Here is a 253,822-nt window from a genome sequence, read left to right on the forward strand (position 1 = left end):
TGTGGTGGGAAAATAAGGAAATAACAGCAATCTCATCTTGCCTGTCTGATGCAAGCCTAAGAGTTCATGTTAATATCTGTGGAGAGAGTAATACTTTTTCATAGTACTCAACACAACATTATCCATGGGAAGGTCAATAGCACCGAGGCCAGATCATGAAAATGGCCAAAGTGGAAGACAAACAGACCTCTGTGACAGGCAATCTTTTCCCTTGGACAATGCTGTAATACCATATCTCTCCTTATTTTACCAAATAAGTTCACAAATAAATTTTATATTTTAAAAAAAACCCCACAATTCAATTTGCTGTTGTTTAGTGCTTTGGCTGGGTCAGTGCTACCTTTGCATTTACACAGACCTTTCATTGCAGTTAAAAAAATGTTTGATTTCTAGATAAGTTTTCCAAAGCTAATCTGGTCTGTTTGGAACAGACCTCCATTATTTCCTTCTACCAACATTCCCGCATCTTTCCCTAGGGAATATTTTAAATTTATGTTCCCCTGGAGAACTTTGGAGACAAATAATCTTAAACCACATCCTCTGGCAAGCTACTTGCTTGTGAGCTACCAGGATGTTAGCTATAAGCAGACCTTTTCTCAAATGACTTAGCAGGAAATTGTACCTGGTGATGAGAAGGCTGAGAGCTTGCACTTAACTGAGCTGGAGTTGAAATCTTGTTTCTTCTTCAGATAGAAATGTTCATCTCTATAAAGCAAAGTATCCTGATATTGTGCACTGGGATTAGAAGACTATCATAATGATCTGAAGACAGACCTGGGTAATTTTATATTTCATGCCCTTCCCAGGAGCCCTTAGAGACTCCTTAGATGGAACACTAATATAGCAGACACTTTGTGACTAACAAAGAGAAAAGCCAAACAGCCCTAGGAGTACTCTGGATATGTGATAACAGGCAATAAATGGAGAAGAAACACGAGGAACAGACAGGGACTTTGAAGAGAGAGACTGCAAAAGAAACATGTCTCTAATAAAAAGGGTACCAAACCCAAAGTCATTGTGAGAAGCAGAAAAGACTGAAAAACTTGCTGAATCTTATTTGTAATGTGATCTGAAGGATAAGTTGCCAAGTCCTGTCAATGCACTTAGGAAATATGGCCCCACACTTCATTCATATTCCTGCTATCTCTTCACAAATGGAGAGAGACACGGAAGGTATTGCACAAACACCTAAGTAATGTAAACAGGCTGAACAAGCTCCACCCCCTTTCCAACAAACCTAATCTGAAAGAACAACAAAGCATACAGGCATTGGTGTAACTGATGTACCTAGAATATCTCTACCATGAATGAACTTGAAACTTTTGTTGTAAAAAGATACGATATATACCTGCAAAGGATTCTCCTTCTTCACATACAGAGGACAAGATGCCTCCCGATGCCTTAACCGCCTATTCGCTTCATCATACATGTTCGGGTAGCAGAGCTAGTAATAAAATTAATTCACATAATTTCATCAGAATGTCTTACAGAACGGTGTAAGACTTTCAGATGATGCTTCAGTTCAGGTCACTCAGGCTGTACATGGAACAAGAATAACCAATCACCTGCTGAAGACCTCAGACAACATCCTCTTTGGGAGGACAATGTCCTGGAACAAGAAAAACCCAAATCAGATTTCTCCTCTAAATATGGCAAAATTATTATTTGATCTAGAGTCTTCAGTGTAAGAACTTCCAGCTATAATGCAAAAATCTAGGCCAATAGACTCAGGTGCCCATGGCTCCACCTGGGAAATGGTTTCCTATCTTACTCATAATTTTGATATAGTAATTTTTATTTTTTTCTTTCCTGAATTAGGATAAAACCCCAAAGATCTCCAGAAGGGTGATCTTTTGCAAGAAAAAAGATCTTTTTCAGAAAATGAAGTATTCCATTTCAATCTAAAGATTAAAAAAAAAAAAGTTTAAACTTGAAAAAGATGTTGTGCAAAGTGGTTTTAAGCAGGGGAAAAAACACGATAAAGCCTCAAAACTGTTAAGTTATAGTACAAACCATCTTGAAACTTTTTCCTCATAAATATATTTGAGTCTGAGTTTTTTCAGAAGTTAAACTCTTCTGAAACAGTTGAAGCTTTTAGATCAGCATTTTTCCCAAATAAAGATAGAGGTCAGCAAATGTTCTCTAAAGTGTAAAGTTGCCAGGCCAAACGTGGAAGAAATATCAAGTGCTTATATTTATAAATTCCCATTACAGGTGCAGGAAAACTGTTTCAGAACAGAGCAAGAATTAGAGAAAAGTAAAAAATTACATATTATTTTGTCAAAAATTAGGAAGACTTTGTTATTCACATTGCATCCTCACAACTGGTTTTTCTTCTGCTTGGAATTTTACTTTGAAAGCTGCTTTTTAGAGGTTCCACCAAGTAGAAAGTCGCCAAAGATGAGTTTTCTATATTGCATTCAGTCACTAAATCACCTTAGGGTGAAATCACTGGCCACTCAGGTTTCACCATACCAGTCTCTCTCCGCATCCTGGGAGCCACCACCCACTGCGGGGGAGTGGAGAGGGGAGGAAAGAAAAATCACTCCCCACTGAAGATGCCAAGCTGCACATGCAGAATTTGAAGCACTTTGGAGCTCCAGTTACTTCTGTATAATGTGATCTATTTAAAAATATGGTCACACAAGAAGTTCACCTCTTTTTTTAGTTAAAATCTTAGTTAAATGAAAAGACAAGCTTGACAAAGGTACCGGAGTGTGCTGCTTTGCTTAACAGGCTGTGGCAAGTATCCAAATTCCAGTCAGAATTGCAGCAATCTCATACGCTGTCAAGAAGTACGACTTCCCCCTGACAGAACGTACTGCAAATTTTATGAGAGATAATTGAAGCCAATTCTTGTAACATCCATTAGAGTCCCTCTCAATCTGTCTGCACGACGTCTAGAAGAGTGTGAGATTTCCCAGTCAATTCCCCATATTGGAAACTAACAGCTTCCAAGTTGTCTGCTGTTTCCACCTTTAGAAAATGCCTTTGTTCTGTAGAAATCATTCCTGACACCTTTAAATCATTAACCTTTGCAAAACTTTCCTGTTTCAGTGTCTAGCAGAGAGAAGCACAATATGTGCCTAATACCGTAACAAGAATAAGCTGACTTGATGCCATATCTCACCTCACGCAGTGAAATGCTGCTGGAGAACTCCGTCTACCTGACTTAGTAAAGAGGTCAGATGAAAACTGACCTTTACAATATTCTGCATTTTAACAGCTTTATAAACCTCCCATAATTACAGCGTCTGCAAATCAAAGGCAGGGATGGAGATGAAAGTTATAGTACAGGCAGTACAAACAGCATCGTTGGGATGATCCAAGGGCAGAAGTGGAAAGGTTTGCAGGAAAACAAGCTCTCCTATATCAAAGCAGCTGACAGACTTTAGCTCCAGCTCTGTTAATGGGTATAAATAAAAGATATAATAAGTATAAAGAAAAGCTACACTGTCTCTGAATTGTATGTCTTAGTAGTCTGGATGCAGTTAACACACTGACGTTACCCTGTAAGACACTCTTGACCTCTTTGTACTCTCAGTCCTTCTTCCCACCACCCCAAACAGCTTGATTCAATTGTCTGTGTGACTACCTTGTATGCTGGCTATATGAAACACAAACACAACTCAGAAAACAATCTTCCATTTTTTCTCTACTCGGTGGGTTTCTTGTATTTCTGCCCCCTCAGATGAATCATAAAACAGAGACACATACATTGCAGAAAGGTTATAGTAAGTGTTCAACAGTGTGGTATGCCTCAAGACACTACTACTGTTCTTCATGAGATTATTGATGGATTAATACACATGGTTCGTAAAGACTCCCAGTTAGAGGCACTGCATATAGGCTTTCAACTCTGCAAGTTACAAGTTCTGATCTTAGAATTAACAAAACTGGTTTTCAATACATGATACAATTTTTACAAGTATGTTCTTCATATAAAGGGCCTAAGAGGGTTATCAACAAAACCTCAGACTTTCATTGCTAGAAAAAGAAAGATTCAAAGTAAGGAAAGAAGGAAACACAGCTGAGTGACCACATCCTTGACAGTTTATTTGCTTGAGACATGGATAATCAAAGCAGTCTAATAGTCTTCATTTTCAGTGCAAAACTCACTACTTCAGGGCTCCTGGAACTCCCAGTTTAGGAAGCTGCCCAAAGTGAGCATCTAAACAGAAATAGAACTTATTTTGCAAGGAAAGCCAGAAGCTTTCTTTTGACTCTTCACCCTCCATCAAAGAAAAAAAAATAATAAAAAGACCATGGCTATAAATAAATAGCTTACCTACACTGTAGTGCTCATTAAATCAACTCACAACTATTGGTTGGAAGCTTTTTAAACTCAGTTTGCTGCAGAATCTTATTTCATCTACTTGAAGTCTGGCATAAAAACAACCATGTTAACATACAGCAGTGTTCAAAATCCTCCTCACAGGATCTAACACCAAAAAATGTGTATTAAATAATAGTAAATCAATAAGCAAAGGAAGAAAAAAATATTCTAGCAAGTGGCATCTTTCAGTTCATATGCTGGAAGAATAATCACTTTTACAGATTTCAGAACCCTACAACACATTCAGCAGTCTGCTAGCAGCCAGAGGAGGCTGAACACTGAGCACCTTTACACAGTGCTTTTGCACCTAAAGCAAATTCTCTCTTAATGTTTTGGGTAAGTTTTTCGAAGTAAAGGTGCTCCGGTTTTTTTCCTACCTCTTTAAGGCAGACGCCTCAGTGATCCTTAGTGCTCCACTAAGCTAAACTTCGGACGCACGCACTTCCCCAAGGTGACAACGACCGGGGGAGTACCCCGTACCCCCGTAGGGAGAGCATCCCAGCAGACAAGCGGTGCCTGCCGTCCCTCCCGCCCTCCCTCCCGCCGGTACCCGGGAGGTGGCGCCGGCGGTCCGCGGCTGCGGCGGGCCCCGCACCGGCGTGCCGCCTGCTTGCTCGCTCGCTCGCTCGCTGGGGGACTTCGGGCACACAGACACATAAGTGCAGATAGCGCTAGGCACCATCTGCAGAGCCTGGAGCACCAGAACGGACGGGACTGCTACATCCTGGTCCGTGCTGCCCGCCGCACCTAACCCGACACCGGGGACATCCTCTGCTACACACAGGATGACAGCGCACATAAAGCAAAGGCATCAGTAACAGTAGCAGCTATGATCCAATATATACATAATCAAATGCCTCACATATCTACAGAAATCCTTACGCACCTTTAGCTCAAGACTTACTTCCTCACATGCTATCTTGAGCCCACTGCATTTTCCCAAATCAGAATTTCACTACACTGCCGCAACACCAGTTCTTTCTCCCTGAACCAACACCCTAAATCGGGACTATGTCTCTTCCACCTTCTTAAAACCCATCTGCTACCTTCCTCTCTTTTACCAAGCAGAGCCTGAATCCAGTCCTCCTCCCCACGCCACATTCTTGCATCCCCCCAGACCTCTCCGACTCCCGAATCCTGCGGTATAAGTTGTGTGTACCGCCTGCTGTGGTATTTATGCCTGGCCAGCCACTCTCCAAGCCCTCAGGCCACCTTGTGCATCTGTCACCCGCTCCTAATCCTGTGCAAGCCGCGCAGCCTGCACCCCAGGTTGCCACAGCTCTGGCATCTGCCTCTCAGCAGGGGGACGCCCTGCACCCTTGCAGCAGAGAGAACAGCTATGAGCTCAGAACCAGCAGAGCTGGGGCCACACCCCAAAAACATCCAACACCTCTCAGAGAGCCCTTTTAGGAGACAACACACCGCATATCAGCCTGATCCTCTGAACAGGGTGCTGTGTGGACCACGGCAGAGGAAGAGGCCCCAAACCATGGACAACACAGCAGAAAGGACGCTGGGTGGCCCTGTCAGTCTCCCGCTCAAAGGGACATGTGCTAGGCTGCAGTCTGAAGTAACTCTCCACCTTCCCTTTCTCACATAACCTGATCCTCCTTCCTTGCCTTGCCCTTGTTGCCTATAGAGGGCCAAAAAGAAGGAGGGGGCTGAAAACCACCAAAGCCAGCAGATCTAGACTTGAACATGCATTGCTCCAAATGGTGGGGAAAATTAAAGGCTTGGACTTTACTACTGCTGTAGCCAGGGAGTCGCTTTCAATCCCCATGGAATCTCTTTGATGGGGACTACATATATGACTAAGAGGGGACTGTGGCAGGTCTTAGCCAGCTTCCATTTCCTCTTCACCACCTAAAAAATCATCAGAGTCCCATGTAGGCTGGTATCCTGTCTCTGGCAACAGGCAGCATCAGCTACCTGATCAAGATTGTTTTGCAATGTAGCCATTTCTGGTTCACAGCAAATTCCAAGTGGTCCAAGGGAAAGGCTCTGTTTACATCCTTTTCCATAGATGATATCTGTGCTGGGTTGAGGAAAGGAGGAAGGATTATGCTTTTAATATCTTAATATATAACAAGACATAATACCTTAATGATAGGATCTTAAGACAACTTTCACTATTTCATGTTTAAATAAACTGTTCATCTTCCTGATTGCCTCATCTTTTCAGAGCTTTCCAGTCATTGCCTGGTTACACTGCTGCTTTTGGATACTAGCATTTAATGAATTTTATTTTGTACAGCCATCAGAATCTGCCCAACTGAGAGGAGATGATACAGCCAGGCTGCATGGTGCAGTGCCTGAGCAAATCCAAGGTCAGAGCTACTAAGCTACTGCAAGGCTGGAGCAGGCTAGCTGGCTGGAGCTTCTGAAAGCGCAGTCAATCAGAATAGAGTTTGCGCATCTGGGAGCAAATCAAGCCATAAACTTGGAGAGATCACATATGCCTGGATCCCCATGGGCAATGCTGAACTGAGCAAGGCAAGGCTTAAAAAATAAACCCAAAAATAATCACACATGCATCCCCTACACACACCTCAGGATGGCGTAAAAACCAAAACAGCATAAAACAGTGAGTCAAGTCATGGGGGTGTGAGGGGAGATTAATTAAAAAAAGTAATACAAATGAAATGTTTCTTTATTCTAGTGTGGAGGCCTAGAATTTCATAGCAAGATATGTGTTGTATTCCCTAAGGGTTTCCTTCTTTCATGCAAGCACAGTCAGACAATTGGTGTGATCCTAGATTAGTTTCCTGTTTGTGCTTCAGTACAACAAACTATACATTTGTAGTAAAAGAGATTGTTTCTATAGGTTCAGGAATAATATTAAAAAAGGAAGAGATTAAAGACATCAGGTGAAGGCATGTCTGTTCTCAGCATTCTCATTCCCAATTTACAGATTTTATATTTGGTTTCTTGTCATTCCTCTCTCTCCTTTTTAATTTAATTCAAGCAGCATTAATCATCCTATTTCACAAACATCCCATTAAAAAAAAATCAAGTGATATTTGTATCAGATTTAACCTACTTTTCACATATTTTGACAGAGAATCTGGGTTTAACATAGAATGCTGCAGAATGATTTCTTGTTACCAGAGAAAGCAAGCTGCTTACAATAGGTTAAAACGAAGGAGATAGGTCAGGCTAGTCTGACCAACTGCCCTTTTAATCAAAGATTTGCTTGGTTTTGTTTTTTGTTCTTTGTTTTAAAGGAATTTGGAGTCAACAAGAAATACATGACTGACAGACTGTCAACATGCCTCACCACAGGCTTTGTTTCAGCAGCAGCTGAATCACACCACAGAGCGGTACCAGCGTGATCCAGTGTCGGCAGGGGATGAGAGCAGGGCTGTTTAGTCTCCTGCCCACCTCCCCTGTGGCTTTTCTGCCAGCAGAATTTCTGGCAAGAGTCAGCTATGCAGACTATGTCGTGGCTGCAGCACAGGGTCCCAAGAGCACTGAGCAAATCAATTTTCATGGGCCAGGGTTTCTTAAAGGTGAGGTTCGGAGGGACATGTTGGGTCAGGGTGACACAGATCCTGCTCCAGCCAGCCCACCACCTTTTTTCAGAAACTGTGCAGAGAGCTTTACAGCTTTGCAGTAGAACAATCTGCCTGGACAGTCACCTTCACACTGTCCTGTGCACAAAGGTCATAATTTATCCTGATGCCTAAGAGAAATTGGCTTAAGAAAGAGGATGTAATATCCTTTCTAAAATATTCCTTATCATTAACTGTAATTTTAAATAACAACCTGTGATATTTTTGTTATTGCCCATATCAAAACCTTTTAACAATTTCCTACTCCATATTTAAAAAAAGTCCTCTTATGACCTATGAATTTGCCACCTTTCCAACATCACTGGCCTCCTCCTGGGTTTTTTTGCCTTATTTTGTTCTCCAAGTTAGAGCTTCTTCTCTGTGAGGACCATTCTTGTATTCCTCACTACATTCATTTCCATGGCGTATGGCATAGGTGGCATGGGGAACCTTCTCTCCTCTGCAAGGGGAGATGACAGCCATGGACTTGAAGAAACATGAATCGTAGACTTGTTCAACACTTGGGGAAAACTAGGAGCTGGAGGACACAGGAGCAGTGGAATGGCTGTCAAGGATGGGAAGCAAGGGGGAGAGAGAGTACAAACATATGGGAAACTAGTGAGAAACTGGAGAGGGAAGAAGATTATTGAAGATCAAATGATGGAAGAACAGGAAGGAAAGACTGAGAAGCAAGATCAGAAGGCAGAGAACAATCCAGAGAAAGTGAAAGATGGGCATTTTTAGCCTTTAACAGATGCACAGAGGCTAAAGTTTACTCATAATCAGTACTAAAGCTCTTACTTAGAAGCTCTTACATCTACTGATGTAGCCAAGCTGTAAGTGAGGACAGCCAAAAAAGATGGTGATTACTTCTGGAAGAGAAAGAGAGCTCTTGCTATTGCATTTGGGACCTCTTCAGTAAGCCTCAGAAGAACTAACAGCATTCAATAAATAAATACATCCCACGAAGTCTGGGGAAGCTGCTTAATTTTGAACACTATTAGGAATGGAAAAAAGAAGAAAGGCCCATGCGACAGTTCATTCTATATCCCAATATAACCTGGGTTTGTGTGCTAATTTCTAATGCTGGATCCTGCTAAAACTTGCCTGAAGGTGGAGTGCTCAGGTACAGTTTGAATCCATGAGACCAGTGCTCCATGAGACCATGAGCTCCAAGCACTCAGGCTCTTAAGCCATCCTCATCTAGATAGCTTATGAATGGGAGTTAGAATTGTATATTAGATACACAGAAAACCATCGTTCCAGAAACTATCCTAGAAAATGCTGATAAAGAAAACCAACAGCAGCCTCCAGAAATGTGTGCCTTCTCCCTAACCCTACCGTCTCCCACAAAGAAAAACACGAAGTTTGAATAAACCAGATATTTTCCATAAAACATATTTAAACTGATCATCAAATTTCCATCCAGAAACCCCAAGAGAATTTTGAGATTGCCCTAGTCTTGACCACTGTCACCAGATACAGAATCAGACTGAGCTATCACCAGGCACATGTGAAGCAAATAAATGACTCTCCATATGGACATGGCAGCGCATTGATGCCACGCCAGCTCCTAACACTACAACACATGTAGAGAGTATAGGCAGGTATAGACTGGCAGCATAGCAGGGCTTCTTCTCCTGGCACATGAATAATCATCTCACTCTCCTGGGAGCTGATGATTAGGAGGATACCTTGCTGCTATGGCAAGTAGCAGCCTTCCCAGTTCCTGCTGCATTTCACTGGGCAACAGCAGTGCCCAGCAAATATACTTTGCAAATGAAGTTCAGAGCAGCTACAGTTTTCATTTACATGCCCTTGTAAAGTTTGCTTGCAAAATTAAACATTGCCTCCAGACACGTTTATCTTTTCCAAATTTCCTCCAGTTAGGAAAGGAAAAAGCGAGTTTGCCACACCACTTGAAGAAGTTGCAGGCCTCTACCTTACATTGACAGTGGCTTCCTTATAGTCCTCTTAGAAGCATTTTATGTTTAGCACCACACACATTCTAATCTACTACTAAAAAATAATAGTAATAAAGTAAATATTTATCTGACAAATTGGCTTCATTATGACATAATATTATGGTTTATTACCTCTTTTTTGCATTGTTTTGAAGGACACGATACCTGATCATCTCCATACACATCTACAGGACCAGGAAAATAAGTGACAAAGCCTTCACCTGGAATCACAGAATTTAGCAAACTTGATCATATTGCTCTGAAAACTGCACATGCTGGCCCAATCTCAAGATATGCATGTGCACTATTTATCTTGAGTGAGATTCAACTATTGCCCAGAATAAAAATATAAAAAAAATTGGCCAAACATGGATGTAAGCATGTCAGCTTTGATACTAGATGCTGGAGTTTCCTAGAAATTAATCCTCCATTAAAACAACAGATGGCCCTGTGTGTTCCAGGGGCTCAGAGCACACATGAGGGTCTGGGTGATTGATGGACTTATGAATGACTGGGTCTGCATAAACCTTAAGTTGGATTAGTATAAGCTCATGCATGTCAGAAATGGTCTGCAGTATTGACATTTCATGTCAGCTTTGTGGAGCCAGTCTTCTTTCAGCCCCACACAAAATTGTGTCATGTGTAGGGGACAGTGTAGAAATATGTAGGAATAAACATATTCTGGCAGCTTTACTGACTGCTTTGATGCTTTCAGCCAGCAATGAATGAAGCCCCTGATGATTCATCCTTTAAATCAGTGACAGCTACTTAATTAACAGGACCGCAGCCAAGCCGCTTAGGACTAGCACTGAACCTTCTTAAGGAAGGGAAAGTTGTACAACGTATTTTGAAGGGCACCTCCCAGCAAGCCCATGGTTCACATTTTCAGTGAGTGAGGTGAGGTACAATAGCAGAGACAAGCACAAGCAGTGCCCACGTTTACAGAGCTAGTCAGGCTGATTTGAACACAGACACTCTTTCTCGTACAAAGCCATAATTCTCCGTGGACTTTCACAACCCAATGGCTGTCTCTTACTCAGATGCTTTTGCAGTCCAAAGAACATTTACAGGAGTTGTAAAGGGTCAGTGAGTTACAAGTTCTTCAAAGACCACAACAACCTCTGCTGTAGACCATTAAAACCCTCTTTGCCCACCTTTGAATAGTCTTCACCTAAACAGTTCTTAAATGACGTGTGCAAAACCTGTCAGCTGCATGACATGAATGATTAAGGTACAAGTTACCCAGGCTCCAAAGATACCTCATTGAGGGGATGAAAAGCCATATTCCTCATCTCAGACCTTACAAGCTCCAGCAGAAGATCCACTGAGCCTGAAGAAGTTTTGAAGTGGAGCCATGAGAAGCCCCTGTGCTCCTATGAAAGGTGTGTACAGGTCAATAGAGTGCATAAAAATTTCCAACCATTTGCACAGCTCCTCACAGTCCATTTCAGAAGCAGGCTGTTACAGGACAGATGGGGTCAGTAAGCATGGAGAAGAGGCCAGGGCCATGGCATGATGATGTTTGTTAGCAACGTGACTCTACATTCAGTCAAGCACTTGTCAAAATCAGTAAAAGGGGCAAAAAGAGGCCTTGTTGTATTAAGTTTACAACCCCGGGAAGAGTGAAAACAAATTGCTTCCAGATCTTTCTTCATTCTTTTTGAAAAGTCTAATGTTTAAATACTTGTACTGAGAATGGCTTTGAGAGAAGCTATGATGATGATGATAATAATAATAATAAACTATAATAATTTTTCATGTGATGTTTGGCTGTTCCTGTACTTCATCAAGAAAAGCACAGAGTTAACCTTAGCTTTTATGTACACAAGCACAAATATCCTCACCCTCGCTCCCTGTTTTCTTGCTCTCTACATGCTTATAGGGCAAACGGGAGGAGGTGAGGGTGAACAGCACTTTTTTCCACTAAATACTCTGATGTAAAACACAGAATCTCACTTTCTTCCACAGCTGATAAAGCAAAAACTTCCCTGTATTATCTGCAACTCATACAACTCCATATCATATTCCAGAAGCCAGCTATGTTCCTTTTTCCCATCACCCCATAAAACCCTATAAAATACTGGCCATAGATGCCAACAGAGTACTCCAGTCACACCACTTCCCCAACAAAAGGAAAAAGAACCAGAAGGAAAGGCAGAAACTGAAACCCTGATGTCAAGTGCTTAAAGAAAAACAAAATAAAAAAAATTGCAAATTTACATGTTTCAAAACGTGCACCTGCCCCAGGGACATCCTCGTTGCATGGCACTGGGTGTGCTTTTACAGCTGCCCACTGAGAGGTTGGTTCCAAAAGAGGACCTGGTTGCAAGGATTTATTTGATGCAAGAGCACTTGGGGTTTCACCCAGAGAACAGTAAGTGAGCGAGCTGCTCAGAGAATGCCTGCAGCCAATGCTCTGCCCTAGGAAGCTGCACTCAGCGCAAGCCAAAAGCCTTGGGGAGCTTTTTTTTGTTTGTTAGCAACGTTGCAGGAAACGTGATGCAGGGGAATAGGATTGGCGTGCTGGGCCAGGGAGCTGCAGCGCAGCTGTGCGGCTCCCTGCCCTGCCAGCATCGCTCGGAGCTTGTCCGCAGAGAGCTTTTTTCAGAGAGCTACGCTGGGCTGCCGCGAGCACCGTGTGGGAGCAGGCTCTCTCCCTCCTGTAGGTACCCCGCAACGGGCCTTTCACCCTCCTGAAACTTGGAGGGAAAGAACACAGAGGGCAGTCCTTTTGCCATGAAAAAGTGTGTGTGTGTGGGGGGGGGGGGGGGGGGGAAATGTAGGTAATTTATTTGGGAAAAAGGAAACAAACAAACAAACAAATTTATCCTGTCCAAACTACCACAGAAGACAAATACTGGAGGACACATAAGCACCACCAGAAGGTTAAAGCTAGTCATGCCAGAGGCCTGAAAAAAACTCAAAATAGAGGCAAAAGCTAATCCATTTGATGAACTGGCAGCAGAGTTTATTTTTATTGCAAAGAAACTTGCTAGTGGCAGAACACAGACTGTCCCGCTGGCTAAAGCCCACATATTTCGGCATGAAAATAAGCTGTAGTTACCAAAGCAACCGAGTATCTCAAGACCTGAACTCTGGCATCGCACCAGTTACATTGCTATAGGAACAGGCAACTAGTGGACTTGACCATGATATGTGACAGCTGACCCCTCACTTGCACAGGCCAGGAGTCTGTTTCCCTTCACACGGGATATCATCCTAGATTAACTTTTGTGCTGTACGTAGCTGAATGTTTTGGGAGACTTCTGGCACAGAGGATATGTATGCACAATTTAGAGAGAACATATAGTTACTACAAGCCCTGCTAGTTGCATAACAATACATACATATATTTTTCCATAAATGAAAGAAGTTGAGGAGGATTTTAATCAGCCCACAGAGATTAGAGGAACACATCTTTTGGGTTTTTTGGGGGTTTTTTTTAATTGGTTATACAGACACTTTGTTCTTTATTAATGGAAATCTCATGCACTTCAAAATACTCAGTATAACAAAAGCCACTCTGGAAGGTTCATCAGTGACGATCTGCTGTTCTATTTAACCTCCTTCACTCATGTAATTAAGACAAAAATGGCATGCAATTTAGGAGGAAGAGCAAAGCAAAGAAACTAACAGTTCACAAACAATCTAGAGGCTAGAAATTATTTGGCTGAAGTATTTGGTAAATGTGTATGCTACACTCAAAGAAAATGAGATCCAGAATAATTTACTATGGTAAAAAAGGGAAGAAATACAGATAACAAATCTTCAATTATGGGTTACACAGCAAATATTGATTCCTGCCTTTGTTGACTGTTAGATTTTCTTCATGCTTACCCTTTCATTTTTTATTCTGTGTTCTATGTATGGGAAAAGCTTCCAGTCATAATGTGAAAATCCATTGCCATATCTTTCTTCACCTATCTCTTTAAGACTTACCCCTTCCTCTATTCTTTCTAGACACAGGACAGACAGCTGGTGTACCATGGCTACTGCTCATTATTCTAATCTTAATCAGTTCACAGCTACCATGCAGTCCTCCTGTCAGTTTGTCTCTCACTGTACATCCACACAGCAAGAGCTCTGGGGCAAGGAATATTTATTATCATATATAAGGACTGAGCCTAGCATGATGAAGCTCTAATATCTGATGTATCTAGATGCTGTCAGATAAACAAGGAAATCATTTGACACAGCTTTTGTCACTACCATTAAATCATCTGAAGGAGTTTGATTCCTAAGTAAAAGCTCAGCAGCACAATTCTGCTGTTGTCATCTGCTATTTTTGTTTGCACGAAGTGCTCTGCATCAGTACATCAGAGGCACAGATGTTGTTCCACTGTTTTCAGTGGAGGCAGCCCTCAGATACCCAAAAGCAGGTATTAGCAAAAAATAAGACTTGTTTTTTATTCACTTGTTTGTACGTTGGGAATTCATGTGGAAGTTTAAAAATACATGCACACAGTAAAGAAACTTCTTAAACAAAAGAGGCAACGAATGTTACAAGGGCCAGAATTTGAGCTAGGACCAGGAACTCAGACGCTGGTGGAAAGTAAATTGTTTTTAAGTTTCAGTGTAAAAGATTTAAGTTAAAACCACCTTTGCAGCATCCTGATTTTGTGGCAAGCTGCTTCAGCCTGACCTCTTCCCTTGGCTCAGTCACACATTTTCAAAGGGAGCATTTGCCCTGCAGACACTAATAGTTATAAACCACTCAACAGCTCCTGTGCAGTGGCTGTAATCCACTGTGATTGTCTGGCTAGGGGACAGTATGCACAGATAGAGAAGCGTTCACTTGCCTTAAGGTTGCTCAAGAACTACATCCAAGTTTTCCACAGCATATTTTGTCAAAGGAGACCGGGACCCTCAACCATCCATCAGATGGTTAGTCCTTTTGCCTGCTGGTAGTAGTGGTCAATGCACTGCTGAGCAAAAGAACAGCTAACCAGCAGCTTGCTTTTACGTGGTGCTGTTCTTAGGAAGGGGAACAGCAGATGCTCCCACTCACCTTAATAGGAATTGAAGACATCACCCACCAGTAAAGTTTTACAGATGTGACTCAGCCTCTCCCCAGAGCACCATCGTCAGCTCTCCAGGAAAAGCCAAAACTGTGTGTTCATGGTTAGAGGAGCAGCGGATTCACAACACAGTCCAGAGCATGATGCAGTCAGACCACAGTTTTTGCAATAGTCCAGGATTAGCTTCTAGTCAAAATTCAACCTGTGAACCTTGGTCCCACAAGTCTGCCCCACCAAATGATACCCTTTCTACGTCATTGGCTGATTAAGGGATTACAGACAAATGACTGCCAGAATCTGATCCATAACACTGGTATCATACTTGGAGCACCTTGTAATGAGTGCAGTGCCTTTAAAATTGCTCTCATCTAGAAATGTACAGCCATCATTCAGGGGAGTGTTAGAAAAACAGACTCTTTAGGCATTAGGTCTGTCTTGAGAAATGTGAAGCTTTGATTCCATTTGCACTTTACTTACTTAGAAGAAGAACCGCTCTGCAGAGTAATAAAACCCCCTCCATTTGCTATTGCCAGGTCTTCAAAAAGCACTGAGCTACTTATTTTTTTATATTAATCAACATGTGTAACCTTGCTGAGGTCAAACTGAACCAAACAAGTTTCTGAGGTCAGCCAGTCCATGAGTGAAACACATTGTCATAATGGGAAAGGCGAAGACACACTGGAGGCCTGGGCTATGTCTTTCCTGTGAATGGGGCAGTTCATAGCTTTTGTGCTCCAGGATCCCACCAGTGGGAAGTCATGCTAAAAAAGCACAACCACACCAATGCCCAGCTATTCTTTTTATTCAAACTAGCCTTTCCTCATCACCTTCCACCTGCCAATGGATGTGGACATATTCACATTGTGGATTCTTCTCTCCTACCCTATCCTTACACTGACTCTACTGCAGAGGATGACTTTGTGTCCCAGTAAAAAGCCAAACAAGCACAGAGGGCAGGAATATCTTTCCCGCAATTCGGGATTCAGAACACAGGACCGATGTGGCAGAGGTAGATGCAGAAGCAGCCACAATATTTCTGAGCGGGAGTTCCCAACAGGATTATATTTTATTAAAGAAACAGAGAAAAGCAAGGAAGGCTTCCTAAGAGCAACGAGAACACAAATGGTACCTCCTCTGGCCTGAGGATAAAACATGTGCCATATGGCTTGAGATTAAGTTTGCAGAAAGAAGATTCTGACACAGTGACATTGTGCTCATACACAATGGAAAGCAACCACAAGAAAGGTTTATCATTTATCATGTCTGTGGTTGGACTTTCTCAATCCTATGCTGGTTGGCAATTTCCATCTCTTGTGGTGCATTCTTTTTGAAATGTTTTCAGTTCAGCTCCATTCAACACCTTCCCTTTCTAGATTAGTATCAAGGTAGTATCAGGAAGCAACAGGAACAGGGCTGCCCTATGAAGGAAAGCAAGCCAGAAACCAAGGGTGACCACAACGCAGGCAGATACAGAGCCATCGCTGACCTAGACACAGTCCCACAGGGCCCGAGCAGGGTGAACAGAGCAAGCGGGTAACAGCAATCGGTTCCCTTGACGGTCCTGTGATCATCAGACAAGGTAAACAAATCAAGTCTAAGGTCAATCCTGAAAATCCACTCAGCAGGACAGGGCTGGGTGCTGGCACACCTATAATGTAGCTAAAGCCGCAGCTGGGTGCCCTGGCCTGAGCTCACGTGGAGGTCCTGGGGCAATGAGCAGAGGGATGCATGCTCCAGGCCAGGCTGGCCGGGGCAGTGCAAGTCAATTAGTGTACTCAGGGCCCCCAGCACTAACCACCTTGGTCAGGTGCCCAGAGGTGGGTTCTGTGAGTATCAGCCTGCGTGACTTGCTGTCCTGCGTGCCGCAGTGAAGCTTCATTCGTGGCTGGCACTTGCATTGCAAGCACAATGCACAGCAAACAAGTGCCAGAGCCCAGAGCATCACCCTGCCACCAGGAGTTTGGCTGGCTGCAGCTGCATGGGGGCCATGTTTGTGCCTTGTCTCGTGCCCTCCCAGCCCTCAATCACTGAATCAACTTTCTGGCTTGATCTCAGACCTGCCTCATTGCTACATACCTGCTGGATGATCACTGGATTCTTCGCTGACCAAAGAATCTTGGTGATCATCACAGGTCTTCTCTGATCTTCTTGTTTGGATCAGTGGGACTGTGCCCTTGTTGATGAGGATGCTACCCCTGCCTGCCTTGCCACGGCCCTCGGGTCCCCTCTTCTCATGGAGCAGCCTGCCTTGCTGCTGCCTGGCAACGGGCAGAAAAACGTGATTTCTGGAATTCTGGAAATGACCAAGCAAATGTAAATTCCCAAAGATTTTCTCACTCTACCCCTGATTATGCCATCCACCTGTTCACACAGATACATGCAGAGACACACACATTGTCAATATATTTCAATGAAGTTGAAATTGCGTCACATGCAGGGTTTGAACCAGTATCACGTCTTACAGGAAACCAGAACCCCAAAGGAGTAACTGAACTGCCACGTGGGAGAGGTTCTCCTGCTGCCCCACGGTGAGGATTAGTCTAATAACTCATTTCTTCCTGCTCTTTCTTTTCAGTATTAGGTTTTGCTCACAAACCAAAGAACTACTTAATGGAAGACGATAACATTTATCGTTTTTTACAGTTCCCACATACTTAAATTATACTACCTTAAATCCCTTCATACCCAGACAGAGTGGGTATAATAAATGAAAGGAATCAGATTCCAGTAAAGCCTTCATTAAATTTGGCCCATCTAGGTTTCCCACTGAAATGGATAGCAAAAATTACAGAAGCTAAAAGGCCTCAGGTGATGGATTATAAAGAGATGCAATTGGCACAGAACAGAAACCAACTGAAAATGGTTCCTTTGAACCCCCTGTGAGGAGACTGCTGAGGGAGAAAAATCAGAGCATCCGTTATCCCTCCCTGCCATTTTAAATTGGCTACTTGCATCATTTTCATCGACCTTCTTTTCAGATGCCATCGGCCCCCACTGATTCAGACAAAGTCTCATTCATCCAGGGAATGAGGTTTCACTACAAAAAGAACCACCTAAGAAACAGATTAGTCACTGGAATTTACAGAAACTAACCACAGGAAGGAACAACCAAATAAAACACAAAGGAAAAATACATTGCAAAAAAGTTGAGAGCTGCAGGACTCAGAGACTGCACACTGGCCCTCAGTATATAAAACTACGCAAGTCTGATGCAGTTGCTGTTGGCCAGATAGTAGGCTTATCTCCTCTGAGATCACCAACATTTGTATGCATGCTTGAGAAGGAAGATTTTTTTAAAAACCATTTTCACCACTAAAATTTGTTGCACTTTATGACAACAATGAGAAAGAACAGAAAGAAGGTTCCTAATATAGATGTCTTTCTATTAAAAATTGTCCTTCAAGCTCTTCCATCCTGCCAACTGCTACTTACCTAGCAATTAGTCCTAGCAATTTTCCTAGCAATAAAGAAAATCATTTGAAATCGCTAGGGTAGGTGGGTTTCAGGATTTTATTTTTTTTTTTGAGTGGAGAGCCCTTAAGTAGTAGTGTGTGCAAAATCCCCAGAGGGAAAGGATGACAGAATTCATGTTTTTAAAATTCCTAGATTTCACATCTGCATCATATGGATATTAGATAATTATGACAAAGAGTACTAAATCATCTGGTCAATTTCCAGAAAATTTCCCATTCATTACTTTTGGAAAATATTCAAAATCATTACCAAGAGAGCAAGCAAAGAAAGCTTGGCATAAAGTGATGTATTTGTGCTAAAACTAAGATCAATTGTTCAATAATACAATCCTTAAATTAAAAATACATCTAAATAATTAAAAGCAAATAAAAATTAAGAAGGCCAGTAAGACCAGCCACAGCATGTTCCAGAATTACACATAGGGAAGATTATCCCAGATGTGTTCTTGCTCTTGTCATCAGCAAAGTGAATGTACCAGCAACTGCCTGTCCACATCTGGTCCTCAAATATATGTAACCCTCATGGCACTTTTTCCCGGCGTTTTCCTGCTCACTTGTACTCCTGCAACACAGTAGCAGGAAGGTGTTGTAACCAGTGGAAGAGCTATCTACGTTTTCTCTGTCATTTTCAGTTGTGTATATTTCTCTCCCAGGAGGGGCTGCCTTCACAGCATCTTAGAAGCCTCCTCAGATCAATGTGGGGGCACACGACAGCTTCACTAGAAAACAGCAATCGTGCTGCAAGACTAAGTAGGAGACTGCTCGTTTTTCCAGGCTCCCTTCACATTCAGAGAAAATTGAAGAAGCAATTACTGTCTCAAGTCAGGGGTAAGTTTTTGTGATTTGCTTACTATAAAAATAAGGAACTAGAAACTAAAGGCTTCTTTTCACCCAGAATGCTGTGGCCAAGAGTAAGATCCCATGCTGCTAGTCTGTCATTGCAATGTGTCGTGTGATGTACTGTGAGTGGTCCGTCCGTCCGTCCCCCCCAAATGATTTTAAGAAAATTACCTTCTTTCTGCAGAGGTTATTTTCCCAGGCTACATTCCTCCCCAGACTCTGAAACTGCCAACTCTGCAAGCTCAGAAGAGAGTCATACGAGCTTTCTTGGAAAGAGCGTCAGGCTTTGGAACTTGCTAGGGGAGGACACCAGAATACTGAAAATAAAAACCTCTGCCTTCAGAAAAGAGAAAGCAAGAAGAAATGAGGAGAAAGTAAGAGGGGAAAACAGCAGCATACTAAGAAAAACAAAAAGAGATTCCCTCCAATTTTATTAAACCACCTGTTTTAAAGTCTCTCTTTAGTAGAGATCAGTGCTAGCCTGACAGTGAAGTGCCAGGAGAAGACAAGTGGGGAATCATAGCCCACGTCCTTCTCCCTCAAAGTTTTTTCATTTTCCTTAGGGCTACCCAGTGCTGGTCACCATCAGAGGCAGAAGTCTGGACTAGAGGAATGTCACTTTTTAACAAGGATGCTGAATCCTACATTCAGCTAAGTACCCTACACACAGGCAGGAGGACAAATAGGCTTCAGGTTCATAAGTTGACATTTTGCAGTATTTTACCCTTTTCTTTTCATTAGAGCAATTACAATGCACCATCATTAGAACCTGCAGAAGGAGGTAAAACATTTTCACTGATAAAACCAGCAAATCTGCACCAGTATTATGGTGGGAAGTGAAGCTTCTTCATCATGCTATTCACCACAGGAAAGAGCAGAGGGTTTCCTGACAAGCTGCTCTGCATTAATGTCTCTGTGATTAACTCTAAGGAAAGAATGAGAGCCATTACAAAACTCAGAATTACTAAGCAGGAATGACAGCTGACATTCACAGGGCACTGCCTCCTTCTCCAGGCACTGTGCTTTTCTACCCCCCATGCACCTTCACGGGCCACTGCGTCTCTAGGTGTCATCTTGATCTACAGCAGCTAAGCAGCACTCTTTCTAGTGCTCTTAGTTGCTATTTACATAGCAAAAAAATTCCCTTTCTTCACATTTTACACTTATCCCAAGAAGAGAAATTACAGCTGATAAAAAAACATGGAAATATGCTGGGGGTTTCTTCATGTGCAAAACTTGACAGTAAGCACATTTGAAACAGTTGCTGTGTTGTTGCTGGAAAGGAAAGAGTGGTTTACTCAATGTTTAAAAATGTTTTAAATCTGAACAGAATAAAGAGGGTTTGTAGCCATGGTAACTTCCACATTCATTTTTTAAAAAACTATAATATCTCTGAAGATTTGTGACATGATGCAGCAAGCATGTCACATTGTGTAGGCTTGTGTTATGTCTTGAAAGCCTGAATGATTTGATGTGACCTGGCATGATGCTATGGATATTCAAAAAAATTTCAAGAGAAACTGCAGTTCTAGTGGTAGGTAGAAGGGAACAAGTTTTCAGATACGGTTAGAAAATAACACAATCAAATGATAATCTTAAATAATTCCTCAAAAATTATGCATTTGCAGAGTAATTTCACAACATGGAAGATAAAAGATTACAGAACATTGTGGCTGCACAGGAAAAAGGTCTTTATCCAACAAGTGGCATCTCCTTACTACATAGCTATTGTAGTAAGTAGGCGATGTCTTTTTTTCAGAAAACATAAAAACACTGTTATTATAAAAAAGGTATTGCAAATTCAAATTTTACTACTGGGGAGTTAGTATACATTGTATTTTTTCAGTATTTAGGCTGGAATTTGAGAGTGCTCATTTAAAATGAGACCATAAAATCTTCTTGTGTTGATTTCTTTTTTCCTATTTTGAATGAAAATTAAGACTTTAAAATAACTTTTGAGCATGTGCTCTTCAAAAAGGATCCTTTCTGCCACCATTAGAGCTTCAGACACTGGATCAGATTCCTGTTTTAACTATTGGACTAGGCACAATATGTGAGATCAGGTGATTGCTAGTTGGAAAATATGATATGATACTCAGCGGAAAGACAAAATGAAATTTGAAATATTTTTATTTTTTAACTACATCACCATGCTTTGTATTCAGGAAGTTCCAACCCCAAGAAACATCCTAGAGAAGGAATAGATTGTTTAGCAAAGGCCAAGTTTAGACAGGCCAAGTCTGCAGGGGAGGTGCAATTTATATCCTCTTCCTCAAGGGCTGATCCTGCAATCTGATGTGGGTGATTAGACCCATGCATTGCAATAACATGAAACATCTCTGACAGAGACATAGTATTCCCAAAATACCATTTGTCGTTACATTAGAGTAGGCATCATCTTGATGTACAAAACTTTTAGTTAAGTTAGTATTTTGTCAGTTGCCTGAGAAGCAGCAAGATATGAGAGACTGTATCCAGTGCACATCTTAATGAAAGCAGTATTATGGTACAAACTAAAAACACTCCTGCAGCACTCTTATAAACAACAACAACCTTCTCCCCAAAAATAGAGGTAAATCAGTTCTAAGAGAACTATTTTATAAGGGAGCTACTAGGCAATCAGTTCCTCCAAGAATCCCCACTCGGACACTGTCTTCCCAAGAGGAGTTGTAGAAGAGTTGTAGAAATTTCTTTCCTAGACATTCTGGCAAAATTTTGACAAAATATATTTGAAAAAGCATGCCGCATGGAAGAGTCGTGCACTAGCCCTGAAAGGATAACCATTATTTATTTTATTTGTTGGATGGGCATGACTTTGAGAGTGTGCAACTACCAAATAATGGTTAGGAAAGATCATCCACTGTGCCTCACAGTCCTGTCGGACATGGTTCCGAAGGCTAAGCCATCTCCATTGTGTCCAGAGACGTTATTCTCTCTGCCCTAGTGATGAGCTCCCTACCTGTGCAATGCGTTCTCTCTATTACCAACAGAGCAGGCTGCAGCAGTAGGAGCAGCAGGAAGTTACAATAAACTTTCTTTTGCTTAATTTGACAAGTTGGGTTGCTCCAGGTATTTCTCGCGCGTGCCACTCATGCGCGTTCAGTGCAGCTCAGCCCATGTTTGTGTTCTGATCCATCACTGGCTTATGCACTACAGGTTGGAGAACGTTGGATGAGTGAATAATTTTTTTCCTTTCACAAACCTCAGTCATATTGATTTCTCCCAGGATCTGCCAGAAAATGTTTAGATCACCCACTGGTAATAGGTTCTGCCTTAACTGTCTAAGTGTATGACCATTTGATAAACTACAAGCAGACTTCCACTCAATAGACTTTAATAGCTTATATTTGCTTGGAGACCTTTTGTCTGCCCTCCACACTCAGGACCTGCTTCCTTTTTGAGATGACTCATACAGAGATGGGCCATAACTGAGGCAGAATCTGTCCATTTAAATTTATTTTCTTCATCTTGTGGAACTGTCTAGCACATACCGCATGCTTATAGATACTGACAAACAGCGATTTGAAAACATGGTCTCTTCCTCAAAGACAGGACAGTCTAGTCTCACGTAGAAATTTCCCACAAACAATTATGACCTGAAATCTACCCAATGCTCCATCTTTCCTCATGCACAACCATGCCCTGCAAGACTTTCTCCCACCACTAAGAACCAACTGATGCTTGAATGTAACTTTGTATAATGTCACCATAGAGATTAAAAGCATTTTTATTCAGAAGGGAATGTTAGGATCACCTGCACAGCAAAAGCCTCAAAAACTCCCCTGGATATGCCAGGGTCATACCTTGACACCAGTGATAGTTTATGCAGTCATTGGTAAGTCCCAACCAGGAAAAAAATCAGAGAGCTTTCAGTTGCTCTACAGGGGTTGCACCTGAGAACATCAGCCGATGACAAGACCAGCGTCTATTAATCATAAAGGCTCACACTGGGTCCAGAGCCTTTGAGACTTTGCTTGGCACTCCTTGGGGGAATACCTGTTAAACAAATGTATGCCTTCATAAATTCATATTACTGCTTTCACTTCCCAATTCTTGTGCTTTATTAGGCTAAATCCTCACCCACTGTGAACTGAATTGACTCACTCATCTGACTGCAGCATTGTTACACTATTTTAAAGTCAATATAAGCTTGTTCTATTGTATCTTGTTTGTTCTGATTTGCAACAAATAAAACAGTAAGTTTTATGATATGCCCTTTGAGATGTTAGTTATCTTTGGAATCTAAATATGAAGTAAATCAGTTTCTGGTCCCACCAAGGACAAATATTTTAAAACTGCTGCCAGCCATGCCTTTTAGCCTGCTGTCTCCCCTTTATAATTATTGATGTTGGCATTATACCAAGAACCATTTTCTTGGTGTATCAATAGAGTTGTGTTTAATTTGACATTTTACTTTCTGAGTAAAAAACTGGTCTCGGTCATGGCATCAGTTTCAGTGAGTATTTTCAAGCAATAGAATCAATTATTTATGTATTTTAACAGCATTTTTTCCTTAATTTAATTGAGAAAATAATTCAATAATTCTTCACTAAGTGATTTCCAGAAAGTAGGAGGTTATTTGCAACAGACAACATCATGCTGAAAGGCTGAACAGGCCTAGAACGGCCATTGAGCCCCATAGCTTTTCAAAGTGAGGTCAAATCTGGATCAGAACCAGCCACCTGGCTCCTCCTGCCTGATGCATGCTCTAAAAAGAAACTCTGTGATGTCAACTTAGTTCCTAGTAGAAGCATTTGCCATCATGTTCCACAAGCAGGAGGAAAAGACAATCCTTTTCTTTCCACAGGCCTGTTCTGATCATGTTCCCAGATTATGATTAGTTCACTCTGCTATGTTAACCTGCAAGAATTTGGGGCAACAGCTGCATAAACTATGTATTCAAATTACACACATCAATATTATATTGAATTAAATGTGAAATTCCCACATCCACATTGTATCTGTTCTTACCTGTCTGTTATCTAGGATGGGATAATGTCACATGCATGAAGTACATCTCCTGGCACACCCTGATCAGTGGGCTCATTGTACAGTGGAGTGCCATCTATGTAGGAAACTATTTCCCCCCCCGGCCCCTCAACTTCAAACACCAGCATTTTTGCCTCGTACCCCTGCTGTCTTCTCTGACACACTGATGCGGTCCACTCCCTTAAGTGGAAGGTTGCATCGAGATGCTGTGAATTACTGAACACTTAAGGAAATTAGTTTCTGAGTTTTGTTTTTAACTGAACACTCACTTTAAGGTAAGAATGGGATGAGGTAAATGTCTCTGTTTTTGTCTCATGTCTGCTTATGCACTCGCTCTGCCATAGCCACCTTCAGGACATGAATTATTCACCAGATATGATAAGAAGACTGGAGCTCAATAAAAACCTGTCAGGTTTCCAGGTCCCATTCAGGTGCTAACATTAGCTTTCATCTTTCAGATAATACATATTCAAATTCATTTGCCAACCTACTATTTGACAAAGGAACTACAGGTCACGTTAAAGTTAATATATGAAATCACTTAACTGAAACCCCACACCAGCCTTTGGCTTTCACCTCTCCAAAACGTTAGCAGGCTATATCACATATCATTGCAAATGCTTTTCACTAGAATCAGCAACAAAGGTGACTACAGTGCAGCACAACAGCTGGTTTTCAGAAAAGCAAGTCTCAGTCAACTTAATTTCAAAGGCCCTTGAAACCTGGCTTTGCCATCACAACACAAATTCACAAGTCATGATGTCTGCATCTGCATGCTATAACCTCACTTTGAAGGTCATGATGGCAATGCCTCATCATATAACACATTGAAGAAACATGATCAGCTTTTGATGCGGCATCACAAGACCACTGTAGTAACCAATTCCTCCTGTCACTTGTCTGTATTAAAATCAGGAGGATGGAAACATGGAAAGCTTTTCTCTGTTTACGCTTTAAAATCATGACCACAACTTTCATGAAGTTCACATGGTCATGTCTGGACAAGATGTAAAGAAACAGAAACAAACTCTTGTGACCATAGAAGCCTGCACACCCTCATTTATTATTATTGCTGCACATGTAGGGAAAAATCAGAAAGGTGCTCAGAAAAAAAGAGTATACCAAAATAGAGCAGAAAGTTTGCTCTGGTTTTCCACAAAATAGCTTTCATATTTCTGTCCAGTGGGAAGACAAGCAGGTAATGCCAGCTTTCAGGTATTTGTAACTTTCCTTTCTGTTTCTAAATTTGCTGAGGGAAATTTGTCACTTTCCCCCTTTTCAGATTTTTATCTCCAGTTTTGTCAAGCTCCAAGTATAGAAATGGTCTTTTCCAAACCAGGAACAATTCATTCAAGGGAGTACCAGATGCATACGGGCTTTCTTCCTTCTTCTTTTAATGGGTGGTGGACAGTTACTATTCATGGAAGAGGCTGCGACCACTTCTCCACTGTTCAATATGGCATGTTTATCACCAAAATAACCTGCATGCTCCTCTTGCTAGATAACTCACACTGTAAGTTATTTTGCAGAAGTCGTGCTGCACCTGACAGATTGCTTGCTGTCCTATTTAAGTTTGCCTACCTACATCAGTGTAAGAACTAAGTTAGCCTTGCTGCTACTGAGGTTTTACAACAAGACTTACAATGTGTGGACCTCCAACCCCAAAATAAATTTAAACCTGATGATGACACAGCTGGTAATGACCAAACCCTCAACATGCAGAGCCTTTCAGAAGCAGAAAGGCCACAACTAACCTGCCTCACATTTGAAACACCTCTGCATAAGCTCTGGCTTCCGAGCTGTCACTTGATCTCCTGTGCACTACCATAGCACAATAATGTGAAACTCTACCTGCGCTACCTTATGCCGCCTTATTCTAAAGAATTCTGAGGACAAATACATGACTGAGAAAGGCCCAAGTGTCCTCTCATGTCCACTGCCACAGGGTCAGTGTTTTCAACCTACATTGATAACTAATTTTGAATGGAGAAAAAAAGAAAATTGGGAGGTAGAATTCCTCCTTTGGTGCTTCCTCAGCAAGTCTAGACTCCTTGCTGTTCAAACAGCAAATACAACCCTGAGGTTCCCTAACTTCTGGCCAGTTTTCTATTTCTTAATGCAAACTTGAGTATACTTTGAGTGGATGTCAAAGGGGATCTTAAGGACAGCTCTTTAAAGAAGCCACATGTCAAAATGCCAAAACAAACCACCAACAACCAGCCAACCAACCAAAACAAACCCCACCAAAACCCCAAAACTTTAAACTCATAAAAAACTCAGGAAACAAATGAAAGCCTCACCCAGAAAACTCTCTCTGTACGTCCACTAGAAGTGTGATACTCTACTTGTGTATGATTAGATCAAATATTATATAATAAAAACATATATTAGACCCAGAGTTGCCTGATTTCTTCAGATAAATAATTTATCAATTTAATTCTGAAAGTGTTTCATGTCAAGTGCACAAAAGAAGTAGAATAAGAATAAATCCCAGATGAGAATCTGCCTTCCTCATCCTAAAGTGAAGAACACTTGGCACTGAACCACAGTAGAACTTGCACATAATCTGGCAGCAGAGAAAACATTGCTTTGACACAATATAGCCCATATGAAATTGAGAACAGCACAAGAGGAGATGGATACAAAAAGGTTGCATAATAGAGAACTGTTAAAGCAAGCTGTTAATTTTCTGGAAAAGTAATAGGCAATCTGCCTGCAAGCTACTGATCCATAAAAAGACAAATAATTTTTAGTGAAACTACTTGAAGTGATTTTTGTTGAATCTTCTCTCCCAGGAGACGAAGTCACCCTCCCAACTCTACTCCCCAAACCTTAATTTTCTGGGACATACACGAAGATTTATCCATAAAGGAGAGAACATCTGTTTCTTTTCATCACTAAACTAAAGATGGTTTCCTCTGTACAGAAGATTGCAGCCCTTAAGATCTTGAGACTGTAAGTATTTGTATACTTTTATAAATGCATGAGTGAAGTTGCATCATCAATCTTGCTTTATTCCTCTAGCACATGGGACAGCATGCAGGGGTAGGGAAGCAGTTCAGGTAATCCTCACATGATTTCAATCTTACCCTTTTTCTGGCATTAACAGGCAAGCTCTCCCACGTGGTCAGATGTATTCTGATATAGTTTCAACCAGCATTTTGTTTTGTTTTCCTTCTGGAATACCAGGGTGATCCTAGGTATTAGGCACCTTTTCTTTTTTTTTTTTTTTTTTTTTTTTAAACACACACAAACATGCCTCACTGGAAAAATCCTACTGGAAGCAAATATACTGCTGGTGCATACCATTAACACTGTGTGTTACTATTATATGGTTGTAGATGACAAGCTCTATAGGGTAATTAATTAACACAATACAAACTCAAGAGCAAGCCTGCTTCTTGAGTCTTCATGTTCTCAACTCTCAAACTACTGTTAACCCCAACTAGAGGAAATAATGAGGTTTGCATTCTGCCTCCTTAGATTGTACCATTCATATGGTCAATATGTTCTTTAAAGACCGGAAGGTCTTTTAAACATAAGCAAGGAAAAGCTGGAGCTGTCCCTCTCATACCTTAATTTCTGCAGCTGAGGATTTAAAGGTGCCCAATACCTGAAAATTTATGGTTCGACCCACACATCCGAGATCCAATGAAACGTATGGCATCACTTCAATCCAGAAACTATTTTTGCCATTCTTCTCTATAGCTAAGACAAATAGATAAGCCAAAGAGAGAGACAAAGCTATGAAGGTTTGGATAAAAACTTCCTTATTACCTTTCTCAGAGAATTAGAGACAACAGGGCTGAAAGGGACTCTAAGATATCATCTAGACCATTTTTGTATTCTGAATTAGGAACTATTCTCTCTAGACTACTGTTGATAGATGGTAGTCTACCATGTTCTTGGAACTTCTGGCAGTTGAGACACCTTACTGTTCCCACACAGTCTATTTTAGGCTCTTCCTATTCTTACCATTAAAAAAGGACACCTGATTTCTAACCTGAATTTCTTTTCATTAAATCACAGAGATATTAGGTGGGAAGGGACTTCTGGATATCTATACCCTAATCTTCTGCTCAAAACAGGGCTAACTTGAAAGCTAGATCAGGCTGCTCAGGGCTTTCTCCACTTGAACTTTGAAAATTTCCACAATGTCTTTGAACAACCTCTTCCAGTGTTTGATGGGTTTCATTATGCGTCTTCTTTTTCTTGTATCTAGTTGGAATTTTCTTTGCTGAGAACTATGTCTGCTGCCCCTCAGCCTATCACTGTGCATCTCCAAGAAAGAAGAATGTGACTCTCTGTTCTCTGTAACTACCCAGTAGGTAACAGGAGATAAGCAATAATATCCCTCTTTTTTCTTCTCCCAGCTGAATACACCCAGCTCCCTCATCCTCTCCTCCTACATCATGAATAACCTTGGTGTTCATCTGCTGGTCTTGCTTCCATTCACAAACATCTTCCTGCATTCATCCCACTTCCAAAATTCCCCAAAATAATATTACCCTCCTCTTTGCCTGACATCAAAACTCTCCTCAAACTTTTCCTCTCCAAACTAAGCAAACCCAGCTCTTTCATTCTTGCCCAGAAGGCATGTATTCTGAGCCTCATTCCTGTTGCTCACATGGGTACTTCCTCCAATATGTGCTCATTTTCCTTGACCTGGAGACAAAGGGTACCACCCAAGATCATGTTTATGCTCAGTACAAAGGAAGGATTATTTCAAGGATATTTCATTCAACATAGTTATTTATACATCCCAGGGTAAGTTTAGATTTTTCCATTCTATTATGATTTTGCAGATTCATGGTCAATTTGCACAGTCTTTGGTCCTTTTCTACAGAAACATTATTTCAGTCATTTTCTAGCTTGCATTTAGATTAAAATTGGCAACTATATGAGTTTAGGTCCACACACATTTCCTTGCTGAATTACATCCTAATTTTTTGGTATTTTTTTCCAGACCTGCAACTGTTACCTTGAAATCCAATGTGGCTCCCCAAACTGCTTGCACCTCTTCTGCTGTCTCTGCTTGTCTCCATTAAGCTGACTCATGATTTTCACCCTAGCTTACTCAGCAGCATATCTCAGGGATGGAGTGGTCCTCCCAAGAAAGAAGTGCTTGTACACAAATCTACAATTCTTCCCTCCTCCTTTTACTCAAAGTTCACTATTCGGGACTGCAGCAAAGAAATACTTTCTGTCACTACAAAGCTGGGAACAGGATTTGAAACAAATGGTTGCATTTCCACTGCACTTCTTACATCAACTTTCTGCATAGCTTTTGTTTGTTCTGCAATGTCATATAGACCAAAACATGCACTAGAGCTGGTGATCTTTAGCCATGTACCTACTGACATCATGTGATCCATGTATTTTACACGTGCTGTACTGCATAGTGTGTTGGCACTTATACTATGTATGTGTGTCTCCTACTATGATGTTCAAGAACTCCCACTCAGCTCAGACATGAGTTGGACAGACCTACATACCAGAATGGACATCTGTATGAAATCTACCCACATCCTTAAAACCTACAGATTCTTCTTAGAATCTTCAGAAGAAATGAAAGAACTCCTTATTGGCAATACTTCTTATATAAACCATTTATTTTTAAATTTATTCTTTGAACCAAGTTTGCGACAATCCTAGAACCACCAAAACTGCTCTACGTATTGAAACATCGCATACCTGAAAATGAATACCTTTGACCTATACCTGATATGGTCTTGCCCCCTGCTTCAAAATCCATCAAAGTCAGTGGACTTGGAGGAAGAGTGAACAATGTGAGCCTACATGGGCCCAAAAGGTCCACTTACAGTGATCTGATTCCAGGCTTAAGTCTCAGAGGAGAAATTGGAGGAAAATAAGCAGAACCATTTTGCATTCCAGCTATTACTACTGGGTACCTATTTTAAAAAATACATTTGATAACTATTTAAAATAACAAAAAAACCCCCTCACCCCCAAACCAGCATATCAGAAAGATATCAGCCCAACTGCATACTCAGTCTGTAGGTTCCTTTCTCTGTACCTCTATGATTACAAATCCTCTGTGCATCTTGCACCTGTTTCAATGGGGAATGAAAATGCTTCAGGAGCAGTCATTCCAGAAGATTTCTTATAATGATGTTATCCGACTATGGGGTCTCTTCCTAATTATTTTTCATATCCTGTACCCAGGCAGATTTCCTTTCGGTGGCATCCACTGACTACGTGGACTCTTTCACAGAGTAGAAGACAATGTTCCATATACTCTTCTTTTTGTCTGCCTTTCTCACTGTATCCCCAGAACTTGTATCCCTACTTATCTGCCTTATGTGCACATTAAGTTCTGTATTCCCTCCCATCACTCTGAGGTTAAGCTTATTAATGTTTTGACTATTTGTCTTCCAGGACTATATAGTACCTTCCCTCTCCAGCCCATGGCTGTCCTTGTGCTGGGAATTTCACCCTCACAGAGGAAATCAAATAAAAGAGCAGGCATGTGGCCTTTGCCAAGAGTCATTTCTGCAGAGACCATTTGGGGGGCCCTGCCATCCCACAGAACTTAAATTGGGACCTTTCAGCAGCTCATGATTTTACTTGAAAGAAAAAAAAAAAACCAGAGCTGTTTGTTAGAGAAGTTTCCCAAGTGAAACTTAAGACTCAGAAGGCAAGGAAAGAAGATTCTTTTTTAAAATATAAACTGCTATAAACTATAGCACTATAAACTGCTGCTCTGGAATTGAGATAAATTTAGTATGGATTCATCACCGAGAAGTAACTTCTCCTGGTATGTGAGCTATCTGCAAGCTTTTGAAGCTGTCTTCACTGGAGTCTATAGAGGAGTAAACAGAATGGCATGTATCTCACTGTATACGTGCTCTTGCATGGGAAAATCCAGTTTAATCCCCGGAATTTCAGCTCTCCACGTTCTGTTCTTAGCCAGGCAGCTGCTTTTAGAAAAATCTTTTATCTTCAAACAAGACAAGGAGCAAACAGCATTGACTGCAAGTGATCAGGAGCGAAGTTTCTATTGCAAGCACCAAATGCTTTGAGGTGTTTCAAGCACCTGGGTTCTGGTTAATAGTGTTCTGTGAGCAAAGGACAGCAGACAAGAGAGAAAAGAAAGAAATCAGAAATTAGAGGGCTGATTAGGGATCTAAAGAGATCTCTTTGTTACAGACGCTTCTTAAAGCAATTTCATGGTTTTTGAGTTTAAAGAACAACATACAGGACAAAACACATCTACTTTGCCAGATCAACTCAATGAATCAAGAACTTTACATTTGTAATATTCATTTTCCATCTTTCAGTGCTCTGCTGGCTGTCAAACTAATGCACATTTCATGGTGCATGAAGCAAATCACTGGAGAGAAAGGGGAAAGAGCCACTGAGGTCACTGATCCTGCAGCTAATGTAAGGGCAGATACTGGTTTTGTCAGGTCAAGTTTTCTTCATGTTGTGATCAGTTCAATCTCTTTGGCCTAGAATCTTCTCCCACTCACCTGATGTGAACCAGAATAAATTATCTGAACACCAGCACTTAAACTTCTCTCTGTGTGACCAACACAGAGAAGAGAGTTTTTCCACTGGTCCTTACTTTGTGCATTTATTTGCACTTACACAGACTGAGTGCAACTTTGTAGTCTCTCACACTCATTTCGTATTTGCATACTTCTCTAACAGCCCTAAGTGTTAGGGTAGAGAACACTCTAAATTTAATCTGGTGTGAAAAAATAATTGTTGTTGGGCCACCTTGACCACCAAACATTAGCAGGGAACTACAATCATTCAATAAGTTTCATAGCAATAAATATAAAGATTATTTTCTTAAATATCTAAGTGTGAAATACAATGAGTAAATAAAGAACAATCCATAGAGACAGGGAAACTTCCTGGGATACAATAATATGACAACTTATGCAATTAGAGATTATGTAGATTAAAAAAAAGAAAATATTTTTCCTTACATTTTAAGAAGAAAGGATAAATAACTATAATCAAAAGGGAAAAAACCCATATATTTTGAAGGACATTAAGAAGGTTTAGGGCAGAAAATCTTACCTAATTTACCAAAGCTCAAAGACTATTTTTTTGGGGAACGCTGGAGCTTTTGCAGGTGGGAGTGTCTGCATAAACAGTGCTCACTATCAGAACACTGTCCTGGTGCCAGACTGTTCTTACCTTAATCCACATAAGGGAATGAGATGCAATCATACCATTTTATCTTAAGCTACATATAGTAAAGGCACTTCTGCTGCTTATTTTGTGATCAAGATAATTCTTCTGACTTGTTAGAGCTCAGAATAACATGAGGTCCAAATTGGATCAATGCTACTTAAAGGAAATTGTATTATTTCTCTGAGTTATGTTCTGTTGTATCTGAAATATCAAAATAAAATTTCAAGTACTGATAGAAACCTTATCCTTCATTAAGCTTTCTGGCAATAGAGAAACAAACACAAGGGCTGTATTACTAGGGTGAAGCACACCAGAGCTGTTACCTCAGTGGGGCTGGTATTTTTTTAATCCTATTCATTATTCTTAACTCTACCACAAGTCTCAGCTGTTTCATACTTTTCCTCCTTATATTATTGCATTGACAAACACACTTCGAGATATAGGAGGTTTATTCATTCTAACTTCGGGTATCTGGGGAAGGGAATTATGTTATTCCAGAACAGAGATCAGAAATATGAGACTACTCTCCTCACAGATTATTCTTCATATTTCCACATCACTCTTCCATCACAGAGTTAGATCAGCATGTTCAGCGCAGGACCTGTTTTTCTGTGGTTTCGAATGAATTGCTGGAGGTGCTCTGAGATTACAAGGACATAGGAAAGACTACAAACAGGCTGACAGGGATCCTGGATGTGAGCCACAGAAAGCTGACCACACACATCAGACCAGATCATCTTCCACAGCAGAACAAACGCAGACCTTATTTACTCTCAGTTTCTGTCTTGATCATCACTGTAGTTTTCTCAGTCTTTAATTTCCTGGCAAATGGGAGATGTCTCATGCAATTTTGAGCAGAAAAAGAGCTAGTGGAAAAAATTAGAACAACGGTCTGCTAGATAACATGGCTTGGGTGAATGGAGATGTTTCATCCAACATAACAGTAAAGTTTTGTTTCACATTCTTATTTGATTTCCACGACACTTGATACAAATAAGATTATTTGTGTAACCATAATTTCATACATATTCTGTTCATGTCACTCTGTGTCTCATTTCAGTTATGAAAAATTTGCTAGCTTATAAAACATTTCAGTTTGAGCTTTCAAAATGTTCATTTCCTTTCATTAAGTATTTTTACTTCTGTCCTAAATTTAGGACAAAATATAAGGGGACAAAAATCAAAATATGAGAAAAATTTCCAAAGTGATACAAAAAGTAACTCTCTATAAATTACTATTATGCCTCAATCCACATCACGAGAAAGCCAAAAGTCTTTCTGAAACAGTTTGTGTTTAAAGTCACACACACTGTGGTGTGCCTCACAATCAGAAATTTATGTTGGAATGGAGCTGAAGTCTTTACACTATTTCTAGACTCTTTTAAAAAGTGGTTATATTGGTGATGTGGCCCTTGAGTGAAGCTGCTTTTTGCAATTTCTTTCAGGAAATGTCAGGAAAACTGCTCTCAATAACATGGCTACTTGAGACAATAGATTTATGGACACTTTCTGTACATACTATGGCTTTTTCACTGAGATGTTACCAGCAGAATCCAGTTCAGAGATACTAGTATCACTTGTACTCAGGCATTTTACTGAAAGGAAAAGGCTGATGAAATCAATCCACTCTATGAAAGAAAGATAACACTGTGTCAGCATCAGTCTTTTAGTTCACTGAGATCAGTTCATTAGCTGTAACTTTTCTCCTAACACAGTCTGTTGTGATAAATTCCAGCACTGTGTGTGCAACTCTGTGTTAGCTCTTGTTGGCCGCCTTATTTTAAAACCCAGGAGGCTACTCTTGCAGATGTAGGATTACAAGACTGTGCACTCGGTAGCTGATGTGCACGCACTTAAATACGTACTGACACCTATGTGAGCCCTTTCAGAAGGCAGACACATGTAGGCACGCTACAGCTCTATTTCTGAGTGTTTGTTCATTGACGCAAGCTAGTATGTTTGAAATAGGTAACAGATGGTTTCATTCAAAAAATGCGGGCTAATGAATGAGCACTTCTGTGTTTTTCTTTATGCATGGAAAGTCCATTGTAGGAAACACCTTCCCTAATAACCACAAAGCCCTAGAGGGTTTGAACATCAGGCTTTTTTTTCCAAAAGTTGTGTTGAGGAGACTGACTTTGGAATACTAGTTGGTACAAATTTTCCCACTTCCCACTTCTCTTGCATGCATTATTCTGTGACTAGTAGAGCCACATTTTCAGCACAAAGCAGAGAGACCATAATGCTGTCTGATTCAGAGCATCTCATAACAAAGGCAATTACTGTCGCAGTATGGTGGGAAATTAGTTTGAAATAGATTGATGCTATGGAAAACTGTGAACTTCCACAGGGTTTGAAATAGCAGCCTTAAATCACCAGATTGAACAAAGTTTAAAGAAACAGAAATCCGGTGTGATTTTTCACTTCACCCCATATCTACTTAGATCTAAGGATGTTCAAGCTGGTCATCAAGAAGTGTTTCACCAAGAGATAGTGCAGTCCTGGAGCAGGTGAACCAGAAAAGTAATTGAAACTTCACTCTTGGAGGCTTTCAAGACTTGGGTGCAGGCAGCTGCAGCTGATCTAATGTAGCACTGACAGCAGTCCTGCTTTAAAGCTGAACTCTGTGATTCGAGTCTGTGATTCTGTGATACTTAAACATACACTTAATAAGAACTGTTTTACACCTTTGGTATCAATACAGGAAAAGTTAAGGCTGATTCCACAGTCTGCTTGCTGGCTCTCAACGCATCCACAAGCCCACAGTATTTTTATGTTAACAAGCTGAGAGAAGGGATCTCATTGGCCTTATAACATCATATGTGTACTGCAGTATTATGCATCATTTGCCTATTTATAAAATTCACAGGTTGGGTACTTGACTACTCTTTATGGGAGATATCCATGATGCAGTGTAATTCATTGCACTGAATTTTTGGGGCTTCAATTGTTTTGGGTTTTTGGTGCTTTTTTTAAGTTATTCTCTATTACTTTCTTCCTCACTGTACAACCTCCTATAAGCCCTCTTACTCCAAGACTTTCATACGTTCTTTATAAGGCTGTTAGCAGCCTCTAGAGTAACCTAGCCCTTCAGGAATTTGGTACGTTTATTTGCTAAGATGGATCATGTTATCTCTGGTGCTCATTTCTACACAAAGAAAGGGAAGTGTTATGTAGCCTGAAAATAACTTCAATTTAATCAAAGCACCTTCTTCAGAATAGACCTGACATGTGTCTGTGTCCAAGGGGACAATAAGAGAATATTCCTACCTCATGTTCACTTGGTTCACCTGCTTATCAGCCATCCCAAATTCTTGGCCTTCAGTCTTGGCAAAAGAATCTATTATTTTCTGCTTTTACTTAGACTACAGCTCTCAAGAAGATGACTTTTGAAACATTTTCCCTTGTGCCTACCCTGAACGCTATGACAACCATAATAAAAATTATCAGTTTCTAAACTAGACAACCACAAGTGTAAAGCTTCATTTTTTGGAGGGTGGGTCAGGAGATAATTAGATAGATTTTATTGGAATCTCTTTGTATCATGAATAATGAAAATTATGAGGAGGAATTTCAAATCCAGAGAGAATGGCAATACAGAGAATTGTGCAAATCCAGACAATGGCAAAGCTCACCATGGAGTTCTTCAGGAAATACACCACTATAATAGGGTAAGTGTTCATCTCAGTAGAAGGCAAGATCTTTTGTTTTACCAGCAATTCATATAGACAGAGTCAGGGAAGTCAGAGTTTTAGCTGTCACATTTACTTAGCTGCACTAACCTGGATTGCTAATTTTAAAAACTAGCATTAACTGTTGCTTGTCCCTTTCTTTTTCCCATCAGCTCTTGTTTATATTCCACACATAAAACCTGTTAGATGATCAACAGTAAATGATAAAAAACTGCCTCTATATATGTGCTGTGAACTGCATCCTGGTGCATTAAAATGCTTTAAATAGACTTTAAAAGAAAAAGAAATTAAAATTATTTTGCTATTAGAGTTTTCTCTTCCAGGATGCCAAACCTTGCCTAACAGAACACAAATTTAAGTGAAGAAAAGTTTGGTCAGCTATAAACTCTTAGACTCATTATCTTTATGGTTATTTGTATTTTGAAGGTTTTAAGTACAGGCTTTATTTGCAGAGATTTCCAAAGGAGGCTGACCTGGGAGTGCCAGTTTGGCAAAGCAGGCTGGAAAAAGCTAAGGAGAAAAATATGTCCCTCAACATTTAAAGATCTATATTCTTTCCTCTATGTGTGCGTAACAAATACATGCAGGGAGCAGACTGCTTTTTTGTCACGCTGATGAGACATGAACAGCATGGAAAAATCAAGCAAAGCCAAAGCAACCCAGAAGCTCCCCTGGGTGGGGTGCTGAGCCTGGGAATTCTCCACCTGCATAGCCGGGCAGTGCCAGCGGGGCCCAGGTATGCACAACATAGGATGGAGAACGGCATTGCAAGGGCTCTGATGAAAGAGTTTTGTTCTCCAGTATACCTTTCTCATAACGCACTGCTGAACAAAGGCAATTCTTTCTGTAATCACATAGGAAAGGGTTTGCTCTTACATGCTATTTGCCTTTCAGCCTGAGCTATAAAGAGAAAATGAGAGAAAGAGTTGAAAGAAACTCACGGGATATCAGAGTAACGAATTCTAGCAAACAGCATAATCAGTTTGTTGTGTGAGCATTCTCCACTGACAGATGGGATTTTTTTTTCCCCACAGTCTTGTTTGTGACTCTCCAATGAGTTGTTTATATGGATCTCTCAGCTCCAAACTCTTGCAGATGATTGTAAAGCTTGAGGGAGCTTCTATTTGTAACTCAATAGCCATGATATGCCCCTGCCCACCTAAGTCAGATAGGTCTTTTTCTGTTACTCATACTGGTCAACTTCTAAAACCTTAAAGCTCTTTCGAAATGGCTGCACAGTTACCTGACTGGATTGTTAATAAGTCATTAAAACCTCCAGCTCTGCAAAAAGCTGAATCACAGAAATACGTGAAGAAAAACAGGTTTTTAAGTACTTTGATGAGTTCACAGGAAAGTAAGTAAGAGATACCTGGCAATTTGGTCAGCCTTCCATCTTTTTTACACTTTAGCAGCATGCTCTTCTCAAAATGGCATTTTGCATTTCTTCTTTCATTGAGCGATCTTCTTTAATCCAAATTACTGGTTATCCTTCCCAGAGGTCTGCAACCTTTATGCTGCTGAGGAATGATAGCTGTGATCCATTTATAAAATAGATCTTAGCTACACATAAATAGCACTGAAGCTGGTGCCACCCCTTCAGTTCCCAAAGGCTGCTCAGTTCATTCCTCACTCCTCGACATATCTTCTCTAGCAGCCTTACTGGAGCTTCAGGCTCACCGTTCAGACTGGAGACTTGCCTGCGGCACAAAAGCAAGTGCTCTGATCTGCTTCCTAAGCAAGAAGGGAAACAGTCGCTCACACTTCATTAACTAGTGGAGCACACATACACACCTGTTTCTAACTTCCACACTAACATGCATTTCACTGATGGCTGGGAATGGGGCAGACCCCAGGGTTACCAGACAAAAAATAATTCCTGCCTTCTATCCCCTTTTCTTCCCAAAAGCTATTTTAAGCTTTACTCACTATGGGTAGAAACTAAGGCCCCTTGACTCAGCCAGGACTCAGCATGGTTCAGTAAGATACTTAGTCTCTCCTTCCCCTGGTTGAGAGAAAGGGGAATAAGAGGTCATTCTCACTAGAGGACCCCTCTGCAGCAGCACTGATCCTTTCTCTGCCAAAGCAGACCAGATTTTGCCAGTCACATGCCAAAAAGCTCCCACATGGCCGTCATCCTCACAACCCATTAACTTAGCTTCACTCCAAACACCAGGTTCAACTACAGCCTGAAAGGCATTTTTAAACCCAGAAGCACATGAGAACAGAGCTCCTCTGCCTTGACTTTATGGGTGAGACAGGTTCAGGGCCTGAGCGAAAGACTTTACTCCAACCTGAAAGTGAATTAGGATGCTCACTGAAGAAGTGGACCTGTTAATCTCTGCAGCTAGGAACATCACCCTGACCCCATCTAGCACCAAATCAATGTTTTCCTCCTTTGCATTCCACAAATTACATAAGTGGAGCAACCCTCTGGAGCTGGAAAAGAGGGCTGCAGTGGCTGCAGCTGCTGCTGCTGCTGCTGCCTATGAGGGAGGAAGGGAGAGGGAGCCGTGAGTGGAAAGAGACTGGCACAAGCAGAGGAGCTTTTACTGCAAGTAAGAGCTCTCCAGCTGGGGCTGCGTGGGAGGGAGCAGAGATTCTGCCAGCAAGCGGAAAGGTGGAGGGTTTGTCATGATGTGGTTTTGGTTTTTTTAAACATAAGCTAATTTTATTCTCCTGTGGCCCCTTCCTCATGTAGAGCTCTTGAACATAAAAGTTCACTGCACTTCAGACCACACTAAGGACAGGTTACTAGACTGGGCAGACAGGGTCTGTATCAACAACCTCAAGAATTTTAAATCAACAATAAACAACCCACCCAAAAGTATCCCCTCCCTATCATAAAAAAAACCATGTTTGGTCATTATTGGATTTCTTGTCCTAAGGCGACTCCTAATGTCCTATCTTTGTGGCCTACGGAGCTAGAAAGTGCATGTGGGTACATGCACAAGAGACAGTGAAATGACAGCTGAGATTCTTTTAAAGCCGTGGAAATCCAACATGATTTGGAGGGGGCTAGGGTGGGGGGGAAAGAATGAGAAAAAAACCCCTCAAACAAATCAAACCTCTTCTGCTTCTTTCCCACCCTCAGTTTGTCTATACTCAATGAACAGGAATGAGAGCAGCTCTGTCAAGAGCACTGCATTAGTATTTTCTGCCCACATCTGCTGTACCCAGGCAAAAATGCCTCAAGACCTGCCCCGGCTGGACTTCTCCCACAGCGCAGTTAATGTGCTGAGAGGCACTGTTTTGGCCTAGTAATCTTGTTTACACATGTTTCCGTGCTGTATTTTATTTTCTGCATGCCTGTGCTGTAATCTTATTTACCAGCTTTTCAGCCTCAAAGGTAAAAAAATAAAATGAGATACGAAGAACAAAAAAGAAAAGGCAGGGGACTCACAGGAATGCCCTTGCTCACCTCACGTAGGCAGGAATATGCTCTTTCACCACTGCACTTGCTGCCACGTGACAAATTGCAACTCTGTACTGACTGTTCCCCGAAATCCTGCCTGTTTTTCCAACTGGGCAGCACAAAGTAAAGGGATTTGTGGAGTGGCAGTTAATTCAGATAATTGTATTTTCCTACTGCCTGTGTAATGGAAATGCCAGAGCTCCGGGGGCAGAGGATTCCACGTGCGCTTGCATGCCTTATGTAGTGCACCGTATGCCTGCAGCTGCCCTTCTCCAGTCCCATCTGTCGGAGATTGATGTTGATTTTGCTCATCTTGCCTCCTAAAAACCCAGCAATAATAATGAATGAACTTAGTGTTCAGTAGAGTGTTGGCAGCTGATTCAACTGGGCATATTGTGGGCACGTGCTCTGCAAGGCTTCTTTGCTGCAAACACACTCACCAGTCTATGTATCTGAATCCTGTGATTAAACATCCTATCATAGCCAGGTCTTTGCACTGCACTCACCTCTGTGGATTTCAGTCTATCACGTTTCTTATTATTAGAATAATAAGAATGTTGTGTTTGCTGCTTACCTTGCGACTTTTCCCCTGTAATTATAGGCACAAAGACCAAGCACAGGGCTAGGAGCTGGTTAGGGACAAAGTCAATTTCTAAGCCAACTCCCTTTTTCAGGTTGAAGATATTTTCATACAAATTGAATTTTTATTATAAATTAAAAGCTGATAAATAGAATCAAAGTGATTTGATTAGCCTAGTATGAAATCTAAGCATTTTAAACCATGAACATATTTGCTGTTTTAGCTTTTCGTCCCAGCCCAAAGTGGAAATCATCCTCTGAACCTCCTAATTCTCAAAGAATGAGTAAACCTGTATCAGCTACCTATGTGCTTTGATCCTGGCATGCAACATCACAGGATTTGAAGTCTGCCATGGAAATATTGATATATCTAGATGTACAGCTCCTACTGGAGCAGCCCACCTAGGTAATATTATTTTTATAAAATTATTTTTCAAATTGTTATAATTTTGTTGTTACCCTTTGCTTGAACCCCTTTACCAGTTTCTTCCTTGAACAATAAATTCTGTACTAGAGCAAAACAAAATCTACTCATCCTATGGCAGATACTTAAGGAGGAATGTTAGAACACATCCTCCTGGCCGCAGTCAATCAATTTTAGGGGACTTCCTGAAATGAGGGCTACACCCTATGATAACTGTGTCATTTTCAAGATTTCTATCCAGGCTGTGCTCTGCTGGCTTTACCATAACAAGAAGTAGTCATAAAGTCCTGGGGTTTTTTACTGTGCATATGTTGCAATTCCATGCATTTGTCAATTCTGCAAAAGTTACAGTAGTAACTGAATTTTAAAGAGAAGCATTATCTTTGGATTGTGAGAACAGACAACAGTGGACACCGTAAGCCGTGACTGTCCTGGCAGCATTTATCAGAAGAATGGAGCAAGAAAGATAATAAAGAGAAAGCCCATTGGCCATACCTAATAAAAGCAACTTGTGAAAGCAAACAAGTTCCTCCAGAAGGTCAAAATTTGCTTTCTATCCTCTAATAATGACAAAGAGAAGATAGAAGGAAATTAATGAACATGCTTTTGGCAAAACACCAGCAGTAGTTCACCTAAATGAAAGAAGATGTCCTATAACTAGTAACCCTAATTATAAGCCAGCCCCAGCTTTTGTTTACATGGATATGTCTTGTTCCTGGTTGGAGATGTCTAGGTGTGTATACTATAACTCTAAGATGAAACAGGAGTCAGAAGCTGTCATTTTGGGGTATAGGAGAAAATATGACTGCAGTCAACAGTGCAGTGAAGAAGGTATGTCTTGAGGTATGTAAGTCTATAGAGTCTGCCTAGTCATCTGTCATCATGACCAGTCATCTCTCACAGTTCTCAGACATCTCACTAGAGGTCCTATTGCTCTTTCCCTGTGGCAAATATCCTCGAGAGTAGCAGACTGAATTGATTCAGACTTCATTCTATTTAAATGGGGCACTTTTCAATTGATACAATTGAAACAATATACCCCACTCCTATCAGTTTGATGCCAGTGCCAGCAATAGATGCCCAGAGCCAGGAGAAGGATCACAGCTCAGCAGGAGAATGCCTGAAGTGCAGCACAAAGGAATTCCAGCCACGCCAGCCAATAAATCAGCTTCATCGGGGGCCCAACTTAAATGCCTGTACGCAAAAGCATGTAGCATGGGGAATAAACAAGAGGAGTTGGAGACATGTGCATGCCTGCAGGGCTATGATCTTATTGGCATCACGGAGACATGGTGGGATGGCTCCTATGACTGAAGCATTGGGATGGAAGGGTACCAGCTCTTTAGGAAGGACAAGCAGGGGAGACAAGGAGGGGCTGTTGCCCTTAATGTCAATGACCAGATGGAGTGCATGGAGGTCTGCCTGGGGATGGATGAGGAGTCCACCAAGAGCTTATGGGTCAGATTAAAGAGAAGGCAGGGATGTGGGGGGGTCTGCTACAGGCCACCCGACTAGAAGACCGAGCGCATGAGGCCTTCTATAGGCAGACAGGAGCAGCCTCATGTTCACAAGCCCTGGTCCTTATGGGAGATTTCAACCACCCTGCTGTCTGTTGGAGGGACAAGACAGCAGGGCATAAGCAATCTGGCAGGGTCCTGGAATATGCTGATGATAACTTCCTTCTTCAAGTGACAGAGGAGCCAATGAGGAGAGGTGCCATGCTGGAGCTTGTTCTCACCAGCAAAAAGGGGCTAGTGGGGAATGTGAAGCTCAAGGGCAGCCTTGGCTGCAGTGACCATGAAATGATGGAGTTGTGATCCTTAGGGCAGTGAGGAGGGCACACAGAAAGCTCCCTACCCCGGACTTCAGGAGAGCAGGCTTTGGCCTCTTCAGGTATCTGCTTGGTAGAGTACCATGGGGCAAAGCCCTGGAGGGAAGAGCGGCCCAAGAAAGCTGGTTAGTATTCGAGGATCACCTCCTCCAAGCTCAGGAGTGATGCATCTCAGCAAAGAGGAAGTCAGGCAAAAACGCCAGGAGGCCTGTGTGGCTGAACAAGGAGCTCCTGGACAAACTCAGACACAAAAAGGAAGCCTACAGAGGCTGGAAGCAAGGGCAGGTACCCTGGGAGGAATACAGAGAAACTGTCTGAGCAGCCAGGGATCAGGTTAGGAAAGCCAAAGCCCTGACAGAATTAAATCTGGCCAGGGATGACAAGGGCAACAAGAAAAACTTCTATAGGCATGTCAGTGATAAAAGGAAGACGAGGGAAAATGTGGGCCCTCTCCAGAAGGAAATAAGAGACTGGTTATCCAGGATATGGAGAAGACTGAGGTACTTAACAAATTTTTTGCCTTAATCTTCACCAGAAAGTGCTCTAGCCACACCACCCAAGTCACAGAAGGCAAAGGCAGAGACTGGGAGAATGAAGAACTGCCCACTGTAGGAGAAGATCAGGTTCGAGAGTATCTAAGAAACCTGAAGGTGCACAAGTCCATGGGACCTGATGAGAGGCATCCGTGGGTCCTGAGGGAACTGGCAGATGAAGTTGCTAAGCCACTATCCATCATATTTGAGAAGCTGTGGCATTTTGGTGAAGTTCTCGCTGACTGGAAAAAGGGAAACATAACCCCCATTTTTAAAAAGGGAAAAAAGGAAGACCTAGGGAACTATGGGCTGGTCACTGTCACCTCTATGCCTGGCAAGATCATGGAGCAGATCCTCCTGGAAACTATGCTCAGGCACATGGAAGATAAGGAGGTGATTGGTGACAGCCAACATGGCTTCACTAAGGGCAAATCGTGCCTGACAAATTTGGTGGCCTTCTACGACGAGGTTACAGCTTTGGTGGGAAGAGCAACTGATGTCATCTACCTGGATTTGTGCAAAGCATTTGACGCTGTCCCACACGACATCCTTGTCTCTGAATTGGAGAGACATGGATTTGATAGATTGACCACTCGGTGGATAAGGAATTGGGTGGACGGTCTCACTCAAAGAGTTGTGGTCGATGGCTCCATGTCCAAGTGGAGACCAGTGACGAGTGGCGTTCCTCAGGGGTTGGTACTGGGACCGGCACTGTTCAACATCTTTGTCAGTGACATGGACAGTGGGATCAAGTGCACCCTCAGCAAGTTTACCAACGACACCAAGCTGTGTGGTGTGGTCAACATGCTGGAGGGAAGGGATGCCATCCAGAGGGACCTTGACAAGCCTGAGAGGTGGGCCCATGCGAACCACATGAAGTTCAACAAGGCCAAGTGCAAGGTCCTGCACGTGGGTCAGGGCAATCCCAAGCACAACTATAGGCTGGGCGGTGAATGGATTGAAAGCAGCCCTGAGGAGAAGGACTTGGGGGTGTTGGTGGATGAGAAGCTCAACGTGAGCCAGCAATGCGCACTTGCAGAAAGCCATCTGTATCCAGGGCTGCATCAAAAGAAGCAGCAGGTGAGGGAGGGGATTCTGCCCTTCTACTCCACTCTCGTGAGACCCCACCTGGAGTACTGCATTCAGCTCTGGGGTCCCCAGTACAAGAAAGACATGGAGCTGTTAGATTGAGTCCAGAGGAAGGCCACGAAGCTGATCAGAGGGCTGGAGCACCTCTCCTACGAGGGCAGGCTGAGAGAGTTGGGATTGTTCAGCCTGGAGAAGAGAAGGCTCCAGGGAGACCTTATAGCATCTTTCAAGCACCTAAAGGAGGCCTACACGAATGCTGGAGAGGGACTGTTTACAAGGGTGTGTAGTGATAGGACAAGGGTTAATGGCCTTAAGCTGAAGGAAGGTAGATGTAGATTTAGATTAGGTATTAGGAAGAAATTCTTCACTGTGAGGGTGGTGAGGCACTGGAACAGGTTGCCCAGAGAAGTTGTGGCAGCCCCTTCCCTGGAAGTGTTCAAGGCCAGGTTGGATGGGGCTTTGGGCAACCTGGTCTAGTGGAGGGTGTCCCTGCCCATGGCAGAGGGGGTTGGAACTAGGTGGTCTTTAAGGTCCCTTCCAACCCAAAACATTCTATGAGTCTATAATGAAAATCCTGCACACAGGCTTGGCATACAGCATTAAATGGACAAGGATGAGAAATGTCTTTTCCTCTTTGAATGCTTTGTAAATAACTGTATTTGATGGAGTCTTACTTGCAGCAAAGATATATTCCCAACACATTGAAACTGACAGAAAATTTCCCATTGACTTCACTAAACTTTGGAGACCCAAAGGAATATTACAGTAGTAAAAAGCTACTATTGTACAATGGCCTCAAGTTTCTCCTGGCAGTGAACATCTTCTAACAAATATGCCAACAAAAGCTGAATCTCCACAAAGCAGAAGAGTCATTGGATGGTTTCATGTCCTTGCTCTGAGGGATTTTAATGTCTGTGAATGCTCATAGCCCAACAGAAGTTTGATAAGTTCACTCTAAGATCAAAGCCTATTTCCACACACTCAAAAATGTACTCATTAAAGCCTCAGTCCTGCAACCATTTGTGCATGTGTGCAGTCTGTTCATGTCAGCTAGGGCTACACTTAAGCACCGAATTGAGCACCTCACTAGATCTACCCATTTTAAAAGAGTAGCTCAAAAAATCAAGGGAGTTGTAAAGAACTTGAATATCCGCATGACAAGGGTGAAGGTCCACCAGTTAAAGGCCTAAGGTTTGCATCAGCCCACAGATTCCCCAGGTCACATTACTCTTTTCCTTACTAGAGAGGATAAAAAAAATAACAAATTGCTTTAAAAAGGTTGTGCTTCATACAAACAAGTTTCATTTAAATGCAGCTAACCTCTCAGGTTTTCAGTGAATATAAATCAGAAGAGTTCCACTAATGTCAAAGAACTTAGGCTAGTTCATGCCAGCTGAGAATCTGCCTTAAAGACTCTGAAAAAGCAGAGCCAGGTCCTACAGCATTCAGTTCAAGAAGTAGCATAGGAAATTATTGTCCTCACACAAACTTCTCAGAGCCTTCTCTTTTGCATTAACTTCAAATGGTGGAGCAAAACAACCTCCATCCCTTGGATCTGCTGTTTTGGTGCTCACTAGTCTCAATTACCAAGCAGACATCGATCAGAAGATGCTGGTTTTGTCCACACTCTGCCTCAAAGGTAGAGTCCATGAACAAGTCAGCAGGATGTGGATTCTCACAGAAATTTTAGGTACTGTACTCAAATTAGTATTTGTTAACTTCCAGTGACAGCCATATGCCTGGAACTCATCTAATATACCTGCTCTCACAAAGAAAACTCATGCTGGGACATCTGACATAACCCAAGCCTTTGCTGTTTCAGGCCAGTGGCAGATCTCCTGGGCTATATTCCTTCTTAATCATACAATGACTGGAATCTCTGAAAGGTCTAGCACTCCTTAGAAACTTGCATATTCTGTGACAAAGGACATATTGCAGTCATTAATTCATCCCTGAGCTGTAGTGATATAAAAGACACCTGCAGCCTGATGAAGTGGGTAACACTCCATTGACTCACATGGCTAATACCCATTCTAAACTTAGCCATGGTGAGAACTGAAATAAAGAACATACACCTTTAGGGGAAGAAACATCTACTTTTCAAGTCCAGATGGCCTTATGAAGAATTATCCTGAGCTGAGCTTACTGCTCACTGGTAATTTTTTCATCATGTCAGATCATACATCAGAAGAATTTCAGGCTGTGACAGATAGATATAGATTAGATACAGATATAAATATAGATATAGATTAAGCCATTTACAATTATCAGTCATTATTATTCAAAAATTGTTATTGCTGTTATGCACATGTGATATGTTTCTGCAGAACGGGGACATAATTTTATTGAGTTATAGATGGGAAAAAGGCATAAAGAATACAGGTAATGCACACTTTTGAAATAGCAATATAAACATAAACAGAAAAATGTTCAAGTCAAAGTCACATGAAAAATTAGACTAATCTTCAGATGCATTCTAGACTTGTATGTACAGCATTTTTATGCTAAAAGTAGAAATACAAACTCCAGAGATGCAACACACCTCAAGAATACAAAATAAATAAAGATCAATGCCAATAAAAGAAAAAAGAACAAGCACTTGAATCTTCTTCCAGAATGATGAAAAATTTTGGTATATAAGAACCATGGTAGAAGATGCCCAGTCTATGATAAGAACCCATTTATTTCCAAACAAAATCTCAAGTAATAAAGTCTTTTTGTGCCTTGGAGTGACTTCAAATCATTTAAACTTTTACGGGACCCCTGCACACTCCTTCTGTGGTGCTGAACAATTCCGCTACGAGAGACACCTCCAAGCAGAACAGGTTTTCAACAATTTGAATGAAGAAATCCAGCTCACTGAGAATGTATGCTTGATAGGGACATCACAGTTATTTATCCAGGTGAAAATTTTTTGGCAGCTTCTAACCCAAGATGACTTGAGAAAAAGGAGTAAATGGGTTTTGTTTCAGTCTCTGAAGCACTGTCTTTCTAACGGTCAGTATCTGCAGGAGGAAAGCAAGCAGATTTCTGTAATGCAAAAAGTTATAGTAAATACCAAGAGCAAATCATTAGGCTCCACACTGGATACAGAATTATGGCTTAGAACCAAGTGAAAGATGCACCATTATTTCACTTTCCTTTCAAGGGCGTTAATATTGAGCGACACCAAGCACCATCAGTGGTTTTCCTGCTGGAAATGTCATCTTCATCAACTTGTTTGCATAACCATATATCCTAGAGAAAAACAGTATTGTTTCCACTCTTACAGTTCTTGCAAATTAGATTTTTACAGTACGGTTTTTTTCTCTCCAGAAAAATAGGTCTGTTGCCCTGCAGTAATATACACAATCCAAGGCCTATGGTTCTGCTTGCAATGAGTACACTGAATGCAACTACCCCTTCAAGCTGCGCACTTGCACATGCAACTGACTACTTCAACTGGTCAAATGACTATTTGCAACGGACAGATTTCCCCTGACTTCAGAGTTGAACCGAGGCCTAAATACTTAAGCCTTTTTCTACTTCCAATCTCCCTCTCTGAAAATATGGACCATAAATATCCTGTCCCAGGAGATTAGTCCTGGAACTTTATTGGGCTTAAAGTTACGTTCAAACAATGTCCTAATAAAAACAGTGGCTATTGAATAGTAAATAAAATGTGTTCCAAGGACATCAAATCATGATTACAATGACTTCCATTTTCGTATAACTTCAAAAATAAGTGGTTTTTTTCTTTACGTATTGGAAAATAAAAAGACTTGCTATACAAGAATAAGTTAAATAGATGCAAATATAAATGTAAAAAATAACAGAGGATTGCTTAAGAACAGTATTTAAAAACCAGAAAAGATATTCCCAAGTAGCTTCCCAGGCAGCCTCTGTAAGACAAAATAGAAAAAAAAGAAGAGAAAAAGGGATCTTTCAAAGTAGTTTCAACTTAGTGGGATCAAAGAAATTGGTTTCAACAGGGTCTGAAAGGGAGGAAGGAGTATTCTGACCACAACGGCATACCTAAACCATACTGCTTTACACACGTGCCTGCCTTAAATCAAGTGACCTTAAATCAATCATGATTAAACGGCATCTTTTTTCAATGTGTGTGCAAATGCTTCACTTCATCAGGCAGCCCTGAAAGGGCAAAAAGGAGGGAAAGCCCTGCAAAGCTTGGTCATTCACATTCTGACTGCTGGAGCAGGGAGACTACACAGCTACCTCACCGCTTGTCAGAGGCCATTGTCCTGTCATTTGTTTGTATGTTCCCCAGTTTTGCAAAGTTTTCCACAGTCCTGACAAAGCCCCAAGGTGACTTACATGAAAAAAAAAAAAAGCAAAGTGAAATCCATTTGAAAGATTTTGAATTGAATCTGTGTGAAATAAAATAAACATTTCTCCCCACTCCCAAATAACAAAGACAGTTTTTATTAAAAGAGCTGTCTATATTTTAACGTGCAATGAAGACTCAGTGCCAGAGCTGGCACCCTTTGAAGTTAAAGGAAAAGCTCCTGCTGTCTTTATGATGCCCAGATTCCTGACTGAATTGAAAAATAACATGATAATAGGCTTCCTAAGCTCCAAATAGCTCTCTGAAGATCACTGTCTTGCTCCAGTGATTATAGGAGATGTCAAGGTGACTGGGTTAGATGCTTTACTCAAACACTTCAAACTAACTGAGCTGAAATCAATAGCTCCCTAAGAAGGGCTCCTGATTTTGTTGTGAGTGATCTCAGAATGAAGCTCAGCCAGGACAGAATGGCAGATTTGAGTACAAAAATAGGGATTCACAATTCAAAATAAAATACTTGGCTTTTCTTCTGATTTTACTGATTCTACTTTTTCTACTTTTTTCCTACTGATTCATGTTAGCTAGAATTAAAGTTGAATTTTATGTCAGTTTTCAATGGTATTTTTATACTTTTCTTCTTTCTTTTCTCCTCCTGAAGGAGGAAGAAGAAGAAAAGGAAGGTTGGAAAAAGAGAGGGACTTTAAAAGAGATATAATTTTAATTTTTGAATAAACAAATTTATTCAATTGATGTTAAATTAGCTGAACTTGGTGTTTTCATATAAAATATACAAAATATCAATGTTGCAGAAGTGGCATTTTGATACTCTCTGATTATGTATTTTCTATTGCAGGAACTCCTTGATTAAGAATTTTCAGCCAACTTAAAGGCACAAGTATTAGAAGTCCCTGCAATCTGGCATCCTGAGCCATAATCTTTCAGAGTAGCATAGAGAGAGATCTGTTTAGAACTGTAGAGCATCTACGGTATAACATAGTAGTATATGTAATACAAGCTAGGATAACACAGGGTAAGAGATTAATATTCTGCATCATACTGTGCTCTGTTATTTTTATCCTGCTGTTTCTTTCACTCACCGTCTCATGACTCACACCCTCCCCACACTGGAATTTCTGTCTCAGTCTCGTGGTTCACTGGTGTGTTACGGAAGACGATGCCATGGAAAGCCATCTGGAGAACAGCGCTACTGCATGAGCTCCAGGTCGCTCTTAAAAACAAAGAGAGACAACATCACTTATTGATTTATCACATAACTGCTCCGACTATTGCAGCATCTTTAGCAAACTGTCTTCAGTATTTGTGAGGGTTGCAGTTCTTCCTGGTTTTATAGCCTTGGTGACGTTGCTGGATATAAGGTGGCGAAAGTGTTCCGAGTTACAGATAGTCACATGGAAAGCTGACACTGCATAAGCCTTTAGAAAAATTACAGGACTCATCCTGTGAAGTGATAAAGGGCTCTTGTGAGACAGGTTAATGAAATTCAACATCAGTAAAAGAGCTGTTCCTTACACATTTCTTCGTTAACTTTTATCACCTCAGGGATATGTCTTCAATGCCCCACTAGACAGACCATCAAGGATCTGTGCTTCATGAGGCCAAACCACGGTTACTTGATGTGGGATGGGAAGGTAAGGTCACAAGAGGAATTAGATGCTTAAAACCTTACTAATTGCATGAATAGCTACTGTGATCCAAAATGTAGAACATCAAAATCCCTGTTCATTCTGCTGCTGTATAATCCTGCACTCATACTTCTTAGCGGACTCAGTTTCCCAAGTACCTAGGCTTTGGCATCTGTTTAAATGCATAAGTAACATGGTGTTCACTAGTTAGGAACCAAAGTTCTACCACATCCCAGAAATTAGGGTGATCAGAGGAAGCATAATTATGTTCTCTTACCTCCTCGTTGAGTGTCAGGAACCATAATTCCCTCTTTTGTCTGCCTGTATCTGAAATTTCATCTCCATATTCCTGAGGGCATTTTCTAACCAGTCAGAAGCCAAGATCACAGAGGATTCACTCTCTATATGAACAAGCAAATATTCCTAGAGGGAGTACTTCAATACCATTTGAATCAGCAATTGGACACCATATTATCCTTAAAAAAATTTCTTACCAGAAAATAACTAGTAAATCCCAGGCTAGAAGGTCATGTTTTCTCCTTTTTTGCCCTGTCACTTTAAAAAAATGAACTTAATTGGAAAGAGCCAAAGAAGCCTTGTCCATAGAATATCTACATCTTGCTAAAAAAGGCATTTATGTGGAGAAAGGGGAATAAAATCCTAACTCGGGGATGAGAATTCCACTCAGTAGCAAGATTATTCTCACGTAGGATGCTAGTGTGTATCTAGCCAAAGTAATCTGCCTTTTTACTGAGATGGTAGGTAGGAGTCAGCTTGGTTCTGGAGTCAAGTTAGCAGAAGGATCATTTGTGCTCCATTGTGTTATTCCAGTTTTCACAGAAAAAGGTACCACAGGATCTCAACTAACCCTTCATCTCGTGCTTTTAGATCCCCTGGCCTCCTGCTTTTCCACTCTGTCAAATCTGGTTATACAGGTAACACTGGAAAACATAAAGCATGTTTTATTTTTATGACTGTTTTGCTCCCCACATTTGTCTTGGGACAGGCTTCCTATCCTCTCACCTCAACTCAAGCTACTTGGTGAAGTAGCCTAACCCAGCAGAGACACTTTGCTGCTCAGCATCCAGCTCAAGTCACCCACCACATCCTCTCGTCTCTCTTCTTGTCCATTCCCTATGTAACTGGCTGCCTGAAGGGCAGCAGATGTGCATGATAGAGAAGGAAGACTGAAGGTTTGCACATCCATGCTACATTCAAATGTCAGGTCTTCCCTGAATCCAAAGGGTAGAAGCTTCCCTCAGTCCACCTGCAATCTAGAAACGTGACCTCAACACACCAGTCATGTCATTTCTCTCAGAGAAGTTCTCCAGCTGGAGGACAATCAATGCAAGAGCCTGAGGAGAGTCTGAGGAGGATGATTAGTGATGTGAAATGAAGCCTGTGCAAACTGCAGTAGAAGCTTCCACTAGAATCTCTTCCACTAGAGTCAGCACCTCAGGACAACAAATACTGCTGCAGTTTGAAAGATGATTAAAAAAAAAAAAAAAAGCTACAGGGAATTGGAGCAGCCAGAGAAAATCTTGTTAAAGCAGCAGTGTCCTGCTGTGAGCAGCTGTGAGCTTTCTGTTCGATAGACAGGCTCCTTGGTACTACTGGCTTATGCAACAAGTTTTTGATTGTCAAACTCATATCAGCAGTCCTTTAGAGTAATGTTTGTCCTGAGCTGCAGTCTCTTGTCCTGAACCTGTATTTGTCTGCAGCTGTTCTAAGCTGACTGTACAAATTAAGTGGGACTTACAATATTGTTACTTTTCAGCTTTGTCTTATCATCTCAGAGGCACAAAAGGCCAGGAAAGCAACTTGAAGAACAGCCAGGAAAACACTTGTAAAGAGGAGCTCTCCATTCACCTGAAGTTGGTATTGGGTCTCTGCACTTCCTCCCACTCGTCTTCTCCAAACACAAGGAAAGCCAGATGCAGGGGCACAGTCCATTGTGCTCACTTGTAGTCAACTGGTACATGGGATAGAGCAAAGCAAGGGACTTTCTCAGTGAACCATTTTATTTGGAGGATGTTAGGTCCTCAGAAGAGACATTTTTCATGGACACATGCCTGTTTCCATTCAGAGTTCTCTGGGAAAGGTTTTCTGTCAGATGGAAGATGGGCTCTTTACCACTTCTAGCAGACAATAACTCACAGTTCCTACAAGCTTGAGCAGGCTGGTCTTGAAACATCTCTTTGTGATAGCTGCTTGTACATGGCTGATGGGCCATAAGGGCACTGTAGGCTGAAAGACCACGTATCCTGATGGCAATTGTGTAATTTTTTTCTGGACCAGCCTAAGCATGTTGCTAATGAAAACAATGCAAAGAATGGTCTCACACAATGTGACTTCACAGGACAACAGTGAACACTACCAAATGTACAGCAAAAGATCACAAAAGAGAAATTAAAGGGAGGATTGCTGTGTCTTGCCACATTTACAGATGCAGCAGCCAGGAAACCAAATAAAACTTGGAGTACACTATTCTTTGATACATGTTAGGCTGTATTGGGTTTGTGCGGTAAGATTTTGGTAGCTGGTAGGCTACAGGGGTGGCTTCTGTGAGAAACTGCTAGAAGCTTCCCCCATGTCCAGTACAACCAATGCCAGCCAGCTCCAAGACGGACCCGCCGCTGGCCAAGGCCAAGCCAATCAGCAATGGTGGTAGTGCCTCTGGGATAATAGATTTAAGAAGGGGAAAAAGTTGTAGCACAACAGCAACTGCAGCCAGAGAGGTGTGTGAGAATATGTGAGAGAAACATCCCTGCAGACATCAAGGTCAGTGTAGAAGGAGGGGGAGGAGGTGCTCCAGGCACTGGAGCAGAGATCCCCCTGCAGCCCGTGGTGAAGACCATGGTGAGGCAGGCTGTCCCCCTGCAGCCCATGGAGGATGATGGTGGAGCAGATATCCACCTGTAGCCCATGGAGGACCCCATGCCAGAGCAGGTGGAGACACCTGAAGGAGGCCATGACCCCGTGGGAAGCCCGCGCTGGAGCAAGCTCCTGGCAGGACTTGTGGACCCGTGGACAGAGGAGCCTACATCGGAGCAGGTTTGCTGGCAGGACTTGTGACCCCATGGGGGACCCATGCTGGAGCAGTTGGTGAAGAACTGCAGCCTGTGGGAAGGACTCACATTACAGAAGTTGGTGGAGGACTGTCTCCCATGAGAGGGACTCCATGCTGGAGCAGGGGAACAATGAGAGGAGTCCTCCCCCTGAGGAGGAAGGAGCAGCAGAGACAACGTGTGATGAACTGACCGCAACCCCCATTCCCCGTCCCCCTGTGCTGCTGGGAGGGAGAGAAATGGGGAGTGAAGTTGAGCCTGGGAAGAAGGGAGGGGTGGGGGGAGATGTTTTAAGATTTGGCTTTATTTCTTATTATCTTACTCTGATTTGACTGGTAATAAACTAATTTCCCCAAGTTAAGTCTGTTCTGCCTGTGACGGTATTTGGTGAGTGATCTCTCCCTGTCCTTATCTCGACCCAGGAGCCTTTCATTGCATTTTCTCTCCCCTGCCCTGGTGAGGAGGGCAGTGACGGAGCAGCTTTGGTGGGCACCTGGCATCCAACCAGGGTCAACCCACCACATAGGCACTGGATGGGAGTGCTTGTGGGGGGAAAAAAAAGAGTGCAACAGTACAAATCCAACCATTTAGCAGATACCCCCTTGGAATTTTAAAGGGCCAGTTCAAACCCCAAGTTGGCAGCATTCTGATGAGGAACTTGAACCTGTCTAATGTTGATTATAGACCTGAGTCTCTCACTCTGATGATGTGTGCTACCCTCCTATCATCTCACATGAAAAAAAATATGGTTGGAATTTATGGCAAAAGGAAAACAGAAATTATTGGGTGGGGAATACAGTATGCAGTGAACTCTAATGAGGGTTGTAAAGGACTTTGGTCAACTGGCTGTCAAATAGAGCAGCCCACAATTTTTTCTCACTACTTCAAACCTTCAGGAGGTTTCATTCATCTCTGATAGCCTGAGACATCAAGATCAACACCCTTCCTGGTCATTCAATGAGAAGGTCAGTGAAACTCTGATTCTATGACTGTTGGTATGTGTCAATACAGCCTTCTAGTTTGGATATTTACATCCTTACCTGAAAAAATGTCTTTTGTCACTGTTAAACTATGTTAGACATGCATGTACTATTCTCTTCTGAACTCATTCCATTTTAGTTCTGTGCCTGGGAAGTTTCATCCTTACCTGCTAGTGGATTTCCCATACTAATTTTAAACAAGATTTTTAGGAGGGATTCTAGGAAAAAAAAAAAAAAAAGTAGTATGATTTTCTAGTAGTGATTCAGAAGAAGGAGTTGGGACCTAGGAGGTAAACTAAATCCTAAAGTATATATAATCACTATAATTTCCAGATAGCATTGATCAAATTGCCTAACATCTGTACACTGCATCCCCTGAAACTCCATCTTCATGGCAAATGGAGGCCCACCATTGGCTACAAATGTTATGTGGCACCGAGAACACCAAAGAAGGATGTTAGTTAGTGTGCATTGCTGGAAAGCACTTAAAGTCAATGATGCAAGATTAAAGCCTTAAAGATAAAACTGAATCTTTAAAGTGCAAGAATTTTGCCTTGAACATGAAGTGTAATCAGTTTCAAGACAAGTATAGTACTATATTTGGAACAAGAATTAACAGGAAAGAAATCTGCAAAAAACCAAACATCACTACTTGATATTTCAGCACCAGAAGTGTGCGAGGGATTTCTCCATCTTACAATGAGTTTCTGTCCTAAGAGGAAAGGTTCCTAGTTTGTTTTTTCAAGGAACTACAAGTAAGTTTTGGACTTACCAATATTAACTGATTTATGCAACTTTCTCACTTGTTCTGTCCAAGAATGAGTTAGAGTTGCCAATCTCACTGTATTTTAAGTAAGATCAGCACCAGATGGTGAGCAGACTTGCTTATTAAGGGGTTTTATCCAAAAAACAATTCAGCAAATATACCTCTGAAACCCAGTATTGATATTGAAAAGTCTAACAAACTTTCCTAAGAAATTACCTGATCAAACTGGATTCAGTTTTAAGTTACTGACAGAGATCAGTATCCTCTCCTTGAACTGTGCTCTGTCTAAAATAGAACACTGAGCTCAGTTCTGATCCCCATGAAGTCAGTGGCACAGTACCAAGTGTCTTCAACTGCATCGGGACCACGACTTTTGTTCTTAAGACAGACACTGCTAATTACCTAAACTGCACACTTTGACGGCCATGGTAAGGGTCAGGGTAGCTCTTTCATTTCCATGCATGCAGTTCACTTAGATTGGTCCTGATATGTTCAGCAATATGAAAGCAATCATTCTGAGGCATCACTTTTCCCCTGTTCCTGCTTCTACACAGGCTATGTGAGGGCAGACTTTTTCTCTGTGAACTGGGAATGTAGACCAGGAGCACATTCACATCAGAAAAAACACAAGAGTTTGCTGATACAATGCCAGCTCCCTTAATACAATGTAGTATCAGGTCAGGTTCCTGGTCCTGCAGCTACCAGCTGCCTATCCGCAAAGGCAAATTCAGGCTGGCAAGGCAATGTTGAGTCTGACAGCATATAACTTCAACAGGTGTTGCTAGAGCCTGTGGGAGGTGTTGTCTCTCTGAGCCTCACAGAGGCTGTCAAAACTAGCAGGACAGCTTGATAAGGCGGTCTCGCTAACGGCTTTGGTAGTTGTACATAGAACCAGGCCATTCACAAATTGAAAAAGAGCAAAAGATGAAAGCATGTTTTGGGAGGGTCCCACACACCCACAGCCAAGACACAGAGTTTTACTTTCACTACAACACTTGAACATCTCAGAAATATGATTATTGCGCTCAGAATGGCTAATGGACACAGTCAGTGCCCAATGGAATTCTTAATTGTTTTCACTGTCATTCCTCTTAAAGCATTCAGCAGCCTAGCTTGGGCTCCTAAAATCTACAGAAACAACTAGATCAACACAACCAGATCCCAGCAGGTCATAATCTTCTGGTTTATATTCAAAGGACAGTCTTCCAGTGACTGCATTAGTCATTTGTTCCTGTGAAGTCTGCACCTGCTTCAAGGAAGGCTGAATGTCCACTGTCAGTGACACATCTGGTGTAATCATGGGAGAAGACCAAGCAAGGGTCCCCAGTGATCTTGTTTCACTGAATATTTACATTTTCTCTGGAAAGTTAGAAGTGAGATAAAGTAGCCTGCAAATGCTCAATTTATTTACAGTAGTTGGGACAAAAAGGAATTCTGAAGTCCTTCAGAGAAAGAGGAAAGAGCTAGATGAATACACACCAAAAGGCCAGTGAAACTTGCAGACACATAATTTGTAAAGAAAAAATCCTGATGTGTATTACAGAGATCCAAATGTTTCTATGCATTCCAAAAAAGGGCTTGAAAACTTCTGGGTATGTCTATACAACCTGTTTAAAAATAAGCTAGCCCAAATGTTCAACATCATTATTTAAATCTGAATCAGCCTGACACTTGCCACAGTGAACATTCAAGAGACCTGGCTGCCACCACTTCGGGTCAGTGTTCTACTTCAGTTACAGAGAAAGACCACCAGTGTAGACCAGGCCTTCATTATCTGCAAAGCGAGGGCTTGCGATCACTATGCAAGCTGCAGTCAAAGTTACAAAGATGCTACAGTGCACGTGGAAAAGAGAATGAAACTGAAAATGTCCCATCATCTTTACATTAATCAGTGGACCAGCCCCTTTTGGGATGCTGTGTGCAGCTTTAGATGTTGTAGCTCAATACAGATGAGAAGGCTTACAGGAAACGTGCTACTGATCCAGGGCCTCGATAAACTGTCATACTGAAAGTTGTGGGAAAGACTGGATTATTTGCCTTATAAAGGATATAAATAAGAAGACTCTGAGCAAAATGTATGCTATATAGAACCTAGTAAATTGGATAGACTGGGACTTTTTGTTCTCTGGAAAAAAAAAATAATCCAGGGACAGTGACTAATATATAAGGCAGGAAATTTAAAAACAGGAAAATTAATTACTTTTTTTACACAAAAATGTATTTACAAAAATTTTTACACAAAATGTAATTAAGCTATGGAACTCAGTGACACAGGCAAACATACCAGGCCAAAAACTTACCTGGATTGCAGAAGGACCGGACACTTATGGGAATATCCAGATTATCCAGAGTTATAAACTACAGATAATAAAAATATGTTACAAAATGCTATTCCATCTATCTTTTCAAATACTTAGTACTAGCATGGCATGCTGTGATGCACACAAGGCCTTTAAACATCAATTCGTTACTTGTAACCCCTCATATAAGATTTCTTAAGGAAAGTCCAAAACTCCCATTTGCCTCAAATCCCTTCTACCTTCTGCAGCTCCATTTTTTCCAGGTTAAGCATTATCTACTGACAGTGACACCCAGCCTTATATAATGACATGTGATACCTTTCTAGAGAGTACAGAAATAGACTGAATCATAATTTAGGTTCAGAGCTGACAGTGAATAATAATTATCTCATCCCCATCCTTTTTCAAAGTGTGCTCTCTGTGATTTTTTTCACTAGTTCAGAACAACGCTCAGACTGACTGCTACTCTGTCCAACCAGCAGTGGGAAAGTTTGCCAAAAGCAGCAGCAGTACTATTTGATCCTACATCTGCTGGAGCCAGTTGCAAAATTTCTATTCAATTCTACAACAGAGCAACAGGTCTTCAGAGTCCAAACACAATTTGAATCAAATAAAGGTGGAGCAGGCATCTCGCCAGCCCAAGTTCCAGTCATCACTGTGTTTTGCAGCTAATGATGGTAAAGGTTTTTGTATACCTTATAGGATTAAGTTACTTTTCATTCAATACCCGTGAAATTTGATAAGAGCTATGATATATCTGCATATTGAGCCGCACAGGTCATTCTCAATGCCATCTGTACTTCATCATGGGTGATACCAATTGCCTTCAATACCCACAGATAACAAAAGGAATTTAGCACCTAAAAAATATTGCTCAGCACCTTACTGAATTGTGCTCCTTATGTACAGCAAATTATACAGATGCCATGTCTGTTTTCCAATGACTTTCAGTGTCTTTCCTGACTTCTCAGATGACTTTCAAGAATGGGGATTGTCTACCTAGGGAAAAACCATGTTTATTCTGGTTAGTTCCTGCACAGTCATTCTCCTTTAAAATAATAAAGATTAAATTTGTTTTAGTATTATGAAGTGGACTAAGTTACATATGAGTCAGGCCTACCTTTATTCCAAATGTGATTATTCACAGAGGAGTATGCTCCATTTCAAGTCATCGTACTTCAGATCTAGCTTTTTTTTTTCATTTTGCATCCCAAGTGTTCCCATGTAGATGAAGCCTTACAGCTTTAGAAAAACCGTATCTCCAATGCCTAGTCTTTCTTTACAGCAGGAAAGTCACTGTAAATTCCTTATTGTAAAGTCTGAAGAGTCATAGTAATGTCCCTGTTACATACATTGCATTTTCCCCAAACAAATACCAAAATAGGTCAAAATGCTGCAATAGAAGCTGCAAGATGATTCTCAGAACATGTATGTGTTGTGGCAACACCCCAGATACATTTCTGTTCCCAAATACCTATGGGATTTATCACCTATCCGTATAACAAAAGGTAAGGCTCAACTATTTGGGGATTTGCCTTTTCTTTTTTGTCCTGGAAAATATGGTTTTCTAAGATATTCCTTGCTCTTAGCCTGTGTGTTTATAGCATTATTTTGAAAAGCCACTAGGCGGATGTTCCCCAAATGTGAGTTAATAACTTGTAGGTAGCTTTTGGGGAAGCTTTTTGAAATCCCTTCATGCAAAATGATTTCGCAAACTGCCTGCATGCCATTCTTTGGCTATTCTAGCAGACTATTTCAAAATGGTCAAGAGAAAATGGCAGATTATGGTCTATTTGTTTTGCAGCAGACTGTTAACATTCATTTTGCAGTGGTAAAAGAATATAAAGGGAAAGCGAATCATGCACAAGGCTTTTACTGAAGATTTTTTTTAGAACCTGGAAGTCCTCACTGGTTACAAGGCCAGGATGTTTGGGCCTCCGCCCCTCTTCTGCATCCCTTCTACAGCATTTCTTACCATTCAAAATATGGCTGTTTTTTCACAGAATAGTGATAGTCTGAGTATTCAACAATCATAAGTCAGACTTCACAGCATCATAAGATTAATTTAAAGATCAGATTTCAAATGTGGGGCTCTTCCTGTTTACCTTTGGCTTGTTAGAAATACTGTATTTCTTGCAAGGCATGAAGTTAGAAATATTGCTAGTGTCTGATCTGGTGAGCATCTCCCAGTGTTTTTGAACAGATTTCACAAGAAATCCATCACTATACTGATGACAAAATGCTGCAGTCTTTCTTAACAATGGCAGCACATCAAATGGTTTCTAATCCTGAACACAGATCTGTCTGTATGTGAACCAATCAAGTTTAATTGCCCTGCCTTCAGGGTGATCCATAATTTCTATCTTCCTTAGATGGTGGGGCCCAGAACTGCACACAGTACTCCAGGTGAGGCTGCACCAACACTGAATACAGCAGGATAATCCCCTCTTTTGACCGTCTGGTTACGCTGTGTTTGATGCACGCCAGGATGGGGTTTGCCCTCTTGGCTGCCAGGGCACACTGCTGGCTCACAGCAACCCTGCTGTCAACCAGCACCCCCAGATCCATTTCTGCAGGGATGCTCTCCAGCCACTCCTCTCCCAATTTATGCTTGTGACTAGCGTTACTCCATCCCAGGTGCAGAATCCAGTATTCTGAATCGTGAAATTTCATCCGATTCATCATAGCTCTATGTTCCAATCTATCTAGGTCCCTCTGCAAGACCTCTTGTCCTTCAATAAAGTCAACAGCACCTCCCAGTTTGGTATCATCAGCAAACTTGCTAAGGGTGCATTCAACTCTTGCATCCAGATCATTGATAAATATATTGAACAGAACTGGCCCTAGAATTGAACCCTGAGGAAACAGAACTTTGGCCCAAGGTATTAAAAAAAAATCAGCTAAGAGCTCCAGGTTGATAGTTATAGCAAGTGAATTTCTTCCTCAAGCACAGTAAAACCTCCTACCAGGAAAAAAACACTTCCTTTGGGACAGGGCCAAAGTTCAGAGGATAAAGAACTTCTCAGAAATCACATATTGCTAACACATATGTATCTATATTTTCTTTTTAAAACCCCAGCTGCTTCACTGCTCACAGCTCTCATGAGGAGAGGCTGAGAGGAGGCTGTTAGACACATTTCTTATGGCATCATTGGAAGGGTCTCATCCACAGAACCAGCGATGAAGACAGTATAAGAATGTAAAGAAAACAGATTGCATTCGCCAGACCAGAAGGGTAAAGTGTAGTGATTAGGGTGATAAATATATCTGCAGATAACACAGAAAAGTTTATGTAACAGCTATACTACCAGAGAGCTGTAAATTGACAGTTATTTTGGCTAGGTGCACCTTACAGTTTCATTTTAGTTTATGACTGTAAAATGTGTAGGTAAAAAGTGTGACCACATGGTCCTTAAAATTAAGGTATTAGCCTCCCCGTCAGGAAATGTGCCCTCTCTTCTGCACCCCAGCACTGTGTGATCTTGGGAAAGTTGTTTAGAGCTCAGTTATGCTTTTCAGGTGTAGTCTTAAACACAGCATAATAATATGCTTTGCTTTTCTTCCTGTCCATTCTCAAATCAGGCCAGAAAGTCCTATAGCAAATTCCACCAGTGGGCATAATATGTACTGATAGTTGGTTAGGTGGTTGGGAAGAATCAACCAACTCTCTGCAGAGTGCCTTATGCTTAGAAAAGCAAATAGGATGAGCTATTACTCAGGTCAGGGAAGTAAAGGAGCTGCAGCTAGTACTGCCTGTGTGCAGGGCTGCTAAGGGGCCTGCAAGCAATCTACTGAAACCCAGTCTATTTAAAGTGCAATAGTAAAGATCCAGTCTTCTTGTAAACTCTTTCCTCCCTTCCTCCTACCCCTCCACGCTCACCACTGCAATGCAGCAGAAAAGGATATGAGCTTTAATTTCAAGGTTTTGTTTCCTCAACTTGTAAAACACCAGGATGGCATGATGTGGACAATGATGAACCTGGCCCCAAACTCACTGAAATGAAGAGGGCTCTGTCTCCCTGCTGCTCCCCACCCCCAATTACAACAGACTTTAGAACATGTTAGAAGTCTAAAAAATGTTCTGAAAGTACTGCTAGAAGAAAGGAAGGAACTCTGTCTCAATATGCAAGCTACTCTTTGCCTTATTTCTAAGCACAACTCTGCTTCTTGCTATTCTAAAAATCCCACTAACCAGTATTTGCTACACTCCAGAGAAGAAGTCTGTGAACATACCCAGGTTTGATAGTGTACTTCATTCACCATGTCCTTCCTGTTTTAGCAGAGCAATAATTTAGGAGAACTAATGCCACAGCTTTTCCCTAAGAGAAGCAGTATTAGTTCAGGCTTTTCTTTCCTCCATGTCAGCTACCTTTATAAAAGCTGTAAAAAAATAGAATTATTTTTTTCAAGGCTGGTGTCCTTTTGCCTTCTGCCAAGGCCAGAATATGCACTCCATAGCACACAGGCTGGTATGTGCAGCACCAGGCACAGCTACATCCACTCAGCCTTGTCAACGTGTGAGTGTAAGGTAAACAGAAGAGAGATGATGATGATGATGATGATGATAAAGATACTGCTGACTCAGCAAAAGAGAGATAGTGTTGGGAGAATGATGGCGTGCAAGACCATGCTGCAAACAAGCATCCTGCCATTCATCTGGGGAGAGAAGAGGGATGGCTGCATGCCGTACACCCACCAAAGCACAAGGAGAGCTGCTGCTCCTGCTGAACACTGACCCATGGGGCAACTCAGCAGATTCTGCTTCTCACAGAGGCAAGACGCTGCCAGTCAGCAGACTGGGCTCAGCACTGAGCTCAGATGGAGCTGCAAGGCCCTGCCACTCACTGAGCACTGTTTTGCCTCAGTGAAAAGCACCAGCTCCTGGCTCCAGGCTCCTACTGAGATCCAAACTCAACAGAGCCAGCAACTCAGCGGGAGTCGGCTGTAGCCCTGGATATAGACATAGCCAATCTGTTCTCAGCAAGCACTGATATTGCACCCTTAAAGCACGTCCTGCACTGGTTTAACCCCTGTACAACGCCCTGTTCACTTAGGGCGGTCTGCTTCTCTACAAGGGAGAGCAGCATTCGACCTGTGCTGTGTGAAAGCGTACTAGCTGTTAATCAGACATTTGCTCTGATGAGGCAGTTAAAATGAGCATACTGCAAACCCTATAAAAATTATTGACATTCATAGCACCATTAATCAGCTGCACTCATCCTCCAAATTCCACCATCTCGCTGTGAAATGACAAGCTGCAGGCTTGATTCACTGCAAATCAGCACAGCTCTACACTGTTTTGTCCCAGTCACGTCACCACCAAACTGGAAGGAACAGCCACAGATCCAGCAGAAGATTTGTCTGAACTACTTTGTATGTTATCCTCACAGTTAAACCTTGGAAAATCCATTTTTTGCCAGATTCTTTTGCTGTAGTTGTTCCCCCCTTTGGGAAAGATGCTAATTGGCTGTTTATCATCTGGTCAGAAAGGGGAATTGAATATCGCCCGAATGAGTCACAGCCTGCTGGAATTCACTCTTGCCCTTTCCCTAAATTGAGAAGGCATGCATGACACACACCTGAGTAGAAACACTTCATGACCAAGGCTTCTTTTCAGTAATGGTACCTGGCTCATGTTTCCTATTCAACAGAGACTAAAACTTTACAGAATCAGCCATTGGCAGCACTCCCAGGATATTTTTCCATTCGCACATATTTCTAAAAATGTCAACACCAGTCTAACCATTCTCATCTGGGAAGCCTGACATCAGATGTACATTAGCCCGGGAAAAAAAAAGTTCAAAATGCAAGCCCCTTCTAAAAAGGAAAACAAATTCAAAGTATGTTACATTGGCTGCTGCCTCCGAGCTCTATGCAAATAACAGGAGGAAATTTTACAGTGTGATTTTACACCCATGACAATTCAATTAGAAAATCAGACAAGGGAATAGTATGGGTTTCATGGATGAGAAGTGGATCTTATGTGAGATTCTTATTCAGGCCTGATTCCTGCATGTTTGGGTTCGTTACCCAACAGCAGACAAAAAAACTCCCAGGCAGGGCCTTAAGAGCCATGCTTTCTTTGCAGTCCTGGAATTAAAACCAGACAGCTAAACAACAGTACATCTGACTGTGGGAGAGCTTTCCCAGGGAGGAAGCATTTTGGCTTGAGCATTTTGTTCCAGTCATCAGTCTCTGATTATTTTCACTTCCAAATTTGGACCCTTCACACACCTTCCCAGCATCACCTGCTTTGCCCGAGAAACTAGTGTAAATGAACAAGACATGCTATGCTGCCATATTGCAAGCAGAGTTAGGGCAATAAGCAATATTGTTTCCACACTCTCTTCTCCCCACGGCACATGCCGTCAGCATGCTATCACTGTAAGAGAGATCTCTCTTTAATTCGGACTGTCAAGACTCAAGGAAAACAAAGGATATTTCTGCAGCCCTCAAGTATACCTGAGTAGGATTCCTGGAATGGAACAGAAGTTGACTTCAGTAGGACTAATCCATAATTACAGAGTCAACAGAGAGCAGGATGTGCTCCTGAAATATTTTAAATATATATTTCACTGTCCATGAATGCTGCAATAATGACTTTACAACTTTTCTCTCTAGGGGAAATTAATAGAAAGGTGCCCTCCCCTTACTGGCTCCAATGATGATTTTGTTCACTTACCTCCACAATGTGTTTTGCTCTTGAATTATACTTTTGCTTTCTTGCAAATCTACATGTTTTTTACATGTCCAATTTAAGTATGTATCCTGTCTCTAAATACTGAATAATACATAAATATGATAAGCAGAGTTTTTAACCTTACTCATTGTTGAAACAGATCTTAAAGACTGATGCCTTGACATAAAAAGCTTCATCACACTTTCCAGGTGGTGGACCTCAGCATTCCACACCCCAAGTTCTGGTGGTCTTTGCTATAGTCACCTAAGACATGACCCCCACACGAAGCCACCTGCTTACTCATCTGCTGGAGGAAACCACCTCCACAGCAGAAATTCCTCAGCCAGCAAGTTCTATTGTCCAGAACATTTGCCATGATCAAATAGGCCTTCAATACTGAGAAGTCTTGTCCTACCACTCCTACTGAAGTGACAACCTCTGTCAGAGGAGTGAGACAAAGGAGAAAACTAAGTCATTAGGAGAATGACTGTGTTCAGTGGAAGATCATATGGGATGCGTGCGTATGCAAAAACTAAAAAATGAAAGTCCATTGATAGGTTCACCTATCCTTAGCAGTCCCGTCAGAGGAACTTGCTTCTCACCCACTTGTTGGGGTGGCTGACAGCATAAACATCTTAAATTATTGTATTTAGAGCTGTTAAGATCCATGAATTACAGTGTCAGAAAAGATTTCAAGTGGAAGTTTACTTCTAGACATGCACTCTTACTTCTCACTCTGACTGAACTTAACTAATCTTCCAGTCCCTGAGGACCACAGCAGAGCAACTACTGGCATATACCTTGAAGTTACAGAAGAATTCTAGTGGTGGTTCTCTTCCTGCCTGTGCTGAGTGGTCCATGGTTTCTACAACACTAGAAGCAGTAATACAGTTACACATGCTTCTAATAGTTTTGCTTCCAGTATTACATTCAAAATCCCAATGCTTTGTAAAGGGAAGCTTGGTGATGCTTTCAGACCAGTCCTTACTTGCATGCACATTTTCTGAGGCTATCTCAATGGCTTTAGAGAAGTCAAAGCCATTTGGAAGCTAACAATGCTCAGAAAGTACATATTTGTTTTGATCTTTAGGTACTCCCCTTTCAGGTTGCAATTAGTTTAGGTCCAAATTCTTTCTTTAGCATATATGCAAAGGAAAGTAAACTTAACCCACGGTGTAAACACCATGGACCAACACAGAAGGGCCTTGTCCATGTCAGGTACAGGCCAGGCAAACATCTGCAGAAGATCATTTAGGTGAGGCTGACCATCTCTTTGGGAAGGAGGCTGGCCTCAGTGAGATCTCTGCAGGTCTCATCCTGCCTGAATTGCATGCAGTTAGGAGTGTCTCCCCACCCCCTTCCTTGTTTGTTTTTTTTTTTTAAATTTCCATTATTTTCTAGTGCAGCCTGCTGGATAGCAAAGAACAGATGTGCTTGGCCACCAGGGCCTCAGCTGTATCACAGTCCCTAAGCAGAATTACAAGATGCAGTGACTGAAACACAAGGTATAGCCTACACTAGGGTTGTGCAAACAGGAAAATCAGTCAGTCAAAAAACAAAGCAAGAGTATTTCGCTCTCACTATCAGATTCACTTGTGCTCCTCCGTTTGCACTTAGCAAAAACGGGGGTTTGAGTGGTGACTTTTAGTATAGTTGCATATACATGAGCTCAGGTGGAAACAGAATTAGATGAGAACAGATTTCGGTAGAAATAATTGTGCTCAATAGAGACTGATTGCTGTTTAAGGGAAGAAAGTACCACTAGGGGGAATGTGTAAAGCTTTTAAGATACTCCAAGAAATTGCCTGAGGGCAAGATGCTGTGTAGCATGAAAGAAGGGCATACTTCTCAGCCTCAAGTGTGAAACCGAGCAATATCTACACTTGTCAGTTAAACAGTTTGAGGGGATGTTCCCAGGCAATTAATCACAATCAACTACACTGTTAAAGACTCCTGGTCACACTTCTAAGTCTGTACCAGAGACCTCTCTCCCAAATACTTCCCAGGCACAATCTGGGAATCAGCACAGGCCAGGAACTGAGCCCATTAGGCAGCCTGCCTTCGGCCACCTTGTTTTAGAGGGAGAGTCTGAACACAGGCTGTTGCACGCCAACCAGCCTCAGTGCCAGAGGCACTGTCCTGGGCACATTTCATTTTCTAATATAGATGCAGTCAGGATGTCTATGAGAATTCATATCTCCTCCTTAGTGGAATATCCAGCTTCCTTATTAAGAACAGAACCTACCTCATTTTCCACTAGCAAGAAGCAGCTCAAATTCCATTTCGAAATGCACTGTTTCCAAGCCTTCCAGAAGGATTTCTCTCTCATGCTCCAAAATCCTATGCTCCTCAGCCTCTGCTCCATTATCAGTATGCATCACTGAGATCCTTCTTACATCCCCTGATATTCTTCCAGCACCTGCTTAAGATGGTTTCAATTCAGAATGTCAAGAAGGCAGCTAAAATTTGAAGGGAAAAAAAAAAAAATCCTCCAAAACCAAACCAGGACAAGCCTGTGAACACTGTGTTATTGCAGTCAAATGAATTCTGCTATCAGAGCAAAACTATCAGTCTAGGTTAGAAAATTAATTAGCTGATAATAATTTACTTTTTTCCATTGTGTAATAATATTTAGCATTACTGCAATAGTTTATTGTAGTAACCACTATATGTGAGCAAACTATGCATATCTGTCAGTGCTCCTCTGTGCTTCATGAGTCACAGAGGCAGCTACAGCCACTGAAGAATCGGTGCTGTTGTCAGCTCCAGAGAAATCCAGATTGAAATGCTTTGGCTTCGGAGTTTTTCCCCCACAGGGAGGTTTGGGGCGTCTCTAAATATTCAACACCGTGGCATCAGAGCCATTAAAGTTATCATCTTAACGCAAGGAATGGGTCATTTAGAGATACCCTGTGAGAAAAGTGCATTATGTGAATCTGAACAAAATTTTGCTTTTTATTGGGACTTACTCCATCAGGCCTGCAGGAAGATGACAGTGTATGTTTGGATCCACACTTTAGCACACTCTCCTTAAGACAGGTGCCTGTATCCTTTCTTAAAGCACTGAGCAGACTTTTAAAACACGATCCTGTGAGATACTGTGAAGGTATTTTGCCCAGTGGCTGAAATTCAGAAGCAACTCTGGGACCCACCATCCCTTTCTTAGGCAAATGCCCTGATATCTCAGCTATAGACTCCTCCTCTTCCCTTTGCTTCTTATTTGGCTCAAGGAATGTTATCTCCTTCAAAACACAGTGGCTAAGCTTTAGCTAGAGGGTATTCCTTCCCAGGACAATCTTTGTCACCATCCAGACTGACTGTTTCTTTGCATCAGTTCTCTTGCATTGCCAGAATTTCTCAGAATGTTAAAGATTATATTTCCTAATTAAAACATTCCTAGAATTAATTGCATAATAAAAAAATAATAAGAACAACATATATTTTCACATTAACCGTTCTTGTCTTTAAGTGACCCTCTTATGCAGCACTGCCTTGAAAACTACAGTGTTTTCTGAACTAAGGAACTCATAAAATCTCTGCAAATTCACATTAAAGCCTTCCCTCAATTACACCCCCACAGATTTCTAAATCATTTTAAACAAGACAGAAAAAAAATTAAAAGGCTACACACCTTAAATAATTGAAAAAATTTTCAGCTGCCCCCCCACCCTAATCACATGCAGTTCTACTTACAATTAAACAGGGAGGAGGGAGGTGGAAGAGGTTTCAAATTTGTTGACATTCCTTGAGTAATTAAGTATGGTAGAATCTAACTAATCCCTACTAACTCTGGAGGGAGCAAAGTAAACCCTGGTATGGATTTGTGAGATGTTCTAGGGGAATTACTAAGTGCTAGGACACCACCATTGAAGTGCAACCACACAAAGGAAGGAATTTTAACATTACCAACCTTTGGTCCCTGTAGACACTTCAGAGCCTTAGACAGCCGTGCTAACAAACTAGTATATTTAACTTGCACCATTTCCTCCAGTATCTTCATACAAACTCCACCCCTGAATATGAGTATTTATTATGCAACTGTATTCTCATGAAAAGAGCTGCAAGGTTTCATTGTACTCCTCACCTACAGGAAATACCACACGGAAACCACTACTGCCTGGCCTGGGTTGGAAATGGGATCTGACAGAAGAGACTGTATATTTCAACAACATTTATCTCCAAACTGGCTTTGTCAGAAAACTGGAGAAGGGTAGAATTGCCACTGTCCTGAGAGGGGAATTATTACGGATCTCCATCCAAAGTGGCTACTCTAGCAACATGCTTTCCTATGTCAATTTTAACATAACGATCTCTAGCAACATATCCATCTGAAACTGAAGGGAGGCAGCTGTAGAATGCCCAGCACTAATCGCATCTACTACATAGAACAGTAGGACAGCTCTGCCACTTACTGCTTTGCAGTAATGACTGCTGTCACTATTAAATATACTGTGTGATAAAAGTGGAGGAAGTGAGCAGTCTGTTATTAATCCAAAGAGTAAGAGCCAGGGTAATCCAAGAATAAAATAACTGGAGTTGGAAGAGAAGGCAAAAATGCAAATTACTCCTATTTTCAGAAGCAACTCTTCATCTTGGATCTGCATCTTCTCAGATAGTATCAGGGAAGACTCAGAAACCCTAAGTCATTACTCATGTGAGAAGGATTGCAATGGGTGACATATAAACTACAGAGGAGAAAACAACACAATGTTTTAAAAAAAATGCAGTTATCCTTGGCTGCTTAAAAGCTGTTTCCCACAAGATGGCAAATTACAATCTCCATGGCACATGGTACTTGAAACACAGAAATGAGATATATCTTTCTTTTTCATCTTCTGCATGTCAGACAAGTGTTACGACCTGCACTGATTTCTTTGGAAACATCCTCATCCTTTGGAAACACGATCACAGTGAACATGAGTTAATTACCTATACGGAAGAGAATTTTCAGATTACTTTTGGTAAATTCTAAATTACACCTAGAAAATTATTAATTCTGCAGTAATCATATAGACTATGTGTGCTGGGAAGCCCATGGTCTAATGGAAACACTTTGTTGCCAGCTAGGAAGGTTAATAATTTTACTATTAGATCAAGTCATTTCTGGAAATCAGGTCAATTTGCTGAAAATTCAAAGTAACATTGTTCCATTGCAAAGGGTAACCTCATTTGTATGTAATACCAAGTCAAATAAGGTGAAATTCACTGAAAACAAAGGATGTTGCATCTCTCTCAGAACAACAGAAACAGGATTGCGGTCAGAGCCACTAGATTTTAACAGCACTCTTTTGGATGCAACCAGGCATCAATGAGAACAAAATTCAGGTATCTGTCCCTAGCACAAAGTTCTTAAAGAAAGACCCAAAGCTGGCAATACAAAGGTAGTCCTAAATTGGACTACCTGTTCATTGTGGCATGGAGTGGGATTTTAGAATGCAGAATAGCAAACTCTTTGCTGAGTCAGATTCATCACATTGGCAAAAATATGTGATTACCTTACAGAGGGCAGCTGAGCTCTAAGTTCAAAGGAAAGTGGCACACAAGCTGGTACAAGCACAGAATCAAGTCCCATGCATTTACAACAGCAGGGAACAAAATGAAGTTAGTCAGTGCTGAAACTGTGGTGAGCAGCTGGAGCTGTAGTTACTGGGTGATTTCAGCAAAGCTATGCTGACTATACAAACATGCTTACTTGCAGTACTCAGGAAGACAGAAAAGAGCTTTTATTGCATCAATTAGTATTACTGAGAAAAGAAAAAAATGCTTCCAGGTAAACAAGCCATCTTCAAGGCACTGGTTCACAACAGCTCTGTCTCTGTCTCTGGTTTTATCTTTTTCAGCCCTGGTAAAAATACAGTACAGATACCTGGGAATCAAAAAATACCAAATAAGGACACTACATTACTAGATTACAGAAGCGAGAAAGCACTGCAATATATATGCTAATTGTGTATGAATGCTGTTCTTTCTCTTTAAAGAAGTTGCTATTTATCTTTGTAACTTCTAATTCCAATTAATTCTTTAGTCATATTGTTATGAGCTTTACTTTTCTCCTATTCCAGTTAACATAAAGCTTCTAATTTCATATGATTGTAATGATACTATAACCACATTTTTCACAATGTTTCATCATAAAAATATGAGGATTGTTCTGGCCAATGGACCCACAGGTAGTTACTGGAGAATTTCTGTGTTTATTCATACTGTGAGTTGACACACTGACATCAGACAGCATGATCCAGGTTCACTGAAGAGTATCAGCACCCTTAGGTCCCAAATTAAGGCAAGAGCAACAGAAATTTAACAAGCTGACAAGGAGAACTGGGGAGCAGTTAATGCATACAGTAAGAAAGTGGGGGAAAAAAAATCTTACAAAAGCTACAAATACACTAAACGGTATGTTCTAAAAAATATTTTGTGGTGCTGAATATTACATAAGCCTTGGCAGAATGATTTTGGAACAATGATTTTGATTGTTTATAGGCTATATTATTATAAAAACCTTTTCTATTTCATTTTTGAAACATTTGTAGCTAAGTTAGCTTACAGATGGACATCAGTGAAACTGATTGTCACACAATGACAGGCTAAAGCTGCACCAAAGGCAGGAAGATGCTGTTAAAGCTTTATCTCACAGTTTCCTTGCTGCCCCTCTGTCCTGAACAGGACCCACCTTGTTATTAGCGAGGTCTCTCCAACACACAGACTGCCATACAACATACCAATTCCATTACTGGCCAAGTAGCAAGGCTAAAGTCTTGATTCGGTCTTTAAAGCCCTCCCTTTCATTATTCCCTAAGCGTGGCAGCAATCTGCCTGCAAGCCCCTGTCAAATTTCACTACCAGTCATGACATCTTGCTAAATGACCTGAACAAATCTCAGCTAGGTAGCTACATTCCTCGCTACGGCTAAGTGGCATTGTTGTGTGCCACTAAATGGTCTCCCTGTTTTATCTCAGAACTAACTTCAGAAGAGTAAGGGGGTTTTGTGTACATATCTATCTTCTGTAAGACTGAAAGTGCACTGATATTTGCCTTGTTACCTAATTAGAGGTGAACGGCAGTGCTCAGTGTGCTGTGAATCAAGAGCCCCCAACACCACCAGCACCACCAGAACAGCAGAGTTTGCAGCATGAGAGGCCAGGGAACAGCCAGCAGAAGTGCCATTTTCTCCTTACAGAGTCCAAATAAAAAGAGCACACAAAAGAGGGATTTGTTCGTGCTGCTCAAAGCAGCATTAACTCTGCCTCTGTGTTCAGTGACCCCACCAGATGGGTCACAGTGCACAGATGCTGGCATACAGCCCTTGCCTGCAGAGCCACCAAGAGCCAAGCAAGAGACCAGAAAGGAGATCGCAGGCTGAATCTCTCTCCTCCCTTCAATCCCTCCCTGAGATCTCACATTTTAGATGTTCCAGTCCAGCCAAGCCCACTCATTTTTGTGCCTCTCCAAGCCCTCTCCCCCTTTGAAAGGCTTGGTCTTCCCTTTCACGTCCTTTTCTTTACCATGTTTGTGTATAGAAGATGATTGTACTATTGTTCATAAAGCGCTAGGAGATGAATGGTGTTACATAACTGCTAGTTACTGTTTTATCATTTTTTAGAATGATGGAAAAGTAAAATGGGAATGTAGACTCCCCTTGGGGCCAGGCTAAACAAGTTAAACTTAAGTTACTGGTGACCCAAAAGAATATTCACTTCAGCATCCCCAAAATGGAAGAATGGAAGGGTAAGGCATTTCAGTACATACTGTCCCACACAAAATGACAAGCCATTAATAACTATGGCATATAGGCATGTGTGGAGTGAGAAATTGTCTGTGATGTAGCTCCTAGTTAAAAGAGTTTACAAAAAAGTGTTGGTTTGGGTTTTTTTAACATTTGCAATGATTTGCTATTCATTAAGCTTGGATATGTTGTGGCTTTTGATATTCTAAAAAGGTTTTATTCAGCTTGCTTTTCATTTCAGGTCAGCTAACATAAAATCAATAACAGTTTGGACAGATTTCTTTCTTGTAATAAGCCTAGAATTGGCATACATAGCCTAAACTCTCTTCCTGTTTCACATTTACAAGAGCTTTCTCAGAGTGATTTGGTTATCTCTTTCTCTCATATTCTTTTGCGGCAGAAACTTGCACTGGCACGTTACGATGCTTCTGCACTGTTTATATCCCAAGCACAGATACATGCTGCCTATTGAACTCAGCGAATCTTCTTGACACCAAAATCAATTCCAGCAAAAGCAGGTTCACACTGCTGAAAAGTGCAATTACACTCTCATCCAGGCCAAAGTTGCAATTCTTCATGCAGGCAATCCTGGTACTCAGTTTGCAACTGATCATGTCAAGAGGACTGCTCTGATGAGTAGTGGCTGCAGGAATAGGCACTCTTTCTGCAGTAAGAATCTGGCATTCTGAATACGGTGTCCTGCAGCACCACTTGTTTTCAGGCTCACAAACTGTACCATGTACCTAAATATTTGCACCAAAGTCCAATGGGAACTGATGGCTCTAAGGTTTCAGCAGGGTATGTAGTTCATCTTTAAGTAACAATCTCCAAGATCAGTGCATCTAAAATACCTGCTGAGCAATGCTTTACTTAAGCATGTGCTTAAAACTGAGCCCATGCTAAGTGCTTTGCTGAACTGTGATCTAACTATGCGTCTGGTCGTATTACTCAGTGTCTGGCAGCAACCTCTCATTAGAAAGCAAATCCTTTACTGCCTTATAAGCCAATAGAAATTATGCATCCTCGTAAAGAAGGTGTCAAAGCCCAGTTTGTCTGAACTGTGCTTGACAACTGTTTAGAAAGCTAAGCCAAACAAATATTTTCAGCCGTATTTTGAGAATAATTGCTTTTCTTTTTATTGGAAAGTTCTGTTGTTTTATCATGGAAAAACGCAGCATGTTCATACTGAAGGTCGAGGAGTGATTTGACAAGCTTACATAGAGCCCTGTGCAGCAACCAGAGTATTTTGCTCTCATAGAGCTTGATCTTGATTGGGACAACTTCTACCCTCAATTATAGCAGGGTGCATACACTGACATCCAGAGCTGAACTGGCTCCAGTGGGAAGTTAAAGGCCCCCAGTACCTTGCAAGACCAAGTTCTATGATATCTCTGCAAACATGAAGCAGGGTTCAACAAGCTGTTGTGATAATCTAACAGTTCACTGCCACTGAAGGGTGAGGATTTCACTCCTCCCTGCTTCCTCACTTCCCCGCACCACTGACCTTCCCCTTCCCTTCCTTGCACTGGCTCTGGCACTCACTTGCTTTCCAACTCACTAATTTGACAGAAAAAGATCTACTTTGTTGTTTGTTGTTGCCGCATTGGATTTTCTGCCAGATGAGTGAGCTCAAGCAGCTCCTGGAACAGAAGGCAGCACTTGCATGTGTACTTGCACAGGGACAGAACCATTTCAGGGTAAGCAACAAAAGGGCAGACAATGGGAGAAAAAAAACTGAAAAGGAAGGAGGAAGACAAGGTCTTCGCTTTCCATCAGCAATGGGCTTTTAAGATCACCTCAACCCACTCCCCATAGCCCCAATCAGCTTTCACCTACATCAGTTTTACACCAGTGTTACTCCACTAGTTGCAATAATTACTGTTAGGTAATTCAGATAATTAATATCCAAAGGCCCTGGCCATAAGCAGGGTTCCACTGCTAAACAAAGGACTGGATCTACGTACTGCCCCTGCTCTAAGGAGCTGACAGTCTAATTCAGCACAATACACAACTGGAAGAGCAAACTATGGAAGATAAAAGTTGTCAGGAAGGTAGGGGTAGTAATTAGAGGAAGACACAACCAAAATTTGATCCTGAAAGACTCACTGCATTGTTTGGTACTTATTCAGGTGAGTCACATGGATTTAATCACTGAAAGTATATCAAACTATTTGCCTGAGCAAAAAGCTTCACTGAAGTCCATCAACAATCTACATCTCAGCATATGGAACAGGCAATTATATCACTTCTTTGTCTCATTTTAGATTCAGTCTCACCAAAGGGCTAATTCGGCACTTCACCTGGATGCAAAAACTCCCACTAAAGCAAACAGGAGATCTGCCTGTGTCTGGAGTGCAGCCGGACCGGGCACTGTGTCTGCCAGTTTTGTTGCAGTTTCTCAGCACGCTACATCATCATTCCCCATCTAAATAAACAAACAGACCAACCAAGAAACCAACATCTAAAATTAATGTGAAAGACCCTGTTCTCTATTACCAGATTCAACCTCTTTTCCCCTCACCACTGGGTTTTGGGCTGAGCTCTGTGTGACAGTTCTTCATAACAAACATGAAAAATACTACTTGCTTGGCACTTACCATGCCTGTTTTACATCATGCTTTTGGCCATTATCATTAAACGGCATGGTAAGGGATGGGTAAGCAGAATTTGTGTCTGGATGAGAGAATGTCAAAGCGCTGTTTTGCAAAGCTGATTTAAATTTATCACGGTACATATATCTGAAGTACTTGCATAAATTATAATCCTGATTTAGTATTTACGTAGTTGTATTAGAAAATTTGTTAGAAACAAACCTTGAGTGTTGACAATCAAGACTTCTCTTTCTGCTAGTCTTCCTGTGCCACTGTATGTGGTAAAGGCATGAAACATCCTTCAGCAATAAAACAAGTTTGAGGAAAAAACAGAGATGTCCTTTGCAAGATAAATGATAACACAGCTCTCTGATTTAAAGAAGCAACTTTGTGTCAGTCTTCACCAGTAAGCTGTACTGTGCTGTGTTAGCACGATGAAGATAATGTGTTACTCGTCTTTCAACAACATCTTAACTGTAAAATCCACAGCACTGAAAAGGTTTTGTTTGGAAATAAAAGAAAACAAGGATGTGTTTTGATGAAAGGTGATGCTTTCCATCCGAGTCCAAGATATAAGCCACGCAATGGTTTAAGTAGCATAGCATGCCATGTTAGACTCTTTAAGTGCCGTCCATTTCCAGTCTATGATAATGAAAAACAGTGAACTGTGTACACGAATGGTATGGATACATAAAGGTGACTGATACACATGCCAAAGTAATCTGGAGCGTACAATGAAAATAGTTTTGCAGATATTGCGCTCATATTCTACTTTCTTGTTGTATCTATCCACTCCCTCATGTTATTAATCTGTTGTGCACTTGGATTGAAACCAGTAACAGCAGACAACATTTTTTTTCTTTCGGTCTCAAAAATATAACAAAGGTATAAAACTGTAAAACTATGGGAAAAAAAAAAAAGCTGCACATACATTTTTTGAGTGGGGACAGTAAGCACAGGACTGAATTATTTAGAAATTCTGAAACAGTAAGGTAATTAATAAAATTATTTATCAAGAAGTATATCTACAATATTTAATAATTTAAGGCTCACAATAAACTAACATATCAATGACAATAAAAGTTTTCTGCTATAGGGTTAAAAGCACCAAATTCACTTCACATACTAGATAACCAGATCTGTACTGATCACAAGTGGAAAACTCTGAAAGTGCTGATCTGCTAATGTTCCTAGTGCTTTAACGGTCATATTTCACAGGAATAAGAAATCCCCTTTCAACCATAAATACAGTTATACAGATATAAAATATATTGGAATAATTTCAGTTTGAAACTACAGTACAAAAAATCTCAACCTCCCTCCCTCCCCAATCCATTCATTCTCCACACACATCCCCCAACTCTTTAATACTAAACTTGGAGCAACTGAATTGGTTACAAATGACCCATTAAAAACCAACCAACATTTGCTAAAATAAGTTTCTACAAATTAGATTTTGCACTGTCATAATTTACCAGCTCCTGCATCATGGAGCGTAGCTTATTCTTAGTCTATTTTAAAAATAGGTGACCCTTTGTGTCATGGAAAAAGAACATAAAAACATGTATTCCTGGAGGACTGCTCAGGACAGTGATCAATTTATAAAATATAGCCTGATTTAAAAAAACTAACTGGTACCAAAAGAATAATTATAGTAGTAAGTTTCTGACACCAGCAAATCCTTCTGCATCTCTGAACTCTAACTCTCTCATCTCCTTACAGGTCTGTTTCCCTACTGGTGTCCAGACAGAGAGCATAGAGGGATTTTCTGAGATCTACGTTACTTTTAGCTTTGATATTGGTTTTCTCTAAGGAGCCGGTACCATTGTTGAACCCCTCACTGTTTTCCAAGTGCACAACAGATTTGTTCAGAGAGTTTCTACTGGATCTTCTCTTTGCATCTCCCCCCACTGTGCTGCCCTGAGCACTACTGTGTTCATCTTTGAGGATAGCTTGCTCTTCATGATCAGTCTCTCGGTGGTAGAAGTAGTTGAAGTTGGATACAATGACAGGGACAGGGAGGGCGATGGTGAGCACACCTGCGATGGCACACAAAGAACCCACAATCTTGCCCCCCACAGTGACAGGTCGCATGTCCCCATAGCCCACAGTGGTCATAGTTACCACCGCCCACCAAAAAGCATCAGGGATGCTGGAGAAATGAGACTCAGGGTCATCGGCCTCAGCAAAGTAGACAGCACTGGAGAAGAGGATCACCCCAATAAAGAGAAAGAAGATGAGAAGGCCAAGCTCCCTCATGCTGGCTTTCAAAGTCTGTCCCAAGATCTGCAGCCCCTTGGAGTGCCTGGAGAGCTTGAAGATCCTGAAGACCCTGACCAGGCGAATGACTCTGAGGATGGCCAGGGACATGGCTTGCTGCTGGCCCCCACCTCCATTGCTACTGCCGGCCCCGGGCTGCTGCTGCTCATGGGCCAGCTCGGTGCCCAGGGTGATGAAGTAGGGGATGATGGCCACAATGTCGATGATGTTCATGATATTGCGGGAGAACTCGGGCTTGCTGGGGCAGGCGAAGAAGCGGACAAGCAGCTCAAAGGTGAACCAGATCACGCAGGTGGTCTCAATGATGAAGAAGGGGTCAGAGAGGCTACTGGGTGGCTGCATGGGTGGGGAGTCCCCGGTCGTGCCATTCAAACCTCCACTTTGTGGAGGCAAGGGCACTGGCATTTCCCTTTCGTCCCTGAATTCCGGCAGGGTCTCCAGGCAGAAGGTGATGATGGAGATGAGGATGACCAGCACAGAAACAATGGCGATTGCCCGGGCCGAGCTGGAGCTCTCAGGGTACTCAAAGATGAGCCAGACCTGGCGCTGGAACTCGTTGCGGGGCAGGGGCTTCTCCTCCTCTTTGATGAAGCCCTCATCCTCCCGGAAGCGCTCCATGGCCTCCTCGCCAAGCTGGTAGAAGCGGATCTCATCAGCGAAGACGTCGATGGAGACGTTCACCGGCCGGCGGAGCTTGCCCCCAGACTGGTAGAAGTAGAGGATCCCGTCGAAGCTGGGCCGGTTCCGGTCGAAGAAGTACTCGTTGCGGAGCGGGTCGAAGTAGCGCATGCGCTTATCCGGGTCTCCCAGCAGCGTGTCGGGGAACTGGTTGAGGGTGCCCAGCTGGGTCTCGAAACGCAGCCCCGAGATGTTGATCAGCACCCGCTGGTGGTGCATGGCACCCCGGTTCGCCGCTGCCGCCTCCTCCTCCTCCTCGCCCGCCGCCGCCATGGCCATGCCCCGGCGGTGTCCCCCTTCCTCCGGGGGGACCATCTCCACCGCCGCACCGGGGCGCGGGGCGCGCGGCGGCGGTTGGGGCGGCGGGGGGGCTCCGCGCGCCGCCGCCTGGCCGTTGGGGCTGCCCGGGCTGGCGCTGCGGCGCCTCCCGCCGCCTCCCCGGGGGGCCGGCGGGGGCCGCTCCCGCTCCTCGTCCGGCGGCGGCGGGGTGCCCTCCTTGCCGTCGCTCAGCCGCGGCGCGGCGGCAGAGCCGGCGATGTGGAGCAAGTCGCCCCGCCGCCGGGCCCGGGCGCTGCCGCCGGCCGCGGCATCCTCGCCACCCGCGATGGCCGTGGCGCCGCCGTTCTCCAGAGTCACCAGCGCGATCTCCATGGGCAGCGGCGGCAGGAGGCAGGCGCGTCTGAGGCGGCGGGCATGCTGCGCTCGCCGACCCGCCGCCGCTGCCGCCGCGGCCGCCGGCCACCTCCGGGCGGGCGCCCTGCCCTGCCCTGCCCTGCCCGCCTCCGCCTCACTGCACGGCGGCGCACGGCCGAGTGCGCCCCGGGGGAGCCGCCCGGGGACCCGGATATGAACGAGCGATCATTATATTGTGGTCACTTGACGTCAAAAAAGATCCCTTTTCCTCCGCGCCCCCGTGCAGGCAGCGGCAGCATCCCCCGGGTACCGGGATACCTCATCCCCCCCCCCCCTCCCCGCCCCGTCCCGCCACGCCCCGCCCCGCCCAGCGATAGGGCTCCGCACCGGGGCAGGGACACGCTCCGAGCGGCGAAGCTCACCCGGCGGGGCGGCCGCTGCCGATGCCCACAGGTGCCGCCGGACCGCCGCGCCGGGGGTGGGCTTCGCGGCGGGGGCCGCTCGGGGACCGCTCCTGAGAAGGGGGAAGCCGGGCACAGGGGGTGGCGGGGCCGCGGGGGCAGCTGTGCCCGGGTAGGGGGGGCAGAGACAGCCCTCCGCCCCCTGGCAAGCGGGGGACGCCGCCCGCTCCCCAGCCCCCGCGCTGCCCCCGCCCCCGCTGCCCGCCGCAGCAGCAGGGGATTACGGTGCAGCCTCCACGCGTGGATTACTCCCTAAAGGGATTGCACGCAGGGAGGGCTCTGGCTGTAAACCCCCACTCACCTATAATGAAAATCCTAATCGAAAGCCCCGGGGATTCCTGGCGCCTCTTCACGTGTGTTCCCCCCCCACTCCCCCCACCGTAACAAGAACAAAGGAAGGGACTGGGTATTATTTTTCGCTTTGCTTTGCTCTCCCCCCTCCTCCCCCCAGTTTATCATGGAATTGGTGTAGCTCTGAAAGGTGCTTCCAAAGCCAGCAGATGACAACATTTCTACCAGGCTACCTTCACGTTAGCATTTGCAAACCGGGACTGTACTTTCCCTTTGATGCATTCTTAAACCCACATCCAAGGCTGATACGTTTCAGTCAATGCACATTTTATTAGAGAAAAGGAATTGAAGCAGCTTTGCACAATGACTTCAATTACAGTTCAGTAATACAATCAATGCCAAGATCTTATTTTCTATCTCCAAACCATGAACTCATCTATTCAAGGTCTACAGAGGAATATACTAAATATGTATACAAATGCTGTAGAATTAAAACCTATACATATATACACACCATTCAACTTATGTGGAGTTTCTGGGTTTCTATCAAAATCAAGTGCAGAATTAAGTGAAAAACCATTTTGCCTTCCAGTTGGCATCACTGCAGTGACATTTTTACTGAATCCTTGTGGTAGTACTCATAGCTCCATCAAATAGTTTACCTAGGTTTATTTGGATTAGTGGGTTTTCACTTAATTTAAAACATTACCTCTGTGTATGAAATGTGCCCAAAGATACTAAAAACAGTGCCAAAATAGAAAACCATAATTATATTAAATGGTTACTGTGAGTGATGACTTGCTCATGACATGGTCATGTTCCTCTGAGAACTGAGCACAGAATCGCTGACCTGTTTTGCCACTGTGCCGGTGAAATAAAGCACCACTTTACTCACACAAGCAATTCCTAGAAGCAAAGTCACAGATAAGTTTTCTAGAGTAGCCCTTTGAAAATAATAGCCCTTTGATTTACAGGAGCAGTCGTTTAACAGAATAATGTATCAAACCTGCAAAATGTAGTATAATACCCTTTAGAACTAGCCACCTCTGCAATAAGTACAGGCACACTTGTGCACCCCAACAAGTAATGGCTGATCTGTTATCAATGCATGTCAGGGATTGTAACCTGAGGAAGGGCTTGCACACTGGAAAATTAGTCTCTTTTTCCAGCTCTGTCACCTCCTCTAATGCAAGATATTTTCCCTCCAAACCTTGCCTCAGGAATAATAATTTATTTCAAGAGGAAACATTCCTAGACAAGTTCATATAGATCTCCCGGAGGCAATGCCAGTCAAAATTAATAACTTGCACCCCAGGAACTGTGGCACCTGGCCATCACAACAAACACCTTTGGAGTCTGGTCCGTGAATACGCCTCTTTCACAGGGCCTGTCGCCGGCATCCACAGACGCTCGGCTGCGCTTTCATCTGCATACGAATATAACCAGTAACACAACATAAAACAGATGAGTTGCAGGCGCCTGTGCCTGCTCCCTCCCCTCTGTACTTTTTTTTGTTCTGTTTCTGCATGTGTTTGAACATATACACCCTTCTCCCCATCTGCGAGACCCCCTTCCAGGGACCTCCTCCCACAAGGGTTCATTTTGATTTTGCTTGCAACCACCCTGCATTTCTGTGACCTGTCATTGTATTAGACAAGTCACCACAGGCTCTGAGAACAAACCCCAGCCCTCTAGAGGGACATACCCACGCTGACCATCACAGATCTCCCCTCCCTCTTTCAAGCACCCCTCATAAAAAACCCACATCCATTCTTAACCCCATTCCTACACTTCCCTTCTCAATCCTGGAGGCACTTTCAAAAATTCCCCCATGCAGTGAGCATCCTCAGGACTGCGGCAGACAGCCTTCTGGGGACACAGCCTAGAGGAGGTGGCTGTGGGTATAGTGCAGAGCAGAAGAAAGTGCACAGAGGACTAGTAAACTTGCTGCCTCAAACGATTGTATCCATTCTGCTGTTCCTTCATCAACAACAGGGAGCAGCACTTCTCTGACGCCTGGGAGAGATTATGCTGAATTTAAATTCTCCCTTGATTAAAACCCAAGTTTCTAGCCCTTCTAAATGTTGTGCTGCAGTGTTCACATCCTGAATTTGCAGGCAGATGGGATTATGCTAAAGCGAGGAGAAAAAGACAGACTTGCCCACGTTCATCTTGCTGAAAGCCTCACTGAAAACCCTATGAAGAAAATGTACATTATTAAATGATATAGCAGGAAAATACAGCTGCTCTGTATAGTGTTTGAGTAGAATATAACTACTTTCTTTGCAGCTTTAACAAGTCTAAGAATTTAGTTTCGTATCTTTATATGTGGGTACAAAGGACAAGGGGAGAAAGGGGTTAAGAGAAAGTGGGACGATGATATTGAAGGGGAAGAAAAGTCTACTCCAAGCAGGGAATTTTGAAGGGCAATTCTTATTTAGCATTCCTAATTTTTTGAGTGTGATGAAAAGACTGAACACTTTTTAGAAGAGTAGTCCTACCAGCAGAAAGCCAAGGTACTGGAGAGAAAGGATGACATGCAGAATAGCGGGACATGTCAAGCGCTGAGATGTGCTACTAATGTTTTAACCAGGCACTCCCTGACAAATAATTTATTTGTCCCCATACTTGTGATTTAGCAGAAATTATTTTCTACCCTGAGCATATGCACACACGCAATCAGTCCCTTACACTCCAGCACACCCACACCAAAACTTTCCATTCTCTCCAGCTCCCACTGCCACTCAGTTCTTCTAATCCAGTTATAATACCTGTTGTCGTCCCCTCTGACCAGGATGCTGCTTTTTCCCCCCATCTGGTCCACACAGCATCACTCGTGCCTTATCCTGCAGCCTCAATTGCAGGTTTTCTCCTGAGGCTGTAAATGGGACTCCCCTGGTTAGGCAGCATCAAGGGGCTGCCTAAATGCAGTTCTTTTAAGATTCCCTACTGTACCAGCTAGCACCTATGAGAGGTTCACACAAGTTTTTCAGAAGAAACACTGTCCAAGCTAGATATTCTCTTACCTTTCACTTAAAGGCAGGTCTGCACCCCCAACGCCACCTTACCAACCCCTCCATGGGGAGAAGGGAAGGATCATATATCCTCATGCCCTGTACAGAGTCATGCCAGGGACATGTCCATGCTCAGACTTGTGTAATCATGTGCATCACATATGAGACTTCTGTAACTGCTCCCCATCTTCTGCTGCATGTTCAGCTTTTCACTGGCCTCCCCCTGCTCTTGGCTACTGGGACAGATGCAACTGGCTGATCCAGACCGTCATGGGCTGATAAGCAGCACCCAAACATGCCACTATGCAGCAGGCATGGCAGTGATGTGGCTGCTGGGAGCTGTCGTTCAGTGGGACACTCTCACACAGTGAAATGAGTGACCCATCACATGCGGAGCCTCACATGGTGAGAAATGAGCAATGGGGGTAGTCTGCAGAGGGTGCATTTATCTACCCATACACACATGCACTTACACATGCTCTACACATGCTCCAGAATACCTGACTAAGGACACCTTGGGGACCTCCAGTCTTTTCACAAATACTCCCTCGTGGGCCATCCCTGTCACTGGCAGTGGCTGTGGACCTGCAGCCTCACCAAAATAAAAATACGATGCTGAGATGTGGAGAGACATACACCAGCATCTAGAGGCTTGATCTGCCCACAGCCCTCCCACTCGGTGGTGGGACTAGATGTGTCTACTTCAACACACTTTGTGGGGACAGGGACCCCACAAATGTGCCTTATGGGATGACATGGGTGACTCCTTTTTTTCTTCTCCATGTGTTGACTAAATAACATTCCCATCATGGCAGATGGTGAGGAAGTCAATCTGAAGCTGAGAAGAAACCAAAGGGGTTAAAGGCAAATCTGTGCTTCCTCCACGCGATTAATTCCCCAACAGCCTGATCCTGTGTTGAGATGATGCAGGCCAGAGAGAGAGACTGCCACAGTCCCCAAGGGACACCCCAGTGTAAAGTCTCTTATTTCCTGTTCAGGAGGATTAAGTACAAGACCATTGACAAATCACAGTAAACATCTGGATGTGAGCACTCCATCTATCAAGGCCTAATCCATGAAGTTATTCATTAATGAATTCAGCAAATTCACACTGTTCTATATATAGGGCTGGCTGATCTTTTTTAGTATTTGGCTTGGAGGTGTTTTACATCTGTATCAACAGATTTTTATTTATTGTACAAAGCAATCTATTGTATCCTGGGTTTGCTTAATTAGTTGTTTAGAGTAATTATTCTGCCTTTTTTAAAAAACCATACACTGCCATATTTTCTGATAGTGTGTATGTGTGTATATATATATATATAAAAAAAATCCAATACTCAAAACTCAACCATGTTCCTACATTTTATATTGTTTTGCAATTTTAAGCCCAAGTTCCTCTGGCAACTTTCCATCACACACTGATGGAAAAAACATTAAATAGTAATTGATTTTCTTTTCTGTATTTTGTTTTGATTAAAATGAGCATCCCTCTCATTTATCTTCAGAGGGAAAGTAAGCATTGAGTAAATGGTCTGGTTAATTCAAAAGTAATTTGATCAGAACATCCATAATTTACATTGACTTAACAGTAGCAAAGATGCTGAGCACCACCAAATATGAAGCTTGTTCATTTAAACAGACTACTTGCATTATGCTTTACATCTTGTGAATGTAAACTACCCTAAGAATGTATAATGACCCACATTTTATAAGGGAGAGACTTGTACACAACTGTGCCCTTAAAAGTAATCTGTTAAGCTTGGATAATACTCCAGTCTGCTCACAAAAAAAAAAAAAAAAAAAAAAAAGGCAAAACCCCAAACCAAAAAAAAAACCCCAAACCAAAACCACAGGCTATGTAGCTGAGTGCATTGTTTTCCACACAGCTGTGCCATCTTGTTTCCAGTGAAATCTGCAGGCTTTGTCATTGATATTGGTGGAATCAGCATTTGGCCCAGAGGTTTTTATAAATCCAGCTGCGACAGGATATTTTCAATTCATCCTCAAAGCTTTGGACTCTGCCAGACAGCATGAATCATCCAAACTTGCAATTTATAATTTCCAGCCCTTTTGACTTACAGTGCATTACTGTGATGTAATCTTTAACTCTAGGGACTTCATCTTAAAGGGAAAATCTCATTCTGTGCCTTTATTCTCTTTTAAATTCTAGGAGCATGTACCTCTACTCTTGGGTTTTTGCTCTTGTCACAACAGGATGCCCCAAGTGGACAATACCAACTGTGGTACCCCAGTTTAATACAGAAGAATGAAAGCAAGTGAGTGCAATCTGAAGGAGCAAAGAATCAAGACCTGCAGAGCCACTCAGCTATACCTATGCAATTTTATCTTCACTGCTAGCACAAATACTCTTGCAAGTGATTTTTTTTTTTGCATTGATGCATTTATAATGGTTGTACTCCATACCAATACCTATTTAGGTATGCAAAGCGTGGTGTTTCTGGGCAAACTTGATCCCTCCTTATCACCCAACTGAAAATACTTCATTTTCATCCTATGGCCATTGAAGTCACACTGACAAAAAGCTCTTACTATTCCAAAAGTGCAAGATCAGACCACTCAGGCTATGAGGAAGAGGGATAGATAGACAAAAGGTTGCATGACTAGGACAAGAGGTTGCAGTGGCGTGTGATTTCGGTGATCAGTCACTTATTACAAGTTGTCAGGTGGCAAATTCATACTTTTGTATTTTGTTACAAGCTATGTGGCCAGTCACAGTTCAGAATCCACTACAGTAAGCTCTGTCATACACAGACACAAATTAAGCTGCATTGGCTGCTTAAAAAAGAGCTGAATGATATATTCGCAAATTTATATATTTTAAAAAGGAGTGGATTTGCAAAAACATTGAGTGATCTCACCCAAATTTCCTGCTAATTTCTAATTTTTAAGCAGTCATGAATTATGAATGAATCAAGCAAAATCAAAATATTTGATGCTTACTCTGGTATAAAATGATTAGTGAAGCCCTTGAAATTCTTAACTACAATCTCAAAAGGCTTATGTGAGGGGAAACTCAGGTTGAGATCTACTAATGATCCCCTTAAATAGGGAAAAAGAGCTAAATTAATTAGATTTCTTTGTAAGCACAGATAATCTAGCCAGCTGCAGGAAGGTGTGCTCTACCATGAAACTAGGGGGCCAAAGGTATTGATGTTTTAAGCAGGATAGAGCCATAAGTGAATCATTAAATGGAAAGGAGTAATGAAACAGCTTTACTTGCATGGAGGCTTCAAGGCTGGAGAGGCCTCTGGGGAAACCCTCAACATGAATACTGTATGTTAGATACACAGCAGGTTTTTTTTCCTGCCTTACCAAACAAAGGGAAGAATAGAGGACCCACCCAGAGGTTTATAATTTAAAGCTTTAACAAAAATAGCATTCTAGTATGCAAAAGCAGTACAATTTCTATAGTAAGGAGCATGGAGAAATACTTGGCTTGAAGAAAAACAGCTAGTACACAGATGTAAAATAAACTCTGCTTTGCTTTTCATACTCACCAGTGAAAATCAGAAGACTACTCAAATCAATGGAATGACATTTATGATGTATCGTTATGGTAATGTAAATGAATCCTTTGTGTATGTGTGTGAAGGGGAGGAGGGCAAGGAATGGAAGAATACTGTTTTATCTTATACATGTGCATGTAGTAGCTAAAGGAAAGGTTTGACATATGAACACAGAGCAATGATGAACAAGTTACATAGCCCCTAAACTCCAGATTGGAAGACAGCATACAATTTTTTTGTGTACATACATTTGCTAAGTTCAGGTTAGCATCTAATCCTCTGGACATTCCCAGAGGACTTAGACTTCCTTACATATGAGGTGAATTTGGCTTTGCAATGGCAGTGCATCATGTAACTAATTCTAATCCTGTCCTTCAAGAGCTTTGTGTTTCAACTGTAAAAAAATTACTACTCTGTAATACTTGTTTTAATCAACAAACCAGAATGCAATAAATAAGTACCCCTTTGTAGTTGAAAATCTGAATTTAGGATTTTGAAAGCACTACCAGATCAAAACTTCAACAGTATTTAACTGCCTGCAGGTGAATGTATGAGTCAAATTCTAGTTGGAATTGATTTAGGAGCCTAAAAGGAGCCAATAAGTGATGTGATAAAGTCAATGGAGCTATGCAGCTTTGCACTAGCCAATGAATTGACTTTATACATTTTGTATTAATACTTGTACAGTTAGGTAGTGGAGGTGGTTGCTTATGGTAGTGTACAAATTTTTATCTATGATGAGAAGCAAAATTAAAAAAAAAAAAAAATACCACCACCAAATTGGAGGAAAAAAGTTATGAACAGGGAACCTCAATCTATTCTATTACAAATTATGGCATCTATAAGGAGCAATGCCAAATAGTCTTCATGCATGAGAAGTTCTCTGTTGTTCAAGAGCAACCAAAGGCACATAAGCCTTTGGCAAACAAGCATTCCAGAAAAGGGTATATGATGATTCTTACTGCATTAGTTTCCTACTTAGTATAAAAGTGCTAATAATGCCTTCTTTATCTTCAGAACAGTGAAAGAATAGAGGTATCTGTCCAGCTGGACAACATAATGTCCAATTTCCTTCATGCTTATGCTAACAGAAAGTTAAACCACCCTGCCTGATCGAGAATGGTAAGCTAAGATAGACTTGTAAATGCAAAAAACCCCTCTACAGCCTAGAAATGAGCCAAGGAGTCATGATTGGATGCTAGACCTTGCAAACTGAACTAACAGATGGAAGGGAAGGAGGAGATCTTCTGGTGCTAATTTCACAAAGGCTGCTCTGTTGATGACTACTTGGCTTGGCTTTGCATCAGCTTCAAGTAAGTGTGCTCCTCAATACCTTAACCTCTGAGTTTCTTTCATTCCTTTTTTCTTCCTAACTTGAGATATTTGAAGGCAACCGTGAATCTGCACACAAGAGCCTCGTACATACTCCCCAAATACATTTTCTTCATGTTAGAAGCAGCAGAGAATGTGCAAGTTCATCAGACTGTGCTCACTCTCCTCTTTGATTTTCTTTAAGTGAGCTTCTCCTTCTTTCCCCTAGTGTAGGTCTGATAGTAGAAGTGTAGGAAGAGAGCAATGAGGCTGAGAATGTAGAGGAAGACTGCAGTGTTGAAGCCATCGGGGAACGGGCATTCTGTGAAGAGGTTGTAGGAAGAATGAACAGCAATGGCTACAAACTGGCACTGGAAGAGGGGGAAAAAAGAAGCAGCCAGATTAGGGATCCTGCATAAGACATATCCCAAATGACTGTTTGGTCCCTCATAAACAGTATCACAACATAGGAGTAGTGTCCTCAACCCAGAGTACCACCCACTTGCCTCTCCTGACATCCCTGAAAAACTTGTCTTTCAAGCCCAACAGTGTTTTCCCAACATGAAAGGGTGTCATGTTTCCACCAAACATTGAGGCTTGCCCACTGCTGCAAGGAGCAGGTTTGGAATCCATCCTCTCCCACCTAGGAACAGACCACTGCCCTTGTGCTGTGTCACTTCTCTGCCACCAACTAGTAACTGAGATCTTGGAATACGGAAATTAAAGGTGGGAGACTCTTTCTCTTCCTCAGTGGTAATCAGATTATTGTACCCATAACAATTTTGATTTGTATTTTAGCTTACAGAGAAGAACTACAGATGCTACTTTTGTTCATTTAAACATTAACCTTTTTTTAATATTTTACTAAGTCACCTGTGTGAATACTCTGAAGCAATGAGTTCTACCTACTGAAAGTATGTTATATAAAACCTGACTTCCTGTGCTATATTTTGCATTACAAATATCTTTTCATTTAATGCAATTCTTTCCTGTTCTGCTTTCACCATTCAGGACAAATAAGAATTCTGGACCAGCCTTCAGTGCACCACTATTTTACATCTACCCTATCTCTTCCTTCTCTTCTCCGGTAACTGCATACTTTTTGTTTGCATAACCTCTCTTTATGTAGAATTAGCTCTCCCACATGCTTAACTATAATAATTGTTCTTGTCTGGAACATTGCTTTTATAATGAATCTTTGAAAAACCACAGGGTTGTCAGGATTTGTCACCTCTTCAGAGATGAGGGAAAGAAAATCCAAAGGAATTCTCTGCAGAAAGAGTAAAACTTGCATATTTTTCTTTATCTCGCCTCTGTTTGCCTTCAGTTAGACATACTCTTCCTTTTTGAAGAAACAGGATGAAAGCTGCCCAATCTACTGCCCTACTGAGAATCAAAAGTTTTCCTGACTTGCCACCCCATACCTCTCAAAATCAAGCTGTGTTTTCCAGGATCCAGAGGGGCAAAGGCTATCATGTACAACAGAAAAAGGAGAAGTCTAATTTTTAATTTTTCTCTCTCCTTCTTGTTACAAAGGTGGGGGCTTATTAGTTGATTTGGTCTCTGAAGTCTTCTTGCTAGTTTTGTAAGAATACCATTCAGAGCAGGTCACCAATCAGTTCACTTTTCATAGTGGTACATTAGGACATCTAAAGGCATGGTGACTTCCACAGACAGCAAACAGCAAGACTTGAGCCAGTGAGGGGACAGACACAGACAGCAAGGACCATCACAACCAAGACACAGAAGTGCAGAGATGACACATGGAATTAATTACCAGTTGCATGATGGTTAGGTAACGCTTCCACCACAGGTAACGGTTCATCTGTGGTCCCAGGCTGGCCAGGGCATAATAGCCATACATGAAGATGTGTACAAAGGAGTTTAGCATCCCAATAAAGAAGGCTGAGGAGTAAAGAAGTCAGGATGAACAAGACACACAAACCATTCAAGACTAACCCTGTGATGAGCTCACAGCCACTGTGATGATGCTTTGAAAATACATATCACCCCATGCATGAACATTCAATCCAGACTCCGCCTAGGAGGCATATCATATTCTCCCTTCTCCTTTCAGCATATATCCATCCTGTATCTAGTGTTCAGAGACCGAGAAAGAGCTTCAAAGACAGAGGAGAGAATTCTTGATCTTCTGACCTAAGCATTTCATATCATTCTGGTGTCAAGGCCATGCAGCCAACATGGCTTCCCAAAGAAGAATACCCCAGCATCTTGTGTAGGGCCTGCCTACGGTGGCTTAGTACTCAGATGCTTCTCTTTTGGTGGAGCAAAAAGGAGAAGCAGTCTGGATACAGACCAGAAAGGGAGTGAGGACTAGACTGGATACAGAGCAGGAACTGGAGAGTCAGAACCAGTGCTGCTGCACCAGGCCCAGCTGAATGGGGACCAAGGGAGCGCTGGTCTGGGTGGAAATATACATAGACCTTGTACAGCATATTACTGTTTCTATTTGGACAAGGAATGACTGGCACATTCTTGTTCTGGATGAGGCAGTGAATATAGAGGTGTAAATAGCCCAAAGAGCTGAGCAGATGGTATCAGCTGAAAAGAACATGCTTTTCACACCTTTGGAAACAGGTGAGCTTCCTACCTGCCAGTCAGCCCATCTGCACTGTTTGTTATCTCCACAGCACAAGAAAAACTGAAATACAAGATGTCTGTGGAAGCATACCTTGTCCTCCAGGCACATATTTGACCCCTGACCACCAGTTGAACAGCATAGTGCCATGATGGTAGACATGCAGAAAAGTCACCTGTTCTTGTTTCTTGCGTAGAATAAAGAAAATCTGAAAGAAGCCAGACAAAGAAAAATCTTGAGTTGATGTGTTTAGACAAAAGATTTAACACGAAAATTGGTAAGAATAGTTAATTATGATTTTGCATCTTCCACACCCATTTCCTCTACTGTGAATAAAAACTAGTGAATTTCAACACGTGCAATAGATCTTATATTATCTGGAATGGGGAAGAACTGGAGGGCAGAATTTCTTCCAGAGAGCCCCAACTATTTTTATCTTTGGATTCAGGTCCCAAGGTCCAAAGAGGACACATCTGAGACTGAGCTTCCATAGAATTTGCAGCTGCTTGGGTCTGGGCCTTTTCAGGACATAGGTTAGATGTTTACTGGTACCAGAGAACGACCCACAGAAAAAGTGCTGTGTTGAATGCCCAAACCCTTCTGGAATTTGCATTAGTAAAGAGAAAGATTTTAGCAGATGAATATGTGTCAGGTCACTGTATTTCAGTGCGCACACACACATATACAAAAAGTTAATCTGCTTTTCAGAGACTCAAGACTGTCTAAAAGCTGCTTTTGTTGCTGATGAAAACAGAGAGAAAATTGGTCAACACACTGTCAATAGGCCTAGGAGGGCTCCACATGCTGATTCACTTTTCAGGCAGTGTGTTGTCAACTTCTCCCCCAAAGAGCACTAGACTGGGAAGTCTTAGGCTAGGATACAGCTTACTTCTGCTGACCAAGCAGAGAGATGGGATTCCTTTGTTAGTTCAGTCAACTATTTGTAATGTAGGAGGAGACCTGAAGACAAGCTATAAAATGGTACTGTCTTCAGGTCAACTTTCAATTTCACATGGGACACAAACCTTTAGCCCACAACCTTGTGATATTCTGTGGCAGCGAAAATACCAGCACACATACTTGTACATTTGCTGTTTCTTTACTGCCCAACTAACCACTATTATTCAGCCAGGTAAGCAATGGCAGATCCTGTCTGGCAGCCTTAATCAACTGGTAGCTAAGATTTTGGGGGACCATCTGGCAATAGCCGCGGTTAAAGTGCAGTTAAACCCCTAGCACTGTGGTTAGGAGGGAATGCCCACCCACAGGAAGGGTGCTGGGGAGTGAACACGTGCAGCCACTGGGACAGAGACAGGCAAACAGGACAGCAGTGATTCTTTTGTGTTGGAAAGGAGCTTTTGAGGAATTCTAGCAGTATGATATCCAGTGGCCGTACTGGACTCTCGCAGGCCAAACGCTGTCAAAAACCAGCACGCTGAACCTGAGCCTTCTTCTTTAGCATTATCAGCCTTATGCCCACAAACAGGCAAAGCAGGACACATGAAAACAGCATTTACTGAAAAACATCAACCAAATCAATACAGGATCAACCAAGGACATTAATTTCTGGCACCCTGCCCCTTTCTGACAAGGGAGAGATTTATTTACAGGACCAGTCCCACTACGGAGCCTAGCCGAGCCGAGCCTTCCTTACCGTATCAAGCAGCTCGATGACTTTGGAGAAGAAGAACCACCAACACACTCTTGCCATCTGCTGGGCAGCACAAGGAAACGCTGTTAGACCTCAAAGCAAAACCACTGCCTGAGATTTTCAACTATGCACTATGTGAATGCTGCCCACCTGGGATCAACAGCAAAGGGGAAAAACTAAAGGGGAAAAAACTAAGGGGCTTTTTTACAGCTGTTGCTTTTTCAGGGTGGGAGCTCAGGAAGGAATGTTGATCTGGGGAGAAGGAAAGGCATTCGTGGTTGCTTTGGATGGTCAGATCATTAGTTTGCTAAGTTGCTTGCTCTTTGACGAGGCAAGGGTGAACTGCTCAGAAACTGTTTCTAGCCCAATGGCAAGTATCTGAAAAACTGAAAAGATAATATCCATGCTTGCATCTGTTCAAAGCTCAGTTATATCTGGAAGCAAAGCGTAATGGCTCTGAATTCAAGCAGGAAAAACTCATGCAGTGTATTAGAGAGCTCAAGCTGGTGGGACCCAAATCCCCCATGATGATAAGGTAAGGAATTGTTTTAGCCAAATGCCTCTACTAAAAGAAAAGATGAGTAAGATTTATGTCATGCAAAGTTGAGGATATTATAATTGGTTTTCTTGTTGATAGTGATCACCTAGAATCCTTATATAATAATGGAGTCACAAATATTTCAGATGTAATTTGCAATATCTATATTAGACAACTGTCTTCAGATGTTAGGATCGTCCTCTCTCCAGTGATCAAAGAGGTAACTTAGATAGCTACGTTGACTGAGATGGTTAATTTATAGAGAACTAAAGCGAAGTGCAACTGTTGAAGCAGATGATTTAGTGAAATTTACAAGCAACAAACTGGAGTAAAAGACTTAGGCGTGCAAATTGCTATTTATGAGCAAAACAATCTGCATACCCATGGGAGGAGCAGGGCCTAAGGTAAGCTTTGTATAGAACAGTACCCTCATTCCTAGTTCACTTTGGCTGTAATCCACTGGCTGGCACAGGTAGCTGTAGTCATCCAAGATTGAAGTTACCAGAAACTGAAACAAAAGAAAAGCAAGAGATCCATTTTCTGTTCAACACCATCTGTTCCAAAAAGATGCGCATATAATGCTAAGGTAAAAGGGTCTCAATCTAGTACTCACTGACAGAAAATCCACGTAATTTATACAGCTGAGCAAATAGTAAAAACCTAAAACAAAGTACTTCACATCCTTGTTGGAATCTGAAAAAGAAAATTTGGTTTGGGCATATTTGTAACTCTTTATGTAATCACTGGAGTGCTCAAAAATGCTTCATCAGGAATACTGAATTCTAGGCTTCAGAATTGTTCTGAAAGTAAACTGGTTTCCTTTGCAAAGATCTCATACTGTTTTGTTTTGGCTGGTTGCATTTGCCTATTAATTGGAAAGCCAAAAACTGGACCAAGTAACCAGTATAACTGAACAACCACACACAAATAAGAAATTTTCATATCTGCCCTCAGATGAAGCAGTATTTGCTCAAAAAAATTGCAATTTGCTTTAACTAGATGTAATAATTGCCTTATAAACTGAAAAGGCAAATTTGTCGACATCAAAATACTTTTCAAACTTATTTGGTCATACTCCCTTGAAGAGTTTTCAGTGGCCTACATAAACTAGGAAAAGGCTTATGCACTGAGAACAAGCAGAAAACAATGTCATCAATACTTTTGGCAGCAGGAAGATGTGGTGTGCTTGGCACTCTTGGAGAGGACTGCCTAAGTCTGTAAAAGCAGTTCTCATTCTCATAGATGGGTCCCTCACCAGCCAGACCTGAGACAAAATGAGGAGGTTCCACATCCTCTGTAAGCTCTGTGTCTTCCAGGGAGATCTCAATTTTCAACTCATTCATTCAGGAACCTTTCACTGTTAACTTTATGAATGAGAGGAAGATCAAGAAATGGGAGGAAATTAGGTATGCTTTGAAAATAACATTTTCAACAGGGCAATACTGCTCCTCTTGTGGCAAAACGTAGACATGTCCAAGTTGGCTCCAACTCCCTTCATAAGAGTCTGTCAGCAAAAGCTGTTGAAATGGCTCTGGCTTTCAAACGCTTCCCAGACGCTTACCTAGGAGCCAGTCCTGTCTCCTCACCTCATAAAACATGTAGCTTGATAATGTCATCATGGCGACATTGTAGGCAATCAGCAGGCCTCGCAGCTGCAGCGGTTTCCGCTTACGCATGTAGAAAGGCCCCAGTGCCACGACAAAGAGGTAGAAGGCAAATATGAGTGTGACTGGAAGTGGGGAGTGCACCAGGGGCCATGGGTCTGTCCTTGGATCTGAAAAGCAAAACAAAGCTGGCACATCCCATACACTGTATGGCAGATATATTTAATTACTTCCCTTCAGCACGCTCTTTGCGGCATGCTCTCTGGCAAAAAGAAAACTGGCATCTCGTGTGCCTGTACAAAGCAGTACCACACTCCTTCTCCTACCCTGGAGCTCCACGTGCCAGGCTCTGCTAAAAGGCTTTAGCACGACATTGGGGTTGGGACTGTAGTACCTAGCAGACTGCTCTGCTGAGCACCGATCTTCTGCAGAACAGTAGTGAACAGACCTTTCCTGTCATGAGCTGGAGCCCTCACCAGAGGCTGCAACACTGTCCCACACACGGATGAAAGAAGTAGTTCAAGACACATGTAGCAGGGATGCACAGAACAAACCAAAGAGTTCGTGGCTCTTCTGGAGTCTAAATCTTCACAGCTAAATAATAAAATTGTTTCAGTCACTGGTGCTATTTCCTTCCTGCCCCATGATACTCAGGACATCTGAAATTCTAAACCCCTTCATTTTTATATCTACTCATAGGGTGGACTCTCTTAAAAGCATGCCATTTCACTGGAAAATGACAAAACACTTCTCTCTGCTAAATCTGCTCTTCGGTCCTACAGGAAAGGGAAGCTCAACAGATTTTATGTCATGCCACCTCCTAATCCTGCCTCATCCGTGCTCCACAGAAACGCAGGATACATTATATCTGCAGAAACATCCCAGTTCCCATTCATGCTTTCCTCTCTCATTCCCATTGTCAGCACTGCTCTGCTAAACTCCCTCAGCATCTCCCTTTGCTTTCTGACCTGAGAGTCCCAAGCTCCAGACCTCTCTGAAATCCTCTCTTGAATTTTAGTCCTTGGCTCTCTAGTGAGCCCATGGGCCTCAGGGTATTTTTTTAAAACACCATCGCTGTCCACATGACTCTGTTAATCCCCGTCCCTTCTAAACCTCCCAATTCTTTACTATTCCTGTTACGGGCCGTGTCAAGAACTCTTCCATATTCTACTTCTGGATTTAACAGTCCGCCAGAAGTCCTGAATCCCAGTTTAGATTCTCTTCCGAAATTCAAGTCCTGAAACATTTACAGCCTCAGCACTATGCCCCATGTCCTTCTGTCAAAGCCACCATGCAGGCCTGCCATTCCTTCATGCCAATTTGTGGCTTCTCCTTACATCCAGGGACCCAAGAGAGCCCAGTGGGACCAAACTGGACCTGCTGAACCTCTAGTTATTGAAGACCTGAAGTCTCCTAACTGCAAAATGTCAAATCTCACTGAGAATTTTTGTCAGTATTTCATTTGATAATAGGTTTTACCAGCATCGCAAGGATTTTAAACTTCTAAGTATTAACTCTTTGATCTACTAAGCTTTCCCATGACACATGAAGATACATTTTTAAAAATTCACTTTCTTTAATATTCCAGACCTAACAGGAAATCTTAAGCACATCTTGCTCATCATCCTGTCAGAGCCTGTTGTACATTGAACAGAAAGCTGCTCAGAGTTCCCTACTATGGGCATGGGAAATCCCCCATCCCTTCAATCCTTACTGTGATCCAGAAGTGTCCCTGAGATATATTTCAAGACTTAAAGGAAGTTCATGATCATGGAGAAGGAAAAGTGAAAATCTGCCTAGTGAAAAAAATGTGGCCCATATGAACATCATGCTCCTTCTAGGTTTGTTCTTCATGACATGCTATTTATGTGGAAATTCCTATTTAAGACAGCATCATTACCTACCTCCACTTTCAAGGACCCAGTTGTAGAATTCCTGAGTTTTCTGCCAAGTTGAAGCCATCACAAGTTCTGGAAAGAAATTAAAATTAGCAGCCTCAGGATTAGATTAACCCCATTTATCCTAGCCTTGACTGAGTCTTGGATAAGGAGATTCCTTAGACAAAAGCTCAGGACTACAACTAATGGAAAAAAAATATCGTTTTCTCTCTGTAGAAACTGAAATTTTGGACCAGGATTAGAGTCATGTTTAAAAAAAGAAGATAACCTCCCTGTAATGATTATCCATTTAACTTCTATTTCCAGATTTTGATATTTTGTTAAAGTTTCACTTCTAGAAATACTCCGAGTAGCTGCATGCGAAATAACAGAGCCAGGAGCTCTGTGTACCATGTTGGGAAACCAATCACGTGCTATTTTTTCTAAAGCAGTGTAGAGGCACAACGTTTATGCAAGGACACACACCAGGTGCCATAACTGCATCCTTCTGCAGGCATTCTTGGAGGTTCACAATGCTAGCAGGCAGTTTGGGATTAATTCAGTACTGCTGCAACTCCAGAAATGTTGGTTATTTGGCTTTCTGAGGCTCATTTTATACATTAAGTTTGTTTTACTTTATCTTGTATATATTCTATTATATAGTATACATTAAAGTAGAACACTCATATACAATATGGTGCTCCTCCTCTTCTCTTCTTTCCTTTAGCAGGGAGACCTTTCAATGGTATTTGGAAGTTCACCTAGAAAACACTTTACTGCAGCTACTTTCAAGAGCTTGTGTTTTCTACCCTAGCTCTCTCCATTAGCAAATACACAGGACCAACTTCCTCCCAGTTTCATCTCCTGGTACTGAGAAAAGCACATTTTCTCCTTTGACTTCTCATAGACTGCTGAGTATAAGAGTACCCATGCCTCCTTTGGACCTGTCCCTTACTCCCCTCTGCCCACCGGGTCCCTGCAGCACAGTAGCTTGTGCATTACACAGAAGGGAAAACCGTAGCCTAATATAAGGCCTCTTACACTGGTATAACTGTGTTTTAAGGAGCCTTATGAATATAAACAGTTGCTTAATACCTAGACCACATAGTTCTGCTGGAACTACAAATGCATAGAGCATGCCTGGCACTGCTACCAGCTGTCCTTTTGACTTTGCACATCTGGATAAAACTTGTTAAAATTAACAAGGCTTTGCTGTATCCTAATTGTATACAGATTTACTCTGGTGAAATGTAACAAGCAACAAAACTTGCTGTACCTACACCTCCCTGCCTGCAGACCTCACAGCCTGACATGCAACTGCACACACAGCACTGTGTCAGTGACAGAAGCATACTTGCACAAATTTCTTTCTTGCACTCAATCGCTGCAGGCAAACCCCTTTTCGGTGTGTTTCTCTGACATATACCCCGAGACCCTCAGCACAAGCATGTCTCGTACGCATCCTGACACAGAGACACATGCCCTTGTAATCCGGGCAGAATCTGCCAGCAGAGAGATTAGTCGGTGATTATCAGCTGGCTCAGAGTCAATCCAGCAGGGATTTCATACGGTTACATGCCCTCAAACAATCCATATGCATTCCAGCTCACTCCACTCCACTTCCTTTCCTTCCCCCAAACCCTCAGCCTGAAATGAAGAGGAAAACCCAGGAAGCAAGAACAGACTTACCCCAGCAGCGCACAGCTGGCTTCGCGCCTCCCTTTCTTCAGGGGTGCACGCAGCACCCAGCCACTGCTCCTCTCACTCGGGGTGCATGCGGCAGGCAGCAAAACAAGAAGCTGCAAGAGCGTGCGCCATTAAGCAGACGCCGTGCCCGGCTTTCTTTTCCGCAAGTGAGGTGAGTACATCGCCTGCTGGGTCTCACACAGATGTGGTGGATCTTCACGCCCCTTAAGCGTAGTTCAGGGTCTCCCAGCAGTACCCACTGTAAAGCCACTGTGAGCTGCAGGCACCGTGGTGGTGTCTCGTAACTTTGCCCGAGCGGAGGTTACATCACATACTCCTCCCCCTCACTCTCTTGCCTCTCCCCACATGATTTATCAGATTAGGGAACTGGAAGGAGGAGGAATGAATGCAGGAGAAGACTGGGATTCCACGGGAGTGAACCACTGACCTTTAGTGTCATGCTTGGGAGCCTGGCCAAATCTTCATGTGGGAACCAGGCCAGCATTTCTTCCGCAGGTTTCTTCAGGACATTGCACGACAGCTTTTCAAACAGTAAAAGATGAGGAATCATGCCTGGACAAGACCCTGGAAAATCATCTGTTTGGAGCACTCCTTCAGCCCATCACAAGCGGCTGTCAGTGAGCCCTCTCTGCACTCAACATAAGTCCAAACCACAAAATGAGGGAGTGGGGAACAGTGGGAACAGCCACCCACTCACTCACCCAGGGAAGGCAGAGCAAACACAGTTGGAGGCACCTCCTCATATCCAGCCTCTGTCCCTGGAGAGGGAGTCACATTTACTGTTTTTAAAGACATATGAAAAACTTTTGAGGAGTTTGACATCAAGGAAATATGCAGAGCGCCTCAGTCGGCAGTGACTCAAGTCAGTAATTGCAGTGCATGTGATTCAGTCCTGTGTGGAGGCACCAATGCAGAACCAGCACCCTGACCCTGTCCCACCGAGAAACAAGGCAAAGCCAAGTGATGGGGTTCTGCTTGGTCACCTGAGGTGTACCTGCACCTGGGGTGTAGATATGACCTCTTATTTTCCCAGTGGGCACAGTTTATTAGCAGAACTCTGAAAAAAGAGGGTAGCATCATACCTTGTACCACTGCGTTGTGTCTGTCACCAGATGCATCACAAGCATTTCTGAAGGGCAAAACACCAAAGATTAGCTTTTGAAAGCAGGATAATAGATATACCATGTGGTGGTAGTTTTTCGTTGAAACACATCGCTTGTTGATGCTGCTGGACAACCACTGTGTTTCCCTGACTTGTGGAAACTATGAAAGAAATTAAACAGATACTTTTGGAAAAGGTTATTTAGGGTGTAGGCTTTTCATTTTGGGGGGTGGAGGGGTTAGAAGGGCCACCCAGTTTAGGAGAAGGTTTGACTGACCTTTGGTATCATATTGGTTTTTTTCTGTTGATCCAGTTTGTTGTTGATTCATGTTCAGGGAGACAATGATAGCGAACTTTACATACCATTTTTTTTTGCAGAGCTTCCTATAAAGGCCCTTCCTCAAAGTTTTTAATTGCTCATTAACCAACAGGTTTCATTTCTAAAGTTTTGGTGCCCAAGTCCTTAAAAAGGTTTGGTGATTTATCTGTGTGAATCAATGGAGATAATAAATCAGACTAACCCTTTCTATCTGTCTATTATGTGTACATGGGACTGTGTTTTATTACTCATATCAGGTAACTTTAAGTAATGTTTGTTGAGCTATTTATATTGATGTATAAGACTCAGAACTACAGACACAAACTTTTCCATCAAATCTTTTTACCCTGGTGAAAAAAATTCAGCTGAAGTGAATTTTCACAAACACATTTCATTTGGGGCAAAGTGGTTTATTGTTCATGTAAACTGAAATGAAAAAAAAATACCATGAAGCATATTTCATTTTTTAAAACCTGCCCTGTTTCTGAAGTATTCTCAGTGGTACTGTTGCAGATGTTCACTAGCACGGCTGGCAGATGGAGAGATGACATCAGTAACATGGTAGTTTTACACTCCAAGAATGGGTGTCATTTGATGGATGTCAGTACAACAGTGAGGGCAGTGTGGGGGACCACACACAAAAGCCATAGGGGCTTTCAGTTTCAGCGAAAGCTCGACAGAAGAAAACATTGCTTCTTCATTGAAATAGTATTAGGGGAGTTCTGAATGCCAGAGTGAATTGGGTTTTTCATTCAGTGACTTGTCAAGAAAAAAGGGTATTGCAGGAACATGGATTACAGCCATTGTAATAAGCAACTCAGTTATGTACAATATGTGACAGCTCAAACAAGTCAATCAGAGACTTAAAAGATTGCATATTCTAACTATTTTTAAACCTGGATATCTCCTGCATATAATATGGGTGTTTGCCACAAAATCATTATCAATAACAAATACCAACAGTAAAACTATTCTGAGAGCTTCTAGACAATGCAGTTTTTGTTATTTGGTCCTCTGATTGCTCTTCTTTCCAAACAAAATTGTACTAAAAGCACAAATTCACAGGACAGACCTGTTTCAATACTTGAGAAAGACAAGAAGCCAGTTTCATCTGGATATCCAGGCTATGTCACTGTGATGCTCTCAACACCACAGCAGAGCTTATCAGATTTGACAGGCCTAGCTGCTTTGCTTTTCCTATCTACACTTCATACAAAGGAGATATACTATGGTACACATCTAAAGTCCAAAACAACCTAGTGGGTTCTAACCTCATCTTTTGTAGCAATGCTCTTTGTAGCTGTGAGAAATTTAACTAACTCTCTTAGATCAAAATTACTTACCCACCTAAAAAGTTTCCTTTAATACAGATAAAATTGCTTGAAAAATGAGAACTGCTTCTTGCTATTAATCAAGCTGTTACACCAAATGTAAGACCTAGTTTTTTACTTTTCTGCTCTTTAAACCATCAGTATGTTATTATTTCAGTTATCCACTGAATTCAAGCCAAGTCCTGTAGGACAGGAAAGTCTCAGATCCAATATCCCATTTATGTTCATTTCCACAGTGTTACAAAGGTATAAGCCAGGCTCATACAACACCAATAAGCAACAACAAATCTACCTGAAAAAAGTGACTAAATTTACCAATCAAGCCAGCTGACTTCATCAGCTTCTAAACTGCACGGATGCATGGGGTGATAGTGAAAGCAGTGAAAGACAAGATCGGTTCTACAGCAGAACGCACCTTCAAGTGCTATCTTCAGCCTGCTGAAATCAACAAAACACCAAGTAATAGCAGCAGGTGTTTCAAGCTGGGTCAAAGAATATCTAATCAGTTAAGGCACCACAGCCTTAACTACCAGCACACATTTAAAGATCTGAGGTGGCCAGATACCTTCTAAAACATGCATATACCTGGCCCTTGGAAAACATGAATGGCATCAAATTCGCTTAATATGCGATTTAACTGAACCAAACCTCTCCAGCGTTTTATGTATGCCGATATTCATATGCAGTGTTTTATATGCAGATATTTAAAATTACTTGTAACTTATGTATGAAACTTATGCCACCTGACCAGTGATGAAGTCCAAAGGAAGATGTACACCACTAGTTTGCAGCATACATCTCAGGTGGCACTTTCCTGACCAGCTTCATCTGGCATGGAGGGTCCTGGAGCTGGAGAAAGGCTTCAATAAGATGAAGATGTCAGAGCTGTGGATGCCACAGCACACGAAGGAAGGCAAAAAACCCCAAATCTTGTGTTCAGCTCACATCTACATCTGCACTCTTGCTGAACAAGGTCTACAGCCACTTATGGGATAACATACCTCCTAGGGTGAGTGTACCTAAGTTACGAGAAGTTCAAGTCCACAATCAGACTGTCAACACTGCTAGCAGAGTAAGGACTACCTTGCTTCTTGGCAAGACTGTCCTCCTAAGAAAGCTCTGAAGTTCTGAAATAGCATCTCCATGAGCATATTTGTCGAGTGAGATTCGTGTAATCTCCCCTACTTCATGCTCTTTAACAATCACATCAGCTTTCAGTTGCTATCAACAGAAATAAATAACAGCTGTTTTTATGAGTATTCTTTCAACAATGGGTAACATAATAATAGATGTTTTTACAGCAATAGAATTTCCTACAGAATAATAATTGAATGACTCAGTTTGTTTTGCAAATATGCAATTACCAGCTCCTATATATGTTTCTAGAGAAATACAGTGATTTCAGGTCACAATCAACCATCATTAAAACACTCTGAAAACCTAACTGAACTTTTCAGTATATTTCGGTCTAGTCCACAAAGCTTTTGTGCGTGAAAAAATCCAAACTCATATCTATCTAGAGCAAACAGAAGCCCGTAAGATGCACAGTGAAGCAGTTGAAGGAAGAAGCTCCTTCTGGCACAGGGACTCTGTTTCTTGATTGCCTCACTTATACACCATGCAACCAATTGCACAGACTTGGAAGGTTTCGCACAGATTACAGGAAGAAAGGTTTTGGCAGAGGTACTGAGCAGCCTGTCTCTATGCATAGGACTGGGAGATTACAGCAGCTCCTGTCTAAATTATAGTCTTAAACCCCAGAATTTTAATTTTACCAGCATAGATTTTTCAGTTTAATTATTCTGCATATGATAGATAAAGCATACTCTGTGGTCTCAGAAAAGTCATTCAGCCTCTCTGTGCCTCAGTTTCTAAATTTGTAAAACAGAAGGAAAACTCGCCTATCTCACAGGAGTGTGATGAAGGTGACCCGCCGTTGGTGTACAGCCATATCAGCCATATTCTGCCAATTTGGCTGCAAGACCAAGGTTCTGCTTCTGGCTCTGGGGCTATTATCTTTGAGACCTTGGGCAAATGATTTCAGGTGGGAATCATCTTACAAGACACCTACGTATAGCTGTCTGCATCTCATTTTGCTTCTATTATACTTAGGGAAGCTCAAAGGACTGATTCAGCTGCCCACATATAGGAACCTACTGACATTCAGGGTACCCTAAGGTATCTCACCTGACCTCCCGCTGCTCCAGTAGGCAAAGGATTACTGCAGGTTCTGTGCCATATCTGTGAGCTCCACCTGGATATCAGAGCTATCTTAAGGCATCTCCAGTGGCACTAGATACCTATATATCAACATCAATATTTGCTTCTATACCCACCTTTTGTTGGTCTTGCCTACTGACTCGACCAGTTCTTTGAGGATTCTTCTCAAGAATCTTGTCTCATTATGTGCTTTTGTGACCGAGCATCAATCTTGGTTGTAGGAGCTTGAAACAACCTTGTATCCAAAAATGCATTCTCAAACAACTTCTAGGCCTAGAGAACTCAGAAACCTTTGACTTTCATCTCAAAATCTACTGACTCATGTCTTGAATCACTATTGTTTCAAGGTTGGACTGTGACTGGTAAGGAAAAGTGACTTAATGCTGATCCCAAGTATCATTCAAAAATCTCACAGAAATGAGATGAAAAATATATCTTGACCGATTGGGTAAGAATGGACTTATAAACAAAACTGCAGCCTTTAGGGATGGTGATAGCAGCAAGGTTTTTATGCTAAGATCTTGGCCAGAAGTGAGAAGCCAAAAGAAAGAAAAGGTGGAACTGATGAGCTTGCATTTAGACATTAGGTTAGGGATTACTTCAACTAGTTTTATATGCCCAGTTCTGCACTGCTGACTCCAGGACCCAAGACCAGTTGCACAGAGAAATAGGATCCTCTAGTAACTTACTTACTTGGCCACAACTTAAATGTCAGTCTTAGAAAGGAGTTGCCCTCTGGACTTGCCCCTCTATTTGCTATAGAAGTCACTGATCATGAACTCTGAATCAGGGCAATAAAACTGGAGGGAGGAATCCCAACCCGAGGGATGCCAGGAATATTGTTCTAGTCTTAGAACTCTACAAAGCACACAGAATGAATTATCTCATTCCAAGCCTCTGATGTAAGCAGCATATGGGTCTCCAGAACCAGACCTCATAGCATTTACAATATGCACGAGACAGGGGCAGAAAATACATTTAATTGCTGCTGCAACTAGTGCAGTACCCATATATTAAGACTGTCTGATCTGAAATAATGACCCCTGTTCTCTTGTTTTCCCATCCAAAATCAAGGGAATACAAAACTTTTATACAAAATCTTTATAAACCTCTCTCTTTGTAAGATGAATTTTTCAGTTCTTTTGAGAATTTTCTTCTTCCATTTCACTCCCACACAAAACCACCAACAGCACTGCGAGAAATTAATTCTCACCAGCTGTTCCTATCAAAAGGAAAGTACATAATAGTACTTGCCACTGCGCATCCACTGCCATTGGAGAAGGGATTTTATTTTTTTTTCTACCTGTACCCTACCTACTGATATTCCTCCACTATGTGCACCAAGCTGATCAAACATGCCAGTCAAACTAGGTGCTACTTCAGAGGCTGCAGAGAGATATAAGTAGTGCATAGATTTTTTGCAGGCCACCTACAAATGACTGGTGACCCCGCTACAGGAAAGAGGATGCTCTTGTAATTAAAATGCTGGCATTAGAAGCAAATCATCTGTATTCTCAGTTTGAAATCAGATGCTCTGAATTACCACACTAAAATCTGTCAGCCTCATGGGGATTCTGAAAGTCTAAAGACACATCTCCTCTTCTTACTCACTTGGCAGATACTCATGTCATCTTCCCTCTGCAAAGATGTCTATATCAAATTAGTCTTACCTAAATCTCTCTATGATGCCACCATTTTTTCATCCCCTTCTCTCTCAGCCCCACACCTGGAGAAACCTCCTTGTAGAAATTGGTATGGCTACTGTCTCACTCCTTTCCATCTTCAAGTCTTTCACTCTAATTATGCCTGCAAATCACTGGCAAGTGGTGATTGACAGGCAAAACAGGATGTCTCCCTAACTCTTACCACTTTACTTTCTACCCACATTTTCCCTACTCCTACCTTTATTCTGCCCATGTCTGCAAAGCACTTGATCCTGTCTAACATGCCCATTGCAAGCTCTGCAGGGTCCAATTCCCCATACGGTGACTACCAAAGTACTCATAGTAGCAATAAAAATTGTGGATGCAAAATCTCCTTTTCTCCTGTAATGATCTGGTACATCTGCTCCCAGTGATCTGGAAGCCAAACAGAGCAGATATTTATAAGAGCCAGAAAATGAACAATTCAACTTTCCAACTTCTAATGGTGGATTGTGTAGCCAATAGGTAATCCATAATGTTCTGATCTCCATCCATCTGATGCAATTACCATTTGGAAAGCAGCAGACACCTTCCTGAAATTGCCTTACATTTACAATAGCAAAACCCAGTAAGTTTTGTTATGGCCCATCCTTAATCTCTATCTATTCACGGCTTATGTGCAACAGAAGACTTTGCCTTGAGTTAATATAACTCATAACAAAAGACACAGTGACATGAAATCTTTACTGGGGCAACACACCTTCCTTCAAACTGAAAGAGTGGCAACTTCCTTACCGGGGAGGACTTTGGCTGATTTTTATATATTGCTGTCACAGCAATGAAAATAGTGCGGATGATCACTGGGGGGGGGGGAAGTCTATTCCCCCCTCCATTTATTGCAGAAAAAAGATGCAGTTGTGACTGCAGTTCTGACAGACTCCTTAGGCTAGTGGTGAGCCAGTCGATAACTAGCAAGGCCATATGCAAACAGCTGCAGAGCTGCATCATAAAAGTGAGTGGCATGAATTCTTTGTAACTCCCTGAGGTGTTATGAAGCTTAATTACTGTTTACATATGCTTGGAGATCTTAGAAGACAATATGTTCATGGGAATCATCATTAATATCACTGTCGCTGCTGGCTAGTACAGTCCTCATAAAGGTGACAACAAATTAGCCAGAGTAACATGCAGGAATTCTCTCTCCTCCTGCTGCAGCATGCAGCAATGAGAAACCTACTGCTTTCCATTGCCCTGCAATAGCACTACGTACTAGGGAAAGTTAACCTAGCCTATAGTCATAGGTCTTGTCATATTTACAGGCTATAGGCCAAATCCTGGGTGATGATGTGGACTAGAAATCCAGCTTTGATAGCTCAGTATACTTCAAGCTGCAATGTGCCTCAGCCTTCCTTCCTATCTTAACTCCTGTAAGAAGTTTGGAACTGATCCATTTGGGATTGTACGTGCTCCTGGGCTTGCAGTTTTGTCCTTGTTGCCCTCCAGTGCTTTGGGACACAATTTTCTACATACAAGTGTAGGAAAAACACTTAATGACAGTGTATACCCCTAATTGGAAGTCAACACACTACTCTCTGGAGAGGAAAATGCTGATTTCTGCCACAGGAGATACAATGCAATGCAAATCAGACACTGACATTGGAAAGAAAGACTATGTCTGAGTATGCAGATCACATACCTCTGTCTCATTTGTTTGTTAAAAGAATGGATGGTGTACAACTTGTTCCCTTCATGTCAAACACATCAAGGAAGCCTTTCAAGTGACTTTGTCATGAGGAAACTTAGACAAAACATGATGTAATGACTGCACAGCTAGCAATGCCCAAACTAATGATATAAAGAAAACAGGTAGAAGAAAAAAGGACTCTTTCTTTGCAAAAAGTGCTCACATGGTTCACAGGCTTGCTTAAGGTGAGGATATCCCTAAAGAGACTGTGCTCTCAAGTGAGAATAATATGCTGAGTGCCAGGTTGATGGTTTCATCTCTATACCAAGTGGGTAAGGCAGAAGCACAGATTTAAAGGTTTCCTGCTGCTCCCTGCAAAAACATGTCCAAAGGTATGCATTTAGGACTCAGATAAGTGAAGGCCTGTTGCCAGCATAAGTAGTCATCAGCCTGGTTTGTGCAGTGCTGTAATTGCTCTCCACATAATTCATCAGTAGGTCCCTCCCACACCACTTACAAATAGATTCACCTTGGGATTTCACAGCCTCATCTGCCCAGCCCTGTTCCCCAGGAGTAACGGCTTAGTAAAACAACAGCTGCCACAGTAAAAGGTGACGAGTGAAGGGCCTAATGTGACATCTGAGTGCTTGCAGTTGTATTCTGGGAAGCTGGTGATACAGCAAGAGAATTCACTCAGCAGTGGAGTGGAGGCAAGAACATTTCCACTCCTATGAGAGGCGCTGATTAGTCATAAAGGGGATAGACCAGTTGTGGTCTTAAATTAATAGAATAACCCACCCCTAGGCAGTATCAAGGCATCACTTCTGTTGGGTCCCTTACACATCAGTTAAATGGATTATCAGAGATATCATGTAGTTCTCAAGTGAACATTCATTCCCTGTGAGCTACCTGGAAGTCAGCCATAGATGCCAGGGCTCAGTTGTGGACTGGGGACTGATGACGGTTATTTTATTAGCTGAATATTTTTTTTGCCACGTAGCCATGAGCCTTTCTTCATGTCTCAGACATCACAGTCCCTTCTTCTGTGCTTGGGAACGTTAAGCAGCTGCATTGGCTGCAAAAACAATCTGTTTTAAAAGTTATCGTGAGTTGGCTTAGCAATAATGGCAAGATGCCCTGCAACCCAACTACTAGGCTAAATGAAGAAAGTTTTTTTATCATAACCAGCTACTACTTAATTGTGTGGTAGGACTTTTCCCTTTTCCCACAGAATTTCCTGAACTGAATGTGATTTCCAGTAGGACACTAGATTTCATCTCACTGGACAGCAACTGAAGTAATTGAACTTGTGCTCAAAACTAGCTACAAACAGGTGTGTGAATACAGGTAACACAAAAAGTAATTGTTTCCAAGCTCATGGCTGCAGATCGCTAGAAGTTCACTGTAAATTATGAGTGGGAATGTCTGAGAAATGTTGGTGCTATTTGTACCAAAATGGTACAACTCACACATCACCTGGACAGGATAGAGGAGCGTAATAAGGGAAACCAAAGGAAAGCAGTAAATGAGTGTATGAAAGGATGGGCAGGTTCTTTTTTACTCTACTTGACAAACTTCAACAACATAGATACTTCCTCCCCTGCCGGATAAGTGGAGGTAAGAGGATCTAAAGAAATTTAAGCACAAGAGGATGTATCTTACAGCAACATATTCACTTCTAAATCTGATGTTCTGACTCGAATGTCTACCTCAACAGAATTTTACCCTCTTCTGCCATCACTTCTTCCATGGCCTGTGGTCACACAGAGATTTTGATGTAGATTCTGCTTACACATCCCCTCAGTCACCTGTCTTCCAGAATGACCTTTTCGAGTCTGCTTAACCTTTCCTCTCCAGGTCTTTATTCCCCAAATACATAGCATTTCAGTTGCTCTCTTCTGAAGCCTCTCAAATTTGCCTACTTCTTCACTAAAATGCGGTGAGCAGTGATGAATTCTATTGTTCAATAAGGAACACCTATATGGAAAAAAGAGTGTAATAACTTATCTAACTTTAATCTCTTCTGACACATCTCACTTTTTTTTTACATATAGTACTCCTATAAACCATTAACTCCCTTAAAAATGTAGTAAAATTGAGTAGAGATTGAGGCATGCTCTACCATTTGGAGAGCCTAGATCCATGTCAGTCCAGTCCCCACAACCCACAGCTCTCAGTTGTTCCTGGGCTGTGTTTACCTTTACTCTTTTACTGGTATCACTCCTATAAAACAGGAATAACTTCCTTACAGACAAACCATGAGCCTTACTAACTCACCCACATTTATGCAGTTTTTTGAGATCCTTCCATTTAGAGAGACTGTATAACAACCACTTACCATCAGAGTTTAATATATGCAGCTATTCCTATCTCTGTTCTACCAAGCAGACATCATTTCACCCCACACTGCCAATCTTCTTTGGGTTTCATTATCACTTTCCACTTAATACTATCCAAAACACAGGTATTATTACTTTCATATCCTCCAAATCATCTCTCTTTCTGTTTTTCGCCTGCACTTCTCAGCTATTCTTGAACACAAGCTTGAGAAGAAAAAAGGTAGTGGAAATGGGACAGAAGTCCAGCCTGGATAGGTATAAGTTCACATCATATTTGTTTGAGAAATGAAGCTATGTTTGGGAGTATTATTCTTAATATTAGTGAAAATTTGTAATTCTCAAGAAAACCCAAAACAAACTCTGGGAGTTGATTAGTCACTGTCTTGTACTTTGCACAAGAAAAATAAATTTGTGTTGGGCAAATAAAGTGTTAAATGCTACCAGATCAGTCTGGCAGGATGGTATGCTCCTCTACAAGGATTGAGAGGAGGAGGATGCTGGACAGCTAACACCTGTGAATTTGTCAGGGAGGTGGTACCAACCAGGCAATGGCCAGGCTTTGAGATGTACTGGCAGGGACCTGTGCGTGCACAGACCTGGCAGAAAAAGTGGTGCTAAGGCTTGAGCCAAGGTGTGGCATGGTTGTAACCTGCCAGACTCACAGGGAGGGCTTGCCTTCTACCTCTTTTGGCTACTGCCAATAGCCCTTGAAATTGAGCAAGTGTAGGGCTATACACCACGTACTTTTCTCTTTTTTCAACCTAGTTTACTTTCTCATTGTGGTTTTCAGATTAACAGAAAATTGTCACTGACATCTCTAACCTCTGCAGAATTTCCATTTCCCTCAAGTGAGCAAAATCTATAAACAGAAAGCATTATGCAATTTATTAAGACTGCAATAAGTACCATCAGGAACTGTTACAGGGATAGGTGTATATGTATTTTTATTTCTACCACTAGAGGCCTGTAATGTGCTGTGTATTTGGCAAAATCCACATTATCTGTAGTGGCACAACAGTACCGTGAGTACAAATCTGCATAATGTTTTTAAAGAAGTTTCTACATATTTAATTTCAACTTCTGAAGACAACTCTCTGCCAATGACAGAGAAAATTAAAATCAGCAACTATTCAGTGGTTTAATACAATCATAAGAGAAAACTCCTAATAATCAAATCAGATACTATTTATGCATGTGAGCAACTTTCCTAAGCTCTCGTTAAAACTGCTCCCTTGTGTAACATTGCTCAGATTGGGCTTTACTGAACAGACGCCCAGCCAGCTAATTTCAAGTTAGGAATAAAAAGAAATTTAGGAATAGATCTTCATGTCTAGTATGTTTGTGCATTTGATTTGAAGATACAGCACATCTGACATCTTCCCTGTTGTTGGTAGTCTGAAAAAAGAATCTCACCTATGCATGAAGGCTATATTTAATGCTATTAGAGAAATATTTTTTCTTCTAAAATAGTAATGAGATATAGATATTTCCAAAACAATCGTGCTGTTTACAATGTTTGTTTGTTTGTTTTGTTTGAGGTTTTTTTATGTTGATTTAGTCATTTGATCACTCTGCTTTGCTGTTATAGGGCAAAGTTTTCCTCAGGTATAAATGAAACTTTTCTGTGGATTTCAGAGCAACCACTGAGATCTCAATCTGTAACTGAAGCTCTGTGGTTGAAAACAAACTGAGCACTCGGACCCGTCATTTTCTACTGCTGACATCCCCCAGGCTGCCACTCCAACTCTAACAGCTACTCCCTTATGGCCTGGCCATGGGTACATGGGTAGAGCTGCTGACATTTCACGATATTTATTTCAGAGCTCCTGCTTCATACTTCGTATTTCTTCACAAGTCACTGCACATGTTTCACTGGAAGTGTTTGCAGAGGAAGGTGAGAGATGGCAGCAAAAAATTGCTTCCTGAGATAAGATTCATCACCCACCTGGAAGTTAGATGTCTTCAGCAAATCCACAGCCAGTGGAGACATACTAGGGTTATTAGGAGGTGAGTCACCATGCCTATCTGTCAGATCTACCATAGGGCGGTATGAATCACCCGTTAACAGTGCCTAGCTTTTTTACTAACAAAAGAAAGAGCCTAGACAATTAACTCAGACTTTATGCCTAAGTATTAGATAGTTCAAGTCAGGCAAAATGTCCCTTTTGCTGCCTCCAGTCTTGTATATCGACAGCAGTACCGAAAATACACGGGTCTGAAGCTCTCTGCTTAGGGCTCTGCGCAGTAATTTCTCTCTGTGGAACATAATGCAAAGCAAGCAAAGTCTAGTGTAAAGAAATGGAGAAGCTTTGATTTGCTGGTGCTTCCTCCCCCACTTCTGTGGGTGTAAATGACTACATAAAACACGGGAGAGTCAGACTTACCCACAGCCCCCAGGCCAGTCCTCTAAAAGCTGACTGAACTCACAGTGAAAAGGCATGACTTTGGGATCCTCACAGCAGGTGCTGTGCTTTCCTGTTCTGCTCTTCCCACATGTGCGGCACTGCCACCATCCCTCTCTGAACCAAGAATCAAGGGTCACCGCAGAGTCTGAGAGCAGAAAAGCAGTGATAAAGCAAAAGGAGGGGGAGTTTGGGAGATGGAAGCGCCTCCCTTGCCACCCAAGCCAAAGCCTGAAGGTGACTCATCCTCCTCTGCACTAGTCCTTGCACAGCTCCTGTAATGGGGAGCTTCACGCGCCGTTTTTCCCTTCCTTCCCCTTTCCCTCCCTCCCCTTCAACATGATCCGAAAAGTCTTCCTTCTCTGTAGGAATGACTTTCCTCACACTCCTTCCCCAAAAAGTGATCTTTTCTGCTTGGTCATTGGCATATGCAAGTCCTGTTATTATGCATTGCTCCAGGCACCGTACAAGCCTTTGGGCATTTGCTACAAAACAGCATAGCAAATCTGACACGCTTGGTAGAATACGCGTTCAAACTCAGGTTCTCAGCAGATATAAACTGATGTGGCTCCAGAGAAAAGATGACCCTCAGTACTCACTTGGTCACTTGAGACAATAAATGCAAAATGTCCCTGTAAAGACTTTGAAAGCAGACTGGTTTAAAGTGGGTGTAGCTTTGCTGATTTTAAAACCATGCTGCTTCTAATTCACACCAGCATGGGAATGTTCGATAACAGCCTTATTGTGCACTTCAGCGCACAGCAAAACTCATCTTCCTACACAGAGAAAGGAGGTGTCTTCTAAAATTAAACGTCATTCTAGTTAGCCTTGTAACATGCTGAATTTTCATATTGAAATATGGCATATTGGCATATTGAAGAACTGATAAACAAATCCTCAGGGCTGAAGCTTCAAACAGGAGAACGCAGCAAAGCAGAATTATGCTGCCTTTCCCCAGCTGTAGATTTGTCGCAGTCACTCTAGGGAACAGAGACCATCTAAGTCTTGGTGTCCCTGGCACCGTTGTCTATTTACTTGTTCTAACAATGCAGAAAAGTCAGAGGACTGTGTGACCCTGGGAAGCTAATCGGCTTCTAACTCCAGGAAATTTTCACCATAGGAAGCCAACGTTCCCTTTTTGGGGTTACTAAAGATTACATGCACCACTGGAGTCATCAGGGAAGGCTTGCTTTCTCCCTTACTCAAGACTACATCAGTAAACTGCTGCAAATGTTGTGAAAAATATGTGAGAAGTACAGAACCATCCATTCTCCCATCCTAAAACAAGTCCCTCAGCATGGCAAAGGCTGCCCTTTAGGCAAACATCTTAGCTTTGCACACAAGAGACTAGCACCCTCAGCTGCTGTAAACAGGTGTAGCTGGTCTGACTCGGCACACCAGCTGAGGCTCAGGTCAGACCTTTCTCCTGAGCCCATGTATTTCACAGGACACCAGTGCCATACTGTTGCATTTTAAACAATCACTCAACTCCTGTAATTAATGAAAAGCCAAAACTAAGCCTTCTGGCGATGGAGGCAGAGCACTTCAGCGTGACTCAGTTGCAAACTGTTCCCCTCCCTATGCTGCACTGAAAAAACATGGGGAGCCATCAGATGAAAGGGAGGTGATAACAGTCAAGCAACCAGTGCTGGGGGTGAAACCTGCCGTCCCAAATTTCATTTTCACTACCAAGTCTTCAACGAGCTTGCTTTAGCACTTCTGGAAAGTCCTTGCCTTTGCACAGAAGATGGATATTCACACCAATATCCTTTAGACAAACAAGCTCAAACTACCACTGAAAGATATACAAGTACCACCTTCTCTGTCCACGCTCTTTGGGAGGGAAGGTGTTTGTACTGTCTCACTGGAGACTACTAGCTTAAGCATTTGTACTCTGGAGACATCCCCTCATTCCTCAGTCTCTGTATACCAAATCAAGTCTTTAATGTCAATTTTATGAATGGCTTCTAAATTAGGATCTTAATGCAGATGATGAAAATACCTGCAATAGGGCAAAGGGAGTTGCCACCTCTGTAAAGCCTTTAAATTAGCAGTTGGATCAAGCTGGGATCCTTGGGTAGTCATCACAGGGAGGCAGACACCTCTGGTGGGAAACCAGACAGATGAGATCTGAGCTGCCCTTTGTAGATTCTTATCTTTCCTCAGAGGCAACAGAGGGACAAGGAGTCACTAACCTATTTAGAGTTCATAGTTATGTGGGATTAATCTAAACTGTAAGCATGAAAGAAGAAAGAGTTTGTTTCTAGAAGGGCTGATGTAGTTATCTGTATCTCAGCAGGTTTTCCTGTGCAGCCTGGACATACACTAACAGGTTTGGATCAAAGGTAACTCATGTCTCACCTGTTCACAGTTAGCACTAGATTTATCTGTACCTGATTGTGCAGACATTCCCATGGGTGCCTGAACTGGTATAGTGAGATATGTTTTCACTAAAACGTCTGTTCTGAGAAAGAAAAAAAAAAAAACACTGAAATGCCAAAATATAAAAAGGAAAAGAGTGGCTTTGATAATTTTATGTGAAAAATCCTCAGAAATGTTTAAAATTGTTAAAACAACACTTGCCTAAGTGAAAACGTTGCTTCCCTAATTTTAGAATGTGAGCTTCAAATTTTATTTAAAATTAATTTCATTTTAAAGTATTCAACACATTACAGGAGATACAAATAAAGTATTTCAGACTTTGCAAAAAGAAATTATTCCATAGAGCTGTGGAGGTATTTCAGACTCACAAAACCCTAGCCAATATATTCTGCTTAATCTGTGTTGATTGTTCAGAAGTTGCAGCAGGGGATATGCTGACTAGATATAAGGAAAAGAAAATCACAATGAGAGTGGTGCAGTGCTGGAACAAGTCTTCCAGACTAATGGTGGAATCAGCATCCCTGGAGATTCTCAGACCTTGATGGGTGTGAAGAGCTACCTGTCACCAAGCAGGACGGAAAGTTTGCAGATGAACAAGGGGTGTGCAGGAGCTACCCATATTCTGGAACATAAGTGTAGTCAGTGCTTAAATGTTGCAAGCCAGGAAATCACCAAATGTTTATAACCCTTGATTAGCAAATCATTGGGGAAATAAAATAGACAGCATAGCTACTGCATTAAAACCACAAGCAACCTCTGCCTTGGAGGAAAAGAATTAGCCAGTTTCACACTGTAGTTATGCAAAACATCGTCTTTCAGGAGCATCATGTACCTTTACCAGTGCTGAAAAAATGTCTGATGCATTTCTTGCCATGACACTGATAATTTTAGCGCAAAGTAGGATCATTCACCTGCCTGACAAGAGAAATATGGTGAGACTGGTGGGAAAAAGAGACACACATATGCAAATACACTCAATCTTATTATGTACATACACAGTGTTATTTAATAACAGGAGTGCACACAGTAAAACATATGTACACTTGAAATAATGACAAGTTTCACTTTCCCCCACCAATTTCAATTTCTTATCTTATGAATATAACTAAGGAACAATTCTTCTTAAGCTGATGGAGGTTCTGCTTCTACCAGCCTTTCTGTTCAGCACCCACTTGGAAGAGGTACAGCTACTGAACTATATGGGCATATAAACCACAGAGGTTCCCTGCATGCAAACACAGCTTATGTCTTTTGTGGAAGTGCAAGCCTTCACAGGGCAGTGGCAGAACTCCCGCCACGATGGCACCCTTCCCATCCCATCCGGGAGCAGAGTGGGTAGCAGAGATTCAGCATCCCACTCCCAGCCCACACAGCAAAGTCACTGAGGCAAAAGGGCTTGAGGGGCGGGGGGGGAGAGGAAAAGGAAGTTCCTACAGGGCTTTCAAAATTAAACTCTAGATTTAGGACTTGTAAAGCAGCCACAGGCTCCTGTATTTGACTTGAGCCAGGTGCAAAGCATGCAGTTGCTGGGTAAGCAGCCTCTGCAGTGCTGTTAATGCGCTTCACTCCTGAACCGTGCTTCCTTAACATCTTGGCATGTGTGGACTGCTCTGGCATCCACTTCACTTGAAACCTGCTACCCACAGCCTAAATGAACAGCCGTGCCCTTTGGGACTTTCATTCCCTTTCCCCCCGCTATCCAGATTCAGAGAGAAGACAATGACAGCAAAACCAGAACAGAACAGATTATTTCATTTGGAAAGGACCTACAATGATCGTCTAGTCCAACTGCCTGATCGCTGCAGGGCGGACCAAAAGTTAAAGGGTCTTATGAAGGGCATTGTCCAAATGCCTCTGGAACACTGACAGACCTGGGGCATCGACCACCTCTCTAGGAAGCCTGTTCCAGTGTCTAACCACCCTCTTGGTAAAGAAATACTTCCTAACGTTCACTCTAAAAATCACATGAGGCAGGAGGATACGCTGCACTTACCACTATCGCTGAGAGAGGGAACTGGGAAAATGAAGGACAAAGGCTTAACCCCCCCCAGGAACCTTTCTCTTGAAATATAGACCTGAATATCTAAGCCACAGCTGCTGTTGTGCCATCCATCATGTTGATATTTCCTGTTGTGGTCAACTATTAAATTCAGGTAAAGATGCTCTAAGTAAAGGCAGAATGAAGACCAGTCATTTCTTATCTTTCATGCTTACCTTTTGTGGGAATATTTGGGGGGAAGGCAGCATAGGAATGACTACTTTCTTTTCTTTCAGGCCTTTTGCCATTCTGGGATTTTTGGTACATGGCTTAGTTGGTCTAGAACTGTTTTCTATTCTAAATAGAATTTACCGGAAGATACTCTAGTGAACTAGGCATGAGGATCTACAAATGAAAGACTGGTTGTTACTGCAAAAGCCGCTATTACTTCAGTCTTTGACCCTGATTGTGCTGGCCCTCAGTTTCTCATGGGAAATGACTGTAACGCCCAGTATTTCTGGGTTTCTGACTATCAGTGATTGGGAAGAGACCTGCTGCACTTGCAAACTAAAATTAAGTCACCCTAAAAAAAAATTTAAAAAAATCAATCAAAAGACTGGACACAGAGGGGGAATCCTGTTTGTTGTTATCACCTCAAATGCATAGGAAACATTTCCTTTGTGAATTGATATGGACCCTTCTGTCACAATACTCTATGCTTAGAAGGTGACAGGATTTCCTCTAAGAAAAAAGGAGAGTCCTTGTATGTCCCCACATACAAGGGATATATCCTGTAGGATTCCCATGAGAACTTTGAGCAGCTTATTTGTCATTTGTTAATCTAACTCAAGGGCATTTTTAGTGTGAAAGTAGTCCTTTGAACATGACAATCTAGTGCATACAGTGAGGGTTGCTCCGAGACGCGGGCCCCACAGGAGCGTTCAGTGCAGCTGATATTTGGTTCAGGAACTTTGACCCAAAGACTGACAACTTTTTTTAGCATGTCTTTGAATTCTGTCTATGAAAAACTGGGCGGGGAAATTGCTCTTTTAAAATCTTCTGCATGCTGCCATAGTACTCACAGCACGAGACTTACCAATGTTTCTAACTCCAGGGTCAGCATCACTAATTGAATTCATTGAGGTTGCACCATCAGAGAACGTGACCCCAAAACATTACATTTAAATTCAATTCCCCTCTCTGCTTCATGTTTCCAAACAGCAGAATACTAATGAAAGACAAACTTTCTCCCCCTCAGCAGTCATAGAATATGATGGCACAGACCAAGCTGTTTGACTCTCCATGCATGATCAGGAGCTGGGGATGAAGACAGAACGTAGATGGAGTAAGTCCATTTGCCGATGACAAACAGGAGGTGGATGGAGGTCCCTGATACCAACAGTATTTACACAACCTGCGTATCTCACCCAGGACCATCGCGCTAATCCCACCACTACTGCATCTTTCTACCAAGGCACCTCTTCCTCCTAATGGAGCACTTTAGGACACTGATGTGATATTCCTGCAGCAGGAGAAGTCGCAAGCCAGTTCTGCTGTAGGAAGTCGGGCTCCTCTTTCCTGTACGGCTCTCTGGGACCCAGCCCAGCAACTCAGTCTGTATGACAGTTTGCTCCTAGAGACTAATAGCATATTGCCATGCTTTAGACATCAACATATAACCTTCTGCCTACCCCACCTCTACAGGGGCTTTCTGGCTGCCCATCCATTCAACTGCTCTGCATAAAGCACAGTTAATTCCACACATAGTGCCATGTAATTCAGATGAACTCTGGTTCACCCTTGTACTGCTATCTGTTTTCACCTCAGAGCTGCATTCCTCCAGGTGATGTCTATTGACTTGGTAATTTAACCTAGGTCTCCCTTCACATGATTATATCATTCCGAGAAACTTCAGTTGACTTTGTAACAGAACAGGTCCTCTTTGCACATTCAAGGGTACTTTTTAGGATGCTGTGACGTTCCTCACAAATTCTCCCGCACTCCAGGTGTCACCTGGAGTATCACCAGATATCTCTCTGCGTGGACGCAGAGTGCTGCAGCACCCCATGGATTTTTGCATGGTTACAAGCAAGAGAAGCAAGTTCCAATATCAATAAACCACTTGCTCATTCCTCTTGCTGGCTGTTGTTCATAAGAAGGACAGAAATCATAAGCCACAATTATAAGCAAAATATCTGTGCCATGTTCTCATGTGATTCCCATCAAAACAGCATGGAAGAACTCTGTGGCCTTTGGGGAAAAACCTTAGCAGCCCAGCAAAGAGCTCTCTCTTTATATGTAGAAACTGAGACACAGAACACCATCCAATTTTCAAGAGAAGAGAGAAGTCTGGGATGTCAAAGACACATCATATGCAAGGGATTTTCCACCTCTCAGTCCCTGGAATGAGTTCTGCTGAGAGAGGCCAACTTGAACTGCTGCCTGAATCCCACAGAAACAGAACAGGCCAAGCTGTCAGATGCCGAACCATCAGTGGTGATACTCCCAGAATGGCCATCAGCTGCCACTTTGACACAAATCCAGCATTGTTTGGTGGCATTTACCTTAGGAGACAGATATTTGCTGCATCAGGGAAAACAATTTAAGTTTTCAGAACTCTGTATGTATGTTCATTGCTTTTTTGTGCATTCAAGAATTATTCATGTCACACCTTATACTCTGACTCAGCTTAATTAGCATTGGAAAGGCCCTCTCACCGTAACTTAGGTAGATGAAGTACAGGAAGCCTTACACCATTTCCCTTCCTTGCTACAAGAGCGAAAGTCTAAGACTTGGAGGAAAGTCTAAGTACCTCTATGCTTGTGCTTGACTATGGTTTTGGTCCATGGAAACGCCACTGTATTAGCTGTTATTGTATAAGACATTGCCAACACCTATGCTGCTACCAGAGGTTAGTCTTCCTGTGGCCAGGGAAACAGAAGCAAACACATGTTGGCTTTTTGGCTGTCATTGCTTTTATATTGTGTATGTTTAAAACACCAATCACTCTTTACTCAGGTGGTCAAAACAAAGGTGGTGTGTAGACATGAGGCTTCTGTGAATTGTACCCCTTTATCTGTAGCCAGAAGAATAATCTCTGCCCAAGATAGTGCTTCTACTCTTTTTCTATGGATATGCAATGTGCTTGAAAATGAGTAGAGACCTCTGAATTAGATAGGAACACTGTCTCCCAGGCAGCGTGCTGCTGGACATATCAAATTTAGTAATGTCTATTTAATAGTAGGTCATTAAGATGATGTTGAGCTGGCTTTACCCTCATAAATCATACTTCTCATTGCATGATCTAACTGGATTGTTCCAATTGTGTTTCAATAACATTTCATAGGCTAGGCAAAGCTATATTCCTATATAAACAGGCCACCTTTTGTACAGTTCATTTTATACCGCCCATCTCCTACAAGTCCAGCTTTGCCTGATAATTCTGTGTCTCATCCAATAGCTCCCAGATTTTTCCTGAGATGGCAAATGTGAGGTAACTATAATAAATTATTATTTGTATTCTTGCTAACAACAAAAACCATCATGTTTTTGCTTGACCATCCTTCCTGGAGCTAAGACCCTACAGAAGTGCTCATCCTCGTTGTTTAAGAATTAACTCCAGCATTAAAATCTAACTTTCAATACGGAAACTGTGGTTTGAGAAAACTGGGGAAAAAAAAAGCGTGGAGGATGAACTACAGGGCTTGATCCACTGGTACGGCAGGAGCCCCAGCCTCTTTCAAGACTAGTACAGGGATGATAGTCGATAGGTGCCCAGGAGACTAAAGAGGCAAAGAGTATTTTGAATGGTAGCTATGCCCGAAAGAATTATTCATCCTGTCAGCTCCAGTGCTCCTCTATGTAGCACATGAGCATATTCACATTTGCGCTTCACCCTTCCTGGGCAGTCCATCTCCATGCTGAGAAAGGAACAGATTATGCGGGAAGCAACAAACCAATAAAGCAGGAGTGAAAATGCTAATTGAGTGCCACTTGACAAGTGCAGTGCTCAAACAGTAAAGTTAGTCTGCTGGCAAAGAGGATAACCTGTGCGAGCATGTTGAAAGTTGGGCTGTTCCAGGAGATGGAAGTCAGTTTGGGGGACAATTTGACTCAGTACCGAATAGTCTCCCCACAGCTGACTATGAAGGCAGGATGAATTCAGATCACAAAGGAAAGATTTGACACACAAGTCCCATGATGTTGAAGGCTACAAAAGGACAGTGAAGAGAACCAGACACCTATTTTTACAGGCACAGCCTCAAGCCACTAGCTTCCATGACTGGTTGACACGACGTGATAGCTAGTGAATGCATCAGACCTCCAGGGTCTCGACTCAAAGACTGAAGCTGACCCTCACTGTTTGGTCCAGTATGCCAAGGAAAGCAGGCTCACACAGCCACCTCTTTCACTTCCTCCCTTCTAGAAACCAGGTATTCCTAATGGTCTGAGCAACACATTACACAAGCCTTCTGCCCTTTATTTCCTAGGGGAACTATTTTTAATCTAGTGATTCTCATATTCTTTGTGAGTGCCTGTCCTCTGCCCTAATGATAACCTCTATGCAGATTTCAAGAATTGCCCATGCAGTGCAAGTTATTCCAGCAGATTATAATACAATAGGGGAATCACTGATAACAGTACAATGCAGGTGGGAGACACTGGCTGGAAAAAGTCCAGGACGAGAACAGCAGACCCAAGGAAGAGAAGACTGCAGACAGCCCTAAGGGCAGGAGGCAATCTGTGTGCATGGCAGCGTTGTGCAGCTGCCTCTCAACAAGAACCGCATGATGGGGTCAACAAGAGCATGTCTGAGACACAGCAGAACAGTGCTTAAAAGCAGAGGGTTTCTCTCCTCTGTGCTGGCTTTCCTTCATTGCATCATCTTATAATCATGTTTACCTCCAGAACTTACCAGCAACACATTCCCCTAGAAACACCTCTCACATCTGTTTCCACCAGCATTCCCCTGGATTTCAGCAAGACTGCTCAAGGGAGACAGAAAGCCACTGGAAATTATTGTCCTCAATGGTCTTGGGATGAAGCTTACCACGTGCATAAGCACGGCCAACTCTTGCATTCACAGCAATACATAGTTCACCTATGGTTAAACCCACTTTCTTTCAGTGTCTGCTGCACTGATGCTCACCTATAGTTCAGGATCAGATTGAGGCATAGAGGTGGTGACACATGCGTGGAGGCACTTCCAGTAACACACACACAAAAGAAAATTCAGAGAGGAACAACTGCCACCCACTGGGAGCCACCTGCAGCAGTACAGTCACTGTAAATGCCACCTCTCTGCCATCATGGAGCATGTTCAAAGCAGGGGGGTTGCCACAGGTCAAGAACACAGTAGCAAAAACAAGGCAAAGATAATCTGCTGGGTATTAGCGAAAGGATACGTGTAATAAAAGGTCAGCTAGTTCAGGAGAAGCCCCTTTGATGTTTCAGATCTGCCTGACATCTGAGAAGTCAGCTGCCTTACAGAGTTGGCAGCAGGAGCAACTGTTTTTCCCAGGCTCTTTTCCCCATGCCTGCCGCACACAAAGCAAGGACATATTCAGCACTGCCAGCCAGCCAGACCTGCCTTGAAAACCCTGTTTGTCGGGACAAGGGCACTCCGAGTGCTGCAGATTAGTGCAGTCAGTACTCGGGAGACATGTTTTAACACAAAGAGCCCTGAGTTCTTTTTCATTCCTGTTTCCCTGTCACCCAACCAATATGACCCCTTCTCTAGCTAGGGCTGGCATCCAAGAACACAGATTCAAAACAGCCCTGCTGCTGGGCTGCTACTGCTCTGCCTCCCTGGCTCTTCTCCCACCCAACAGCAGCTAGCACAGCCCCAGCCTTGCTAAGGGGGTTAAATGCCTGAGGACTTTTGCTGGAGGCTGCATGTGGGTCGCAACTGAGAAATAAAGGGTGCCAGCCAGCTCAGGGAGCCATGTCCTTCAGATGGGAGCTAGGGAGCAAAACCTTTGCAGTCCTACTTTTTGGACCTGTAGCACAGCCTTACTGCTGCTAACCAAAACAAAGTCTAGTTTCAAGGAGTCAGGGCTGCATATAAGTCAGCAGACTGATAGCTCAAGACCTGACCTGGCTTTATTCAGTGAGCATGTCTTAATATGCTTTGGGTATGATTGTACTTGTATGTGGGGAGGGCACAAGGACCACATATCTGAGTGCAAAGTTAATCCTTCATTAGAAAAGCACTTGCTGGCTTCTCAGCTGGTAGAAGGGAGGGAGACAGATGAAGCCCTGACATTTTGTCAGCATAGAACTGGATCCGTGTACTTTCACAGAGAGGAAGTGGTGTTGGATGCTGCCAAGCAAAGGGCTTTGCTGTGCTCAGGTTTCTCTGAATTAGATCTGTTTGGGGATGCAGAGAGTGAGCTTCTGCTACAAAATCTCTCCTATCCACAGAGCTCTTGGTAACATTTTCCTCATGGTTCCCAAGCTCCTCTGTCTCCCTTATTTTTGACAGAGTGTAAAGGAAAACTCCCATTGACTTTGAAACACAAATGCATTCTCACTTCGGCCAGCTGCCTCAATCCCAAACCTTTTGCAGTCCCTCCGTTTTTGAGGGACTCCACTTAGAACAGGAATCCACTGCCTTGTTCCTCTGGATAAAGTGCTCCAGTCCTGCCCTGAGAGCTGCATCATGGCTCATCTCAGGTCATTTCACATGCAACACCAGCATCTGCAAAGTCATCTTGACTTGGCTGCGGTCTGCTGCGCTGAACTGAAGCGCAGCTCCACAGCCACTGCGCATTAGCGCTGGCAGGGCGGCAGAGAGCACGGCGCACAGGGAATCAAGGCAGCCTCGCCATGACCTTACAAAGTCAATGAGCTCGCGGTGGAAAGAAGCCAGCCTCTCGCCCTTCCCTCTTTTGTAAGCCAGTCTCCTGTAGCAGGGCACAGCGAGTGGCACCTGTCACAGGCTCCATTTTCAATTCCTCAGTTGCTCTGCTCCCTCTTCCTCCTCATCTCTGATGGAGGACAGGAGAGGTTACTGGATCACCTGGTCATTTCCAGCTGTCATCATGCCCGACTACTGTGATTTAATTCTAAGAAGTGGACTTGGCCCAGCTCCAGAAGTCAAGGACTCAAGTCTAACATCAAATCATTTCCCTCCCCCAAAACTCAGATGATGGGCCTCTGCAACTCAGGCAAACATCTCTAAGTAGCTCAGACTACTAGCCCACTTCCTTATAGATGACTGTCCATTGATCCTTAAGGGACAAATTCACCTCATAGGATTTTCCAGGTAGGAACTTCTGAGCAGAGCCAGATCATTATAAAATACACACAATCCTGAAAAATAAACTACAATGACATTTTATATAAATAAACAAAAAAAAAAAAAGGAAGGAGAAGAAGAAAACACTAATCACATCTGAATTCACACATGACGTTACTATTGCACTGGTAATTATGCCAAACCTCTACATTTTTTTTTTTTTGAAACAAAAAGAGGATATGTTCTTTAATCCTCTACCTCTTCTAACACAAACTAGGCTGAAAGGGATGTCTAGATAGGTGTTTGAAGCCATTTCACATACCTGTAACCCCTATATCATGTATCTGTAATACTCTCATCCTTACATAGGGGTGATGGATGAAAATCTCTGAAGTGACAGCTGCAATATAACAGATTACTTTTTCCCCTTCTCACAGTGATACAGAGTTCCTATCTGCTAAAGTGGGAGCAACGCTTTCACTTGAGAAATGCTGCTCTTACAACAGGCTCCAGTCAAAAGTTAGAGCTGAATTTTGTTGTCTGAGAAGGAGGCAGAAGACTCCACATCAGTGAGCTGCAGAGTCCCCACACCACTGGTAAAGGAACAAGGAGCTCGGGGGGGGGGGGGGGGGCGGTGCATGACAGCATTTGACAAAAGAGATGGAGGAAGCTACCCCTGCTGTGAGCGCAGGCATTGTTCCCACTGCAGGAAATGGAACACTAGGGCAGGCTTTCTAGGGACATGAGGATTAGCCGGGACAGATAAAAATTGCAGTAACAGAAAATGAAATACAAGCCATTCATTGCAAATTTAATTCTCCTCTTAGTGATGCATGTCCTTTTCATTTGTGAGGCTGGTGCTGTCACCAAGGTCAACACAAATGTAGTCAGTGGCAGGAAATTGGTGGAAAACTGAGCATTTCTGAACATTCCCAGGATTTCTGATGGCTTCTGCAAAAGCACACAGGGTTTCATTGTCCTGTCACAAGCCCCACTTGTACAGCTAAAGAAATGTTACCCATTTAGGGTAGAGGAGACATCCTCTCTGTTAATCAGCTTTTTTTTCCTCCCCGCTCCAACCAAGAAAAGTTCTGCCCCTACAGTGCTAACATAGAGGGTTTGCTGTAATTTTAGAAGGGGTGAAGAACATTGCTTCACTGGTTCTCCTCTCTTAAGAGTGCCCCAGCAGCCAAAATGATCTGGCTTTCTTGCCTATAGTCCAGTTCTCACACTAAATCACAGAGCTGGTCCAGCCAGAGCAGTACCCAGTCTCCATCAGTGGTGTGTGCCAAAAGCTGCCCAAGCAGCTGTGGAACAAAAAGGTGCCAGAAGAGAATACTGGTAAAAAAGCACTTCTCTGAAATATAAGAATATTGCTGTTGCATTGTCTGCCAGCACCACGACACTGCAAAAATCGTACTCTCTGTAGGCATGCTTTGGAATGGGTGGGTTTCACCATCTGTCTCCTGTGCACTGCAGAGAGCACAACAACTCACTCTGCACATGCTCTGGCATGCACCAGCAGATAGTAATGTCTCCAGCTCTGGCTCAGAGTGGGCAGATGCAAGCAAATAGGATTTATCAATTCATCACTGTGCTGCTTTAGATTTGCATTGGTATAACTCCACTGAATTCCACAGAGCTAAGCTGGAGTAATATCTTACTGAATCTGCTGTTCCTTCCCCTACCCACACACACTCCCCACTCCAACTACAGCTTTCACACAATGGCCGATGGACAGGTGGATTTACGAAGCAAAATGTTTTAAGAATGAAGCACTGGCAGAGGAGATGGCTTGGTGAAAGTTTCTTTCTCAGGGAAGCCACCTGTGAAATGTACTGGGGAACCAGAGCATCAAAGACCAGTGATAACACTTAGCACCTAGATTGTGATTTTTACCCACAGAACTCATTTCATCTTATAGCAGAGAAAGTGTTACCTGAAGTTATTGAATGGACCAAGGAGGGCAAACAACAGGATACATGTTCCCTGACTCCCAGGCAGGCTATTCCAATGCCTTATAGACACTATAATTATTTATGAAAACCAACACACAGCTGGGTTAAGAGCTGAGACTGGCCACCAGGTCTTCTTCTCTCCAAACTCATCCCAATGTAATGTGAGCAGATGATGTCAAAGACGTCAGATTTACGAATGCTGCCTATTTTTCTCTTAGCAACCCTGACAGTTGCCAGGAAACAACGACTTGCTGTTACTATGGTGACACTGGGTACCAACGCCACATGCCACACAACACCCACCTGCAAAAGAACAGGAGAAATGCTCACCTTGACTCTCCCATTGCTTCATAGGTGAGGAGGTGGGTAAGGAACATCTCCACTCAAGTCACAGAAATTACAACAGCGTAAACCAGATCCAGTGTTCCTGCCACCTCCGGTCTAAAAAGGGCTTTGGCTACCTGGACAGATCACCAGAAAGCTTGGTATTGCACTGCATCCTTCCAGCTCCCAGAAGATGTTGCTGGGGAGTGACGTGAATGCTAAGGAAAAATCAAAAGTTTTGTAATGGCTTGCAAAGGAGGAACCTTGTGAAGTACAAGATGGCAGAGATGTATCAAGCTATCTAGAAACACCATCACTGAAAACCAACATATAGAGGAGGGAAGAGAAGCCCCATGCTTTGGCTCATTGGATAACACCACAGCATATTCTACAAGGAGCAACAGCAGGGAGAGGACGAGGCTTTTTTTTTCTTCTTTGTTGTTTATTTGGCACATTTCAGGTCTCAAAGAGTGCCACATAGAATCATAGAATGGTTTGGGTTGGAAGGGACCTTAAAGATCATCTCAGTTCCAACCCCCCCTGCCATGGCCAGGGACACCCTCCACTAGACCACATTGCCCAAAGCCCCATCCAACCTGGCCTTGAACACTTCCAGGGATGGGGCATCCACAACCTCTCTGGGCAACCTGTTCCAGTACCTCACCACTCTAACAGTAAAGAATTTCTTTCTAACATCTCATCTAAATCGACCCTCCTTCAGCTTAAACCCATTACCCCTTGTCCTGTCACTACACTCCCTGATAAACAGTCCCTCTGCAGCTTTCCTGTAGGCCCCTTCAGGTACTGGAAGGCTGCTATAAGGTCCCCCTGGAGCCTTCTCTTCTCCAGGCTGAACAATCCCAACTCTCTCAGCCTATCCTCATAGGAGAGGTGCTCCAGCCCTCTGATCAACTTCGTGACATAAACCTGCAGGGCCATGTAAGTACTAACTCATTTTGAGGGATCCACCAGCCAGGGTATGGACTGAAAGAACCAACACCCCGCACAAGCGGAGACAGACACCCTGCTTCAGAATCATATGGGAGATTGTCTGCCTAGTCCAGCAGCTTGCAATTTCCCACTGTGCCACCACATTAGCACAGAAAACTGACAGGATGCCATCCCCTTGCAAAGACGGAAAGGAGGTTGCCTACACCTCCTCCAGTCTGTTCATGATCCCCAGTACTGAGAACCTATGGACTTATGCAGAACAGCTACATGATCCCAGCTCTGACTTTGCAAATGTGTTAACTCTGTCTTCTCCTGCCTCAGGAGAAACCAAATGTGAATCCAGACAAAGCCTTTTGGAGAATGAACTACCTGTATCTGCTAATGGGAGCTTTTGACACAAAAACAGATTTCAGTCCCCTCTAATAAAAGCTGAGTGTCCTTTCCTTGCTACAGAGGAAGAAAAAAGGTCTTAGATGTTTACCTCCTGGCCTAAAATTGGTTGGCTGTACCTCACATTCCAAAGACAAAGTGTGTGAAATTGAAGATGGGGGCGGGGGCAGACCCACAGACACATCCACTCTTCCCCATCACTAGTCTATGTGGAGGTAAGCCAAGATGAGCATGGTGTTTTCACCAAATAGATGGTGCAAAGTCCTTCCCTCCTGCAGAGGGAACAGCAGGGGATACTTTGCTGTAGTTCCATGCAAAGTAGCACAGCTCCTTACCACATCCTACCCAGTGGGTGAGGTCAAATGCTACAAAAGACTGCAGACCTGACACTTTGCCACACATCATAGCCAAAGAGGATTATTTCAGTAAAGGGAGATGATAAGCTCTGATCATCTTGTTCCAAAAGTACAGATTACTGCAATATGAGCCATAGGGGAAAAAAAAAAAAAGAAAAAAAGAAAAAAAGAACGTGAAAACCAGCTGACAACAAATCAAGCCAAAACATTTTTCTCAAAATGGGGAATGATACGAAAAAATTACTTTTCTTTTTTTGATCAGTTGAAAGACTGGTTAGAAGTGTTTCACTCACAACTCTTACCAGAAAATAAAGGCAAAATATGTTCTGTAGAATCTAAGCACAAAGGAGCCATTTCATCTCTTGGTCTGATCTCCTCATGTTCCATAGACTTCAATTTCATCCATTCACTTCTTCACCAAGCACAATGAGAGATATTCAGCTAAAGCTTCTACTTCCTGAAAGCCATCCAGTTTTGAAAACATCAAGAGTTGATGAAACTTCCCTTGATCGTTTCCTCCAGGGGATAACCACTAGTTTCACAACAGGCCCTAATTTTCTGTTCACTTACACACAAATGAAAAACACTAGATCATTTGGCTCTAACCAGCAGCAGGCACAAACATACACCTATACCATCCAGTCCATTATATTAAATTATTAGCGCATTTCAGAGACACCCATCACTGGGGCCATTTATTATTTATCTAGCTCTGGAAGGATATCAGCCCCCAGCTGCAGTTGAGATCATCAGAGGCATTCTTCCTCCATCCTATCTGATTGAAGAGCAATGGAAATCCTGGCTGGGCTTTCTGACTGTGGGAACCACGCCAGTTGACCTCACTTGATGCTTCCAACAACCCTATTTATGTAACCACACAGCCTTCCTCTGCCTTGGGGCAGCTGGCCAGGAAGCTGATGGGTAGTCTGGAATTACAGTAAGTTTGGATATGAGGTATGATTTGTGTTAGGAATTGGGAGTGTCTTCTTATGACTGAAATAAGCAGACCTGCATGTTATAGCCAAACTGTAATGTTTACAAAGCATAATATTCCAAATAGTCACCAGAGAAATCAAAGTCTTAGGTTTTCAACAGAGACCAAGGAACAAGCATCTAACTAAAATTCAATGAGAATGAATTTGCTGCTTCTCCTTGGTAAGTCGCAACCTGAACAGACAAACTCAACATTTAGCTTGAAACTTCAAATACCAACTAGGGGACAGTGGAACTGGCATTTATATGGTGACTTGAGCTTTTTCTGATATTTAAGACAGACTCAGTAAGGAAAAATTCTCTTAGTGAGAAAAATTCTTGAACAGATTCCCTGTGATTCACTGTGTTCCTTGTTCCATCTGTTTCCCTTAATATCTAATGTAGCTACACATTAACCTCACATTTTAAGAATGAATTATGAAGGCTATCGCCAGCTTTATACGCTACAGTGAAAAGGCTCCATAAGGCTAAGCTAAAGGAAGTTAACACTTCTAAGTGGTGACTTTCAGCATAATCCTGCGAAAATCTCCCAGCAGTACAACCCTGGAACACTAACCTGCTTTAAAATGCAACACACTGTGTCAACTGTTAGCTTCTGGTTGCCATTTCTCTGCTTTTTCTTTATTTTTCCCCCAATCCTTATTTTCTAGTTGTGAGATAAACCTCATTCCCGAGTCCTTCATCAGCCCTACAGTCACAAAACTCCACTGTCAGGAGCTATTGCCTTTCCATGCTGCACAATGTTCACCCCTCATATCTAAGCCCAGCTTGAAGCCCTCTTAGCCACTGGCACCTGGAAGGTGCTGTGAAAGCAGTGGTCATCCTTTCTGCGCTTGAATCAGCCACTGCAAGCCAGGCCTGACACCAGTTGTTGGGGAAGGAGAAGAATCACTGAGGTGCTTTGCAGCACAGCACAACCCTCAGGAGAAGTTGCACTTGGGGCAGAAGCTTGCAGGGGGTGTTTTGTAATACCCTTCTCTGCTACATGGGAGGGAACTGCTTCTAGTGCAGCCCTGACCATGCAGACCACCCTCTCTTCTCAAGCCTGCTTCTTTACCTCCCACAAGCCCCAAAACCTCACGCACCCCCAGCTAGTGTGGGAGGTAATTCTGTGACATTTCTGGATTTTCTACACCAAAAAAAATATCTTGTAGTTAGGTGGTTAAACCAAGATTTGAGTTCATCCTTAATTTTCAGGGGAAATATCCTGTGCATGATACCGTATTGTTCTCACCAACCCAGTGCAATGGAGCACAATCATATAGGGACTTTTTCAAAGAAGATTGTCTGGGAGTGAGTGGAAATGGAAGACCAAATTGTGCTCGCCCTTGCATACCTCCAAATTACGTTTTTGGCAAGCAAAGTTTCAGTTGTATATCAGTAAGTGAAGCATAACTTGTGTCATTAGAGCTACCATACATATAGACCCACCAAACAAGTTCTCATTATCATTAGTATTTGTGGCACAGTTAATCATGGCAAGATTCATCTCTCCCAACTTCAGGCATTTGATGTGGCTGCCTAGGCTTCTAGAGTAAATGAACAGAACCAGACACTTCCAGGACATATCTCATCATAACGCGGACACCTCCATTAGACCAGACAACTCATGCTTTTTGTTTCTGGGTATCATAGGACTTGAGATAGCTTGCTCAGAATTAAATGTATATGTCTTTGCTGTAGATGCCTACAGTTAAATGAGGTAAATACTGCTCTGGTTGCCTCTGAGATTGTAAAGGAGTACTCTGATCACCTTTGTATCTGTGGAGTTATAATTAAATGTTTAATGTATCATGGGCTGATATTCCTGGCTCCTTGGAGACTTATGAACTTAAGGTTCTACCCAGGGCATTTCATATCTGCCCTGTCTAATGCCCATCTCAAGAAAAAATTCAAATTGCCAGGATCAACCACTTCAAAATACTTTGTGTAGGAGAAAGTATTTTTAAGTACTCAGTTGAGATTAATGTCATTATTAGGCTGCTGTTGCTTTCTCCTAACTCTTGTCGTACAACACAGTTATTACTGTTTTGGCAATATCTTCCCCAAAACTTGAACCAACAAAGTACCCAGCCCTTGAACAGAGCCTAGTATCTGCCATCTCGTCATAGCTGCTGCTGATGGATATTGATTATTATCTAATTAGCCAATTGACATCCTCCCAGTTTTATTATTTTGTTAAGGAGTTTATCATGAGATCTGTCAGACAATCCAAAAAGATTTTGTTAGCATAGCACTAATAATTGAACACTTCAGATGAATAATAAAATACAAGACAAATTTCTTACCACGCGTTCTTCCTACTTCCCTCCTGGGGTGACAAAGCACAGTGGATGATGCCTCACAAATCTGTTTCCCTTCTTCACCCCAGAGATTGTATCTGACTGTAACTAATTTTGATAAAGAAAACATTGCTAGAAATAAGGGTAGAAATTAGAAGAAACATCCTTGTTTAGTGGTACTTTGAGAGTCAATCCAAACCAGTCCTTCAGTAGTCTTGGAAGATGTCAATCAGGAGAGTTAACATTCTTGCACAACTGTTGTGCAAGTACATCTTCTTTGTCTCCAGTGTGCTATTGGCTCATCTTTAAGTGGCTTTTTCCCTGATCAGGATGGCACCAGCTGGCCTACAAATTGACCTTCTTCTCTCCTTAAAATAATTAAATGTATTTCATAGACATTAGATTTGAGATGTAATCTCATTAGTTTTGAGATATTCAAAACACAACTGGACTAGGTGCTGACCACTTTGGTCTAGTTTTGAAGTTAGCCCTGTTTGAAATAGAAAGTTGGCCAAGATGACCTCCATGGGCCCCTTTTAAAGGAAACTTTACTGTGAATCTTTATGGCTGAGAGTCATTTTATAACTTTACCCATGGGCAAACGTGCAGCCCTGCATCTGCAACAGAGTAATCACAGAGCAACAATGAGCAACTTTTAAAAGCCAGTGTCCTAGTGGACAAAAGCTCAAAATGTGCCAGCAGTGCATCCTTGCAGTGATGAAGGTTAACTACATAGCCACCGAGGAAGTCGAAAGCAGGTCAAGAAAATTGCCTCTTACCCTCTGTTCACCACATTGGGACTACTGTGTCCTGCTTTGGATTCCCCAGTTGTCATAGGTGAAAAAATAGCTTACACTGTGAATGCTAACAGGCAGCAGATAATTGGTTGCATGTCTGTGTGTAGCTGAATGTCTGAAACTGAACTTTTAAACTCAAGTGCAATTCTGCTACTTGCTAGCTGAACCTAATAAGGGTTGACAATAAGTTTAGATAGCACACACACTAAAAACTGACCCGATCCTGAATCCTCCTATTAATAGAGACAGAACCTCCAATTAGGAGGCCACTCATGTGTCGCTGTTCTGTACATACAATACATAGATTGGAAAACCCAGGGGCCTAACTTTCAGAAAGAATAGGTACCACTAAAAATAAGCTTTTCCTAAAAGAAGTAGGAGTCTTGGAAAGAACAAGATTAAGATTTTCATTGGAGGAAAGATCCTAGAATTGGTGGGGGCGGGGGCGGAAATCACAGAGATCAGATTTCTGAATGGAGACTAATGCTGGGGGATGTCCAGGGACCTTGACTGGCAGCCCCCCAGACTGGTACATGTGAGGAGTTGTGTCACAGGAATTGACTTTCCTAGACCAGCAATGACCTCTCTGCTGGAAAACAAAGTTGAGACCTAGCGACTGTAGCATTGGGTTGGGGGAAGCAAGGGAGTGATTGAGCGTGTGACGTAATCACAACCATTGTCATTGGTTATTATATAAGCCCCAGCGGTAAGAGCTTGCTTTGCAGAAGAGAAGGACTGAGGAGGGATCTGATTGCTGCTTGTCACTATCTATTGGCAGATTATAGTGAAGAGGGAGCCAGACTCTCCTCAAAAGTGCACAGCAGATGAGAAGCAACAGCCACAGATGGTGAAAAATCAAATTTGACTTAGATATAAAGAAAAAAAAATCTTCCCTTGAGAATAATTCAGCACTAAATAAAGTTGCCCAGAAAGCTGTAGAAGAAATAATTCAAAATTCAACTGGACAAGGCCCTGAGCAACCCAGTCTAGCTCTGAGCTGGATCTCTGAAGTTCACCCTACTTTGACAGGTGCCTGGACCAGGTGACCTCTAGAAGTCCATTCCAATCCAAATTACTCTAATTCCATAGTAATTTAAATGTACAACCATCACACATAATGTTATAAATAACATAAAATATCAATAACAAAATGAGACATAAAGCCTATGAGACATAAAATATTATCAATAGGCTTAAAACAGAAACTACAGCATACACAGAATTTCCATTCTCTATAATCAATGTCAGTACAGCACATTGGAGGAAAGCCTGTATATTAGACCTCAGTGTACACAAGATGCTTCTCCACGTCTTCCCTCCAACCCCACCACAGCAGGGCACACTTGTATATGCTACACAGAGCCAGTGTATACATGGCATGTTTGCAAAGACCCCATCCTGAGAAGGGACGGTCTTACACAAATAGTATTGTGCAATTTCACATTGTTACCCTTCAGGATGGTTGACCATCTTCCAGATTTGTATAAGGTCATTTCATTTGTTTGATTCAATATTCAATACAAACAAGGCTCTGTTTTACCTTTGTGAAACAACTTCATCCAGGTGTGACTAAGTTCAGTTCATTGATGAGCAAACTTGAATCTCCCCACTCAGAGCACAACAGGGTGCAAACTTTTGATGAAATCCACCAAGAAATCTTCTTTTTAATCTTTTTCTTTGATTTCTTTCTTTGGGCCAAACAGAATAAAATTAGCAATGCACTTTGATCAACCTTAAGCTAGAAGGGTTGAAATAATTTCCAGAATTCTCAGGGTACAAATGAAGCACCACCCTGCCAGCAAGCTCTTTTTCTCTAAACCAAGACAAAGTTGGATTACAAACTTCCCTACACAATGAGACAAAGGCATAAAGATATAACACTGAAAAGGTGATGCAAGATATAGAGTACTATGCAAGTAAAAGTCAATGTTGTATAATTATGTTGGTACAGCTACTGGTTATCATAGAACACCTCCTTACTACGTACTAACTGGCTCTTATGCAGCACACAAAGCAAAAAAAGACCGTAAAAGCTAAAATCACTTCTATTATACATGGTTGTCAATATTTTAATGCTAACAGATTCACTCTACTCAATCCAAGGGTGAATCTGGCCCAAGGTATCCTTCAATCGTGAGTCATTTCTATCTATCAATAATAATTACACATGGGCAAATATGGATCAAGTTGTTCTCCCAAATTATTTTAATATGGTAGCAGCTGTTCACTCTACAGGAAATACTATATATTTATTTGGCTCAGAGACTTTAAATGCCTTCTTTCCAAAGCAAGACACCCAGGAAATGAGATCTTCTGAAATACAGACAGTGTAGACTTGATTCTCTCCCTTAGATTAAAACTCACTGTTTTTTCAATGGCTACACCCAAGTGTACTGTAAGCCATAGGTAGGTCCATATCAAAAAAACCCATATAGACGCACCAAATAATTTAAACAAGATTTAGAATATAAATACACCCCTCACACTAACAAAAGGAGAAGGTTTCAAAAGCAGAGTAATTCTTTGCCCAGCTCCTGCTGAAAATGAAACAGATTTTTCCCAAGCCAACTGTTGCTCCTTCGGAAGCCTGATTAAACAGTAATACAGTTGAGAAACAGACATGATTCAAATTTCTGATACAGTATGTCAATATATAAGTCTTAGAGTCCCAAAAATCACTGCTGGCATAAATGTCCATGACAATTTTGGTCTCTGTAGAACTGTACTCCCCTACCTAAACTCTGCTTAACTAATTAAGCCAGATTGTGTTTCAGCAGCATAAATCAAAGCAATCCTTGTGAAGCTAAACCTGATGCCTGGACAAGACTAGCATAAGAGCAAGACTTTTCTTCCTCTGGAGATTGCGTTCAACGCAGAAGAGAACTGTACCCAGTGCGAAAGCAAAAAGCTGACTGAACTAAAATGTGTAAGCAATAAGCCCCAATCTTCTCTGGATAAAAGATCATTTTTAATGACATCATCACAGTTTCAATTCAATATCAAGAAGGGAAACATCCTCCAAACAGAAAGGTTCCAGAAACAATTTTGCATTGTCAGTGTGTACATCTTTAATCCTGAACGTCTTGCATCAAGCTAAGATGCCACCATGGTTGTATCAATCACTCAGAATCAGTGACTACAGATGTGTCGATGCATGTGTGGAGTAATCGCATGCTCTCACATAGTATAAGCCTATTACAAAAACACAGATGTGTTCTTAAATGGGCCTGCTGCTAGAGAGACTCACTGATTTTTTCCGCTCTACTTTTTAAGAGGTATTTGTAAAAGGTAGCTTTTTTCCTCCAAAGAAAAATGAAATTGCAGCCTGATTTAGATGGCTAGTTCATGATCATATTTCTTAGAGAAAACGTACAGCAAATCATACAGGAGCAGAACTGGTAAAGTGTTGGGTTTAAAAATTTTTTGATCATTTATAGAAAAATGGACAAGAAATAAACTGTCTTTGAAGGCATCCTTACTTTTACTAAGACATCTGGCACCTTGCTTTATTATTTTCTGCTATTTGCATTACTTCCACTGAAAAGCAGGATGCTTTACAGGCAAGTATAGGGCCTTGACTGAGGTCAAGGTACTTTAAGATTCTCAAAGTCACCTAAGTCAATTAGCTCTAAGCAATCTTTTAGCAATCATCACAGGCTTGAAGCACCTGACAGACTTTGAAATCTTCAGCTAGAACTTGGGCAGTTTGAAATCTAAACTTTTTTATCTTTTATTGGCTTTTAGACTCTTGGATGCTTGTAAGACTTTTGAAGACATATCTTACTGATGGGACTGGTGCCCTTAAACACTCAAAGGGCAATGGAGCCATTGGGCTTTCAGAAATGCATCCATTATTTTCTCTGTACCACAGTTCCCTACCTGTAAGCTGAGGGCAGCAGCAGGTTAAGCCTATCGCCACGGACTGGGATGACCATAACTACAGTAATACTTATTAGACACAGAGGTTATACAGGGATTGTGGGCTTGACCAAGGCAACACACCTGATTCTTCCTGATGCTTTCAGTCCAAGGCAAAAAGCTCTGACCTAACCCTGAAAGCAGACGTGCCGGACTGTCTGTTTCAGGTGTCTAACACACTGCATCTCACTCCTTCCCCTTGCTTCAAGAGTGGTCACAGTCCAGCAGCCCTGAATAGACCCCAGTGAAGTTACTGCTGCTACGCCAGCACACAGTGGGTGGTGGATTAATGTCCTAGGCCACGTGTTATTTAAGCACAGTAAGGGTGGGCTCTGGTCTTCTCCTATTTTCTGTTCTCATCTTCAGCAGGGTTACCTGAGAAGCAAGATCAGATGCAGACCATGAACACTCCTCATTCAGCTCCTGCAAGGCAAAGAAGCTATGGCACAGGAGAGGTACATAGGGAACCATAGCCTTCCAGGTGAACAAGAGAAGCTACTGGCAGGGCATATACCAAGAAACCTTGTTTTCTTTCCCAATCTCCATAAGAGATGGACCCATTCTATGGAGGGCAATGCAACTTCGAAAGTTGGATGTCAAATCCTGCCCCTTCCTGTTAAATAAAGACATTTTCAGAAGTCAGAGTCATAGTTTCCTGTCTCCCCTATGTGTTTATCCTGCATGCAACATGGTCAGGCATATGATATTTACCTCCCTTTATTTCCCACCATCTAGCTGGTCTGTCATTCAAGGGGCTTATTAGTTCAGCAAAAGAAAGGCAGTCCAGTCTGTCTGAAGAGAGGTGATGGAAAATGTAGTCTTTGCTGACAAGAGCAGCAGGACAAGGGTCATGTATTGGTAGAAGTGATGAAAGGTCCTGCAGGTCTATTCAGTCTGGCCATTGCTTATGAGAGTGAAGAGATTTGCTGGACCTGAAGCAGGGAGAGGACACAAATGCTGTTTTGTTCCATATCAGTTACAGATTCTGGTCACTTGTGTAAGCTAATACTCTTCCAACTTCTTTTGGGCTCATTACAGCTCTTCTTATGTTACAGCTTGGCAGCACAGCTCTGCCACTCTTTCAACATGGAAAACACACTGCCTTCTGCCCCTAACATAAGCGCATGCTTGTAAAGGACAGATTTTAATCTTTGAATTTGCATCAGAGGTACTATCAGCTCCTCTCAGGTAACTCAGGTTTCTCATCTGCATGGAAGAGAAAGATGACCATCCTTCACATGCACACTAGCCTGTAATCTCAGGAGTGCTCACCCCTTCTGAAGCAACACAGTTGGAGCCTCCATTTGCACTGATGAGCAAGTATCTTAGCACCACTGTTCTCAACAGTGTGTGTACTGGGTCACCTCCAGCCATGTTCAGCAGTATTGGAGGTTTTCTGCTGAAAACAATAATGGGTGTATTGGGCAGGGAATAAGTACTTGATTCTCTCTACCCAGGTGAAATAAAGAGTTTGTAACTGTATAAAACAGGTGAGTTCCTGGTGGTGTTCAACCCTCTTCTGAAAGTTTGCTCCTACTGCAATTAGCTAGACTTTGGCTGTTGTTTTCAGGGTAACATCATCAGAATTATTCCCCAGAGGACTGATCCAGAAATTAATTGCGTTTCAATGGTGATAGTTTTTGTCATAGATAAGCAAACAACATGCTGAAGTGCAGCCCATACTCTGAGGTACTGTGAATACCATATTAAGTATATGTTTAATCAGTGGTAATTAAGTGAAAATAGTAAAAAAACATAAGCTCTGCCTCTCTATTCAGCTCTTGTGAGGCACTCTGGAGTACTGCATCCAGTACAAGACATACAGCCACTACTGTAAGGGTATATGGAAGAGGAGAACCTCTGCTTCATTAAGAGTATCCAATCAAGGACCCTTCCAATGCAAAGGGGATAGGAAATAAAGGAGGAAGTAATAAAACAAGAGCATAAAGAGTCACAAACTGGTGCACAAGAGCTAAGTGACACTGGCAAAGAACAAGTCATCAGCCACTAATTGATGGGCTATCAAGAAACCCCAGGCCAGCCTGGGATTTTAACTAATAAGAAGGGGAAAATAAGAGGAATGGGAGGATTCAGGATGTTTGAAATGAGCCTCTGCAAAACCTAAGAAACATTTAGTGGAAGAGGAATCAAGGCAAAACAGAGAGTGGAAAAATGGACAGAACGGGGTATAAAAAGGGGCCAGTCACATGTAAGCCATCACTGGTCAGTACATTTGTCTGACCAAGCCCTGCACCCAGTCACTACAGTCTGTCCTATCTTGTTATTAAAGCCTTTCTTAACTATTTTCCTGTACAATCTCACAGTCTATGCCATGTGTGTGAATGCTGTAAGGACAGCATGCCAGCAACTGGGGACACTGGCACAAGAGGACATGGGACTAGCAACTGAAGTGAGATACAGCTGCAGTGCCAGCTGCTGGTGCGGGTGAGGGTCTCAGCCCAGCCATTGGGACAGGACTGGTGCTGATGGGACTGGGGTGAGAGAGGGGCTCAGCCCTCTCAGCCCTGTGTGTTTGAGCAAGGTTGGACTAGAAGCTTCCAGACATCTCTTCCCATCTAAATCTTTCCATGATTTATTTTACAGCACTGGACTCAATGAAGCTACACTGGCACAAGTCACAGTATTAACAGTTTCTCATCTTCTGAGAGGTCAATGAGAATATATAGCCCTTTAGAAAGAACATCTAGCTTGTCATCACGAACGTTGTAAAAGTTATTCCAGGTAAGTACAGGGTGTGCCTCCACTGATAATTCCATATGTCCCTGATTTGCTTCAGAGTCCTCAATCCCCTTCTTGTACCGCAGTCTGCCTTTCTGCATACATTAGAATTCATCCCCAAACTTGACACAGGAGCAGAATTGTTTGCTTCATAAACATGACAAAGAAAATATAGTTCATGCTGGTGCAAAGCCCTGAGGTTGGATAGGTACTAGTTGAAATAAATGCAACTCGCTCACCCTGATATGGTCATAACATCCAATAATATCCAGCAGAGCTAAGATCTTTGGGTCTGTATTTTCCCCCCCTGAACAATTCCAAGTTTCAGTCAACCAAAAGATTCTGCAGTTTTGTGCCATCTGTGAAGCATTTTCAGCTTTAAAAAAATATATATATCTGTGAATAATAGACATAACTCAACTTATTTTAACATTACCTGTAAGACTGCTACAAAAAAATATTGCTTTGAAGTAACTTCCTCTTTTCATATGCATATACTTAATGATAACAGACCAATAAGCAAAATGATCCAGGTTTCTACATTTAGTAGTTTGGAAAGGCAAGTAGGGTGAAATGTTTGTTTTCTAACCTCAAACTGATGTGTTGGGTTTTTTCCCTAGACAAAAGCTCAAATATTCTGTTCTGGCAAATTTTCCCTCAAAAATTTTATTTTCCTAAAGCCCTCAAATGACGGTTGCTGAGGCAACTCTGTATTTAAGCATCTAAACTTGTCCAAAGTGTTTTAAGTTGTAAGGACTGTACTTCAGGAGAAAACAGAAGACCTTTTGGGTTAACCCAAGGCAGTAAGTGGGTGATGTTTTCTATAAGAACTTTTCTCAACTCAGTTGGACTGTAGCAATGTATATATTTTTATATAGAGATATAACTATACACACACTAGAGTAGCATTTAAGAAAAAACCTGACAATATAAAGCAAATGTAATATCACGTTCTAAACGTTTTCCAAGTACTCATTACAAAGAAAATCATCTTTGCTGATCAGTAATATGGCACCAGGGGAAAGGCACCAAGTTTCTGCTGTAATGTGCTCAGAGGAGAAGTGGTTTAGCTGCAGACACACAAATGGAAACCATCTATTCTCGGGTTTCTCTTGAATGACTAATGCAGTTCTGAAGTCCTTCAGGCCTCAAAGGGGTAACAGTGTATAATATTTTACTTCATGCACTGTTCATCTTTGGAGAACAGTTTCACCCATGCTGAGTAAAACTGGTAGAATACACCCTTAATAAAAGCTATTTCTCTCCAGATGCCCATCCGACCCCTCAAGTTTTTCCCTTTTAGAGTCATATTGTAGCCTGCAAGCAACACAGCCCTTTTCCTACCCAGCATGACTCTGCTGCTAAAGAAGCCTTCTTCAGCTTTACACTGAAGAAGTGAACCTAAGCTAAATACCTTTTAGTTGAGAAAACAGAAAAATATAAATGCACAGATAGGTGCTTTATCTAGGGATAACATCCAATACAGAAAAATCTTGGTTTCACACAGGAAGCAGATGAGGAAGCAATACCCAGAAGAGAGTTTAAATACAGAGATATTAATAGATTACCTAACTCTTTTTAGTGTTGCATAAATCTGACCAAACAGGTGCAGAACTTCCATAAAACTGGGGTCAGTAAGACGATCCAAGCTTGCAACCATCATGTTGGTACATCCAGCAGCATCTGGATATTAAAAAGCATAGAAAGACTATGGAAGGCACCTCTGGAGGTATCCAGTGCAATCATCTGCTACAAATAGGGCCAGCTCAAAATCAAAATTAGATTGCTCTGCTTGTCCATTTGAGTTTTGAATGCCTGCAAGGATGTATGTTCTACTGCCTTGGGGGACCTCTTTCAATTTCTGAGACCACCAGGAAGAGAGACAGATGGGCAGGATCCATGCAGTATGAGAAATTGTAGAGCAACTTGAGCAACTCTGTCCCTCCAAAGGAAGAAATGGAAGTACTTGAGGTGGGAACTGGCTATGCTTCTGCACCCAGCTCCCATAGCCAGTCTTGTTGGTCATTCACTACACTGAAGACAAAATAGTCATCATATCATGGAGAATAGGCATGCTGATGAATTGCTTATATTTCATCCATGTGTTCAGTCTAGATTTTTCTCATTACCATCTAACTATCCCTAGCCTTACTTTGTATTTTTTCATTAAACAAAATACAGCCAACCCCTTTATCTAAATGTTCGTTGCCATGATTTTCTGCACTGAGATCCTGAGGAGATAACAAGAAACCTTCACAGGCAAATACTAATGTCAGCATCAATCAGGGACCACATTAGAAAACAAAACCTCTTCCAATATGCCAGTGCAATAAACAGTGATTAAATTCCACTCAGTGCAGGCACATGAAGACTTGCATGTACTCCCTAATGATTTTTACATGACAGCTGCTTAAATCTACAGAAACTGTGCTGCCCTGTTTCTAAAGAAAGGAATCAAAGAGCCATGGGTATTCAACTAAATAATCAGGAAAAATAATTCCCTGTCTTCTCAGGGACAAATGCACAGCCATATAACTTACAAACCAGATAAATCTAATTTTTAGGGTGCTTGAATTTTAACAGCATGGACCCAAATCCAGCAGCAAGCAGGCTCAGGCAACGAGTGCAAATTTGTGATGGAACAGTGTCTGTGCTTTGCTGTGAATGAGCCTGGATCAAGATCTCCATTTCAAACCCATTTCAGACATGGCTGTTTTGGAGGAAAAAAAAAAGCAAGCTGTTTGCTAGTGAAAAAGCATACTCCAGAAGCTGCAAACCAAATTCTCCTTGCAAGTACAGTAGTGTGTGGCAAGAATCAGTCCACCATAGCTTCTAGAGTTCAACTGATCTGCAAATGAAGTGAGTGGCACTCCCTTTGCAATTCTCTTGCTCTGTCCTTCAGAAATCCAGCATCCCCCAAATTCTGAGAAGAGAAAGGTTGGACTTCATGATGGAACAATATCCCATTTTGACCTCAATTGCAACTGTTTAAATAAAAAGTTTATATATCATGAAAGCATGTTTTCCACAGAGATCATGGCTGTGATGAAACAAATAAGTTTATACTACCTGCAATTTCATTCCATTCTTTTCAGCCTCTTTTACCAATGGCCAGAGCACCCTACTGGAATGTCAGCCATATAGCTGTCAGTGTCCCTGTAGTAAGTTAATAATCTTTTTCCTGCTTACTCCATTTTTAATTTTTTTATTATTATTATTTTTCCCCAGCATCTTCCACAATTCCACTGCCAGTTTCCTCCAGTGACATGAGTAACTGTTTCTCCACGATGCCATCAGCATTCTCCTGGCATGCACTAGTCTTGGTAGCCTAAGAATTACACTAGTAGCATGCAAATATTTCTTACATTAAGAAAAAATGAGAGATCAGAAAGCTAAATTCCCTTAAACTATCTCCACAGATTTAGTTCAGCATTTTATATTTCAGAGGTAAATACTCTAAAATCCAATAATCTGCTACAAAGATTTCTATGCAATATTGATATGCATAATGGATTTTCCTAGTATTGTTTCCAGTTCTTATCTTTTCTTCCACTGCACTTATTCTTTATATGGTTATTGCTTAAAGTGAGGAGACTTTTTCCACATAGTGCTGAACAAATAATATTTTGATTCCCAAAGGCCTTTTGGTAATATGGTAACACAAACAATAAAGACAAAATTTCCCTGTGGAGCTTTTCAATACAGTATTACCCACCCACCCCAAGAATTTATACCATAACTCACTTTTTCTTCATGCTGGTATCCAAGATACAGATTACAGTAATGACAGAATTTAAAACAAAAAGATAGATGATGCAGACATTTGTCATGCAGTCCTTCTATATGCTTGTTACATGTCCTCATCCTACCTTTCTTCTTCCCAGCGTAACTTATTTGGTTTGAAATGCTTCTAATATGCTAGGAACCTATAGCATAGGTCTTGAGTGTTTTTTTAGAATAAACTATGCTCTGTTGATTTTAAAATAAGGGTTTCTGTCCCACAAGACCTTGAAACCCATGGGCCCACCTCCACTGTCTATGGTAAAACTTAATTTCTTCAGCCCACTGTCTGTTCCAACTGACTTTAATATCATTCCCATTCTACATTACTGCAGCATTTGTCCTGGGATCTCTCAAAAATGCCTTCACCATCACCACACATATACCTCTGCAGTACTTCCACATCCATGTTCCTCAAGCATTCTACTTGCATTTCACAACATCTCCCAGTCACACCAGCATTCCCCAATGTTCCCTCGGCCAGCCTTCTCCAGAGACAACACAAACCTCACTGTCACTGACTGAGCTCCTCTCAACCTTTGTTATCTCCTTGACAGAGAAAGTGGAAAAGAGGAGACAGAGTCTGTGTATGGACTAAGAGGGAGCTGGGCACATTACAGTCTGAGAAAACCAGTGCTCCCATTTTCAAAACTAACAGTGTCACTCTAAAGATTTTTTTTTTTTTTTTGCAAATACTATGTACCCAAGAGCTTGATCTTAGTCTCCATCAAGAGAGAGAAGACCCCATCCAACAAAGCTGTATTGACCTCTCCAACATGTCCAGACTAAACAAGTTCCTCTCGGTTCCTTCTCCAAGAGATTAGGTCAGTGTTATTGGACATGTTAATTACAAGCAAAGGTTGGAGGACAAGGTTTGCTCATCCTTCGATTTTTGCCTCCGCATTCTGCATTGAAGCATCTCTTCTAGCTCAGGTCTTGCAGGTGTCACAGGAGAGCAGGCAGGCTAGTCTGACTCAACTCACCCACCCTCCTCCCAAACTCCTAAGCATTATGAAGAATTGAAAACAAAACCAAATCCCTCATTTTTGCTGTTCAGGTGAGGATTCTAAAATTCAGAATTTTAGATCAGCAAACATGGGAACCACTATGATTTAGCTAACCTGTTCACTGTCGCTGTTTCTGCCTGTATTACTGTTGGCTAGACTGCGTGCTCTCAGGGCTAAAGCCAGTTGTCATGTCCTCAATTTCTGTTCAGTTGTTGCTTAGAAGTGAAGACTCCCATTGACTTTTGTAACTAGACAAAACACTGGGCAGTGGAGCTTCAAATAGTCTCCATCAACATTTAAAAGCCACTTCCAGTAGTGCTGCTTGCCCCCTCCTAGTTCCTCTCTGAGAAAGTTTATATAGTTTGTAGCCCAGCATATAGTGGGTTTTGCTGTTGTTGCCATAAGCCATTGTAAGTCTAAACCTCAATCTCCCAATACACCCCTAACATACTTATCTTGAGACCATTCATACTGTTAGTCACTGTCAGTGCATGCTATGTTGTCTTTATTTTTTTTTTCTAAACAGCTAATTTGGGAGATCTCTATAACTTACAATAGGAATATCCTAATAATAAATACATTTAGGCTACAGCAAATACTATTGACTGGACTATAATTGTACTCCTGTGCATTTCTACCTCTACTTTTGCAATGCTTTTGGATTTTCTTGTTAAAAAGATTATACTGCTTTGTGTTGGAAATGTAGGAGTACACAGCCTGTCAAGAACAAGGATACATAAAGTATAGCATCACTCCCAGAAGTTGAGCGTTCAAGTGCTGAGGGACCTAAAAATGATTGGGGCTAGCACCTACACACTCTTACAGGATCAGAGAACACAGTACATTTTTCAGATAATGGCAAGCACTTATTCATAGTATTTAGAGCATAAATATGATTTAAAGTGTAGCCAATAGCTATTTTAGAAGCACTGCTAAAATCAGTTATGTTCATGGTGTAAAACAGACCAGAGGGAGGACACTAGTAAGTCTATAGGCAAAATTAACATATTAGGATGCCTACCTTAAACCCAGGTACAGTACTTGTGTGCATGGCCTGACCTTCCAGGGAGCTGGGCATTTGATGGTTGATAGGACTCTTGTGATTTTTAGGATCTGAATGTATGAGTGACACCACCAGGGTGTTTTAGTTCAGAATCTTGAGTCATATGGAGTCCTACAGCTTGCCATTTCCTAGCCCTTGCTTTCACTTCAGAGGGAAGCTCTGATCAAACAAGGATCATAGGGAAATGGCTGGTGAAATCCCAGATGGAAGAAGGCCAGCACAATTAGACACAATCCCACTTTGTAACTCATGATGTTTTCCCTAAGTAAATTATTGCTAATTTGATATACTAGGAAACACAGCTGATGCTTACCAAAAATATCTCTGCTCAAAGACACAGTGCTACAGACCACAGAAAGATTAAGCCATGCTTAAGTAGCAATATCAATGGATAATTGGAGTAGCTGAATTTGCTCCATGACCGTAGCTTTCTTGAATAGTGCACAAGCCAACTAGCTGTCATAGGGAAGGTGAATGGGTTGACAGAAAGTAGTAGAGAAGGAAATATTTATTTTGTTCTTGAAATATAAAGGTGGTATGACTGTTACTAGTATATTTTTATACCCATAAAAATATAAACAAAGAGAAATCATGTCACCAGCATATACAAATATACAACCTAGAGGGCAAGAACAAAAGGAGTTTGAGCAAATACCGCACCTCAAACAGTGTTTCAAACTTTCCTAAATGCTGTTTTTAAAATTGTTAGCTTTTTGGAATGAACCTCACAGCTTCAAAACAAAAACTGTGTGCACACACTTCCAGCTGTGAGCTATGGAAACCCAACATGCTTAACAGGAGTTTGTAGAAGATCATTTTTGAAGAGGCAGCTTGTGCCCCCACACTACAGACCAAATGTTCCACTCCTTCCTCATCCAAATTTGAGATACAGATGAATTCATCTTCCTTACTCCCTGTTGTGTAGAACAGGTTGTTCACTAAGTGGAAAAGCCTTCTGGAGTCTTTATTAAGGAAAAAATAAGGGACAGAAGCTCACAATTAATAACAGTCACCTCCTGGAGTGGCAATGACTGTGGCTTGTCCTCTAAGTTATTGCTTCCCCCCCTACGCACACACAGCTCTGAAAACCATGCTTTTCTGTTTGCATGCTCTTGCAAAGACAGAAAGAAGGAACATTCTACATGCATTTCTCCCACCATGAGACACACATAAGAAAAGTTGATACTTATATCTACTGTGCAGCAGCATCCAAAGACTTCACTCAGGATCAATATCTACTGGAACAGTTTCTCTGTCAGCACAGAGGACTTCACCATCAGTACAGTGCTCTTAACATCTTCAGGCCCTGGCCCTGTAAAAGCTACTGTAAATGTCTATAAAGAGTACTCTTGTACTCAAAATATATGCAATATAGGATCTTAAGCACTCATCCTAAGACTTCAGAAACCTAAATGGCAATGTAGAGATGAGCACAATGTAACAGACAGGATTTTTAATCTACCTATATAATATACTGGAAGATTTTTCCAATGATCATAGCAGTATGAAATGTATGCCTCCATCCATCTTTCAAAACACCTTGTCTAGGTTTTGTAGAAGAGAAGGATCTTGAGAACAGTGACCCCAACAGCTGGACTAAACCCATGAAGGATGGGGTACAAAATCAGTTTCCTTTCATTAACCTTTTGCTGCATCCCTTCCCTCACGAAGTCCTGCCTGCATTTCCTCTTCCCATTTAAGGCAGAGATAAAGCATGGGAAAGCAGAGTGGTTTCATTTTCACTCTTGATATAGGGGTAAGGATGCTGCCAGCATTCAGTAGACCATTCTCATTAGCAGTAATGGCTGGGGACAAAGCAAGCCATTTTCTTTAGAAACCTCTAGGTTTCTGGAATGACCTTGTTGCTCCTGTCCACTTTCCGCTGACACAACAGTACCTAGAAGGAGGAATGACTCCCACTGACTCCTCTGGGTCTGAGCAAGGAAAAGGAAATGCAGAGGAAGCCCTTGACTCTGTTCCTCAGATACAATAGTGCAACTCCCAGTCAACCATCAGCACCACCCTCCTCACACTTTTACACCACCTCTGTGCATCAGTGGTAGACAGCAGCGTTTCCCACTAACTAAAAAACCCTCTTTTGTTCATTCCATAACACAGCACCCTCCTTTTCCCTAGGGTAGAGAGAAAAGTAACAAGTCACTCACCCAGCTTCAGATCAGTTACTGACACACTTTGTACGGTGTGGGGTTAGAGGATGAATGTTCACTTATTTTCACCAATGCCATAAGAAGGGAAAACCCTGAAAAGCCCACCAGGAGAAAAGATCCAGTTGAAGCAAGCATGTGGAAAATACTAAGCCATAAGGCCTGGGAATGTCAAAGAAATACTGATGTTCTATAGAGGCATTGAAAAGATTGGGGAAGTGGGTGCCTGCATTCATGTATTATATATGCTTTGGCAGACAGGAACTGACTGTACACAAATCTATTTGCTGGAAACTCATTTTACATAACCAGAAACTCCAGAAAGTTTTGTTTGTCATATACAGGAGCATCTCTCTGGTTGTCAGGTCACATCCAGCACTCACACAGCTTGCAGACTTGCTTGGATTAATTCTTGATCAGCATGAAGAACTTCAAATGAACCTTACTGGCTATGATGGTACGCTTACTCAAACACATTGTTTTAAGGCTATCCCAACCCTTTACTACAAGATTAGCATAAGCAATTATTCTAATGTCTTCATTCATCTACAATAATGCCATCTCATACACTAAAATCACTAGTATAACTTGGTGATTACCAGGCTTCATGCACCAAATGGCAGGAGAAGAACTAGACTTAAGACGGTTAGAAAGCCAAACTGCTCATTCATAACCACCATAACAACCTCTTCCATCAGACAGTGCCAAATATACAAATCCTCCATCACCTACATAAGCTAGCCCACATGTGTACACTTAGACATATATTCCCTCTGATATACAGTGGCACACATACATTCTGCTTCTATGGGTGCTTGTTACTACTAAATTTCAAAGCATGAGTGGACTTCCCTCCCACCCCCCTATATTTGACAAAAACCCCTCATTTGACCTCATCTTTTCAAGTGCTGTCTTCCACCTCAATCTGGTGTATTTTTCCTAAAGGATTACAGCTCAGCCTTCCCTTTTCTTGTGGACTCATTCCCATGGGGTTCTCTGGAAGGCCAGAGAACAGCACCACCTTACCCCTCCCTTCACTACCCACATTTGAATCCACAGTGCTTTCTTCCACATTTTCTTTTCATCCTTTCTCTTGTTACACTTGTGCTTGACTAGAAGCCAATGTTTACCACTAAAGCATTCTCCTGAATCATGCAAAATGTGAGATCTAATTTTAACACAATTTGTGACAAGGGAATTAGAGAACAGAGAAAGCTTTACTATGTAACCCTCTCCATCTCACCACCCACTCTGTCTTAGGCTCTTCTGTGGCCCCAGTTAAAGTAGTAACTGAGCACTTCAGTATCTATCCATTAGTGGATCTATCCTTACAGGACTTAAACATGCATTCATGTATCTGTTTAAGTTAGCACCATTAAGTACAAGCCAAAAAGGACTCTGTTTAGAGCAAGACTAAGAAAAAAAGATGCTTAAATCCAAAAAGATGATTCTGAAATACCACTCCATTATTTCATCACAGACTCTTCAAATTCTATAGATGTTTCAAATATTGTGCTCTATAGCTTCCCAGGAGCCCACCAGGTCATCTGGGCCTGTTCAGAGGCAATACAGTCTTTATAAGGCTGAAAATTTGCATCAAATCCATATATAATCTCCAACAAGTTTTAGAAACTTAAGATTTATCCTGGTTATCCCTAGGAATTTACAGAACCACTAAAACACCTCAGCTAGTGATCTGAACTTCCAGTATTGTCACTGGAGTCAAACAGGCATTTCCATTACATGATCCACCTATTGTAAGGTTAACATTTAAGGTTTTCAGTGAATCACACCCAGCAATTCCTTTTCCTCTCAACTGACTGTAGAGGGAACTTAGAGTGAGCCAAGTGCAGTGATCATAGATGTCTAGAAAAGAGGTCTTCCCCTCCCCCCACTGCTGGTGTTTCTCCACTCAGATGTGCTAATGTGAAGGGTTATCTTACCCAAGCTGTAAGACCACTGCAGTGCAATACAGTCAAAGGTAAAGTTTACATGGATGCAAGAGAATTCAGTGCGAAGACAAAATAGATGGCATTTAGCACATTTAATTCCCATGCCTGAAGATACCTGGACGAGAAGCTGAGCAAGCTGATGCAGCTTTGTAATTGGTCCTGCTTTGCACAAGAGACTATTAGAGATCTCCAGTGGTCCCTTCCAACCAAGATTTCTCTGCAGTTCTATGAAACTGATACAATGTCAGAGACCTGTAAGATTAGAACATGCAAATAGTGTTACAGAAGTGAGGACAAGATTATGAGAATGTATCACCAGTCATCGTGTCCAAGTGCCACAGTCTGCTAGCTATCTACCAAACAATAGAAGAGATCAATATTAAGTAATATTAATAGATCTAATAGTTTATTACTAATTTGGAGTCTGGCCCCATTATGATTCATAATAATAAACAGATGGCATTCACAGGGCACACAAAACTGGAACCCTCAAAACCCAAGCAGGACAGTGAAGTGATACAAAAGTGCCCTCAGAGACTAAATTAGAGGTATGAAATATAAGCAAGACTAATGCTTTTTCTTTTATTTCTTCTCTCAACAACAGAATCAACATGATTCTGCTATACTGGCCAACTCAGATCCTCAAGTATTGTTTATTAGCTACAAGTAACTTCCAACCCACATTGCAGTTCTGACTGTTTCTGTAGCTCTGGCTTACTTTTATTTTGGCAGTCTTCAGGAAGCCAGAATGCAGTGAATATCACCAAATGCCTCACAGATTATTTTAACAAGCATACAGCTGGATTCTGATACTTCAAACTGTGAATAGGCAGTGGGAAGAGAGATGGATAGCATTGCTGCTGAAGAATGGCACTGAAAGTCAAAACCAGAAATACATAGAGCAACGAGTTTTATGATATTACCAGAGATGTCCTAGGCCAGGTTGTATAGGAGGGTATCATAATCTAATCAGTTCTGAAAATTCAAAACACCAGAAAGGTACTAAGGTAAACCCACCACTATCTACATCTTGCATCATGAGACAGTCAGGCAGACTATCAAATGATGATGAATGAAAACAGTAACCATCTCCAGGCATTCAGGATTCTCATAGAACAGACACAGGATGAAGAATTAGAATGAGGGACTACAACTAAAACTGATGGATTTGAGTACAAAAACAAAGTGACCCAAGTGTCAAAAGAGGTGTCCTAATGGTAAGATCTGGAAAATAACCTTCTCAAAAGGGGAAAGGCTTTTAATAGCTGCTGTGGTGCTACTTCTAAAGTCTGAGGAATACCCTGGAAGGAATTATCTCACATTGGCTGGGAGATGGACTCCCCAGAGTAATCAGGTCTTTCCAATCCCAAGCTAATAAAATGCTGTAATTCAGCATGTTTCCCTTAAGTATATCTATATCAGCTGCTAAAAAGCAGCAGGTGGAAAGCCATAAGGTAGGACATTCAATTCTCAGCCCCAACTGGGCTAAGCAGAAATCCCTTGGGTATAACTGATTGCAGTAAACCAAACAGCAAGACCCAGAGAAAAGGAGGAAATGCAGATCCTCCAAAGCTGTTCTAGTACTTCCCCCCCCACACCCCATTACAATTAAGGGAATTTGCAGGATAGCCTGAACCATCTAACAAAAGTTCTACAAGCTTCAAAAGCAACAGGCAGGAAGAAGAAACATAAGCTAACTCCCATATCTCACCAGCTTATTGACAGAGACTGATAATGAGGAGGAACAACACTATACTCTTCCAGCCCTGCTCTCCAGGGGTACATGCAGATCCCTCAAGCCTTGTCAGCCAAGGCCTCCACAGTGGCACACTAAGGCCCAGCTTCCCCTCTGTGGGGCCAGACCACACAGCATTTCCCATTTGCTGAAGACCTACAGCAAACAGTAACTAGAGACCCCAAGCCTGAAGTTAAAAAGCTGCATCCAGTTCTTCACAAACCCTGTGGCTCACTTGGAGGCAGGTACTGGTGCTTATCAGGTATAAAAAACAATCTACAAACTAGTTTTTTCTTAAAAGAAAGAAGAAGGATTTAAAGATATGTCTAATACAGGGATATAGGTCATGCTGTTACTTCTAAGTTAGTAACTTCTGTCAATATTTCCACTAGATTCCTGAACTTTATCTTCCATCAGTCACAATGACCAACTGAGCAGTACAAGAGTCCTTTCAGGCTTCTATCTGTAGAGCTGTTCAGAACAATTCTGAGGAAATTCAAGAATTAAATACCAAAACAGTCACCCTCAGCAGAAGCTTTTTCCAGATTGGATCCTCCTCAATACACTGAGAAGAAACCTATTTTCACTATTAATCACAGAATGGCTGAGGTTGGCAGGGACCTCTGGAGGTCATCTTGTCCAATCCCCCTACTCAAGTAGGATCACCTACAGCTGGTTGCCCAGCACCATGTCAAGACAGCTTTTGAGTATCTCCAGGGATGAAGACTCCACAACTTCCCTGGGCAGCCTGTGCCAGTGCTCAGTCACCCTCACAGTAAAAACACAGTGTTTCCTGGTGTTCAGGGGGAACCTCCCATGTTTCAGTTTGTGCCCATTGCCTCTGGTCCTATCATCGGGCAACACTCAAAGAGCCTGGCTCCATTTCTTTTACCCCCTCCCATCAGATAATTATACACATTGATAAGATCCCCCTGAGACCTCTCAAGAGTCCCAGCTCTCTCAGCTTTTCTCACAGGAGAGATGCTCCAGTCTTTTTATCTTCATGGTCCTCTGCTGGACTCTCTCCAGCATGTCCATGTCTTTCTTGTACTGGACATCCAGAACTGACAGCAATATTCCAGGTGTGGCCTCACCAGTGCTAAAGAGAGGGGAAGGATCACCTCCCTTGACCTGCTGGCAATGTTCCTCCTAATGCAGCTTAGGATACTTTTAAGCCTTCTTTGCTACAAGAGTACTGTTGGCTCATGTTCAGTCTTGCTGTCTGCCAGGTCCTTTTCTGCCAAGCTGCTTTCCAGCCAGTCAGTCCCCAGCATATGCTGGTGCATGGGGTTGTTCCTCCCCAGGTACAGGACTTCGTACTTTTCCTTACTGAACTTTACAAGATTCCTGTCAAGGTCCCTCTGGATGGCAGCGCAACCCCCGGTGTATTAGCCACTCCTCCTAGTTTTTTAATCTGCAAGATTGCCGTGGGTACACTTCGCCCCATCATCCAGATCATTAATGAAGATGTTGAACAGGATCGGACCTAGTTACTGGCCTCCAACTGGACTTCATGCCACTGATCACCACCCTCTGGGCCCAGCCATCCAGCCAGTTCTCAATCCATCTCGCTGTCTATGTATCTAGCCCATACTCCACCAGCTTCACTGTTAGGATCTTACGGGAGACAGTATAAAAAGACTTACTGAAGTCTAGGTAGACAATATCCATTGCTCTCCCCTCATCTACCAACCCAGTCATTTCATCACAGAAGGCTGCCAGGGTTGGTCAAGCATGACATCTCCTTGGCAAATCCACACACACTACTCTTGATCACCTTCCTGTGCCTGGAAACAGTTTCTAGGAGGGGTTTTTCCATCACTTCCCCACAGAGCAAGGCGAGTGTGACCAGCCTGTAGTTCCCTGGGTCCTCCTTCTTGCCCACTAATGTAAGGGAGTGTGAAGAGTGTGATGCTACTCGTTTCTTGAGAGGAAAGCTGACAAGTGTCTGGCATCTACACTGTGTTCCAAAAGGGGGAATGCTAGATCCAGCCATACAGAGAGCCAGCATAGCCCTCAACAACATTGCATTGCTAATTTCAGGACATCAATGTCATGTAAATAACATACAGACTTCAGGCTGTACTTCCCCAAAAGTGAATATTTTTCCCTCTATAGGAACAAAAATATGACATAAAGGCATATAGCAGACCTCAGAAAAAAAAGGAACTTCACATGCTGATTAGGTCTAGTATGAAAGGCCAACATATGAACAGAAAAGTATATAGAAAGTTAAATAATTAAGATATCTTTCATTTAAGAGCTATGCCTCTTTTGAAAGCAGCTGGTCTGGAGTTTCAAACAAAATCAGACTTCACCCTGCATGCCTCCTCCCTCCCCCATTACTTGACTAATTTTCCTCAAAGCATTTGGACATAACTGAACTCTAGTAGTTGAATCAGCTGCCAAATAAACATGTCGTGTTGTCCTTAGGCTGAGCTACTGCATCTTGTAATAGTATTTCATCTCAAGTTAAAGTCTATTCAGTGTAAGGATTATTAATAATTTCTTTTATTAACATTCCTTTGGCTGAACTATTTGGGGTCAGCTAAAAAAGTTTTCTTCAGTAAGAAGATATTCTGGAAGAAACAAGTTTTCTATCAGTTTAGGAGGCAAAGAAAAAATAAATTATGATCAGTTGGATATTTTAATTGCTGTTATTAACAAACCAGAGTTACAGTATGTGACAGTCTGTGGTTTGTTTTCTTGGGTTTTTTGTTGGTTTTTTTTTTTTAAACTTATAACTCCAGAGTAAAAATATGCTTTAAATATTTTTCTCAGGTACCTGAACTAGCAGATTCCATCAGTAACTTGTCAATTTAAATAGATGCATTTCTTCAAATCCACTTGGAAATGTGACACAATCAGTTGCTGCTAAGAAAAATATGTATTGTTTGCAAAGTGCAGCTATAAACAGTGGCACAGCTATTTCTGCAGCATTATTGATTACCAACAAAGATGACAGCTTAATGCATCAAAGTAAGGAGAGTGAACTCCTGCCCTATTTTCTGTTTGCACCAGAAGAATACCACTCAGCATTATCTAACTAAGATCATTATCTAACTGGCAGCAACATAGCTAGATAAATCATTTTTATTCCAGAGGTCATTAAGATGTGCTTGGAAGGACCTAATAGCAATGCCTTTTCATATCAGTGGAAACCCTTACTTCTTCATTAAAGATCCTTCATCAACATCAAGTTTCATCTTCCATGTAACTCATTGCAAATCTAGTCTGTATAGCTTAATTCTGAGTGCTACCCTTGCTGGTAAGCACTTAAACCCTAAAGTTTAGGTCATCCCTTTGGGATAGAAATTACTCTCAAAGCCTGGAGTCAGGAGTTGCATAAAAGTTCAACTGCCTCTGAGGGGCTAATGCTACTCCTGGGATTCAGCAGGTTCCCACTTATGCACAGAAAGGTTATGCTGCCATCAACAGATAGGAAAGCAGCAGCCTACCCACTTAAACAGATCCCTACAGCTGCCACTGCATGGAAGGGATACAGCAAAGGCATAAGTAAAACAAAAATTGCTTGTGTGATGCATTCACATTAACTGCAAGATCAACCTTTCCCAAGAAAGCCCTGATTTAATACTGGAGATAAGCCAGATAATAAATGAAGCATTTCTATGAAAAATTCAGTCACCAATTCATTTCCACTGGCTGCAAAGTTGTGGGGTTTTTGTTTAAGATGTTTCATTCCTACTGCACATTTAAAGTAAATAGGTACATAGAAAGCTTTAGGACTTCTTCATCCTTCCCCCCCTCCCACCACGAATTCTTAAGCTTCTCTCAGCAGCTTGTAAATGGAGTGTCCTTCTGCACATCCTTCTACCACTGCATGTACACCCCAACTCCCTTCTGCCAGAACTGCACACAAGCGTGAGCCATGCATGTTGGTTCAGTACTGAAAGCACTGAGTGAAGCGGTGACTTGGACTGCCTGGCCTCAGCATGTCAGAAGGGGTTGATTTTACTGGCTGGTGTCTACATACTACATCTGCTACATTAATTAATCACGTGGATTTGTGTGCTTGCTTTTGAGCAAAAGAATGAAAGCATTTGCTTGGGGAAGAAAAGCCACTAGGTAGTCTCCAGAAATGGTCCATTTTCAGCCAATTGAACTTAATTTATAATTTATCTTAATTTAAGATAAAAGAAGTCTGTAATAAGTAAGTGGATATTAGTGAAAAAGTAAAATGACCACAATGAATCACTTAATACACCTTCAAGCAAAGTGGGAAAAGCATTCCTTTGACAGTCACTACAGTTCTGTTAAAGCAACAAAAGCTGCTCAAGGTAAACCAACACCAGAGAACGAAGTATAGTGCAGCAGTACCTAAAGCAAGCTCCAGCCCCACACCTCCCAGCAGACGTTGCAGCTGGAACCCTCACACCAGCGGTACAATAGCTCATGACCTGCCTGGGCGAGTGACTCCTGCCTCTCAGCTGCCATGGTGGTAGCCCTTTACCATCTAGGCGACAGCACAGCTCCCTGTGCACTGAAGGCTTGCACTAGGTTTCTTTGCTCTGCCATGCCCACAGTACCTCAGTGGGGTATTTTCAAGGCAAGGTCTCCATCACCTTTAATCCATGTGAGACTGTACTACTACTTGAAGGAATGGTCCTCACTTTTTGCCCTGCCCATAGCTTTGGGTATCCTGTTCTTCCCCTGCCCCCCCATTTTGCACCAGCACCACTAATCTTTAGCTACACAGTGATCAGATCAGCAGACTGATGAAGCTGAAAGCTAGTTTTCAGATCAGCTGCCCCAGCTTGGCTGAGTCACAGCACAGCTTCAAGAACATCCAAGTAGATATGGGCTTGTTGGGAACATTAGCTGAGAGCAGGCAGAAGAACTTCTCCCTTTGGCAGCAGATTGTAATTCAGTCAGGACAAGCTGACTGTGAAGCCATGTTCTCAGTCAAACACTTCTTTTAACTCAGCTCAAACAGCTGTAGCCACAGAGCAATATACACTTCACTAATAGGTTGCAAAGCTCCCTAGAACAAGGGCAATGTTTTCATGTATCTTTGTACTACCCCCAGAACCAAAAGGCACCCCAGCTCAAGTGACATTCTTGAGCCATATCAGCTTTTAAACATTAAATTATAACCACCATCCTAGATCCACGCTGATCATGCCACGCCACAATCTTCCTCTTTCTCCTGTGCAGAAAGCAGGCATATGTTTCATGAGCATGTTTCACTCCTAAGCATGCTCTGTTCGCAATAGCCAAGATCTCAGTTCTTTTCCCTCTGAACCCTATTAGGGCTTTCTGCCATCTGCTACCTCTGTGACAGATGCTTGTATAACTGACAGATCAAGCTAAATATAAGATATCAACACCCCCATATTCTCAAACCATTCCAAGTTTAGCACTCCTATTGTATGCAAGGCCTAGATATAGTAAGAGAAAACAAAAACATCATTAATGTTGAAGTATTCTTCAGACTGATGACACCTCAGCACAAGACCTGTAAAGCTTAACAAGGGAGGGAGGGAATGACATCTCCCAAGAGCATTACTAGGAGATTAAAAGCATCATTTCCAGCTCTATAGCAATCCCCTCCCCCCAAATAAGGATATTCCACTCCAACAAGCAACACAGTTGAGCTTAGCTATGTTTGCTACCATGGGTACAAAACCAGTGTGCTATGGAAGCTCACTGTCAGCGAGCCAGCACACTGTAGACAAGACCAGCTCAGCTTGGGAGGGGACTATCATATTTTCTAGGCCTGTAGGCCAGGAGCAGATGTTCCTCCATCTTGCTCAACAGAGCAAAGCTGGCCTCTTTTCCAGGGCTCCAGGGACCAACATGGGTAGAAAAACTGTTCTGCTCCCTCAAAGCCGCAATGTCCTAATGACAGTGAAATCAGAGAAAAGAAACCCTTTGCAGACTGAAGAACACACAGCAGCCACAAAAACTAATGTTTCTGTAAAGCTTTTCACCTTGAAGTAACTCAGGGTGCTTTGCATACTGCAAGTAGCTGCCATTTCACCCACCACAAACCCAGCTACCCATCTGGTGAGAGGTGGCAGCTGCTTAAATAGGCTATCAGGTAAAAAAATACTTTAAGCATGGAAGTGGAACATACCACCAAAAAATAGTATCATGAGGAGGAAGAGGCACATTTAAGTGGAGGACTATAGATCCCAACACTGGACTTTGGCCAGCTACACTGGCTTGAGAGGTCTGTTAACCAGAAGGAACCAAAACCTTCATTTTTTGGTCTCAAAAAACCCCACTGATATGGCAAAGATTACAGTTTTCTGGTACCCTTGCAGTTCACAGATGCAGTACTGTATCTGATGAGCCAGAGCTACCAATACCATGATCTCTTCCTTCCAGGTTTCACTCAGGAGTCTTCTGTTCACTCACTGTCTATTTAACAATGACTTGTTTTGTTAATTAAAATGCAAACCAAAGATCTCACATTGTTTTTTGTCATCCTTCTTACTACAAGCAAATCTGACTAGCCTCTTCTGCCGCCACATTTAAGTTCTACTGAAGACAATGACTAAGCTTTGCGTGACTTCAGTGAGCTTTAAAGTACACCCCAAAGGGTTGAATACCTATCTCCAACAACAGTTGGCTAAAAAGCAAGATTGTATGCACCATCAACCAGAAAATCCTCCTTTGCCTGCCTGTTCCTTAAACTGTAAAGCACAGCCATGCTGAATGGAACAGGGCATACATTGTGCCTCTTATTTTATTACAGCTTTCCCCCTTCTGCATTTTGACATAAGGTAACAAGTACGAAGACACCCATACCCCATTTCTATGAGTACTCCTATGCTCAAAACAGATTGTTGGTCTCAAGCACCGAGGGCTACACAAGCACGGAGAACAAGCTATGAGCCAAGAGTATCTGCAACACAGGCATTGCCCTCACCAACCAGGCCGCAGTGCCATAGCAACCAAGCAGGGCCACTATAGTGACAGTGACCAGTTCTATTGACAGTCCTATAAAATAGGAGATAAGAAGTCAGGTCTAAAGTCAATCCATGGAGACCAGTGAGAAACAGTAGGTGATGGGGCCAAAGACAGGACTCAATACAAGACTACAGCATATGCATGAGGCCTGTACTGAAGATTACACCAGAGAGAGGACTGAAGACAAAATAAGAAACAAGCTACCTAACCTATAGTTTTGAAATCCATCTAGGAGAGAGAGCCAGCACTATCTACAGCACACATTCAAAATCCATCCAGGAAAGCCAGTCAGTAAGCCAGAACAGCAAAAGACAAGACTAGGTACAAGCATACTTACAACATAAGTAAGACTGAGCCCAGGTGCCCCCTGCCAGAGCTGAAATAGAGCTCCAGGGGCAATGGATATCAGGTGTGTTGTGGAAACCTCAGGTGAGGCTGATCAGGGTAATTAAGCCCTGTTAGTGCCCTCAGGATCATCACTGGAGAAGCTGTTACTACAAGGTGCCACAGTCAGAACAAAAGAGAACCCCAGAATAATTTGGGGTGGAAGGGATCTCTGGATGTCTACAGTTGAATCCAAAGTAGGGCTAGCTTCAAAGCTAGATCAGGTTCATCAGGGCCCTTAGATCTTCTCCTGTTTTGCAAACTCCCACTGACATGACTTCCCAGTCAGCAAAGAAAGAGGATAGGGCTAGATATTCCAAACTGTCACTCTCTTTTGGGTGCTTCAGTGTTAGTCACCCAGCCTGAGACACAGAGAGTGGGATTTTTATGGCTGTCCAATAGCTTGAACCCCATCTCCTCTGGAGGTGCCAGAGGCAGCAAATGGAGAAGATCAGGGTGAGAAAAGCAGATCGTTAAAAACTCTGTCCATTAATACTATCAGACTAAACATAGTGGCAAACCCCACTGACCTCACTTTGGACATTTTCACCAAAGTATTTATTTTTAGCCAATTAAAACCCACAGAATGCTTTTTAAAAAAGAAGATGAAAATTTTTCTTTTTCCAGACAAGCTATCCTGTAGCAGTATCTGCTCTTCTCTAACTGATCCCACTTTATTGTTCAAACTGAATAATAGGTATTTGCTAGCCTAAGGAAGTGCTGAAGATCACCACTGTCAAACTGCATGCTGCTGTAATTCCACCAAAGGATTTAATCTTAATGCAATTTCCTTATGAAAGTACAAACTTTTCAGCAGGCAAAACAAGCTGTGAACATACTGTCAAGAACTTTTCAAAAAGCATTCTTCAGAGCAGTTACAGAACGCTGACACAAATACTTGCAACAGCATCACAGAAAGTCATGCGCAGCTTTTGTGCCAGTATTTTTTTCCACTGGAAAATGCAGGTATTTGATCTGTTTCAGTAGCTTCACTGATGTATGTGTAAAACACAAATTCAGTTGAAGGAGTGCTCAGCTGTTACTGGCATGTATATATTTTAAGTGACCCAGATACTTTACTTCCCCAGGAATTTTGTTTTATGTAAAACTTTTTTTTTTCCCCTGCTTTGGAAAGCAAAACAGTCTGTCCAAGAAAATCTAATTCCCACCCAGATCATTATCTCCATAACTTCTACAGCATTTGGTCTGTAGGCACTTCCTGTTATATATAGGTGTGAATCCAGGATTCACACTTGCATGACCATTGCCTGAGCTTCCCCAGAAGTGACACTGGAGTCAGGCTTATGAACAGGTCAGGAAGAACTTCACAGTGAGTTAGTTCTTTGGAGACATGTAATGCAACAGTAATTCATACATCGTGCATTTTTAAATATCCAATTAAGACTCGGGACTGAACAGTGACTGCAGCAGGGCCCTATGGGGACAATGCACATAAATGAGATAAATGAGTTTGTGTTCCCATGGTAATGTTCTAAACAAATCATTACAGTATGTCTATCAAATACTTCCAAGGACATTTGCAAATGATCATGAGGAGAAATCTTTTGGCTCAAGGAATGGATGCAGCATTGTCTCCTTTCTACATTCTTGTAATATCTCCATGGTATCTGGGCATCCTCCCACTGTAAACTCAGAGATGTGACTGCTGTCTGTAACCTCTTTCCCAGAATGACCATAGGAGAGCAGAAGTCAGCTCCTTTTCACCCAAAGGACTCTGAGTAGGAAAAAACAAATGCAAGGTTGATCAACCCCGTGCATTAAAGGGCATGATTCAGACACGCTTACAGAGAGAGATGAAATGGGATGGCAAAGAAGGAAAGCACAGCCATTGGTACCATGACAGACCCACGCTGAGCTGCTCCAATTAAGTGATTTCCTGAACCAGGTCCACTATGCTTAGCCCTTTCCACACAAGGGTGAAACAGTGATTCTGCAGGCAGTGAGAAGCATTTAAGCCTTTCTAGTTTGAGGACAAGGTGGGGCTGGGATGAAAGGCTTCTAGCCATTCTGTGGTCCCAGCACTGGCAGCCATGGATGGGCTACGCTGGCGCTGTGGTCCCTCTCTAGTGGGAATGCGAGGACATTTCACCTCCTTAGCTTATGCATCTCTGGATACCCTGGTGCATTTAAACTGGGTTTTCAAGAACCATGCTCTCTTCCCAAAGACAAATGTCTCCCTACAATTTTAGTTCTACCTACTTGCTCCTCTTTCTCAGCTTAGCTCAGCTATAGTAAGAACTCCTACCAGAGCAGAAGTGACCACTGTTCCCATACACACAAACACAGCAGCAGTAGAATACCTGGTACCAGACCACAGTCATTTCACCTAGCTCAGGAACACAAACTGCACATGCTGGAATAAAACACCAATGTTAGAAGAAAGTGGCAGCTTCTCCTCGGTGTATGAAAATGGCAGAAAGCATTGACATTTATCTTCTATATCATAAAAAACCCTCTCTTCCTTCACTGCTGCTACAGCCTCTGGGCTGAAGTAGTTTGCACAAACCAAGCCACAGCCTCTCTGCACCAGGAAAGACTGGATGATGCACAGCACTGAAGTCCTCAGCATTCACCCGTCCCTTCAACCTTAGCATTTCCCACAGCATAATCTTTTTCCCGCAAATCATCTGCAGAGGCTGTTCATTACTGGCATGCAAAGGATAGGCAAGGTGATTTTTGAGCTATGAGCTGCAGCTCCACTGGTCTCAGAAGAATCCATGTTGTCTTGCTCTCCCTATCTCTTTTTACTCATGTAGCATCTATTCTCAACAGCAAATGTTAGCTGGAAGTGACCTCTGGAGGTGTACCGGGCTTTGGCTGGGATAGAGTTAATTTTCTTCACAGTAACTAGTATGAGGCCATGTTTTGGATTTGTGCTGAAAACAGTGTTGATAACACAGAGATGTTTTCGTTACTGCTGAGCAGTGCTTACACAGAGCCAAGGCCTTTGCTGCTCCTCACATCACCCCACCAGCGAGGAGGCTGGGGGTGCACAAGGAGTTGGGAGGGGACACAGCCAGGACAGCTGACCCCAACTGACCAAAGGGATATTCCATACCGTATGATGTCATGCTCAGCATATAAAGCTGAAGGAAGGAGGAGGAAGGGGGAGGAGGTTTGTACCGACAGCGTTTGTCTTCCCAAGTCACCGTTATGCATGATGTAGCCCTGCTTTCCTGGAGATGGCTGAACACCTGCCTGCCCATGGGAAGAGGTGAATGAATTCCTTGTCTTGTTTTGCTTGCATGCGTGGCTTTTGCTTTACCTATTAAATTGTCTTTATCTCAACCCACGAGTTTTCTCACTTTTACTCTTCTGATTCTCTCCTCCATCCCACTGAGGTGGGGAGTGAGTGAGTGAGTGAGTGGCTGTGTGGGGCTGAGCTGCCTACCACGGCTAAACCATGACAAGAGGTCATCTAGATCAACTGCCTGCTTAGAGCAACATTATTATCAAAGCTAGATCAGGTCACCTCCAGCTTCATCTAGCCAAATGTTAAATTTCAAAGGCTGGAGTTTCCAACCCCTCTCTGGGTGACTCATTCCACTGCCAAACTACCCACCTGGTGCCTTTTTTTTTCTAATGTCCAGTCTAAACTTCAGTAATATCACTGGAGACCTCACACAAGGATTTTTCTACATCTCAATATCATTCCTCTTTCAGATAGGTCCCATCCTTATCCATCAAACTCCCACGCTAACACACACCACCTTGCCCTTACATTTTCAAAGATTTATACAGGACAGACAGCTGTGAAGCTCCTGTTAAATATGACCTAATTTGGTCCCACGTTTAGCATTACCAGAAGGACAGTTTCACGGATGGGAATTTCATGGGTTTGTGACTGTGCAGTCATGTGATTATAAGAAATGGCATTCAAGTGCAACATTTTCAGTAAGGCACTGACAAACAGGATGTTTACAAATGTGTTTCCAGGGGATCACCGTTTTCCAGTGTTTCTAGGGTCTCAAAAGTTACCAAGGACCATTTGGCTGTCTCACACCAACACAAATTTGTGATTCTATTTTAGGTCAGCCTACATCACAGAATGCCCACGGAGACTGTCAGACACCTTCCAAAGCCTAGAGCATTATTTTAAGAGCATCACAGAGAGACCGTGCCAAAGGTCAAGAGACCTGAATACCAGGAGCATAAAGTGCAATACCAGCCCTTCCGAATGTGAAAGAAGCAAGCCAGGCAAGTCCTGCCTCTACATACTCAATGGAAGACAATAATCAAAGGAAAACTGCAAACTGTGAGGATACAGCTGCCCTTGGTAATACTATGCAGCTCCCCTTGAAGCCAGCAGGACCTGTAATTATGTACCCACAGGAGAATATACCTCTGAGATGATGTAAAACCACAGCATAGTTTTACTTTAGAGGGAAAAAAAAAACCCCACTCAAACCTCAAAATCCATGTTAGAAGGACTTGATTATATATTCTGACAGAAAAACAAAATGAATGGGCATAAGGAGGCAGGAGATGCAGTGTAGGCGATTCTCAGCAAAACACTTAACAGTGTCTCAAAAATTATGCTTGAAATAAAACTTGGACATAATAAATGGATTGAAAACCAAGCATAAAAGAACAGTAGCCATGGGCTGCACTGTATCAGAGAGCACTAACAACACATTGGAGGTGATAAGAGCTTCTTAATTACCTCAGTGTAAATACCTGTATTTCAAAGGAGGGAAGCAGCTGCAGCTGGACAGCAAGAGAAATCAGAATGGTAGACAGCATCTATGAAATCCAGTGTGGAAATCCCACAAAAATCTGATTCTTCACTGACCAGTACATCAAAACTAAAGGAGACCCACGGTTTTCAACAAAATTTGGCATAATAAAGTGATGAAAAATAGTCCCAGGGATGAGGGGAGGATCAGTTTGAATTTAAGAATGGCAGGTGGATACTGTTTCCACAGCAGTCTTTGGCAAAACTCAGTCCTCTGCCGCCTTGTGCTGCTGTGGCCAAGCAGCACACTCATGCAGATTGAGAGTAAAAACAGTACCTCACCAGCACAGCCACTGGAAACATCTCATGGAGTGGGTATCAAATAACAATGCAAAATATAGAGGAATTGTAAACAGAGGCTAATAGTTTCAATGGGAGAAGGTTAGGACCATTAGAAGAAAGTGTTAAGAGAGCTGGGATTAGCAATATTCTCACAAGCTGTGCATAAACTCTGTTACCTGATACGGCAAAGCCGCCTGTATCCTTTGCAGGGTTTGTCTACATGGGGAAGTGCATGAGTGGGCAGAGATACCCACTTAACCAGGGAGCTCCAGAAACATGAGAAATGAAGTGCCCAGAAGTCAATGAACTAATTTAAGATACAGCTTCTCTGCAGACATAAGGTCCATGTCTACATAGTGCTGTAAATAGTAACGCTGTATGGATTCTCCAGCTGGCACTGTGTAGACATGCCGCACAGATACAGACAGAGACTGTACCTCAAATTACTGCATTGATTTCTGGGATCATCTGTATTGAAAGCATAGCAGCAACCTGGAACAATTCCATTCGAGTGTGACAAAAAGGCTTCAAGGGCTGTATTTATGAAGAAATTATTTCTCCCCATCAGTCTGCCCTAATTTTATTCCCCCTTTGGCTTCCAGAGATCTACCCAGTCTCTTTCATATGGAAAGTTACATAAAGTCCAGGTAAAAAAGCCAAGGGAAGTGACAGACATCTGCCATGCACTTGAAAGAACCAAAGAGCGGGGTGGGGAATTAACTGTCACACACTACAGGGAAAAGTCACAGTAAAAACATACTGGGGAAAAGAAAATTTAGCATGTCACACTTTCCAATGATTAAGCCCTTTCTGAAGATGTGTGAATGGCAAGGAAGATTGCTGGGATTTTTTTGTCTCTCATGTAAAACCAGCACGACTGGGAACTCAAAGGAATGGATTTGGATATTTTAGATGTATGAATCAGGAATTACTCTTAGATGAGATGAAAATACTCTAGAATGGGCAAGCAGCAATTCATGGAGCAGTGAACTTCTTTATGCCTAATCACTATGCTGATGGGATTCCCATTTCTAGAAATTTATGGCTACAAGCCATGCAAGCCCTGAAAAAGATCAAAAGAATAATCATTGAGACTGATTGATAATGATCCATCAAAGCCTTTTTCAGCAGAAAGATGGGATAAAGGTGAGTTAGCTTGTCTATAAAATGTTGAGGTTTACAGACTTGTATTAGAGTCTCTAAAGCCTTTGGGATTTCTGAGTTTCAATAGGAGTTAAGTACTGCCTCTTACTGCATCGCATAACACAAACACAAGGCTTCCTTCTACTGCCACCAGTTTTACCATGGAGGGGCTACCTGAACTGTTTTGATCACATATCTGTAGAATCGAGATGCCCTGATGACCCTCCAGTAAGTTATATTCTCTCTATATGGCAAGCTCTGCTCTCTTCCCCCATAGCAAGCAGAGAAAGATGTAGCTGGACTGGAGCTGTGAGAGGTGGTACCCTCTGGAGAAGCTGTGCGTGTGCTGCAGCATGTCTCCACAATCCCCTTCTTTGGGAGGGGAACAGGGAGTAGTAAGTATGTTAAGAATTGGTTTCACAGGTAAGGACTTATATAAATCAGGGTACTCACTATAATGAAGTCTGCTAAATGTGTGAAGGTTTTTTTCAGTTTTCAGCTCCCTCTCACCCTCAAAAAAAGGTAATTGTCAATAAGACTAGAAGTCAAAATTATTTTTGGTTTGGGGATTTTTTTTTCTTTCTCTTTTGACAACCAAATGTTTTCTTCTGGCAACAAGAGAACTCTTGGGTATTTTGCTGAAAATTTCTGGAGAAAAGAAAAAGCTTCTACTTCAAATCATGTTGTTGCATGTTTCAAAAAGCTTTCCAGCTAGTTTTCTGTAGCTGAGATTTTTATATTGTTGAAAGCAAGTAAACTGAGAAAAGTGAAAGCTCCTCTGCCTTCTACTTCTGCTGCTGGTTTGTGAAACCATCAATATTTCAGGAAAGGAAGCTTTTAATCTCTTCCTTTAGGCCAAAGATTCACGTGTCTTCCTTCCTTCATCTCATAAGCTGGGAAGTGAGCTCCATTTGGTGACACACTCCTGCTTTGAGTGACTCCAGACCCCTTCCTTATTTTCTCTGACTCTTACACTTGCACCAGAACTTCTGCAACTGGAAAAAAACTCAATACTCCTCCTTCCACTAGTCTGGAAATTAGATTTCAGGTCAAAATATCCCCTAAATCAGAAGAATCTAAGCATATTTTCTTTCTGATTCTGCAGAGACTACTAGTCCCATTTGAAGACAAAACTCCCTGCCATAACTCTGTCCATGTTCTCCTTCATCGACAATGATGGACTAAAATGAAGATGACTGATTTATAACAGTGTATTCCAGTGCAGAGTTTGTCCTTTGTCTGTGCCTGGATTTTTACAGTGGCAGCATCTGCTTCACACTGCCATCAACGCACAGCACTGTTTCCACTATCTCCTCAGGCTATGATGAATGTAATTTTTCAGTGTTTGCCTGAATCCCACACAGCAGTAATCAGCGATTATCAAAACTAGCAAACACAAATAATTAAGACATTTCCAGGACAACCAAGCACAGTCTTCCCTGGGATGCGTGCCTCACACAGCTATGGGTAGAAATGTTGTCTGCACCACCCACGTGATGCCACGTGAGGAAAAGAGCACCTTTACCTCCAAGTCTTGAGCCCAACTCAAGCAAGTTGGACAAAACAGTGTGGATGAAGGCATCCAAGTGATTTGACATTTTCAAATGAAACAAGGGGCTTAAAAATGACACCCTCTCTTCTGGTTCCATAATCAGCCTCGTAAACATGAGGAAGCACAACCAGTGGATTACCTCTGGCAACGCAACAGCATTAACTACCTTTAGTATCTGATGTCATTACATCTACTTTAGTATCTGACATCGTTACATGTACTATGGCAGATCAGCCAGTGTCCTTCACCCCTTCACTACCAATTTCTTCCAAATACAGCTCAATGCCAAGATCTTCATTGCACTGACATGTCTTGACGTGTTGTTTATCAGTCACATGTTCCTGTTGTTTTCTCTAGTTCGGGCTCCTTGGTCAGCCTCCATTTCTGTAATGTACTGCAGTCAGCAGTTCCTATAAAATTTTGACATAGAATATATATTTTTGCCAATGTGTAGTATTTTCTACTGCTGATAATAGCAAAATAAATAAATAAATAAATAAAAAGAGTAGTTCTTTTTACATAATTTTCTAATGAAATGCATCTTCTTTTCCAAGTAAAAAAGTGAACTTGTTGTGTAGGCATACAATTAGAGGGATACTAAATAAGTATACTTATATATTCAAGTGTACTTATCTCAAACCTAAATTCTAATGAATAGTTAGTATATATGTGTGTGCATACTGAAGGAGTGGGAATGCTGGGTGAATAACCTACACACCCATACCCCCTCGCCTCTCTCCAACTTAATTTTGCTGCCAAAATTACCAGACCAATTTGCAGCTGCTGTAAAATGGCATAACTTAGTGGAAATCAATGGACCTACAGCAGTTCCCATTACCTGAGAGCTTTTATGCATACAAGGTACTTATAAATCTAGCAGGTTTGATTAGACCACTGGTCTACCGGAAGTCCAGACGCGAGAACCTCTACTCCCAGAATTAGCATTTTTGCTCTTATCTTATTAAATATATGCTTTAATCTTTATGTATGTAAATCTGCATAGAATAAACTCTATTCAAGCAAATTAAATCAGTATCAAACAGGTGTCCCCCATGTTAATAATTCTTTAAGTTATGATGAAAGTTATTGCCTCTAGATTTTGCATTTTGGTTCTTGCCTTGACCTTCAGAGAAAGAAATATATGCAAAAGACTGTGTGTATGTATATGTATATGTATATGTATATATGTATATATATCTCAACAGTATTTCTCATTAACTACCTGTTTAACTTTTGAAAGAGACACTGAACCTCACCTTTTAGGTTTTAAAGCAATCTCTATGTATGAGAAATCAGGATGAGACTGCATATGAGAATATACATATATATAAGGTGACTTAGATGGTCCTACATGTACATTCTCTGGGGTTCCTGTGCATTCCTCTGTAGCACTGGGTGCTACAGAGAACAGACAACTGGACTACCAGTCACACCAGCCAGAGACAGACTCCAAGCTACTAATCTGGTATGTACGTGCAGAGATGGGCCTCCAAATGCCTCTGAATTCACAGTTTCTTGTGATCACACTGTCCCACTTGTGATCACACATCCCACAAAGATGATCAAAGGACTAGAGCATCTGTCATATGCTCCAGGAGAGGCTGAGAGAGCTGGGACTGTTCAGCCTGGAGAAGGAAAGGCTCAGGCAGACCTTACCAATGTGTTTAAATAACTGACAGGGGAGGGTTTAAGGACAGAGTCAAACTCTTCTCAGTGGTACCCAGTGACAGGATGAGAGGCAATGGGCACAAACTGAACCACAAGAAATTCCACCTAAACATAATACTTTTTTTTTTTTTTTTTAATGCAAAGGTGGTTAAACAGTGGAACACATTTCTCAGAGAGGCTGTGGAGTCTCCATCCTTGGAGATATTAAAAACACAACCGGACAATTTCCTTTGCAATTGGCTCTAGGAAACAGTGCTTGGAGCATGGGGGTTGGACTACACGATCACCAGAGGTCTCTTCCAAACTCAGCATTTCTGTGATTCTGTATTACTGCTGAGCAAAAAATAATGACTTTCAGTATTTGGACTAGCACAAATGAAAACAGCACTATTCCTCATCCCTGGTTTTCCTGAGAACTACACTTGCTTGTTGTTAAAGAGTGCAAAGAGAATGGCAAATATCCCTTTCTGGCACTTTGTGAGTCAGTATATTAGCTCCCCATGTATCACAAAACTTCAAGTACAGATGACTGTGTCCTTGGAAAGCCAATGTGAGGAAGCAAAAACAAGTAAAACAGCTTTGTCTTCCCTACATTATACTTTCCGTCCCTGATTCCTGCCACGCTACTGACCTGCATCACTCCAGAGCAATGATCCCTCCCCACTAGCTTGGAGATTGCCATGACCCAAACCAGCTGCAAGTCATCTAAATTACAGAAGAAGTATGTGATTAGGATGGAGCAAGACCCTGTGCTTGCAGCTGAGAAAGGATAAGTACCATGGGCTACGGAAATATTTGCAGATAACATTAATTCTGAAACTGGGAACGCAAGGGAAGGGGAGGGGAACAGCGGGGAGGGGAGGCGGGGCAAGGGGAAGGGAGGGCATGGACCAGGATGCCCTGCACAACTGCTCTTTATACCACACCATTTCTTCACACTCTTAAGAGGATAGAACTCTGTTGGCTCCATGAGCCACACACCAAAATGTCCATGTGGCCAAGAGCTGTAAGAGAAGTATCATGTTCCTTGGAGAACTGCAAAGAAGGGGAGTGCTGGGAGTGGTTTCCAGTCATCTCTCCTCTCCACTACAAAATGAGGATAGGCACGGCATTCAGTTTTCTTGGCAGCCCTTGCTGCCTTGCTCATTCTGCCATGGGAGAGAGATACAGATTACACCGCCTTGCTGCCTGCCGCATGATGCAGTCCCATGACAAGAAGCAGGCCCGCGCTTCTTGCCAGCTCTATGTGACTAAAGAGTCAACTAGTTGTACAGTTTTGTATCAGCAGCTAGGGAAGCCTGCTCGCCTGGTACTTCTGCTGCATAGGGCAGGCTGCAGTTCAGCAGCCCACACAGGCCACAAGAAACTCCTGTGTGCCCTAGAGACCAGCGCATCAGGAATTTTCTATACCTCTATGGGCAAGGACTCTGCAGAGTCAGGTAGTGATGGAGGCAGTAAACTGTTAGCACCCAAGTTTTCTCAGAGTAAATTGTCAACTTGTCATGTGTGTTGAACAGTGTATTTGTAGACATGGATTTTTTATGTAGCTATGCATCCTAAAGACTGGGGAGGCTAAGACAATTACTTGGTAGGATGTAACTTAGTCATATTATCAATAGATTATAGTGTCTCTGTACAATATTTATGAGCAGAGAGACATTTATTGAATCCATTTCCTAGCAGACCCATAAAAGGACTAGCATCTTACTGCTTCTACTGAGCTTGACTTCATGTTACTCAACAGAAACCCTGAAAGAAAGAGTACAGCAAAGAATAAATCAGTCTCCTATACCTCCCATAAAAAGTACTACCCTGAAAAAGTTCAAACAACTGAGAAATAGCAAGACCTTTTTTCATCTCCGTTTCCCTGTCGGTCACTATCTCAGCTTCCACAGAGATGCTATTCACACAGGTTGTAAACAAAATGAGGCAGAGAGCTTTTCTCCCATTTATCCATAAAACACCTGCCTCACTCCAGATGTTACTGAACAGAAATAATCAGAGAGGGCTTTATTTTAAACACTAATCGCCAAGATTATGAAAAAAAAAAAAAAAAATCCTTGTTTTAACTCATATTTTTAGTGTAGTCACACCCTGGGACCCAGGCCTCCATTTTACTTGGTGCTTCAAACCAACAGTCCCTGTCCTGAGTGGGTAACGAGCATGCAAGTTTTATCTGAACTAATGGCAGAACAACATTCAAACAACAGCGTCTACTGCTTTTCCACATGTCATTGTTAATTTAATTCCTGTCAGTAACATATTAAGAGGTGCTGAACTCAACAGGAATTTAGGGCACTTGGAAAGATCAGCTCAGAAATGCACGGGTATTCGCAGACAAATGCCCTGAATTGCTCTCTGCTGCCATAAGCTGCTTTTGTACTACAATTTCATGGCTGATGCCCGCTCATTTTCTTCACACTGGTAATCTCATGGGGGCACTGGCTTCCCTGGAACCCAACCCATTTAAACCAGTTGAGCATCTAAGTGGTCCTTAGTCTGCATCCCTGCTACAGAGACAGGGGCTTCATTCCCTCCCTTGCCACCATCCTGGAAAATGAGGAAACACTGGCTCAGCCAATGCTTCATGCTGGACTCAGTCAATTTCTGATGTACCCTTCCCAGCTACAGAAGACTTAGACCATGAGCCAAGTGGCCCAAACCACCCATGCTATTCTGTGCAGCAAGGTTTCTGTTTGTTTAAAATGAATTAAGATTCTTCTGTGACCATAAAATTATCTGGTCAGGTTTTGTGTCTCAAGACAGCTAGCAAAAAGCTGAATTCTCCCCCACCCTGAAACCAACAAAAAAAATCACATGAGATTAATAACTTTCTGTGAGATGTAGAAGAGGCAGTCACATCATACCAGCCATGACACTCTGAAAAGATCCAGCTGTTTTAATTGCTCATCAGCGCTTCACCGTGGAGTGTAAGAAGTCTTGAAGCTGGGTGTAAGTTTTAGTACAGTTTAGACTGCATCAGCGAAAATTCAGTGGTATTGCTACACTAACAAAACCTCCAAAGTGCATGTAGGCTATATTTGTAGAAAAGATACTGGTATGGATTTTTAACAGTGTTCTGCACAAAGTAAGATACATGAGCAGATTTAAAGTATCATAGCAGAGATTTACTGTGAGAGAAAAAGTTACTTTCTTCCACTACACTTCTAGATAATATTTATCTGCAGGAGGATTTAGGCTTTCTTGTAAAAGCAAATGAAGCCTGGAGCATATTAACTTCCACTACAGTAAATCACATCTTTTGATACTGCTACACTGGCTTTATCAGAGGAGTGTTAAAAGAACTCTGGAGAAGAGAAGGAATTAACAAGTTAGCTTGCTCTGTAAATGTCTCCATGAAAGCTGACATTTCTCCTGTATCTTAGATAATATCACATTAATTCTCCAACAATCACTTATGTTTTTTATAAACTGTTCCAAATTAAGTTCAAATCTATGCACAGTGAAACAGAAGTATTTAAGTCTTCAGTAAAACAGCATCATGGTTATGAGCCCTATGGGCAAAATAGAAGATGTTCATATATATATATTTCATTGCCTCCAACTGTTAATTTTATTATCTTAAATCATACATTCCATGTGATCACAGAATACCATCCAGAGTCACAAAACACCAATAGATGAAAATTTATTTGGTGTCACTTTAACACATCCCTCCTTTAAAAGAAGGGGTTTTTTTTCCTATTTATTGTACCACACAGGAACTTGATGGGCAAGATTCCTCCCTGTTGGCTATATAAAGCTCTTATTTATGTAAATAATTATCATATATGAATAGGAAAGAAAGACTCTCAGCTGGTTAGCTCAGAAGAAATGTTATGTTGATTTGCACCAAGGCATTTTTAATTTTATATGGGAGCAAAGAGCTGCACAAGATGCAAGCAGTGCATCTCTGTTCCCGCGTTCTTCACATTCATTTTGGTACCCAAGTCACAGAAGTAAGAACTTGATGGGTATTACCAAAAAGAGACACAGAAATCAAAAGACCAACACCCCTCCACTCTGCTGCCTGTCTCCCAATCACAGATATTGCAAACTGGGATGTGGGGTTGTGTGGACATAGCATAGAATCATAGAATCATTTTGGTTGGAAAAGACCTTTAAGATCAGCAGGACTCTGGGTTGCTCTTCATGTTGGTGGATTTCAGCAGCCTTTTTGAAGTGTCATAAGTGGATGAGATCGCAGACATTTGAAGACCAGGAAAAATACATCACAGCCCTGTCAGACAGAATGCATGCTTTGAATATGCATTAGCAACAGTGTCTGTATACTATGCAGTGATAGCCAGATTCCATTTACTACCTTTAATTAATAATTGAAGATATTGACTACCATAGTTTCAGACTGCTGTTTAGTATCCTCTGATACATAGATTGATACCCTATATTAACATAGCATGTGTCATCCTGAACAGTCCCCAAACCCTTTACCAATTTAATAAACTGTCACACAAGCTCCCTTCCCAGTTTTGAAACGCAGCTACTTCTGAGACAAAACACGTCTGCTCTTCAACAGCACACTGGAATGCTACCAAATGACGAGAACAGCACATGAAATATTTAAAGGGCAAAGAGACACAAAGCCAAAGCAGACCAGAGCAGAACTCCAGTTCTGCCCAGACACCAGGAAGGCATCACAGTCTTTAATGATACCAAGATCTTACTGCATTTCTTGTCCCCAGTGCCAAATGGGAGTAAGGATGCCTCTTACTGCCATGTTGGAGATCAATTCAACATTACTCCAGAAGGACTGAATCAGTGTCTTCAAAGTCTCCACACCAAACATATAGACTTGCTGGAGCATTCAGCAAAACAAATTTCACCTAAGTTAGGGCATTCGATGGTGTTTCTGACAGACTAGCCACAGCACACAAAATATGACAGTGTTCTGGTTCGTGCCAGTTTTACGTCTCAAACTCAAGAGGATAAACAAAAGCATAGAGGAAAAAGGTGCAAAATGATAGAGACAAAATGACAGAAGCCAATGTGGCACGAAGTCCACAAGAAGACGTTAGCCCACCACAATTTATTGAACAAATTTGTTCAAGACATGCAAGTTTGTATCAGATCAGTGTTTTTCTCATAGGCAAAAAGATTTCTCTTTTGGTATTTGGAGCCTTAAAGTTAATTCTTTCTTTTGTTGAACCATTGCCTTACTGAAGCAATGACCCAGGGTGACTTTGGGGTCTTAACCAGGCTCTCAGCTCAGTGGCCAACACTCAGTTCCAGTTGTATTACTACACTCCAATGACCAGTTGTGGCTGTTACTCCAGAACCGCATAGCCACCACGCTGCAGAGATACTACCCTCTAAACACCATGCTGTTACTGTACATACGCAGCAGCTGTTCCTGCAATATTCATATCTTACCCTCTTCAGGATCTCAATATTAAGTATCACAAGAGTTTACATTAAAGCCCCATTAGCAGTAAAAGCTCTTCTCTTGGAATGCCAGCCATTTTTATCATCTAAATAATCATAACAAAGGCATGTACCCCAAGTAACAGAGATCCTTTTTTATTTTTTTATTCTTTCCCAAATAAGTAATGCCAAGATAACTCAATTCAAACAAACAAACAAAAAAAGACAGTTTTAAAAATTCCCCCTCTTTGGGAGGAAGCCGTTCAAGTACATTTTGGGAAACATCAATTTCCCTTTTATCTTTTCAAATTCCTGAAAAAAAAAACAGTTTGCAACTGAAACAACCAAACTTAATGACACTAATTGAAGGTGCAGATATCAGGGTAGTGGGAAATAAACATATTTCTGAGTATTTCAGGAACATTTGCAAGTGATTTATTTGCATCAAAAGCCACGGCAACAGTCCAAGTTCAGCAAACCAGGTTCATAACAACATTTGGCTAACTAGAAAAGGAACCAAAGAAAAGCTACCTGCCTTGTAAGCTGGAATTGGCTTTTTTGGGCTGAAGATGAATACTGCACACTGAAAACAGAAGGAAAGAGTCAAAGTCACCTGAGGAAGACAAAGATAATCTCAACACCTACCATTGCCCGAGTGATTCCACTTGGAGGCAGGACCCTGTTGGCAGTCTCAGCGCCCATCATCAATCCAGAATGTGTAGGGAACCAAATGACATAAAAGTCTAGAAGATCCTTTAGTGCAGAATTTTACGTGCCGATTTGTGTTCAGAATGGCCAAGTATCGATGAGCTAAATATTCAATAAATTAAAAACTTTTTTTTTTCCAACCTGAAAATATAGTTCAAGTCTATATTACATTCTCAGTATTAATGGAAAAATAGCTGGAGAATCCTTCCCTGGCTTGTCTGGAGAGCTAGTATTTGGATGGCTGTTTTTTCTATCTTGCTCACCACTGAATTATTCTTAATAAAGTTTAGCCTTATACTGTGCTATGGGCCTGGTTCAGGCCCTATGTATTCCTTGTCAAACAAAAATAACTCTACCAAAAGTAATTGAGCTACTGGAAAAGCAGAATGTGACTCCATGAACGTGGATGTGTGCACCACTCGGGAGTGTAGCTGTGGGCTTAGCCACTTCCTTCCCTGGTGAACCTGTCTGTAGATATCAAGATGAAAAAATATGAGATATTTCTTACAGGGACTGAAATGACAAAGGAAACCTCCTACATATGGCCTCTATAGCAGGTACATTTGGATTGTCAAGCCCTCAGGCATTCGATCTTCTATTATTTGTACAAATCAAAGACGTTTAGCTAAATCTGTTGAAGGAACTGTAGGCTGTATCAATGGTATCAGCCTAGGTAACTGTGGGACACTAAACCCCACTTCGCATTGCATCTGGGTGTCACGCAGCAGGCTTCTTATGTGAATTGAATGCAGGTGAACTTCCCATTCCTCACACTCTGCTGTAACCAGGAAGGATGGAAATGGTGACCATTAACCAGGTAAAATGGAAATGGTGACCCATGAAACACATTTGTCCTTGACCTGTCCTCCTTTTAAGGATCATCCATCCTTTTTTCATGCAGCCCTCTCTATCACACTCAGGGACAACTGCAGGCTCCCCTGCTCAAAAGCTGAATGTGCTAGTGTTCCTACCTAGTGAGAGGAGGTCACCAAATATACCACCTACAATTACATTTTCATCTTCTAGCTGTAAAAGCTTTCTATTCAAGAGTCGTAATTGTCTTCTCGTTGGAATAAAATGTGAGGTATTTTAGGAAGCTGTTAGAGAAGCCGAGTGGATTGAAGTATTGTTGTGCTAATTAAAGCTTCTTTGATTTTCAAACGCTTAATGTCAACACTCTATAAAGTGAGCATTTTTATAGAGAGACCAACCATGGGATATAATGCAACTCTAAAAGTACCTGTTAGAAGCCTGTGAGTACAGAACATTTCTCATCTTTTCTTAGCAGACTGAAAGGGAGCATGAAATCACAGACTTTCTACAGTCTTCTGAAGTGAAAAGATACAATTCTATTTAATTCTGTGGGCTCTGGTTTACTTCAAGAGCACGACAGTTCCCTGTACATATTTGCAGAGCTTGGCTGCAGCAGAACACAGCAGCTGCTCTCAGGGATAGCACTGAATCAGACGGTCTGATTTTCTTTGGCGGTCAGGCCATCTGACTTAGACTGCTAGCCCTGAAGGCAGCTGCTCCAGATGCTTTAGAGGAAGGATGAAACATTAACAGTGGGCAACAGCACACCTGTGAGAAAAGTTTCTTTTTGCTTTCAGAGGTAAGAGTCATTGTGTGCTGCGGAGCATTAGGATTCTTATTCACTGAAGTGTAAATATCTAGTTTCTGCATGGCAAGGGAGTACATATTCACACCTGAGATTCACATTTCCGTAAAGCAATTTTGTATCCATTAATCAAACAGCATATGTAAGCTGAGTTGCTTCCAAGACTAACTGTTAGGTAAATCAAATTCATGCCGAAATCATCAATGTTATATAAAGACGGTAACATATAAAAAGAGCACCTTGTTACTGAATGGACTCTCTCCCTCTCTTTGTTGAAAGTCTGCAGAATTAGTCTTTGTTCCCCTTATAACCTGAGTGCCAGTGCAGCTGAAGAAGAAAGAGGAGCCTATTCCGTGGATCATCAACTTTGTTATCTAAGTTACATCTGCAGAACCACAATTTTTTCCTCAGTGTAGGTTGCTTCAGAGAAAACCTACAAGATAAGGAGGCGGCTTGATATAATCAAAGGAAGGACTCAATACACAGAATTTTTGTAATTGATGAAGCATAAAAGACAAGATAGGAGGATTTGCATTTTGGGGGGAAATAAACCACACACATCTATTTACTTTTAAGTACGAAATTAACTCAGAGACTCAACTAACCCAGTACACAATGTTGTTTTTTTTTTTAATGGAGTCATTTTAAAGGGCAAAAAACATGTCCTAGGACCTGGTCCTGAATGTGCACAGTTTTGCTTGAAAACCTCCACTTAACAAAACGGACCACATCACAATAAGTATCTCAGTACAAGATGTACCAAGGGGTACAGTGACTACACAGGCTGCGGGAAAGATGAGGAATCATAAAGTATGAGATGTTATCTTGTTAGCAGCATGGCCAAAGGAACCTACCAGGAACATTTTCCACACAGAGAAGGCAGCATAGATGGAAACAGGCAAGGTCTTTCTTCAAAAAAGTGTATGATTGTGATACCAGAATTGGCATTCCCAGTCCTAAGAGAAAGGAGCTTTTTGAGCTACATCCATGACAGGTGTGATGAGACAGACCACGAAGGACCTCAAGGTTTGAAGGGTAGTATTTCACAAGATGAAGAGTGGCCAAGAAGGGAGGGAACTAGTAGAGGGCTACAGAAACGAGTTATATGGCAAGCGAATTGTAGATTCAGGAAAACAGGTTACGCAGCAACATTACAATTTGATCCAAACAATGCAACAGCAGCTTTGCTAAGGACAAAAGGGAGAAAATTGATACTGTATAGGTGATAAAAAAGTATTTCATTTTTTTTTTTAGACAGAAAAGAAAAAAGGAAGAAGCAATGAGACTTTAGACACGCCTAGAGCCAACAAAACTCAATGACAGTGACCACGCTCTTGAAGTGAGGAATGGACTTGAGTACCTCACTGAATTAAGAACACCACCACAGAGCAGCTAACAGACAAATGACTTGAACTAGACCCATTTAAGACCAATAACTGCAAATCTGTACTGTCAGCTCAACAGAACAATTTTTGTCAATTTATATGTGAGATTCAGTAGCACTGACTAAATATACTTGAAGCTATTGATGAATGAGGCTTTCATTGACGAAAGCTTTTCTTGACCAAGAAAGCAAAACAAATAAGTAAATAAAATCACATGACAGGCCATGCAAAATGTTCTGTCTCGTATAAGGTATTTTCACTTCATTTCACCATATGTAATCAGCACTCGTATGCATCCCATTATTACAAACTGCACCTATCTACATAAAGACTTGGCAGTCTTTATAGATGGACTTCTAATACACCATACCTTTGGCATAAAATAATTAGCATTTACATCATTGCCTTCTTTATATATAATACAATATTGACACATGGCAGGCATGACTGTATCAGAGCAGTTTGCATGAAACACACCTTGAAAAAACAATCAATTTTCCAAAGAAAACCAGACCAAGTTAGTTGGACTTGCTTACATTCAACCCAAACCAAAAACCATGATCAGTCACACAGTTGTTTGAAACCTGATTTCCAGTCAGCACTTATATGATAATGCTACAGACAGTGGTTCAGATTCAGGAATGTAGCCGTAACATGCTAATTGATACCCACAAGCCTTTGGAGAACACAATCAGTAGGCTTAATCTTATTTCCATTGGTTTTGGTGGAACCGAGTGCTGTCTCAGCAGTGAAAGCAGCAGAGTTTGGCCCCAGAACATTACTCACTCAAGGCTAGATCCAAAGCCTATGGAAGCCAAACCCTTGGATTAAATGTACTGTACAGCTTGAGTTGACATTTACAAGCCCCTCAAAGCCCACAGCCACATTTCTCATTCATTACATTGCCATTTCTTATGTCATTCAATAAGAAAACCATCAATGAACCAACCATTCATTTCAGGAAGAACTGGCCAGTAGTGACAGCAGAGAAACAAGACTCCAGAAAATAACCAGACAGAATAATCCTGGGTAAGATCCTTAAAAATTATCTTTAATTGATGCCAAGTATGAACAGATGAACAAGTACAGAAGCAGGTAAAATTGCATAGATGAAAACTATGCATTTCAAATAGTTCAAGAACTCATAACATTAGATGTTTTAAAAATGATAAGTCAAACGATTTCACTACTGGAAGTAAAATGAACTGTAATGTGACAATGAAGTACATACTTGACCCAAAGTGTAAGCGATTTGTAAATGGTGGAAATAAGTACAGCTGTGTCAGCTTAAATGTTTTGTTGCCCTGATGGTGCACTTTCATATGGAGATTATTCAGTTTATATATTTCACATCGGTAATATTTGATCATTAAAATCAGAGGTATGTCTGAGAGGCCATATACAGTTATATTGACAGCTGTTATTTATTCATTTCAAACCGACATACTGCAAAAACAATGGGTTACATGTAAAGGAAAGGAAAAAAAGATTTCATCTTAGCAGGTTATAGGTAAGGGTTTGCTGAATTTAGTCATAAAAATATCATTTTTTACTTTTGTACAAAAGTAAAATATACATTTGATCCCAATTACATTATAGAAATGTCACTGAAACAATAACATGGATCAAAGACTGATGCACCTAAAGGAACTGAATGCAACGTCTTCATTTTATTATAGAAACTAGAAATGGAAGATGATTTTTTTTTTTTGTAACTTGTAGTGACATTTGCTAATATACAGAATTACATAGATATTAACAGATACTTTGAGACAAATTTCAGTTAAGACCTCAGTTTCATTTCCTTTGAAAATATCAAAGCATGCTATGCCTTGACAGCATAAATTGTTGACCTCACCGGTGGCAAGTTCACCTGTACTGAGTGAAACAGTAGAACATCCTGAAGTTTCATTTTTGCAGATACAAATACTGACACCTTTAAGAATACTTGATAAGCATTTCAGGAAAAATAAATTCTCTACACCTGATTAAGTAAAGCCAGAACAACAGAAAACAGAAAAAGAAACTCAGCCTGAAATAAATCCAACCAAAATTGAAATGTAGGTCCCTGGTTAAAGCATCTCAGAAAAGGAGCCTGTTTCAGACTTGCGATAGGCAGGTCTGGAACAAACTCACCACGTTGTGCAATTGCAAGGACAGCTTTCCAATTCCGTCCAGCTCTGTGGCTATGGAGGGTAAATCGCACTTTGGAGCTGGTTCTGCATTCCTGCGAGTCTGAAATTACTGTGACCATCAGTGGCACCAGGCTGCTGGAAGCCTACAGGATCAGACCATTCCTGGAAAAGCTGCAGTACTTCCCTCTTCTTCATGTTCGGGGAAATTAGTTAATCCAGAATGGCACCCCTCTAAAAACAGTTCTCAAGCTAGTATTTGGAAAGGAATATATTCTCCCTGTATATTACATATGTATGAAGAAGATCTTATTCTAAAATACAATTTTCCACCTTTTTCTAATAAACTTCAGATGTTCCTGTCCTAGTGTTTATTTCATTTCGGTTAATGTATGTGCATATAAGAAACTGCACTGTCAAGTGTGAACTATGGAAAAGTGAAACTTGCCTTCAGTTCCTTATACTTAAAAATAAGCAGGTTTTTACGTTACATTTGGGCTTCAGCGCTCTCATAACAGAAACAAACTTTCTGTACTTCTGTCTAAAGAAAATAATTGTCCCTTAGTAAAATCTTTGTCAATAAAAGTTGCAACAGCTCCAATTGTTGATTTGGGCCAATGCAGCCTCTAATGAACGATACACAGATGATTTGCTAAGAAGGGTCTGATCCCTGAAATCTCTACTTGGGCAAAATCACTGCTGAAAACAAGAGGACTTCTGCTGAATTTTGTCCTATCTCTAGTGCTTCGTACTGTCTTTCAAGTGCTTGTCCACATAATCAACAGTACATCACATTAAGCACGTGCACAGTTAGAGACTTTGTAAGTGGAAGTTAATTTCCTTGGGCCATGATCATTGTCAACTTCCCAGAAGGCAGCGGGATTGATTCTCCTCACACCTACAAATGTGTAAACCAGGAACAAAGGAAGGAAATCACTAGAATTGTTACCAGGAACAATATGTTAGCCCTCAGTAAGCCAAGCTGTGAATTTCCAGCACTCACGTACTAAGAGTTTTGTAGCATGTGGCCACGCTCTGCCCAGCCACCACCTGCAAAGTAGGGTCAGTTCCATTACATTTAATGATTACTAAAGGCTTATCTATCTGAATGAACTGTGAGGCAGATGAGGTAAACTGCATTAAGCCCCATTGTGTTCAGAATTAAAGCAGCCTTAATTCAATTCAGCTTACTTTCCTTCCAAAAAGAATGACTCCAAATCAGATTAAGGTTGCTTTTATACTGCAACAGAATGTCCATGCTGGGCTTTAAAGCAGTTTAACAAATCTACTTTAAATGCACACCTTTCATTAATTCGGATTAGCTTTCCTGAAGTCCCCAGTGGAGATAAGGCTTAAGAGACTCCATGCAGGTAATCTGCATGGGTTTGCTAGGATGCTGTGAACTCACACCCTGGCTTACTGCACACTAACTTCCTCGTGAAAACAAGTAAATCCAGTTTATTGTCTCTGCTGGAGCTGCCACACAGAGGATTTGAGTTCTTGGCAGTCTTGCAGCAACCTCTCAGTTCTGTGAAGGAAGGGGTACAGAGCCTTTCACTTTCACTCTCCCCCTTGCTCCTCTGCCTGTTCCCTAGTGCTCTATACCTAAGTATGGTAGGACCAGATGGGGAATTTTGGCAGTGATACCAGCCTATGGGATTCCTGCCCACTGCCTCTCCACTTCATTCCTGCCTCTGCACTGCAGTGCACTGCTGCCTTGCTCATGCCAGAGAAGTTCCCTCATCCCCTTCACTGAGTGGATGAAGAAAAAGCTGTACGGGGGCAACTAAGAAACACAGAGAGGCACAGAGCAGTGGCTGGTAAAGGAGGCCTGGGTAGTGACACCCTACGCTGGAACAGCTGCCTTGCCTCATCAAACTACAGCCCAATTAAGATGATTGCCATATCTACTGGTTTCTCCGTCCACCATAACACGGGCGTTGCTTCTGGGAGGTCCCTACCAAAGGAACGAAGGTCTCTCTACTCTTTCAGAGATGCATTAAATTGGCCATCAGCTCATTTCCAGTCCTCTTCCACTGAAATAAACAACCCCATAAAGCTCATGTGTGGCAAAAAGAAAAATGCCAAAAGGGAGGAAGGAAGGAAGGAAGGAAGGAAGGAAGGAAGGAAGGAAGGAAGGAAGGAAGGAAGGAAGGAAGGAAGGAAGGAAGGAAGGAAGGAAGGAAGGAAGGAAAGAAAAGAAGGAAGGAAGGAAGGAAGGAAGGAAGGAAGGAAGGAAGGAAGGAAGGAAGGAAGAAGGAAAAAGGAAAGGATGCAAGATGGTAAGAACAGGCAGTTTGTTAAGTGCACCTTCAGGCCCACAAAGACATTTCAGCACTCCTATGTAAAGGGAGTAAGAGGTTGTTGGTGGTGGTTTTTGTGTCAAACTTGTCAAAAACGCATGCCTATGCTACATGAGGTTAATTCCTGTACTCCATATGTATTGAGATCCTTTGCAATGAGCTATAAATGGACAAAGCAACATTCAGGCTCCCCAAAACACCCTGAGTCCTAATGATCCATCCCAGTCTCCTGACAAAGAAGAATCACTGCATGCACCACTTTTCTCTTTATATATGCAGAACGATTATCATTCTGCTTATTAAACTAAGGTGTGCATACCCAACTATGGCAGAAGTTAAGTTACCAAAGTGAGGCCTCATCTCCCAGATGCTACTTTCTGATCATCAGTCCCACAGCACTGAATTGATTATTGCTGTTTAGTTTAGTCAGTTGGTTGTTTTATAAGCTGAGTGCAGCATTCAAGTCTATTTTGACATGAGAATTCATATCCTAGAATTCAAGAGTTTGGGAAGATCAGGACCACCAGAAATTAATGGGGAGAGAGGTGTATGATGGGCAGGGGCGTGACTGGGGGACAGGAAGGGTTTACAACATCTACCTAGAGGATGTAATGCCCTGTTTTATCTGATGCTTTGCATTTCTTGCAGGAGTCAGAGCTCCCTCGGTTCTTGATTGCACACAGAAGCCACACAGTGAGAAATAAAGTCAAGTCTTTCTGGAAACCTGGAAGGTCAGGCTTGTGCGTAACTGCAGAGTTAGGGTTGGTTTTTTAGCTCTAAGTGCCTTGATTTTAAATATATGTGTGTGTCTGTGTATGTGTGTGACACACACTCATGCGCAGAAACACATATATATATTTATAAACATACATACATATATCAGAAAGATAGGGGAAGAAAGGATCTGTACAATGTGGAAGGAGAAGTGTTCAACAGCAGTTGGCCACATGCTAAGTGCAGAATGAAGATCCTCAACTTTGTCCATTTAAAAAATAAAGATTAGTGCCTACGTTACTTCAGATCAAAGGTTATTATCTTCCAGGGCCTAGCAGTCAAGGCTGGCATATTGCAGAAGATACCTTCTCCTAGTGTTGCTTCCTTCACCAGACGATGGTGGAAATAGAGTAAGGTTAGGGACCAGAAAGAAGAATATGGCTTAAAGGATCTGCGATGGGATTTAAGATCTGACAGACTGCCGAATGGGGATGGAGGAGGCAGGGATGGGAGGGCACTGGAAAGCCTCTCCCACTACCTGATGGGGAATCCAAAGGAAAGAAAAGCACAGCCCTGCAGTCTGGTTGCCTGACTGGGCGATGCCACAGTTCATGCTGGTCCCTAGTTCCTCCTGCATCCTGCCATGCTGGGACAGGCTGCCAAAAAGCCATCTCAGGGAAAGGAAGGGCAGATACAATGATGGCAGCGATGTCTCTATAAACAACCTAGGGAAACTTGAAGTTTTGCATAAACACAACTATGAGTTATTTGGCAGAAGCAACTGCTGAGCCCTGCAGCATCAGACTGGCGGGGGAAGGAAGGTATCCCATGGGCGCTGGTGATCTCTGCCCGCCTCTTCTGCGTCCCTCTCTCTCACTTCTTTCTTTTTCTTTCTCTTTCTTTCTTTCTTTCTTTCTTTCTTTCTTTCTTTCTTTCTTTCTCTACCCCCTTCTGCGACGTGCCAGGAGGCAGCACAGAACGCTCCTGACAGTGTGTTGGTGCCTTGCCCTTCGCTATCTCTGATCAGCTCAGTTCCTGGAGGCACTTTCAGCAATTTAGGGGATGTAAGATAAAGGCACTGCGCAACTATCTAAATCAATCTGTTGAGTCTCTTCAGTGAGTTTTAGGGGAATATAAGAAGTCTCAACTAATGACTGCAAAAGAAACCAGCTGCTGCAATTTGGATGCATATAATAGATAAGTTTCATTTACATTCTGAGAATGCACCAAAAAGCATGCATCTGCACCTTTCAACTATAAAGGATACTAGGTTTTAGGTGTTGCTATATATAACTTGACTTCTTAATTTTCCATATAGCTTTCCCTTTAAGGGATGGGATGTGTTCCTTTCTGACAACGCCTGGACAAAAGCCAACACGTTTCCCTGAGCAATGCAGGAAAACAATCATGTTTCTCTAATCAGTTCATTCAGGCCCTCGGTCTATCAAGCACTTTTTATTTTGTTTTTATTGTTATTATTATTATTGTTATCATTATTATTATTGAATTCATGCATTAATTAATTCAAGTTACACCTTAATCAAATAGGCCATAATGCTGAATATTTGAACATGCTTTGATCTCCAAAAGTTATTGTTCCCATTTGACTAACATACGCACTTAAATACAGTACTTTAAATTACTAGCCAACGATTTAATAAATTAAGGAGTGCACTTCTGGTGAATGCAAATCAAAAAGGAAAAGAAAAGAAAGAAGAGAGATAAAGGACCTATTTTTAGAAGATTCAGTTCAAACGAAAGCTTATCCGCTATTGTCTGAGGTAACGTTTCAGGCATGCGATTATAAAATAAATAGTATCAAATTCAAACATGCTTATATTAAACTCCATTGTGCTATCTTGCAACAGAGGGGCTTAAAGTTTTGTATCCAGTTCTGGACAGGGAAAAGGAAAAGTGTGTTTAAATCATCTGCATGTAAGAGAACTTAGCAGCATTGCAGATGTTTTGTCTTCAGTTTTGTTTGTTATTTTCCTTTTAGAATAGTTCTTCTATGGACAGCAAAAGAGACCAGGCTTAAATATGTTTTTAATAAGGTGCTGTGTGGATCTGTAGATTGGAAGTATGTAATCTTTCACATAGGGGGCAGAAGGAAAATTTGCGCTCCTTCATAAAAACCATGGCAAATGCTTGCTGCAGGTTTTTGCTAATCTTTTTTTGTTATTATTGTTATTATCTGATGCGCTTTCTTGCAGCTGTGCAGTTTTGCAGAATATTTTTACTGGAATCCATGCATATGCTTTATAGCTCTAAAAACTGTCTTGCTTAGTTTAAGTTAACTTCATCAAAAACAAAAAGGGAGATGGGAGAGGAAAGGTTTAGGTCTAGCGTCATACAGCTTAAAACTAAACTAGTTCAAATGGTTATCATTTACCAGGTGGAAAATGCTTTTTAAAAATAAACAAAATCTTATCTTTCATGGATCCTGGAAGCTTCTTTATCGCTGAGCAAAAATTCGCAATGCAACGATGCATTTACGAGGTAAATAAAGCATTCAAAGACTATCAGTAAAGCATCTACAAAGTGTGACTGTGTCACTAAAGTCTTCAAGCTGTGAGTGGGGATTCTGGGTTTTTTTGTTTACACATCAGTCAGCAGCTTGCTTTTATTAACGCAGTTTTGGTTGGCTACAGTGCAGTTGCCAGTTCTGAGATTAGCCTCTCTAAAATTGTCTATGCTATTATTCATATCCTCTTCGATTTCCATGTACTCAGATTTGCTGATTGTGGAGGAGCTGCGGCGACTGAGATCACTGTCAGATGCTAAATTAGGGGAGCTAACGTGAAGTAACTGAGCCTGTTCTTCCCCTTCTGTTTCTCGGTGGTAGAAGTAGTTGAAGTTGGACACGATGACAGGTACAGGCAGGGCAATTGTCAGCACACCAGCGATGGCACACAAGGAGCCTACGATTTTGCCTCCAATTGTCACAGGGTACATGTCACCATAGCCCACAGTGGTCATGGATACCACCGCCCACCAGAAAGCATCAGGGATACTTGTGAAATGAGACTCAGGTTCTTCAGCCTCAGCAAAATATACCGCACTAGAGAACAAGATCACCCCAATGAAGAGGAAGAAGATTAGTAAACCTAGCTCTCTCATACTTGCTTTGAGGGTCTGTCCCAAAATCTGGAGGCCCTTAGAGTGCCGGGAGAGTTTGAAGATTCGAAAGACTCTTACCAGTCTGATGACTCTCAGGATGGCCAAGGAGGTGGCCTGCTCTCCTTTCTGAGTCCCCTCCCGCTCAGCCATCTCGGTACCCAGGGTGATGAAGTAAGGGATGATGGCCACAATGTCAATGAAGTTCATGATATTCTTGAAGAATTCAGTCTTGCTGGGGCAAGCAAAGAAGCGCACCACCAGCTCAAAGGAGAACCAGATGATGCACAGGGTCTCCACAACAAAGAAGGGATCTGTGAATATGTTGGATTTGTAGACCTGGGTGGTGTTGTCAGTGCGATGCACTGTATACTCCTTGTCCTCTTTCAGCTCAGGTAATGTCTCTAGGCAGAAGATCACGATGGAGATGAGGATCACCATGACAGAGACTATTGCAATGACCCTTGCAGGCCCAGAGCTCTCTGGGTATTCAAAGAGGAGCCATACTTGGCGCTGGTACTCCCCCTCTGGCAAAGGTCTCTCCTCATCTTTGATGAATCCTTCATCTTCCCGGAACTTCTCCATGGCCTCCTCACCCAGCTCATAAAATTTGATCTCCTCAGAGAACATGTCCAGGGGCACATTGACCGGCCGGCGAAGCCGCCCCCCAGACTGATAATAGTAGAGGATGGCATCAAAGCTGGGTCGATTCCGGTCAAAGAAGTACTCATTGCGCAAGGGGTCAAAGTACCGCATGCGCTTCTTGGGGTTGCCCAGCAGAGTGTTGGGGAACTGGGCTAAGGTCTTCAGCTGCGTCTCAAAGCGTAGTCCAGCAATGTTTATCACTACGCGCTCACAGCACTCATGGTCATCGTGGGCAGCGGGCTGGTAGCTATCCTGGGGGTGGCCAGGTAGCGCAGAAGTCTCATCCATGTTCTCTCCGGCCATCACGGTCATGGTGGCACACAGGAAGGGGAACCCAGGAGCAGGGGAGGAGAAGTGAGGGAGAGGGACTTGAGAGGGGGGAGGAGGATGGAGGAGAGCAGAGAGCCCCAGGGCAGTTCAGTGGGAAGGGGGGTTTGGGGGGGAGGGGAGGGGGATTGGGAGGGGAGGCTCAGAGTCTGCAGGGAGGGATGATGAATTGGGATGGAGAGCTTGAGGAAGGGGTGGATGAGGAGCCTAAAGGATGGAAATATCCAAAAGGGCAAAGGAGAGGTGGGATGAAGGGAGAGGCATCAGGGATGATGGGAGGGTGAAGAAAGAGGGAAGAAGTACCTTTAGGGGGGGAAGAGGGCAGGTAAGGTGAGGGGTCCTGTCCCCCAAGCCAGGAGGCTGAAGGTCTATGAAGTGCACCCCCAGGCTGGGGTCCCCTCCCCAGCCGTCTCCTTTTGCCTTTAACTCGATCCGTCCACTTTTCTCGCTGACTTGACCATCGCTGTGGCTGCTGTCACGAAGTTACCACACACACACACACACACATACACACAAATAAATAAATAAATAAATAAATCACGGGGCAGCTGGGAGGCGAGTCCTTGCAATGCCAACTCAGCAAATTTCCGTCGCCTGTCCCCCCCCCCCCCCCTTCCCCCACTGCCCTGGTCCTCTCGTGCGCTGGGGAGGGAGGGATGGAGATACTCTGCTTTTGAAGGCATAAAGCTCACTTGCAGGATGGAAGCTGCCGGGGAGGAGAGAAACATAATAAACCAGCCCCCAAGCCCCACCACACACACACGCTCAGGCGCAACGGATTGGCTTTCACACCAGCAAGAACATCCCGCTCTTCCCACTACGGCAGCGCAGCGGAGCCCTACGCTTTCCCACACATCCCCGGACACGCACCGGGGCCTCCGAGTCAGGAAGAGGGGCTGATGTGGACCCTGCGGTGCCTTGAGCGCATCGGGAAGGCTTCCCGGGCAACTTCAGCAGGGTCAGCTCCTGCGATAAGTCTCCTGATCACCACGCTCCCCACTTCACAGACGGTGGAGGCTTAGCTGAGCACTGACAATTTCATCACACCAATTAGGGGGATTAGGGGACAGGGAGCAAAGCATGTCCTCTCTTGCTTTGCAGCAGCTAAACACAACAGAGAGAGACGAGGAGAGGGAGATCGACATCCCAGACCCAAACTGTCCAAAATAGAGTCCAACGGCGCGGGGGGAGAAAGGGCTTTTCCTTACCTGCTCCGAGTGAGATGCGCTGGTTAGGAGTAGGAGCCAGTGCCGGAATGCGTCAAGTCGCCTTGCAGCAGCATCCAAAAAAAACCAAACCAAAACAAAAACCGCAGCGGCAAACTCAACCCTCCTCCTCCTCTTGCGCCCCTCTTAATAAGACAGCGATCGCTTTACAGGGCTGCCTGCGAGACACTGAAATATTCATACACTGTCTTAGGCTGCACCAAGGGCGAGTGGGTTTAATTAGTTTCTGCCGAGAACCGCAGTGGGGGGTGGGGGTTGGTGGTGGAAAGAGTGCAAAGTACCTTTTTCAAAAGGCTTGAGTTAGTAAATAAAATCAAGGAGTCCTAGATAGCTGCTGGCTTTCCTGCTCTCTTCCCTTAAGATAGCTGGAAAAGGAGCCGGGCGCTGGGCAGCGGCGGCTGGGGAGATGTAAGAGAGCCGCAGTCCTGCAGCCGCATCCCCGGAGTCGGTCTTGGCTCGTCCCGGCAGCAGCAGCAGCAGGAGGAGGCAGGAGCTGGACGCGTGTGGCAGGAGCGAAAGGGCTGCTGAATGCATAAGAGCAAGGAGCAAACTCGAGCCATTTCTTGATGCTGCAGTATCAGCAGAAACCTGAGAGCTGTTTGGTGCAGCTCGGGGAGCGGGCGGGCGGGGGGGGGGGGTTGGGGAGGGAGGGGGACGGGACCGGAGGGAGGAGGGGAGGCGCGCTGCCCCCCGGGCCGGCCGCCCCCGCCAGCGCGGCCCCCGCCGCCGCGGCACGCTGCGCGCCGCGCCCCCGACGCAATGCAGGCGGCCGCCCCGGTCCGCCGGCACCGGCCGCCCGCTGCGGGACACCGCGCCGCCCCAGCCCGCAGCGGGCAACGGGGGTTGCGGAGAGCGAGCAGGTCCCCGGGGAAAGGCGGGGGGGGGGGGAGGGGGGGGCGGTGCACAACTGGCCCGGGCAAGTGCGCGGAGCACTCGCCCCCGCCGCGCAGAGGAGCAGCGTGGAGCGGGTCGTCGCTTTTCCCCGCCCGATCCCCCCCTTCCCCGGCTGGTAGCCCGCCGCGGCACCTGCAGAGGAGGCGGCCGGAGTGGTGCAGGGCTTTACACATCCCGCACGGAGCGCGATGCTGCAACCGCGGCGGGCGGCGGCGGCGGCTGCGGTGCCCGGCGCCCCCGTGGTGCGGGGCCGGCCCGGCACGGAATGGCTCGGCCCGGGGTCCTGGTGCTGCTGCTGGCCCCGGTCCCGACCCCCGGCCCCCTGTGTGCTCGGTAGCGGGTGGGGCTGCGCAGCCGGAGGCTCCTGGGCATAGAGGTGGAGGCTGGATCCCGAGCGGTGTGGCTGAAATTGGGAGGGAAGAGTTAATCGGCAGGCAGCATATTACAGGGAAATTGCCCTTTCATGCTGCTTTATCCCACTGAATTCATTTAATTGATGAATCATATAACTTCGAGATGGAGAAGACCCATTATGTCATCAGCTTCCCTCCCCTGCCAGTGCAGGATTGTTCCCTACAGTATATGATCATGTACATTATATAAAAGCCTGCTGCTCACTTTGTGAAAGTGGGAGAGGTGATCAAATACAACCTGGGCCTGTGTAATTTGAAGCACTCCAGAGCAAAGTAACACCAAGTCCGTGTTTAACAGACCTGCTCTCATTAGCTTTCCACTGCATAATGCATTATTTTCACTTAAGATCACCACCTTGGCAGTCCAAAAATACTTAACCACCTGACCTCACGGATGGTTTCTGTCTCTTCCTCCCTTCCCCTTATTTATCCTCATGTTTTGTTGTTTTGGGGTAGGGTTTTTTTTCTAGAGTACAGACCATTCTAAAATCCTCTAGTCCTAGCTGTGCTGTAATCACAGCTACTTTGCACACTGCATTCACTAGCCCTGGTGGAAACAAAAGTGCAAAGAAAAAGAAACAGATTTCCTGTCTAGCCTGGTATAGACTTTTTTTTTTTTTTTCCAGTAACATATGCTGAAAGTTTTGTGAGAAACTTCTGATCAAGTTCTGAGCAAGAGAAAAGTCTGTCTGCCACTCCTGGGCAAAACAATCAAAACGCTAAATAAAAAGAGTCTTCCCCTAGTGAAAATCACAATCACTAATTTTCTGTCTGACAGTTTAGCAGCTCAGCATCAGCACCCAGCCTTGGACCCAGCAACCCTAGACCCTGTAAAAACTTAAACTTAACCCCCCAAAAAAAGAAAGGCAGTCCCATTGCCTAAACTAACCAGGCTGTTTTTCAGCCTTTCAAGAAACTTGACTACAGCCTTTGACTCAACATCCTCTTATGGCAGTGAATTCCACGCCTGGATGACATGCTGCACAGAGCTGACTGCAAAGTATTCGGAGAGCTCTGCATTCAGTGCGCTTGGAACTGCTTTGCAGAAATAGCTCTGTGAGCTAGCACTCACCCGGCTCTGGTGCAGTATTATATACCCCTGTACTAGTTCAAAGACAAATATGTACGCTCAGGAGTGTGATGAAAACGCAGATCTGACAATCAGAGTCCTGAGTTCAAGGTGCTGTTCTGCCCTTGGTTTCCTGTGTGATTGCAGGCAAGTCTATACGTTCTGCTTTTATATCTGAAAAACAGGACTAAAAGTGCTTCCTTTGCCTGTCATAACTGCTTAGGCTATTTGTTCCTCAGGGCTGTCTTAGCACAGTAGAACCCAAATCCTCATTGGAAGCTGTGGGTACAGCAGTAGCAGAAAAAAAAAAAAATTGCATCCTTTTTTTTTTATATTACAGGGTAGCAAAAGGACAAACTGGGATATTGCTACCCCCCTCCTCATTTTCAATAGCTTTGAACTCTGATTTCTTGTTCTAATCTAACTGACATTACTGACAAGCAATTGTGCTGGAAGGTAGATATCTTTCTAAGAAAAATGGACTATTAGCCATAGCGTCACTGAAAATCTTGTCAAGGTACATAGACTAATGAGCAGTAAAATTAGGGCTTGCAAAGAGGTCATGTGTTATATGTTACAGTGCTAAGTAGCTTGAATTAAATGTTGAGGAATAGAAGGAGACTCCAACTTGCTGCCAAATTTGAAGTCAGGCTGCTGCTATTTAATACTTTGTATATTACAGAAAATGACCACCAGCAGTTGAACTGGTAATCTCCCCCAAGTGTCAAATTGAGAAGTTCTGTTCAGGAGTAAAAGTTTTCATAGGGAAACTACAAGTTGCAAACAATCCAAAGCTCGGCTTTGTGTGGCGGTATGTCTGGTGGTACAATCCCTCTCCCATAGCCATTCGCTATGAGAAACACTTCCACTTGAGCTCCCCCATGGAAAATGCATCCAGCCTGGCGTGGCAGTGTGGATGAACACAAGCAGATGGGGAAGCAGCAGGCATTCTGAGTTGCACAGGTTGAGGAGCCATCTTTGATGGCTGCTGATGTAACTTTTCATAGGCAACCAGAACTGATAGACTCCTTGTGTCAAAGGTAGGTCAGCACGGCAAAAGCAGAACCATTTCTGCAAGTTCAAAGTCTTGCCTTGTAGAGAAAGCTGCAGGTTCCTGTGTTTCAGTCTGGCAAATGAAAGATTTCCCCTGGCGAGAAAGAACAGTATTATTTATTTTTTTGTAGAGAGAGAGGATCGAGAATTAAAGAAAAACTGTATCTAATGACTGTGAATCTGAAGCTGGATTAAAAAATAACTGTTGGTTTTACACAGTGAAACAGGCTTTAAACACTGCCACCTGGGAACCTGAAAACTACTGATTGAAATCAATGGATGCAGAAGCAGAGTGGATTTCCCAGCATGACATCATTCATGTAGGTGTCATGAGTGACATGCTCAACATGCTAAATTTCCTCGACATGAAGAGACAGGTCATGTGATAGAAACCATTGTAAAATCCAAAGCAGCAAATGATGTCCTGGTTGTTTGAACCTTATGGATCTTCATCGACATTGTAGCCCCAATTCATCCAAGCCTGGAAAACAACCTAGTAACATTGTAGTTCCATTTAGAGCTGCCTAAACCCACAAATGAGTTGTTCAGGTGTCACCATAGACATTATTTAATGGCCTTGGATACAGAGGATACTATGCACGAAGGGAGATGTTTTGGCCTAAATTTGCCTTGCGGAGTCTGTATCAGTCATAATGGTCTATGACATGGAGTCAACAGATAGAACCAAAGGTGAGCTTGTGGTGTTGACAGTTGGATTTTATTCCTTGGGGGAAACAAGGGATCTTTTAAAAGGTTTTTATCTTTCAATACTGATTTATGAGTCTTGTTACTATCCTGCAGTATTATTAGGCATGGTAATGACTGGGATAATCAAATCTCATGCTTCAAAGCATACTGATAGCTGATGGGAGATGACAATGACTTTTGTTCCCTCTTATCATATCGTTTCATTGTTTTTCCAGCTCCTTTAAATATGGGCCCTCTATGATGAGAAGAGGCAATGTGTAGATCCAGTCCTGTTGCTGCACAGAGGGAATATGAGAGCTTGGGAGTGCATCCCTGTGAAGAAGGAAGCAGAAACTGCTGTCACTCACATGACAGTTTTGCTGCTAGGACCAGCCTGGAGAGAAAAGATGCTGCCACCTTGCTGCTTTTTATCCCTCATCAGTGGATTGGATACAGGCAAAGTGTGGAAGGGTGGCTGGGCAGGAGAAAACAGAAAATGTACTGTATTAGGAAAGGGTTCAGCCTGCTTTTGTCCTCCTCCAAAGCAGCTGTGTAATCAGAAGAAATGGAAGGACAAAGTGCTAATCCACCCCAGGGTGCCCAACATACACTACAGAAAATAAACTCTTGTGGGCATGTACCCATAGGAGGTACACACTTCTAAAGCAAGTGTAATTAAAAATGCTTAGCAACAATATTTTCATGGTTTTAATATCACTTCCTCCTTCTCTGACCTCCTTTCCTGGTCCTAGATTTTCTTTCTCAGAGTTTCATCCAACTGGCTGCTTGTTATTGAGATAACCCCCTGCTCAAGCACGTTGGTCTGGCCTGTGAAAGGAAGAGAGCATATTTTATTGAGACTTACGCACCAAGTCTTTGAAAATAATTCTCTTTCCCATTTTGCACACCAGGAACAGCACTTGGAGAAGAAGTCCTGAATGACTTAGCAACAGCTTCTTCGTTCTGTGATTGCCTGAACGTACTCAAGTATTTAATACATGACTTCTTTCTAACAGTACCCACTTTTGGCTTCCTATGATTGTATTACTTAGTATGAAACCTTATACAAGCACTGGAGCAAGAACTTTGTTCACGAATGCTGCTGGCCACAGGGTATAGAGACCAGAGAGCGAACTTTCCCCATGTCACTAGGGGCAAGCATCACATGAAGTGCTGCTATCAGAGAAAGGGAGCGCTTGAGGAGGATAGAACAACACCAGAGCAAGTACGTTCCTCTAAAACCAAAAGGCACTTCTGGCAGTGGGTCCTTGTAATACACAACCAAGAAGTTAGCTTTGGGAACACTGAAGTTCCTCCTGTGTGAGATCATTTGCAGGATGATTCCAGCTTATAGGAAAGCTATTTCAACAAAGCTGACACATATCTAAAGAACCCCCCCCTCATACGGCATTTCTACTTGGTCTGCCCAGGAAATAATCAGAAAGTGGTGGTACTTACGGCACAACAAGTCTTGTTGTGAAACCCCGAGCTTGAGGCTGAAGACAGAGTGGTGACTAACACAAGCATCATCATTTAGATTAATTTTCTGAAAAAAGAAAGTGTGACTTAGTAAACCAAGGCATTTCAGGGTATTCACAGTGCTCAAATAATCTACCAGTCTTACGATAGCCATAATTACAGCTATCCCACCGAATCAGAGCCAAATTTAGTCCTAGCTGGGCTGCAAGGTCAACTGCAATAGAACTCCAGGAACGCTCATTAACAGCAACATTAGACTGCAGTAATGGGCCTTACAATTTACAGTGACAATTTACAGTTGAGTCTATTTTGAGGCCAGTGGACAGATACAAGCTCTTGGTAAGTTGCCATGAAATATGGCATGTTAACACTTGGTCTTATGATAAAGGACACTCAAAAAGTCCATCCATCGCTAAGCAAGCCATGTGGTAAGCATAGTACACCACCAGAATATCTTCAGTCTGAGAGAGCAGAGGGAGAAGTCCCATGGGCCCCATTTAGTCTTCCAAAAAAGCGTTGCCTTATAGTTTAAGGAGACCGACACCTACCTCAAAAGCTGACTGCAAACTTGACATTCAGGCTACCAAAACATGAAACTCTGCTGGCACTCTCAATGTTACTGAGGGAAAACTCTGTAAAGGAGAGATGTCAAGAGACCCACAGAGAAAGGAGCAGAGAATAAATCAGTGGCAGTGGAAAAAGAAAAACAACAGGCATCTGCATGAAATGAGAATCTACACTGGTGCCAAACCAGTGTAGACAGGATTGAAGTCACAGGTCTTTAGCAGTAACAGAAGTCAGGCTCAGTTTGATGTATCAACTTCAAAAGTATTCAGTGTTTCTTATGAGTTCAGATAGGATCTTGAACTGGATTCGTGATCACCTTTATCACACCTGACAGAGCATGAATGCCAGGAACATCATCACGATTACAGTGTTCCCAGCAGAAAATGAAACGTGCAGTAGAGGGATCCCAGGCACCAAGGCGATGGCTGATGACACATTCTACTGTGACGGAAAGTGCTGAAGAAGAGGGAATCCCCAGCCATGATTCCAGACTGTGTCTGGCCTCAAGGAGATGCTGAGAACAGCATATTAGCCCGAATGCAGGTAAGCTGAAGCTTGCAGAGAATGGCAAGTTCTGTGAACTTTTGAGCACTTCCAATTATACCTCAGAAACCTTAGAGCCACTAAGGAAATGTCCAGAGCAAAAGTGGTGAAGGATTTTTAGGGGTTCATAGAGAAGATAAACTACTAGATTCTTCTTGTTTATCCTCCCGCCCCTCAGGACACAAGAATCATCTAAGCAGTTAACATGCAGAAACACCATTTGGCAGCAGTCAGAGCCCCATGTGATGGGGCAAAGGCAATCCAATGCAGGGAACCAGTCCCAAATTGCTATAAACCCCTGGAACAGAGTGAGCCACAGAGAGCTTGGAGTCACACTGCTGCAAAGTCAGCACCTTGAGCACTTACTGGTGGAGCCCTGACACAACCGGGGTGGAGACAGATAAACAAGGAGCCGCTGCCCCTGTGTAGGGGGGTGGGACAATCCCATTGTGTCACTTTGGGGCATAGCTTAAAGATGCAGTGTGAGCTCCAGCAAAAAGAAAGCATGCCGAGGAAGTGCTGAGTGCTCCTGAAAGCTGTCTGGGTGAGATGATAAAGGCATTAAAACAGTTTGCACACAGAGTGTGTGGCTGTACTGGAAGGAAGAAGGACCACAGGCATCACTCGTCTTGTTACTAGGCAAAGGATTGGGAGTTGTTTGTGTGTGCGCACATGTGCAACATGGGATTTTATTTAAAGCAGGACAAGCAGTAATCCCTGCAGATATAAGAGCTGACATCAGGAAATGAATAACTTCATACCTAGGGATAGAGGGTGCTTTATTTGAGCCAGACTGTTTCCATTGGCTGGGCACCAGTGTGCATTGCAGAACATGTATGACCCAGCGTGACCTGTGTGCAGGGTACACTGATCAGTTATGATCCTTCTGCCACTCCAAGACACCTTTGCAAATGATCATTTTTAAGGACAGGAGATAGTCTGCTCTCTGAGAGGTGACTCTGGAGGAAGCTCTGGCAAGAACTGATCAGGAGTCAAGCAGCACCTTTCCACAGTATGACATGCCTAACATGCTCTGCTCTGACACGACTTGTAGCATGCTGCGGCAGAATTTACACGATTCAGCACTTAACAGGGCAGGTTTGAGCACCAGATGTCTTGCCATGGGTATCAAAAATGAAAAAGAGCGAGAGCAAACAGAGTTGGCAGCCTAAGCGGCAGAGGGACTGACAGCAAAAACAAGACAACCAGGAAGAGATCCTTACCTGCCAAAGCTGGGCCACAGCAATGCTTTTTCCCTAAGACTAGATGGGAAGTGAAGAACACATCACCTGAAGAAGAAGGTGTGGAGGGGGCTGGGTTGCAATCCAGCAGCCAGGCTTTAGAAGCAGTTACACTAAACAAGCCACTCACAGAAAAAAAGGAAGAAAATAGAGTCATTTGCGGCTGCTGTTCAGAGTGGAAGCGAGTAGCAGCACGGGTAATGGCCAAAGGAAAGAAGCTGCAATCTGGCAGGGATCACAGGTAATAACTACAGTGACAGGACAGTGGTAAAGGAAAACTGAAGACAGCTGCAGAGCTGGGAGAAATGACTTGACACAACCTGAGCAAAGACCAAGCAAGTGCAGGACCCCACAGAAGAGATCAGCATCAAGCTTCTTGTGCAGCATAACAGCATGAACGGGAAATGGGGAATAACTTCAAAGGTCTGGGGGAAATCAAAAGCCCTGCAGTAAGGGGCTCCATCTCCCTTGGGGGGACTCAGAATCTGCAGCTTCAACTCCAAGTCTACAAAAAGCTTGAAAGAACCACACAAGGGCAGAAAATGCTGAGCGTATAGTTCAAATGCTCGTGTCTATGGCACAGGATTGGAATTACTACCTGCTACTGTTGTCCTTCCATGATGAAACCTCCCAGTGCAGGTTGCTTTGCAGAGCTGCTTTGGCAGCGGGGCTTCCTCTTGCATTATTATCAGCATACAGGAGAGGCAAAAATGCCTAGCAGGGTGTGTTTCAAACGTATACTTACCTTATAGCCTCAGTTTAGAGTTACAGTTGTACGTCCTCTTTCAGGGATAGGATGGTTTCTTTTTGAAGTGCTTGCTGACCTGCTTGGCCAGAATGGTTGTTGTATACTGGAGAGACAGCTGAAGTGAAGCAGAAGCAATTATTTATATAAAAAGAAGCAACTTGAATAAGCAAAAATACCGGCAGCTACTGTGTATTAAAGTGAAAGACCCAAATGCTTTGAAGCCTTGTCCTCAGGTGATTGTAAGCCCTTCAAAATAATTCTAAGTCTTACCCAAAATGAAGGCAGCTAGGCACCCCTCAGAGATGATCAGTCCATCAATGTCCAATCTTTTCTGTGCCTTAGGCACTGCTATTGTTCTAGCTTCTCAATCTTGCCTTTTTGTGTCTTGTACTACTTGTGTCTGGGCCAGGGTTTATTTTGGACTCTAGAGGTTTGTGACCTATTCATTTTTTGCAGGACTGGATCCTCCCCTCTTCTGTGCTGCCTATGGCAGAAGGGAATGGTCCGCTTTCTGTTGGGTGTATTTCTTAAGTGCTTTGTTAGATCCTAGCACTTGAGTTCTGAGCATCTCTTTTTATGATTTATTTTCCCTTGAAGTCTCAAAATCAAGTCTCATGGTGTTTAAAATGCCATCCCTACATGGCAACTTGCTGATTTATTTACAAATTGCTTGCCTTTTGAATTTGTAAAGCTTTTGCCCCATTATGTCCCACATTTCAAATCCTTGTGCATTATGTAGAAAAAGAGAAAGGACATTCATCTGCATTACCTCCTGTTTGTGTCCCATTGCTTCAAAGCAATAGTCCATGAGTTAGTATTCAACACTGTACAGCAGTATTTTCTGACTTTAATAGTGTCTAAGGATTGATCCCAGGATAATGATCCCATTGTACTACGCAGCAGAGAAACACATTGCTAATGCAAGGCATGCCAGGAAGAGCCTTTCAACAAGGTACAGACAGCAGTAAGTATGGCAAGATGTATGTTGTAGGGCAAATGTTACAGCACAGTGCACAATGTCTTGCCAGAGCTACTTTACAATGTTCTACTAATAACAGCGTGTTATAAAAGGCAAAGGCTTTTATAACTAGGATTCTCCAAATCTGAGTCAGAATATCGAACCACTGTTCTTACTCAGTCTTACCAAATATCTTCTTTTTCCTACACTCCAAGAGGTGCTTTGGAACAGGTAATCTGCTGGGCAAAGCCAGTTCCCCATCATGGGACGGCAGCAACATAATCCTGGGTAAACATCTCAGCCCCTGTCATGTATGGCAGGAGGCAGCAAACCCACTCGTAGAAGGATGCTAGGTGTCTGCGTGAAACCTGAAGGTGACCCAGTAATTGAACTAGCGGGCATGCTTTTTGGGGAGGCACAATCCTCGTTCCACGCTCAACCCATTTGCTACCTTTGTTTGGATTCAGACCCTGTCACCCAGTCATAATCTTTGATTTCCTTTATCCTCATTGATACAGCTTAAAAACATAAACCTTATCCTTGCCTCTGTCCTCATAAGCCAACATCTTGCCTACAGTGCCTTCCATGAACTGGGGGAAATGAAGGGCACCCAATCTAGCTGCAAGAACAGATAATACCTACCACTCAGGCCTCCTGTGTCGTAGCATGTTTTATACATGGCAAATCCATCTCTTTTTCCACTGTGAATGAATATGGAATTTTTTTACCAATTTGTTTATAATTTTACAGATTTTACAAACTACCACTTACATATCTATGGACAGATTTCAGGTTTCCTTATGAAAATTTTACCTAGGCCTGCATTACATCACTGTGCATAGTTCTGTGAGGCTATTTTCCTACACAAGTGAAGCAGTAGAAAAGTAATTATGACATTTTGTTTCATTAATAAAAAGAAATGGAAATAAAATCATTAAGATGTGATATTGGATGATATCTTTATCTGTTACACTAGATCTGTGTTTGGGTATCTTGTGGGGAAAAAAGCGGAGATTGAAAATGCATTGAATTGCAACTGAAGGTGGTAAAGAAAAAAAAGATAATGTGTGAAAATAAAGTATTACAACATAAGCCAAATCCTTCTTTAATTGGTCACTGCAATTTATTAAATTTATCACAAATTGTGAGTAGTTTCAGATTATCCACAACTGTAAATTTTTTAGAGTTAACTTTATTTAAAAAAGATCACCCTTCTAACACACAGGCACCTGTGACTACGCACATCTTGTTGGGTTGCTACCAGCTGGAAAATCAGTGCGTGGAGTGGAACTTTGACCTTTTTGCTGCAAAATCGGAGGAAACAATCAACTGAAGGAGATAAAGGGGAATCCTCATTAAAGAGGAAGTGGTACGTGGCAATAGGACACAGAAATCAAATTCGCTTGTGCAAAGATACAGTTTGCCAACTAGTCCGTGAAGGACAAAGGACTCTACTTATTTAGCCAGCAAGATGAAGAATCTGTGAATTATAACTGGGAGCATTAAATTTATCGAAATACCGTTATGTGTTATTACAGCAGTGGTTGGAGGGCCCACTTGGCTGTGGAATCCTGCTTTGCCAAAATGCTGTATGAGCAGACCAGGATGCTCTTTTACACTAGCCAGAGGAACAACAGAGACATCCAGTGACATCAACACCAAGTAAGTACAGAACTATCAAAGGAGCTATTTCTTCGCATAATATGAAAGTCACCACTGTATTGAGGACAAGCACAAGTCATATGTTCCTCTTAAGTCCTACTTAATCCCTGCTTTGAGGATTTAAAGGACATTCAAGTGATTCATAAGCCCTGCGCATGTTCTCTGCGCAAGAATGATTTTTACCCACCATAGAGTCAGCTGAAACATGGAAAATTCTGCAGTGGGTCACATCAGTGAAATAGTACTGCTGTGTTCAAGAAGGTCTGGCTGATGCTCTGTCTGACCATTGCAGCTGTAGCTTTAACATCTAACATACTGATAATCAAAACTCGTGGTTTATGGTGTGCATTGATTCCCCAGAGGGTTCTGCAAGTAATGTATGTCTCTTACCGGCATCATTACATATCAGGCTGGGAAAATGAGTCAAGGAGGAGCTTTTACCAAAGCATCAGGCATCAGCCAGGAATAAAGGCAGGAGGTCTCTTCTGACAGTTCATTGATCTGATCCAGCATGGCAGAGTCTCTGTTTTTCACAATAAAAACCAACCAAACAAACAAACAAAAACCACCTCAAAGGATAGAAAAATGTCCATTTGTACAGAACATGGCCAATCGGGAAATGGGCCAAAATCGGTAAGATAGTGCGTAAATGTTGCTGCTTTTGAAGGTAACAAGCAAACTGTGAAATATGGCTTCAGATACCTTTTGCATACTGTATGTGAATTTATTTTGCTTGGGTTTCTGGTTTATGCATCATTATGGTAATCTGTTATTGTTCCTCTTGCATTTTTTTTTGCAGGCCCTTTGGCAGTGACTCCTGCATCTATCACAGCTCAGTTTTGCAGCATGCAGCAGAAAGGAGATGATTCTGATCTATAATTCTGTCAAAAGACACCCCTTAAGACATTGTATAAGCTTATAAAGGTGAAATTATCCTTCTGGCTTTTACTTCTCTCTGTGTCTGAGACACTTTGATGCTTAAGAATCTTTCAGTAAAAGGAAACCAACATGCACCCTCACCACTTGCTAGGCCCATGAGCTCTCAGAGTTTATTTGTAGGGGGACTGATACTTTCATTTCTCCCTTCTTAAAAGGCAAAAGAAAATGCCTGAATAATGTAAATCTGACCTGATAATTGAATCCTGATTTTGGTAACCTCTTTACAGGCAAGGGAACAGAAATTCAAATCATTGAGAGATGCAGAGAAAAATTGGTAATGAAAAAGTATCAGAGACAAACTCCAGACAGAGCAATCTTCTTTTCGTCCAGAGAACAAATCCAAAAGTGGGTGGAGGAGTGCAATCTCACAGAGTCACTGCTCTTCTCTGTTAGAGACACAGTGTGGTTCTTGAGAATATGAAGGGCAGCATAAAGTGCTAGATGCTGAATGCTAAATAAAGTTCTAGATGCTTGATTCTATTGCTAGAATGGCTCCCATTTCTGACCCTCAGCAGCAGCGTTATCTTGGTCCAGACACTTTTCTTTCCCTTTCCATCTTTCATCTTGCCTTTTCTATGTAGACTGCACTCTGTCTGGAGGAAGAGTGCACTATATGTCCGTGCCACATCTGACCTGGGTGACCCTGATCCTGTGCCGGTAGAAGAATACAAAAATCTTCAGCCTGACACTCAGCAACACAGTTGGAAAGCTGGGGAGGGACTAATAGCACCGTTTGTTCCTAATGGTGCGTGACCTCTGGCTCTGTCCAACTTTGATCTCTTAAGAAATCTTTCCTGGATCCTTTTGTGCTACTTTCCCTACTGTGGTGTGTCCTTTTTTGTTAGTGGATAGTTCCCCAGCTGCGGCAGAAACTCCCACCACTCTGTCCCTGCTGAGAGGAAACTGCTTCCCCACCAGTAGAGGTGTCCTTAATGCAATTATAAACCACAGGCATCTCCTGTGCCATGAAGCATATTGCTTTTACTCTGTTTATTTAGCAAGAAATGGTGATCCAAAGCTCACTGGTCCCACTGCAACCCTCCTTGCCTTCAATACCTATCGTGAGTCCTCTCCATTCATTTCATCCTCCAACTTGCAGCCATCCGCAGCCATGCTGGAATGCCTTTTGCTTTGCAGCAGATGGCAATGCAGTACTGGCTGCTGCCAAGACAAGCCAGTTCATTTTTCTGTCATCTGCATCTTAGTATGAAGCAGCAGACAAAGAGGAAAAAAGAACACTTGGCAGGTATCGCCTGTTGTGGGGCTCTCAGCAATCTGAGCACACTCATGCAAATAAATAAGAAATAAGCAAATGAAGAAGTCTAGAGACAGCATGCAGCTGGCCCTCATGCTACCTCTTATTGACATGGTGGACATAATCATAGAATCACAGAATGGTTTGGGTTGGAAGGGACCTCAAAGATCATCTAGTTCCAACCCCCCTGCCATGGGCAGGGACACCCTCCACTAGACCAGGTTGCCCAAAGCCCCATCCAACCTGGCCTTGAACACTTCCAGGGAGGGGACATCCACAGCCTCTCTGGGCAACCTGTTCAAGTGTCCTAAAGAGAAACTACAGTTAACTAAAATCCCAGCCCTTGGTTCTTAAACAGCTCTTATTTTCCCACGCTCTTGGCAGGGGAGGGGTAGAGCATGTGCCGTCAACACAATGTATGAATGGAACATTTTCTCATAGATTTCCAATTAGATTTCTGGCATTATACCTTTCATATCTGCTCTCTTCCTCCACTCTTATCCTATCATATCTCAGCATTAGCCTGGCTTTTGCTGGATGACTGCACATGATGGTGTAGAATTAAAAACCTTACTTTTTGACAAACAAGTCTAAACAAACTTTTAGTTATAGCAAAAACAAAGCAACCTTCAAATGGGGAATCAGATGTCACAGCAAGGTGTGCACAAGATTTCTATAAACAGCCTGAAACAGTTACTCTACAGAAGGTGAGAACCTTTGTTAGTTCCTCAGTAACCTGGGTGTGGTGGGTTGACCCTGTCTGGAGGCCAGGTGCCCACCAAAGCCGCTCTGTCACTGCCCTCCTCAGCTGGGCAGGGGAGAGAAAATATAACAAAAGGCTCCTGGGTTGAGATAAGGACAGGCGGAGATCACTCTCCCGTTACTGTCATGGGCAAAACAGACTTGACTTGGGGAAATTAGTTTGTTAACAGTCAAATCAGAGTAGGATAATAAGAAATAAAGCCAAATCTTAAAACATCTCCCCCCACCCCTCCCTTCTTCCCGGGCTCAACTTCACTCCCCATTTCTCTCCCTCCTCCCCTCAAGCAGCACAGGGGGATGGGGAATGGGGGTTGTGGTCAGTTCATCACATGTTGTCTCTGCTGCTCCTTCCTCCTCAAGGGGGAGGACTCCTCACACTCTTCCCCTCCTCCAGCATGGGGGCCCTCTCACAGGAGACAGTCCTCCACCAACTTCTCCAACGTGAGTGCTTCCCACAGGCTGCAGTTCTTCACGAACTTCTCCAACGTCAGTCTCTCCCACGGGGTGCAGACCTTCAGGAGCAGACTGCTCCAGCGTGGGTCCCCCATGGGGCCACAAGTCCTGCCAGCAAACCTGCTCCGGCATGGGCTGCTCTCTTCACGGGGCCACAGGTCCTGCCAGGAGCTTGCTCCAGCGCGGGCTTCCCACAGGGTCACGGCCTCCTTCAGGTGTCTCCACCTGTTCTGGCATGGGGTCCTCCATGGGCTACAGGTGGATATCTGCTCCACCATCATCCTCCATGGGCTGCAGGAGGACAGCCTGCCTCACCACGGTCTTCTTGAGGGGCTGCAGGGGAATCTCTGCTCCAGTGCCTGGAGCACCTCCTGCCCCTCCTTCTGCACTGACCTGGGTGTCTGCAGGGTTGTTTCTCTTACATTCTGACATGGTCTCACTCCTCTCCCTGCCTGCAGTTGCTCGTGGTGGGTTTCTTTCCTCCTTTTTAACTCTATTATCCCAGAGGCACTACCATCATCACTGATGGGCTCGGCCTTGGCCAGTGGTGGGTCCATCTTGGAGCTGGCTGGCATTGGCTCTGTCAGACATGGGGGAAGCTTCTAGCAGCTTCTCACAGAAGCCACCCCTGTAGCCTACCTGCTACCAAAACCTTGCCACACAAAACCAGTACACTGTGGAAATCTGATAACAGTGTAGAGATTTGCAAAGGCAAAAATCATAGGTCATTTACCAAATGATTTCTTGCATCAGTCAAAGGCACAGGTCAGCTCTACTCAACAAGCTCTTTGACTCTGCTTCAGATCTACATTGCCTTGTCCTTACCAGCATCCCAGAAAGTGATGCCTCTGCCCTTAGATTTTTCACCATTTTTCCAGTCTTGAGGAGCAGCTGTAGCACACAGTCAGCCTTTCCAGATGCTGAGGCAGATCTGGGCCAGAACATGCATTCCTTTCACATGGACCCTAGTGAAATGACTCCACTGGATGCTTGTTTGCACCTGATTTTATGTCTGGTGAACAAGGCAGGCAAGGGAGATATCACAATAGTTCTGAGACATGTCTTGTTTAGATATCTCTTGATGAAACTTGTGCAAATGGCATCTAGGGTATTCTGGTATTGTCAGAGCATCATCTGTACCGATGGTGATGCCATTTCTGACATTTCTCATGTATTAAATGGTATTAATCTGACTGACCTTCTGCCAATGGCAAAGCTGAGAAGGATTCATTATGGTGGTGCTGCCATTTCACATGGATACAGCATTTCTTAGGCTTTCTCTCATCCTTCACCTCCATAAAATTCTCTAGCCTGAGGATGTGATAGGACAAATGAAACAGAGAACTGATTACAAAGTTGGGGCTGGTTATCTCATTCTGGTTATCATCTGGCCCACATTGTCTTCAGTTTAGTACAAACTCATATTTTCTGAAGACAGCAATTTCCAATTTCCTCTTTTGGAGCTAAGCAACATTTACCATGACCTGAATGTCTTCAAAATAACAGACCAAAGCTTCATAAATACAAGCAGAGCCTTCCTTGCCCTGTGAAATTCTGAATCTGCCTTAGAAATGGATACTCTAGGCTCCCTCAATAATAAATAAAGAGATGGATACTTCTAGATTATTCCCATTCCAAGACCTGAATTTCACAGAGGTCCCTGTTCCTGCTGTTCTACCTTAGATCCTTTAGACATGGCTTCGGCAGAAGAAGAGAGCCAAAGAGCCTGATTCAAGCAGTGCAGAGCCATGACCTCCAGTGGATTTGCTCCTCAATGATGATGCCAGAAGGTGGAAAATAAGGGGTCAGGTAGTTAGGATACAGGTCTCAAGGATGAGTCTCCAGCAGCAGGCAAGTTAGCAGAGCTAGGAGACAGAGAGCCAAGTAAGGACATACCGTATGTTATGCTAGCCTGGAGTTTGCTCAGTGCTGGTTTTGTTGTTCTATAGTGAGAGTTTCTAATGTGTGTTTTGGCTGAGTAGGAACGACTCCAGTCATGCTCACTCAGCAGCAGTTTCTGGAGGAGAGAGTGCACCTCTGTTGCCTTTGGCATTGCCTTGGCAAATGCAGCTCTTCACTGGCAGCGTTAAACCAATTTTCAACCTGTGGAATGGATCCCACTACAACTACCTTAAAGTAATTCGGGGATTTTGGCAATCTCCTTTATATTTTTAAGGTAAAGATTTACATTGATATTTTCAAAGCTTGATGACTGCCTTTGGAAGTGTTGCAAATTTCAACTTATTCTTTTTTTTTTTTTTTTTAATGCAATTGAACCAGGAAATCTGTTGCATAAAGCAGACACTTCAACTTATTTAGAATGATAATTTTCCAGGGAATTTAACAAAGTGTTCAAAGTATACAGCATTTCTACTACCATGTGCAATAAATGCAATGCTATATTGTGAATCAAATTAGGCAAAAGATAGCATCATTTCAGCACCCAAAATAAATATTCAAGCATTCAAAAAAACAAACAGAAAAAAATGGGAAATGCAAACATCATAGCTAAAATGTCAATTTCATCTTCTTGTGTCAGGAACTTAATTTTAATTTTTATCACAGAACATCAATATGCTATCCTGGTGCATAATTATGAAACATCCATAATAAATTTTTGGTTTAACTTGAGAACAAAAAAAAATACCATACAAACTATTTCAGCTAAGTCCAAGGGATCATTTTATATTCCCAAATACACAGAAAACTCAAGCCACTTTTCCCAACACAATGGAATTCATGTAGGCTCTGCAGAATTTTCCCTGAGCTCTGCTGGAGTTTTGACTCATGTAAATTAGGGTTGTCATGTCTGTGCAAGTTTAGGATATTATCAATCACCTCCAGCTGGTGATCCTGCCCTGGGCCAGAGGCTACTACCTATGAACAGGGATAGCAGGCAGAAGTGTATACCTAGAGCAAAGTCACCTGCCTTAGCAGTTCAAGTGGATATCTTGGAGTACAAACCAGAGAAGTTAAGGAAAGAGTGTTTTCCTATGCTGCTTCTACTATGGGTGAAGCAACAGCAGAAAGTTGGGGTGGACAGATGGAGGCGTATTTCAAAGCACTGCAGTTAGACTCTCCAAAGCTTCCAAAGTCCAAAAACATTTTGTTTTGCTGAGCTGCAAGAAACTGCTGGACACAGAATTCTCTGCCTGGGTCAACACAGGCATTGGCTATCTGGATATAGATAAAAAGACAGTGAAAATTACAGGATACCAGGCTTCAGTCACAGTGTCTTAGATAAGACTCCGTGAAAACAGGAAGGTATGAACAGAAATCTGATGACTAATTCTAAAGACTTATCAACTCAATGCATCAAAGTTTGACACAGTCCAGACACTTAAGACTCTTGGAGACAGCTATTTTCCTATATATTTAGTGGTTTTCAGACACTGAACCTCTTTCTTTAACAAGCTATTTTTCCTCCAGTGCTCTGAGTTCCTGTCCCAAAAATGAAAATAATCACACTAAAATGTTATACTTCTGAGTATATTTTTCTCTAACTTCCTCTGCATATTTTTCAGGCTTAAATAAAGCTGACTTAAAATATATTAACTGTTAAAGGTAAAGCTGGCAATAAATTCCATGTCAGAAGCCACTCATGCTAACTGCATGCTTTAAATGCAAGGCTATCCTTTAGGGACATGTATATACAATGGAAATGTACAGAGATGGAAATGGAAATAGGAAAAAGCCTTCAACAGCTATTTCACACAAGCTCTTCTTTAGAGTTTTGTTATCCATAGAGAGGTGATGCAAAGTAAGTTCTGTGGACTAAACTTAAATTGTACCTACTAGTATTTTGCTGTTACAATTTCTTTCTGTGACTTTCCCAAGTAGATATTATATGTCAAAATGTAATTTCAGTTATTTGCTTCACAGTGTTATTTTTTCCTAGTCAGCATTTGTTATGCTAAATGAATATCAGGGTTATCGGCACATTTGATCTTGTTAATAATCATGTTTCAATATAATATGAGCCAAGATATTTCTACATGGCTGATGATAACTCAGTTACTTCATTGCCAGATTTACATGAACTGTAGGCACTAGAAAAAAAAAGCTCTAGGATTCAAATTTAACAAAACTACAATTTACCACCTTAAACTGAAATGTGAAAGATGCCTTTTAGGATGATCAAATCAAAGCAACAGCTGTCTCCCTCGTTTTCCTCCACATGCAGATACTGTAAACAGCAAAGAAAATCAACTATTGTCATCAATTCAAAACTCAGGATCAGTATTGCAATAATAATTCTGTGTGTGAAAAACACTACAATAATCTAATTTGCACATGTCCATGGATCAAAAGATCCCAATCACTGGAAACTTTTCAATTCTGATATATGATTTGGGAGTCTTCAATGAACAACTTACTTAAACTTGATTAACTATTCCATTCCATTGAGGGGTGACAAAGTTTGTGAGAATGTGATTTTTTTTTTTCAATGCAAAAAGTTATTTCTGCAAAAATATCTTTTTTGGAGAAAACTTTATCAACGTATATATTTTGCATTATTGGAAACCCTAAAAAAAAATGTTTTAATTTCAACCTGGACTTCAATGCATAAGCTGCATTGCTGAAGTACTCTTACTCTCTGCCTCAGACCAATTCAATGTTAAACTGTAGTACTCCAGAGCATACATTGTCTTCTGGCAACTGTAGCTGGGAAATCTTATGCCTTCATCTTCCCCTGTGTTCATTCTGTACTTTCTAACATGTACTTAATATGGTAGTACCATGTGGCTGACACAACAGAAGATATCATGTGCAGCACTGAAGAAATCGCCTGTCCAGGAAACACTGCACGTGGGAGATAACAATTAAAGCCGATCTGTAGAAAGTGGATTGAGGAGAGCGTGCTTTCCTTAGCCCTGGTGAGGAAGGGAGGGAGCCAAGGACTGAGTGTCTCCCTGATTCTCTCTCCCATCTCAGAAATCGAGCAGGTCCCAGAGGCCCAGATCCAAGAACTAGCAGCGGAGAGTTGCTGCACAGAGCAAGAAGGCAAGGTGTGCAATGGAGAATCGGATGAACCTTTGTGGCTGATGCAAGAGAAATAAGATAGAATGCAGGTGGTGAAACTGAACTGAGGCCCAAGGTCTGAGTTATAAAGAAGTGGGGATGTGAGGACATGTTAGTAGAGCACAGGCTCCACTTCTTGCTCTGCTTCACCTTTGACCAACCTCACTCCATCACAGAGAAAGAAAAGCTCCAGTATTGCTCGTTTGGGGACATTAAAGTCTTTAGAGAGTGGCAGTGGGGTAGGAGGGGGGCATGTTTTCTCTAGGTGTCCTTAACCCAGCCCCTGATCTACACAGTATTAATCAAGACCCCTAGCTCTACATCACAGAGCACAATAAAGACCAGAAAGAGATGTTGGCAGGAGAAGAATGAAAATGCAAAAACATTCTCCATGAACTCAGCAAGCCTTTTGAAATTATTTAATAATGACTGTGAGATGAGCTGACTGCTGGGTTGTCTTCTCAGATTTGAATGAAGAGAAGGTTCTCAATACCATCAGACATGATTTTCTCCAGCCTTCAGAACTTTTCATTCAGAGATGCCCTTCGTTTGTTTATAGTGGGGTTATTTTTCAAGGTTTGTATTCTGTAGTTACTGAGACGGACAGGCTAATGCCACAGGCTAATTAGGATCTGCAAACTGACCGTGCAAAGACACTAGCTAGATATCGTTGTTCTCAGGGTATATAAAGCATCATGGACAGACATGAGATGTTAGTTTCATGCCTGTGTGCCCAAGCAGGGCACTAGACAAGAAACATTTTCATGAGATCACAAAATTAATGTCATACCAGGGCATCCTGCTTAAGAGAGGATTACAAAATGCATCAAATAATGTTTATCCACTCATAGCCAAAATAACACACTTTAATTACACAGAGCAAATTGCAACACCCCTATGGGGTGACACACAAATGGTGAAAATGATAACTGCAGAAAATTCATACTGCTGTATTGGAAGAGGAAAGTGTTTTCAGTTGGGAAAACTACAGCTCTTGCCATTGAGCAGTGTTAACTCCATTCATATTCTTCATGCTTTTGCATTATGGTGTCAGGCTAACTTCAGTGCTCAATGTAACTCACCTTTAGTGCATGGCAAGAGAAAGAAATGAGCTAAGACCAAATCCAGCAGAGATGCATTCACCCGTGTAATTTTATTGTCTTCAGAGAGATGGAAATAAGTGGGGAACTACATACACCCAGGTATCATAGGTGGAATATAATACTGAATTTCATGTGTCCTGTAGTAAGCCTCAAGGAAATTTGCCTTTACTTCTGGTGGAAAGAAGCCTATATATTTGTAGCAGACCTGCCACCACCTCAAGCCATAATTTAAATAAAACACAGGCCAAACATTGCTTTAGCCTTTTGCTCTTTGGATGATATTACCAGCTCTCCCAGGCTTCAGTATAAGGAGCTTAACTCTGCAGCATTATTGTGACTAATCTCATCAGAGATTGCTGTGGCAGCCAGGCTCCCCTAAGACAGCCTAGGAGAGGATCCCAGGGAGCAAGTGAAAGGCAGATGGGGAAGCCCTGCAGAAAGAATATGAAATAAATATTCAAGAGCTCAACAGAAATCCCAGATAAAACAAACAAACAAACAAACCAACAAAACAAAACAAAACAAAAAAACCCAAGTCTAGTCTCCAGGTCTCTTTGGACCTAAAAATATCAAAATCCCATTTCTACTCTTTCATAGACTGAGAGAAGGTAAATGTGTGTCAGAGGAATCCACTGTGGACATGAATGTATATGGGCTATATACTACTGGGATTCCCGTTAAAGATGCATTTTACACTTCAGATGTGCTACTATGGTAATGGTGAGTTCACCAAATAATGTGCGCCCATCATACTGAAAATTACTTCAGCCTGGACCTCAAGGCAGCACAAAGTTGCCTTATGAAGAGATTCATTAAAACAAGCCTTTCTTTTTATTTTCTTTCTTTAGGTAAAAGAAAAAAAATAACTTGACTGGAAATAATGGGCTGATAAGAGGGGACCTCCACCTCAGGTTGTGATGGAGACCCAAAAACCTAGGACATTTCAGATTTCCCCAGGGCTTTCAAAACAGAGCAAGAAATACATTTATACCATAGCAAGGGCCAAAGGGATAGGTCCAGCCCGCTGGGATCGTTGGGTAGAGACCCTGGCAAGGTTATGAACCTTCAAGAGAAAAAAGTGTATTGGTTGGATTCTGATGCAACTTTTCTTTGGCTACAAGCTTCCAGAGTCGTCTAAAATGTGCTGTCTTCAGTGAATTTCATCCATATGCTGGGAACTCATCTGCTAAGGCAACATTTTTTTAATAAAAAAAGGACAACATTACAGAAAACATGGGTTTCTGGAGGTATGTAGGCACTGAAAAATGAAGGTCACAAAGACCAGACAAAATGACATCTGCTCATGATCCCAACATACAGGTAGGCCTAACCTTTTTCAGAACTGTTGCATGACATGCCAGAATAATAGGGATAGCTGGCTGGGAAAACATAAAAATGCATGACAGAGTAAATATCCATCCATATCTGTTCATCCATCTATTCATTGATCTTGTACACCTCCTGACAACAAGACATGCTTCTAGTTTCCTTTCTTTCTCCCGTCATACATCAATCCAGGCAATTACTGGACATCATAATTATAGTAAGCTCTTAAATCCCAATAAATACTACCAAGCTGGCTACTCAGAGGCTTCCATGCCATCAACTTTCTAACACAGTAATGATGATTAGACTGCTGTTAGAGGTTTACCCTTTGATTAGACTTAGGAGGAGGGAGGAAATACTGGCAAAAATGGGAAAGAGATATTTCATCTCGGAAAGAGATTTAGAGGCTATGTTTCCAAATTTTCATTTTAAATAAAATGGCAGAAAAAATGTGTAGATATGGCCATTGTTAAGGTCTGGTGTTCTTTCAAACATGGCAGTTACAGAGAAAATGCTGCCTCTGCTGCTGTGTGGGCTTTGGGATACCCAGTGCTATAGAAAATTAGTTTATCACTGGCTGGCTCATGTCCTGCAATGTGAGCTCAGTTTCTCATCCTGTGCTTGTCAGAAGAGCAAAAGGCTTGGCTTACTACTCGCATCATGGTTGTGTCTAAATTGGATTGCCCAGCATCTCCAGTGGAAGTGCTCAAGGTTTTCACTACCAAGAGCAAAATCAGAATCAGGGTGGGAGGCATTGAAAACAGGACCAGGAATGTAGGACTTCCTGGCCTTCACCTGCATGTTGGTGAGGCATTGCCTCAGTCTTATATCAGTCCTAGGCAGTCCCAGCCTGCCTCCTTCTTCCATTCTGGCTGGTCTGCATCCCAGTCCAGGAAAATTGTTCAGCTACCTTCAAGTTTGCTGTCCAGCACAGTTCACCATAAAGTTTAGGAAACACCAACTAGTTCCTCCTCTGTCCAAAATGTACAGAGCTCAAACATTTCCCCAGCCCCTGGGGCTCTGAGGAAAATGCCGTGTTTATCTCAAATTTCTCATGATTCAGAGCTTACCCAAAGAGACCTTCTCTCCAGCACATCTCACAAAAGACACCATTTAGTTTTGCTGTTTTGAGATCTTTCCATTCTGCAGCAGCAGCAGAGTTGGACCAGGATGAGAAGAGGAGGGAAACAGGCAAGATCAGCGAATGTTTGGCACTCCAAATGGCTGAAAGGTGAGGGAAGGATCCTGACACAGGGCAAGTCAAGAAAAAAATCTAGGAAGGGTTGATACAACTGCAAGTGAGAGCAGCACACTTTGAGTGGAGAACGGCTGAAGGGGTTCAGTAGCATTTGAGGGGCTATAAAATCTTTAGAGGGCTGTGGGTGAATACAGTGGAGACAGAAGGAAGTTTCAGCAGATCCTTCTCCTGAATCCACTAAATTACTCTTCTAGAATCCGGGTATCAACACATACCTCAGTACCAACGATGATCCATGTACATTTTGGTCGCTCTTAGTGCTGTGAAGCTCTGTATACAGCAAATGGTGATTCATAAAGGATGTGTAAGGCCCAGCAGTCTGTGACAAGTGTAGTGCAAGGACGCCAAGGCCATGGCAACCCGTGTGTTCTCCATGTCACAGGACTGGAGTGACTTGCCAATAACTTTTCCTCTTCATTTTCCATTAAAGTTTGTCCAGATGTCCACAAAGGGACACCACACTTCTGGCCATAATCAAGGTTCATTGAATGCCCTGGTGATTTCTACACCAAGAGGCAGCTTCTGGTTTGGGGCAGAATTGCTTCTGAAGGGCAAAGATAAAAAATACCAGCAGTGTTACATGCTTCTGTCTGCAGCGTAAGTATGGCAGTACCTGTTGCAGAGTGAGTACACGCGTTCACAGACACCCCCAGACTGACATATGCATTCATCAAATACACACCTAAGAATTTCAGCAGACAATTCTGTAAATGTTGAAGTCAATCCCAAGAAAAAGAGGCTGAGTTCACTAAATAAGGTCTGTGTTTCAAAATTTTTCCCAGTTCACCTCTAGTGGTTAGCACTACCATAGCTCTTAATAGAAATTTAGGCTCTGGTTGTGCATGGCACTGAGGAGGGCATGACAAGACTTTAGAGAGTCATGATGACTTTAATAGGGCATGCGAGACTTAGCCTGTAGAAGAAATGTATAGGGTAGAGCTTTATGAACCAATAGGGTAGGTGTGTAAAATGGCATACTTAGGAAATGATATGGCAGTCAGGAATAAAGGCCAGTTTAATTCAGTTCCTGTCCATGAGATGGCAATATCAGGTGACTGCAAAGGCATATGATTGGGACAAAATTAAAGAGGCCAAAGATATGTCAGCTGAAAAAGAAATCAGTTGAAATGGTCACCCTGACTTTCTTCAGCAAACTGCAGTTCAAAGCTTGACCGCTGAGGAAGAAAAAAGGTAGGTTTTGATACTGAGGTTATTTTATATTTCTCATGTCATTCATGACTGATCTACAGAAGGAATGTTTATGTTTCTACTACTTTGAAGTGCAATATACCTTTCAGCCCATGTTTATTTGTTGTTTATATGCCTACTCACTTCCACTGACATTAAATATATTTAGAAATTGCTGTCTTTATAAATTTCAGCATCTCCCTCAGTGAAAAACAGAGCCACTTCTAGGGCAGAACATGGCAGCTGTTTAGCAGCACACAACACTCCTGTGCATCACAGGATTGCAGATTACCATATCTAATTGCCATTGCAAGATGAAAGCTTAGATACTTAGGCTATAATTAACCACAATGAATTTGAGCAGTAAGCTAAGGTTAATGGTCCTACAACACTTGAGAAAAGTGTAATTGATCTCTTTGAGAGCTTAAGTGATTAGGATATCAGTTTGTGTCACTGGAAGGATAGTGCTGTCAACACCACAGTGTCCACTAACAGTGTACACAGTGCAACAGTTCAGTACCAGCCTAACAAAATGGATGTCACGTACCCAGTGCTTAATACCACATTTTCCAGCACCTTCCAAGCACGGGCATAGGCTGACTCCATTATCTTTTGTGTTTGCCAAACCAGATGAACTGCTCAAATAGGGATTTTTACATCTCGTAATAATCCCTTCCTTTCCTCTGCCTCCCTAGGTCAGGGAATGCTGCTATCCCCATTTTGTTAGATATGGCATTAAGCAAAGAAGCGATGTGAGCTAAGCCTGAGACAGAGCTATGCTATAGTGCCTAAATCACAAGCAGTTAGCATGACATTGCATCCACGGCAGTAACGCCTGAGCCACAGACCATATGGCAAACTGAGATTTTTATGTTAATATGGACTTGCACTTATGGACTTGCCTTAACACCACAAAGAAGATAACTTGTCAGAGGAAGGAAATTAAAGATAGATCAGATGAACCCCAGGGTGGGATTCCAGCATGGAAGAATCCCTCCCTGGAAATATGAAGTAAAGAACAATAAAAAATATTAGCTTGGTCAGATTACACCAGAATTACCTTTCAGAACACTTCAGCATTTGGGGAAGAACTGTTCAACTGAAAATCTTTTCTTCAAACCAAACCAAACCAAACCAAACCAAACCAAAACCAAACCAAACCAAACAAACACAACATATTTATGGAAGTATGGAAGGCTCTCCCATTTCTTCACAGGTTCATTTCAATTCACTACCTCAAGTACCCCATCACACAACCTTATTATTCTAAAGTGATCAATGATTGTAACTGCATGCCCTTTCATAATACAGATGTGTGCTTACATTTCCTTCTCAACAATTAGTTGTATTTCTACTTCAGCTTTTCAGTGTGGAACAGAAATAGATCTTATCTGACTGCAAGTGGATTGTTAACCATGAGCGGATTAAATAGAAAACAGATGTTGGGTTGGAAAAGATGTACTTATACTTGTATTTTTAATCAGAACTAGTGATTGTCCCCAGAATAAGCAACACTGTTGGCTGCAGGCAGCCAATGTGAACCTACCCAGGGCTGAAAATGTATCTAAACTGCTGCTGGTGTAATTTTGACCAGGCTACTGATTTTATCCCAAAGATAACCTCAAAATATATTTTCCTGTTAGTGTCTGCTTGGCAATGTCTCAAATCCCAGCAGTAATGATGGATAAATCAACTTTTAGAGAAGACCAACACTTGCAGTCTTTCCTCATGCCACGAATATCGCTGAAGTCAACATCGCACATCAGCCAGACCCTAACACTGGGGTCTGCTTCATGGACAGGCTTAACCCTGGCAGTAACCCCATTTGACTCTGTTCCCACACTACCAAGGAAAGGGTTTCTGTGGGAAAGGCCCCAACACACAAATAATGTAGACACTCCTCCAGAAAGGTATAGTTTTCGACAAACATCAACATTTTCTGCATATTTAGGGCTTTGCTTGTTCATGCACGCAGGACCATTTAAAGGAGCAATTCATCAAATGCACAGAAGAAACATTCCTGTTTAGAACAGTCCTCCCTCAACATTTTTCATCCTACTGCCCTTAGATTTTAAGAAACTAGAAGTATGTGCCTCTTATCAGATCAATACTGGATTCTTGCAGCGTGGGTCCAACAGTCATGCAGGTTGTACTATGTGTTTGATCAGTTTTGCCCTGTTTCCCTGGTGTCACGCACACACCTGAATACCTCTATAAGAAAGGTGGATGTGAAAAAGTTATATTCTTATGTTTTCAAATGATGGAAATTTAATTTTTAACACGAAGACAGCTGGATCACAGCCACCATCTACCCATGTTGTTAGAAATTCCTCAGAAGTCATCAGTGCTATGCAGAGTAGCACACAATGTGGAGAATGCATACAAAAGCTCTCATTCTCAGCTCTGGCAGAGTAAGCAGCAGTTGAATAAGATTTTAGCCCCCAATATCTGTCTTCTCCTCTCCTCTGCTGACAGTATACGCTAAAGCAGTAGACATCAAAATGCTGAACTGAAGTGTAGCAATTTTTGCAGGGCTCTGGTTTAAAGGCATATGAAATGTGGCCGCGGAGAATCAAACTCACATTTTCTTAATGGCAACTAGAGGAGGAAAAAAAAATAGATTTTCAAGGACACAGTATTGCTTGGGCTATCCAGTCAGTAGCAGAAACTTGTTAACAGAAGAGCAAACAACGATGTACGTTGCATATTGGTAGCACCCACAAATTCCAGAATACCAAGTTTTCCTGAATATTTGTGGGTATTGTTTTCATTTTTAGCACTAAAAGAAAGCTTATGACCTTGTGCTTGCATGTCTGTATGACAGAGGATCTTGCTTGTTAGTTCTTGTGTTAAGCCTGCATCTTGTCTGTCCCAGAATGACTTAAGTTAAACGGCAGCACAGTGGCTGGGAAAGGTGTAGGTTAGTATTTTGCCAATTTAGCAACAGTTTAACACAACTTTAATCCCAGGTATGTCAGCCCAGAATGTGCTGGCTGGGAAATCTTCTGTTTAATATGTTTTCCATTGTTTTCCCAACACGACTTGAAATTTCACTAAGGCAGCATTTGCTTTTTTTACAGTTCATTTCTCTGCTACAGATATCTTTAACAACAGGCAGTCAAGCAGCGTAAGACCACATATGGACACCGCTAGTCTTTATAGAAAAGAGCAGAATCTGCTTGTTTTCCACCAGTGGTGCAACCATACCAAATGGCATGGCCCTACGTATCTGAACAGATGAGCACAAGGTACACATTGTCAATATTCACAGTATTGGTGAACATTGGTGTTCATCTTCTTTTCTTCATCAGTCAGCCATCCATTAGAAAGGGTACAGTCGAATTTGCCATCCCCGCTGGAACAGCTGCAATTCTGAACTTGCACACCTATAACTGAGATCTTGATTTTAATGAAAACAACAATAATGAATGAAGCAAACACCGCTGTGCTGCAGAGGGAACTTCTGTCCAGCACTTTGTCTAATCTGGTGTGATATATGAGACACCTTTTGTCCTTATGGCACTTTAATTGCTGACTGGAGCCAGCTTCAGTTTATAAAGGCTTATCGAGATCACACCTCAGGGTAGGGTGGTTTCAGGACAGATAACTTTGCTATTATGTCACTTAATGATTTAAGACAGGAAAAAATAACTTTCAAAAATGAAAGTGGAAGTCTCTCATACAGCAAAGCAAATAGCAGTTCAAGCTAGGCTTCTTTCTAGATGTGTATCTGGTCAAATGCACTGAATCTGCTAGGGGCCAAAAATGTGTCAATAAAAATCTGGAGTATGCCTTTCTGCACCCCCATTCTGCCAAACTCCCATCACCTCACATATATACAAAACCAGTCTAAAACCACAACAGCAGGGCCTCAACCAGCATATACTTGCCTAGCTCAGTAGCTGGCTTTTAATTTAAAACAAACATACAAAACCTCTAGCAGGCTGCTACAATGCATACGGTGCATTGTTATCACCACGAGTTGATGTAACAAGCCGGAAGCTCCAAGCCTTTTCAGATGGTCACAGTTTCTAGTATTTAATCATGCCAAAATTCACTTAGCCCTTGAAATCAGAAAAGATCAAGCTTATGAAATGTGGGAAGCTCCTCCGGCATTCATTCAGTGGCAATTTACTGTAACTTCAGTAATGAGTTCCTCCCATGAGGCACTTGCACGTCTGAACTACTATTTCCTGAGGCTGTCATGTCATTAATTTCCAGTGTTTATAGGCTAGCGGAGCTCTCGAATTTGCTGGCTGTAAAGGCTTTGAGATTATAATGTATCCACTGTGGTGCATAGTGTGTATGTCAGATCTTCAACACAACCTGCAGTTCCTCTTCAGAGGGCATTTGCTTGGAGTTCAAGCAGCATTTAGGAAAAGAAGAAGGGGCAGGGGAAAAGGAAAGAGAAGGCAAAGGAGAGGGGGAAAGGACAGTGTTGCATGGAAGCCTTAGTATACAAAACAAGGGCATTTATCCAAATCTTCAGCATCTTCTATTTTCTTTCTCAGATAAACCATTTTTATGATCAACACTCGCATGGTGCATTTGATACAAGATCTGTTGAGCTGAACCTTTCCTTCAAAGGATTGTGGGAACTGTAAGTGCTGTGCAGCCCACAAATCTGACTTGTCCTCAACTCATGCAAAATTTTAGTTTCATTCTAAGAAATGGATGGCAGAACACCAGCTATCTATTGTGAACTAAAGCCACAAACCGTATCTGCAGTCACTTGTAATCAGCATGACAGGAAACCCACTTTGGGATGCACTGGATGAATTCCCTGATTCTTTTCTTTTTTTTTTTTTTTTTTTTTGGTATGGATTTGTTAGTTCAAACAGATATTTGAAAACATTTGCCTTGTGTCACCATTTTCTGTTCCTCTCTCAGATGTAGCACTGCAATACTACTGAATTTCCTATCAGATTCTCCTTTGCATATATTTCATGTATTATGCAAAGATAAAAGGCTCTGAACACTGACCCTTTTAGTAGGATTTTGAACCTTCTGTAAAGGACCTAGAAATAACTGACGTCTGATCCAATTCATGCTAAAGCAAATGGGGTCCTGCTGACCTGAATCAGAATAGATTTTATCCCATAATATTGTGGTTGCAAATTAATATCATCCAAGCAGACTAAAGAAGTCCTGAGGAAACAAGAAAGGAATCAAAGGCCCCAGTTTGTTGTGGCCCAGAACAGAAAATTATTTATAAAGATTCTTTTTAAATGAGTGAAAGAAAAACAATACACACCCATACTAATGTCTGAAGCAACTCTCGTCAGTTGGATAAAGAAGAATTACTTGTATTCCAGCTGAGCAGGGAATCCAACAGCCCAAAGACTGCTCTGATGCAGAGCAGATCTGAAAATGTGTTGGGTCTATGTATTCAGAAATTTTAATCATCAGCTTGAATTCCAGTGTTTAAAATAAGAGTATACACTTAGAGATGGGAATACAAGTACCTTGAAAAATTTGCTTTCAAATTATCTTTCAAGCAGAAAACTAAATACTTTCTCATCAAAATTATTTTTTTTATTTGACTTTTCAAATTCCCTCTTAAACAAATAAGATTGAGTGGGGTTTTTTATATTAACCCATCCTGAGTTCAATTTTTTCATTTGTTGAACCACATGAACTATTTCAATCTGATAAAACTGCTGCTATTTGTTGGTGCTGTAATGAAACATTTTGTTTCAGATTGGAACAATTTATTATTTTTTTGACATTTTAAAATAATTGTTATGCCTGAGTAGATTTTTTTACCTTAAAAGTTTTTTTAATCAACTGAGTAAACAAAGAATGCAGTACTCCATTATCTCTTCTATGAGTAACTACAAAGTAATTTTAAGGTATCAGAAATCTGCCTGTGAAACTACTGATTCTGACCAGAGGAGGGAAGATATTGAAGACAAGGCAGCAGGTTAAACAGTGGAGGAAGCAGCATGTCAGGAAATGCAAAGAACAGTGTAATTTATTTTGTCCAGAAGCCTTTTCACTTGACAGAACTGAAGAATCACATTTTATAGGAGGTACCCATAGGACTTTTAGACTTAAAGTAATCACATCTAAATTTTCAGCCTGAAAAATCAGTATTTCCATTTAAGTGTGTGTGTTTGGTGGGGGGATGGCAATGACAATCACGCCATAGGATTTGGATTGCAGCAGGAATTTATCATCAGAAAATCCCTCAAGAAATCTAAGAAGTCCCCAGGAAACATGTGACGATGTAATTGTTATTGGATAGCTTTGTTATTGTTTTTCTCCGTATTCCTCTCTTTATGAATCACATTTTTTAGCTTTTGAATGTGATAATTTTTTCTTGGGAGTTCTCTTTGAAATAATTACCTTTTTTTTCCTCATAAACCCAACAGATTTATACCTACATCTTGTCTTTTGCAGTTTTGACTTTTACAGCCTAGGATATTTGTGCATTTCCATAAAATTAAGGATACAGATCACTTACCTGTTGATTTCTAATATTGTAAGTTAGCAGATTGGTAATATATTGTTTTGTGGTACCTGCCAGGCAGTCTACATGATCTAGCAGTCCATGCCTAAACAGCCTACAATCCAAACAGATAGAGAGGATGTTTTATGGGAAAATGAGACGTGTATTGATCATGCATATCATATGATACACACTTGAATGCTATACACATCAGCCTGTATCTGACTTATCTATCAGCATACAATGTCTGTGGCAGAAGTGGGAACTGATCTCAGTTTTCTTGCACACATGATCACATAAAAAACAAGCATTGATACTATGATCCTGTAACTATTTTACAATAACTTTCCAAGTTAAAAAAAAAATATAGTGTTGTCTGAAAATTAACTGGAAAAACACAGAAGATTTGTTGAATACAATTTTTAAACAAAACTTGACTTTCCCTGAAACCTGCAGCTATCCTTTTAGCCTCTGAATCAAAGTCCTCTGGGTCTTAGGAATGTCCATTTTTCATGGAGACTGCACAACTCACAACTTTTATTTGCACCCTTTGATATCTTACACAGGCACCGTGCCTGACAAATGAAAAGTAATTAGCCTCCTTTCTAGTCATGCTCACTTGGAGGCTTAGCTCAACCACCCACCTACTCACAAGTCCTTGTCAGCATGTGATTTTTCACCTCTTTTCTCATCATCCTTGCATCCTGCCATTTTCAACATTTCATTAAACTCTGTCTATATGTCTGCTGCCTTTCCTTTGCCCAAGAAAGCTCAGCACTGCAAGCCTTGATAAGTGGATTTAACCTTCAGCATGAATATCAAGTCTCATATGATTCAGGCACACAGCTAAGCTTTGCAAGATAAGGGGCTAATTAATTTAATTGTCAAACAAAAAGAGTGAACTCCTACTCAGATTTGCCTGAAATCGTCTGTTTATTTATTTATTTAGTCACCATTTTGGTTTGAAACCAGAAGCTAATGGAAATGTGAACAATAGTTCCCCTTCTGCCCCTTCCTCCCTTTAAATTTTGGGTTGTCAGGCCAATTTTTAATTCTCTCTTTTGCTGCATGTGGGAAACAAACCCCACTTTCCTATGTTTCAGATAGAATTTCAAAGACTCATACTTTAATCAAGAAGTGATGGGATTAAACAATGATTAATGCATGTTATCCTCTAGCATGAAATCTTTGTATTGAACGCCATAGTGTTAACAAATTGTTCTGTAAAAAACTATTCTGAAATTGGATGGATTTAGCTATTCAGAGTGCAGACATGTTTAATAGTGACTGACTCAGGATTCTGATAACCAAGATGCTTTAGAACATATCTGATTTTAAGTAGCGAAGCAGTTCAAATAATTTATGTAATATCTGCTAAAATGGTTAAGGTTGAAAACTTGCATAATAAGCATTTGACTGAATCAGGGCCTCAAATCTAAATTTTGTTCTTAGAAGAAATGTTTCTTTCTTTTTTTTTTTTCTTTTTCTTTTTCCCCAGGAACTTATTTAGCCTTTTTGGAAAAATGCTCTGAGTTAACCGACAGTTATCCAGAAGTAAGTAGAAGCAAAAATTTTCTTCTTTCTTCAAAATCCATTTTTCCCAGCTTTACTTTATGTCCATCTTCATGATACCAAAGATCATCTTTAACGTACAAATATCCTTTTATCATGACATTCATTGTGGAAATGGTCCAGCACTCATTCAGTACTTCTGTCCTGGAGCAGTGAAAACCACACTTAATAACATATTTGCTATTAGTTTTGACCAGTCTGGCATCCATCTGGCTTCTGCAGCATCTTCTGGAAGAATAAAAGCCATTAACAGAAGGAAAAAAGTCAACTAAGTCAATCATTCCAACTCTGCAGTGGTCTTCTGTAGATTCATTGTACGCTCATCAACTGCTTTCTTATCCAACATTAAACGTACGAGCAATTGTGCCCATCCTCAAGATTCATTTGAGGAATTTAAAAGCATTCAAACAATAAGAGAATGTAGAGAATGGTAGAGAAAAGCAAACCAGCAGGTAGTACTCCTTGTGAGCTGGTTTTACCCCGTAGGAGAATCTGTGGTCTCCCCCTCTCTGTTCAAACGCTGTCCTGGGATGGGAAAGGAGAGACCGAACACAATCGCGTGCGCCTCGTTTCTCTGGGAGATGGAGCAGCAGTTAAGGTTCTAAGAGGTAATTTGGAACAAGGCTCTGTGGCGGGATACAGAACAGAGATCAGTTAGTCATGAGCACAGATGAAGAGTAATCCTGCATTAGTCACACCACAGATAATAAGAGCTGGAAAATGATGACATGCGAGCCTCATGTTAAACCCACTTATGCTTAATTCTCTGCTGTGAATATAAATTGTTCTAAAGAACAACTCATTCCTACAGAACAGTTCTTCACATAATGCCACTAACATCTCCGTCACCTTGATTTAGGCCATTTAAATGTCAGTAAGACAAGTTAACAGTGCCTAAGGGCAGCTTTGTCCTATGCACCAAAAATCTTGTTCTATCATATTCTATTTTCCTGCAGTGCCTCATGAAAAGATCTAACTTTCTCACACAGGGATAGATTCCCCTTTCTCTCCCCATTAATTTCTCTCCCCCTACCCAAAGCAGTATGTGCTGTAATGTAAAGAATTAAGATGTAATGTGATTAGGTGCATCTCTGCCTCTGCCACCACCCTTTCCAGCCTGCCCTGTGCAAATGCTTCCCTTTTATTACTTCCACCCCTGAATCCCTTGATTCTCCAGAGGTGTGTTTTTATGTCCCAAAACAACAACTGATAAGCCACAGATGATGAGGGAGCACAAGTCAAGTCTTCCATAAGAATACAAGATGCCCATCTGCCCTGCAACAACTTTGAATGCCAAAAGATCCACAATTTTTACCATCAGACAGGACTATTGGGAGTTGAAAATACTATAAATCCATGCTGGTCTGGCAAGCTGTGTCACAGAGAAACTGGGTTTTGAAGGGCAGAATATTCCTGGGGGAAGGGAGAATTGGTGTGTAGATTTCTGAGAATGCAAGTTCAACAAAAAAGCTGTAATGAATTTTTCTTTTGGCAGAAGTGGGTATAGATCCTGACAGTATTAAAACCTCAGAGGTAAAGGTTTAAAATGCTAGCAGATTATTAGCAGCGTAAAAAAGGTGTGGAAAGCTTCACTGTTGAATTAATTAAGTGCTGCCCTCTCAACCACTTGCAGCCTATTTGAAAAGAGGCTCTGAACCACCTGCCACATGGTCTTCTGACCTGCAGCCATAGGGTTGTATGGCCCAGACACCACTCAGCCAGGTGCCTTCTGCCTGCTGAGGTTACAAGTTTGTCCCACTTGCAGGAGAATTTCAGAGCAGGTGCTCAAAGACACCTTTGAAGTTCAAAGCTCTGAGGAGAGTTAAAATACATCCTATAAACCAAATCCCTTTGGGTCCTGGGAGAGCTGTTCCCACTTCTGCAGCTTTCTCTAAAGGTAACGTGTAGTCTGAGACTCAAAGGAAATATACTTTACTCACTCTCCTGGAAAGTGAACTTTTGAAGCACTGTTAGAGCATTTTTTTCCTAATGACTTTGTGTATTTGTCCTTGAAGAACAACAACAGCTTTGTAGCTGAGGGGAAGAGAAAAATGTTCTGTGAAGATGTTGTTTCTGGAGGTTACTTTTAGAAAGCCTGCAGTCTGCTCCCACTAAAGTCAGCAAGAAAGTTATCACTGGCATCAGCGGGGACAAGGCTGCATGTGGCAATTTTACATTTAGACTGGATTGGGAAGCCTTTTGTTCTGGTCTCTGGTTTGCATGTCTTGTTTACACAGAGCAGATAATGCCAATAAAAGGACTAACCACTATTAACAAACAGCTCTAACAGATAACCCGGTAAGTATGGGATATATTGTGTTACAACAGAGGAGGGGATATTTGTAGCTTAGTGTTATATTAGGATACTGTTTTCCCATAAGGGGAGTGAATTCTCCAGCAGTTAAATTTATTTGCACTGAATCACTCCCACCCTTCTGCCCCCACCCCAGAGGACCCCCTCTGGGAACAAAGGAGCCTGAAGGTACTAGTCTCCTAGCTCAGGCGCCTTGGTGGTGAATGAGCCAAATGCTTTATCAGTAGGTTTCAAAGGCATTTCCCAGCATCAGAGGACTGATAAAACTTGTGTGTGTCAGCTTTTCTTCAGCCTCATGGAGGTAAAAGTACTGTGACTGACACAATAGCATCCACCTATTCCCTGCAGGAGCTGACCCCTCTTGCCCCACATGCTTCCAACGTTGCTGTCTTTCCTCTGCATGCCCTGAATTTCTCTTCAGGCTCTTCTCCTGAGTCCCAGGCTCTTCATTTAGCCACAGAAACATTCAGCTCTGCGCAGTCCATTTCTCCCCTGCACCCTTGTCTCCATCCTTCTCTCTCAATCAGTTCTCAACCCCAGCCTTCCTTCCCATTTCCCAGGGTCTTTATTTACTCAAATTAATCTTCTTTGCTACCCCACCCTATTGCAGACCCTCTTCCGCTGTCTCCTGGCTTCACCTTTACATTTTCATCAGATTGGCTTGCAGCCTCAGTCTCCCTTCCTTCCTCCTTCTCAGGGTTAAACTCAGTATATCCTGTATCCCCTTTTGCCACAACCTTTTTGCTTACCTGCTCCAATATTTTGATTTGGTGTCCAACAGGTCCCCATCAGGCTGCCATCTCCGGGCATGTCAAGCATCAGGTTGTGCAAAGCACCTTCGTGAAGGCTTTGAATCTCTGAGTAGGAAACCGAAGGCAACGCTGTGTGAACTGAGGCTCTGCTCTCTCCACCAGCATGTCTGGTACCTCAGGGTCTGGGCTCACTACCCAGTTAAAATCTGCCACCACGATGGTCAGGTCAATCTGTTTTGCTCCACTTGTCCTTTCATGAAGTGTGCCTCAAAACTGGACTATAGGGCGTCCCTACCCTCATAGAAACACTTTCTAGCTTTATGATCAACACCATGATAAGGGTAGATCTGCATTTTTTGCAGGTGTGCAGTTGTCTGCTTGGTGCCAAAAGCATCACCTCCATTTGCAGTGTTATTTGGGATCAATGAAGTTCTAAGATCAGGCCAATTATTTTACAATTGAGCCTCATAAGCGTAAGCTGACAATACTGTACTTCCACGGCACTCTTCCTTTCTCCCTCTGCCACCCTCTAACTCCTACCCTCACTGTCACCACCTCCTAATTCATGCTAAAGCCCTGACAATTTTCACTCCCTCTACTCCCCTGGCTTGCACACCAGGACAGCCAATGCTGCCATCCTCCTCCTCATCCATTCCTACCCCAGCTCTGCTGTGCTCTTCTGCAGTGCCAGTGCCAAGGACGAGCAAACCCATGGAGAGCCATGTTGCTGCCTGGTACTTTGCTGCCTCTTGGGTTTGGGGTCTCGTAGTGCGCTCCTGCCTCATTCCTAAGCTCCCTGTGTGGAGGGGCAGTGACCCCGAGGCATGCCAGCCCCTGGCTGCACAGGGAGCAGGGGAACTCAAACACATCTGCCTGTGCTGTGAGATCCCTGGGTACCATGCTGAGGGAGGATGGGTGCTAAGGACTCCAGACGTAGCTCCTTCTGAGGCATGGCCAAAAGGTGGATTGATCGGGACATACCCCATGCTGCTGCACAGTGTGTGGGTTTCATCTCCAGTGCCTTTTCCAGGGAAAAGCTGTAAAAGAGTTTATCTCTGTTTTCTAAAAGGCTTCTGTTATTTTCTGTTATTGCCCAATGAAATTTCTTTTTATTCTAAGTGTCCTCTGCATTACTAGTGTATCTTTCACTAACATCTCCTCTCACTAGTATCTACTTTTCCTTTCCTTGCTTTCCTCTCTTCCTTTTAGCAAATTTGCAAACCTGGTGGCCATGGCAGAATCCATGAGTCTCTCAGTTTAGACGTGACAGACACACAGCTACAGTCAGACAGAAGCTGGTTGTATTTAGGTAAAGGTGAACAACTTTGCGTCCTCTCTCATCAATTCTTCTAAGTAGCTTTAATCCCCTGCTGCAATTCACCACCTTTATCACAGCTCAAAACCTCTGCCTGCACTTGAAGGGGTCAGAGAGGCAGCATCCTGCTTCGCAAAAGGTCATTACAGGCAAAGCTGGAAATTTAACCCAGTCACTGATAAGACTGAGCTGACTCCCATTTGTTTTGTTTCTCAGGATACGCCAAGTCTGTGTTTAGACGTTCTGTCTGCAGCCACAGCTCTAACCCTTACGCCATGCTCTCCTTCCAGGCACAGCTATGAAACCCAGGAGATGAAAACTGGGATCCCCTCCCTGTGCGTTCCCCAACAAAGGGTGACATTTCTGTTCCCTGCAGAAAGCTTAAGCTCGTGTGTGTTGTTTGCTGTTCATTTAGCTGGAGTGACGGGCTGCAGCAAGCCCTAGTTCGTATTGCTTGTTAAGGAGTTTTTAGCAACAGGCTTGCTGTTAGAAAATGCGGCTATGACAAAAAGGAACCTTTCATAGGAATGTTTTCATTCAGTGAAAGCTCTGGGGAGACAGCTCTTGAATCCAAGAGGAAAGCCCTGGTAAAAATGGGTGTGAAAGAGCATATTTTCCTTGACTAGCCACGTACACAACAAGCAGGTTTATTTCTCAACACCCGGATTAGGCGGGGAACTGCAGCCTGAGTCTCCTGTCTCTCTCGTGTGTGAGAAAAGCCCCTCTCCCCATCTGAAGGGTACTTTCTATCCCAGGGCAGGTCTTTCACAGCTTTCCCTGCTAGAGCGTATCTAACCTGCATAAATACTTAAACACTTGCTGAGAGAGAAGAGTGTTTTGCAAGAGATTGATTTGACAGTGCTGTTGTTCAGGCGTTCACGCAGGATGTGGGAAACTGAGGTTCAGGTCCGTGTGTCAATGAATAATTATTTATGGAAAGTGGGGCAGCTGCAGTAGGAAGGAGTGAGAGACAGTAATGGCTCTGGGGGTGGGGCACTCACAGAGGATGCAAGAGAAGGCACAGCAAGACCTCATCCCCAGGTTTCCCACATCCCTGGTGACTGTCCCAGCTTCTGAGTGAATGTCTGGCTCACTTGCTCTGGTACTTTAGGGGAAATCTTCAGAGCTTGCTTCTGTCCCACCATGGAGGTTTTGAAACCTCTGTATAGCACAAATGACTCCAGTTCTGGCAGTTCTTATCTTTTCAGACCTCTGGTTTTCAGTTTTAATGTTCTTTAAAGTTTTACACTGTAAAAATATTTAAAACACAAAATAAAAGATCTCTGTCTTCCCTGTGAACTGTTAAGGAAGCAGTCTGCATAGTTTGTTGTATTTTCAGCCTGAATACCAGGGCTTACTGATCTGGGCTCCTGAGCACTTCTGTGGCTGAGAAAAAATAATAAAAAAAAATTAATGGGTTTTTATATTTGGTTTGGACAGTGATAAGGCCTGTGGTCAGGCTTGCAAGAGCAATTTCCGTAGACTAACACTCCCGAGCTGTGTCTTATAATGCCTTTAAGGATCACAAAAGGAGGTTGTAAAAATAAAATACCCACTGTGAAGAAATGTGAACGTATGTTCTCAGACCTCAATGCAGAGACACAGGCTTACCACCTATAGGCTCTATTCATTGAGTCTGGGAGCCCGGGCTCAGTATTCAGCAAGAAGTCTCCATGCAGGAGAAGGAGTGGAACATTGTGTGGCAAGTGGGATGAACCTTTACATTTCATAGCATCTCTGGATATCCATCCTAATTCTTTCACTCTCCTTCAGTTTTAGTCACCTCCTTTCTATACTTGCTGTTTTCATCATGTCAGAGAATTGCTTCCATTTGTAGTGTCCCATCACGTGAAATCCAAAAGCTTCATCCCTACTCATCTTTACCCAGTCATCCCAGGTCCTTTTTGCCTGGTCACTGTAGTCCTCAGCATGGAATTTAAGTCTGTTAGATCTAAATTTGCTGCTCACATATTCACTCCCCTCAAATATAGGTGTCTCTGTCTGCCTGACTTAAGTAAACATTGTTTTTCTTCAAAGCTTCCACCAGCCAAATGCCTTCAAAGCATAAAATTCTCCTTAGAGCAAATAGATTGTACAAACTCCCCTGGCTTCCTGCACTAACTTGGAGCTCACATTCATCTCTTTGATCCGTCACCTTGCCATCATCTTTCTCCCCGAACTCTGTTTTTATCACCATTCATTTTGTCTGTAGATATCCCTGTCATCATCACCACAGCAATATATCCATGTGCACCGCTGTCTCATCTTCCTAGGTGCTGAAATCCACTTTAACTACCTGGTAAGGAGTGTAAAACTGTATTATGTTGCCTAACCATCAGAAACATTTGGGAGACAGGGATAATTACACTTTGAGGCAGGGAAATGACATGAGATCGGGTATGGAGACCCATAACCCACACACTTCCCATCTGATCAGTGACTGTAGCAGAGAGGCAGCTCTAGCTCAGAGTGTCTCCCCAGTGCTAAAGAAGGGCCAAGATCAGGTGGACTACTTGCTGGTAGAGTAGGCAGCAGTGACAGCTTCACCCATGCCCAGTCCACCCAGACAGCATGAAAGAGTGAGCGTGGACCTGCATGTGGACACCATGCTTGTTCTGGTTCTTCTCCTCCAGCAAGCTAGGGTAACTGCGTTATAAAAGGTGCAGTTTTAAAATGGCAGATGTTGAACAGGAGATATTGAACAAAACCCTTCCCCGATTTCAGAGCTGATCTTTGTGAGTGGGTGAGGTAAAGGAGATTCTGATTGTTTTGCTGCACTTTTGTCCTCAGATAATTTGGTTACAACTGCACTGTACTAGACCAAACGTGCCCAGTAGCGTTCCTGGGCACAGATGCCAACAGGCATGGAAGGACCTACGTCTGTACTCGTAACTGATCACGTCCATCCACACGAGGTGTCTGCATGCAAACCAGAGTGCTAGTTAGAACAGGTCAAGCTCATACCTGGGTGCTTGCAGGGCTTTAGTAGTGCAGGCGGCCACATTCCAGGAGTGTTCCCAGACACACATGGGTTTACCACACCAGAGATCGCCTTTCTGTCAAATCCAGGAGGATCAAGGACCTGTTTTGTCATCTTGACTCAATTCAGAAAAATTCTAGCTTGTGTGGAAGGGTAAGATATGCCCTATTTTGCTGGGTTTTGAAAGGCCATTTAGAAGTAAACATGTAGCAGGGGAGGTAAAATTTGATGCACAATCCATCACCCTGACCTTTGCAGGAAATAAAGCTCTGCTTTGGAGCTCATTAACCACAACAAATCATGGCTTGATTTACTGCTGGTTTACCCTAATATTATGCTAATGTAACTCCATTGATTTCTGTAGACTTACAGTAGTTTTACATTGCAGTAACATGATAATAAACATAGCACTCAGATTGATGAAGGGACTGACAGAAAACTTGCCTCTGTTTGCCAGCTTTATCAGCTGGCCTAATAAAAACTACTACTTCTCCATACAGGACTGAGTCCATCACTCCAAGCATGGTGTTAGTTAAAAAAAAAAAAAAATCATAAATGAGCTTCTCTTACTGGCCTCTGAATTGAAAGATATTTGTGAAATACTGCTGGTAGGTATTTCAAGAGAAAAAATATAATAAGTAATTAAAATCAGTTCAGCAAATCCCCCCTAAGCAGCATAAATGAAGGAAGATTTGTGAATGACCAGTCCAATGCTCAGGGTATCTGCCACCAGCAGGGATGCTCTGCATGACAATGTTTGCCTGTATTTTTCCAATTGATTTGTAACTGCCCTGGAGAACAGTGAAAGTTGGCTGAAATTCTTGCTCTGCCACTTATTTGTCTATTTGTTCGGGTTTGGGGTTTGGGGTTTTTTTAATTGTTTTGTTATGTACTGAACTCAAAGGTTCTCCTTTGGGTTTCTTGTTCTCTGACTTCTGTTACATGCTGCAGAAAGGAAAACACTAACCTCTTGACAGCTGCTATACTGGCTTGTCATAAAGGTGCTTAAAACACATTAGAGTGAAAGGCTACCATGTAGAAAACAGACACAGAACAACTTAGAGTGAAAAGATGTAACAACAACACCCTTACAAAGCAATGTTTAGAAAGCAGAGTTCAGTCTAAAGCAGAAAAACACATACGCATGAATTTGACCATATGACCTATCCACACTCCGGGAATAAGAAGCACAAAGAATCTTTCTGGAAAAAAACAAGAAACCCATGGGGCATCCTCAGCTGGAAGTGCATATTCATTAAATTTCTGGCAGGGGACTCTCAATGGAATAAAGAAATGAGTCTCATTTCTGACAGGACAAGCCACAGTGATGTATGGCATAAATCCTTAATACCAAAGGGAAGAGGACAATAACATTTTAATTGCTGGCAACACAAGCAGAAAAATTTCCAGCAAGGGAAACCTCTGCATCATTGACAAGGGGGGTACTTAGCACTCTGGAGTTGTGCTACTTGCTAAATATACGCTCAAATTGTGACAAAATACATAGATAGCTAATTCCCAAAGGCATGTGAATTGTCCCGATTCCTGCAGCTTGCACTGCTATCTGATTCTCAAATGTAAGGAAAACACATCTAGCTGGTTCTTTGTACCTTACACTTTTTCCAGAAGCCTGCTTGGGCCTGAATGTCTAGTATCTGAGACCTACACTGATTAATTTCCACTACAAGGTCCTGTGTAGACCTTCTTTCAGGATGACTTCTGTCAAAACAAAGCCATGGATTCAACTGCTAGCAAAAGCAGCTCATAACATCCAGTTGTGTTGCAGATGCAGCCACATTAGCTGCTTGCAGACAAGAAGGGGGGTGTGTGTCTACATATATATATATATACACACACATGCGCATATATCTCCAGGGTGGGGGTAGCTCCAGCATCATCAGCCACTTACATCAGGCCCCAAATCTAATCCTTCAAATTCCACTGCAAGATGAGTGTTTTGCAGACAGTAAGACAGTTACCACCTCCCCAGGTAAAATGAACCACGTATCTCTCCTCTCTGGGTCTATGACAAAAGTGGGAGCCTGGGAACTGCCAGCAGAGCCACCCTCACCCCTTTGTCTCATGCTCAAAAGAGGGAGCTGGCTAGTGATGAGCCCAGCAGAACGGCTGTGGGAATCTCAGGCTGCGCTTCCCATTGCTTATTCAGCCCCGGGAGCTGGGAGCCGGGCAACGGTGACTCTAAGGGGTGGGGGAGCAGAAGGATTAGGGACAGGAGGCCTTCAGCGTAGGCATAGGAAGCACGAGCACTGTACAGCCGTGAATCCAGTGCTGACAGCTAGCACGGCAGGCCTGTCACGTTCATCACCCTGCCTTTAATTACCTCACTACCAGCATCTTTTCTACAAAAGCTCTTTCACACCTTCTACAAATGTGTAACAGTAAACAAACTCCCACTGTGGATAAGAAAACTCTGCCAGTGTAAACCTCAAGCAGGTTTTCTTACGCTGAGGGGAAGTGCAAAAAGGTTGTGCTGGCTTGTTAAACTGTATGTGCATAAGGACTTTGTGACCTGTTCCCACCTGTCACTAGACTTATCCTGTCTTCCCATAGGTTTCTCACAATTACCTTGCAAAGAATCGGTTTTACTCCCTTCAAAGTGAAATGCCTTTTCTTCACCAGGATTTGCTCTGCAATGGGTCAAAGTCATCCTTCATGTTCTACTTACGGTCTCTGCAAAACTGAATGGAGAATTAGACAAGATCATGTTTGGGCATATGCTGAGATTTGGTGGGTACAATGGCATATCCATAGGATGACCCAAATTCCATTGCTCCTTTGATTCATTTCCAGGCACCTAGAGTAAGACAGTTGAACATGTGAAAACAATTTGGATTTTATATCAAGTTTTACACTGAAAAATTTCATGATTTGAAATTGTATCTTAAAACAGTGACATGCAATAAAGCACAATACATGCCCCCTGCCACTAAGCAAAAAACAGTCTGCAAAAAACTGTATGTTTCCAGTAACTCAAGTGCTGGGAGCCCTTGGTCCCAATGCAAGCAGCATGCACTTCAGTTTGCCTCCTATTCTTCAGGGTATTTCTCTCTGAGTGTTAATGCTCAGTGGGAATTAGATCATGAAATGAGCTGAAAGAAAAGTCAGAGCATCAAGGTCTATATATTCACTAAAAAGCAGTAGAGAAACTGATGCCATAAGAAAGTACCTCACCCTTGCAGCTAGAGTAGATAACAAGAAAAAATGTTTCTCAAAACTCCAAGAAAGTCCTTTACTACATAGACAGTTTAAGTTTAGGCTGATGTGGAGTTGAAGAGGGATGAAGAGCTAGGGGAAGGCATGCACACATAAACACCACTTGCACCACATGGCTGTATCACCTCTGCTCTGCAGAGAACGCCTGCACTGCAGGCAGGACCACATACATCACTCCTACCAGTGGTCTTTGTACTGGTAAATGACAGGCTTGGAGGGTGTATACATGAGTTTCTTAGACCTGGGTAGCAGCAGAAGTCTCATGAGAAAGAAACAGTCATTGCTTTGGGAAAGCTGGTTGCAAATATAGATTGCTAGTGCCTGGCACAAAGGGTGCTGACAAAGGTACTCTTTGGAGCCAGTGCCTTGCTTTCTCCAACAAACTGTCAAGCTAAGGGCAAGATACATAAAATCGCTGCTTCTAAAAGGAGTATGTAAGCCTCCAGAAACAGAAAGTGGGGCCACTCTTCTGAAGATTTTGGCAATCCTCTCTGGGAGCAATCCTGATACAAAACCACTCACCAGTACAAAAAAAAAAAAAATGCTTGTTTTACATTTGAAAAGACACCTTCATTTGTCAGAGGGGAGCAGAAAGGATAGAAAGTGTTGAAGAAGAAAACAGATCTTTACTGCTTTTAAGGACGCTGGAGAACACTGGAGCTTTGACAGTGTTTCGGGTCTTCAAAAGCAGGTGTAAGGGTAAAAGAAGACAGCATTTTTTTCAGCTAACGTGGAGTGCAGTATAACTACTTTTCAAGGAGGAAAAAAATTATTAAAAACAAGCAGAAAAAGGTAAAGAACAAAGACTTCTTTGGCAGGCCAAAATCCACAAAAGAACAGAGATAATAATGAAAGGGTCATGAGGAGAGGAAAAGGATCTAGCAAACCCCATCTGGGCAGAGGCTAAGCCTGGGATGCTTCTGAATGACCTAAAAGACAATTACCAACATGTCAGGGAAGAGCTGGCGACTTGACTGTCCCCCTGCCTTCCAGTGTCACACAGATGCGGGACAGGTGCAGGAAGTGGGAAGAGTTCTGCTGAGGGAACTATCAGATGCCACCATGCTTACCTCAGAGTAGATGTTTGCAGATGTTTTAGATCTGTCCCTGTCTGAGAGGGATAAATAATGCTGTGTTTCAACTGGTCTGAGAACAGGCAACTTTCAGAACTCCCACCTAGCAGAGACATGAGCCCAACCTGAAGAAGTTCCTGTACAGCTAACCTGTTAGGTGTCACACGTGCACTTCTTCGCAATCCTCTCTATCACTGCAGACTTGGAAAGAAATCAGCGTCTAAAGCATGGCTTCATCTGGAGATATTGCTTCATGGTCCTTTCCATCCTGTAGCTTAAGTTTCATAGTGAAACCATTAGAGGATCACATTAGCCTTTGCTAGGAAAACTGCAGCATTAGCATACTACCTGATGAAGATATCTTCACCGAAACAACTATAATCATCACTTTTATAACTGCTGAGAGGGACAAGCCATGTTTAATATGTCACCTGGCTGTGATTAATTCCATGGAGGGTGTAACATTTAACTGAGCCCTGTGACTGATGGCCTTGTCATTGTCTGTGGCATGGTTTAATCCTCTGGTGATTGCATACTTGACTACAACAACTGACCATGACTCATTCCTGCCTTCACTACCTAAGAAAAAAGAATAATCTTATTTTTGTTTTAACTAATGGTTCTTCCTCAGGTAGAGAACAACAGGATGCATAAAACATTTCACAGTGAAAATTCAGCAGGTTACCAAATAGAATGAAACCTTCATTTCCATGTATTGCTTCATTTCCTTGATCTTTCTAGCATTAAATGGTTACAACTGGGTCATGCAGATCCAGATTACAGCAGCTGTCTTGGGGCGGGGAGGAAAAGATAATGTCAGAACAGTGAGAAGACTTTGGTTTCTCAGAAGGCTACAAGGAGTTAAAAAGGAGCGCTGCTCATGGGGGGCAGCATTCCAGTTTGTACACACAGATGGGAGGATGGTGCCACTTCGATGCAGATGGTGAGCTGTGTAAACAAGAAGTTCCTGTTCTGCATCAGCCTGCCGATGTGCCGCTTGCGAAAGGGCATCTGCAGGCTGATCATTACCAGTTTACGGCCCGGACGTTTCCACCATTCCATCAGCACCGCTTGTATAAACAGGGAAAAGGCACTGCACCCAGCCAGCCTCCTCTGCTCCTTCAGACCCGGGGAAGCAGAAAACCTACACATTTATCACTCAGAAAGGCGCTTTGGTGAGAGGGGAAAGTATTACACATAGCCATAAAAATAGTCATATCTCCTACCCAACAGCAGCATTATTTCAATGTGATGGATGGCTTAAACCAGATAAAGTTATGTTCAGATGAACCTCAACCTTCAGGGCTCTTTATTAGATAAGTAAAGCTTGATCCAACAGGGCTCTCGAGCAGCTGTTTAAACACGCACGTAGTCTTAATGGAGTCAACAACGCTCCTGATGTGCTTCAAGTGCTCTTGGCTGGATCCATGCCTATACAACCACTTGGCTGTATTGCCCGTAACAACGGAGGTATTTAATGGGCCACCTGCAGACACAGGTGCCACACAGTGGAAGTTGTCATCAGTTCTGTCACCCAAAGGGAGATGGGTGTGTGCTGTGGACCAGGTTCAAATAGTACTGGATTTTCATCAGCTTCGGTGGAGCTACTTCCACTCCAAATATTAAGATCAGCATCACAGAGTTGTGCCTCTTCCCAAAAGTTAAAATAAGCTTAGTTATTGTTTGTATATTATTCACATATTCAGCTGACAAAATAACGCAGCAGGCAAAACCAGCGTAGTGCTCAAGGTGGCCTGTTTTACTACCACCACTAGTAGTAGACTGTGTGACTTGTGCTGTACATATGGTAACAATATACTTTTTGCTAAGTTATAATTCTCAGTGTAAAGCTGCACACAGCCAACAGACATTCACAATGTGGAGTGTATTTTCACCCTAGTCTTGAAAGAGGGCTGCTATAGCTGGTTCTATTATGTATGTGAAATTCCAGTTGCACATCTGACCAAAGTACCAACTAGTATTTTCAGCCTGCATGGGATACCCAGCAGTGATGTTTCAAAACACCTTCCCTACTACTGGTCTATGCAGTTTGTTAGCCTTTTTATTCTTCCTTCTCTTACCACTGAGAACAGTGGCAGGCTTGTATTTATAGAACCTCATTTGCCATCTCAGTTGGAGAAAATCCAGGCAGTGCAGGCTCCTGGAGCCCAGTGATGCAGCTGACCCACCAGCTGAGGCCTGCTTCAGACCAAGCAGAAGGTCTCTTTTGGCTCCATTGACTATCAATGAGATCTCCATGGCTCAGTTCAGTACTTAATCATGGACACCTCATGCCATTTGAGAAGGCTGAGGATTTCCCTGCTTTGGCTTTCAGCTGCTGCTTCAGGAGAGTGTCACGTGCCATTCCTGCAAATCCCTAGGGATGTCTCAGATACCCTAGGAAGCTCACTGCTTATTTATTTCAAACCTTCTTGCTCTAGAAGAGATGCTGTATGTCAAGGACCAGAGGATTTTACTATGACCTCACAAGAGAGAGGTACTCAGTGTGACACATTACCACTGATATTAACACTGGTAAGAATGTCATTTGCTTTGAAAAAAAAAAAAAATCCTATACCAATCCTATATGCATTGCTTCTGAGACCTATTAGTCAAGCTCTGGTTTTAAAACTTGTGAATTAATTAATTTCTTTTTAAAAAAGTCTAGTGGTTGGACAGTTCAGAGAAGCAATACACTCAAAGTGCATCTTTCACAATATCCAAAGGAACTCCATTTTAAATGTATTGATGAGACTATTACTTCCAGACCAGTGAGAGTCTGAGACATTCAGCAGTACAGAAACAGAACAGACTATGCAATTTATTTATCTGATCTATGCAAGCTAATGTAACTAGGATTCTAAATAGCAATTTATTGATAATCACCTATTTGTGAGTACCATAGAGTCCCATGAGAATGTGGCATACTTCTCCAGACACAAGCAGTCAGACAGTTAAGACAATCTGAGAGTAGAGAGGATGCAAACACAAGTATTCTTTCACAATATTCTTGCAAAGCGATATAGAAGACACTGAATGAACATAAGATCACTTCTGTACATGGTGCAGTCACTGTCCAATGTTCTGTTCCTGGATGTACACTTGACCTCTGAAAAGCATTTTGATTTGCTGTACCTCAGTTTCTCTAGTAGAAAACAGCCACTCTGATGCTATGAACAAGAAACACCATGTGAATTAAGCTAATAATCTATTATCTCTAATTCTTCTTACAGCCAGTGAGGTTTCTTGGCACGGCAGAGTTGTGTGGGTCAGGCAGGCATTCTGTTTTCCTGCGCAGTCCTGGAATGCTAGTTTGCAGAGGTGGGTGCGTGGGTTTACAATTATGGTGCTGTTGACTCTAATCCATCCAAGAAAAGATGGCATGATTTGTACACAGCTCTGAAAAGAGTCCTTGTCAGGCTTGTTACCATCTGGGCAGAGACTCGTTCCTTGAACAGAGCCGACCACGTCAGCTGCAGGGAACACTAACCAGAATAAGCAAGTTTTATGAGAATGAAGCACAAATGGGTGGGTTACCAGTATCGGGACAAGGAAGCAGGCTATATAACCTGAGAAGCTACTGATGATATGTGAGGAGATAGCTGGACGTTCCACTGCCTGGTCAAGGTGAAGACAGGTAGGAAGATGGGCACCTTCTTATGTGAAACTAAAACCCAGGAAAAACTGATCTCTGCTTAGATTTGGTTACAAACATGAATCTCAGGTTAGGTTCATCAAAGTTCCCAGGCATGAGCTGAGTATTGAATGAAATGACCGCTCAGATTTCCAGCAGTTCCAAGTTACATTTAGAGTCAACCTCAGCTCTGCAGCTGAGGATCTATGGTTGCAGAAAGGAAGGTTATGAACCTAAGTGGTTTTAATCAGAAACTAGTCCACTAGGAAAAGTGCTGCTTTCTGCTCTGTTTGGTTATACGAAGAATTAAATGGTGTCAAAGCCACTCTAAGTGGGTTGCAAAATGAAAAAGGGTTGCTAGTAGAACTGCTTAAAAGTGGAGACCTACATGATTTTCCTCTGCCTTTTCACAGATTTTGGATAAACAAAAAAAGTACTCAAGCCTTTGTTAGCATACGTTGAAAAATGAAGGAAAATTCTGATTTGTTTCGTTTTGTGGGCATTGTTATTTTGGCATTTGTTTGGCTGGTATCCACTTCCCAAATTTGGAAATTGCATCAACATTTGCACTTTTTATTCTTGTTTTAAGCCATTCTGCTTTTAAACTCAGGCTAACCTTCAAAACTAGGTCTTGAGATCCCTAATCCTGTGTGCTTTTCAAACTTTTTATTTTTCTTTGATGGAGTGGATTTTACTTTTTATCTTCTCTGATTACGAGAAGAAAAACAGAATATATGTCATTTTAACAGACTTTTCCTGACCACATGTACCTAGGCAGAGAAGGATCCAGAAAGGATCATGTGGGTCTAGCTCCATCAGGATTAAAGACACCAGGAGTGCACACGTGGGAGGTAGTCTGCCAGACATGCTTCATGCTGTGTCTTATGCTGTTTAAAGGTGTGCGTCAGTTGTTATGTTGACATCTATGACTCTAGCAACTGAATAAACAAATTGAGTGAACCATGTCCCCTGCAGACATCAGCATGAATCCCACCTTTTTACTGTATCCTGCTGCATGACATGATATTATCAGAGCAAGAGGGATGCTGACTGTGTCAGGGTACTGCTGCTCCCTTTTCCTCTATAGCCCATGCTCCAAGGCTCTTCCACCTTACACTGCTGAAGCTCCTCGTGCCTTCCCAGCAGCCTGTAGGAGGATGCCTAGTGGCAGCGTCATTTGTGTCAAGGGAGCAGGAAAACAGGGCTAATGTTGCAATGTCTACTCACAGTCCTAGAGACAATACATGGGCATGTGCTAAGCAGCTGTGCTAGAGCTGAACTGGCTCTGCAACTGGTGGGCTTCAGAAAGCACTGCTAACCTCTGAAAGGCAGCTTCTGTGGTGATCTAGTAGCATCAGAGGGGAATGCAATAGGATGTTAGTCAAATCCTTCTACACCTGCGCCCTCAGAAGGCTTTTGGGGGAATGTATAAAACCCAGTGCCTGCTGCTCATGGATAGAGCTTGTCACCTTTCAGGTACATTGCAACAGCAGGGTTTACATTTGCTGCCCACATTTTGGGAACACAAGAGCTCTGCAGGTTCTGCAGCAGTGCAGATTTCAGTGGGGCTCAGGTGAGCTGTTTGCATGTCAATGTCAGACCATGCTTCTGCACATCACTAGAACTGGCCTTCAGGGAACTATTGTCTACTCAGTGAAGATCTACTTCATCAACATTGGCTGCTTCTTTACTTTTACTGGCTGAACTGTGCAGAGCATCTTCTGCAGTGTGGCATGGTCATTTGGCTAGAATACTACTTATTTATGCTGTTAGATCACTAGATGGCATTCAGGCCAATCTCTAAGCTGACCTCACCAGGACAAGGGCTTTGTAACATCACTACAAACTCTGCAGGGCTGGCATTGACAAAAAACCCATGTTTCCTCTCTGGATTCATCTGGACCTCCACCAACAAGCCAATCTTCAGATTGCTCTTGCTGTCCTTCCCATCTTGTTTAGTATAAAAACCACCTTCCCTTCCCCCCAAAGCTGTATGAGCAGAAACTGTATATTGCCTGGCTCCACTCACCTTCTGATTTTCATTTGGACAGAAATCTATCTTGGTCCTTCCACATAAACCAGCCTGCCTTTCCCTGAACTGTGGGAACGGCTCCAGCGAGCTCTCTGTAGGGTTGCTTTGTGGTTTCATACCACAGCTACACGCCACGTCAGGAGACTTGCTGCAAAGCAGGAATGGTCAGGTAAAGAGTCCAGCTCATGTTGTGCCCTGTCCCACCTCATCTTCTGCTCACCTGTGTGCTGCCCTTGCTGTAGGGCAGGATGACTGGGTGGGCAGCCCCAGCATGCAGCGTTCATTTGGCCTCGCTATGCTGTGCTTTACCCAGCTCTCAGTGACAGTGATAACGCAGCCTGCAGTTTGTGGGCTATGACTAACTGCTCTTAAAGAATAGTTCCTGCTTTGGCCTCTGCCCAGCCATATGCCAGCACCCCTGTCTGGCTGGTGTGCCTGCTGGTGTGCTAGCACTATGTTCTCCATGCCTGTAACTCCATTTCCATGCACACAGGACCAAGAAAGTTCTCCAGTGCCAGAGCTGAGTGGTCAGAGCCTCCCCCTCAGCATCACTCACATCCCCCCTGCAGATTCGTGCTCCTACTTCCCACCAGCAGAAGGTGGGAAGTACTGGAGTACAGCGGTGTCAATGGCACAGCAGCACAGGAGAAGACAAGGATATAAGGTCCCTAGTTGTCTCCAGTATTTGAGGTCTTTGCCTCCTGGAAACAGTTGATAAAGAAGCATCCCTTGCTAGACAAAACCTCTGACCGTATAGGGACCTCTATTTTAGTTTCCATCATTTGTGAGGACAGCAGCACTGCTCTGGAAAGCAGTCTGCAAAAGGTTGTGTCCTGCAGAACAGAGTCCATCCACTGAGACCAATACCACCCTTTGCCATGCAGCCTGACAGCCCTGGTAACCTAGGGGCTTCTCTCCCATGCCCATAAAGCCAGGGTTGGCTGTAATTCATGCAATGCTGTTCCAGTTTCTTTTTCTGATTCCTTTTTTCCTTAAGGACTGCTCCCTAGATATAGGTTTGCTTTAGCAAAGATAGAATAAGGTGTAAATTTCCCACCTTCTTTCAGAGCCATTCTTGCCTTTCCATACCTTTTAATGCTTTTCTGGCCTTTCTGCACTTACCCAGCTATTACTTTTGAAGAACCCATCCCCCTTCAACTCTAAAATGTTTTCCCTTTTCTTATAGCTCACTTTTTCAATTAATTTTTTGGCTTTTCTAATTAATGTCCCTGCAATGCTGAGATACCAGTAGAATCAGAAGGAGAAAGGATTTTGTGGGACCCACAAATTGCTTGAAAGCTAACAACCTTGCAAAAGCAGATTTAAGAGATGTTAGGTGCAGCTTGCTGTGTGTGCAAACCTTGACTCAGCACATATGCAAACAGGCTCCAAAAATAGATTGCACTTTCCCAATTCACATGTGATGCATGTGCCATATTTCTGTGCTGTGCTTTCCAAAAATAGCATTCACACACGATTGGTTGGTCTAAATCTGTGAGTATTTAGCTGCACGCTTTTTCAACACAGGCATCAAAGCACTGGGCTCCGCAGCCTTTTCATAGAGGGATTTTTCTCACGGGCACTTCCCCTTCTATTCACAAAAATAAGGGTTAGGTCCTGTCTCCTGTGAAATTGCTTAACATTCCTGTGGCAACTGCACAAAACATTCGCACGGAGAAGTGACATTAGGTGTCTGCTGAAATGTATTTTTAGCTTCTTTCCCTGCTCTCTAGCAGCTGGAAGCAAAGAGGTAACCCATTACCTAGAAGCTAACCAATTCCCCTGAAATATCAGCAAGGGCTCTGCAAAGCAGTAACCCAGAAACTGCAATCTGACAAGCAGAGGTTGTTTGCACGTAGATCTGAACAAAGAGCTTGGTTAGAAACTGAATGAAAGGCTTCTTTCCTGTGCTTCAGGGGAGCAAGTGAGTTTCTGGGTTATGTGCAGATGTCTGCCAAAGAGAGAACTGGAAACCAGGACTGAATGGTCAGAGCGCCGGTCTGCTCACAGGGGCCATTTCTTTGTGGAATAAAGCAACTGGGGAGCTGGGGAATAATAGCCAAGTCAGTGCTGTCTCTTGAGGATGACACAAAATCCACCACCACCCCCCAGTGCTGAAATGTTTGCATGGTCCAGCAAGAGACTGTAAAACTCCAAGGCATTACAGATCAAGGGATGCCTCACACGTTTCCACCCACGCTTCAAATGTATCCCTGGTACACACTCCCTATACCACAGGCACAAGAGTAGTATATAGGAAGAGGCTATACCCTGTGTAGTGACGCTGCAACTTTGTTTTTAAGACTCGTGGTGCTAAAGCAAAAATACCACAGCCACACAGCCAAAGCATAAAAAGTCACTATGCCCATTCGAATGCACCCCAAAGTTTATGAGATTAACTCAGTACCAAGAAGCCTTATGTCAGAGCAGGTGATATCCTTCTTCCTGCAACTACCATAATCAATTATCATGTGTGTTATTGATAATTCAGCAGAAACATACCTTGTTTCAGACCCAGCTGGTCTGGCTGGATGATCCAATACTGCACCAATCCCATATCAGGGGTCATCAATTGTGCAACCGCAGTCTGAGGTGAAAAGGACAGAGAGGTGATATATGAGTCATATCACTAGCAGATACAGTCTTCAAATGCTGTAGTGATAAGAACAGATCCGCAGCAAAGTACACTTCATTATCTAAATCTTTTCTGCCTCACATCGGGCAGATAACATGGATATGTCCTCCAAGTCTGAGGAAAGGAATTTAACTTGCAGGAAATCCAGTGGCTTAAAAGCAGCCTGGGCCAACCTCATTTTGGAGCCAATACTGCAAGGTGTTGAGTACTTACTGACAGCATACCATGTCTCCCTTTCCCTTATCTGAATAGCCTGCTACTACCACTACTTCACTTATCAAGTGTTGCTTTATACTTATTGAACTCCAACAGCTTTACTCCCAAATACACCAGCACGCAAGTACACTGTCATGACTCAGAGCTGGTACCATTGGTGGTTTTTTTTCATGTAGCAGGAATGATTAAAGATAAAAATTAATGCAGTTACTCTAGGGTCAGAGAAAGAAGTTAAGGAGCTGGCAGCTCAAATCCCATCACCTGCTGGTATCTTTGCTGAGTCGTCACAGGCTCTGACAAAGGGTCCTTCTCATCTGCTTCAGCACGTGGTGGAGATGCTTAGCTCTTACAGACACTTTAGAGGAAACTTCTTCAGGGTTTAAAGCTTGCTCTCTGTTCAGCCATCTTCACTGCAACACCAACATCCAACATAGTATTGTTTCCCAAGAAAATAAAGAGTGATTTATTCCTGTCACTCCTGTCCTAATCCTTTGATTCCCACCAGCCTCCTACAAACCACTACTTCAGAAAAGCAATGCTACAAACTGCTGCTACCCAGTTTGCAGTGGAAGTACAGCAGCGGCCTAGGACTGCTGGCTGGGCACGGATCATGAGGGGTATCTAAAAAGATATGTCCAAGATGGCTCTGCACCATTTCAGCCCTATTCCCCTATGAACAGAGCAGGTTCATCTATTCATGAAACACCTCCGCTGTTCAGCAGTGCAGACGGAGCCAACGGCCCTGCTGAGCTGGCACAGACTGTGGGGTAAAGCAGCACAGAAGAGTTGGTGTGTGACAGACAGGCTGTCTCCTCCGCTCCTCGGTCACCACATAGCGCTGGGATGTTAGTATGCAGATGTGGGTGGGTATGTGAGCGTGCTCTTGATTGCCATTCCCTCCAAGGGAAAACAGCCTGGTTTATGCATAGCTCTGAATAAATTCCCTGCTAACCTCACAGCCATCTGCTGTGGCAGTTGTACCTTCAAAACCAGCCAACCAGCTCAAGCTGCCAAGAGCACAAACCAGAACTGGTGGCTTCTCTTGAGAGTTCGGGCTATGGTGCAGAGGGCAGGTACCAAAATAACTTGAATTCAGGCAGGACTGGGAGTTTACATACCATGTCAGGCAGTTTTGTTGAGGGCTTCCAAATAATTGCTCTTTGTCCAGTGGGATTATGAGAAGAGTGTAAGGCATCTGTAATGAAATGCAAACCCAGGGAAAACTCTTCTGGTTTGGTTACAAACATGAGTCTCGGGTTAGGTTCACAAAAGTTCACAGGTCTCCTTGCAAGCTGAAGATGGGTCTTTCATGAACCAAGTCTGAATGCTAGGCAATTTAGAGCCTTCAAGAAATCCAATGAAGTCAAGTTATGAGTGAGGAGGCAGCAAATAAAGGGGGAGGTTCAAACAAGAGGAGGTGACTCTCCATTTGGGAGAGCTGAGCTGTGGGACTCATTGCTGCAGGATGTTGTGGATGGTAATCCTTTACAAGGATTCAGCAGGCAGCTAGACAAATTCATGGAAGAGAAACCCCTTGGAGGTTTATAATTGAAATGAATACCACCAGCTTGTGAAGCTCCTGGATGTTTCATGGTTCAGGGAAAGGACTCAGACCAAGGACTGGGCAAATAGTAGAGTCATTCTTTTGTACTGTGCATTATTTCCTTGCACAGCACCCATAGGTTCAAATGTGCAAAAATATTTATAATCTCAAATTTTACTGAAACGAGAAAATTTATGTTTCTCAATGCCCTTGTGACTCTGGAGAAGGATGGCTCACCACCTCCCATGGAGACACTCCCTCAGTCCTCCCAAGGCATTCACACAAGAAGCTGATTGAGAAGGCACTCTGCACGTCTCTGTGGCCTGTAAACTCAGTGCTCAAAGGCACAGCTGAGCTATTACAGCTCAAGAAACAACTGCACATGGGTTGAAGAGCAGGAATTGTCCTCTTGGGCAGTGTTGTCTGCAGCAGGCAGTATAGAAAAGACATTGGTTTAAGCATCCACAAAAGAGATTTAATACAGACATTGTCTCTCACATTTGTGAGGGCATCAGAGCATGACATGGGCAAGTTCTGTGTTAAGATGATATGTGGTAGCTTATGAAGGCACTGTAGCTCCCTGGCAAATCTGAGACCAGCTTCCCTTGCTGGGAAATGTTCCCCCACATCAACTAGTTTGACTGACATCAGTGGAGCAGTGCCAGCTTACACCAGCAGTACATCTGCTCCCACATCTTTACATAACTGTTCCTGACTTTTTCCTTTCCACACCCCACCCCCCCACTTCCCAGGTAAAAAGAAGCTGTGATTATCCTGGATTCATCTGAGAAATGCCACTGAAATTTATGATATAATGGTGATTATTACTAATATTTGCTACTGTTCATATTTTAAGCCCTTCAGACTCTTCCTTACATTGCTTTCAGAGCTGGGCTGTTTAGCCCATTCCCAGTATAAAACACAAGAAAAAGCTTTATAAAAACATTAAACACGCTGCAAGACTTGGACCAAACCTGATTTACAGTCACTCTAGATGATCTAATAATGCACAGATCAGGTTCATGCAGCAGTGAGCAGTCTGACGGTCGGACCAACGGTATTCCAGAAAAGGGGAAGGTCATGAGACAAGCAAAAGGATGCTCTGTGGAAATAAAGCACTTCACAGTGGGGCTATATTTGCAAAAGCATTTTTCACATTCAACAGTAATGCTTTTCTGCTTTAAAATAATGCCTATTGCAAATGCTGGACATGTTTACTATGGGCACCACTTTCGCACCACCCTAAAGAAAATAACAATGGTTTGGCACCCTGTGAAGTCTTTTAAAAATAGACTGTGAAGCCCCTGAGAAAAAGACAAGCTCTAAAAATAGGACTTGAGCTGAGGGAGGGGAAAAAAAAGAAAAAGAGAAAATAAGCTTTCCTGATGCTAAAGCTCAGGGTCAGCTACAAAACGTGGGGTTCCTTCAAGGACACACAATTAATTCACTGCAGTGCTCTGCAATGAATAAAAGCTTCCTCTCTTGATTCCCTCCTGTGCTGCACCAGTCCCTCAATAATGGGAGAAGAGAGAAAAAGGCACAATTTTAACAAATTCAAGGCAATGCAATCTGGGGATTCCCTCCCTTCCTACCCCCTGCCTAGCCCTTGATACAAGCATCTCACCGAAGCGGTGTGGATCTATGTCTGTTTCTCCCACAGTCCTCTCCCTCCACACATCCCCTTGCCTCTGTTCTCCCGTGCCAAACCTCTTTCCTGCAAAAAGGGATTTTGTGAGCACATCCTTGCTGCACTGGCACAGAGACAGACCTCGAGAGGCTGAGAAAATCATTGTAATAACCCAAATAATTTTAAGCAAGTGTCCCAGATTCTTGATTGTTCATGATGCAGGAAACTGGACATCCCATTTTCAATTTGCACACCCAAGCATTAGGGTAAGACATGAGGCTTCTGCAGCATTTCAGACCCCCCTTTTGGCCCACTGTAATGGTAATTTTTAGTATCATTCCATCATATTTGTTAAATAAAACTGGAGCCCTCCAGTGGCCAAAACTGCACCAGTAACCTTGCTGGAGGCTAATCAGAGACGGTCTCCAAGTTAGCTGACCTACTTTACCTTGGCATTGGCCAATGAACAATATAGAAAGGACTCAACAGCTGAAGCTGGTGGGATATGCCGGGGCAGGGAACAGTCAGTGCAGACAGACGTGGAGACTGCGGACTCCCACATGTTAAAATCCTGGCACACCTGTCAAATCTGTGATTTGTCCACAGATTACCCTTGTCCAGATTTCATCCTTATCATGAGTTGAGAAGACACCAATGGAAAGGGGGAGCCATTTAAAATGGCCATGGTCACTTGTTAGAAATAACCTGATCCGTCTCTCACTTAGAGAGTTGCAGGGGAAGAAAAACCTAGCCTGACTTCTCAGAAGGAGTGCAATAGAAAGGCAAGCCATTGGTACAAGAGAGGTCGGACACCCCCAGAAGAGCCACACTGTCACCTCAGAGAATAGTTACAAGCCTCCTGGAAGTTATCTTCCTTTCAGGTAGCCACAACATTCAGCCAAATGGGGTTGTGCCTATGCTTTTGGCAGGCGCTTTAAAACTGCCCACTGTAGATGTTTTGTTTACCTGAGCGCTTACCTAAATGTACTTTTCCTTTCTCAAATATGGTGCAATATGTACCAAGGAGTGGACTCAGCAGAAGCTGAGCCTCACGTGTGTGCCACTCCACGACGTGGGGTCTCCTAACAGCGCTCCTGACAGTGCAACAACAGTTCCTTTGTGGGATTACCTTCTTCCTGTGACTCTCCTTGCCAGATACTGTCTGATGCAAAAGAAAGCAGGTTTACTTGTCTAGAGTTTTTTTCCTTGAACTTTGATAACGCTAGCTTTGATCTTTTGCCCAGAACCACAAAATACCTCAGGATCCATGGAAAGCAAGTGCCATGCAGTCTCCCATCCTCCTGTGATCATCAGTACCCTCCTCACAGGGTGGGTAGACTCCAAGCAGCAGATCCAGGCTGCTCTGGGGTGCTCCAGCTGAAGGATGTCATGGCAGAGTCCTCCCTCACCAGCTGCTCCTCTGCAGGGCCACATAAACCTTGACCCTGCCCCAGCTCTCATTGCTGCTGGGAGAAACACTACAGAGGAGCAGAAAGCTTCACCAAGCCTGGAGCAAGCACTCCCAGGAGAAACACCAGTTCTTTTCTTTACCTGTACTACCTAACCCTGCAGACTGTGGGCAAGGACAGGGCGACTTCACGTCCTGGGCACACTGAGTGCCATTTCCATGGCTCTCCTCTTGAGACTTATTGCCTCCAGCATAACTTCATTTTGACAAAAATACCCAAAATTCTTAAAGCTGAAAAGCAATTAAGCATTTCACTGCTGACGTGGTTCAGCCCCAGCCGCCAGCTGAGCACCACTCCGCCACCGCTCGCTCATCCCCCCCTCCCCTGGCGGGATGGGGAGGAGAACGGAAAAACAAAGGCAAAGCCTCGAGGGTTGGGGTAAGGGCAGTTTACTGGGACAGCAAGGGAGAGGGAAACAATCAACAACAGTACTGATAACAGATATTCACAATGGGTGATAACAGAGAACAATTTACCCATCCAACGACCAACCTGACGCTCAGCCCATCCCGAGAACCACACCGAACCCGCCCCTGCCCGACTAGCCCCCCTTTTATGGTGAGCATGACTTCGCTTGGTATGGAATAGCCCCCGGCCAGCTTGGGTCACCTGTCCTGGCCCCTGGTGAAATTAACTCTATCCTAACCAGGACAACTGGTCACTTGTTTCACCGTGCATTACAGTGATCTTTCTCCAGCAGGTCCACAGGCACCTGCGGTTCCCCACAGAGCTCCAGCTCACCATTTCCCTGCCCACTAATAGGTGCCGATAGCGAAGGGACACTCCACTCTGCAGAGCTTCCAGCCTCGAGGATGATATTCCCAGAAAGCGTGGTGGACTGATACTCTTGGACACCAGAGAGAAGATTAACCTTTCAGCCTGTGTTAGGCCTTCTCTCATGGATCTTCAAAATCAAGCTGAATGCGTAGATGAAAAAAACAAACATAAAACATGTGAGCTGAATTATTTCCCAGAAACCTTATTATACTTAAAAATGTAACCAAGGGGGAAACAATGAATGGTCCGAGACGTGGAGCAAAGCCAGAAGATCCCAGAAGCATGACAAAAAAACCCGTAAGAGAAGGCAATTAAGAAACACTTCAGCTGCTGATAAGAGTCTCTTCCTCTGACTGTGGTAACAATCAGTACCTTACTGCATCGGGAGAGGATTGGAGACAACAGTGCTGTGCCTGGCCCAGAGAGGGGGCGTTGCTTTAGGTTAAAATAGGTTGAATACTTTGTATTTTCTTAGAACCTGATCCTAGAATCTGCTTCACACCTGGCATGCTGAACAGCAGTACGAGGGGCCTTCCCATTGCCCAAACTAAGCAGGCTTTTTTTTCAAGTACAACATCCAGAGATGCTGCCGGCATAGTCAGCAATCCTGAGCAGCTCAGCTGTGTGCTGCTCTAAGGTCTTCCCTCTTGCATCCTCTACCATGGTGGCTGACGTACATTTCTTTCCTAAGCAAAGTCATTAGTTCATTTACTTCCTTGGAAAGACAAACTCAGGGAAGGTCGTCAGATACCTACTTCACTTAGACACAGATTTTAGCAATCATTATGTTACCTAGCAGCCTTCCAGTTCCAGCTGAAGGCTTCATCTTCACCTCTTCCTCAGATAGAATATTCCCTAAATGAACTATTTGATGCCTAAAAGTATTTCATTTACACTGTCCATTAAAATTACTTCATTTTAAATTTCTTTAATATCTTTTTTTTCCCCTTTGCTATATAGCTGAGAGAAGCTGCATCATTACCTAGAACAACATTACATACTGGCATCAATCAGTCTCAGAGATACACCAGAGGACATAAATACAACTACCCCCTTCTATACATGCTGAAGACACAGCACAGAGAGGAAGGGACTTGTGTGAGAGTCCTACAAATAGCCAGGAGCTGAAGAAGAAACTGTTTATCTTTCTTGCCAGTGCTGCTTTTGCATTTTCTTGCGGAGATCTCTCTCTGCACACCCCTCTTCAGTTTCCCTTCTTCCATACAATTTCTTTTCTAGCTTCAGATCATAAAAGTTTTCCCTTTAAATTGCATATCTATGGTAGTTACAGCAAGTTCTGTACCCAGAAGCTGAACATCCCAGATTAGTCTTAAGATACCAGATTCAACAAAACTGATCAACTCTTTCTCCTAGTTCCCACCAGAAATCCCAGGCAGAAATAATGGAAAAACCTATAGAAATGCAGTTTTGTTGAGTTATGAAGCCTGGTATGACTTTTTCCAGATGAAGTCCCAAACCATAAGAAGGTTGGTAAGAAGAGTCACTTGTCCATTCTTTGCTTCTCCACCACCACAGATATATCAGTCCTCAGATATTTTCCTGATGCGGCAAAAACTGTGTGTTAATGTTAGGTGCTCTGCAGAAGTCCACAGCTCTAAGGATTCTAGAAATAGTGAGCAAAAGAAAGGGGCTTTTTCCCCCCAACAGTCATAGCCATAAATAGCATTACAGTTATCCCTTCTATTCTGGGAAGACTAACTTACTACAAAGCCCCTTGGACAAGGAAAAAAAATATCTTTTGCTCTGCCACAAGTAATCAGCAGAATGCATTTAGAAGAACTCAAGGAAGCATTTGGCACAGTTTTTAAGACAAAAGGAGAAAATCAAACAGGTGGGGAAGAACAGGAAAAGATGGAAGAAATTTTGAAGATTATAAAGGCACAGCTGGAAAAACTTCCTATGGGTGAAAAAGCACCACAATTTGCTAGAGAAAATGTTCAGATGTGTTATATCCTGCTTGGAGATCAAGAAGGCAGTGAGTAGAAATGAACATAATTTAACCAAGAGAACAATTAAAGGGTCTTAAAACACCTTAAAACAAACTGTCTCACTGGAGTTACCCCTGTTTTATAAGGCAGTATTTATTACAATCTAAGACTATTTTAAAAAGAACAGCTTGTCCATCATGCATAGAGCCAAAGTCAGTCCAGTTTAATGACTTGCAGTACATGAGCTCTGGAGACTTCTGGCAGCACTATTCCACATTGATATACATCCCTTGGAAGAGCAGAAACAAGTCCTCATGCCAGCAGCATACAGATGATATTCAAGTGGGCAGGTATTATAACACTGAAAAACAGATGAGCAGTCAGTCAGAAAATCCATGTCAGCAGGACCAAGGGAAAAGGAGCATCTGCCTGACCTTGCTTGGGAAGGAAGGTCACGTTAACGTTACCCATCCCAGTGCACAGCCTTTTGGCATGGAATCCTCCAATTGCACCCCCGACCATCTCCTGTGAAAGAAGTTACCTTCAGTCTCTAGATGAAATTGTTTGGAGGCTTTTTTTCTGGTGCATAACTCGTTCACACCACTGCAGCCTTTAAAGGGAAGGCACGGACTGAAAAGACAGCCCCAGAATGAATCCAGAGCATAAGTCCTGCATGTATTAGATGAGACCACTTGGGAGTAACTTTACCAAGACAAAGCTCTGCTATAGGTCTCAAGCAAAGGTGTTTCATGTGCCCTTAAAAAACTTCTTTGATTAGTAGCAAAGAACTTTGAGTTGCTCTAAGTGCCAGATTAACTGCCTTTGTCAGCCTATCCATCCCCCAAAGCAGCAGTTCATTGAATAACAGGACAACCATCCTCATCACAGTCCTCCTGGTAGAACTGAGACACTACCCAGCAGGGAGTGTTACCAGAGGTCAGAGAGGAATTCGTTTCCCACATCCACCCCAGTACAAGGATTTGTTGTGAGACTGTCGGATTCATCAGCAGCACTGCTGGTGCATTTGGTATAGCCTAGTTTGGCCAAGGTAAGAAAACGCTTTGATCTCTATTTGGCATGACATTTGGAGTAAAACGGTAGTGATTTCTTGTTAATTCTTTGAGAACTTCATCACATCATTAGACTCTTCCCTGTATGAAATCGTTTGCTTTTTCTGGAGGAGTAAAACAATTCCTGGATCACCACATGAGGCCACCATTGCTATTAGACATCCCCAGCACACCTCAGAAGTGAGATCTTCAGTGAGTTTTGTGGGCTTGTTCTGCTTCCTCTGATTCTAGAAGCAATGTTAAATGCAATCAAGTCCACTTATCTGGCTTGCACCAGATCCCTGCATTCAAGCCAGCAGAAAATCTAGAAATGTCCCACCAGTCCCTTCTCTAACCCTCTAGATACATCTTTCTCTCTCCCATACCACCTTAGCTTTTCCAGCCTCTCACAACAGGGTGTGGCTGCTCCATCAGTGAGGTATCAGTCCTGTCTTGCAGGAACCAGCCACTTTCTGACACTGAGAACACTACAGTTTTTACATACAGGGAGCTCATCAGCTCATTTTGCTGTCACTCACTGCTTCAGTTTGTATGCACGTGATTCTATTCATTGAAATCCTACTGTAATCTGAAGGAAAGGTTGTAGATGTGCTTAAATATCTGTTCCCTCTATTCTGTCCAAATACATTTCCTTCTCCTAGCAATTGATTTCCAAAGAAGCTGAGGTTGAGGAGCTGTTTCTTACAGGCTGGCAAGTTCGGGTATCCCCTAGTGGCACTAAATAGAATTCCAGTCACTAAAACCTGGATCTCTGCGATAGCTCACACCCTTCACATGTTAGCACACATCCTTCCCTGATTATTCATTATCTGGTTTGCTGTGGACCCTAGCATCCCCAGTCATAGGCCACAGTACCAAATTCTGACTAACTTCATTTGTGGTAGCCACAGAAAAAGAAAAGGAGTCTCTCTTTACACCAGATATGTTAAGACACGAAGGGTCTGGTTATTCTGTGTTCTCTTGCTGAATATGAGCCTGAGCCATATGTTTGTGGCTGTTAGCAAGTATGTTTGCCTTCAAACAGCTATGTGCTCATGGGACCAAAGGCTTGTTAAATACTGTAACAACGGTTTCTGCTGCCACTGTCCTGGACCCCTACATGGCCCACCACAGTGGCTGATGTCAGAGCAGGGCTTTGGTCCATGCAGCCATCCTCCACAGCTAAGAGGAGTAAAGACTTCAATGTCAAAGAAGCAGAAGAGCACCTGCTGCAGTCTCTAGGCTACATATCTGTCTATAAGATGATATAATATTTAATAATGAAAAAGGGTTGACAGTATTACAGTACTGTAGTTATTTCATGTTAATACATTCCACCATGATTAATAGTAATAATAACTTAAAAATTCTAAAGTGCAATATGATAGAGTACTTCTGGTTTGAAAAAAGGATTTTATTTTTTTTTTTTTTCAGAGAAGCTTTAAATGACACTGCTCTCCTATGGTGATAAATCTCGGTGGCACAGTTCTCAGCTCTCTGCAGCATGGCCACTTCACAAATGGGGAGCACTCCTGCATTTCCTTGTCCATGGAGAGCTTCCTTTCAGTCATCCAAAAGCATATGCTTTAATGTTGGCAAGGTCAGCTCTATAATTACCCAAGTTCCAGAGGCTGAGTGGAAAAGGATAACCTTTCTTTAGCTTTTTTGCGTCATCCTATAACCTTTAAATTGGAACAGTACCCCTGCTATCAAATTCAACAGGAGATTTCATATAATTTTTTATGAGACTCATTATCTGGGGAATACATCTGCCATCAATTTTAAAGCCAGAAAGGATTGCTATGATCATGCAACATAATGTAATTAGAAAAGGGAAGGGAACAGTGGAAGCTCAACCTACTGGCAAAGCAGCCCTGTAATGCAACTAGTTCTTCTCTCACTGTCACCTTTGCACCTCTTCTATCCTCTGAATCCACAAGTTACCCTGAAAGGATAACCTCAGCAGGTAGACACCCCGTACTTCCATCAGCAATGGCTTGACACCCCACACTAATGAGGCAAAGGACCTATCTTTTTACCACTGAAATGTAGTAAAGGAGAAGCAAATATAGCCCAAGCCTAAAGTCACCAACAGTGTCATGTCAACTTACTTGCCCCGTTTGGGGAGTTTTAAAACAGCTGTGCCCCACAAAGATAGATGCATAGGCAGCTCCATAGACACTGCCTAATACAGCAGCAAAAAATAAAAAGCAAACAGCTACACAGACTGTGCTAAAAAAGGGAAAGAAAAAAATCTAGAGAGTGTCCTAGAGGCAGAGTCTGTAGGGATGAATATTTACACACCTGAAATAGCGCTGCAGAGGAAAAGAATTAAAAAAAAAAGAAAAGAAAAGAAAAGAAAAAAAAATCAGGCATTGAAACTTTCTCCAGCTCATCACTGAATGCATCCTGCGCCCTCTCCTGGAGCCCTGTGTTCATCCCAGCCAAGCCAGGGAGCAGAGAAGGGGAAATAAAGGTGTACAATGAAAAGGATTGGAGCTGGGAAAAGGCAGGGGACATTCAGAAGGGAGAAAGTGCAAGGGCGATAATGTAATGTAAGGGTTATACATGAGAGAAAAATGAAGCACTACGCAACAGCCGATGTGGGTGAGCTTGCTCCCTGCAGAGTGCCTAGAGGGGATGGGATGGACAAAGGGAGTTTGGTCTGTCTTAGCTCGCTCTGCAGCATTTAACAGAGTAGGCTCCAAAATTTGGGTGCTGCAGTGGAGCAGGCAAGAAGGAGGGGGAGTCAGAATTGCATATTTACTAAAAAAACTTGAGCAGAAATCTCTGGCATCAATCAGAATTGTACCAATTTTAGTCTCCAAACACAAGTTAAATCAGTGGTACCAATGAACGGTGCTGCCAGCACAATCGCTAGGCTCTGGGAAAGGTTCCTCAGTGTTGGATATACACCTGTGCTGCTCACTTCACTGCAACCACTTTTGCCAAGAAGTTTCATGGACTCCTCTGATGTTGCAACAACAGCACAGCACAGCAGATGTAAGGCAAGATATCCACTCCCTTGCAAACTTCTACAGGCCTCTGACTTCAAGAAGACTCAGAGGAAGAGCAGATGAGCAACTAAGAGTACCAACTCCTGAAGTGGTCCTTCCTGCAGCTCACTCAGAATTGTGAAGGACACTCTCTCAGGAGCTGGGACTTGCCTGGGAAATGTATGATGCCACAGGTGTCACACCACCCATTTCCCTTGCAGACTTGTTGTACAATTCTAGAGAACCCAGGAAAGAGCAGCTGATCAGATCTTCAGCTTTTATTTCAAAAGGTAGATTTTCCTTGGAAATCATGCTTCTCTAGAGATTTCTACTAAATGAAATTCAAGCCATTAAGCCCAAAAGATCTGAATTCACTGCAGGAAATTCTCATTTAGTTTTATGAAGCCTTAAGAGTCATTGTATTTCAAATGGTTGGCATAAATTTCATCCTGAAGTATCACAATCAATAATGTGGTTTATGCTGGGAAGGTATGAGGTCTAAAGTCTGCCAAAACACTCTGGCCTCATGCAAACTGTCCATTGGAGATGACAGAACTCTGAGACTCCTAGAACAGGTCCCCAAATTATTAGGGAGAGTACTAGTTTTCATAGGCAAATTCCACATCAGGGATTGCTGTGATGAGTTGGTTCCAGTGTCCAGGACCAGTCAGTTCAATTTATTAGCACAGATGTCACCTAAGCGTCTTGTGGAAATAAGCCTCAGAATCCACCTTTAAAGTCACTCCAAGTGCTGTACACCTCCCTCTCACTGGGAAGAATGCAGAGCAGATGAACATGGTGCACCCATCCCTGAAGATGAACCTCTGCTGCGTTGTGCCTTGAACATATTACCTTTTTCCTTCTCACATCTGTATTTCTTCCTGCTCTAGTGTCCCCTCTCCATCCCTTCAGCATTTAAACTAGACCAGACCAAGTAGTTTAGTATGATGAGAAGCCAATACACTCTTCTCCCTGTATACTCCAAGAAAGGCATTCTGAGACATCTGATTCCACATGTAAGGGCCATAGTGCATCTCACTCTCATCTGTATGAGCTATGGTCATGGATGATATGGTTTAGATCTTTCACAACACTGATATCAAACTATCACAGCACCCCCAAGTATCATTAGCAACGATAACTCCCTCTCTCCCCCATCACCAATCCCCAGCTCCTTGCTAGTCTCACCGCATGGATGGAGCAGTTCCCCAAAGACAGAGGAAAGTCATCACCACTTCTGGAGACTCTGCCCACAGTGCAAGGTGTCACTGAGGCTTAGCCCTTCATCTCATCTATCCCTGCAGCCTATGAGATCCACTTTGCTCTCAAGGGGCACTGTTTCCCTGGCCAGGGCATGTAGAGATCTGGTGACTCCAAATGCGTGTTCTGGGTCTCTGCTGGGAGAAAGGGAGTTCTGTAAGGTAGTGGGAAGGGTAAGCCCCACAACCCCTTCTCCTCCCCAGTGTCACAGTCAGGAGACCAGGCACCACACCAGAAGCAACTCCAGAGGGAGGTGTAGAAGCTGAATCATGGTAGGACTACACGTTAACAAGCAGGTCTTTGCAGGGCAGCAGAAAGTTAGGCCCCACACTAAAGACACTGCAGTGTGTTTGCACCTCTGCCACTTGGTGGTGCCTCCGATTTGGAATTGCAGTGCTCCCAGCTTGGTCACCATCAGGAGTGCATGGTATGGATGAAATTCCTAGATGCTTTCTTCTCTCCTTATGTGATGCCCAGGTTTTATTCCGGTATGTACATATAAAGCAACAGAAGGGCTGTATTGGGTGTACAGAGTAATCAGAAGACATATCCCCGGTTGATTTGGGAGAAGGTACAACTACACATCCTTGTATAGTGAAGCAGTTTGGGAAAGGACGTGACTTCCACAAACACTGTATCTCCTTAACACCTTCCTCAGATCATTGCTAAACCTCTCCCAACCCGGGGATGCCTCTATGCTACCTTCAGCCCCTGGTTGACAAAGATCTGTACACACTGAGCCTCCACAGATGCCCCCAGTTCCCAAACAACATCCAGGTGCAAATATAAAGGCATATTTTGCTCTACTGAGCACTTAGGCTTGGATTCTCACTATCCCCAAGCTGCTTCCTACAGACCACTGGGGAAGGGGTCCTGCTGTTCTTCAGCCTCACAATTGCATGCCAAGAGAGAAAGATCAAGTGATCATAGCAAAACGAGTCTTATATGAGCATTTGCTTCTCCCACAGGACTGGCTCAGCTTGCTGACCCTAAGGACACCAGGCTGGGCTCACCGTCCACTCCAGGCTTACTGACTACAAGTGTAATAGAGATTGTGGTTACATGATGCATCTTTGACTATTACAAAGTAGCTTGAAATGGTCATTTTCTGGTCAGCATCAAAACATACTGTAAAGAGTGAATTTTTCTATTAATAAGCAAAGAAATTATTCCCCTAGGAGTATGCAAATTGCTACTCAGGAAATGGCCTGGGCTATTAGGAGCTATTAATGTGCACAAAATCAATACACAGGCAGATCGTCTGCTCTATTCAGAGGCAAACACACCAGTCACACTGGCTCAGATTAGCCTGGGGGATGGAATATGATTTCTTCCCTTTTAAAAGAGCAAAAGTGTGCTATACAGACCTTGTGTTACCTGATGGTGTCACCAAGAACATCATCACTTCAGTTCAATTCTTTGAACGTGGTAATTACTGCAGACAAATTTGGCCAAGTCACAAAGACAAATAAATGTAGAGCTCCTGTCTTTGGTGAGCACTTCTCATCTCCCTTCTTCATGGACTTCAGGGTCTCACTGTTGTGTCTACTGACTTGCTAGTTTCCCAGGAGTGGATGTCTGCTGCCTGCACTAAATTTGAAAAGTAAGGATAAACTCTACACAGCGCAGCTAGTGCCCATCAAGTTATTGTTCAAGACTCTTTAAGGGTCTGTGGACAAGTTTTAAGGAGTCCATACAGGTCACTAAGAAAAAATAGCTGGTTGTAAGATGGTATTTACTGTACTGCTATTCTCTCCACCAACAATATTTAGAATATCTGCAAATCAAAAAAGATTAGAAAACAGTTATTTAACTCCATCATAGCTTGGGAAAGGTCAGCTGTAGATCTCTTCAAAGGGTCAAAGCTAAATAACCCCATTTAACCTAATTTACTACTCAAGTTGATCCGATTTTGGTCTAGATATATGTTTTCTGTTTCTGTCCATCTTCTGCATGAATATTGGGAAGTCTGAAGAATGACCACAAGCAGACACTTGAAGCAAAATAAGAACAGAACAAATATATATGACACTTCCCCATCTTTTAACCAGTTCTAGCTCTCAGGGTCTACTGAACGTGATGTTTTGTTTATTTAGTAATCTGCACTCAATCTCTTTGACCAGTGCTTATCAAGTGTCCCTTTAATTCCTTGTAAATTTCTTGCCTTTGTCAAGGTGCTCCCCAGTTCTGCTTCTTTTTGTATGAAGTACCACTTCCTTCTTTGTGTTTTGAACCTGGATCCCAACAGCCTCATTTGATTACTCCAAGTCCAGTTACCCCAGAAGAACCAGGTAAATCTTAATTCCGACTCAATGCCATTCATAATTAAAACTCTGTCATACTTTCCCCACCACCCATAGTCCCTTTTCCAGCTGGAAGAGTGCCAGTCCACTCAGTCACTCCTCAAACAGAGCTGTTGGTTTACATTGATGATCCTCCTTGCCTTTTCCAAACATTTTCCAGTTACAGTCTGAAGATGGGCTACCAGGACTGCAGATAGTACTCAAGCTCATAGCAGAGCCTTACCTTTGATTTGCTATTTAGACTGCTACTGAGCACTGAGATTATTTTTGATGGAGATATCTATCATTACCACAAACTCTCTTTTGTGATCTTCAAGGACCAATTCAGTGTCTATCACTGTGAAGTTGGGATTATTTTTCCCCATACCCATCACTTTACATTTACCTACACAGAATTTTATCTGCCTTTTCATTGCGTTTTCACTCAGTCTTGTAAGGTCTTTCTGCAACTCTTTACAGTCAGTCCTTTTCCTTACTGCCCTGAAGAGCTTCATATCATCAGCAAAGCTGATCACCTCACTGCTCACCCCTTCTGCCAGATCATTTGTGAAAGCGTGGAACAGCACATGTCTCAGGACAGACCCCATCCAACAGTGACTTCATTCTGTCAGAATGGCCAGAGACTCTGCTCACTGTTTCCCATTTTTAACCATGCCAGGATCTTCCCTCTTATCCCTTGGCTGTACAGTTCCCTCTAAAGCCTTCTGGAAATCTAACCTAACCAAATAGAGTCACCATTATCATTGTGTTTGTTTACCCCTTCAAATAAACTAGTTTTCTAAGGCCAAACCTTTCTTAACAGAAACCATGTTGACTTTTCCCAAGGAAATTTTCTCCATTTTTCAGGCATGCATTGATTCGATTATTGTCTATTAATTTGCCTAGTACAAATGTCAAATTTACCAGACCACAGTTCCTTAGATACCCTTGTGGAAACTGTTTTAAAGAATGACACCATGCTTGCTACTCTCCAGACTTCAGGCACCAAAAGAAGTTTAAGTGAATTATACAGTGCCATAAGTAATTCCACTATTTCTCTTGAAAGTCGTAAGTGAATACCACTCAGTTCTGGTGATTTGTCAGCATTCATTCTGTATGGCTGCAACACAATTTCTGCCATGGTTATTTAATAGGAGAGATGCTAGTCTGTCTTTGATTTCATTTCTTTTAATTCAATGACTCTCCAAATTTTATTCTCTACTGGGATTGCTAATTCACTTCTAGGAAAATCATTATAATAGGCCAATTACTATAGCAAATATAAATGCTATACTCAAAATTAATAAATTTATATCCTTGCTGCTGCTCCTTCTTCCTGCTGTTTCTTTTATACCTATATTACCCATGAATGCAGTTGTGATCTCATACTCCACAGGCTCTATGGCCTTTATGGCAGATGTAGCTCAACTGATCAGCTCCTGAGTTAGCCTTGCACGACTTATGCCTTTCTCAGCCCTTCCTCCAAAAACAAGTTCCCAAACTTATCCTAAACCTGATTGGATCAAAAAGCTCTTTGCCTCATCTGTCATACAGCAGTTACACTGTAGGAAGTAAGACTAAGAGGGTGTCACTGAACTTACCGCCATGTTTGAGGAAATGTAGGAAGACAGATTTCTGGGGCTCAAAGACCCAGTCCTGGAGTAGTTGTATCTTTGCCAGGACTCTCTGAATCCCAGATTTCAGAAGAAAGCCACGTAATAATTTGTTTCCCCTCTCAAACAGAGAAAAGGATCTTTGCACAGGAGTTAGCAGAGCTAGTTGAAAGAGCTTTAAACTAGATTTTAAGGGGGAAAGCGATAAAACCAGGCTCACTAAGAAATATGCCTATTAGGAAAAATTTCTTCAATTTCTGGCTGCTTCCCTTGTCAGAGTAGCAAAGATCAGATTATGTCCATGTGCCAGGACGCATGTCACGCTGTCCTGTTAAAAGAAGATGCCTTGTCCAAATAGGTAAAGGTGCAGAATTAGGGATGGTGCCAGCATGCAGGGATAAAATGGCTAAGGGTCTCATAGGCAGGAATGTCCAGTGTGCAGGAAATGGTGATCGTTGATAATACAGCATCGCCACACATCAGTGCAGTATGGTTCTGTGCAAAATTATGTGTTTCTATGGGGTGATATTTTTATTCTGTAAGTATTTTCAAGAGTGGAGGTCAGGGACTTGCAGTGATAGTGTCCATAATGAAGGGAACCAAGACACATTTGGGTTCCTCAATGGTATTTGTGCCGTTCACATTAATGTAGAGTTTTTTGGGACAGTAACTTTCCTCTTTCCTCCAAAAGAGGAGTCAAGAATCATCTGGACTGAAAGAAGGAAAAGAGATGAAGCAAGTAGGCAAGTGGGGTCAGGCTGAGACTATGGTTTGAAATAAGGCAGCTGAGAGAACAAAGACTTTGTAAGGCAAACAAAAGATGGGCGTGAACTCAAATTTGAAAGTAAGAGAGTCCAGGGCTCAAGGAACTAGAGAGACAGCCAAGGACCTCATATGATGGTGTTTGAGGCTGTGATTAGAGACAGTCAGGTCTTTGGATGAGTGACAGGGAGTAGATGAGCACATATACTCACTGGTAACAGAGCTGT

General features: G+C 42.5%; 3 protein-coding genes across 11 annotated transcripts; all 3 read right to left on the reverse strand.

Annotated features, from left to right (window-relative positions):
- Nucleotides 1–44,816: 44,816 nt before the first annotated feature.
- Nucleotides 44,817–184,046, reverse strand: KCNA1 (potassium voltage-gated channel subfamily A member 1). Of its 6 annotated transcripts, none has more exons than XM_054842912.1 (5): nt 183,423–184,046; nt 181,324–182,686; nt 56,943–57,000; nt 49,283–49,413; nt 44,817–46,905 (listed from the first exon to the last, which is right to left on the reverse strand). In XM_054842912.1, exons 2-4 carry the CDS (start codon nt 182,197–182,199, stop codon nt 49,337–49,339), a joined length of 1,011 nt encoding a protein of 336 aa, XP_054698887.1. In that variant the 5' UTR covers nt 182,200–182,686; nt 183,423–184,046; the 3' UTR covers nt 44,817–46,905; nt 49,283–49,336. The 6 variants fall into 6 exon arrangements, with proteins under 6 accessions (XP_054698887.1, XP_054698896.1, XP_054698869.1 ...); XM_054842921.1 differs by having other exon boundaries at nt 44,817–46,930; XM_054842894.1 differs by lacking the exons at nt 44,817–46,905; nt 49,283–49,413; nt 56,943–57,000 and having other exon boundaries at nt 174,020–182,686; nt 183,423–183,608; nt 183,722–184,046.
- Nucleotides 49,283–77,693, reverse strand: LOC129213209 (potassium voltage-gated channel subfamily A member 5-like). Of its 3 annotated transcripts, XM_054842862.1 has the most exons (4): nt 74,161–77,693; nt 57,824–57,941; nt 56,943–57,000; nt 49,353–49,413 (listed from the first exon to the last, which is right to left on the reverse strand). In XM_054842862.1, exon 1 carries the CDS (start codon nt 77,545–77,547, stop codon nt 75,655–75,657), a length of 1,893 nt encoding a protein of 630 aa, XP_054698837.1. In that variant the 5' UTR covers nt 77,548–77,693; the 3' UTR covers nt 49,353–49,413; nt 56,943–57,000; nt 57,824–57,941; nt 74,161–75,654. The 3 variants fall into 3 exon arrangements, with proteins under 3 accessions (XP_054698827.1, XP_054698847.1, XP_054698837.1); XM_054842872.1 differs by lacking the exon at nt 57,824–57,941 and having other exon boundaries at nt 49,351–49,413; XM_054842852.1 differs by lacking the exons at nt 56,943–57,000; nt 57,824–57,941 and having other exon boundaries at nt 49,283–49,413.
- Nucleotides 78,614–96,718, reverse strand: LOC129213245 (elongation of very long chain fatty acids protein 4-like). 2 transcript variants are annotated; one of them, XM_054842955.1, is made up of 8 exons: nt 96,095–96,718; nt 94,433–94,498; nt 92,511–92,698; nt 91,352–91,432; nt 90,390–90,446; nt 88,829–88,943; nt 87,914–88,041; nt 78,614–86,507 (listed from the first exon to the last, which is right to left on the reverse strand). In XM_054842955.1, exons 2-8 carry the CDS (start codon nt 94,488–94,490, stop codon nt 86,337–86,339), a joined length of 798 nt encoding a protein of 265 aa, XP_054698930.1. In that variant the 5' UTR covers nt 94,491–94,498; nt 96,095–96,718; the 3' UTR covers nt 78,614–86,336. The 2 variants fall into 2 exon arrangements, with proteins under 2 accessions (XP_054698930.1, XP_054698919.1); XM_054842944.1 differs by having other exon boundaries at nt 90,390–90,449.
- Nucleotides 184,047–253,822: the final 69,776 nt, after the last annotated feature.

The sequence above is a fragment of the Grus americana genome, chromosome 1, assembly GCF_028858705.1.
Source record: "Grus americana isolate bGruAme1 chromosome 1, bGruAme1.mat, whole genome shotgun sequence".
Taxonomy (NCBI): domain Eukaryota; kingdom Metazoa; phylum Chordata; class Aves; order Gruiformes; family Gruidae; genus Grus; species Grus americana.

What these genes read in the sequence shown, in the direction of transcription:
- LOC129213209 (XM_054842852.1), bottom strand. Translation starts at nt 77,547, where the DNA reads ATGGAGATCGCGCTGGTGACTCTGGAGAACGGCGGCGCCACGGCCATC.
- LOC129213245 (XM_054842944.1), bottom strand. Translation starts at nt 94,490, where the DNA reads ATGGCTTCAACTTGGCAGAAAACTCAGGAATTCTACAACTGGGTCCTT. An exon ending in CTGGGTCCTTGAAAGTGGAG is followed by an intron (nt 92,699 to 94,432) that starts GTAGGTAATGAT and finishes TTTGCTTTTCAG; the next exon opens with ATCCAAGGACAGACCCATGG. An exon ending in CAAGCTACATGTTTTATGAG is followed by an intron (nt 91,433 to 92,510) that starts GTGAGGAGACAG and finishes CTTTTGTTTCAG; the next exon opens with TTTCTGGTAACTTCAATCTT.
- KCNA1 (XM_054842894.1), bottom strand. Translation starts at nt 182,199, where the DNA reads ATGACCGTGATGGCCGGAGAGAACATGGATGAGACTTCTGCGCTACCT.